The 288,358-nt window shown below is 46.2% G+C and overlaps 1 protein-coding gene and 1 long non-coding RNA gene across 2 annotated transcripts; one reads left to right on the forward strand and one right to left on the reverse strand.

The window, feature by feature from the left end:
* Positions 1-25,075: 25,075 nt before the first annotated feature.
* MED13L (mediator complex subunit 13L) lies at positions 25,076-154,136 on the forward strand. The gene is made up of 31 exons (XM_053279918.1): positions 25,076-25,208; positions 42,007-42,244; positions 81,201-81,285; positions 84,184-84,267; positions 107,035-107,180; positions 109,589-109,783; positions 110,777-110,965; positions 112,385-112,547; positions 113,309-113,413; positions 114,295-115,029; positions 119,125-119,344; positions 119,778-119,883; positions 120,769-120,893; positions 121,610-121,709; positions 125,521-125,741; positions 127,241-127,446; positions 129,599-130,545; positions 132,487-132,666; positions 133,092-133,315; positions 134,895-135,087; positions 137,747-138,206; positions 138,729-138,948; positions 140,166-140,354; positions 141,240-141,463; positions 142,119-142,261; positions 143,550-143,708; positions 144,970-145,146; positions 146,860-147,014; positions 150,133-150,294; positions 150,544-150,656; positions 151,355-154,136. Exons 1-31 carry the CDS (start codon positions 25,149-25,151, stop codon positions 151,485-151,487), a joined length of 6,657 nt encoding a protein of 2,218 aa, XP_053135893.1. The 5' UTR covers positions 25,076-25,148; the 3' UTR covers positions 151,488-154,136.
* Positions 154,137-209,971: 55,835 nt separating this feature from the next.
* On the reverse strand, positions 209,972-211,531 carry LOC128337814 (uncharacterized). The gene is made up of 2 exons (XR_008312442.1): positions 211,472-211,531; positions 209,972-210,202 (listed from the first exon to the last, which is right to left on the reverse strand). It is a non-coding gene; the product is annotated as an uncharacterized LOC128337814 (long non-coding RNA).
* Between the last annotated feature and the right edge of the window lie 76,827 nt (positions 211,532-288,358).

Below are 288,358 nucleotides of genomic sequence, written 5' to 3' on the forward strand. Positions count from 1 at the left end.
GTGCTGCTATTTAGAACGAATCTGCCACCGACGCTTGAGCTAGTGAGAATAATCTTTGCCATGTAATAAGTGAAAGAGACGGGGCTTTGAAGATGAAGCTGTGTGATGCAGAAAGGGGGTAGAAGCCGACCCTCTTGGTGGTAAAGAACGGGGCCCGTTTGGCTCACCAGCGGTGGCACATTCAAGCTCCAAACCGCCGTAACTACAACGCCACTCATCAGCCATGTGTCTCGATAGGGTGTGAAATAAGGATTTATTTGTATTTATTGTTACATTTTATATCCCGCTCTTCCTCCAAGGAGCCCAGAGCGGTGTACTACATACCTGAGTTTCTCTTTCACAACAACCCTGTGAAGTAGGTTAGGCTGAGAGAGAAGTGACAGGCCCAGAGTCACCCAGCTAGTTTCATGGCTGGATGGGGATTTGAACTCGGGTCTCCCCGGTCCTAGTCCAGCACTCTAGCCACTACACCATGCTGGCATGAAGCATGGACCAAATAACGTTCACCCCATGGCCTCCAAATGTAGTGCCAATTAAATAAAAAGCCAAAGCACAGAAACGAGGAGGGGAGAGGATGGGGAGGTAAGCGGTAAGGTGCAATTCTTCACCTGGGTGAAGCAAGATGCTAGAAAATGTTGAGCAATGGCAGAACTGAATCTGGGGCCAAATCTTGATGCATCGCTGCTTTGTATTCCGTAACCGTTCCTGGCAGGAGAAGGTGAGTGACAACTCCTGGGCCGGGCTACTTCCATCTCATTTTTGCAGCCAGAGCTGCAGACCACGCACAAAGAGGGCCACAGAAGAGGTTGGCACAGTTGAGTTGGGAGAGCTCCTAGATTCCCCAGATGACTGGGGAATCCTTGGTTTAATCCACTCCGACCAGGGATCTCTGGTTGTATGGACAGCCTCAATATATCTTGAGTTTTCTACTGTTGAGAAGGTTGTCCTTTGACAAGAGAACAGCCACCATGTTGTAAAAGTTGCACAAATGGAGTGCAGGGAGCAAGAGAGAGACGTTTTTCTTATTGGGACATCTATTTATCATATTTATGTACCTCAGCCACCTAATGGCGCAGCGGGGAAATCACTTGACTAGCAAGCCAGAGGTTGCCGGTTCAAATCCTTGCTGGTATGTTTCCCAGACTATGGGAAATGCCTCCATTGGGCAGCAGCGATATAGGAAGGTGCTGAAAGGCATCAGTTCATACTGCGGGGGGAGATGGCAATGGTAAACCCCTCTTGCATTCTACCAAAGACAACCACAGGGCTCTGTGGTCACCAGGAGTTGACGTCACCGACTCAACGGCACACTTTTATTTATATGCCACCCTACATAAAATCTCTGGGTGGTTTACAATTAAAACCCAACAACAATTAAAACTGAAACTCATCGAAAACAAATAACCACCAACAAACCTTTGAAACAGGATAAACTCCAAATAATCCAACTAGGTTAGAGTTGACCAGCTCGACGGGAGTGGCTTGCTGTAGGGCACAGAAAGCCACTCCAGTCAAGCGGAGAGGAGAGCCAGTCTTGTGGTAGCAAGCAGGACTTGTCCCCCTAGCTAAGCAGGGTCCACCCTGGTTTGCATTTAAATCGGAGACCACATGTGAGCACTGTAAGATATCCCCCTCAGAGGATGGAGCCACTCTGGGAAGAACAGAAGGTTCCAAGTTCCCTCTCTAGCAGCGTCTCCAAGATCGGGCTGAGAGAGACTCCTGCCTGCAACCTGGGAGAAGCCGCTGCCGGTCTGTGAAGACAATACTGAGCTAGATAGACCAAGGGTCTGACTTAGTATACGGCAGCTTCCTATGTTCTACCTAACGTTATGGTTAATGTAGTCCTGTCATGACAAATGGAAGTCGCACCGCTATGTCCTTATACAGCTAACAGAGGCTGTACAGCTGATATCTTGAAGCTGTGTTTGTTTTCATTTCTTCGTGCTTGTTAATTATTGAAGCCAATGGCTGATAAGACAGAGGGACCTCCTGCCATGGAAAGTCAGGTTTATCTCAGCTTCTACAGTCCTGTCATGTGGCAACAATCCAGATAGGCCTCTGGGTGGAGGTTGCTGACAGTAATTCAACCCTGGGAGGAAAGTTAAGCAAAAACACTTGCTTGTCCTGATGTCAGAGGAACACCATGAAACACCATATTCACCGGAAGCCAAGACTAAAGGCCAGAGGCATAACTAGGGAAAACGGCGCCTGGGGCAAGCACTGAAATGGCGCCCCCCCACCGTGCGCCCCCCTGCCGCCCCCCCCAACATACTACATTATACTTAGGTTTTTCCTCACAAGCGCCCGCCGCCGCCGCCAAGCCAGGCCACTGACTGGCCGCCAGGCGCCAGCAAAGCAATGGGGGGGGCGCAGGCAGCGTGGAAGGGACTGCTCGTGGGGAAGGGGGCACCAATGCGCTCCCTTGACTGCTGCAGCGCTGCTGCACTGAGCAGGAAATATTTGTATTAACAAAAAATTTTAAAAATTTTTTTAAATAATTGGTCATGGCGGCGCCCCCCACATGACCAGAAAAGATGGCGCCCGGGGCACGTGCCCCCCCTGCCCCCCTATAGTTACGCCTCTGCTAAAGGCTTGTCCCCATTATTAGGGTAGGACCAGGGTCTGAAGGAGGGTAGTGGGGTGAGTAGGGTGGTTCTGTCTCAGCTCCTCTCTCCCAGGTGATCACTTCCTCTCCCTCCTCCCTTGCTGGCTCAGAGTTGGGGTGAGCACAGACTGGTGGTGGCACTGTGGCAGCAGGGGACCCTGAAGGTGGACAGAGCACCCATGGGAGAAGCCGCTGCCAGTCTGTGTAGACAATACTGAGCTAGATGGACCAAGGGTCTGTCTTGGTAAAAGGCAGCGCTTCCTATGATCCTCCCAGAATAAAAATGGATAGTACAGAAATACACAAGAGTATTTTTGTTTTCACCTGTGAAAGCTGGAGGAAAAATAGATGCCACCAACATCTCAAGACCTTTTGTCGTGAATAGTAGTATGAATCGTGGGTTTTTTTAAGGAAGTGGTTTGTATGGATGTCACATGCTTCAGTTCATTTCATGCAAGTTTAAATGTGGGGCTTCAGCGGATCCTCTGCCTCTAATTCAGCAAGACCCCGGCAGTATCACTCTGTAGTAGCAAAAAGACCTCGAAAGTAGGTCGTGGAATTAATCCTGCTGGTTCCAGCAATTAGAGTATACAAAGGGGTCGAAAGTTCACGCTCGGCCTGGGAATGCAGATAGAGACGGCGCCTCTGCTTTCTGCTACTGCGAGAAGATTCGTTCTTAACTCAGGAACTGTTTCTTCCTCAAAGTATTTTGCTTTTGGCCTTTCAGGGAAAGGCATAGGTGACCTGCAGCTGTAATAGATTTTTAGCACGAATCAGCAGATTAATCGACTAAGGCTTGAGTTGATTAATCTGCGGGAACTGATCTTTTAAAAAAAATGGTTGGTGGAGCCATGAATGAACAGCATGCCTTGTACTGAAGTTATTTTCCTTCCGTTGTGTAACAGGGAATGAAAAATCAAGTGGGAGATGGCCCTGACCAGGGGTGTAGCTATGGGAGAGGGGGCCCATGTTCGCCCCACTCCCCGGAGGCCCCTTGAAGGAGATAATTAAGAAAATGGGGATGGGTGGAGTTGGGGGCCCCTCAAGAGCCGGGCCCCCCAGATTCTTTGAACCCAACTGCTCAGTCATAGCTACCCTCCCTGGCCCTGACAATGAAAAGTGGCCTTTATTTCTTCAACTACAAATTAATCTTACACTTCCTTTAATATTTCCATATGGCAGTTATACTGAGGTTGTGGTAATATGCATATTTAATTGGTTAAAAGGTAGCCGATCAACTGAACATGATTTAAACCATTCACGGTTTAAACTAGTCACCAGGAAGAATGGTCAGCACTCATCCCTTATTTTTAAACATCACATGTCGATTTATTAAGATGGAACACAATTAAATAATTGTAACCATATGAAACAACTTGCATTATATATGCAACAATGCACCCAGGATATTGATATACTGTAGGTTGTTGAGCAGTGGTTACAAGACCATAAAGAGTGTGCTGACAAGCTGCACGTTCTTTTGCCCATGTCCTCCAAAACCTGCCCTCTGCTGACCATGAGTATTGCATTTGTCTGCAGAGAGAAATGCTACAGCCAGGGAGAGATCTGTCCTGTCTTAGGGAGGTTTGTTGGGCAAGCTGGGGTTTTAACTGAGGCAGTGGTCCCTCGGCGGAGGCAGGTCCCCTAGGCAGAAACCTGACCTTGGATAGTTCTGAGTGCAAGAGTCAAGTCCAGGGTCAGCACCTTGGACAGCTCCGAGCAGGAGAGTTTGTGCTTGATAGTCACACCAAGGCAGGAAAGCTGTTGGTCCAGCAAAGGTCTGGGTTCGAATGCAGGCTTTTGTAGGTTGCTGACTAGGTTAGGTATCCCAATGTATCCTGTGCATGTAGTAATAATGGTGATGATGATAATAATTAATAATTATTATTAGTGATTGCTGTATTTATCCCACTCTTCCTCTATGAGTTCAGGATGGAGTATCTGTCTCTTCCCTCTGCCCATAGCAACTTGAGGTGGTTAGGTTAGCCTGAGAGGGAGTGGCTAACCGGGGCCACTCAGCCAGCTTCATGGCTGAGTTGCTTAGCTTCACATGGAGCATCCTTGAACAAGTGTGAGGGTTAGAATATATAAAGGTGCCTTATCCTGATCCAGGCCATTGGTCTGTTTTGCTCAGTTTTGTCTACTCTGAGGCTCTCCGAGGTCTTTTCCAGGCCCACTGCCCAATAGGCTGGTTCTCATGAGCCCAATCAGGGAAGGAGAACCAATCATATGTTGAGAACTGATTGCGTGTTGGCAGAAATCATGGTAGGAGGCCGGGCAAGTGATTGTGTGCTGGTCTCAATCTGGGTAGAATGGCATGGCCAACCAACATTGTTGACCCAACATTTTATCGTAGGTGGAGAAAAAGCATTTCCCGTGCTGTCCCCCCAGATCACAGCGAGCACATGATTATTTTACATAGGAAGCTGCCATATAACGAATCAGACCCTTGGTCCATCCAGCTCAGTCTTGTCTACCCAGACTGGCAGCGGCTTCTCCCAGGTTGCAGGCAGGAGTCTCTCTCAGCCCTATCTTGGAGATGCTGCCAGGGAGGGAACTTGGAACCTTCTGCATGCACGCAGGCAGGGGCTCTTCCCAGAGTAGCCCCATCCCCTCAGGGGAATACCTTACAGTGCTGCAAACCAGGGCAGACCCTGCTTAGCCAAGGAGGCAACTCATGCTTGCTACCACAAGACCAGCTCTCCTCCCTTTTTCAGCTCTCCTCCCTTGATTTTTTCTGACACGTGACTGGTTCCCGGGAGTGCGCACGGCTCTGGAATCCTGGCGGAATGCTCCTTCTTCCACTATGAATTTGCTTGTGAAAATGGACCCGGTATTTTAACTGGAGCTGCTGAGGACTGAACCAGGGGCCTTCTGTATGCAAAGCAGGTGTTCTGCCACTGAGCCATGGAGACTCCCATCTGTTTCTCATGTGTTCTTGGTCAGGACAGATTTCTACACTGGTTATGTGCCATCCAGTGGACGATGTCTCCTCCCCTGCCCCCCGCACACACAGTATAATATCTGAAGAAAAAGTGTTTCTGGGTCTGCTTCGACACAAGAACATGTTTTTCTCATTCCGAGCTCCCTGCTTTTATGCACCGGAAGCTGCCAAGGCTTCTGGCAGATATTCCTGGCCAGTGACGAAGAACAGCAAAAAAAGGGGGGGGCGGTGTCCAAATGCAAAAAGGACGGAACGGGGGGGTGATCTGAAATCCCGGCACCGGCCATTGGAGACTGCCACGCCCCACTTGACGCGCCGTCCTCTCTTTCCAGAGAGGGCCCTTCCCTTGCCATGGGGGCAGAAGAGTCGCTTTCGCACACACTCCGCAAGTTGCGATCGGCACGTTGTTTAGACGCTACGAGGACTGATCTTGAACTCCAGAGGAAGCTGGCAATAAAAATGGGTGTCTATAAAAAGAAACATGTGGTCAGGAAATGGTTTCCTCCTCTGAGTCAAAGCAGAGCAAGTGTGGAGTCAGAAATTCCAATCTAGAAGGGCCAGGAAGGATTCCAAGATGACTGAACCATGTGGTGAACAGTACTATCCACCCCCACCCCCCCAAGCCCTGCTTCCACCTTGTCCTCTTGGCCTCCTTTCCTTTGGGATTCTGACCAAAAAATGACACGATATTGCTGGCTCTGGCTCTGAACTCTGAGTGAGGCTCTTTCCTCCTGTATTCTCGCCTCTCCTCTCCCTTGCCAGGTAGGTTCCTTTGCTCGGCATGGCAGAGAGGGTGGCCACTTAGCTCCAGGGGTCTTGGCCACAGTGCCGGATTTAGGCACAAGCCAAGTGAGCTACAGTTTAGGGCCTCACTTTATGAGGGGCCTCTGAATATCAAAAAGTGACCGAATTTCAATTACACGATGGGTTGGAAAATAAAGGAGAAAGGCAAAGGACTCCAAAATCGGCATTAGCGTTGCCTTATAAGTGAATAAGACACAAATATACAGTCATTTGCCATTTTTGAGTTTATAAAAATGTGCGGAACTAAGTTATATCGAGATTTTATTACACCAGGGCCTGGTTTAGACCAGCGCCTGTCATCACAGTGAGAAGCAGCATTCAACTCTTCAGATTAAAACTGCTGAGCAGTGCGGCAAGGGATGGCGAGTGACACACCAACACAGGACTTCCGGCCCGTTTGGCGATTCGATGGGGCCTTTTAAGCTTGACGGAGCTTAGGGCCTCAGCTTGTCATAATCTGGGCTTGCTCAGTCAGCTCATAATCACCTGAGTTTTAATAGATGCATTCATTTTTTACATCGGTGTTAACGCTGAAAAAGAATAGCATCGTTTTCCTTGTTGGCAGATGATGTGCAAAGGTCACAACAGGCAGGAGAACATGGGAGAAGAGCTGGTCTTGTGGTAGCAAGCATAAACCCGCACTGGTTTGCAGTCACTCCATTCATTCATTCATTCATTTGATTTCTATACGCCCTTCCAAAAATGGCTCAGGGTGGTTTACACAGAGAAATAAATAAATAAATAAATAAGATGGATCCCTGTCCCCGAAGGGCTCATAATCTAAAAAGAAACATAAGATAAAATGTCACTGGAGGTCCTGTGCTGGGGGTGGAGAGGGCCTGGTGTCTGCTGGTGTCTATCTGATGTTTCTTTTTAGATTATGAGCCTTTTGGGGACAGGGATCCATCTTATTTATTGATTATTTCTCTGTGTAAACCATCCTGAGCCATTTTTGGAAGGGTGGTACAGAAATCGAATGAATGAGACCACTTCATCTCGAAGAGACCACGTTACTCCTTTGCTGATAGAACTACACTGGCTGCCAATAGGTTTCTGGGCAAAATAGAAAGTGCTCTTTATAACCTATAAAGCCCTAAACGGCTTAGGCCCTGGGTATTTAAGAGAATGTCTTCTTCATTATGAGCCCCACCACCCATTGAGGTCGTCTGGAGAGGTCCGTCTCCAGTTGCTGCCAGCTTGGCTGGTGGACCTTCTCGGTTGCTGCCTCGAGACTATGGAATGCGCTCCCTACTGAAATATGAACCTCCCCATCTCTGACAATTTTTTAAAAGCACCTGAAAACCCACCTCGCAGCCAAGTTTTTCCGACTTTTTACATTTCTAAGTTTTAATCTGCTTTGACTTTTAGATTGTCTAAATTGTTTTGAGACTTTTGGGTATGTTTTGACTTGTTTTGTGTTATTGTTAACCGCCCAGAGACGAAAGTTTGGGCGGTATACAAATTTAATAAATACATACATACATACATACACACATTCATACATACATACTGCTGACTTGAACTCCACTGTCTTGTCCTTGCAGACCACAACTCTTTCCTCTGGATCCTACACCTTGTCACTCTAATTCTTTTCTAAGGGTGGAGTGATACCCTCAGGACACTCCCTTCTCCTGTGCTCTCTTGGTTCTTTCATCTTCCTCCCACCACAAAGTAGCTCGTACAGGGTGCAGGCTTTTCCATCTATGAAGATTACATCTTAAAGCCAACCTTTACTTGCTTTTGACCTTCAGCAGTTATCTCCAGGTCTCCTCCCTGAGCTCTGTTCTCACCAAACTGGGCTTATCTGCTAAACAAGGGGTTGGCTTGAATCCTCCCTTGCAGGATACTTGTCTTCCTCATTTAACAGTAATGTGAACCACTCTGCCATCTCCTCCCTGTGTGGTAGGTTAGGCTGAGAGAGAAAGAATGGTCCAGGATCACCCAATGAACTTTATGGCTGGATCAGGATTTGAACATGGGTCTCCCTGATCTGAGCCACCGAATGGTGCAGCGGAGAAGTAACTTGCCTAGAGAACAAGAGGTTGCCAGCTCGGATCTCCGCTGGTATGTTTCCCACACCTATATTGGGCAGCCGTTATGTAGGAAGATGCTGAAAAGCATCATCATAATCAGATGGCCGTGGTCAACCCCTCCTGTATTCTACCAAAGACAACCACAGGGTTCTGTGGTCGCCAGGAGTCAACACTGACTTGACGGCACAACTTTACTTTACCCCTCTGATCCACATCTCTGTCCATTGTACCACATTGGCTGCATTTGATGTAGAGAAAGACCAATCTCTTAATTTCAAACCTGCAAGCATCTTTAACCTCCTGTTTCCTCCCAAAAACCTCTTCATGAAGAACATGTTCAACTTGTTTTTCCCCTCTGCAGCGACGCCTGTGATATATAGCTGTGTTCTAACCCCATGAAAGTAGAATCGGCAGAATGCAGGTTTGTGAAATATTTGCGCCTGTTCAGCGTTTACTGCCATGTTGCAGAGGGCAATATTTCACTACAAAACAACCGCTTTCCTCCCTACAACCCTCCCCGCTTCAGAGGCAATGAGTCTTTCCTCTCAGTATGCCCCTGACCAAATGCACAGGGCATGGCATACGTTTAGGGTCATGGGAGGGAAAGAACTGGGAATGATAAAATGCAAGTTGGACAAAGTAGAACCAATTAAAATGTCAACCTGTAGAAACTTCCCACTGTAAGCCATTTTTGGATGCAGATTGCATAAGGGAGTATCCCAGATCCAGAAAGCAGAAAAACCAATTTGTTTTTTCTTCATAGAACTCTGACACCATTCCAGTTTTATTGGGTACCAGATTTCCCCCCCACTTGGGTTCATTTAAACTGCTCATTGATGTTTGATGGGCTTGTAGTCTGGCCAAAAAGAAGAAGAAGCCCTTCAGAGAAAAATAAAAAGAGAGGGAATATGTTAGATTATTCTGTTCCTTTCAGTTTGCTGGTGTTCTTGCTAAACTATATTATTATTATTTATTATTATTTATATTTTCTATCCTGCTCTTCCTCCAAGGAGCCCAGAGTGGTGTACTACATACTTAAGGTTCTCCTCACAACAACCCCGTGAAGTAGGTTCGGCTGAGAGAGAAGTGACTGGCCCAGAGTCACCCAGCTAGTATCATGGCTGAATGGGGATTTGAACTCGGGATATCAGGAGGAAGGAACTATAGGGATAATGCAATACTCAGCAGAGATTGTGAGCTAATATGCATCCCATAAACTGGTCAAATGGGGAGGAGAACTTGTCTTGTTGTCTTCCCTGGTTTGCATATGAATGTGAGGCTATCTGTGAGCACTGTAAGATATTCCCCTCAGGGGATGGAGCCAAGAGCAGAAGGTTCCAAGTTCCCTCCCTGGCAGCATCTCCAAGACAGGGCTGAGAGAGACTTGTCTCTTCTTCCTTGTAGAAGCTGCTGCCAGTCTGTGTAGACAATACTGAGCTAGATGGACCAAGGGTCTGTCTCGGTATAAATCACCTTCCTATGTTCCCAAGAGGCACTTTTTAGAGTGGTGGCATTCTTATACTGGTAGAGGCTCTCTTATACGCAGTGGCTGACATTCTGACTGATGCTGTGCTTGTGCAAGGATGTAGCGCTAGCATAAGGCGGTGCTAGTTGTGCCAAATTGCATTCCAGGCTAGTATTGCACCACTGCAAACACGTTTACACTGGCACACAGGATGCACAACCTGTGGCATGCCTCGTCTATTCTGCAGGGGAAGTTGCCCCTTTCAATCTCTCTGGTGTTCAGGCAGGGAGGAGGAGCCTGAGAATGGTGGGTGGAGCCTGGAGGTACTTAAGTCCTCAGTCCACCTCCTCACTGGGAGCTCTCCAGGGTGCTGCAACAGTGACTGCCTTGCCTTGCCTGCTTCAATTTCTGGAACAGGACAAGTGGGGGATAGGGTTGCCAACTCTGGTTGAAGCTATTCCTAACACATTCTGCCCCTCACGATATCCCCCAATACATCCCATCATTTCAGGCCGTTGAAACCTCTGGATTGTTTTCAAGAGTCATCTGGAGATGGAGGCTGATTCCTGAAGATTCCAAGCAAGCCCTGGAGGCTTTGCAGCCGTAGACATTAAATAGGTAGTGGGTTGATTGGACTGGGGAAGGTTGCAGAGGCCATCGTTCAGTTGTCAAACACATACCTTGCGGGCAGGAGGCCCAGGGTTCAGTTCCTGGTACCGCCAATTAATCAGATCTGGAAAAGGCCTCTTCCTGAGGTCCATACAATTGCTGCCAAGTGGAACAACACAGAGCCAGATAGACCAGTGATCTGCTTCCAGGGCACTTCTGCCAAGCTCCCTCTGCCCAGAAAGTCTTTGATAGTGGAAGATTCTTCATGTCATGAGTGCCACTGGTTGGAGACGTGACTCCATAGCAGGGCTGCTCAATTTCAGCGCTGCTGCAGGTGTTGGCCTACAACTCCCATCATTCCTGGCTATTGGCCACTGGGACTGGGGATTATGGGAGTTGTAATCCCCAAACAGCTGGGGGTGTGTGTGCAAAGTTGAGCAGGCCTGCTCTATAAGCATCAGCTCTCAGCATCGACAATTCCTATTGGCCACTAGGGGTATTAGGAATCCCCCTTGTTATCTTGTATCTCTGCCCCCATGTCCTCTCGTACCATGTCCTCTCGTAGTGAAGCCCATCTAGTCCAGCCTCCTGTTTCCCACAGTGGCCCACCAGATGCCTCTGGGAAGTCCACAGACAAGAGATCAAGGAGTGCCTTCTCTCCTGCTGTTGCTGGGACTTAGAGGCTTCTTGCCTCTGAGGTTGGAGGTGGTCTATAGCCATCAGTTTAGTAGCCGTGGATAGACCTGTCCCCCATGAATTTGTCTAAGCCCATTTTAAAGGCATCCAGGCTGGTCACCACATCCCATGGTAGAGAATTCCATTGGTTAATTATGCACTGTGTAAAAAAGTGCTTCCCGGCACAGGGTGGGGGGAAGGAACCTGCCTAGAGATCAGGAGGCTATTGGTTCAAATCCCTGCTGGTATGTTTCCCAGACGATGGGAAACACCATATCAGGCAGCAGCGATATAGGAAGGTGCTGAAAGGCGTCATTTCATACTGGGCGAGAGATGGCAATGGTCAACCCCTCCTGTATTCTACCAAGAAAACCACATGGCTCTGTGGGCACCAGGAGTCGACACCAACTTGACGGCACAATCTTCCTCCCTTCCCTTCCTTTTGTCGGTCCTAAATTTCCTGGCAGTCAGTTTCATGGGATCAGTTCCATTCTTCTAATTGGTAGACTGACACTCTTAGGGCATGCCGTTCTTTGTCGTTCTCTCTGTTTCCGCCTCCTCCCTTCCACCTTGAGGTAGCTAATTCAGGGCTCAGGCTTTCTATCCAAGTTTGTAACTTCTGCAGATAAAGCTTTACTTGGGTCAGCCTTTAAGCAATTGTCTCCAGACCTCCTCCTCGAGCTCAGTCCTTCTCATCAAACTGGGTTTCTCTGCCCAATTGGGAGTAGATTCAAACTGGGCCTCCAGTGGCGTGGCTGGGTCTAGCATCATGCCTAGACCATGAGTCTGGTCCTTTCGAGGAGGGAATGCAGCCCCATCCAAAGCAGATTGCACTGGAGGGAAGCATCCATCCTCTTGTGCACCATGCCAGTGAATGTAGACGGGAGAGCGAGTGAGCACATGATGGAACAGATGGAAAGAGACAGACATAAAGAAAGAGAGGAGAAATTTGCATGAGGGAAACTGGCAGGGAGGCTGGAATGCTAAACACTGTGGGCTGGAGGAGGCAGAACAAGGCCAGAATGAGTCATGTAATTGCACTGCAACAATCCATTTCGATGAGCAGCAGAGAGAGAGAGGGAGCGACCTGTTCCTCACCCAGCTGAGCACAGGACATAACAGTGCCGTAGCCTCGTTCCCTGCCGGGTTTCTGGAAGGTGCCTGTCACCTAGAAATGTTCTCTATAGAGGAGCTGCGTCTTCTCTGGATTGGACAGAGAGCGAGTGCACGGAAGGCAACAGGAAGCTAGGATTCAAAACAAGTTGTGGGATGGGCTGGAGGAGGGAATCCAGAGCTACAGGGATGTTTTTTCTATATCTGGCAGCTTCCTGCTTGAATTGAATCGCTGGCCACTCAGACATGACTCTTTCCTAGGCGGAAAGTACTGCAAGAGTGTTTCATTGAATTAAAATTAGATCCGGTGGCTTACCTGAGCAGTGGCCAATGCCCAAAGTGGAACACCTGAAATCAGAAGAACAGGTTCAATCCAGAGAAAATTTCCAAACAGATTCTGCGTTTCTGAATAATTCTGCTTGGGAAAATCGTGGCAGTCACACGCCGATCATCACTGACTGTACATATGCTGGGAAGTGGCAACCCCTTGTTGGCTGGTAGATTTCGGGCAGAAGAAGAGATCCATGGGGCGTACTTTGGATGTACATGGAACAGCATTTGCGTTCTGTTCGGAGCTTGTTCCGTCGGAAAAACCAGTCAAGCTGGTTGTTCTGATGGAACAAGCTTGGAACACTTGATATGTTCCGAGCGCCATTTTGGACTCCAAAATAGTGCTCTTCTGGCTCTGTGCATGCACGGCAGCCATTTGCATGGTGGTGCTGAATGGCTAAAATAAAATTTTAGCCAAACCTAAAATTCGGAAACATCTGCTTTGCATACAGATTCAGTCCCCGGTTTCTCCATGCAAGGCTGGGAAAGACCCCTGCCCCAAACCTTGGAGAATTGCTGCCCGTCAGGGTAGTGCTGAGCTAGATGGACCAATGGCTTGTCTGGTATAAGGCAGCTTCCTATGTTCCTATGTAATCCCCATAACTGAAAAATTTTATATTTTTGGAAATAATGGAAGAATTGCCTTTTTTTGTTTGTTTGCTTCTTAGTACCAGAAGCCCTCAGTGCAAACATAAACCTGTCTGGCACCTAAGCAAGGGATAATCATAAGTCTATATAAAATCTCTTTGCTCACCATTTTGTGATATTTTAGTGGGTCTTAATAAAGTTATTACCCTGTTTTGGCCTTTGGAATTGTGCTACTTTAACTTAGGGTAATTCCTATTCATGCCTACTGTTGGTTTTAGTCCAAAATGATCATGAGTGCTTTACAGATCAAAAAGAGAGCATGTTTTCTGTCCACATGGCCTTACCCCCAAAGGGTTGGGTGCTTTGGGGTGGGTTTAAAATTTTCTCTCTCTCAGAAACGCACTTATTTAAATTCAAAGCCTACTCCATTCCTAAGTCTTGGAGTGAAGAACAGTAAAATTAGAAAAACAAATATGCATTGGAGCCAATTAAGATGCTGGGCAAATAGTTACACAAGAAACTTTACAAGTTCAGATTTGTTTTACAAGAGACTAATAAGGATTTCAAAGGGCGGGATGGGGGAGAGAGAAGCATACCTTGTAGTGAAAGGAAGAAGAAAGTGGCACAGACTGAGCAAATGAACAGACCTTCCCCTGTGTCAGGGAAAGGATCGTGTTCTTTAACAGAACACAGTTCAACAGATAAAGCATTCCCTATCACAGCCCCACCATGTTGGGGAAATTTTGCCTCTAGGGGTTCTGCCTATGCTGCTGCTGCTGTAATGCAGCTATAATGCACTTATTGTATTCATGTTTTAATGGCGGGGTTTTCAACCTTGGTCCCAGTGTCCTTTCTAACAGGGATTCTCAGATGTTGCTGACTACAACTCCCAGAATCCCCAGCTGCAATGGCTTTTGCTCGGGGATTCTAGGAGTTGTAGTCAACAACATCTGGGAATCCCTGTTAGAGGGAACACTGCTTGGGTCCCCAGATGTTGGACTACAACTCCAATAATCCCCAGCCACAGGGAGGAGTTGTAGTCCAACAGACCCTAGATGGAGAACCCCTGTTTTATTCTGGGCTGGTTCTCAAGATCAATGTAATGCAGTTTATCAGGAATGTATAGGTTTCCACCACTCATGTGCTCCTTTGGAGCATGTCGAGAGAACTCAGAAAACGTTGGCTATTTCCACTTGGCATCAATTCGTGCCAAACTGACATCGAGCCGAGATTGTCAAGCCAAGTTCAGATCTTGCTTATCTCAACTTGATGTCAGTTTGGTGTGATGCCAAATGGAGATTGCCAACATTTTCTGAGTAAACTAACATCCCATCTGTTTTCATCTATGATGTTGAGGGCCGCCTTGGTACCTTGTTGTAACAAGGGAAAATGTTTTTAAATAAAAGAAGTAAATATAATGCAGGTTAGTGGGTATCAGGAACAGGGCCTTTTCAGGGGTGACATCACAGCTGTGGAATTCCTTCCCTGGGCAAATAGGCTGGGCCCCTACTCTGAGTGCTGTGGGGCAGATTTAAAACATGTTTATATTTTGCTTGGCTTTTAATTGATTCCGTTATGGTGCTGTTTTAATAGAATTCTGTGCTTGCTGGTTTATTTCTAGTTTTGAAATCCTTGATTTCTATCACTTGTAGTTTCTTGTTATATTTCTTTATTGCTTTTCTCTTTGTTCACCACCTTGGAAGAAAGTTGCTTTCAGAAGGTGGTATAAAAATATATGACATAATTTAAAAAAAAATATTGTAAAAATGTAGGAGCCCTACATGCAAAAAGTGACACTGTGAATCAGGGAAACTATGGCCAAGAGAAAACAGAATAGAGAACTTTGGTCTCCAGGTGAGTGGGGAAATCTTCACAAATGACCTGACACATTAAGACACTGCATACTGGATATTAAACACCCAACGTCCCTATTCCCTGTTTCTGTAGCAGTATTTCATACATCATAAATTTCACAGAGTTCTTTTCCCCCAAAAGCGTTTTTTCCATATGGCCAGCTATTAGGTTTCAAAAGCCATTTTGCTGCTTTCACTTTATGCAACCCATTCCTTTGCATGTTTCCCTGACACTAAGTCTGACTGCGTTGAATAAGGCTTACTCTTAAGTAACTGTGCATAGGATTACAGCCTTTGCCTCGAATTTTCACTTTTTTTGTTTTGTTTTAAAAGCTGTGTCATGTTAACCTTGTGACTCCATTGCATGAAATGGGAGCACCATCTGCAAACTGGGCAAAAAGGCACCTTTTAAAGTGGCAATTCTCTTATAGGAACATAGGAAACTGCCATATACTGAGTCAGACCATTGGTCTATCTAGCTCAGTATAGTCTTCACAGACTGACAGCAGCTTCTCCAAGGTTGCAGGCAGGAATCTCTCTCAGCCCTATCTTGGAGATGCTGCCAGGGAGGGAACTTGGAACCTTCTGCTTTTCCCAGAGTGGCTCCATCCCCTGAGGGGAATATCTTACAGTGCTCACACTTGTAGTCTCCAATTCACATGCAACAAGGGCATACCCTGCTTAGCTAAGGGGACAAGTCATGCTTGCTACCACAAGACCAATTCTCCTATTCCAGCATAGGGTTTTTGCAGTAGCTGTTGCTGGTGTCTAGCTTCTGTTTCTTTTTAGAAGGTTCCCACTTTTGGGAGCAGGAACCATCTTGTTCCTTTTCTCTATGTAAAATGCTTTGAGAACATTTTTGTTGAGAAGTGGTATATTAATAATAATAATAATAATAATAATAATAATAATAATAATAATAATATTGCTCTGCACCCCCGCAGTGATGTAGGTAGGCTATACCTCCCTCGCAGCTCAGGTGGAAGAGGAATGTTGCAAGTCCATCAAACAGTAGAGGAGGAGAAAAGAGGCCTTGAAGAATATATAAAGGACAGTGAATAAGATGCACTTAAAATGGTCAATAATGAGAAACTATTAAACACCAATGAAACACAGCAGGCCTACAAGAAAGAACAAGTCAAGAACCGAGCAGAAAAAAATGGAAAAATAAGCCACTGCATGGTCAATATTTGCACAATATAACTGGAAATTATTATTATTATTATTATTTTAAAATAAATAAATAAATAAATAAAACAGACAATAAAATTAAACCAATTTAAAATACAGATAAAAGCTCCAAAGTGTAAAACTTTAAAGCTACAGATTAAAAGCCTGATTAAACAGGTATGCCTTCAGATCTTCCTTTAAAAACAAAGCAACCCACCCAACATAGGGCACTATAATTTCTAATGGTTGCTTGATGCCTTGCTGATGCCAAAACAAAGTTTTAATCTAAGAAGAAGACAAAGAGGATTCTTCATCCTTTATGAGCCATCCCGAGATTTACAGGCCAGTTTTTAGCTCTGTGATCTGCATGCCAGGAGCTGTCTGTTTCACAAGTGCCACGTATAAGGTATTACCTGAGCGGTTGCTTCGAATGTACTTCGCCCACCTGGCCATCCTCTCTTAGCAAATGAGGACACGGCCTTGACTTCATAAGGTCAAGCGTGTGGTGTGCTCATGCATGAGTGTGTCTCTGTTTCTCTGCATTCCTGGATGTTGGCTAGAAGTGCCCTCTTTCAGCCTGCCTCCCACTCATCCTAAGAGTGAGCTTTTGGCACAGAAGACATCCTTCGTAGCATCACAAGCCAGATTATAGTGATTTGTTTGATGCTGGGAAACCACGACCCAACAGGCCCAATATCTGCCTAGAGGGCTAGCAGGAGCCTGCTATGGCATTATTAATTGCTGTGGAATTTCAGGTAGGGTGATCATACTTGAATGGAGCCCAGGGCTTTTGCATTCTTAGGAAGCTGCCTTACACAGAGTCAGGCCCTCAGCCTTTCTAGCTCAGGGATGCACAACTTTGGCCCTCCTGCATATGGTGAGAACTACATCTGAGGAACATAGGAAGCTGCCACATACTGAGTCAGACCATTGATCCATCCAGCTCAGTATTGTCTTCACAGACTGGCAGCGGCTTCTCCCAGGTTGCAGGCAGGAGTCTCTCTCAGCCCTCTCTTGGAGATGCTGCCAGGGAGGGAACTGGGAACCTTCTGATGCTCCTCCCAGAGCTAAGGGGAGAAGTCATGCTTGCTACCTCAAGACCAGCTCTCCTCTCCTTCCCCCAGCTTCTCAGAGAAGGAGACAATCTGGGAGCAGGGAATGAAAAGCAGCCAAGAGGTTTGACGATGGATAGCAATATGGAGACTAGGCTCGCTCCACATGACTTGTTTAGGGATGACCAGGCGTGAGCACTGCCCATGAGAGAGGAGAAAGACCAGAAATACTGTAGGGACACACTTGTACAAACCAATTCAGGGGCTGCTCCGATGGTGGTGATGGGAGGGACCTTGGGTTCTGCTGGCACTCCAGTAACCTGCTCAGGGGCACATCTAGGCCATTTTAATGCTCGGACTGCCCCTCTCTGGCACAAGGCACCCCCCCCCCCGGTGTGAGTCCCCCCGCAACCGACCTCCTGCTTTGGGGGCCTCCTGAACCTGCCCCGCTGCACCAAACATTCCTTAAAAAAAAAACTCCCAGCCTCCATGCAGCCGAGGGGTGTGCGCGCCCAGTGTGCGCGCGTCTCTAACAAACTGCGAGGTGCGCTTGTGCAGTTGTGAGACCTGTGAGAGCACGGGCTTGCGACGAGCTCTCGCAGCTGCACAGGCAGGCCTCGCCTTTCGTTAGAGACGCTGGGCTGGACGGCAGGCCCTGCGTCGCTCTCTGGTCGCTGCAGCTGCTGGCGGGGGGTGGGGGGAGGAGGGCTGCTGGGGGACTGCCCCGAGCGGCTGCAGTCTGCCGCCATAATGCAGGGAAGGAGGGAGCATTCGGAGGTCCCCCCGCAGGTGGCCAGGACCAGGCCAGATCCCCGCGGCCCGGTCCTAAGAGCCCCTCTGAATCTGCTACCAGCAGCAAGTATCCCAGGAAAGGACCACCTCTGACCATTGCTAGGAAAATGCAAGGGGTTGAGGCGGCCTCACAGCAGGTGAGCAGGGAGGCCAACAGAGGCCCTGGTTCAGCCCGCCGCCGCCCCCCCAGCCACGTCCTAACCCTGCATCTGACGTCAAACGCGGGGGGCATGGTTCTGCTCGCAAATGGGGCCGCGTGCCCCGTTTGCAAGCAAAATCCAGCCAGCGCCACATTTGCAGCACGGCCAGAAGCGGCTCTCCCCGCCTTTAGGCTCTCCCTGCGCCGGACGTCAGGTGCAGGGGGCGTGGCTGGGGCGTGAGACGCGGCCCCTGAGCCTGGCGGCCTGGGTTCTTTGAACCCACCCGCGCTATGGTGGCTTTGCCCCAGCTTAGAGTTTCTTGACAGGGGAACTTTTCGGGCTTACGGGCAGGGCTTGCTCCATTCACCAGCCCTGCCCTAGCCTAGCTAACCCTGCTGCTCAGCCCGAGTCCCAAGGCTCCTTCCACTCCAAGTCTCCCCTCCTCCAGAACTGGAACCTCCTTACCAACCAGGCCTCCCTTATATAGCCCCTGAGAGCTGGATCAAGTCTTGCAAGATCCCATCACTAGATCTTGCAAGAGCCGCTCCCGATCCTGCGAGGCTTCGTCGCCTCTTGACGGCAAGACCATACCTCCCTGCTTAGGCCAGTGGCCATGCCTCTGTGTGGATGTCCTGGTGTCTATTTCCTCCTCCGCCCAATCAGGACATCCCGGCAAGACTCGGGTGGGAGAAGCCCTATCCTGGAGCTTGCTACATTTCCCTGTGGCGGTCGGCTCTGCCTTGGGGGTTCCCTGACACGCAGATATAAGAAGACGTCCCAGTCTCTCTTGGGGGCCATGCGTCCTCTCCTTCTCCATCGTTTGTGAATGGGAGCTTTCCTCCTGGGGCAAAGAGTACTTGCTGAGGAATCAGACCAAGATCAGGAGCACACTGGGGGCAAAGGATTAAACCCCCTCCCATGCACCGTGGTCCAGATCCGGATTGGGTCTGCTTGCGTGTGCTATTGACATTTTTGTTTAAATGAAGGTGTCCCCAGCTGAGGACTGGAGCTGGTGAAGGCAGGTCCTGCCCAAAGGTAGGTGTGGCTTGTCAAGCGGGAAATTGTGGTCTCAGGAGGAAGATTTAGACCCTTGGCTCTTATAGGGCCTGTAGATAGGGATAGGAAGCTGCCTTATCAGAGTCAGAACACCGGTCCATCTAGCTCAGCATGGTGTACCCTGACTGGTAGCAGCACTCTGTTCATCCTGCTGTTCAGTCCCCGTTCTCTTCAGGTTAGAGAGGAGAGCTGGTCTTATGGTAGCACGTAGCAAGCATGACTTGTCCCCTTAGCTAAGCAGGGTCCACCCTGGTTGCATATGAATGAGAGACTAGACGTATGAGCACTGTGAGATCTTCCCCTTAAGGGATGGAGCCGCTCTAGGAAGAGCATCTCGGTTCCAAGTTCCCTCCTTGGCAGCATCTCCAGGATAGGGCTGAAAGAGATTCCTGCCTGCAACCTTGGAGAAGCCGCTGCCAGTCTGTGAAGTCAATACTGAGCTAGATAGTCCAATGGTCTGACTCAGTATATGGCAGTTTCCTTCCTATGTTCCTATGTTCCTAAGCAGGTGTTCTGCCACTGAGTCCCAACCCCTGTTATCCCTTCCTGTCTGACTGACTATCGGATGGTGTTTGCTACTAATTTGTTTAAACTGCAGTATTGTCGTATTTTTTTAAAATTGTGTTTTTATATTGTATAGCACCTTGAGGCCATCTGGCAAAAGGTTGCTTTATAAAGGCAACCAATACATTATCTGCACTTTGAAAACACAAGGGCAAGACCTTTTCTACTGAACAACTAGAGTCAAGAGTGTTCTGGAAACACTTAGTATATTATTATTAATTTCTCAGTTGGTTGTTCATGAGGTCGGCTCTGCGCTTTGCAGGTCGCTTTACCATGATGTCATGTTAGCAAAATTCACTTTTAAATCAACCTGAATTTGTTTAGCAAGCTGAAGAAGCAAGTCTTTCCAACGGAATAACAGGCAGTACCGATTTCCCCCCCCCCTCTCTTTCTCTAAATTTGTTGTTGTTCACTCTATTATCTGGTTCTTCTTTGAAGTCATTTGGATTTCTTGATGTCTTTGTTGCGTTTGAGTGTCAATTTCCCACAAATCTGGAAACCACACAAAGATATGCATGGAGGTGCAGTCACAGACATCTGTGGGAGAGCCCTCACCACGGACTTGAAAGCTACTTTATTTCATTAGAAATCAGAAAATGCTGTTTAAGAATATGCAGGCAGCTGACGGCTTGTTTTTTCTGGGGGTGGCAATTTAAAAGGGAGAGTTTGCATCCTCCCGGACGCAGACAGTCTTGCACTGAAAAGATCCATCTGTACTAGAAAACCCTGATTTGACAAGCAGCCTCTTCCTGGAACATACTCCTGGAATCCTGGGAGAACAGGATGAGGCCGTAACTCAGTGGAAGAGCATCTGAGGTCTCGGGTTCACTCCCTGGGAGCATGGGAAGTGAGCTGGTACCACAGCCGGCTCAATACCCAACTGAGTGTGACATGACACCCCTGGTTTAATCCATCCGGGGGTTGCCTGGTGTTTTACACCAGCCTGTGTCAACTCCCAGGGCTGATAACATGCTGTTCCAAAGCCTTATTAAACACACATATTTATTATGCTTTTGTATTGCAAAAATAAGGAACTCTCCCGTTCTCACCCATATGGCTGTCAGTTATGATTTGCTGTCAGTTACTACGCTGCACTGCTCCTCCTCGGAAGCAAGCGCGTCTGCCACCAGCCGCCTTCTTCATTTGGGGTGGGGGCAAATGTCATCTCTGCCCCAAATCCTCCTCCTGTTCCCTGAGTTGCGAGCGGGAGGGCAGGCTCAATAAAGCAAGTCACACTTTCGCCCCTTTCATTTGGTTCTTGACACAGGATCAAAACTGCATGTTTTGATAATTAGGAGTATACGGTTGGTGGGCTAATAAAATTTTGATTTGATTGATTGATTGACAATGGCAAGGGGGCAAGTAAGATCTTCTAACAATGTTCTTCCTAAGTTCTCATCCAGCATATGAAAAGTAGCTGATTTGCAGGAGGAATCTTAAATACAGGCCTAAAGAGCCACTGGCAACATTATTTTATTTTATTTTATTTTATTTTATTTTAACATGTATATGCCGCTCTTCCTCCAAGGAGCCTAGAGTGGTGTACATGGTCAAGTTTATCCTCACAACAACCCTGTGAGGTAGGTTAGGCTGAGAGAGACGTGACTGGCCCAGAGCCACTTGGTGAGTTTTGTTGATTGGTGATTTTGATTGGTGATTTGTTGATGGTTGATTTTGTTGGTTGGTTGGTGGTTGGTGATTTGGATTCGGGTCTCCCCGGTCCTAGTCCAACACTCTAACCACTACACTTCCTTCATTACCATGTTGATATTGCTAGTAATTACAAAGTACTTACAAATGTCAAAAGTTGATGCAACGAAGAATGCTCCCCACCCCCCTCCCCCGGGTATTTGGCAGATATAAATTGATTGATTAAAAACTTGCCTGAGTTTGTATGTTTTTGAGCTATTTGATTCAGTCATTTAGCCTTTGGGGCTGTTTGATTACAAATAAATATGCATAAGTGAATACTTATTGTGATCTGCGAAGGAATGTGGATGTGATTAAGGCATTTATTTGTCATGTTATACGTTTTATAACAAAACAAATCCTTTCCTTGCAGGGGTTAAAAGATTAAAATAAAATGAAACGCCCCTTCCAGTTTTGCTTTCCCTCACAACCTGTGATGCTCATTGCTAAAGTCTGTCAAGTGCTGTCGCTGCCAGTCAGTGTAGGTAATCCTGAGCTACGTGGTCCAAGGGATCGGGGGAAAGACTGTGGCTCAGTGGAAGAACATCTGATTTGTACACAGACGGTCCCAGGTTCAATCCCTGGCAACATCTCCAGGTGACCCTGGGAAAGACTCCTGCTTGAAACCTTGAAACCCTGCTGCCAGTCTGTATAGACAAGATTGAGCTAGAACATAAGAGCAGCCCTGCTGGATCTTATGGCTCCAGATGCCTCTGGGAAGCCCACAGGCAAGAGCTGAGGGCATGCCCTCTCTCCTACGACTGCTCCCCTGCAAATGGTATCGAAATGCATCTTGCCTCTTAGGCTGGAGGTGGCCTATAGCCAATTTTTTAGCTAATTTTATTACTTTTATTGTATCTGTGTCTATCTTACTGTTGTGAGTCGCCCCGAGCACTAGTGCACTGGAGGGGCGGGGTATAAATATTTTAAATAAATAATAAATATTCAAATTGTTACACGCTGTCACAAATGGTGGAAGGATGGGAGAAAGCAAACTACTATTTTATATACCATTGTCCATGTACATGGAGTGGTGCAAAGAATAAAACCCAAGCCTTGTTATTATACTGGTTATAGACGGAATACGATTGAAACTGAAGTGAAATTGAATTGAGAACCGGTCCCTGCAATGAGGAGCTTAAAATCTAGATAACGGCAACCGAGGAAGGGCGGGGAAAATATGTGAATGTTTTACTTATGTGTACTTAAGCCCAGCCACACAACCCGAAAGGATATTCGGAAGCAGTCAGTCTCAAACCTGGCACCTGTCTCTTCTGGTCCCTCACACTGCTTCCTTCGGAACTGTGCCTGTGATGCAGAGCGTGAGCCAATTAAATCAAACCAATTAAAATCTGTTACAAGTCGTGCTTTGGCTTAATTAGTCATGATTGATCAGCACTGTGTGGTGTCCAGTGGTGGACATTCCATGGGTTTAAACACAGATCTGGATCCACTTTTCCTTCCCCCTTTTTCTTTCTTGCCCATTGATCTTGCCTTCAAAAGAACTCAGGGCAGTATTCATGACTTATCCTCACAACTCTGTGAGGCAGGCTGCAAAATAGTAACTGCCCCAAGGTTGAGCCGGGGGTTGGCCTAGAAGACCTCTTTTGGCTCTAACATTCTCAGACTCCCTTCTCTGTATTAGGAATTTTGACCTCAACAAATAAAAAGCACACAGTGAACTTTGTGGCAATTCAAACACGCTGTAATCCTGACCATATTTACCTGGGACTAAACCCACTGAACATACACTGGGGCTTATTTTTGAGGAAAACATGCTTCAGATTGTGTTGTAAACCCAATATCTGCAGTAGCTGCACCAATGCTACGGCTGTCCTGCCCCATGGAAGCCCACTGTTTTTTCTCAGTTTTAAAGCATTGGGTCAAGACTGCCTTGTTTTGTGGGTTCTATAGCCTGGAGTAAGATTTTGGTTGCGGGAGTGGGTGTGTGTGTGTCTGCTGCCGGGTATAGTTAGCTGAATTTATTTTGTTGTCCTTAATATTGTTTGATAGTATTCGTGTTTGGAATACAGTACATGATTATTTTGTTTAATGTTTCACCAAATGGAATTGTCCCATTTGCTAAGCAGGGTCTGCCCTGGTTTGTATTTGAATGGGAGATGACAGGTGGGAGCACTGTAAGATATGGGGCCATTCTGGGAAGAGCACCTGCCTGCTTGCATGCAGAAGGCAGCATCTCCAAGATAGGGCTGAGAAAGACTCCTGCCTGCAACCTTGAAGAAGCTGCTGCCAGTCTAGGTAGACAATCCTGAGCTAGATGGACCAAAAGTCTGACTCAGTATATGGCAGCTTCCTATGTTCCATTTACTATGGGGTTTCCCCTTATAGTTTATATTATAAATAATAATTATATTATATTATATTATTTAAAACATGCACACCCTGCCCCTCCAGCGCACTACTGCTCGGTAGTACAACAAAAAAAGTAATAAAATCAACCAAGTTAAGCAAACAAGTTAAACAGTGAAAAACCACAACCATTACCTTGGGTACCTTTTGTAGAAGAGCCACTTTTATAATTTATTTATTTAATAAATTACGAAATAAAATTCCACCACAAAGACACTTCATAATGTATAAGAAACACCTCCTGGCCACCACACCACTGCGCCGAGAGAGAGCGCGAGCGAGAGCCCGCTGGATCTTTTGCGCATCCCGCTACGGCGGGGGTAGAGCCGGCGGGCCAGCCGCCCCGCCTCTCTCCTCGCCCCGTCCCTCGGCTCCGCAGCGCCCCCCGGTGGGCTCCGTCGCGGGGCCTGGCGCGCGTGCGCGCAAAGGAGGGAGGGAGCGCCCTCGCCGCCGCGCTGCCCTCCTCCTTGCTCCCCCCTCCCCGCCTGCCGGGAGACCGCCCCACGTGGCCCGGGCCGGGCCAATGGCGAGGCGCGCTGCCGCTGGCGGCCGCCATTGCTGTCAGAGCGGAGAGAGGGAGGGAGAGTGGATGCGTGTGCGAGGCGGCGCGGAGCGGGAGCCCGCCGAGGAGGGGGCGACGGCGGCGGCGGCGACGACGACGGCGAGCGGGAGGAGGCGGCGGCAGCAGCAGCAGCCACAGCAGCCCCGAGGCAGAGGAGGCCGCGCTCGACCCGCCGCCTGAGGGGGCCCGGCCGCCGCGCGAGGGCCAGGGCCGCGGCCAGGAGGCCTCTGCCAGGAGAGGGACCCACCCGGCGGCGCCTGCTCGGAACCAGCCGCCGCGCGTCACACCCTCCGCCGCGCACCGCTTGCCGTCGCCGCCCGCGTCTTTTTTTTTTCCTCCTCCCCTTTTTGGCCCCCACCCCTTCCTCGCCTCCGCCTCCTCCTCCTTCTCCTCCTCCTCCTCCTTGGCCCTTGGGGTCTCGGCTCTCCTTCCCTGCGCCCCTGGCGAGCGGGCGGGCGCTTTAGCCAGGGGGAGCCCGGCCCCGCCCGCGTTGTGTGGCCGGGGCGGGCGCACCAGCGGCGGCGACCCCGCCGTCGTCTCCTCCTCCTCCCCCCGCCGCCGCTCCCGCCTCCGATCCAGGGAGGAGAAAGGGGGGGCCTTGCAGGGAGCGCCCCCCCCACCAGGCGGCCCGCCCCCCTCCCTCGGCAGCGCCTCCCCCCTCCATCCCCATCGCCTTCCTCCTCCTCCTCGTCAGACATGCCCCGCTCTGGAGGCCGGGCTCGCCGAGGAGGATCATGACTGCGGCGGCGAACGGGGCGAGCCTGGAGGACTGTCACTCCAACCTCTTCTCCCTGGTGAGTGCGGGCTGGCGGGGAAGGGGAGGGGGGAAGTTGGGGTGGGGGGAGGTCCAGCGGCGGCGGCGGCCGCCCCCCTTCCTCCTCCAGGGCATCCCGACTCGCGAGGAAGCCCTGCTGCTGCCGCCGCAGAGCCTGGGCTTTCTCCCCGCCGGCCTTGCTGGGGCTCGGCCTGCGGCAGCCTGGGCTCGGCCAGGAAGGGCTGCCTCGTCTCCTCTTCCAGGGGGGTCTCGCACCCCGTGTGGGTGCGAGGTGGCGGCGCCTGGCGGGGCAGAGCCCCTGACGGCTGGCGGCCGGGCCCGGTCTTGGCAGCAGCAGGCCTGTGTGTTGATGGGCGGCGGGGCGGGCGGGGAGAGAGAGAGAGGGAGGCGAGGTTCCTGGGGCTTGGCCGGGTGGGTGGGTGGGTGCCTGGGCCCTGCTGCTGCTGCTGCTGGGGGAGAAGCCGGTCTCCACTCCAGGCCCAGCTCGAGGCCTGCTGGTGGCCGTGGCGGTGCCGCCGCCGCCGCCTCCCCGGTGAGCCGCTGCGCGCTGGCCCGGCCTGGCAGCAGCAACTTCGCCGCCCTTTATGGCTGGGACTTGACACCCCTCCTCCTCCCCCTCCCCCCCCGCTCTCTGTTTTGGCCCCACCCCTCGTCTCCTGGCTGGCATCCCCCCCCCGACTTCTCTCTCTCCCCCCCCCCCTTTGCAAAGCGGACGATTGCGCCCTGCAGGGAGCAGCCTCGCCTCGCCGCGCTCCAGCAGCCTCGGCCCCTCTCGTTCTCCCGCGAGTGGAAGGAAGCAAGGAAGGACCACCCTGCGGGGGTCCCGCGATCCGAGGCTGGGTGCATGGCGAGCTGGCCGGGCTCGCCCCGCCCTCCCCAGCCGCGCGGGCCACGCGACCCTCCTCTGCGGGGCTCGCACTCCGGCCAGGCTGGCGACCAGCTGCAAACGTCAGCTGGCTTAGCCCCTGCTCGGGTGGCCCCGATCGCTGCTGCTGGGGCCGCGGGGGAGGCTGGGGAGAGAGCCTGCATCTTTTTTTGTGTGGGGGTGGTGTCTCGAGAGCGTGCCCCCCCCCCTTTCCCTTGCGCTGGTCTCGTCCTGGTAATTGACCACTTTCACTCTCCGCTTGGACTGCTGAGCTGAGCAGCGCTTCAAGGGTCAGCTGTTCACACTGGCAGCGACCTATGGATCTTTTCAGAGGAGGTCAGCTGAGCCACGCAGAAGGCCAACAGTTGCTTTTCTGACCGGATCCCTGTTGATGTTCTCCCCGATCGGTTTCTTTAGAAAAGGAAAGTCTTGAGTTGAGGTGCTTTTCTCTGCTTGGTCGGCAGCCCCGTGGTGTGGATTTATTTCATCATGGGCTTGTTTACAACTGAAATAGTAGCAAATGATGCATTGAAACTGTGTGGAGCCTCGCGAGTAAGAGAACAAGCGCTGAGCACAATAACTAGTGGCCAGGGCAATTTGCCACTTTCCCCTGAGACCGGTTTGATAAGGAGTGTTCCTAATGCTTATGAATATGAAAGACCACCAGATTGTTTATATCAGTGGTCTCCAGCTGTTGGGTTGTGGCAGTCGACTGAATTGCTCCCTAGTCTAAGGTAGGTCACACTGGTGGCACCACCATTATTGTTATTTTTTATACCAGAAGAAAGATGGGGTGAGGAAGGGAGAGAATAAGAACAGTGTGGTATGGTCAAATTATTAAGAGGGTCCTATGTTACAGGCTGGGATTAACAGTGGTTTCTAGTTCCGGGGAAAAAAAGAATGTTTGTCTGTGTAACTCTACTATATGTAGTATTATGCCCTTTATTATTGCTGCCTTTATTGCATTTCCCTGCCTGATTGCTGCTTGTGGTTTTAGATAAATTTTAATAGTTGAGTTGTTTCCTCAATCTTTTTTAAAAATCTCTTGGACTTGATAGTTGTTAAACCTTTTGATATGATTGTGGAAGGGCTACGTTGTTTAAACTTGCTTCCTTGCTAGCCTTTGCTGTGTCTCTGCGATGGATTCCAAATATGACTGGTAGTGGCTTGTATAGGGCATGCTTTCAGTGCTGAAAGCAAACAAAGTCATACACAAACTGAGCAATAGAAATGGAGTGGGTTTGGCAAGGAACCTAATGATCAGCAATTAACTTGAGAGTCACTAGGGGTGTGTGTGTGTGTCTGTCTGTCCAGTAGGAACTCTATGTATATAACTACACTTAAACTAGACAGCTTGCTTTAAAAGAGAGCCAGCGTGGTGTATTGGTTAGAGTGCTGGACTAGGACCGGGGAGACCCGAGTTCAAATCCCCATTCAGCCATGAAACTAGCTGGGTGACTCTGGGCCAGTCACTTCTCTCTCCGCCTAACCTACTTCACAGGGTTGTTGTGAAAGAGAAACTCAAGTATGTAGTACACCTCTCTGGGCTCCTTGGAGGAAGAGCGGGATAGAAATGTAGTAGTAGTAGTAGTAGTAGTAGTAATAAAATGTCTAACTGGATTTGATGGCACTTGACTACTGCATGCAGAAGCACAGTTCACTGATAGAAGCAGTGTCCATATCATGTTAGACGGAAGTTGCTACCACTGCTGTTTAGAATTGGGGGTGTCAAACAGTGTTCCCTCTAACAGGGTTTCCCAGATGTTGTTGCCTACAACTCCCATAACCCCCAGCCATTGCAGCTGGGGATGCTGGGAGTTGTAGTCAACAACATCTGGGAAGCCCTGTTAGAGGGAACAGTGGTGTCAGTGTGTGGAACAGCCCTATTCTATGCCTGATTCAGGGTTTAGAGTTCAGTGGGGTCTGCTTCTTGGTGACCCACATGTTGTGCAGCATAACGTGGGCAGTGGAGCTCCACCAGCACTGCTACGGGCTTGTAGTAGCCAAGTGTCGGCACTATTGTGCAAGAGCACAGATACTTCAAGTAGGGCGCTTGCAATCTGGAAGCACGGGTTGGGTCGGCAGTGTGTTGCTTGACCATCAGCAACGTGTTTCTGATCTACCTAGCACTTCCTTGTATGGGGCACTGCTTGATATGATCGGGGGACGCACCAGTGGTGTTGCGCTCTTGTGCCCGATCACCAAGCAAAAGTGCAACACCACTGGTGTGTCCCCGTGGGCCTGCAACAGCCCAGGTGGATGGCAGTCTGTCTGTGTCATGCTGCACAGCATGTGTGCCACTCTGTTTAGGATTACAGCCTTAACATTGCTTAGTATGTGTAAAAAATGTTAAAACTTACCCTTAATAGAGCTCTTTTCATACTGACTTCTTGACCTCTTTAAAATGTGACTGGTCTAAAATAAGACCCTCCAGTTTGCCTTAAAAAGTGTACTTGTTTTCAGCATCATCCAGGATGAAACAGAATTTGTGTTTAACTGCAGTTGCTAACAGTGTGAATTTTAGAGTATAACATGGGATTGCAGCAACATTAATTCTTTAAAATATGCCTCCTTCTTATTTAAGAAATGTGCCATATAGCCTGATCTTGCGCATCTTTACTCAGAAGTAAGTCCCACAGTGAGGCTTATTCCTAAGTTAGTATGCATAGGGATTGTACAGCCTTAAGCTTTTTTGGGTTTATGGAAATTACTATGCCTCTTAACCTTATTTATTGCACAGATAATCAAGCATATGGAAATGAGGAAGAATCATGCTGCAGTTGCTAATTCCCAGGGATTTAGTTGTTTCTATATATACAAGCATATGGCTGCTACCAACCGCCATGATAAAATACTAATGGACTCTTGACTTCAGCAGTGAGCATCAAAACTTGCATATTTTTCTAATCTTATACTGCGTGTGTGTGTGTGTGTGTGTGAATATGTTCATGACAAGGAACTCCGTAATAGTAACCTGTTTCAAGAATCACTTAAAAGCACGGTCACTAAATATGAATGATTAATAGAAAATACAGTAAAAACTATATAGTGCTACATGCATGGTGATTTACTAGGCTTTTAAAGCTATGATCAGAAGATTTACCATTTATCTATAAGCTGTACTTTATCTAGATAGTATAATAAACCACTGGTACTCACATTGCTAGATTGATTTTTTTAAATACTGCAGTGGTATAAAAGGAAATGCATTTTCCATTGCATGTTTAGTCTTCCTGTTGATGAGACTGGGAGACCCTTTGCTTTGGGGTCTCTGATTGTGTCCAACGTGTCCAATCGAGCCCTGTTAAAATAATGGGATTTGTGCCATTCACTTCAACATGATAGAGATCTCATCTACTATTTCTGTACAATTAACAAAACAAGTGGGGCAGGATCCAGATTAGTCATGACTAAGCACCATTGAAATATGTGCTAACGATAAATCATGACTAACTTCAGTCCTATTCAGATTATTGGGACTTAGATTGAACTCTGTTCAGTGCCTTGTTGCTATTTGACAAAGCAGCAGTTTTAAAAGCAAATATTATGTAAAAGCAGTGTTCCCTCTAGCAGGGATTCCCAGATGTTGTTGACTACAACTCCCAGAATCCCCAGCCAAAAGCCACTGCAGCTGGAAGGCTGGGAATTGTAGTGAACAACATCTGGGAATCCCTGTTAGAGGGAACAGTGTGTAAAAGCTGCCTATTTGTTGATTTGTTCAGAATGTTTGTATAAGAACTGGTTTCTTTTTAAAATGTTTTGATTTGCACATAGTTAATAGATTTGTGCAAAAAGATTCAGGGGTTAGGAAATAAGTTGTACTTATTTCCAGTATGAAATGCAATCCACAGTGTGTTAATTGTAATATTTTTCTTGCTCTTTTGGAGCAGAATGCTGTACAAAAGTTGATTGTGATTCCAGAAGGGAAATGACTGATGTGATGTGTAGATGCTGCTTTTCACTGGGTTTTCAGGATCATGCTACTGTTAACTTAAAAAAAGAAAATAGTGTGTCGAATGATCCCCCCCCCCGGGATAATTTCATAATCTTGTAGGAAGAGCAGGTTTCCAGGTTTTATTTACTGAAATGCAGATATTTGAGTTAAATAATGGCAGCTGAATGATGTGCTGTGTAAAACATACAGTGATGTAACTTACTTCTGTTTAATTTAGCTCTGGGTGCTTTTACATCATTAGAACTGTTCTTGCCCAGTAACATTTCCAATGGCTGCATTCTTGTTCAGAAGTGGCTTATGTCTCATTGAAGTCAGTGGGATTTAACGAGTTAAACTTCCTGTAGCTTTGCTGTCTGTTTTGGGAGGAAACAATTTGATGTAGGTTTTTTGTACTTAACAGCTTGTAATCAATTAAGATTATTTTGATATCTGTATAGAGGGTGCTTCCTTGAAACTGTGTGATATACTTTGTTAGAGCTGTGGAACTTGGTATTGCAGACTTCCCTGGTATGAATAAGACTAGTTACATGACTTTTCAGTCTCTAAGATGCTTCCTTTTGTTTACATGCCCCCAAATAAGTAATCCAAATATCAGCCTGATTATAAAATATATGCTGTCTGTGAATTGTCTGGTGTAAAATCATTTGGATCATTGCCATGAATGCAGTGATGATCTATTGCAGGAGTGCACAACTCTGGTCCTCCAGGGGTTGGACTACATCTCCCATCATCCCTAACCAGTGGCAGGATGGGAGTTGTCATCCAACAGTAGGAGGGCTGAAGTTGTGTAGCTCTGATCTATAGGGACAGGCATTTGGGGCCTGGAGCTCAGTCCAATGCAAGGGGCTTCTTACCTAGTCCTCAACATAGACCCAAAGGTCTACACTCTGTACTTCAGTAGTCGTCTTTTGTATGGGTTTGGGGTGTAGGCAGCTAGCTCTTTAATGTCTCTTTCCACTGTCAATAGCAACAGAGGCATTGACAGAACACGGCCTTTTAGCACTTCAGCTGCTGGCCAAGGCACAGGCAAATATGGATGAGCAGCTAAGATGCACAAGGAGAGAATTCTGCTGACATCCTTTGGCAGGGGCTGGGGGGTTAAAGAGAGAGTGCTTGTGCCTTGGTGTGAGTTGCTGAGGTATGCAATAAGTGGGTGAGGAAGAGCTTGGCAAAAATGTCCATTGCTCTTCACATGGCGTGAAGGAGTCTTTTGGGGTCTCTGTTCACATGGAGGTGAGTCAGTAGGTGGACCCAGGTCTGCTGACTGCTGAGGCCTTCCTTAATTCAAGTCCCGACGGACCAGGAGTGTAGAGCCATGTAGGAGGACACGCTGAAGAGGACACGAATGTTTGACGAGGGAGATGAGACCACTCCCCGCCCCTTAGTTTATTGTGTATCTTTACAAGTTGAAAAAAGTACCTTGCTGCTTATAAGTTGTGCTGGTTTATAACTCTTCTCCCCAACCCTTTGCTATACACTTAAAGTATTAATATGTGGAATATCTCTTCATCTCAGTTAATCTGTGCTGGATTTTACCTTCAGCTTGATTTGGAGAGGCTCCTGCTGGGTGTTGATCTGAGAGGTTTGCTAACACAGTCTGTTCTTGCCATGGTGGTGTCATGGGTATATGAAGATGCAGAGCGAAAAAGCAAATGCCAGTATCAGAACTGCTCGATGATACTGAGTGCAGGCTTCTCTAAAAGGTTCTGAGAAGGTTGTTGGCTGGCTGGCAAGCCTGTTTCAAACTCTCCATGAAGGTTTGGGTGTTTGTGCTTCAGTTCCCTGGTGGGATCTGAAATGCCAGCGTAAGCCCTGGCAGTGTTGTGTTTGCAATGGCCTTCCACAGGTGCCTGCAAATAGTGATCAGAGATATGTGGCCCCAATCCAGGTGTGCAGAAGAAGCTTCCTCTTGAACACAAGAGCCGCTAGAGTATTGGGCTGGGGGATGCCCCAAGAGAGGCCTCTTTAGGAGGATTGGTGCTGGCACCTGGATAGGTTCTCTTCTGTTGAATATCCATCTGCTGCATAGTAACTTCTCATTATTAGATGGGGAAATACGATCCTGCAGGCTTTGTGCAGGCTGCTCTCATTGAGGGCTGTCTTCTTGTTAAGTGGTCGTTTTATGGAAACTACTCAGAGATCAGAAAGATTTACACTTATAAGTGCGGCTTTGTTCATGATTCTATGGCAGCTAGCAGTAACATCTGCTGTCCCTTTCCCCCTTTTTATATAATATATATGACTATTATGGCTTTGTGGTAGCGCATGTGTGTGTATAAATAAATGTAGGTAAAAAGAAACAGTCTAGCTTGGAGTTTGCATCTGTCTTACCTTGACTGCCCCTCCTTCCACTATCAGATTCTTTTGGACATTCTGTAAGAAATTCTGAGCCCAAGAGGGTTGTAAACCTGTGATAGTATCAGTGAGAGCAAGTATCATGTTGCTAGTGTTAAAATGGTTTGGTTCCTGCATTTTTTATCTATATTGACCTCTGAAAACATGCTGCATTGCAACAACTTAGAAAGCTGAGTAAAGGGGGTTGGGGAGATTTCTCTGGGAAGTGAATGAAAGACTTCAGAAGAATGTCATATTTTCCAGTTTTTAATAAAGAGTGCATGATAGAAGAGATGAGCTTCATTGGCCATTTGCTTTTTGGCCTTTGTATGGGATTTGAATGTCTTTATTGCTTGTGATTTCAGAGGGACTTGTTGGGATTGCAGTATTAGTGTTTAGGAACTCTGTAACCCGAGTCTGAAATTCAGTAATAGGAAATCTCTGGTTTAAGATGAGAGTTTAGGATGGGCTTACATTTTCATTTGTGCTCTAAAGAGCATGGAAATTCCAGGTTAAGGTTCCCATCTTAGCTTTCGTGCCATAGAAGCTGTAGCGACTTTGTAAAGTGGAGGGGTTTACCATTGCCATGGAACCACCTAATGGCGCAGTGGGGAAATGCTTGACTAACAAGCAGAAGGTTGCTGGTTCGAATCCCTGCTGGTTCTATGTCGGGCAGCAGCGATATAGGAAGATGCTGAAAGGCATCATCTCACACTGCATGGGAGGAGGCAATAATAAACCCCTCCTGTATTCTACCAAAGAAAACCACATGACTCTGTGGGCACCAGGAGTTGAAATCGACTTGACGGCACACACTTTACTTTCCCATTGCCATCTCCTGTGCAGTATGAGATGATGCCTTTCAGCACCTTCATATATCGCTGCTGCCTGGTATAGGTGTGTGGTCTATAATGATGGCTTTAGAAATGAAGCTCCATGCACTCAAACGTTGCCATGGTTCTTCAGCTGGACATTGGGCTGGGGAGGGATGCATCCCGGCAGACGTTCAACAGGTGCAGCTTCCCCAATCACTTTCTAGGGATGCCCCTGATGAATTTTTGCAAGGTACAGTGCTACCCCGAAAGACCACCTATTTACCTGCAGTCCTAAAATCTGCAATAGATTCAGTAGGCCATTTCAGTCCTGGAAACTTGTTCTGACGGCACCAGGCAAAGTGTGGGTGCATGGAGCCCCATTTCTAAAGCCAGCATGATATATGAGACTGTACAAAGTCCTTACAGCTTCTGTGGTGAGGGTGAGAGAGGGATGGATGCATATATACCCATTGGCTAATCTGCAAGCATTCTTGTGTGCACTTTGCACAACTAGACTCCTTTTCTCTGCAAAATACATGAAGATGCCACCTTTCCTGTTCTCTGGGTTGAGGATATTGTCTTAATATTTTGGTTATAACAAATTACATTAAAAACCTGAAGCAGTGTTCAGTACAATATTAATTGCTTGTAGTTGTAACAGACAATTAATGACTTGTTTTTCTGACCCCCCCCCCCCCCCGCAAGGCTGCCACATAATAGCATTGTTGGTTGTTAGGGAATATGTGCACTCGCTCTCTCTCTCTTTTTTTAAGAGAAAGGGGTATACATTTGAACCCTGGGGGCTTTTAAAATCTTACTTGCCAATATGCTCATCTCGTAGAAGATCTTAGAACAGTGCACTTCCCCTAGGGCATAGCTAGTCAATGGCCCTGCTTCTGTTGTGTAATTGTTTCAGCTATAGTTCTTCCCCAGATCTTCTTATCTCTGCTTCCCTTATTCCCTTTGTGTTGATTGCTTTGAGCTCTTTAATTTAATAGAGAACAGGGCACTGAATGTGATGTGTACATAGCATGTAGCAAAACAGCTCTCTGGTTCTTTTGTATCAGATGCGTTTGATACGGCAGATACTCTTAACTAATGGTTAGCTTAAAACAATTTTTTTCTGAATTAAAAAGTCCTAGAAAAAAATATGGTAGAAAGCTTTGTAGTGTGTCTTGTTCTTTTCTGTCTCTGCCCCCTCACTTCCAGAATTCAGCCTTGGCTATTGGTGTGACCTAGTGCTTGTGTGCAGCTTTCTGGGTTGTGGCCATTATTACACACACTTTTGATTGCCAAGATTTATTATCAATAGTATTTTTACTGTCCTTCTGTAGTGTGGATGTTTTGTTGGCCAGTTCACCAGATATGTGTGCTTGGGCACAACTCAACAACCAGGGCCTTATATAGAGAGGTAATGCTTGTTGGGTTTGCCCACTTGACATGCTGCATACAAATCTGTGGGTCATGTTTTTTAGCCTTAATTTGTTTGCACCATTGCATCTAGTATTGCTGCCTATGGTTCATCTTTTCTGTGTGTTTATATTTTTAGTTTTAAAGAGGACTGTAAAAGTGTTAGATGGTAGTAGGTTTTGATGAGCAGCCACCTAATGGCACAGTGGGGAAATAACTTGCCCAGCGAGGAAGAGGTTGCCGGTTCGAATCCACGTTGGTATGTTTCCCAGACTATGGGAAACACCTATATTGGGCAGCAGTGATATAGGAAGATGCTGAAAGGCATCATCTCATACTGTGTGGGAGATGGCAGTCGTAAAAACCTTCCTGTATTCCACCAAAGACAACCACAGAGCTCTGTGCTCACCACAAGTCGACACTGACTTGATGGCGCTACTTTATGTTAGTTTGTGATGAGATTGCAGGTATGTGACAGAAGCATTCAAGAAAATACTTTTATTTCCCCCAGAAAGTTGTAGAATATGCCATCTTGCAAGCGTGTTTTTAAGAATAGCAAGAGAGTGGAGGTTAGCCAATTTCCAGGAGGCTGAGCTTGTACGGATCAACTAGCTACCCTTTCCTGTCAATGAATATGTGGCTGTGGGTGCGGAAGTGGGAGGGCACACTTGGGAAAAATATGTGGATGACTGCCGAGTTAATTGTGTATTACTGAGGTTAATTTCATGCAGAACCAGAAAATCTAGGTGTAATTCAGTCGACCCAGATTTCTGTTGTGGTATTATCCTCAGGGGTGAGGTAGCCTTTGGATGCGTGAGCTTGGTCAGTGCACTGACATGACCAGTAGGATGTATTTGGGTTACACCTAGCACTTGTGAAGACCGCAGACTGTATTCTCAGCCTCCAGCTATAGAAATGAGTGCTTGCACCAGGGTCTGGCCCCTTGAATGTTCATGGAAAGGAAGAATGAATTACAGACAAGCCGTGATATGCTTGGTATTCTGTGTCTCCTCTCAAGGGTCCTAAGGTCCCAAATAGGAGTCCTCTGATTGTGAGTGGCATGGAAAGCTAGACGGGTCCAGCTTTCTGTACAGCGCAGACAGCAGTGGTCCCTCTAATTTTTTTTCATCTCTGTGCAGAATGAGTTTTGTTCTGGGTGGCAGTATCAAGGCAGTGTGCATCCATGTGCATTCAGGGTGGAGTCGTCCTGATTCAACCTGAGTGGGATCTAAAATGAACTGAGTGGACATCCAAAAACTTGTGAGTGCGTGCATGTGCGCATGCCTTAATGGCAGACTGGTTGCCTCTTTGCTGCTTTTCCTTGGGTTTCTGTTGTGTCTTCTCTGCCCTTCTGCAGGTGGTGGAGACTTTTAGCATGCAAGGTGTTGTACCATGAAGGGCGGGGCTGGGTGGGTGGTGGGACTTGGCGGTCAGAACTTCTGTATTGCTCTTGTAGAAGCAGTTTGAAGAGTGGTCCATGTGTGGTGCTTGGTCTGAACTTTGATCCTCTTAAACCAATCAAAATGGGCTTTGAAAATTAATTGCAAGAAGCTCCCAGAGAAGGAGACGATGGTGCCAATATTTCTTTTTTACACCTTGGGTCTTTTTTGGAGCCTCTAAGGTCTGGAAAGCTGCCCTTTCCTTTATTTGCAGGTAACTTTAATTCAAGGAAGGGGTGGTTCTTGATTTGGTCAGGCCCTTGTGTTAACTTATGGCGGGATATACGTTTTGCTTCTTAAAATGGCTTTGTAGTAGGTCTGTCACTCAATTAAAGATACCTTAGTTGACTGCATGTCATTTAAAAATCTGCATAAAATTGCATATGAATAAACTAATAGTTTTTACAGGACAGAAGCATTCTTTCTTTGTTTTTAGATGTTTTCGCATTGTAGCAGGCACTTTCTCCTGTGTGAGAGTGGAGAGGGAATGTCTCTGCTAAGATGGAGACTGCCAGCCATGGTCTAAATGTCCTGCCCAATTAATTGGGGGGCACCTTCTTAATAAAAAGGGTTTTAATCAATTAACCTACTGATTAGTGAATATTACAGGGTGTGTGTGGGTTTCTCCCTAAGCATGAAATGAAGGGCAAGTAGCAAATCTAGAAACCTTGCTTATCGTCTTGCCAGCTGCAGCTCCTGTGCATGAGATACAGGTGGGTGAGTACATACCTTGGGAGAAATGTGTAATGTGATGTGCACCCTGCTCAGCAAAGGGGAGGAGGAGGAGAGCTGGTCTGGTGGCAGCAAGCATGACTTGTCCCCTTTTCTAAGCAGGGTCCACCCTGGTTGCATATGAATGGGAGACTTGATGTGTGAGCAGCACTGGAAGATATTCCCCTCAGGGGATGGAGCCGCTCTGGGAAGTTTCCTCCCTGGCAGCATCTCCAAGATAGGGCTGAAAGAGATTATTTTACATTTACATTTTACATTTCATGCCTGCAAGCTTGGAAAAGTCGCTGACAATCTAGACCAAGGTTCTGACTTTATATAAGGCAGTTTCCTATGTTTCTATGATGTGGGTGGTGAACTCTAAAATGTTATCAGCGTTAACATGGTGATCACACTATTTAAAATTCAGAAACTATTGTGATATAAGTTCAAGGTGCTGTTAGGGTTTCTCCTTTGGTGGGCCTCAAGAGGCTACTCTCTTCAAATAGCAGCTTCCTTATATAGAGGGGAAAAGGTTTCACCCTGTTGAGTTACTATATATCATTGTTTATTGGTCTGCACAGCAAAAAATTAGTTCTTTTCTGCTTGAAAAATAAATTAAAGAAAATGGCTTATTTGCAAAAGCAGCCGCCAAGTTATTCAAAGAATGCTTATTGTGCAGTCTGGTGTATGTCTGCTTGGACAGAAGTCCCCCCTAAATACAATGGGACATCTTCCAAGACAAATGCTTAGGATTTAAGCCTTAATTGATAACACTGTGAGCAGTTATGGAGACATTTAAACTTCATTTTTATAGTCTGATGATAAGTTTTTTTGTGTATTAAGATTGACATTTAATTGTAGGCCCTGTAGTTAGTTTGTTTTTATTTATATTTATCTACCACACTTGATCCTAAGACCCCAGGGTGGCTTGCGGAAAGATAAAAACAATTCAATAAAAACAGAACACATACAGCTAAAAATTTAAAAAGAGCAGAGATGATCTCTTCACCTTTTTCAGGTTTGCAATTTTAATGTTGGCAGTAGAATGAATTATGCCGTGGAAACAAAAGGGTGTTCTGCTTGCGTGCAGAATTTGGATAGTGGACTCAACCCATTTTAAAATCTGTCTGTTTGGAAAAGTAACAATTTCTGGGAGCATAATGGCTCTCTTCTCAATCAGATAGGGCTTTTCTCACTCTTGTTTTTCTTGAGGAACAAATGTCTAGAATGTTGTTTTTGGTGGACTTTGTATCCTTTGGCATGCCACCTGTCCCTTGGACAAGTTCCAATCTTGTTGCAGCTAAAAGATTAAGACTTGGTGGATTATATATCTCTGCTGCTGTGATTATGCTCCAGCCTGCAGTTAAGCGTTGGGGGCTGTTTGGTCTTGTACACATTTATTATTACTGGCCTTTAGTAAGTACAGTGGCAGACACAAAGATAAGAGATTGTCAGACTGCACTGTACTCTGTGGGAAGTACATTGCTTCCAACCTTGTTTAGACCTACACTTCTTTATTTTAAGAACAAGAATGTAAATGATGTTCAGTCCTCTCTTTGTGTTCTTCACAATCCTCAATTTTGAATTACTAATCCGGTGTTCTTTGCGATCCACTTGATAGGCACTAGGGAAGCTAAGCCTGGAGGGTTTCCCCATCTTAAATCCTTTATGGTATATGTCCTTATTGGTCTCATTCTCATCATTCTGCTTGCTGAGATATACTATATGTGTGTTGGAAAATGCCTCAAACTGTTGCTTCCCCAAGATTAGGGATTACTCACTGATGGTACACTTAAACTGATTGTTTTCTGAAATGCCTGCTTTTCCTACAGTAAAGCTTTACAGCTGTTTAATTCTTTTCACACTACCATACTAATACATCCTACTTGTTTGTCCTTTATTTTATTGGGAATGGATTCTTAGAATTCTGTTACATTTCTTCCCTTCAGAAGTCTGTTGTTGTTTCATTGTGTAACTGGAAGGTAACAGTAGAAAATAACTCTGTTGACAATTTCAGGATGGGAGGAATGTAAAACTGGAGTCTTCTCTGTCTATTGATTAATTAATTTAATTTGTAGACCACCCCAAACTTCCTTCTCTGGGCGGTTTTATATGCCCCTGCTATATTTATAACTTTTCAGGTTTGCTGGTGGAGGGAGTTACTGAGCTAGGGGCCTCGGGTTCCAGCTGTAGACCAACCAGTTCTTAACAATACGTTGCACGTATGTCATGCTGTGGTGTCATTGTGCTGTGCAGTGAGAGTGGAGCTTGCCCTTTTCAGAGAATCGGTGAAGTCAGTGAATAGGAATTGTAAAGGGTCAGAAGAAAGTGCACATTGCTCAGATAAAATAAGTGGAAGAATCCCAGAGGTTAAGAAAACATCAAATTCTGCTCCAAGTGAGTTTTACACTCACAACCATAATGAGAACAATATCATACCGGCTTGGTTATGCTTGCTTGCAGATGTTTTGTTTTGGCCGCGGTACCGTTCTCTTGAATGGACGTACGAGGGTTGTTCAGGATTTTTTAAAATTTATTTGAAAAATGTACATAGGATAAACAGTTTTGATTTGAAATTTTAACTGAGTAATGGAAAGTTCTTTGTTGAACCAGTGCGGTTGATATACCTAGTGGAAAATTGGTTGCAAAGTTTACTTCTAGCACAGCTGGTTATGTTTGTGGTGTAGATGATTTAAATTGCAACATAACTCATGGAAAGTGAGCTGGGTGGGGGTGGCTTGGAGCATATAATTCGCAGATGACATGGTAGAGGGAATTCCGATGCTCCGGCCCCCTGAAGAAATGGACGTCCTGTTACTTAAAATGAACAATTAAACACAGTGAGGACAGTGGATCAACTCTTATTGCACAAGCACAGTGTTGTGTGCATGGCTGTCTGTTACTTTGCTGTGAATTTTGAAACTTGTCTCTTCCTGGGTTGCTGCGGTTCTGTTGAAATAGCTGCTGAGGCAAATTATTGGTTTCTGCAGATGTATTGGCAAACTTGGATTAGCCGTCGGTAATTCTCTTTCGAGTTAACTGTAGCAGGATTGCTGGCAGTGCCACCGAACCTCTTGGACTTGGCCACGATGCTGGTGCAGGCTTGTCTTTGGCCTGGTGGCTTCTGGGGGAGGGAGATGGGTGTGGTGGCTTGGAGAACTTGTGTTGCAGCTTGGATAGGACAGCAGAGGGATGCTAAGGCAAGTGTACAGCCTGCCAGGGGAGTGCACGAGCCATGGTCAGGACACAGTTTGGCCTGGACTGGGAGCTTTAAGGAAGAGGAGTGCAGCTCCTTCCTTGCTCTTCACCGCCCCCTGCTGCAGCTACTTGCAGGGGTGGCGCTTGGCCCAAGTATCCCCGTGTGGTTCCGGCATGCACATGGTGCCCGCACATGGGCTATTTGCGTGGTCAGCATAGTGTTGCTGGCTACGCAAATGGCACTGACGCACACGCAGACGCTATCTGCATCCTGGCATCACGTAAGGTGTAGGGAACAATCTGATGTTGCCACTCTGGGTGCTCCACATCCATTTTATGGGCAGAAGCACAGCTACAAAGCAAGCAGTAAACACAAAGTGGCAACAGCAGATGCAGAACAAGATGCATCCATGTGTGTGCACATGGAAAATAGGATATAGGTATCTGTGTGCCTTAGGACTACCATAGGAAAAAACCACAGCTGGGAGGAACCATTTCTACCTAAACTTTGCCTTTTAACATTGTAAAAGTGATCTCTTGGCAGACATAGCAATAGATAGAAGAAAACTTCATTTTGTCCTGCCGGAAAATGGTCATTCCAAGAATTCAGATAGGCAAAGCTTCACACTACTTGGCACATTCAAATCTACCTGAATGCTCTTGATTGGGACGGAATCATGCCTTGGAAAGCTGTACATTGGGATTGTGTGTCTTCTGTATTGTACGGTGTTAACATAATAATTGTGATCTGCCCATCACTTGGCTTGCATTTACATTTATTGGCCTTTTTAAAGTAAGGTCTAATATGAAAGACCTTATTCCCCCCCCCCCATGAGTTTCTTTTTTAAAAATGCAGTCTGTTCACAGGGGTAGGTTCTGGAGTCAGTAGTCCCTGAGGGCCCTATTTGGTGGGGGCAGGGTAGAAGAATGGATCTGCCCCCGAACCTTGCTCTGTTTCTAGGTTTTCCCAGTTTTGTCTCTGTCAGTAGGCAGAATAGCAAAACAAAAACTCGGAATGTTTGCTTCTGAAAGAAGACGACTCCTCTTTGTTTTTCCTGTTTTGCCAAATGATTATTGAATGAGTTTTGCTATATTCAAACAATAGATTAAGTAGATTGTAATGACTCAGATTTCTGATTCTACATTTCTGTAATATGAACAGGCTGTGCAGTAATCCTCTGTGTTTTTAATCTTGTGTTCGCCAGGAGCAGCTGCATATTTTTTTTGGATTGATGCAGAAGCATTTCAAACCAAACTGGCTTAAAATGCCATTTCAGAATAGGGCATAATGTCACAAATTGAACTGAAATGAAGGTCCCCCCCCCCTTCCATCTTTTTATTAACATTAAAAAAAAATAGTTTGAAAGAAAAGAGCTTCAGTGAAAGACGTCTCCTCTGTTTCCATTTTGTAATAATATAAACTGCAGAGAGAGCCAGTCCAAGGGTCCATTTAGCCCATATTCTGTTTGTTATGGTTAGCAGTGCTTGGAATATTGGAGGAACATACAGAATATGTTTTCAGCAGTAACAGGTATCTGTACACACTTGCAAATTAAATTGCCCTTGCATGACATCTTGGCTTTCCTGTGCCTTATTTCCATACATTCTTTTAAAATGCGCTCTCTCTTCTCTCATATATATATATATATATATACACACACACACACACACACACACACACACACACACACACACACACACACAGAGAGGTTTTAAAAAAGGGTTGTGTTACATTGTATGGAAGTGTACTCCTGTTTCTTTAAGCGTATGTTCTTCATTTCGTGCAAGGTTGCCCTAGATGTTGTACTTTATAAATATCAATACTCTTGCTTGCCTCCTGGTGGGAAACTGACAACTTAGAGCAGCAATGATGGTGCCTGCTTTTGTGCCTTTAAAATAAATAAATAAACCTTTCTAAGAACTTGGATCACAGGTCATTCACTGTTAAACTGTTTCACATTTCATGATATTTTGTTTTTGAAATTTTAGTTTTCTATAAAATTCATAATTTCCGATCAGTAAGCAAACCTGCATATAAATTAGTTCTAAAGCCAAGTGTGTTGAGTTATCCCTTTCCATTTCTATTACAGGCGGAACTCACAGGCATCAAGTGGCGTAGGTATAACTTCCAAGGCCATGGAGACTGTGGCCCTATTATCTCAGCCCCTGCTCAAGATGATCCAATTCTTCTGAGCTTCATCCGCTGTCTGCAGGCCAATCTGCTGTGTGTCTGGCGCCGTGATGTCAAACCAGATTGCAAGGAGTTATGGATATTCTGGTGGGGAGATGAACCAAACTTAGTAGATGTGATACATCGTGAATTGCAGAGTGAGTATTTATTCCACCCCCTTTGCTCTTCTCCTTAGAATACTCTGATTCTACAGTTAAAGCTCCTATTCTATTCTAAATAGTCTTCAGAGTTTGTGTATCCAAAGATGTGTAAATTCAACTTGTGCAGTGAAAATATACCTTGTGAGAATGCAATGTGTTACTACTCTATAGGTGAATAAATAGACCTATGAAGTGGTGTGTGTGTGTGTCTTCTAAAAATTATTCTGGTAGGAAATGGCGGTATAATTTACCACTTACCAGGAAAATTACAATGTTAAATTCAGTTTGGTTGGCTATAGAGTCCTGCATTCTTCCAAATATCCCAGAGAAGTGTTCCTGGTATAACTGTCAGCTGAAACAGTTTTGGAGTAGGATAGCAGCATCTGTCTACTCCCATTTCATGGGAGCAGTGTAAATACTTGTTAGCCATGCAGAAGTAACTACATAGGAGAGGGAGGGTGAGTTGTAAAGTGTTAACATACAGAGGGCGAAGGGAAAACCGAATCATGATGTAGAAAACAAATGTGAAATCCATTGGAAATTTCCATGGCTTTGAAGCAGACTATAAGGGTGTCTGTGTCCTCATACCAAAGGTTCTTGTACAAACACTGACTAAAGCCCATAGGGCAGCGGAGAACTAAATGTAATGGTGTTCTCTCGGAGAGATGCTGTTTAAGAATGCAGTACTGCTGTTCACGCAGGGCTGTTCCTTTGGCCCTCTGGCTGTTTTTGAACTACAACTCCCATAATCCCCAGCCACAATAGCCAATACTACTACTGGTACTACAAATATTTATATACTGCGCTTCAAGCAAAGTTCTCAAAGCAGTTTATATAGAAAAACAAATTGTTTGTTATTTCTCTGTGTAAACCGCCCTGAGCCATTTTTGGAAGGGTGGAATAGAAATTGGATTTTAAAAAACCCCCAACATAAATAAGATGGTCCCCTGTCCCCAAAGGGCTCACAGTCTAAAAAGAAGCATAAGGCAGATGCCAGCAACAGCCGCTGGAGGGATTCTGTGCTGGGTTTGGATAGGGCCAGTTGCTCCCCCCCTGCCAAATATAAGGGAATCACCACTTTAAAAGGTGTCTCTTTGCTTAGTTAGCAGGGGTCAACAGCTAACAGTAGTCAGGGACTATGGGAGTTGCAGGCCGCCATCTGCAGGAGGGCTGAAGTTGAGCAGCCCTGACCTAGAGGAATATAAAACTTCCCTTAATTGACTTTAAATTATTTTAAAGTTGAAGATTCCTTTATCTTGTCAGTTGTCTGCTTAATACTTATGGGCTTACCTCTTTTAGGTTTGGAGGTTTAGACTTAATTGTTGGCTTTTCCTACAGTGACTCTTTGCTCAGCGTGCTGTGCACACATGTGCTGTAATATTTGCAGGGAAAGTTAAGATGACGCATTACTCTGTGTTGAACTTAGAAGAGATGGGACTTTATGTAGCTCAGTGGTGGGACATCTGCTTTGCGTGCAGAAGGTCCTGGGTTCAACCCTCGGCATCCCTAGTAGGACTAGGAAAGAACCTTGTCTGAAACCCTGGAGAACTGCTTCCCGTCAGGGTAGACAATACTGAGCGAGTTGGGCCAGTGGTCAGACTCCGTATAAGGCAGCTTCTTGTGTCCCTAGGTTGGCTATTTGTTATTTGTTATTTGTGCAGTCAGAACATCCAAGCAAAAGAGAAGCAGTGCCTGCCATAGTCTAGTGAAACAGACACTGCACTTCATATTGCCTAACTGCTGGTTGCTGTGGCTATGCAAGTTTAGTATGACTGCTGTTTTACCCTGTTCTGTAACATACCAGTGTTGTCCTCCTTGGGTCTTTACAAAATGCATGTCTTCATGAATACCAGATTGTTTACTTGGCAAGGGAACCTGAGAAATCTCAGAACAGGGATGATTTCTGTGTGCCTCTTGGCCTATTTTATGCAGGTAGCAATGCATTCATGTATAATTAAAGAGATGGCTCAGAAGTGCTGCATCAAGCGATTCCATGGATGTTAATTTTTTATGAGGCACCTGTTCAGAGTGGAGGCATGGGTGACATTCCTACTTATCCAGCTAAGCTTTAATAATATGTTTTCTCTTTATGGAATGTAGTTTATTTAATATTTCAAGTGCAGTTTGGGGCTTAAGTGTGTTCAGTGATCATCTTATTGGAAGGAAATTGCAGCTTACGCTATCCTTTGCTGCTGTAAAAGGGTGTCCCCAGCTTATGTGTAATGTTTTAAGTAACAGAATGGTAGTGCTTATGTTTCTGGAGTGAACTGTAAATTGAAAAACGTGTAACATCTGGGGAGTTCAGTTGGTGGTTGTGCGTGTATATGTGTGTTTGTATTTCTATACTTCATATGTTAGAATGTAATCCATCTCAAGAAAATAATTATAGAACCTGTCATGGTTTGGTGTTTAGATAAGATAACACAATCCTTGCTTCAAAGCATGTTTCCTATAAAAGAAAGGGAAGTCTCCAGAAATATATAGAGATTTCTGGAAACATTGAGTGGAAGGTAGGAGAAAAGACATTAACTGGAGGAAACCTGATTGATTTGTTGGGTTGTACTGATAAGGATAATTCCTTGAAAACAGTTTCATAGAGGTGAAAAATTAAATAAATTGGCCAAAGTTGATGTCATTTTGTAGAGAACAATTTTAAATTAGCAATTCAAGCATGTGTAACTCACACCTTGACCATATTTTCAGCCAAGAGTCTGGAATATCTAACTATAATGCAGGGTTCATTGAATGCACTTCCTGCTGAGATTATAGCTGCTCCATCCCTGTTGGCTTTTAGGAAGCAACTAAAGACACAGCTCTTCAGCCAAGCTTTTTAGCTGTTGGGTAGTTTTAATGGGTTTTTTAATTTGACTTTTTATGTTTTGTTAAAATTTCTTGGTTTTATTGCTGTAAACAGTCCAGAGACTTTGGTTGTAGACAGTATGCAAATACATTAAATAAATAAAAATAACAAACTATTGCTTAAAATATGGGGAGTAAATAGAAGTAGGTTACACTCGATGTGTGTGACGTATCCTAAATAGTGCACTTAATTAGCAAGTTTTAAAAAACTGAATGAGGGGTGAGCACTGGGTACACTGTAAAATAATTGATGGTGCTTTCATTACTAGAAAAATGCTGTTTTTTAAGAGTAGCCTGTGCAAAGAAAAACCCAAATAATTGCCACAATACTTGCACGGTTTTTCATTAGACCTGCCCCAATGAAAAAATGTCCAATAAGGTGTGCATTGAATTGGTTCCAGTTATTAGACTGATTCTGTGTTCTAAATCGTTTTTGGCAGTATAGCTGTTTTACATTAATGTAAAAGCCACTATTATACATAGGCAGGAATGTAATTTATTATGCAATGTAAGTAAATACCATATTTACTCAAATGCAAGAATGAGTTTTTCTATGTTCGATGTTAGAATTCAACATGGGAGGTTGGTCTTAAATGCAGAGTCGTCTTCCTTTCAGGTAAATAAAGGTTTAATCTGTATTTGTCCTCTGTTCTTAAAGGGAGGTCATCTTAAATTCAAACTTGTCTTCTATTTGGGTAAATACTGTTGTTAGGCATAAGGTTAGCAGAAGTGTTAAGCAGGGATAAAAGTAACAACTTAGGAGAGCCACAAAGGAACAGCAACATTTTGGCAGGAAGACTAGAGGATCGAGTTTGGCTCAGTTGCTTGATATTGGTCAAGTTGTTTCTGTGTCTAAGCCTGATGTGGAAGTTCCTTTGCTTCAGAGGCACAGTACAACTGGCATGATATTTTTTGTTTTCATAGTAGAAGGTAATTGGGTAAGAGAATAGCAAATGGTTCAAAAAATGCCAGATCCTGTCACTGTTTGTAATGGGAATCATTACCATTATTTGACACCGATCATGCAGGTGGTTTGAACTAACCTGCAGCACACAAATTTTCCTGATGTAGTGTTTTCCTGACGTCAGAGCATGCTGGAAGAGTTAGTGAATGTTTTAATGCTAATGAAATGTTAAATGTTGAGTTAATGTTAATATGCAGATGTATGTGCTTCAGGACTGTGACCTGCTTTTCTTTCTGTGAATGATTTACCTTGGCTAGCAAGCAACACTTCAAAATGATTCAGTTTCCTGTGTATTTGCTTTTCTTCCGATTAAAATATGCAGAAGAAAACTAATGAGTGCAAAACTTTGTATGATGAGTGCGTGTAGTTCTCAGGAAAAAATGAGTCACTTCTCCAAAATTGTGCACTGGGCTGAATTAGTATATAACTGCACTGAGTGCAGAAAGGGATGTCCAAAAATGACGATTCCATTACTGACAGATTTTGAACACTTCAGACATGATATATAGTGTATTAAGAATGAACCGTGAAGGGTTCTTTTCCTTGTGACTGGAGCTCATCAGATGTATATAGTTATTGAGGTTGGTTCTTTGTATTTTGGATGGAGCCACCTTCCAGAACATAACAGCGTTAGTATGTGTCCTCCATGACTCCTGTTTATTCTCCTGTGTATTTAACCTGTTGCCTTCCTAGGCTATTCCTCTCTTTCTACATGTGCCGCACTGTACACTACAGTCCTGGAACTGGGGATATGTTACCCTGTGGCAACAGGAAACTAGCCTCACATGTCTTTTTCCTGTCTCTCAAGCATGCTCAGTGCACAACCCATACTGATGAGCTCCAGTCACGGGTGTGGGGTGTGGGGGGGAAGAACCTTTCATGGTAAGTACCTTTCATGGTAAGTCCAATGTTCCTTTCAGTTACTGGCTAACTTTATTGCCATGCACATCTGCAGAACCTTCTGAGGAGTAAGTTCCGTTGAAATCAGTGGGATGGGCTCACCCCAGGGAGTGGGGGAAGTGCCTACCTTGCTCCCACTCCCTGGGACACCCAAGGTAGTTGTCGTTTTTGAAAGAAAGTGGTTGAGCTCAAGCCTATATTGGAAACGCAAACTTGAGTTTGGAAGACCTGTCCCCTAATCTCAGAAGCTTGAAACCACATTGTGAGACAAGGGGCATATATGTTGCACATGCTCAGAAATATTCTTGACCATTGCTGCCCATGTTCCAGACCAAAAGTGCCAGGTGTCCTATCTAGTGTTCCCTCTAAGGTGTGCGCACATGCGTGTGCGCACAAGGACGACTCCACTCTGTATGCACATGTGCGCACACTGCCTTGACTGCCGCCCAGAACAAAACTCATTCTGCACAAATGAGAAAAATTAGAGGGACCACTGGTATTATCCCTTGACCACTGTTAACTCTGCCAAATTATGCAGCATTTAATCCAAGATTTACCTTTTTTGCACCTAAGTTACATTCTAAAGTATTGGCCTTGTAGTACTCCAACATCTGGTTGACATCTTGGGAGTGGAATAAGCTGTTACTCGGTGAAAGTCGTAGCCTCCATGTAGCTTGCTGGGCATTTCCTGGACATCTTATTTCTTTGCCATCTGCAGCACCGTTCCTTGCATTCCATACATGTATATTTAACTTCCTTCCTTCCTCAGGAAATGAGAACAGGGATTTCACAAAGGGTTTTAAAAAAATGTTTTGGTTTTATTGCAGTCTATTAAGAATAAAGTACTTCTAAAACGTATGTGTGTGTGTGTTTACATTCTGTTGAATTTGGACAACATGTCGGCACATCTGGGGGGGAAAGAGATAGCGTCAGCTTTTGGCGTCTCAGTGGTGTTCTGAAGTTTCCATTCATGTCAATTGGGATGGATTAATTTTTAATCAAGGTGACCTAAATCATCAAGGATAAAATGCTGATTTAAAATAAAGTTTCCAACTTTAATCATATATTTACTGAACAAGCATGCATTGTGGTTGCTAATATAATGATGCAATTAAAACATAGCAAATATGCAAAGCTCACTTTTACTGCCAGACCCTTTATTCGTCTGAGCAAGGAGGCGCCTTTTTAAAGTGGTAGTTCTCTTGTATTTAGCAGGGGGAGAGCAACTTTCCCTATCCAGCCCCAGCACAGCATTCCTCCAATGGCTGTTGCTGGTGTTCATCTTACGTTTCTTTCTTTACATTGTGAGCCCTTTTGAGACAGGGAGTCATTATTGTTTAAAAAAACAACCACCACCCAACAAAAATGCATGCTTTCCCAGTTTAAATCCCCACCCAAAGCTGCTAGCTCTGGCAGAGGAAAAATGTACCTACTTGTGGTGGTACCTGTGCCTAAGTGTGTGTGCAGGATAGCTACCAAAATCATACAGATGCACTAAATGCTGCTACTTTTCTGCTGTGTTATGGCTTGAATCCAAAGAACCTCATTGTTTAGGTAGTTACCTAAACAATATTTATATTTTTGAAACGAGATTTTGTGTAGCAATTACATACTTGCAATAACAGCAACCTTCTCCTCTTCAGACACACACACAACACAAGTTATGAGAAAATTGTTGCGATATTTTAGCTAAATGCTTGTGTAATCTAAATACTAGAAATGCATCGTGAGAACTTGTTAAATGTGGTTGGAATTACTTGGAGTGTTAAGACTGAGCTGGGATCCAACTTCTGAAAGTAAATAAAATCAGTGTGTTACAGGCAAGCTAGTGGAGCATGTAATTAGTCCCCCCCCACCCGCTGCCCCTGAAAAAAAGACATTATACTGAAGCAGCAGCAAATAAGTATGCAAAGAATTTATGTTCTAGTTATGAAAATTAAAGAATCATTAAAAGATTGCATTTTTTTTTTAAGTGCATGAGGAAAAAAATCTAATCAGGTTTTTTTGGTCATGCATTGGGAAAATTTGAGCAATATCTTTTACAGTAGTAGCGATTTTTGCTTTGGGGGAATCCTTTTTCTAGTGAAATGAAGTCATTTAACTGTGTAGAGTAAATCTAAGTTAGCTTCCAGTGAAATTTGCATTAATAGTCTGTATTGTGTACGGAGTCACCCGATGAACAAAGCCCTAGTAGCTTGGAATGTACACTTTCCTGTTAGAGCCAATAATTATTGCTTTCTTACGGATCCATGCTACTTTTAAAGAGTCTTTGGGAAATATGTTTGTCTTGTAAGAGATAAATAGGGTATTAGCTATCACTAAATTTCAAGCATTTTTCTCTCCACCACCCCAAATAGCATTCTTATACCTCTGAATTTTTGTTCTTGATTCATTTTTTTTTTTTTACATCTCATTAGCAGAGATCAAAGTATATTTCTCTCTCTGCATATAGATTACATAGTGGATGATGTGTTGACCTGCTTTCAGTGTGTGTGTGTGTGTGTGTGTGTGTGTGTGTGTGTGTGTCTATTTATTTATTTATTTATTCATTCATTCGTTCATTCATTCATTCAATTTTCAATTAGGGTCCTGTTTATTTAAAATTAGGGTCCTGTTCATTTAAAAGTGCTCTGCAATGATAGGGAATGAAAAGCAGTTTAACGAGGAAAAGGTTCTGAAAAATGAAAAAAAAAGTTAGTAAAAAGTAATCTGGAACAGTCTGGCTGATATCCAGACTAACATGTGCATTGAAAAACTCTCTGCATCTGCAGTGGGAGAGGGGTGAATTTCACTGATCTCCCGTTCCCTCTGCAGCCCACTATTCTCAAAATTATGTCCCTAAGGACTGCTGAACTCTCAGGGATATATTTTTAGAAGGAACAGTAGGCTGAAGAGATCAGTGACATTTCCTGCTTTCCCGCTGCACATGCAGAATGTTTTCCATGATCACAAGATCAGTCTGGATTTCGGCTATGGTGTCCAATAGATATCCTGTTCATCTAGTTCCTTAGCTGTACAATTCTCTCAAGCAGAATTGTAGTCTGTGAGCTGCAGAACCCATTGAAGAAAGGAGGCAAGTCTGTTTCCATGCCCATGCCCGAGGACTATCTAGGGTACAAAACGTACAGTTGCAGAAGTGTCTAAAAACCCCACCTGTGTTCTTTCAGTTCCATGAACTTTGTCTGCAGAGGGCTTCTGAATTTAAATGTTTTAATGTGGGAAGGGTTTATACTCCTGCCTAGTTGTGAAGAAGCGGCGGTGGTGGGTGTGGGGAGGCAAGAATTCTTTGTCCCCTGGCATGTCTTTTTGCTGAGCAGGCAAGAGTGTAAATCCTTTGGAAATTATGACTACGTTTTCTTTGCTTGAAGCACAGGACTGAATTGCTAGAAAATTCCCAGAGCATGCAGTAGTAATGTGGGAAGTGGCCCTGGCTATGAGTCCACTGCCGCTTGAGCCCATTAATCTGTGAAGGTCTGAGAGAGGGGAGGTGGGACAACGCTGGTGCTCCCCATTGGCCTTAGCCACGGAAAGGGGTTCTGCTTTCTTCCCCTGTATTTTCCCCCTCACTGGAGAGACACAGCTCTCTTCTCTGCCTTGTAATAAGCAGTTTTCAAGCCATGCACACTTTCTGCCTCTCCTATAAGGAGGCTTATCTTTCACTTAAGAGAACTTTACTTCAGCCTCCTCTTCTTCTTGCGGCTTTGTCACGGCTCCTTTGGCAAGATGGGGCTTCCCCTTAACCTGCACAGAAGGATTATTTTTACCCCATAATGCTGGGGTTCCCAAGCATGGGCCTGCAGATTTATTTATCTATTTATTTATTGTTCAATTTTTATACCGCCTGGCACCCCAAGGCAGTTAACAAAAGTTAAAATACAGTAAAACTCCATAAAAACCACGTTTTTAAAAACCTTAAAATCAGTTCAACAGACCATAAAATTAAAACGGACAGTTTTAAAGAGCTGAGAAAGCTTGGGCGAAAAGATGGGTTTTCGGCGCATTCCCCTCTGTTTTCTTGGATGTGGTTGATCCGCCAGCCGTGTCCGTTTCTTGAGATAAACAGCCTCAGAAGGGTGGTACATCTGCTGGTCACCTCCAGACTTGACTACTGCAATGTGCTCTATGTGGGGCTGCCTTTGTACATAGTCTGGAAACAGCAGTTGGTCCAGAGTGCAGCAGCCAGGTTGGACTCTGGGATATCCCTGAGAGACTGCATCACTCCTGTCCTGAAGGAGCGACACTGGCTGCCAATATGTTTCTGGGCAAAATACAAGATGCTGGTTATAAACTATAAAGCCCTAAACAGCTTAGGCCCTGGGCAGTCTCCATCATCCACTGCCCATTGAGATCATCTGGAGAGGTTCAGCTGCAGTTGCCACCGACTCGTCTGGTGGCTACTCAGGGACAGGCCTCCTCTGTTGCCACCCTGAGGCCTTGGAATGCACTCCCTGCTGAAATAAGGGCCTCTTCATCTCTGACAACTTTTTAAAAGGGCAGTCAAGATGCATTTGTTCGCCCAGGCTTTTAATTAGATATTTTAAAATGTGGTTTGTTTTAATATTGTGTAAAATTTTAAATTGTGATGTTTTAACCTTTTTTTATTTGTTGTAATTTGTATTATTTTATTGTAAACCGCCCAGAGGCTTGAGTTTTGGATGGTATACAAACATGTTAAATGAAAATAACGCCCATCATCCAAAGCCATATGCCACTGTGGCTGGGGGTAATGGGAATTGTAGTCCAACAGCAGTCCCTGGCAGTCCCAAACTATGCTACTAAATAGATTTCCATCCTTAAAAAGGTGACTTGTGGGTTGACTGTTAGGAGCACTTTGCATAACTTTGTGTTTGCCGCAAGCCAAACACAGTAATGACAATACTATTTTGTGCAGAAGTAAGAGAGAGAAGAGCAAAAATGGCAGGCAAAGCCATTCAATAACCTAGTTTTGGCTAGCCCAGATATTGCTGTGATACCATATTTCTCATCAATCGTGAGGCAGTAAAGTTTTCCTTTTCCTGTCACATGTGTGCAGTTGTAAACCAAAGCAGGAGCCTGTTTCTAAATTCAAAATAACAGTAAGCGACATAATTTTTGTTGAGTAAAGTAAACCACCTGCCCTCATATCTGCACTATGAATTTGCTGCTTTGGATACAGATTAAAAAGAAATTTCTGGAAAACAAACCTATGAAAATGGAAGAACATGGGTAGAAAGCTATTATACATAAAAGCTATTTAAAAGTGTCATCACTTTTCTTTTTAAAAGATGGCTATAATTGTGCTAGTGGTGTATTGCACATTTTTTTCCAACTAAATTTGTTTAGCTTAACTTACTTGACCTGTAAGTACATCTGTACAGGCAGGAGGTAATTAAGGAGTCCATTGGATATCTGTGATAGACATTGTTTTAAATAACGTAATTGTGAATGTGGAAAACAGTGCTGATTAATAAGGCATTAAAGGACATAGACACGCAAAGATTATCAAAGTGATTGAGATGTGTTTTTATTATGTTAGTCCAGAATCACTGTCTCCCCATGCTGGGTTTTCCCTTTTTCCTCCTCTGTTTTCATGAGATCAAGTAATTATCCCTGCAGTTTCTCCTAAGGAACCACACCAGCTTGCTAAAAGCACAGACAACTGGAAGTGTGCACAGCCTAACCTCTTCCATTTTAAGGGAAATATTACTGGGCTTGTTGGCAGTTGCAGTTCTTTCATGAGCAGAATGTATTTGCATTCGGCTGTTTTTCAAAATTCAGTGCATATATTTAGGTAGTGTACTCGAGAAAAAATGGAAATATGGTATCCGTTTTGCATAACGTGATCAGAGGTTTCCCATGAGAGCATGTGGTTAGAGAAGTATAACTTTGAAACAGTTGATATAATCGCAGCAGTTGAGATATTTTCATCGCCGCATTAAAGTGCACACTTCAAGTCAAAGGCTTCGATCCAACAGACTACTTCAAGTGTGCCCAGTGGGATTTTTGTCGTCCGCCCCCCTGCCACTGTGCTGAATAGTAAAATCCCATGTCTACAACATTGTACACAGATTTTACCAAATGAACTTCTGCATAGTTAAATATGGTCTCGGTTAGCATTGTATTATAGACAGGCTTTTGCATGCACGGCCCCTAAGGTGGCCCGAAATCAACCACCATAGTTGGTGATTGCCAGAATTGGAAAAGGTCCACTCATCCCTGTTGCCCCGAATTTGAGTTTTAGTGGGAGTTGCTTCTGGGCAAGCATGGATAGGATTGGACTGTTGGGAACTGGGAATAGTGTCCATCTTCGGTCCTCTGTGGCTGGCTTGCCAGGTCCGGCCGTGAAAAGGCAGGTGGCAGGACGGGAAGGGAGTCGACTGCAGTGTTGTTAGGATTGCCACATAGCTAGATGTTGAGCATTCTGTTGCCCAAGAAGGCTAGTAGGAAGTTGTGGGGGTTTGAAGGGATGCTGGGTGTGAGGCAGGCTTCCTGGGGTGCCCATGCTGTTCTACAATTATTTGTATTTTAGTGGAGGGAAAAGGATGCTCTCTATTTATTTTACTCTCTCTCTGTATTGCTAAGTTACACAATAGTGACTTTTGAGGGGTTTGGTTTGGTTTTGATTTCTAAGGAAAAGGGAAATGATTTTATTTTTGCGTTCTGCTGACATCTTGCTGACATTTTGCATTCTGGGTAAGCATCACTCACTTTTGTGCTTCTCTTGCTTCTTGGTGTTGCTGCTTTTCAAAGGGGAGCTTTGAAGGTGCAGAGCAGAGGGATTGCAGATGTGTTTTTCAGTTGCAGAGGGCAAGCCGGCAGTGGGGAATACAGCTGGCTGTGTTCTCTTCAGTGCTGTTTGGAGAGATTGTGATCAGTTACTGTCCCTTGAACAGAAACACTTTTTAAAAAAAAGGTGATGTTTTCCCTGTGTTAATTAAAGTTCTTGGTTTCTGTCTTTCTAGCTGTTCTGGTTGATTTGTCATCATATCTCCCCCGTCTTATAAGACACTCACTCCTTCTTAAGTAGAAATTGATTGTAAAGAACTGGCAGATGAGACAAAAATGTATGCTTTGCTTTTGGTAGAATTATTTCAAAAACATGGTGATAAGTTAGACTCTAGGAACTTGACATGAGTGATGAATGGAGATTAACCTTCCACTGGTGTCCAAAGATGAGGAAAAGCGTTTTTGAATTACAAGAAGTGTCTTAGACATGTGTCTTTCAGACAGGTTGAATAGAATGAATGTTTTGCACCTATTAACAAGCAAAAGTTGATTTACCTATTGGTGTGTGTGGTATTTGAACCGTTGTAAGTGTTATACTGTGACCGGTTTGGGGCACCGCATTGCAGGAAGTGCACTAAAATGGCGGAGTGGTTTCAGAGGAGGTCAACTGAGATGGTGATGAGCCTGGAAACCAGTCCTACAGGGAGTGAGAAAGGGGTTGGGTATGTTTAGCCTGGAGAAGGGAAGACTGAGGGGTCAAATGAGAGCAGATATCTGAAGGGCTGTCGCACCAGAGGAGGAGCAGACTTGTTCTCTCTTCATAGTGTCTGTCTGGTTGGCTCTTTAGTCCCCAAACGTTGCAGAAGGTTAAGTTGCCATTACTTGAGGTTGTGCTTGTTGAGGCTTTAGCACTTACCAGTCACTGAAAGCCGAGTATTGAGTAAGGGAGAGAATACGACAGCGACAGCGTTCCTTGTTGTGCGTAGTATAGTATGTGTGGTGGTGCAAGTGTCCCTGGCTCCTGCTGGAGGTGTGTAGTGTAATTAGTGACCAGTGGCAGGAAATCATTTTCTGAACTGCTTTTAAGAATAATTTAGTCTTTCCCTTAAACTTAAAAGTAATTCTTTGGTGTAATCCCAGGATTAGAGCTCTTATCTAATTGCTTCTGATGCTCCTTTTAAACTGCTGAAGTGTTAAAGGCTTGGTTACTTCCCTTTCCCTTCTTTGAAGGCACCGTCTAGTATTGTGTATAGATGATGGAGGAGCTTGTGTTTTTGACTCCCTTGTGGATGTATTAGACTTTGTGAGTATCCTGTAGGTGTATAGTATAGAGGGGAGTGTTGAACAGAAGCCAAGCTTCAAATCTCTTGGTGAGTGGGATATCCTGCTATTGCTTGTGTGAGTGTGTGTGTGTGAGTGAGGGTGTGTGAGATGCACTCTTATACTTTGGTAACACGCAAGGTGGAGGGAGAACCTCTTAGGAACATAGGAAGCTGCCATATACTACTACAACAAAAATATTTATATACCGCTTTTCAACAAACATTTCTAAAGCAGTTTACATAGAGAAATAACAAATAAATAAATAGGATGGGTCCCTGTCCCCAAAGGGCTCATAATCTAAAAAGCAATACAAGATAGATACCAGCAACAGTCACTGGAGGCACTGTGCTGGGGATGGATAGGGCCAGTTACTCTCCCCCTGCTAAACGTTAAAAAGGTGCCTCTTTGCCCAGTTAGCAGGGGTTATACTTGTTATTGGTCTATCTAGCTCAGTATTGTCTTCACAGACTGGCAGTGGCTTCTCCAAGATTGTAGGCAGGACTCTCTCTCAGATCTCTCTTGGAGATGCTGCCAGGGAGGGAACTTGGAACCTTCTGCTCTTCCTAGAGCGGCTCCATCCCCTGATGGGAATCTCTCACAATGCTCAAACCTCTAGTCTCCCATTCATATGCAACCAGGGTGGACTCTGCTTAGCTAAGAGGACAAGTCATACTTGCTACCGCAAGACCAGCTCTCCTTAGTATTTGAGGCAAAAAGGCGTGTGTCTGTAAGATGCGAGCACAGTGGTGCTATTTTGGTGCATTTCTGGATCTTAATCTGTCAGTCATGGTACCAGGGATGATATAAGCAGAAATGGTTGATTAGGTGTGGTGCTAGGATTGTCACCCCTCCTCCCCCAACCACTCTGCTGGTGGTATATTGGGAAAGGGAAATATTCTAAAGGCAATAACTTAATACTGCTCACTCCAGTAACCGAAATAGGTAATATTGCAAAAATGACCCCATCCCCCCTTTTAATCTTTGCTTGGTATGACAGTTATGACTCTGAAGAAGCTACTGCCATTTTTCTAGGAATCATATCTACTCAATCCTAAGTAGTTTGAATCTTAGAGACTGCTTTCTTTCTTGTGTTCCATTCTGATCTCTTAGATAAAACAAGGCTACCATATATGGACCAGATTCAGAGAACAGTTCTGCACTGAAAGGCATGATCTCAGGCTGTCTCACAGCTGGCTTTAGAACTCCCTTCTCTTGAAAGGGTTGTAAGACCTCTCTGATCTGGCTTTAGGGTCAGAGTTAAACTGGCAGAGGGCTGGCCTTTTTATTGTATTTTAGTCCAATTCAATTTTTCATGGATTTTCCACAATTGAATACTTGGGTGCGAGCTTAATATAGCTCGTAATGGCTGATCTTAGCCTTGTTAGATAGTGTTTCCCATGACTTATAAATTTTCCCTTGTGAGAGCAAATCATCAAATACTTACTGATGTGTTAATTTGCATGCAGCTAAAAAAGGAGCAAACGAACCCCTACCATTTTGAATTATATTCTGTCGGTTGCCTCCTAGGATTGGATTAACCTCCATTTTAAGCCCCTCTTCTGCCAGAGTTAGAATAACAAATGTGATGTGAACTGACATCTGGAAAAGCAATGCTAAAGAAATCTCAGCTACATTCTGAAACTTGGTCCTTTTGTGTGAAGGCAGGCTTTGCTTGTAATTCTTCTTCTTCTTCTTGTACTGAGATCATCACTGTGTAGGGAAAACATGCATGCAGATGTGTGAAGTTGGTGAGTGTGTGTTTTTCTGCAAATATAGAAGTTGAGAGATTAGTGTGCACTTGGCATCATTGAAGCCTGTATATTTCTGGTAATGTCACTGGCTTAGTAGTACAAGCTCATGAGCGTGCATGTTATCCCATTGTAGGGAAAGTGTTGTGTGAAATGGCTCTTGAGATGATACCTTCAGTAAGAATCTTTCTGAGAACCTGTAGCTCATTCATTTGCTGTTTTTATACAGCTGAAAGTGTAGATAGCAAATGATTGAATAGCTTTTGAGTGAGTATTCAAGATCAAAGGGCTTCTTTAAATACTTAAATCACCTTCAGGAAAAATGTTTTGAGCCGAAGCAGGCAGAACACTTATTTGTTCAGATGGAAAGCACCTTGGCTACCCCCCACCCCCACCGCTGTGGAACAACAACAACAACAACAACAATAATAATATTAACTATTATTAACAACAAATATTTATATGCTGCTCTTCAACCAAAGTCCCCAAAGCGGTTTACCTAGAAAAATAAACAAAGTTTGCAGAGATCCTAACTCTCCTTGAAGGAGATTGTACCCTTGAAAAACTTAGAAATGTTATCTTTGGTTCGGTCACTCTTTTTTACTCCATTTGGATTACTCCACCATAATATTGATTCTCAACGACTTTAAATCAGACACAAATGGTTGGGTGGCAATTGACCTGGCCTAATCATATAGGAAGGCATGTTGTCTGTATCTCCTTGAGAAGGACAGCATGAGCTGCAAAACATGGGCTACTTTTCCTCCCCTCCCCCTGCCCAGCCCGCCAAATATTTGTATGCCTATTTTGTGTTTATAGAAGGGGAATAGAATTCACTTTTTTGCTTTTCTGAATCTTTGCAAAGAGATGGGCTATAAGTAGATACTCATTTAAACAATGAATAAAACAGGATCCGTATGAATAATAGCGGTAGCAGTAGGCTGCAATCACTTTTTGTGACTGTGTTGCTTCATAGTATGTTTAACAGATTGTGTAAAAAGCTTTTAAATGGGAAGTAATGGTGTTGCTCAGGTTATTGCAAGCATGAGGAACTCAATGAATCCAGTGAATGGGTGAGAAATGTGACCCTTTTGTTGGCCCTCGCTTGCTCTGCAGTGGCTTCCATTGTAGGAGGAGCAGACTCTCTTCTTGCTGTGTTCAAGAGGCATTTCATTGATTTCTGTCAAGAAGAAAAGCTTTTCTATAGTAGTGCTCTTCAGGTCTTGTGGATTATTAAGATCTGTTAGTAGCCAGTTGCTCTTTCTTTGGGAAATTGGCAAAGAGGAGACTTTACCAGTTCACTTGGCTTCTGATTAAGTGGAATAGTCGGTTCAGCAACACATACCAGATTTTATCTGGCATAGAAATGTTTCTAGACAACCTTACAGTTAGTAGAGATTCCTAGAGTTTAGTTTTTCCTTTGCTGGTCTGATGTGGCCTCCCATCATATGTTCCCTCATTCTTCTAAATTTGTGAATAAAGGTTAAGAAAAATGATGTCACAGTCTAGATGTCACAGATGACCTTGTATAGTACTTCTCTCTCACACGACTGTTCTGGGGTGACTTTTTTGAATTCGTGCCAATGAGTCTGCCAATTAGACTTCATTTTGGGGCCTGCTCCAGTACTTGCTACTTTGCACTGTTTCTTTACGCCTGGCTAGGGAAAGGTTCCTGTGGATTTGCAGCAGGTGCTTGAGGCTTTCCAGTCTATTCTGTATCATTTATAATATGGTTGGAGCATCTGGCAGTTCTTGGCGGCTTTGGCTAGAGAGGGAGAACCCCCCCCAGAGACAAACCAAGGACAGTTAAATAAAAGTGAATTTTATTTAGGAAATAGCTTGGTGGGGCTTAGTTCTGAAAAGGCATGTTCAGGATGAAGTCATCTTTTGAGAGTAAAGCCTCCAGTTTCCTTGGTAAAGCTCTCTCTCTCTCTCTCTCTCTCTCTCTCTCTCTCTCTCTCTCTCTCTCTCTCTCGTGAAAGGTGGCGGGGAGAGATGGTCCTTCTAGACAGTGATGACCTTGAGTCAGATAAAAGTGACTCAACCCTTTGAAACAAGATGATAGCATAATCTCTAGGGTAAGGAACTGTGTCCAAAATTATTTAAGTCCTTTGCTCACAATGAATAGGCAGACAAGTGCCTTGAAAAGTGTGTGTGAAGCTACAGAAAATAGCTAATTCAAAAGCCTCTTACCTATGCTTGCCAGGATTGCTGTGGAAATGGGGCAGTATTATGCCCGTTGTGCTTATGGAGTGCCCCAAATAGGCTCCTCTGCTCAGAAATGTGTCCTCTTGCTCCCTTGTTGCACACAGTCTTCCTGTCCCAATTTTAGAATTAACTTACTAGTGTTGTGTGCATTATGTTGACGTTTGGCTAGTAAAACACACAGACCCTCACCTTGATCAGTTAACTTATCAGACACTGTAGATCTTAGATTGTAGAACAAGAAAAAGAACCACCACCCAAAAGCAAAATTAGGGCAACATCACCTATTAGGACCAGCTAAAGCATCACAAGGGCTCTTGAATTGTCCAGAACTCTTCTTCAGACTGAATGCGAAGTGAAACAAGCTGGGGTGGTAGGGGAGGAGAGAGACGTAGGCATGATGGAAAGTCCCCAAATTTACAGTTGCTTCAGGTGGACTTAGAAGCATAGTCACCCTAGGCAGGAGGCAGAAAATAGGGCATAACCACTACATATGTTCTCAATGATAAAGGATCTTGGAGTCTAGAAAGCCCAACCTTTGACCTTACAGAGATTTGCAGTCAAAAAGACTGTAAAATTAATATACATCACAATTATATTCAGGTGTCTGTCTCAACAGGTCTAGCTGGATAGCTAAATTAAACATTGATACGTGCAGAGCAGCGTCTTGCCTTGGATTGTGAAAATTTAACGTTCTGTGCATGACTGCAAGTCACGGAGCACTTCCTTCTGGTTGTCTTCTCAGATGGCATCAGGTTGTGGCTTTTCTCTGGAGTGCATGAGAACAGTTGCAGTATCACTGCCTCTGCACTCCCCCTCCTTCCAGAAATGTGAAGCTTTAGCTGGTGGGCCTCGGTGAAGGCAACATACGGACTCCTCTTCCCAGTATCTCTGAGTTCATGGGGAGCCATGTTCTAAGCCTCTCTTATTGTGGAATAGCTGCTACTTAAAAATGCCAGGTCGAAAAGTGAATGAGCACTGGGTGCTAAATCTACTCTTTTTTGTTCTGTATCTAAAACGAATTTTCCATGCTTGAAAGACACGTCCTGGATCAAAATGCGATTTATTTTCTGTTAGAAAATATTTCGCTTTAAATAGATTTATTCAACGCTGCTTTATGGTTCCTGTCAGTTAAAATAAGAACTATTCCAGAAACCTCAAAATTACACACGGCAAGCCTCCAGAACTGATTTGCTTAGTCTTAGAGCCTTCCTGCTAGTTGCTGAGGTTCGTTGTGCATCTGAACTGTGCTTCATAATGAAAGGACATTGGGGGGTGGGGGGGAAACATTGCAATTGGGACACTCAAATTACTTAAGCCAGAATGCCTGGATGTTAGCCACCATGGTTCTATTCAGATCCATGGCACTAAAGTGGCTAGAGGACAAGTAGTTTGGCTCACACTTATTTATAGATTGGTCTCCGTTCCTTCTTGCTCAAGCAGGCGGCCTTCTGTCTTTGTGAAAAATATACTCGCATGTCACGGTTGTGTGTGCTCCATATGCATTTGAGAAATTACTTTGAAAAAATTCCCTGCTTGTTCCTGGGTGGGCGGGGGGTGGAGGAGTAAATATTTGGGTTGATACCTGCCTACCACCTTGGGTATTGGGAGGCTTCTTTTCCAGTGCAAGGCCCTCTCTTCATACACACTCTGCCTGCCACAATTCTGGGCAGTTTGCTGATTTAGAAGAAACAGAAATTGTGATAGTTTATTCCAGTCACTGAAAATATTGCTAGGACCTACGCATTTATTTATTTGTTGCGTTTTTCTACCACCTTTCTGCCTTGACAAAGGCACCCAAAGTGGTTTCCAGTATTAAAACATGGAAATTACCTAAGATTAAGAAAAATTTGTCTCGGGCTGAGGACAAGAGCGTGCCTCCTTTCTTGCCTTCCTATCAGGGGACACTGCTTTCTCCCTTGGGTTAGGAGGTCATGGCTCACCAAGGGTTAACTTCCACTCCTTGCTCCCAGTAGACAGGAAATGTTCAGGTAACAGGAAGTCCGTCCATAGAATGCACCCCATGGGCAAGGTGGCACGCTCGGCTACTACAGTGGGCTCTTCTCCTGTTCCATTGCGAACCGAACCAAGAGGCCAACCCCCCCTGCCCAGTTTGGTGTGCCAATCTCTGCACTGGGGACACTCCTAGAAGAACACACCGGTCTTCCATAGCACTCTGTAGCAACCTTTCAACCTCAGTATTTTCTGAGTTATGCTTAGCCTTTCATTATTGCTAACAAGTACAGAGCGTCTCCCTGGCTCATTTATTCTTCAGTGCATGGTTTTATTTTAGACCTGTCAAAGCCAGTGACTTAACGGGGCGGTGTGTGTGTGTATGAGTATTTGGGTTTTGCTATCCTCACTACTTGACTTGGAAGCAGGGCCGATGGGGTGTAATCCAGGGAGAGAGTGCAGAGGTGCCATTGAAATCAGTGTGCCTTCAGGCTCATTGAGTTTCCTGCTACTTGAACTTTCTCTCTTTCTCTCAGCTGTGCCTACTGATTTCAGTGGAGAGTGTGTGAACAATGGCAGTGTAAGCCAGACTCGTTTCTTCATTAATTTCTAAGACCCCAGAATCATAATGCTATTTAGGTTGAGAGAGCTATTATCTTGACTTTTATATTGTGTTAAATTTTGTACACTGCCTAGAGATATTGTCTAGATAATATCTCTGGATTGCAATATCTAGAAATGTTGAAACTGATATTGTACATATCAGGCGGCATAAAACATGATAAATAATCTATAATAGGAAGTACATAGACGCCAAACGTCAACTTCTGTATCTTTTGTATTCCTCAAACTCAGAAGCACTTTAGACAAGATCCTCTACAAAATTAGGGTTAGGGTTAGGGCAGCAGACAAACTTGATATTTCAATTGGGTTTTCTAGATAGAGGTGAAAAAACGTTCCGTGTGAAGTGGCACTAGTGAGGAATTAATTACCTTAGGAACATAAAATGTGTCTAGACTAAGTACAGTGTCCACATGTCAGATTGCCATGTAATAATACTGAAATTTAATAATTGGAGCTGTTAGCATGAATTGCAGATGAAACATAACAAGCAGTGTTAAAGTACTGCTTACAATTTTTTAAATTATTTTAATATGCCACTATAGACTTTGCTGATTGCTCGCAATGGCTTTAATTCTAGATTGTCTCGAGTTTGAAATTTCTTACAAGCTTCTACACGTATAGACAAAAGGAAGCAAAACACATTGACATGATGTGCAGCACACTGCAGGTGGTTCTGCATTGCCCATGCTGCTAAGGACCTCGGAATCTAAGGACCTCGGCACTATTCTGCAAGCGCATTCTTGTGCACATATGTAAAATCTTGCGCTTGCCTGATGTTGGAAATAATGGCTGTAGTGCTGTGCAAGCGGTGTTGTGCAGTTTTACACATTAGCCCCAAACCACGATTGCGCAACAGCATTTTAGCCACTTGTGGCAGTATGGAACTGCCCACAATACATGCTGCACCATGTCCCTTGTTTGCTTTCTAGAATGTTATACAAATGTATTGAAGGTATCCATATTATTTGTATTGTTTATATGGTATACTGCTGTTCTACGAAGTAGTTCTTAAAATGGTTTAAGTAGAACAAGCTTAATGAGAATGTAGTTGCCTGTCCCCAAAGGACTTGCAATTAATAAAAACACACATACACACAAGGTAGACACGTACAACAGTCGCTGGAGGGCCAATCGTTCTCCTCTTGCGTAATAGAAAGAAAACCACCTCTGAAAGGTGCCTCTTTGTCCAGTTAGCAGGGGGTACATATGCTGTATGTCCAAGGCGGGGAATGACATTGGTTTTTTTGAGTACTTGATTTATTAGTATCTCTGCTTGGATTTATTACTTTCCTGTATATTCCATGGAGTATGAGAGGGTAAGCAAGTGAAATTCTCATTTGTGCTTGCATATGATTATTGGCCCGCATGTTGCACAGCGATATGAGGGCAGAACGAGGGCTCCACTCTCACAGGGAGCCTGGAGGCAAGCCACACAGGAGGCTTGTTGTGCAGCTTGGCATACAACAAGGGAGATGGGGAAACGATTTCCGCTTCCCTCCCTTCCCTGCAAAAGCTTTCCCTTTCTCTTGAAGAAATATGTCCCTGAGGGCTGGCAGTGAGTTATAGTTAATATCCATACTTTGCCTTTGCACTTTAAAACTCTCAAGCTGGCTTCCAACATATAAATTCCATAAAACAATTAATTGCCGCTTTTAGACTGTCCAAGTGATTGGTGAAAGGTCTCCCGCTGGCGTGAGCTTCAAGCTGTATCATGACCTTAGGATTACATTGGCCACAAACCTTAAGTAATGGCAACATATGGAGCAGATACAAGAATCAGCAGTCCAAGACAAGCTCTAGGAGCTGCCCATGCCTTCCCTGAAGCCCACTACCATGCTTGGAGTCCAAAACGAAAGGGCAGTTATTCTTTGCACTCAGTAGGAGACGATGTGTTGGAGGGAGGCTGAAGGTGCTCGAGAGGAATCCCATCTACTGGCGTGCAGGTGCTTCCTGGCTTCAGCAGTCTTGATGCCTTGGTGGGAGCTGTTGTCACTGAGCCCAGCTCAAGTGAATGTCTGTCTCCGGCCGGTGCTGTGGAGACCTCGCAAGGAAAGAGGATTGTTTCTCCTGGGTGACTTCGTGACGAGAGCAAACTGCCCCTGTCACACCTTTAGAGAAAAAGTGGTCTTACACCTGCCTGCAAAGAATGGCCAGACCAGGTGTGAAGTGGGCCGCAGTGTCCCCTGCAACAGGGTCTCCCAGACATAGACTACTACCCTCATAATCCTTAGCCAAAGGCCAGTGCAGCTGGGGATGCTGGGAGTTGTAGTCAATGCCTGGGGATCGTTATTACAGGGAGCATTGGTGGGCAGCCACACGTTCTTGTGTCTTTCCTTGACAGGCATAAAGTGAGGGTCGGCTCCCTTAACATCAAGAGAGGTGTGCGGTGAGCATCTGCTGCTTTCTGTGTCCGGGATAGTAGATCACAGACATTTCCCTCCCCCGCCACCCAGTTCAGAAACCAGAAGTCGAAAAGTTCCTGGGGTGATGGGGGCCCCTGTGCGCCCCCCCCCCGTAGATCTTAAAATAAGACCCCCTTGCTTGACATCAGGCCTTGACAAATGGTCCTTGCACCTAGGAGCCAGAGAAATGGACACTTGTCAAAATGAACAAAGAACACTCTCTCCCTTTTATTGCTGACACCCAGCATCTCAGAACTACTGCGTGGCTGTTCAGGAGAGCTCCCCCTCCTTGATAGGGAGGTAGCCAACTTGCCATGCCCTTACTAAAGCTGCCTTCGGCAAGCCACCTACTACTGCTTTCCACCAATCTCTTCATCTATGGAGATGAGTAGTAAGAGCTGATATGAAACCACTCATTTATCAGTCCTGGGTAACATTGCTGTGATTCCAGTTGTCGTATAACCTGCATTTACCTTAGGGAAATGGTCACTTTCAGAGGCAGAGTAAGTGGGAAATCATGTCTTCTTGTTGTTAAACAGAACATTACCTGCAAGACCAAGGACATCATAATAGCACCCTGAATAAAGCATTTGGCATGTTCGAAAAATAAACTTTCAGACATGATTTAGAAAAACCACAAGTCTACAGTTGCATCAAAACACTTGAACCTGTTGCAAAACACTTTAGTTCTGATGGCCACAACTTTTCTGACTTGGATATGAACCAATTTTTCAGGGATAGCAGAAGGAAAAGACATTCTAGAGCTGGGGTCATCACGGCTCAACAGTGTCAAATCATAACTCTGTGGATGTGGAAATGTCTAACTTCAAAGTGGTGTCTATGTTGACATCCACCTTCATTTATCATGTATACATATGAAATGTATAACTTTTTATATATAATAACTCAGTTTCCTAGGAGTTGGTGGGCATTTTATGTTGCTTGTACGTCTTGTAGAGGGTGATGTCAGGCTCATTAATTCTACCTTCGCTGCCATGCTCACGGCTTCTCTCTCGAATCCTGGGGCTTCATTTCCACTTAGAAGCTTGAGCTTCATATCCAGCAAACAAATTGTGCAGTATGACCTGATGTTAAGGCAAAGTTCTGATAGCCTTGTTGTGAAAGTAATAAGTAAGTTTATTGCGGTCACAGACCAGATTAACAAACAATAACAATTAATAGCATTAATAAGAAAATTCAAGAAATTTCAAAGTTTACAAAACCAAACTGTTCAAATTAGTAATACAGTCTTTACGGAGCTTCGACACCATGAAACAGAACTTTGTCACATTATCTGAAATTACAGGTTTAAAACTGGTCAGCATAATTTCCAAATACCTTCCATCCATCATCATCCACTTTATTACGGCCAAATTTCCAAATAAAATTGGTCTGTGTAACCAGGATAAATGGCTAAAATAGGAGCAATAAATTTGGTGCGAGCGTCCTTATAAAACTGGCAATAAAGAATAACATGGGTGATAGACTCTATATCCCCTCTTGTTGTGAAATGTACCGAATGGTATTGTGCAAAATTACTGCCTGGCTTTTTGAGTTTGTGATGCTGTGACCTCTTGCAGGCATGCTACTGCTGACCTGTTGGGTGCTGTGGATATCACATGCTTGGGATAGTTTAGATCTTAATCAAAAAGTGGAAGCTCACTGATTATACAGGGAAATGTACTATTATCTCAACTACTTGGTATTTTCAGAGGGTTAAACTGATGTGCCTTTAATTCTATGAAGATCAGTTTTCTGCTTCAGCCACTGCTTTGACTTGTTAGGGATGGGAATTATACCTCTGGGACTTGATAAATTTAGCATTCATTTAGCATTGTTTTAAAATTTTAAACAGTCTTCTAATGTTCTAATATTTTATTGTCAGCTGCCCAGAGATGTGAGGTTTGGGTGGTATATAAATGTTAAATATAGATCCGTGTTAAAGCATCTGTCTGCATGCAGAAGGTCCCAGGCTCAGTTCCCAGCTTCTCCAGATAGGGCTGGGAAAGATTCCTGCCTGAAACCTTTAGAGAGAAGCTGCCAGTCAGTGTAGGCAGTATTGAGCTAGATGTACCCAGTGGCCTGATTCTTATAAGGCAGCTTCCTAAGCTAGGGTATCTGTGTGTTTTCCACCCCACTGCAGCTGTAGGTGGCTGTAAGCAGGGCTGTCGATTTTGTTAATTCTGCTTTATCCCCTCTGGTGCAAGTGAAAGTTTCTTCTCCCTCAAAGTAGGAGGTCACAGCTTACCAAGGGTCAACTTTGACCGCTTGCTTTCAGTAGACAGGAAATTTCAGGTAGTCTTCAAAAAGTTTCTTCCCAAGCAGTGGGGTCTTCAGATCCAAGCCCTGGAGTTAACTTGCATAGGATGCCAAGTTAGCCACTTGCCTGAATGGTTTTAAAGAAAGAATAAAATATGGCAAGCAGTTGTATCACTGGCTAGCGGGCATTAATACTGAGAAGAAAAGAAAGGATGCTGTATTATTCAGATCTTGCTCTAAAACTGATGGATAACCTCTTTAGAAGCCCAAATTATAGTTTTGAATAAATCTTATTGTCTCTCTTAAAAGTGAATGTTTTGAAGTGCCTTAACAATCCTGATCTGTGTTAACCTAGATATTTCAAATATGATTTACATCTAGAGAGTAAAAGTTCTCTGAACGCTTGCTGCAAAAATATATCATCCCTCCGGGCACATGCCATTAAATAAAGATGTGTTCGCTAGTGCACAGAAAAGAAAAGGTTTTAAACAAACTGGCGCACACATCATAGACAAAAGAATTACTGTGATACCGATAGAGAATGTGTGTGTGTGTAGATATGATTTTAAAGTATTTTAGCTAGATTTCACTAATACTTTATATGAAAATTTTCTCTTAAGATGTTGTAGGTGCAATCAATCAATTTGATGCACCTTCTGGTTATTTATTTCATTTGTGTTTCAAATTTGTAGACTGCCCCAAACTTCTGTCTCTGAGCATCTTACAACATCAAACAGATTTAAAAGGAAGACCTTAAAACAGTTTAAAACCACAGTCCAGTTAAAAAAGCTGGATGAAAAAGTAAGTCTTTAGGGACTTTTAAAAAGTTGTCAGAGATGGGGAGGCTCTTATTTCAGCAGAGAGCTCATTCCAGAGTCTTGGGACGGCCACAGAGAAGGTGTGTCCCTGTGTAGCTACCTGACCAGCCAGTGGCAACTGCAGATGAACCTCTCCAGATGATCTCAACGGGTGGTGGGGCTCACAGCAAAGAAGAGTTGCTCTTAAACACCTCATATATTCTCTTAAATCTTCGGGTTAGCACTCCATAAGCCTGCTCCTCCCTTTCCCCACTTTTGGAAGATAGGGACAGCATTGGCCCATCTCCAGATAGCTCAAGACTTCTTCAGAAGTGTTCATTTAAGTTGCTGCTGGGTCTTAACAGCGGAGGGCAGAAGCTGAAACAATCTAAAAGTAGAAAACTTAGCTCTGTCATTTTTAGTTTTTTATTTATATTAAATAAGATTGGGTTATAATCTGCTCTAGGATCCAGGATCAGTTTATACAGTACACTGAGGACAATAGTCAATCAAAAATCGGGTGGGCACGTGCACACCTTAGAGGGGAACACTGCCCTCAGTTCTGGTTTTCCATAATTAAATTGGACTGGGCCATCTGCTGCTGAATCTAGAGGTAGGCAGGTTAACATTTCCATATTTGTTCTGTAGCTGAAAAATTGTTTTGGGGGTCCCTCCTACGAATTGGTCAGTACCAACATAGGTGTGCCCAACAGAATCAGTTGGACTAGAAGCAAAAGCAAGTTTTGGCCCCAGGCCAGCACAGAAGGAAGAGATGCTTGCTGGCTGAGTTATCTGAAGCTAATGCCTGCTGACATGGGCTGCATGGTCATCTCGAACAAAAATATTGGCTTAGGGCTACATGGAGGCGGTCGGGATGGCAGTGTCAGTTCTGATTCCAATTAAGACTTTGTAAGGATTTCTGCAGATAAAGCTTTCTGCTTGACTGTCAAGGTCTCTGCTTTGTATACGTCCAGGCTGTAGTTTTGGTTGGAGAAATGTGGAGCCGAGCATTCCACACACATTCATTCTCTCATGGATATGCATCAGTAACAGAAGAGAGTTATCAGAATTGGCCCTAGTAATAAGTGTTGGCAGTATAAAAATTACCAGTGGATACATTTTGTGGGAACTATTAGACACCAACATAACTTGGCCCTATAAAAACCATTTGTAGAGTGAATCTGGTGTCATTTGTGCATAGTTATAAAAGTGAGACAGCAAGAGGAAGTATTTAGGTTTTTGGACAGCCGAGTGCAAAATTGGCTGGCAGTTGTACAGTGTAATTCTAAAACATTTGGAGTAGGACCGGGCCTCTTAGTTGCATCTTCACATTCTGTGCATCTGATGGGGATGCGTACGTATTTGATGCTCCAGTGTGTTGAACTGAGTATGTGAAACTGCCCTGTGAGATTTCAGGATGTTGGGTCAGGAAAATATCTGAACCGCTGTTGTTTCAAGGCTTTCTTAAGAAATCAAATTAAAATATCACGAGTCGGCTCCTTCGGTTGAATATCCTGAGATGTGTCAATTTCAGGGTGCTTTCACCAGCCTCTCCTTGCTGCTTACCTTAGATTATGTGCATAATGCTATAAACACACACATACAATAGAACCACTGTGAGGACCATGTTCATTACCCTCAGTAGTTAATTGGGCCTGAATTCCAGCCAGACTGTGGACCATAGACAGCCTGCATTAACTGTTAATGGTGGCAAAACGTGTACAGTACCAGGAGTCCATGACACAACTTGTCCCTAAATTTCCTGTTAAGTTGCAAAGGATTCTGGGGGTCCACCCCATACATGCTTCTTCAAGCAGTACTGGAGTAGTGAGCTCAGAAACCTGCCCAGAAAAAGCCGTGCCTCATGTCGCCCTCAGGGACATGTTTGTGTTGCACAGCGGAAAAGGGGAGACTGCAGAAAATCACCTCCTCTCCCATTTGTGTGGCAGTGCAGCAATAGTCACAATGCCACACTGCAACACTTGTGCTGTGCTGGCTTGAATGTCAGCCGGTGCTTACAAGTTGCTCACAACTTATCTGTTGCCCGTTGTATAGGACAGAAGTTCCAAGTCAGCGAATTTGCATGGAGTAATAAAAAATACCAAACAACTGGGTGTTGCTTTGTGTGATCCTTCCAAAGTTGACTTGCTTTCAGTCTCCATCACATGCCCCTGCTTATATTTTGTTGTTCTTTTGTATGAATAATGGTTCCTGGGGGAAATGGAAATGTAAGGTTGGAGGGGCAGGGTGAGACCCACCGCAGTTAATGGGTGTCAAGCATACCAGTTGTGTACCAATATCTGTGTACAAGAAGTAAAAAACCCCAGACAAGAACACGAACCTGTCAGCTCGTGGCCATGTCAGCAAGTTCGTTTCTCAGCTCGTAGATCAGTCACTGGGATCAGTGCTTCTCATACTCTACCCTGTTTAGACTTGAGTCCATCCCGCTGCTGCCCTCCAGCTATAGATCTTTGAAAATCAGACACATCCAGGATCCACATCCCAAATGAAAAGCTGCCTTGTTCATGCTTGTATATTTATAAGTTATTTCAGCCCTGTTCTCAAAGTGTTGCATATGTAAGCTGTTATTTTTTCTTTTTTTGGTTCAGGTCTGGTTGCCATGGAAAATGTGGAAATTGAGCCTGAGGTGCATGTGGCGTTTCCCTCTTCATCTATTCATGTGTTATTGTTCCTTCTTGCAATGTGTGTGATAGTATTTCCAACATTCTGTTCAGTCTTGTTGTTAATAACACAAAGTCCTCTGTTTACACTATACTGACAATCTCCAGCTTGTGCACAATCAGGATTTAGATTGTTGTTCTCCACCTTGTGGGGGCCTACAGGCAAGAAAGGTGGGATGGAAATGCATATAAACAGGGATGTGTGTGTTTTCTAAACTGCCAACATTCTGTATGTACCACGATCATCAAAATTCAGCAACCTAGCTAAATCATACAAATAAACTGGCAAACTTATTTTGCACAACTTAAGAACAGCCCTGCTGGATCAGGCCCCCGGCCCGTCTAGTCCAGCATCCTGTTTCACACAGTGGCCCACCAGATGTCGCTGGGAAGCCCACAGGCAGCAGCTGAGGGTATGCCTGCTCTCCTGCGGTTGCTCCCCTGCAACTGGTATTCAGAGGCATCCTGCCTCTGAGGCTGGAGGTGGCTTATAGCCCTCAGACTAGTAGCCATTTATAAGCCTCTCCTTCATGAAGTTACCCAAACCCCTCTTAAAGCCATCTAGGTTGTTGGCTGTCACCACATCTTGTGGCAGAGAATTGCACAAGTTGATTATGTGTTGTGTGAAAACGTACGTCAGTTTGTTGGTCCTAAATTTCATGGCAATCAAGGTTCTGGTGTTATGTGAGAGGGAGAAGAATTTCTCTCTCTCCACTTTCTCCACACCATGCATGATTTTATAGACCTCTATCATGTCTCCCCGCAGTTGTCTTTTTCTCCCCTGAGTAGGAGATCCTCAGTGAGGGTAGTGGACTGCGCATGCCCGAGACAGAACTGGACCATGTGACTTGATTATGGCACATGAGCAGTGCTACTGAAGCCCAACAGTCTTGGTTGAGAATCTTATTCAGCAACTTGCAGCAATTTGCCAGGAATCACCTGAACATAATTTTATTTATTTATTTATTATTTATTCGATTTCTATACTGCCCTTCCAAAAATGGCTCAGGGTGGTTTACATAGAGAAATAACAAACAAATAAGATGGATCGCTGTCCCCAAAGGGCTCACATTCTAAAAAGAAACAGAAGATAGACACCAGCAACAGTCCCTGGAGGGATACTGTGCTGGGGGTGGATAGGGCCAGTTACTCTCCCCCTGCTCAATAAAGAGAATCACCACATTAAAAGGTGCCTCTTTACCAAGTTAGCAGGGGTATTTTCATAGCCATGTGTCTGTGTCTGATTGCAATTTCTTTTTGAATACTGTCACTTCCTTCTGTTGACTTTCCTGAAATTCCTGTGCATATTAAGTGATGAGCACTTGCACTCGGTTGAATGCCAGTAATTCAACACGGTTCCACCTGTCATCACACTCCTCCCTGAGTACAGCCTTAGTGGATGAAGGCTACAGAAGTGAAATCTGTTTTCAAGTAGCCTAGGCCTGAGCATTTCTGTGGCTTCCTTCCTCCGGTCCTGGTTTATTTTCCTCTTAAGATGTAGCTTGCCCACTCTTGGAGTTTCATAGCATACTGCTCACATTCCACTGTATGCTATTCTTTATTTCTCTGACTCTAAAGACAGACAATACAATACAAGGTGGATTATCTTAAGTTGTGGAAGGTGAGTTCTTTTCATTGGCCTGGACCATGCAGAGTGCCAAAAATGTACAGGAGATTTTAACAGAATGGCATGTAATATTTGGTTATGGAGTTGGAAGGAAGCCCAACACCTTAGCCTGTAGTGTGAGTGTGTAAGCGCAAGCTTTGTAAGTTGTCGTTGTTTACAACTCTGTCACTTTCTCAGGCCCGTTCTCTCCTGCATTCATAAGCTGCATGGTCCTGTGCAGAAGGGTGAACATGAAGTGAGGAGCTTAGATTGGAAAGGCGGACATTGGCTGTCAGTTTCCATGGCCTGGTCCTCACCTCTTGCCCCTTCCGCCTGCTTTGGTTGTCCCTGTTTCTTTAACCTGCAGAGTTGCTGAGCATGTTTCTGGTGGCAGTGGTCCTCTGCTTAGAAGCTCCTAGTTGCCAGTTGAATTTTTCTACCACCTAATGGCCCTGCCTTTTGACGACTGATAATAGTGTGGTTTGGAAATCTCCTTTTTGTATGTCTTTTTAAGAGTCAAGGCAGACTGGCTTTAAGCATAGTTCTTTACACTTCCTCTGCTGGTAGTGTGGTGCAGTTTAGCAATAGACATGCTAACGTATTGGTTGTGCAATCAAACGTAACCCATAAGAGCTTGTTAAACATCACATATCTCCAATGTTAGTTAGTTGTGCGATCTTATTTTCTCATACCTTCTTGCTATATTTGGAGAACCTTTTTTGGGGAGGATTAAATAAGTTTGTTCTTGCGTCATTATTATAGCTTGTTTTGATTTCAAGCAGCATTTGGTGAACATAAGAACAGCCCTGCTGGATCAGGCCCAAGGCCCATCTAGTCCAGCATCCTGTTTCACACAGTGGCCCACCAGATGGTGGATGGGGATGTTTCAGGTATTATTTTTTTTTTTTACACTGTTGCTCACTCTTGCGAATTGCAAAGGAGACGGCAGGGTAGAAATTAATCAACGGCCCGGCATTGAATGAGCCGTGTTCAAACCATAATGTGAGCAAGCTGATCGGGAAGCTGGCAGTGCTGCCTAATCCATTCCTGCCCATTGTCATGTAAAGGCTTCTCTGCAATGTTGTAGTGCGTTAGGGTAGAACCTGGTGGTGGCTGCATCCCTGAGGTCCCAGATTCAGGATTGGCTGTGGGCTTGAATCCGGAGAGTGGCTCTGTTGATGAGGGTGTGAATGAGCTCTGTTGAACCACCGTTGTGTTGGATTCTACAGAAGCTCAGTTTGTAGTGGAGTAATCTGTGGTCCAAGTATCATTTGTTCTAGTAGTAATCATTCAGGTGATAGATATGCACGTGTGAACCAACCTTCCAGATTTGCCACTTCCTGTAAAACAGTAGAGCCCTCTACCTGTCTATAACACACTTGCATTTGTGGTCCCAAATGGAGCAAGAACTTGGTAAAGCACCTATTTCTGGTTGCCTGCAAGATATTATTCCTTTCTGCAGGCAAACCAGAAGCCTGATACTGTGTGATGTTCTTCTTTTCTTCCTAAACCTATGCATAGAATGTCCGTGCTACTACTTTTACCATATCAGGTTTTGTAAAAATCTGTTATGCTGTTTTGTCACTTAGTGAGCCTAAATATGGACCATTACTCTTGGGACAGACTGTACTTGAGAGAGAAGCTACAAATGGCGTTCTGATGATGTGTAGCAGAGGCATTAATTTGATGGTTTAAAATGTGCTTTTCACCTGTTTGTGTTTATATTGAAACCTAGGATTTGGGGAAGAAAATGACAGCTTGGTGTAGTGGTTGGAGTGTTAGACTAGGACCGGGAGACACAAGTTCAAATCCTCATTCAGCCGTGGAACTCCTCACTGGGTGACTTGTCTCCCAGCCTAACCTTCCTTGTGAGGATATATGTATGTCCTGGGCTCCTTGAACGAAGAATGGAATGTAAATGCCTGCCACTGCCATAGGGCACGATGCAGCCAAATTATGAAGGAGCATTGATTTCCGCGGACACTAGTTAAGAACATGCTCAACCCTCCCCTCTGCCCCCTTTGAAATCAATAAAGTACTTTACTAGAGCTAGATTATGCACATATTTAACGGTAGTGAATTCCAGTCCTATGCTTGGATAAAAAGAAACAATAAGAGAATTGGTGTGGTGTCGCAGTTATCGTGAAAGAGGAGAACCAGGGAGTGCTGGGTTGGAAACTACGAAGCTCAGTGGATGATCCTGGGCCACTCCTTCTCAGCCTGCCGTCCTGCTGGGGTCGGGGATAGAACCATGCACGTGCCCTCCTTGAAGGGGCTCAGTATGCAGTGAAGAAGAAAACCCTGTAGCTGCCCAGCCTGTCTGAATTATATGTGGACTGGGACCCTTTGGAGGCTGCTTTATGCGGAGTCATTCTTGGTCCATCTGGCTTGACGTTGTCTGCACTCACTGGCAGCCGCTGTGCAAGTTTCAGACAGGACTCCTTCCTTGCCCTACTTGGAGATGATGCCAGTGATGGAATCTGGTACCTTCTGCATGCAAAGCAGATGCTCTACCACTGAGCTACTTCCCCATCCTTGAAAGGGAAGATGGCATTATGCTGAAACAGAATGCATTTTTGTTTCAAACAGTAGAGATGAAACTAAATCTTGGGTGTTGTCAGCCTACATATTGTTGGTTTTCTGTTTGCGTGATCCAGGATGTCAGCGGTTGTAGTAAGTGCTGCAAAGTGATGAAATATCGCTTGGATACAATTAAAAAGAAATATGTTCCCCTTCAGTGTCTTCTGTTAATCGTTGAACCCAAAAGCACATTTTCAGGTGGCTTGGCATAAAAAATTTAAATGGATGATTTTGTAGGAAATGGACAAAGGAAAATGAGGAAAGAGAGTTGTGGATAAAAAGGAATGGAAAGTCAGACAATATAGTGCCGAAAGCAAGCAAAACAACAACAAAAAAGAGCAAATAAAAGGAGCATTGTTCTTAATAGTTATACAAACAGCATTTCGAGGGAAGCCAGCAATAGCGAAACGTGGAAAATATTGGGGCAGATAACAAGGAAACTGCCCAAGAGTGTGTGCAGCCACCCCCCATAGCAACCAGGTTAAAGGCAGATGAGGTGGTTGAGAGCCTTCAATTGGCCCTGAAAGCTTCATATCAGACTTGCTGCTAAGGGCAATTTTGTTGGGTAACAGGCTGATTTGGGGGAACGTTAAGACTGTGAGACGCATACCATTTCAACATGTCCAATTAAAAGAGAGGGAAGAGGCTCAGCTAGCTTCTTAATACAGCAGAAGTGTCCTATCTTTATCAAAGGTGATTACAGTATTTTCCTGGGCGTAAATGTGCTTGTTGTGCAACGGGAGTGCATTTGTCTCGCCACAATATAGGAAAATGAGAGGCAGCGAGAAGCAGCCCCATTGTGATCACTCCAGGCGTGTCTAATGAATCGTGTTTCCATGTTCTCTCCATCGCGCCATGTAGTGCCCTTAGCCAGGGCTAAGTCTCCTGCAAAATGCTCTTTAAGATCATTGTTGCAAGCACCGAAATGCTGGCTGAGTGGTGGTGGTGGGAATGCTAATGAGGCAGCTGCGTTTCAGCCAGTACAGCTGCTGGGATGGCGCGCTCTTGCTCGAATGCTGGTGACAGACAACTGTTCCTGCTCGGCAGAAAAACCTTTTCTGAGGGACACAGGTTGTCAGATTTTCAGCTGACAACTCTTTGTTTAACAGCACAATTGTTTAAAACAAGCTTGTGTCGGAGAAACAAAGAAAGTACATTGTTTGGCTGAGAAGTGTCTGCCACTTAGAAAACCCACAATAGAGTAGTCATACTTCAAAAGAATATTTTCCCCCTGTATATGTCTTTTGCTTGGAATGCCTTGATGTCTGTATTAGACACCAACCATCACAAATGTGGGTTCAAGGATGTTTTGATTTGATCAGTAGTGTTTGAAAGACCATGACTCTGCACTAGAAGTCTAAAGTGAAGAGGCGCAATTCACAAGTATCTTTTAATGTTCTCATACGAATATGAAGCTGGTTATTTTACATGAAAGATGAAATACGGTTAACACATTCCACTTTCATTTTTCTCTAATGGGTGGTTCAGAAAGGAAGTCACAAAAGATCTGCATTCATAGTTTTTAAGGCTGCTTACCCTCAAGGAACTGTTTTTAAATCACGTTGCCTGCGATAACTAAGAACATAAGAACAGCTCTGCTGGAACAGGCCCAAGAAAGCCCATCTAGTCCAGCATCCTGCTTCACACAGTGGCCCACCAGATGCCGCTGGAAGCCACAGGCAGGAGTTGAGGGCATGCCCTCTCTCCTGTTGTTACTTCCCAGCAAAACTACTTATCTGTGTGGCAGAGGATTCTGAGGACTGTACTGATGAGTGCTTGGTTTACATGGGGCACCAGCCAATCCCAATTTTGGTTTTGTCCTTGCCACACACAGATGCCCATCTGTGATGGCACATCGTTGGAGATCATCAGTAAAGCAGAAGATTGGTCAAGCTGGCCTGCCATGGTTAATCTTTATTTATTATTTATTTTATTTAAAATATTTTTGTACTGCCCAAAGCTTGCGTCAAGGACCACATGGTCCAGCAGCCAAGGTACTCCAGATACTCCACATGGTTTGAAAGCCACTGATCTGTCTGATGTGACCAAATAGTGAAAAACGTGGCTGCCAGGTCAGTATCTGGGACCACTCAGGTGGATCTTATCACCCCAATACTGAAATAACTGCACTGGCTATCAAGTTGTTTCCTTGTTCAAGTCAAGGTGCGAGTGAACCAGTAACAGTGAACCAAAAATGTATGGTGTTGGCTGAGGGCCATCGGAAAAAAGGCAGTTGGAAGCAGCAGCCAGTGTATCTTTTTGTAAACCTTCATAGCTTGTAAGCTGTTCTTGTAGGAGTAGGGTGAAATGGTACGGCTTTTCAGTCTTGTCAACGTACTTCAGGTTGGTTACCTGTTTTTGAAACACTTCCAGTGCATTTGAAACAATATTGACTCTGCAGATTTTCAGCAAATGATGCATGTTAGGCTCTTTTCCCCCCCACGGCAGCCTCTTTAGTTGATATTGGGTTTCTCTTGAGATTGAATAGGATGTATATAGAGGACTATACAGATTTGCTTCATACTTGCTGGAGACTACAGAGAGGCCATGCAGTTAAATGTCTTCTGGTGAAGGTTTTAAGCAACTGCTGTGCCATAAATCAGTTGGTTGAGCCTACCCTGAGTGTATTTGCAAAAGGGTCAAAGTAAATAGTGCCTGCTAGTAAACGATTGTTCCTGCTTTATTGACGACCTGATAAGGGAAGGCACTTCCTCACTGTTCTGAAGGTAAGCGATAGCCGACTTCCTTGGACTTGTATGTGCAATATCAGGATGTGAGAGTTGCAGGCAGGCCTGCATCTGATAAAACAGCAAGTCCATTTAGTCACTGAGGTCTTCAAACACAGATTTTACTGGGGAATCAATGGCAGCGTTACAATGATCAATCAATAGCATTGTACTTAATTAGATATTTTATGGTCTTAATGCAGTATTTCAGGATCAATGTAGCCATACGCTCCTATTCTTTTGTCTGTCGATTTCTAGGACACTTTGATACTTCTGCATTTGTCAGTAAATTGTTTCACTATAGACAAATTTAATCAAAAATAAAATGGATGCTTTAGTACAGATCTGTGGTAATTGAAATTTTGATATATTTATTTAATGCAGATGCTTGCCAATGAATTGGATTTTTAAATTGATTTTTTTTTTAACATGGAAGAAGAGGCAGCGTCAGAAAAAGCAATTGTTATAGGGAAGCCTCTCAACCTGGTTATGAAGTAAACCCCTTCTGGAGTTGTTTGACATGATTATTTCCTCGTCTCGTGCACTCTGCTTCAGTATAGCAGCCTCTCCACTGAACAGCGCAAGACATTGATTTTCAGTCATTTTAATGACGGAGCAGCTAATCGTGTCCCATAGAGTGAGTGTGTGTGTGTGCCGCCCTGCAGATTTGTAGTGACCAATATGGTCACAATGCCCAATGCCCATCAAGGTCCAGAGTAGAAAGGTCTAGTTAGCACTGAGGTAGAAAAGCAGTCAGTGGGGCTAGCCACAGCCTTCCCCCATCCGTGTGTCGATGCTTGCTTAAGGGCCAAACTACATACTATGCAGGAGATGCACAACCAGATCATGCACTGTTTTGATTTTTTTACTTAAATGCTGCTGGGATGGAGTGGTGGTGGTGCTAGAGGTTCAGAATAGAATTGCCAGGTTGGAAGGGTTCTTGGCGGTCATCTAGTCCAGCCTGTGACTCAGCACAGGAAACTGCTGCAACATCTCTGACAGCTGTTCAGCCTCTCTTTGGAAACCTTTAGTGAAGGAGAGCTCGCCTCGGAGTGAGGCAGAAGGTCCTTCTGTTGAACAGCTCTTACCATTAGGAAATCCTCCCGTGATGTCCACCTTGAATCTGCTTCCCTATAGTTTCAACCCACTGATCTTCCTAGTACTGCCCTGAGAAGCAACCCAAGGCCAAGTCCACTCGGGCTTCTGTGTGACAGCCCTTCAGATACCCAAAGATGACTATCGAATCTTCCCTTAAATCTTGGCTTGTTGAGGTCAAACATAGCTAGCTCCTTCATCTGTATCTCATAGGGCACCTGACACATCACCATCTTGGTTGCCATCCTCCGAAGACATTCCATTTGACCTCAAAACGCTGGACCCAGGACTGGTCGCAGTGTTCCAAGTGAAGTCTGACCAAGCCGAAATACTTGCCTATGTTGATACAGCTTAGGACTGCAACACCATTTCTAGTATCTGCATCACAATGATTATGTGTAGGACGACGACGAATAAGACCACACATATTTATGTACCGCTTTTCAACAAAAAGTTCCCAAAGAAGCTTACATAGATATTAAATAAAATGGCTCCCTGTCCCCCAAGGGCTTACAATCTAAAAACAAAACCTAAGAGAGAGACCAGCCACAGCCACTGGAGGGATGCTGTGCTGGGGATGGAGAGGCTCAGTTGCTCTCCCCTGCTCAAGAAAGAGCATCACCGCTTTGAAAAGGTGCCTTTTGCTCAGTTAGCAGGAATTGTCAAGTTCCAGGGGTGTAGTACATTAAGGTCTCTAGGTCCCTTTCATGCACAGTATACTCCTGCAAGCCAGCTCCCCCCCCCCCCCGATTCCTGTACTTGTGCGTTTGGTTCTTTGCACCCCGATGCAGGCCTTTACTTTTGTCTCGGTTGAACTTCCTTTTCTTGCTTTGGCCCAGTACACAAGCGTATCCAGATTGGATTGCCTCTTGTTTCCTTCTTCTAAGGCGTAGCTATCCTCCCCAGCTTCATGTTATCTGCAGATTTGCTAAACATCCCCTCTGCTTACCTCCCCCAAAGTCACTTATGAAAACCTTGAACAGCCCAGGGCAGAGCCCTATGGCACGCCACTCCATACCTTCCTCCGGGCTGATGTGGAGCCATCAGTAAGCACTTGTGGGGTGTCTTTGTTTCGCCAGCTCTGAACCCACTTAACAGTAGCGTCATCTAGCCCATGTGTTAACTGTTACAAGGATATCGTGGGAGGCTGAAATCAAGCTCAGTGAGGTCCACAGAATGTTTTTCAGAGCAGTGGTGCCAGCATGGTTAGGGAGTTGTGGGTATAATCCTCCCCATGCACTGTTCCCTGTTAGAAATCCCATTCCCCCAAAGCTTCTGTTTAGCCCTGCTATGAAGGAAAGATTGGGACCTGTAAACCCCTCAACCGCGTGTGCACACACACACACACACACACACACACACACACACCGGGCTAATGACAACTTTGTACAGTTTGGGGGAGAGAACGTATATCTGGAAAGTAGCATGAGATAGGTTAAACCCACCCTACCCCGGTGCCTTACCACATTCTGGCAAATTCTGAGTCTTCTCTTGCAATTTTAAGTAAAGTGCAAGTTGCTTAAAAACAGTACATTAGAAGGCATTTGTATCCAGTGACATGTGTAATATATGGAATTCCCAGAATATACACAAAGGAGCAAGTTGGAAATCCTTTTTGAGGGGAGGGATAAGTAGGAGTGTGGCAAAGTTACCTTTGTGTTCTCAAATGGTTTTATCCACAATGATTTGCATTTTGTTTTCATCAGTAAATTGATTGTTTTTGTTTGCAAGTATCTGTTTTACTTGCTATAAATACTTCTGCTATTTCCACCAGTGGGATTTGTTTCTGTGTCCCCATGTGCAACTTTATAGTTTTGTTTATATCACTTATAATACATGTATATTATATTGTATAAATACAGCTTGTATTATTTGCTTTCTATTTCCCTCTTGGGTTCTATTTATCTGATGTTTCTCCCTTGTTCCAGCTTCCTGCTGGTGGGGTGTGTGTGTGTGTCTCAGAAGTATATGCATAGAAATGTTCACACATTTGATATGTTGAATGGGAAGTAAGAAATTTTGATGGCTGTACAGTCTGGTTTTTAAAAATTGGTTATGGTGCTGAAATTACATGTATGCAGCATAACAGAGGTTAAAAAACTGTTGAGTTCTACAATGAGTTTGCAGTGGTCAGTGCCAGGTTGTGGCAGCTTGGCAAGATATGGGATTTGTTGCCCAACCTTTTTGTCCAGCAAAAGCTGAGAGTGTGGAAGTACCATCTTCTGTGAGCGTTCTCGTTAGGTGGAAAAAGCAAGCTAGCAAGACACTTCTGTGCCCTTGCCCTTGATGAATATTTGCATAGGTTTGAGATACTTGTGTGTACTTCCCCCCATGCCGGCTCCTTTCCTTTACTCCATACCTCCTCTGTTGTCCTCGTCTTCCATGCATCCTTCCCTCGGATTTCAGTTTCCTTGGTTGCTCTTGCTTCAGTAACCCTGTTTCAGGGCTCCTTATCTCTTAAAACTGCTACCTTTTGGATCACTTTCCCACTTGGTTCTGCAGCCCTCAGCTTTGCTTATCAAACCTTCTTCTGCTCTCGTTCCCTATATCTTGCAGAACTCTGCGCTCACCATAATATTCCCTGCAGTTTGTTTGCTTAGCAATTTGTGTTTGCACATAGTCCATGACATCACAGCAGCTTAGTCAATAGTGGTGATGGTGGGTTGCCCAGTTGGTTTTTTTAGCGGGATGTGATTACTGATCAGGTGTATCTCCTGGGCTTGGGTCATGTCAAACCAGCATCGGCCTTTGAATCCTTGTGTGTTGTATATATACCACTGCAAAGCCCCTTACAGTATTCTTGTTTATGACATCACCACCACAGTGAGCTTGGTCTCAATTCCAGGATCATACTAACATGGACTCGGGGAATGTTAGACGGATGTTTTGGCGTATGGACTTGTTGCATAGTGCTCTACAGGCCTGCAGCTGCTTAATCCAATGCTGGGTCCCAAAATATTGAAATCTCTGGTAGCCTGTGAACTCTCCCCCGCCCCACCCAAGGTCTGAATGGTTCAATTTTGCAGATGAGGTTCTGAGACTGAGAGCTAGTCCAAGGCTAATGGTAAAAATACTATTCTTGCCCCACCTAATGTTTACTATATATACCTTACGACATATCTTAAAGAGTTGTCATGCTCACCGCCATGAAGCCAGAGTTATAAACAATTCTGTAACATGACAAGTCTTTCCATAAGGGGGCATAAATCAGAATCTCTACAGTAAAATGAATAGTGGCAAGAATAGTGTTTATGAATAGGTTGTGACATATCTTTTTAAATGTATTTGTTTCTATTGCGAGATGTGGTAGTATTAAAACATTGATGGATTCGTTGCATATACATATATCTTGGATTTTTATATTTTAAGCTGTATGTATTGTAGTTGGTAGTTGAACAGAAGCTATATTTATATTTGGATCTAAAAGTTAAATCTAAGAAGCCAGCTGCTATCTCAAAAGTGTACGGCTTTCATTGTGCTTGGTGACTCTTTCCCTGCTAACATTTTTTTTTGCTCATTTTCACAGTGGTAGAAGAAGGCCTTTGGGAGAATGGACTTTCCTATGAATGCAGGACGCTGCTTTTCAAGGCAATCCACAGCCTGCTGGAAAGGTAGGAGAACTTCAGCCATGCTCTGTGATATATTAACAACAAGGGTTTGTAAAATATTGCCTTGAATGGCCAATTTTGTGGAATTGTTTATAACTTGGGCCCTCTTGCAGATGTTAGGACTGCAATCCCCATAATTCCTGACTATTGGCCAGTATGGTTGGGGATAGTTGGTTTATTATTTATTTATCGTATTTCTATACTACCTGACATGTGCACCCCTAGGGATACATACATTAAAATACAACAAATATATAACAGGATAAAATGATTGGGAGGGAGGGGAAGGAGAGACGAGGACAGAATTTAACACAGATACTCTCACGATGCAGAGTTGTTGGATCATTTTGGTCTGAAGTGGCACAATGTGTAAACTTCATTTTGGCACATCAGTTTGGCACATTTTATGCTTAACATTCAGGCATCTAATACTCAGCCATTTGCTATCAACCTGGACGCTCTTGGATGCAAGACTGTCTTTTTAAGCAGCTTCAATAGTATTAGTGGCCTGGAAATCCAAACCAGGTAGGGTGGGGGGAGGAAGGAAGGAAGGAAGGCCCCGAACAACGGCAACAAGAGGGGATTTGGGTGGTGATTCACTTGTCCACTTTTTAAAAATGTGCTTTTATCTGGTAGCTGAATTATCTTGGGTGTGGAGGTGGGTTGAGCAGGCATGGAGAAGGGGTGCATTCGATATGCCTTTCACGCTTACATTGTGACGACGAGAAGAAACATTATACCTATTCATTTATCCCAGTATAAACTCTGGTTTGGTTATATAAGAACTCTTTAAAAAGAAGAGGGGGGAAATCAGACAAACCTGCTGCATTTGTCTGAGTCTCTGACAGTTTGGATTGACAGCTCCCCACCACCACCTCCGCTGCCCCTTCTGCTGCTTTAGAACTGATTTAGCATTTCAGATTCATCTGGCAAACATTGGAAATGCTCTTACTGTGTTCAGAGTTGATCAGCAGGCATCAGTGATGGGCAGCAGTCGAACCACCTTTCCTAGAGTTGGATGGTAATTAAGCCGTTTTTATGACAAGTGGCCGTAAAGTGACTTTCTACTCTATAGAGACTTACTACTGTTTGCTAACAACAGTTTCCATCCATTGGGGGGGGGGATCCTCTAATTTTAAATTCAGCATTATTATAGTACTGAAAACTCCATAGAAATACCAATAGAAAGAACGAATTGGGCATTGAGGCAAATATAGGTGTGCCTGCAATTACTGGCAGAGGGTGTGGCAGTCAACCCCCTTCCTTGCCTGAAGTTCATTGCTAGTCTCATGCTCAGTGTGTGGCATAGAAGCAAGTGCTTCCGCCTAGTCAAGGAAGAGAGCAGTTATTATTTATTATTATTATTAGTTTACATTTATATCCCGCTCTTCCTCCCAGGAGCCCAGAGCGGTGTACTACATACTTGAGTTTCTCTTTCACAACAACCCTGTGAAGTAAGTTAGGCTGAGAGAGAAGTGAATGGCCCAGAGTCACCCAGCTAGTTTCATGGCTGAATGGGGATTTGAACTCGGGTCTCCCCGGTCCTAGTTCAGCACTCTAACCTCTACAATGGGTGTGTGTGTGCAGAGGGAGGCCTGCATGGAGCCTTGGTGACAGGCCTACTACTGGACTCAACATGGACTCAAGTGTCCATGAAAAGAAGGTTTCGCAACATTCGGTGTAAGCTGTACCGTTTGACTTGTAACATTAAAACTACAATAAATGTGCTTTGATTCCCCCCCTCCCCGATATTTCAGTGCAAATATTTTTGGTTATTGGGAGATGTTTGAGATACTTTACGCAGCATGTAAATCATGGCATATGTTCTTAGCTTTGCTTACAAGTCAAACATGCTAAATTGGATCCCAGTTGAGTGAGAGCATCAGTTTTCCCACCAGAAAACTCAACCTGCACCCTCCCCTCCCATTTTAACTTGATACTTTCCTGGTTTGATGCTATAAATCCTAAATCGAGTCAAGCAATTAATATTGATTGTTCCAGTATCAAATGGTTGCTTTCCATTAGTGCCAACAACTAGAAAATAAAATAAGGGCTATTTACCAAACACGTTTTTAAGGGTAATTATCTGCTGTTCTCTAATATTTTTTTGCATCTACTGAGGCTGTGACCCTGGGACATATTACTTTGGAAAGAAGTTCCATTGAAAAAGCCACATGACTCTCTTTCAAGTTGAGTCATTTAGGAATGAAATGTTGGAAGAGGTTCAGGGCCAATTCTTGCAGTGAGTTTCATGAACACAGGGCTACGGCTAATAAAGGGAAGGAAACGAGACATTAAAGCTGATAACACTTGTCTACAAGGGCGGTGTCAGCAAGGTAATGGCAAAAACACAGCGTTGGGGGGTCGGTCAAGTTGGAGGCTGGCCTGAGGGCAATGGCCAACCCCCAGGCCCCCAAGGGGAGTGCTGGGAGGAGGCAGCACTGCTGTGGATTTCATGCTAACAACGCCTCTTCCTGTCTGCCTCTGCAAATGGAAGCCGCCTGTCTCTGGGAGGTGTTCCTGTCCTCGGAGAATGGAGGGAAAGGCAATGGCAGCTCCTTCTCCTTCTCTCCATTGGTCAATGGGATCTGAGTGGCAGTGGTTCTGCCTTTCACCTTCAGAAGATGGGAGGAGGAGCCACTGCTGCTGCATCCTCATTTGCCAATTGGAATGGGAGGCCACTCTGCCTGCCCCATCCTCCCCACCCCCCAATAAAAGCTGGCCGCCACATCATGGAGGAGTCGTCTTGGCATTTACGTGCGGAGAGCCCCACAGATCTGGAACTGGCCCTGTTATGGCGAACCGTGTATACAACATGTAGAAGCTGGATGCAATAGAAATTATGGTTGCTGCTGCTTACTTGTTAATAGCACTAATTGTTATGATCTTTTTTTTTTAAAGATGCCTGATGGATAAGAACTTTGTAAGGATTGGGAAGTGGTTCATCCGACCATATGAGAAAGATGAAAAGCCCATTAACAAAAGGTAAGGGATGTCTTGAAATCTTTAACATAAGTTGCCAATACTGACTGCACATTCCAGTTGCTTAGATTATGGTTTCTCTCTCTCCTCATATTCTCATTTGATTATGGTATTTTCTTGCCTTTCTCAACATATTCTCCTCCCCACTTAAAAATTCTTCCAGTGATTCAGGGAAACACTTGATAACCAGCATCTGAGGTCATGTTGACAAATACGATTGTCATTTTGTTCTCTCCTGTCACTAAGTTTGCGTCTCCTGAGCACCTGCAGCAGACTCTGCATAGCCTCACTGCTTGTCATGACTCTGTCCCATTAGTTTCAGTGGGACTACTTATGTGTAATATAGTCTTGATGTCAGCCAGTGTCTTCCCAAAGGAAAAACGACCTTGCTGTTGAGCTCTGTGTGTGTATGTAAGAGAGCATCATTTTTTGTCCCTGGGAGGCCACAACGGAAGCATCAGAATAACATGCCATCATATTGAAAAGAACATCTTCTTCATCACCCACTGAGATCATCCGGAGAGGTTTGTCTGCAGTTGCCACCAGCTCTTCTGGGGGCTGCAGAGGGAGGGGCCTTCTCTGTTGTTGCCCCAAGAGTCTAGAATAAGAGCCTCCCCAGCTTTGACAACTGTTAAGAAGTCTCTGGACTGCTCTCCTAAGCCTTTTAATTAAACTTGTGGGTTTGAATCCTTTTAAGGTTTTCATTTCTGTTGTAATTTGTTGTAAACCGCCCAGAGGCGTATGTTTGAGGCGGTATACAAATAAGTGATAAATAGATATAATACAGTATGTAAAGTAAAGGTGTAAACCAAACCATGTGCAAGATGGCAAGCTTTGATTGCAATTCATTGCTGTATTTGAGATCCTATATTTATACTGAGGTGTGTGGGCCTATGATTACTCTTGGTTGCATCTTTTGATTTTGCTCCTGTTTTCTCTGTGTATGAAACATCCACATGGATGCAGTGAAGCAGTAGAATAAGATTTATTTTATTTTATTTACTTTAACTGGGTAGCTGTGCCTTCATGCTTTGTATTTTTAAAGAAGCGCACAGAAAACTCAGCAAAAAATAGGGGAGATATGGTGAGATGTCCTATTGTGGATACTAACACACACACACACACACACACACACACACACACACACACACACACACACATGAATGCTGGTGTGCAGGACATAATTGTTTAAAATTATATTTGCCCATTAGCAAAAACTAGGGTTATTTTAGACCTTTTAGGTTTAAGCTAATAGGAAATGATTTCTGAGCAGACTATTTCTATGGATCTTATTTTTTTCTGTTCTAAACATGCCCATAATTTTAAAAAGTGATTAATCTTTTGCTAAATAATATAAAGTTGGATATGCAGGATATTGACAGACATTAATTGTTTGTTTTTAAACCATGGTGACAAACTCTCAGTGATGTAGCTTTATTCTTTAGTTTTTATTTTGGAAATAGATAGTAGTACTCTGATTCCAGAGTATGCTTTGCTTGGCAATTAAGACTGAAATAAATAGCAAAACTGATCAGTTTCTAGAAATGGCTTGTGCTGCTATTTATGTCCCCAGCTGTGAAGAGCGGCTTTGGTTTGTTCTAATTCCAGTGATTCTTCCAGTCCAGCATTTATTGTGCATAGAGCTTGTTCTGTTTTATAAAGCCCGGGTTTCCCCCTGAGACCACAGTTCCTCCTTTGCACTTTTGACTCCTGCTTTGCAAAGCTGCAGCAACACTCTCCACATTTTTCCCCCTGTACCATATTGAAATAGGGAGACTTTCCTGTGGGTTCATTAACAACTGTTGAAGTCCTGGAGAGGTGTTTGAGGCATGGCTGAGCAGATACACATTTCTGGAATATGGAAATCTCTTAACTGGAGAATTGCAGCCTGCATTCATACTGCTTACATTCCTTATCTCCAATATGGCTTCTTCCTAAGCAAGACTATGCCTGCATTTTTCTAGAAGTTTACTTACAAATATAACAGAACTCAATATCCGTTCTTTTTGCCTTAATTGAAAACCCATCCTTTCAGTTTTGGCTTTGCTTGACTGAGCAGAAACTGTCAAGGTCTTTAAGTTGGAAGGAAGATATGAGGCTTAAAGTCTGCAAAATGGCATCTCGAACGCCTTCTCTTGCTTTCTGCTCCTTTGATTGTTTATGAAGATATGTGCCTGTGGACATGCAAACTTCCATGGTTGATGCAATGGATGTGTCCTTTCTTCCAGCCAAAGGGCTAAATTCTAGTAGAGATTCTTCGCTCTTTAGAGGGAATTTAGCACTCTTTTCCCAGTGCTAAATTGCTTGCCCTAAAGTTCTGCTCTAATCATTTTTATTCTTCAATGATTAGGAACTACTGCTGAGGTCCTGTATACCTTGTGGTTCAAGCTTTGCTGAGTTGTATGCCATTACTTGAGAAGAAATAAGCTTGTTAGTTACATGTCCATAACTTTGGGTGCCATTTTTGAAGTTTTGATACAGTTACTACAAGGGTGTTGTTTGCCAGCTTTCCTTCACAGTTGTGTTTTTGGAAACACCATCATCACCACCACTTGGTTAGTTGCTAAAGGAACATAGGAATGTTAGACCAATGATCCATCTAGCTCAGTATTGTCTACACTGACTGGCAGCTGCCCAAGGTTTCAGGCAGGAGTGATGATGCTACCAGGGATTGAACCTGGGACCTGCTGTATGCAAGACGGAGATGCTCTTCCAAAGGGCAATATCTTACAATGGTCACATGTAGCCACCCTTCCAAATGCAGACCAAGGCTGACCCTGCTTAACAAATATGGCAGTTCATGCTTGCTACCACAAGACCAGCTCCTGTCGAACCAGGAAGCCATGTACTTGTGCTGATGACCATCTTGTGACATTCATGATTTAAAAGAAGAAGAAGATTCTAACTCCACTGACTTCACCTGCCAAATCCTTCCAGTACTTTCCAGAATCGGTTTGAGCTCGATTTGTGGATGACGGTACTTCAGATTTGTTTCTTCCCCAGCTCTTCTGAGGGTGCCACTGGCTTTTCCTGCATAGACTTGCTCCTTTCTGTATATTGAAGTGTAAATGTTGATCGCGTTATTTCATTTGCGGCACAAAGCTTCCCCTCTTAATGTGTTCAGCGAGCCCCAAAACAAGGGTGTTTGAGAGCATTTGCTCATTGACCTCGTTGCAGGGTTTGTTGAGGCTTTGATGGTGATTGGCTCACTTAGCCCATGGGGGGCCTTCCTGAAGTTGCAGATGGCCTCTGCATGCTTAGAAGTAAATAGCCTTTTCTTGCGGGCTTTCAGAGGGACTTGAGGTAGCTGTTACTCAGGTAGCTGCTGTGTTGGGGGCACACAGCAGTCTCTCACATTCACTTCTGAGTCTCTTAATGTGTTTGGAAGGAGGGCTGTGTAGACTCCTGTGTAATTCACAGTGCCATGGTTTGCATGGCTATAGTACGTTTCCCGAAAATAGGGAGAATCACTCTTGCGTCTTATCTAGCAGCTTGTGATGGCATTTGTGATTTGTATTGTGTGAGTCAAACGGCAGGCTGCTTAACCTGGAATGTGGTACGGTTGCTGTACTTGGCTACTAGAGAGCAGATTAAACATCACACACCAACTTTGAATGTTGTGGGTTGCTATAGTTAGAATGGCGAAACCGGTAATGCATCATTAACTAAATGCAGCATGTTGTACAACTGTTGGTGTGTGGAAGCATGTAGCGGTGTTGGGGAGCTGTGAATGTTAGAGGAGCCACTTTAACTTTCAGTTAGACTCTATAAAAATGAAATTTTTGGTGGTTCGTTTTGCTGCGTCTCCTTGGCGAAATCCACGAAAAGTGCATAAGCCAAATACAAATGAATGTTTTAAGTGCTTCCAATTATAACATTAACTCAAAGCGCTCTTGATGCACAAGTGGCAGCCGAGCGGACTGTGAAGCAACTTGGTTCGTTTTCCAGCGGCTTCCTTTGTCAGTAGCATTGAGAACTGCTTTAGTTCTCTTGACGGGGATGTCTTTGTTTACACAACTATGTGAAGCATTTGAACATCAGAGGATTTGAAGAGGAAGCCTGGTTGTGGTTGTGGCGTTCAACTAGTGAAGCTCTCGGAATGCTTAAGCTGCTTTCCTCATTAGACACTCAAGACCGGCAGAGTATGTACAGGATAAGCAAAGTACCCCCGATGTGCTGTTAATTAGATTTGTCAGGACTCCCAGTTGTGCAGCCTGCCACACAGTCTTGTCACTTACGATATCCATAATGAATTGTCTTAAGGGCATCAGAACACACCGAGAAGCTCCTTTTGGCTTCTGAATGGCTATTCTAATATGGTTACCCCTGCATGACGACTTGAATTGTACATCAGGGTAAAACCTTGATTTCAGAATAAGCTTCTCATCTTAAAGAGAAAACAGATCATTAAAGCACTCGGCCGGCGGATGCTCCACAGAGAGCATGTTCCCTACAGCCTACTTTGGGACGGTCAAAACAGAAATTTACATACACACACACACACACACGCTGCCATTTCTCAGTACATCTGTGGCAGAAGTCATCCTTTTCATTTGGTAGACATTGTGGGTTTTTCCATGGTCCTGCACCATGCATTTGAGTTACATGCACTCCACTTTCAGGCATAACTGCATTATGGATTAATTTGGGGGCGGGGGGGAAATAGTGTACATTTGTGTGTGGGAAGACTACGCAAAAGATAATGTTCCATTTTCAGATCTGATAGCCTGTTACTTCATTTGTAATAATAGAAAATGAAAATAATGTGAGATGCTACTGCTTCATGTTGTCTCTTTAAATATACAGTTTTATGGAAATGCTTTACTCTTCTTGTGTAAAAATTGAGTGAGTGATTTAAGTAGAGTGTAATCTGTGCTGCAGTGTTGTGGGTCTTTTTTTGGCTCCAACTTTGGTATAGCAACTACTTTGACTAGTATAATGACAGCTTAAAACTGTGGCTTCTGATTCTGGTGTTCTTAGCTGATTGCAAAACATGGCTTGTCAATGCAGAGGTCACCTGAAATCTGTGAAGCCCAATTCAAAATACTGCTGTTGATCTTAAAAGCCTTACAAGCTCCTGAAGCCTACACCCTTGGAAACCTGTCCAGCCATTAAGATCAAGCTTGCAAGTCTTGCTTTCTGGCATGCCACTGTCGCATATTTGGTTGGGGATAGATAGAGGCAGGGCTGCTTTTGTGGTGCCATCATCTTTCTTGGAGAGATTTGGCCAACTGACATCAATTTAGAAGGCTGTCGGGACCCTTCTCTTCTATGAAGCCTCTAACTGAATTGAGCTTGATCTTAGTGGTTGAACCAGGATTCTATGGGTGTAGGTGCTCCTTCAGGTGCTCTGGTCCCAGTGTATGAAGGACTTGAACTGCTGCCTTATACGATGTCAGGGTCCATCTAGCTCAGTGCCTGACTGTCAGTGGCTCTCCAAGGTCTTAGACAGGAGTCTTTCCAGGCCCTGCCGGGAGATACTGCCAGGGAGGGATTGAACCTGGGACCTTCTGCATGTAGAACAGATATTCCTACCACTGAGCTACAGCCCCATCCCCTAAGGACTCACATCTAGTCATCCATCCAAATGCAAACCAAGGTGAACCCTGCTTAGCAAAGAGGACAATTAATGCTCACTATGAATTGCAATAGAACAACTGCTGTTGTTGCTGTTACTTGGACTTGTTTTGGCTCGAACCGAGTATTGTTTGATGTGTATTTAATTTGTGTGTAGCTGTATTTGATTGTGACACTTATTGTCACTTTTGTATGCCGCCTCCTGAGGTCCTTGCTCTTAAAAAGGTGGGATATCACATTACTCTAAACACAGGTAAGCTTCCTTAACCGTGGTTTGGCATCAAAGTTGAGCCAATGCAGCCATGGGGCAGGGCTCTTGAGAGCTCTCCTCCGTCACACACACTCTTGTACGCTGAAGCCAGATAATTTCTTTACCATGTAGTGTTATACTGCTGAATGTCATACGTGGAAGCCTCAGCAGGGGCAGTTGTTGCCTCCTGGTGCCCCGTGGTTGCCCAGGTGGTGCTGTAGTGCCTGGCACATCACGGGTGCCCGTGTATTTATCATGAGCAGGTCAGACAACAGGAGGTGATAAACAGGGCCATTCCAGTTCCCACAGAGCTGCTCTCGGCACATCAGTGCAGCTTGTGGTGTTGTGCTGCCCCGCCAGGTTGCTTATTTAGAGGACCATTTGAGCATATAATATAACGTGGCCACGTCCTGATTACCATTAAATCACGCAAGTTGTGGAAAGTGCAAACACTTGCAAGTTAATTGCCTGAGGTGGAGGATGCTGTTTCTACAGATGAGGTGAATTGCCGCAGCATCGGAGGGCTCTCACTCCGGAGGCCTACAGATTCAAGGGAAATAACATCACACCATGTACAAATGACTGGTGTGTAATATTAAATAATAATTTTATTTATTCTTTAAAAAAATGTATAGTGCCTTTCATCAAAACCTTCTCAAGGCAGTTCACACAAAAGTTAAAACAAGACTATAAAAATCGCACAGTTAAAATATTACGCTAGAATGTAAAAATACCAATCTGAGTAAAAGATGAAAAACAAGCACAATATAACCCTAAAAAATACAAAGCAGCTACAATAGAAACAGTCATATTATTTCTGTTGTTTCAAACAAGCCTGGGTAAAGAGCCAAGATTTCCCTCGCTTTCTAAAAACTGTGATGGGGCATGAGGAGCGGATGGCCACCTAGTAGTTGCTACTAGCGCCAAAGAGAGGGGACTTGGAATGAATGTTGTCTGTCTCAGGAACAGAAATAAAATAAAATGGCGTGCAGTGTTGCTAGCAGCAGCATCAGTCCAAATAAAGCCAGGCTTCCCTTTATATCCACGAAGCTAAGTTATATCCAGGAGTGGAAGTCTTCAAAGGGAGTCCCGTGGTGTAGTAGACAAAATGAGAGTCAATCCAACTTTATTATGGTCTCCAACCAGCTATACCACATCATGCTACTCAGTAGAACAACTCTACAAATACAACCAAAAAGTCAAACTTTATGTAACACAATCATCCGTATCCTTAACTAACTCATTGCTGCATCTTGCATACAGCAGCACAAAACTTGGCAACGTTAAAGGCAACACTCAAGTGCTAGTCAGAGAGAAGCCAGAGCAAGTGAAAATCTTCAGTGTCTTCTGGGTAGCCCACTAGAAGAGAACTAATTGGATACAAAATGAGAGTAGCCCAATGCAGTAGTCAGTCTGAGAGGTCACTAAAATGTGGATGATGGAGGCCAAGTGGACCAGCTTAGGCTGGTAAGCCAAAGTTGTCTCCATATAAACAAGCAGGCCCTCGGCACTGAAGACCCTTTCACAGGAGCCATTACCCATTAATGATCCATGTATTCAGTCTATCACTGCTTCATTAACTTGTGTGGATCATCTTTCAGATCCTTGCTCATGCAGCCTTCCTTTTAAGGATCATAGTTCTGCACTGGAGCTGGTACTTGCCAACACATATTTAAATTCATCTCTCAGATCTGTGATTTGCATGGACACACTCTCTGTGCATCGTTCTGTCTTTGTATTGGCTTCTTCCAGTAGTCTGGTGGCTCTATGATAGGGTTGCTCAGCTTTGGCCCACCTACAGGTGTTGGCCTACAATTCCCATAACCCCTGGCTATTGGCCACTGTGGCTGGGTATTATGGGAGTTGTTGTCCAGAGCAGTTGGGGGCCTAAGTTGAGCAAGCTTGATCTAGAAGATGAGAAGATCTAGTCCAGTGAATATGTGGCTAATCTCTGGCAAGGCAGCAGTGAAGACAGCTGTCGTGCTTTGCACCATAATGCCAGGTGGCAGTTGTGCTGTTCCTTCCTCAACTCGAAATTAAAGGTACCTGACTATAGGCTGCTCCTCTAGGGAGGGTTGCATAATGGCAAACCATCTTCGGCATTTTGTTTTTGCTACTGCATTTACCCGAATCGAAGAGGACTCTGCATTTAGGCAACCCCCTTAAAAAGTAAAGGCCATACCTGCATTTACTCAGATGGAACAAGGACTCTGAATTGAAGATGACCTCCTGATTTCTATTATCAAAAAATGTTGAAAAAACCTAGTCTTGGATTCAGATAAATACAATGTGCCAGCCTGGTAATGTTTGCATGGTTACAAAATTACTCCCGATTTCTCAGAACTGGAATTAATTTTCTTTAGTTAAAGTGCCAGACCTAAACAAGATTAGGAATAAACATTAAGACACTAGCACTCAATATTTAAACTGCTGAGCAACTAGCCTCGTCCACTTGAACAAAGCTTTTAACGTGATTGGGTATTCTCGTACTGGAATGGTGGTCTCAATACCACCTAGATTTGGGTGCAAATAGGATTAAAGAGCTACTCCCACCCCCCAAGCAACAGAGGAGAAAATTACTTCTCTGACACCTTGTTTGGACTTGTGCTTCATAATCCATTTGCAATTTATGGTGACCTTGGCTAGGAGCCTGTTACTCTGAAACAAGTAAAGGCACTGTAAAATCAGCAGGTTTTGTCCTATGGTTTTCCAGATGTCAGGAATCCTTGTAGACACTGATGCCAATAATATATTGCGATCAAAAAATAATTCACAGGTTCTGAAATGAAAATTAAATTGCCTTTAAAGACACTAATGTGACTGATCATTAAAAACACGAAGGAGAACAAATTGAACAAGTCTCTTCAGATGTAATAGCTTATATACTTGTCATATAGAGATGGTAAGCAGCCTGCATATGTTAACAATGATGATCTCTGCAGTGGTCAGGGAATGGAATATAATTTGAACTAGGAAAAGAAATCATAACAGTGGCCAGAATCCTGTGCAGACACACACACAGGTGGGATGATGGGCACATGTAGCCAGTCAGATGAATAGACGTCAGTTTTTAAGCAGAAAGGTAACTTGCCCATTCTGCCAAATGGCCAGCTGGGGTAAGCATGTGTACATTTTCCCCATTGGCCCATACGGCTATCTAGGTCTATAGACACTGGGTGTTTTGGAGAAGAAGCCATGAGGGAAATGGAACGAGGCTCTAGCTCAGTGGTAGAACATCACACTGAGTGCTTGCAAAGATGTCCCAGGTCTGATATGTCGGATCTCCAGGTGGAGCGCCTGACACATGGCTGCCAGTCAGTAGAGACAGGTCTGAGCTAGATGGACCAATGGCCTGACTCAAGACAGTCTCCTAGGTTGAAAAACATCCACTTTGTAAAGATTAAAGGAAGAGTGACTCTCTCTGTGCATAAAACCACCTACATATCTTTGCAAGCTAACCAGAATGATTCAAAATTGCCAAATGCTCGCACAAAGATATCTGTTTCTGAAGGCATTCATTGCACCTTGGCAATGAGGTGAGTGTTTGCTGTAAACTATTCATGTTCTTCACATTTTTCTCTCCCTTGGCTTTGGACAAATGAAATGGCACCCAGCTACTGGCCCTGTTGCATTCTTCTGCCATCTTGGAAGGAAATAGTCCAGGGAATTCAAAGTGTGGCTGTTGGTCAGCCGAGACCTCCAGCATTCTTGTATGCACGTACGCTCCTGCCTAATTGAGCTCCTCCTAAAGCACTCACGGGGAAAAAAGATGCCCCCTTTGCTTTGGAGCACTGAAGTTCCGGTATGGATTGTTGCCAGTCCAAATGATGGCGCTTGCAATGGCAGCCATATCCACCGTGTCTGCTTTCCTGCCTGAAGAAAATTTGAGTCACACCTGCGTCAAGAGGAAGCTAGTAGCTCCGTCGCAAGAGAGAGCAGAGAGGCTTGAGACATGCCTTTCTACACTGACCCTCGTCACAGAAGAGGAGGAGTTCGTGGGCAGGGCAGAGGAAGAAGGTTTCCAGGAGGAGATTTCCACAGAGGACAAAGGAATTCCCTCAGCAGAAAGGAGCACATGGGAGCATTGGAGACTTGGCAGAGTCAAGAGACATTCAGGCCTGTTTGACACAATTGTCTGGATCTAGGTTTAATTTGGGTTACCGACCTTAGTGCAGTTGTCTGTATCCAGGCCATGGGCTCCCTCTGTGGCTTACTATCTCCGTATTCCTGGGGAAATGACAGAAGGACCACTTCTCTCCTAAGACCTCTTCCTGAGTGCTAGAAAAGGAGGAGAGGACGCCAGGGGCTGGGGGCAACTAGGAATAATGGCTGACTAGTGAGCGGAGCCTAGATTTGGGTGGACCTGGCTGGAGCATGTTGGGTCGCGGCCTCTCCCCGTGGTTCTATGCAGAGTTTGTAAATAAGCGCATAGGAAACGGATAATATACCATTATACCCCCCCTTAAATGGTTGTCCACATCAGTTGGAACTCCCAACTTGGTAATTTCCATGTTCCTGTCTTGTAGTTCTGAGGAAGAGTATGAGAGAAGGTACTGCTAAGGTTATCTCTTTGTCGTCTCTCCCGCGTGAGATATTTAAGAGGACTGGAGAGAGGAGAATCCAGGACGTGAGGGAGGAAGAGAATAAAGGGATTTTTTTTCTCATCTCAAGTTGTTGCCGAGCAGAGGCATCTGCAGTCCCTTAAGGTCAAACTTAGATGCGAGATTTGTGAATAGGCTCTGCTGTGGTTTTTCGAGGAGAGGTTTTCCCCCATGAGCCCATGATGCTGGGGAAGGGCTTTTTTTCCTTCCTTTTTAAAAAATCCCTTTGCTCCTGTACCTATATGGATATCTGCAAGTTTCTCTTTTGAGCAAATGGGAGCTGGAGGTAGGTACATAAGAAGTTGCCATACACTGAATCAGACCATTGGGTCATCTAGCTCGGTATTGTCTACCCAGACTGGCAGTGGCTTCTCCAGAGAGAGAGAGAGAGAGAGAGAGAGAGAGAGAGAGAGATTCTGGGGGAAACAGCATAAGGAAAAGGGTTAAACTCAACACCATGGTCCAGATTTGAATCTCACTCAGTCCTCGGCAAGGGGGGGCGGGCGGGCGGGGACGGCTGCGGACTGCTGTTCATTGTTTCTCTTTTCAGTGTGGCAGATCATGTCCCCGGCTGTCCCCACCATCACGTCTCATGTGGCCCTTGAAATTAGAACCCTTGCATAAATGTGACAGATCTGCGAGAGATTGATTCAGTGACAGAGGTGCAATGCTCTGCAACAGCCATCTTGGAGTTCTTTCAACATTTCCATCTTTGTGATCATTCGCTGCACAATACTGGTGGGCTGTTCTGAAGAGGCTGTTCTGGAGGGTTTGCCGTTTGGCCCTTTCTGTGCATGCCTGCCGACTGGGCAGTGATGTCTCTGAGCCTCCTAGTTTCGGGAGGCAAGGCTGAAGAAATGCCAGCACTTCAGAGGCTGCCCATGAATGGCATCCTTGCACTTCCCAGACATAAAGAGACTGCAGCATTTCAACTGTTGTTGGTTCCTCTGAGACACACTCGCTCTCTTCTCCTTAAGACAAAAGGAGGCTGGCTTTGTTCTTGGGTACCATAAATGCCACTGTAACTTAAACATTTGACTTTTTAATGTCAAGTTGAACATAAGACTCTCTTTATTTTTCTCCCTTTTGAATATAGAACTGCTGTGATTGTAGCACTCTTCATTTTCAGCCAGCAATTATTCATAGTGTGACATTGAGACATTAGCTGTTGCCATAGTAACAGGCTCTAAGTAGCAAGATACAGGCATGATGTCAGTGGAAGAGCATTGCCTCCAACCAACTCTGTGTTCAGGTGTGTGTGTGTGTGTGTGTGTATTTTTTATTTATTTTAAAGGATTTGGAGATGGGACCTGTGTCCTTCTCTGCCTTCCTGCTGCAGTGTGTCTGTCTAATTCAGAAAGGCTTTGTATCGGGGTGGGGGCAATGTGGGGGTTTGGGTTTCACTTTTTAATGAAGTGTGAATAAATTTAGGTTTTCAGTTCATTGTTAAAATCAGTGGGGGTAATATAGGCTTGTTTGTAGGGAGTTGAACTTGGGTTCAAGCCTAACCTTGTGAGGAACTCATTGGTTCTCAGCTCTGTTTATGCTTACGGGTGGATAGAGAGAATCATATCTATGTGGTCTCTAAGAGTCGAAACAGATTTGACGGCACTTAATCAATCAATCTATCAATGGATAGAGAGATGCCATGTACACAGATTTTTCATTGTCATTCACTTTAAGAATATGGGTGCCTTTGGTTACACAATGGAATGTGCTTGTGGGGCTGCCCCAACTCCATTGAAGCGAACGGCCATGCTTGTCTTCAGGAGGAGTTCTGTAGGTGCATCGGGTCTGCCACGGATGTGAGGGCCCTCTGAACTGGTCACAGTTTTTTCATATCGGGTCCATACTTGGGAAGTAGAAATAACGAAGACACACTTCATAGCACTGTGTAGATCAGTACAACAAACATTGTGAAATAATCAAGTGCTGCATGCAGTTTAAAACTAGTGGTACATAGGAAGCTGCGTTCTACTGAGTCAGACCATCGGTCCATCTAGCTCAGTATTGTCTACACAGACTGGCAGCGGCTTCTCCAAGGCTGCAGGCAGGAGTCTCTCTCCCAGCTCTATCTGGAGATGCTGCCAGGGAGGGAACTTGGGACCTTCTGCTCTTCCCAGAGCGCTGAGGGGAATCTCTTCCAGTGCTCACACATCAAGTCTCCCATTCACATGCAACCAAGGTGGACCCTGCTTAGCTAAGGAGACAAGTCACGCTTGCTACCCCAAGACCAGCTCTCCTCATCTAATCTGTGGCCTTTAGGTCACAGATTAGAAACAACAAACTTCCACACTCTAGAGCAGGGGACAGCAGCCTTGCTTCTCCCACTGTTGCTGAACTGCAACTCCCATTGCTCCCAGTTGATTGCCATTTATTGGGGCTGGGTTTCTCTAGAGGTTGGCTGAGCATGGTGAGGCAGAAGTCCTCTGCGAAATGCAGAAATGTTGTTGCTCTTCGCTCTCCCACCAAAAAGCCTCTGCATGGGCACCATCCCCTGCTAACTGGGCACAGGCGGTGTAGTTCATTTGTATCTGAAGTGTAGTTCATTTGTATTTAGCAGAGGGAGAGCAGTGGTCCCTATTCAGTGTAGCATAGCCGTTCTCCCGGCGGCTGTTGCCTGTGTTGCAGTGGTTGACCACGGAGATGCCTTTTGAACTCTTCCTAATCTAAATTTGTCCATTTTAGTAATTTGCTGGGGAAGTGATCAGTGGTGAGTTTAATTCTTTGCCTCTTCTGTCGACTGGCATTAGCAGCCTGAGGTCAGAGGCCATGCAAATGTGTCTGTGTAGGAAATATGGCTACCTCGTAGTAATTAATACACTGCCAGCTGTTAATGAGTCTGATGGCTAACTCTATTTAGATCTCACATTGCAGTCATCTAAAATGGCTTATGATTCCCACCAGCAAACAGAGAGACATTCTGCCACAGCAGCTAATGGCATCGCGTTGACCTCAAACTCCAACTATTTTGTTCCTGCCTGTGATTGAGACTTCACTGCACAGCTAATATTCGCAGTGCTTTGCTTCCAATAAAATTGTTTGAACTGGCAGAGCTCCTGAGTCAGCAGCGCGCTCCCCTTGGTGCCAAGACACTGAATGTTCTGTCAAAGGCTGGCCCTCTTTGGGAGTTACTGGAGGATTTCAGGCACCTACAGAACAGCAGGATTCAATCATGGTTGCTGTTGGCCTGTTTGAGAGACATGCAGCTGACTGTAGATGCTGATCAATGAACAAGCAATGCAAATTTCTTTTCAGGCACTAGGGTTTCGTTTAAATGGCATACCGTTAAGTCAGTGCAGTTTTACACGATTTGATAGCAAAATGGGCTATGGAAATGCAGACATCTCCTTTTATGCACAACATGAAATTTCTGTAGGACTGCTGTGTTTTGGTGCATCGACTGTTTCATATAAAGACATGATGTGTTTTCCAATAACAAATGAGAGAGCAAACGAGACATGGGCGCTTCCTTGAGGGAAGTTTCGGAGGATTGTTCTCATCACCTCTATCCATGGAAGACTCCCAGACAGTGTGTGTGTGCAGGAAGAAAATGCCATATGTGCGGGCGCGGTGGGGATTTCCGTGATCTCTCTCTGCAGCCCGATATGCCTCTTGAAAAGATGTCTAACCCTAAGGAACGTGGCTTTTTCAGGTGCTGCTGAGGGAAGGGGAGATCACTGGAAACTGCTGCTCCCAATTGCACACAGGGACTCTATTTGTTAGTCTGGATGTCAGCCCCAAAGAAGCAAGGACAATGTTGCTTTGAAACAATCTGGGTAAATACTTTGTCTGTGCTGGGGTGCACAGCTCAAATGTCCCGGTGGGCCAGAACCAACCGTGACTTGGTGTGTGGAAGCAGAGGTCAGTTTTCAGCACACTAATTACTATATTAAAACGTATTATTAGAAGTATTAATGAAAGTGAGAGGGCAGAAAGTTGGAGTCAGGGGAAGGGACGAGGGATGGTGTTGGTGAGCTCCGTTCCAAGGTTGGGGCCAGCACATGCTCAAGCAGCCAAATGCAAACAGACCAAGAGCTCTGCTTGGAGAGCCGCTTTGAGGGAAAGCTCACCACCCCTTGCACCCGTGAAGTGGTTCCTCTGAATGTTCAACCAAAATCTCCCCTCACGGAAGCCCGTTGAATCTTGCCCTGCTCTCTGATTTAGCAGAGAACAAGTCTGTGCCCTCTCGTAGGTGACAGCCCTTTAGACCTTTTGAAGAGGGCTCCCCTCCGTCTTTCCAGGTGAAACATGCAGCTCCTTGAGTCCTTCTTCATTGGGCTCGTTTTCCAGACCCCTGAACATCTTGGTTGCCCTGCTCTGGACCTGTTCACATTTGTGCCCATTAAGTGCTCTGCCCAGAACTGGACCCACCACTACTCCAGATGGGGTCTAACAGCTGGAATAACTTCTGTTTGGAGAATAGCTTGACAGAAACAGTGGAGTGAAGCTACTCCCAAGAAGGAACATCTCTTTTAGAAGAAATTAGGACTGTGTCTGAACTGTTTGGATTGAGTCTTCAGATATGAATGATAGCCTGTAGGACATAATTATATATCCACCAGGCTATTTTTTGTTTTTAAGCTGATGTTTTGAAATAAAATTTTCCAGTGAATAAAATGTCTGAATGCTAGGCTTATTTCCAGGAAAATAAGTCCAGGGAATTGATTCATTTTGAAATGTCCAGAATGAGTCTTTTGTGTACTACAGAGTTTCTTCAATTGTTAACATGTAGATATACCTTCACTAATACTTAAAATATTATTGAAAAAGTATAAAATTTCAAATTCCTGGAAGCACACATCAGCTGACGAAGATATCTGAGATTTTTCCAGCCCTGTAAATAACCTTTACTGCTGTTCTAAAGGCAAAAGCCTGCCGGGAATAGAGAAGTAATGCACTTTTACTAGTAACGTACTTGAAGCCCATACAGTTGAATTGACAGGCGTGACCTGTTACAGAGAGAAACTAGCAGCACCGTTCTCAGCTTTATCTGTCTGCTTTTGCTATTTAAAAAAAGCCGTCTTAATGCAGAGAGTAGAGTGAAGTTACATAAAAACCACCAGGAAGTTAGAGGTAGAATTGAGTTTTTAGCCCAGGGAGATAACAGATTTCAGTTCCTTGACAGCTTTGGGGAATGCAGTGTTTGTGTTCAGTCACTGTTGGCTACTGGGTTTGTAGAGCTCTGGTTGGAGCTTCTTTTATTGTGGCCTGATTGCGAACAACCGTTTTGTGGCCTCCAGTACACTTCCAGTGCGTTCTTTCCAACCATGAGATTTAGGATTCCTGGCATGCTGACATCTGATAGGTCAGCTGTAGTTTTGGAAGTTCTCTAGCCAAAGGAGGTTCAGCTGCACATATTACTCCATAGATAGGTAGGTGAGCCCAGGGCAGGCTGTAATTCTCAGATCAGAGGGCAGGTGCTGTCACTGAGCGTCTGGCAAAAGTGAACCTGGGAATCAGTTTGCACTGCAATGTGAACACCGATCAGAATGTCTGTTAGCTGGCAAGCTCTCGTCAGGAGCAGGCAGCCTTCCGTTGGCCTGTTTCTGCCTTTGTATTGCCTTGGCAGCTGGTGACAACCCTGGGCTGTAAGCTGATACCTCTGCTTTGCTTGTGAACGGAAACAGTAAGAGAGGGTTAGAGATAAGATCAGTGAGAACAGAATATCAAGAGTCAAGCAAATTAGTTCTAGCAAGTTAGTTCTGGCAAGAAGGCCTTCCAAAGTGTCAAGATAATGGGTTCATAACATTATCTAAACACTCTCTATGTTATCTAAACACTTTCTGCATTGTGAATCGGTTATCTCAACATTCTGGATGCTACTGCAAGAAACAGGTTAATTAATATTCACAAGGGGATTTGGGTATGTGAATCTTATGGCTCCTGAAAGTTCTTGTACAGTTACCGAATCATTTGAGGACCCAAATGATTATTTAGTCCAGTGGGTTTAGGCTGGTGAGTCTTAATTTGATCTTAATCTGATCTGAGGCATGTTGCTCCGAGTGATTTTCTTTGGGTGTTGGGGTGGGAACCCACTACTATTGCTAGAAATATTTATATACTGGAGAAAGGAGGAGAGAGGAAAAAATATGTAATGGGGAAAAAATACTGTTGGGTTGTGGCCGTTGTCTTCAAGTTTCAGTTGCAGGGTGAGGCAGGGACCTTGAAGAGTTAGACTCCTGACCTAATTAAATTTCTGCAGTGAGGCAGGATGTTCTATATTCTGAGGTTTGTAATTTGCACAGCTAGGGCAGAATTTGCTTTGTCAGCCATTTGCATGATAAAAGGGAAGTTCCTTATATTCCCAGGTAGTGGTTGAAGGTCTTCTGGCCTCCGTCATGGGCCCTCCCATGAGCTCACAATGTTTTGGACCTGGGATTGCAAGCAACCCATCCATCTGCTGGAAGGTCTTTTGGCCTCCACAAAGGAAGCGGTGTTGTAACTGGGGTTGTTGCTCACTTAAAGAAATCTTCACTAGGTTTACTTGATTGAAGCATTTATTTATCTGCACTTGCATTAAGTGTTTCTGCTGGAAATTGACCCCCCCCCCGGATGTGGCATCGGTAGCATCAGTGTAATGCTGATACTTACGTCACCCCTTATGTGTGATGTGGCGACTTGCCTCCTTAAAACACAGATGGACATTTTCCGGAGACTTGTACCAATCTCTCCAGCTCCCCAGTCCTTTTCAGGGCCTCCATGGAGCCTCCGAATTTGCCAAAACCTCAGTTAAATTGCCACCACGTTAGATATTGCTGGTTCCAGACATGCCCAATTCAGCCCCCTTAATTAAAAACCGAAAAACCAAGGCAAGCCCCAAAACTGGAGCCACAACTTCTCGCCATATATTAGTCAGAGCAGGCAGGTGTATGTGAACCACATGGTTCAGGATTCTCATTGGAAAGTAAACACCAGCTTAAAGGAAAAGGTTCTTGTTCACCGTTCATGGTTGCCACAGCAAAGGCTGGTCTAGCCAGGCTGCTGTATGAAGTGTGAAGGGGCTCTGTGTTGTGCCTCATATTTACAAAGAGTGTTTGGGGTGAAGAAAGCTATTTTAACTTTTTATTTTCCTTTAAAATGCGTCACAGTAAAATAGCTTATGTAAACTTGTCTCACCTTTTCCCCTGCTTAACTTTCCAATGACATTTCATATAACTGGCAAAGTAGGACCTAGCCTACGAAAACATATGCCACTATAGATTAGTTAGCCTTTAAGGTGCTAGAGGACATGGCTGTCGTTTCACCGATTGTATCGGTGAGAGTGTCTTCATAAACCTGAAGGTTAATGTCGATAAATCATTAGATTGCTCTTCTAAATGTGCAAATTTGAGTACAAGGGTAGAGCATGATTGGCGACGTTTATCAGGCAGCAGAATCTGTTTTCCTGGAGCCGAGATAAAAATAGCTCTTTAAAAGGAGTTCTAATGCCTAGAAAAAGGAACCATTCTGCTTTGAATGTCTGTCTTCCTATGGCATGCAAGAAAAATGCTTTTAAAGCATTAAAAGCATTCCTATATTCATCCTTTACGCTTGAACCCAACAGAGTGTAGTATTGGTGCATCAACCTGCATATCCCTTCCCATCCATATGCTGCGTAAGAAAGTGTAAGTGTGTGTGTGTGTATATATGTATATTCTCTCTCTCTCTCTCTCTCTCTCTCTCTCTCTCTCTCTCTCTCTCTCTCTCTATATATATATATGTATATATATGTATATATATGTATATACACACACACACACACACACACACATCCTTAACAACTGTTCTCTTTGGGCCTTTGAGCAATTTTGGTTGGTGGCGTTTGGGGAGAAGAGCCGCCCTTGCAGTAACAAGCATTAATTGTCCCCTTTGCTAAGCAGGGTTTACCTTGGTTTTTCTCGGGACAGGTGACTACATGTGAGCATTGTAAGATATCCCTGTGAGGGGATGGGGCTGTAGCTCAGTGGTAGAGCATCTGCTTGCATGCAGAAGGTCCCAGGTTCAGTCCCCGACAACAGGTAGTGTTGGGAAAGATTCCTGCCTGAAACCTCGGAGAGCTGCTGCCAGTCAATGTAGACAGTCCTGAGCAAGACGGACCAATGGTCTGACTCTGCATAAGGCAGCTTCCTATGTTCCTCATAAAGTAAAGTGTGCTGTCGGGTCGGTGTCAACTCCTGGCAACCACCGAGCCCTGTGGTTGTCTTTGGTAGAATGCAGGAGGGGTTTCCCATTGCCATCTCCCACGCAGTCTGAGATGATGCCTTTCAGCATCTCCTGATATCACTGCTGCCCAATATAGGTGTTTCCCATGCAGGAAACACACCAGTCTAGGAAACACACCAGCGGGGATTCGAACCGGCAGCCTCTGGCTTGCTAGTCAAGTCATTTCCTGCTGCGCCATTAGGTGGCTCATACCTGCTGGTTATTTCTTTGTGTGCTACTTCCTGTGTTACCTATATGTGCTCTGTTTTCTTCTCCTCCTCCCTTCTTGTTTTAAATGTTGTGTGTGAGGTGCATTTCTATATGTATGCTGTGCTGCGTCCATGGTGCCTCCCACCTTGAGATGCAAGGATGAAAGACAACTGGGAAATCTAAATGTAAATGAATGAACCGAGCACAGCTAGCAGCAAAGGAATGGAGCTGGGGAAACCCTCTCATCCATTGTCATGAGTGATGAGTAATAGTTGTTGAGAAGCAGGGTGTGGCCAGGATAAGCCCTTGTGAGTGAGGACGTGCTCTGTGATGTTTTTCCACCCTCCTCCTCCTCCTCCTCCTCCTCCGCTTTCCATTCCTTGCAGAGCGACCGGGCTGTTCTGCCTTTCCTCTCCCCCTTCAGCACAAGGCAGCTCCTACTCATCCTAAGTGGGTCCTCCGAGCCCATCTGACTGGCAGCAGCTCAGCGAGACCGTGGCCCTCCTGCAGACGCTGGATCACAACTCCCATCCTCCCTGACTATTAGCCGCTGGGGGGTGATGGGAGCTGGAGTCCCAAAACAGCTGGAGGGCCAAGGTTTTGCAGCCCTGCTTGGGGCAGAGGTCTTGTTTTCCTTGCCTCGCTCTCTGAACCAGCAAGGCAAAATGCAAGCAGGAGGCCATTGGCATGCTTGTGGAGAGCTGTTTACTTGGAGGTCTGCTGTCAAGCACATCTCCAGACCTTCTCAGCTCAGCACTCTGCTCTAAAACATACGGTGGGTTACGTACAAAGAAAGGCCACGGAATAATTTGCAGTGGCTTGTTACAGATTGGTTGTTAGCCATGTTGATGGCCAGCAGTTGGACCAGGGCTAAGCATGCTTGGCTCTCCAGCTGTTGTTGAATTATAACTCCCATAGTCCCCAGCTGCCGTTTATTGTGGCTGGGGGTGATGGGAGTTGTAGTTCAACAGCAGCTCGAGAGCCAAGGTTACCTGCCCCCGAGTTAGATTAATGGAAAGCCCTGACTTGGCTTTCACGCCCATGTATATAATTAGAGTGAGAATGAGTGAGTTGTATTGTACTTGAGAGGGATAATGTCTACCGTTTGGTATGGCTTGGGGGGGGGGGGAGCACAGTTCTGTCCTGACGGATACAGTATTTTAAAAAGACCGTAAAAGGCAGGTATGCTAGCAGAGTAAACGTGTCTCTCAGAAGCTAGCAAAAATGATCAAAAGTGTCAAGGGGGGGGGAGTCCCCAAGCCTTGATCTCGATTGTTTGGGGTCTTGAAAGCTATTATTTAAAATAGCCAGTCTCTTGCCAGAGGGATGACTCAATGCCTCTCTCACCCGATTCCCTTGCTAAGCACTGCAAGGGCGCCCCCTGGAGGAAGGCCAAGGGAGCCGTTACTGCGCGTCCGTGAATGGCTCGTCAAAGGGATTGGAATCGAGGCGGTAGTCTGCGTCGAAGCCAACGGCAGCTTGATTGACAAGATGTTCCCTCGCTCAGACGACCAGCTGAAATCAGCGTTTGCCTTCCTTCTGTTCCGTTGGTGGGCAGATTATGACTGGAAGTGCATGCTCTTGGAAGTGGAGCGCCCACCTCCGTGCTTCCTTGTCCGTCATTCCTGCCTGTGTAAGCACTACTGAATGTACCCCTGAATAAATCCCGCAGATGTGTTTCCCTTGGCTCATTCTGGCTTTTTCTGGGAATGCCGCCCTGGGATTCTTTCTCCAGCCTCCAAGCAGATAGAGAGCATTTCCAGACATGGTGTTTGGTTGGGATTGACACACCTTCCTCACTCTTTGGTGGCAGGGTGGGAATCTGCACAGTGTCGTCATGTGATGTCGTCACCCATCTATTGTCTACTTGCATTTCGCCCCATGCTTAGGCTAATGGGAATAGTTTCCCCTTCTCTGAGTGTTGTTATGAGCCCTCAAAACATACCAGTTTAGCCAGGCTTTTAGTTTATAGTTTAAAAGCTTCCGGTTTTAGATTTTTTAAATTTGTGTTTTTAAATGGTTTTGTTTTTGTCAATGTTTTAATGGTTTTTAGATTGTGTACCGCCCAGGGACTTCATTGTATAGGGCGGTATAGAAATGCAAGAAATAAATAAGTTGCCGCGTTTATTCATGGGGAAGCGATCTGAATTTTTTGAGCACCGCATTACAGCTGCTCTGTGGCGGCCTGGTGGGCCGTTAATGCTACGGCTGACATCCTGACTGGTGGAGCATGGGCGCTTGGAGGAGCACCTCCCCACATGCATGCATGCTAATGCGCAAGAACCATTAGACTTCTCAGCACTGCTTGTGCTCTGCAAGGCCTTCGCAAGATTGGAAATGCATTGCTGAGGGTCAGAATGCCCCTGTAGTCCCTCCGAATTTTGTTAGGGCATCAGCTACTGCCTTTTTCTTGACTTCCTACCCCCACCCCCAGAGGTACATGCAGATTGTTCAGTGCACAACACAAACAGGAGGAATAACGGGGGGAGGTTTAGTCTGCCATGTCCACCAAACACACAGTATCTGCTGCGGTGTGGACATCGCAATTCTGCTTGCGACTTAGAGTGGTAAAGCAATGACAGGGTGGTGCCGCAGAGAGCGTGACTGGAAGTGCCCACACCTAGGAGATCCCTTTGAACATTTTAGATCTCCAGGAATGTCAGCGCTCATGTTTGGGATGTTACATCATGCCGAGAAAGTCACCCACACTTCTGCTCTTCGTCCCGTGTCTTAACATCTGACAAGAGAGCTTGCACATCTGGAGCCCCTGGATTTCTTTGCAGGGTGTGTGTGCGCGATAAGATCCCTCTTTGGTTATTAGCATCAAAAGTAGATGCACGAGTGATTTCCACTTCCACTTCTTGCCAGAAGCTCCTTCAGAGTGAATTTGCATTTGGCAGCAGAGCCAATTGCCATGGTCCATAAAACCATGTCTATGTGCAAGGGAGATGCATGCCTGCAGACATGCACTGGGCATCGGCCAGGAAGCTGCTTCCTGGCAGACATGTATGTACCCCTTTCACAGGTTCTCACGTGATAACCCTCACTAACCAGTGTCTGGATTGTATTTATTCTGCTGCCATTGCAGGTTTGCACACTTCATGTTGGTGACATCTGGTATTGTTTGTTTATTGATTACATTTATAAACGGCCCCATCCAAAGGCTCTGGAACACCAGAATAAAGTGTATATAGGGAGTCCCCAACTTACAAATGGGTTGTGTTCCAAAATTTGGTTTAACTCAGAACGCATATAGTCCCTATGAGGGGCGACTTGTTTGTATGTGCGGGTTGGCGTTTGTGTATTGTCCTGCACATGTATGTGTGTTCTCCAGACTCTACTGTGAAAACCAACCAGTATTTATCTTCAGCTTCCCAACTTGTCATTAATTTTTTTCTACTAAGGATGATAAATATTGGCCAAGACTGTCTAGGAAATGGGTTTTTTCCAGTAACCCATTCCCCCACTCCCACCCAATAACCCATCACATTTTGGCCTGTAAAGACACATTCATAATGGGTTTTTAAATGTCACTTCTATACCAGTCAGGATTGGTGATTAGGCGGACGGGAGAATATGCACTTTCAGGTCTACTGGATCTAGAGGCTACACTTTTCTTAGCCACACGTAGAAGGCTATTCTTGTTGCTGGCTTGTGGTAAACTAGGTGCTTCTTTTGCCACCACTCATGTGAAATCAATGTTTGTTTTTCTCTCCGGTTGTTTTCTCCTTGTTGCTTTTAACCGCTCTCCCTTAGACAAGAGTAAGGCGTCTTGCTTGCCATTCTGATGCTTTGGCACACATTCTAGAGGATATTCATTCCCTTTTTTTCCTTCCACTGTTTTGCAGTCCTTGTTTTTACAGAACCCATATGATGTTAATTCCCGCCCCCTTCTCTGAAGCAGTGACGTTGTGATTAATTTGTTTTTCTCTCCCTCCCCGCCTCTAGTGAGCATTTGTCCTGCGCCTTCACGTTTTTCCTGCATGGAGAAAGTAATGTGTGCACCAGTGTGGAGATCGCCCAGCACCAGCCTATCTATCTGATCAGTGAGGAGCATCTCCATATGGCCCAGTCCTCCCCCACGCCATTCCAAGGTAAGTAGGCCTGCATGCAGCCTGTCTATGTCCTCTTGCTCTGGAGCAGTGCCTTCCATATATACATGAGGTAGATTCCATCCCAGGCATACTGATTAAGAACAGAAGAACAGTCCTGCTGGATCAGGCCCAAGAAGGCCCATCTAGTCCAGCATCCTGTTTCACACAGTGGCCCACCAGATGCCTGCATCTGTTCAGTGAAGCCTGGAAGCCTCTTCTTCTTCTTCTTCTTCTTCCCCCTGCCAGTAAACCACTCTGGGCATGGAGCAGAATATTATCTCTCAGACATGCTCACAATGGGCAAGTCTGTTGATTCTGTAACTCTCCATAGCACTGGTGACTTCCATCACTACTTGCCCAAAACTTGCTCTATCCACCTTGTCAGATTTGGAGAGTAGTTCCCACATGATCACCAAGTACTTTGATTGGACAAGGTGGGTAACATTTCTTCACAATGTAAAGGAGAGTTTAAGGCGATGACTCTCCTGCAGTGTTGGGACCAAAGCCTGGATCCTTTCTGAAATCCGGACTTCCCACTAGGCTACAAATCATTGTGCTAGCCAAGGAATTGCTTCTCCCTAATAAACAGCACTGGCTACTTGGGTGCCTCAGAAGTGTGTATTTAGATTTTCTTTCCTCTTCCCCTTGCTCTATCCCAAGAGCTCATGGTAGATTTGTCTCAGTCTCATTTTTGTCCTCACAACTACCCCATGAAGTCTGAGAAAGAGATCCCACACTTCCTATCTTTTTCAGATAAACACTTACTTTAAACGGAATGCACAGTGGGTATAATTTTGTAAGTGTAGGTTACACTTCTTAGTTTGAACCCCAAGGAAGCAGCACAGCATTGTCGAAGGTAGAAATATTTTGTTCATTGTACTGTGGGCATTGCCTAGGATAATGAACCTATGACTGGAGATTATGGCCCTGTTTAGATGTCATAGCCAAACCATGGTTGGGCTGTTGGGAGGTATGCCTTGGGCTCACACTCTCCCCCCCGCCCCCCATGTCCTGGTTTGTGAGAAGTACTGTTCTAGTGTTGCATTTGAATCGGTCAAATTATGGCTGTTAGCAACAGATGTTGAACTGCACTGAATTGTAAACCAGGGTGTGAGGGGTTGAGGGGGAGGGCATCAAGCCTAAGGCGTAGCCCTGACACCTGAAGTGGTCTTATGTATTGCTGAACGGAAGTAGGTATTTCCCAGATCGAAATACTAGAACCACAGCTTCTAAGGCACAAGATTTAATAGCTCCATTCTGCATTGGGCAAGCCTCATCTGGAGTACTGTCCAGTTTTGAACATTGCACTTTAAGAAAGGTGTGGACAAACTGGAATAGGTTCAAAGGAAGGCAGTGGAACTCCCCAGGAGTCTGGCAAAGCTGAAGGAACTGGGTATGTTTAGCCTGGGAAAGGGAAGACTGCAGGTGGCAGGACAGTAGATTTCAGTGACTCTTAGTCTGGTCTGGATTTAGAAGCAGGAGAGGGAGAGGAAAGCACGGCGACGTTGGGGGTAAAACGCACAGAGAGAAAGATTAAACACGATTTTAATCTTTAAATTAAAATTTAATATTCCTGAAGGTTTGAGAGAATAGGTTTGAGAGAAAGGGTTATGGAACAACTATGTTGAAAAGGTTTTCAGAAAAGGTTTGAAACTTCGAGATGCATTGTGAAGGTTACCTGAAAGGGAATTCTGTGCATCAAGAGCAAGAAGAGAGTTAAGATGGAGACACTTTAAAAATGGGAAATTATGGGCTGATTAAAAGTGGTAAAGGTTAAGAGTGTTCAGGAGTGGACAGAGCAAGAAATGAAGGGAAAGGCATGTGACTAACTTGCCGTTAATGTAATTTGCTTGTCATTGGCGTGAAAAGCTAGCTGCCAGGCTACAGCTGGAGGACGTATTGCCCTTAATCGGTAATCTCCTTACTCCAGAGTTATCCCCAGATTTGAAATCTGCAGGCCCAACAGTCTAAAAAGCATCAGCTGGACTTAAATGATGACACTTGAGTGCGGCAGGGCGGGGCTTAATTAATTGGAGCTGCTCCTTATTTGTCATCCCATTTTCCAGCCTCTCTCCAGAACCGCAGCTGAGAGCACAACTCACTCCATCTTTAGGCTGGAAACTACGGGCTGCACAGAGCACTTTTGAGCGGCGTTTCTGTCGCCAGGTTTGGTAAAGCCTGGTAGCTAGTTTAAAATGGAATTAAGGAAAAACTGTAGACTTTGCTGGGAGGGGGGAAAGGCTTCTTCAGCGGAACCCTTTAGCCACTCTTGTTGCTGGTGTTCCAATGAGCTTCATCAATGAGCTAGTTATTAGCAGAGAATTGTGTTCTCGTATTGGGGTGGTTGGAGAAATTGCTCGGCGGCTGTGTGGAAGTTGTGCACTGAACAGTCTGTTTTGTTTTATCAGTGCTGATCAGCCCTTATGGTCTAAGCGGTACTCTGACGGGCCAGGCATATAAGATGTCAGACCCAGCAACCCGTAAGCTAATCGAGGAGTGGCAGTATTTTTACCCCATGGTGCTGAAGAAGAAAGAGAGTTTGAAAGAGGAAGAAGAACTGGGATATGACGACGACTTTCCTGTGGCGGTTGAAGTCATCGTTGGTGAGATTCCATCATTGGTCTGACACAACATCTCCCCTTCCCCAAACTGGTTACAGCTTAAGCAGTCCGGCCCTAATGAACCCGAAACAGATTATCTTGGTAGATCTTGAGCAGGGATGCACTTCTCTCCTGCAGATGTGGGACTACAGCTGTTGGCCACTGTGGCTGGGCATCATGGGAGGTGTAATCCCAAAATGGCTGGAGTGGTGCAGCCCTGCTCTAGAGCAGAGATTCTCAACCAGGTGTTATTGGTCTTCAACTCCCATAATCCCAACCAAAGGCCCCTGGGGCTGGGGACTATTATGGGAGTTAAAGTCCAGTAACAGCTGGGGACCCACATTGAGAATCTCTGCTCTAGAGTAGGGATGGGAGGATGTGCTCTAAGGCCATTCCTTTCCTCTCCTCTAAAAGACCTTCGATCCGGGGGCAAAATACTCTTCCTCATCCCCATCTCTCCTTGCGGTCCTACAAATGCTTTACGAAAGCCATGAAGAACTCCTCAGCCCGAGTCCTGCTTTTGGTTAAACACTTGCTGGCAGGCTCTGCGTTCTTCCCATCCCTCCTACCCTAAGACACCTTGCACCTCTGCCCCATGGTGGTGGAAACGTGGCCCCCGCCATCTCCGCCTCCAGGCCATTACTTTACTGAGGCAGCTGCAGCTGCGGCACTTGCTTAGGTGCATCACTGGTTTTCCTCACAGCTGGCCAGCATGTTTCAGTGAGTGGGTGGGAGGGTTGGCTTCCACGGTCCGGTGTAGGTTGCTGGACATACCCTTGCATTTAGATTTCTTATCCCTTTGTCTCGCACATTATGAGGATTTTCTTGTGCGCTCCCTGTTACGAAAATAAGCATTTCAAATAATAGGATCTTAATGGTATAATTTCAAAAGCCTGTATGTTGAAGCAGACACAATGTGGCTGAATAAGAAATGTCCCAGTCGCCCTCGTCGTCATCACCATCAGACCTCACCCGTGTTCCTTCATTTTTCAACAGGTGGGGTCCGAATGGTGTATCCTTCAGCTTTTGTTCTTATTTCTCAAAACGACATTCCTGTGTCTCAGAGCACCTCCACACCAGGAGGCCACAATAGTGTGGCACAGCCAGGAGCTGGAAGCCTGAAAGATCCCAGCAGCTGTGGAATGTTACTCACACCACCCACCTCTCCAGAGCAGACTGTCATAGGTAAGCAGACGACCTATGGAGACCACCACCACCACCACTCTTACAAATATTTGTGTACCGCTTTTCAACCAAAGTGCTCAAAGTGGCTTATTGGGGTGTGGGGGAATGTTTTCTCCCATGAAAAGGAGATTGGCAGTGTCGTAAGGGCCTGATGTCACCTCGCATCTTGGTTGGCAAACACTCGAAGTCACAAGAAAGCAGAGCGTAGCGTAGTGCAGAAGTCCTCAGCTGCAGTGGCAAGCAGTTATTGATGAGCCCCCACATTGGAGATGGTGCATTTCTTTGGCTGTTTTTAGTGTGTTATTCATAAGAGGGTTTTTGTTCTGTTTTTTTGTTTTTACCCTGGTCATGCCAGACATAAGAACAAGGAGTTCTGTAAACATGTTTGACCTTGTTGAGGATTTGTACTATCGCCTCCTTTCCCCGCTCAAGCACAGAGTCTGTGATCTGCAGTTAGGAAGCTAAGCAAACAAAAGGCTCCCTCTGCTGTCCCAGTTTAAAGCTGCCGCAGCTCCTGTTCTTGCGGGACTGGCAGTCGACCCAACTATCTCCTCCATTGACAGAGGGCTGGAGTTGTTGGTTATGTTGCCCCTAGCCAAGTTTTCTGCCTGTGGCCGACCAAAACACACAGCAGCTCTTCAGTGGTTTGTGGAGAATGTCACAGTGACTCTTTCGCTGGCTTTGCCCTCTGCTTAGCCGCTCTGAGATCTGTCTCGAAGCAGCTGTTGCATTTGTGGCATAGGCTTGGTTCAAGTAAAATGCCAAGCTGTGGTTTGATCAAGGCACACTACCAGTCTTGGGTTTGCATGTTGCCTCTTCTTTTTCTCCTTTCCTTGATGCCCTTCTGAAGAAAGCTATTGTTTGCTAGTGTATCTGAATCAGGAAAACCATGGTTTGCAAACCAGGACTGGGAACCACAATCAACCATGGTTTCTAATATTGATTTGCAAGCACATGATAGTTGGGTTGATTTGCATGCAACAAACTGTCATAACCCTGGAGCCAGCACACACACACCCCAATTGGGGGACAAGGCAGAAAGTTCAGGGGTTGAAATAAGGTGGGAAGGCCCTGCGACCCAGACGGTAGGAGGGTCCCATCTCCATGCTGCTGGGACCCTCCCCCTGAAAAGCTGGAGGAGCCAGAGGGTGCAGCATGCCCACCAAGTTCAACATCATCCTCTTGACTTAAAGGTAAGTGTGTGTGTTGTCTGGGGGCTCTCTCGCTCTCTCTCACACGATGCACAGTTCTGGAATCTGCAAAACTGTTACAAATTATGCAACATTGTTCACAGTTTCTTTATTTTATCTAGGCTTGTGACAAAGTTGAAAGGTTTTGTGAGTGTGAGGTCAGCAAGCCCTCTGCAAAAGCTCCTTTGAGGGAAGTAACACTGGCACCTCTTGCTGTTTCCCCTTGTAGGTGAAAGTGGAGGCATTCCCAGCACGGCCAGTCACCCAGCAGCACCAGATGGCATGGTCACTGTGCAAAGTCCAAAGAAATCAGGGAAGATTCCTCCAAAATTCCAGAATCGCATGGTCCACAGAGTGTGGAAGGAGTGCATCCTCAATAGGCCACAGTCCAAGTAAGAGGAGATTTCTGCCTGTTTCCTTGCTTAGGAACTTGAATATGTATCCCGTGCGAACAACTGTCTGATTTCACAGTTGGCACTCTTTTTACTTGCAGAAATGCAGAAGCATTGACTATTGTGAGCAGTAGTTGCTGTTCCAATAGCAGCATAGAATTGAAAGTCAAAATCTGTTGCCAGTTATGAGTTCACTTGAGCTGACACGCGGCAACATAGTTTTTGCAGGAGCAACCTTTGCTGGCGAGACACTTGTTGCACTTGGATCTTGATGGGATGTGCGGAGATTCCTGTACATCTGCTCGTGCCAAATTGTTGTTGTTCAACAGTTACTATTTTGTTTTCCCATGTCCAGATGAAAAATAGGCAGAGTTGTGCCAGACTATTGGGCTGGTTCAGAGACTGCGTACTTTCCCCTGAAGCCTTAAAAATTTGTCTTTTGGGGGAAACTGTGTGGCCACTCTGGCTGTGCCCAACTTGGGTGAAAAACAGAGAAATGATTTCCATGTTTGTCGCTTGCTTAGCTGTTGTTTCAGGAAAGATTTTCCGTTCGTTGAGCATGTATCTTTCAGCACAAAAAATGGAAACGTGTGCAGGCTGCAGGAAAGCTCTGGAGACTTTTTGGAGAGAAACTCCAAAGCTGATTGAAATTAGCCTCACTTGGAAGCACACACTTTTATATATATAAAAAAAGCCCTGTAATAACGAATTAAGACCTGCCATTATGCCACCATTGTTACATATCTTTTTACTCCTATTAGGAGGAATCAAGTTACTGCAGCAAACGTGGAGGAAGAAGCTTCTACCAACAGTGTTTCTTGGGATTTTGTTGATCCAGTCCAAAGAGTCTGCTGTTCTTGCTCCCGGTAGGTACAAAGGAGAATCATTTGAATGTGACGATGAGCACCTTGTGAGCAGCGTTCACTAGGATTCCCAGATGTTGTTGACTACAACTTCTAGCAGCCTTAGCTTCAATCGACTTTGGTTGGGGATAATGGGAGTTTTGGTCGTCAGCACCTGGGATTCCCTGTTAATATTCTGGAACAGCCCTGCCCAGCCTGTAGATAACACAAAATTGCCTGTGGTGCTGTTCTTCAAGCGACCAAATGCACTGTTAAAAGGTCTTCAGCGGGAGCTGGCAACTTTCCTAGCTACCCTAAAGCTGTTAGAGATGCTCCAGTTTCACACTTTTTGCTGCCTTGGGCCAACGTCAAACCTAGCATCAGGCTACAGGACAGGACTGTAATGAACGTCTTGGCATTATCTGGCACCTGGACCCCCCTCCAGTTCAGCTGTGTCGGAGTTCATATGAGGATGTGCATTACTCTCACTGAATGTTGAGGTCTTACAGAATAGTTGTTAAAATATTTATGTACTAGCTGGGCTGAGCGCAGAGCTTCTGTGCCTCCGGCCGGCCCACACACCATCCCCCTTCCCTCCCCCACCCCAGCACGCCTAGCTTCCTGGCTGGCCAGCCAGCCGCTTAGTGATGGGTACGCCTAGGAGAAATAAATATATAGATTACCACTTCCCAACAAAAAAGCTCCTACTCTTGGAAAGTCAGAGTCATGACTGTATCGCAGCAGCTAAATCACCAAAATGGCGACCCAAATGTCATGAGCGTCATTTGCTGTTGCCAGCGCAAGAGGAATGTGGCATTTCTGATGCACTCGCATAGGCACGTATCCTTTGTTTCCTTGACGCTTGGCAGCGCAGTGGGTCCACTCTTGCTGATTTTCTCTTCCAGGCACAAGCTGCTCAAGCAACGCTGTGCTGTGGGTTCCAGTCGTCCGCCAACGATATCGCAGCCAGGGTTTGGTGTGGGTTCTTCCTCCACCTCTTCCTCCTCCTCCTTGCCACCTCCTGCCTCTAAGCACAAAACCACAGAGAGGCAAGAGAAATCGGAAAAACTGCAGAAGAGGTCTCTGCTGCCATTTCACCACCGTCCCTCGATCACAGAAGAGCTTTGTATGGAGCAGGACCCGTCAGGACCGAAGCTGGCCTTGTCAGGAATGGAGCCCTCCTTGGAAGCCCCGAATAGCCGGAAGTATGAGAAGCCGCTATCTCTGCCCCCGAGACACCCCAGCAAGCAAACCAATTTGAATCCTATGGATTCCCCCCACTCCCCCACATCCCCTCTGCCTCCCACGCTTAGTCCCCAACCAAGAGGACAGGAAGGGGACAGTCTCGACCCGCCGTCCGTCCCTGTGAATCCAGCCCTGTACAGCAATGGGTTGGAGCTCCAGCCGATGGCCAACCCAGAGGACAGGACGGTTCTGGTCAGCCAGAGGCTGCCTCTGATGACAGAAGTCAGCGAGACGGCCTTATATTGCGGGATCATCCACAGCCAAGAGTCGGCAAACCGATGGCAGGGATATACACTTCCTTCCAACAGCGATCCCGACTTCAGGCCCCCAGAGCTCCGGTGTGAGAGAGACGACCCCAAGATGGATGCTGCCTCCGAAAGCACTGCACTGAAAAGGTAAGAGCAGCCCCCAAGGACTGCTGACCGTCCCACAGGCCGCCATTTTGAATGATGGCAGAAGCCATGGAGAGCAGAGCCGAGGGTTTTTCAAAAGCCCTGGTGCACACACGCTCTCAGGTTCAGCTTGGGTCTAAACATGCGGGAAGAAGCCATGCGAGAGCTAGGTTTCCCTCTTGCCTCCAGCAAGAGAAGGAGCGGGGGGAAGGGCTCTGAAACAACTTCCAAAGTGTATCTCCATACTTTAGAAAACATTTTTAATGACACTTTAATCCTGCCTTTCCTCTGAGGAGCTCAGTGTGGCATCTGTGTTATCTCTCGCTTATCCCCCAGTCTCAGCAATCCAATGGCGGTGGGGGGCAGGCTGGGCATGAGAGATGGTAGCTGGCCCAGCTGTGCTTCATGGCTCAACGGGAATGTGGATCTGGGCCTCCCTGCTCCTAGTCTTGACACCAACCTCTCAAGAGGCAGATCTTCTCTAGCTTTGCGTAGACGTTCTCGGACATACAACGGGCGATGGAGATCTCATCGCCACCCCAGAGGAGGCGGGGTGCCATTTCCCAACCCTCTTGCCTCCCTGTATGTATGTTTGAGGGTGTCTGTGGAGGGCTTCTCAAAGTCAGCCGTGTGTTCTGGATTTCGTCATGCTCCCCTTGATTGTGATCTGCGTGAGGCTCGCATGTGTGCAGCTGTGTCTTAAAGATTTCAACTTGAGCAGTCTCCAGATTCTGGGTAATGGTGAGTGTGTGAGTGTGTGTAGGGGGGTGGGGAACCCTAGACCAACCTGTCTGCTGGCTACATGAGTGCTAGCTCTTCCCTTCACATTCTCACACAACCAAGGAAAAAAAAAATAGCATGAAAAATGTCATGTGCCCTGCTGTTTCCTGCTCTGTGTTGAGCTGAACAATAGTTTCATTTTGTGAGCTGCATTTAACGTCTCCCTCTGAAGCCCAGTAGGAAATGCCAGGTCATACTTTTCAAGGAGGGGAAACAGCTCCTGCTTATAACTTTGCAAGAAGCTTGTAAAAGCTTCTTTGCCTTCCAATACCTCTGCTCCTCTCGTACAGAAGGGCCATATGTGCTGGTGGAATTCTAGAGCTTTTATATAGAAGGAAAACCCGACAGGAGCTTCCGCATGTTTGCGCAAGACCAAACTATTTAACGGTGTTTGGCTGTTAAAAGTATGCCATATATTCATATTTACCTGTGAGACAGTTGGGATCATTTTAGGAGTGGGAGGATTGATTCCCCTCCACGCTGTGGACATTCTCGGTGAAGAGAAGAACGATTTCTGTGCTGTTATAGCAGACGAGTTTGTTTTGGTTTGCGTGGCGAGTCCTGTAGGTCAGTGTAATATATTGTACAGTCTGATCTGTACACAGCGTTACCGGTTTTGATGCCTCTATGTATAAAGCCACTGCAGGCCACCTGCTGTGGTGGCCGCTTCGACTACTGGGTTCAAATGTTGCTCAGTGGAGTCTAGTTCAATCACAAATAAGAAAAACCCAATGGAATACTTGTTAATAATCTGGTAATCAATAAGTGGGCCTGATAAGAATTGTAAGACAGGGCTCAACCTTTCCCAGGTGCCAGCTCTCCATGGCGCTTGAAAATTGATGGGTGGCGCCTGCGGACACAACCAAGAGGAGAATCTGGTTGCTTCCTCCTTCTCTTCCTCTTGTTGGTTCAGCCACACAGACAGGAGGAGGAGGAGGGGAGCAACCTAGCTCCACCTGGCTTGCCCACCCCTCCTGCTTGTCACGTCCATCCATCACCTGCCCGAGCTAGGTGGACACAACCAGGAAGAGAAGTGAGGAAGCAAGGTGGGGACAATCCAGGCAGCGAGATGGCCATCTCGGGACCTTTTGGGCTGGCTCCTGGAAACAAAGGAAACTTGTCGAGGCCTGTGGCGAGGCGGTTATCGCTTTGAGGACATGCCATGACTGCCTCTGATCAAAGGTAGAATGGCACTGCAGGTACTCCTGAGAGAGGTCTGATAGACTGGCTTGCATCTATATCTGGGACCCAATGTCCTGGGAGAGGAGAGGCTGCTGCTGTGTTCCACCTCTGCCTCCTCTCTCTTACAGTAAGGTCTAGTTCTCCAAATCATAGTGGCGATGTGTTATTGCGCTGGATGCTCCATTTCATTTGCCGCTGCTTGTGACTGTCTGGGGGAGAGGAGGAAGAGAAGTGATGATGCTGTTCTTGGGTGGCATGACGAGTTGTGGTTCTAGATGCTGAACGGAGCCTATAGGACTGCCCTCTAAGCCACTGTGCAAAAAGAGGACTGGAGAACTGTATCCCCAGGCTGCGTCGGAAGAGGAGGGCAGCTTCCTGGCATGATAGACCCCTGCTTGTACAAGCACTTGCTCCGGATTCTGCTCTTCCAGCTGTGCAAGAGCGAAAAGAGTTCTCTTGACTGTTGCAGTCATGAAGCCCCGTCGGTCTCGGCCAAAGGCAACCATTTTAAGCTTGGGATTAAAGCTGATTATGTGGATTCTGAATTAAAGGTGGTTGCTTTTAAACTGGTGTCCCTGAGGGGAAGAAGTGATGATATGAGGATGCAACAGGACACTTGATTGGCAGGTCTGGAGAGTAAACTCTGTGACTCTGCATTTCACATCCTGTTTGAGAAGAGTTTTGGAGGCCCGGGAGTTTTGGTTTAAGGAGTCTGGGGCATATGGGGAGTGTGCGGTAGAAATGATCCATTTCTGACCTTTCCGCTCTGGAATTCCCTCTCTGAAGTTAGGGGATTCCAAAGCTGAGAGGTCAGAAATGGATGCCGCCTCTGCCACGATTACTCTTGGCCTTATCAATGTGTGGATGAGTGGTGTGTCAGCCTAAAGGTGGGGGAGACCGAGGGAGAAGGTGAGAGGCATCTGGACCAGAGAGGTTATCAGTAGGAATGCTGAAGTCGCCAAAGAGAGGGGCGAGAATGTTGCCAAGGGAAGAACGTGAGCAAAGCCTCATCGCCTGGAGGGCCTGGCAGTATAGTGGGGAGGGGCCAACAGAGCAAAGATACGTCTTTTTAAAGTGGCGATTCTCTTAAATTTAGCAGGGGGAGAGCAACTGGCCCTCTCCACCCCCAGCACAGCATCCCTCCCGCGGCTGTTGCTGGTCTCTCTACCTGGTGTTTCTTTTTCGATTGTGAGCCGTTTGGGGACAGGGAATTCAGTATGTGGTGTTTGTTTTTTCTATGTAAACCGCTTTGAGGACTTCAGTTGAAGAGCAGTATATAAATATTTGTAGTAGTCTAGAATTGACTCTTCTCCTTCATCACTAAATTGGCATGAAGCTTCTTGAGTGCAACTATCTTATCTTGAGATTGTTCGGTTCCTCTCTGGATTCAACACTGTTGCTGGCTTCTCCTTCCTTGTAAATCCGCACAGATGCCCTTCCTGTGGGCCTATGCCTACGGCTAGCATTCTAACAATAAGCTGGTCTCCAAATACTGATTTTGATGACTTCAGTCGATTATGGCCCCTAGTTCCAAATGGTTCCTGACTGTTCCTGTGCAGCAGCATCTCATCCGAAATACAGTCTTCCTCTACCCTCACCTGCAGGGGAGGGCTCTGTTTCCAGTGTGGCGTGTCTGTGCGGGAAACTTGCAGGACCTTTTCCTGTGCAGCAACCTCTTGGCTGAGGACCTTGAAAACAGAAGGTCCTATTAAATGTAACGATTACAGCCCCATTCTTTCATTTTATGAAAAATCCAGAAGGGAGATGTTAATTAAAATGTAATCCACATAGCCATATTTATATGATTTCCTACCATCTTTCCTCCATCACTCACTCTTGCAGATGCTGAAATATACTGTGACATGTTGCCAGTTCTTGAGGGGATTTTTTTTAGTGGTCTTTGATCTGCCGGTTGGAGTCTAGTCTTTCAAGGGCTGGCCCAGGATGCGAGTTTTCAGCTCAGCCAACAAATGTTGAAGAGTGGCAGGAGGTTAGGCAGGCTGTACTAGAGAAACATTGTATGGTTCAGCTCTATCGAACCAGAGGAGGGATTATATTGGCTGTTCTTGTGTGAGGAAAATCCATACCTCTGCAGGACAGGCTTTGCTGAATACGTTTCTGTTTCCTTTTTTCTAGGCTCTTAGCACAACCTAATAAGCGATTTAAGATCTTGGAAGAAAGCCCCCCACTGCCAGCTCTGAACTATCTTGACCCCTTATCTCTAATACAACAGCCTGGCGAATGTTTGGGAGATGTCACTGATCCTTACACATTTCAGGATGGCGACATCAAATACAGCTTCACTGGCACTAAAAAATGCAAACTTGGGACTGAGAGAGACTCTCTGAAGAAGAAGGTAATGATTACTGGGCTTTTGGTTGGTTTGTATTTTGTCTATCTTTTTTTGAGGATCTCCGTTTTCCTTGCTTTTTAATTTTTCTCCCATGCAGACCGCTGAAGTGGCTCATGTTCTGTGTTGATCTGTCACCTGATTAAAGGAAACGTAGTCAGTTGAATCATAAATTTTTAAAACAGCTTTGATTGTGTTTACTGTGCTTTTATTTCTGTTGGTATCTTTAAATAATTTTATGTACAATGATGACTGTGCGTGGTTTTATATATGGCTTTTCTCACTTTGGTATATATAGTGAAGACAAAGTATATTGTATGCAACTAAAAACAAGTGTGGAACTGAAGAGTTCAAATTATAGCTGCTGCTGCTTCCTTCCCTTCTTCCTGTTTTGTCTCACGCTTCATGCAATTGCTAACTCAATTCTTTGTGCTTGCAGTCAGAAGATGGAACCGTAACTAAGGAGATTTCTGCGACAGGTCATTCCACCACAATGCCAGATGGGAAAGATGCAATGTCCATTTTCAGTTCTGCTCCCAAAACAGGTACATTAAAGTCTTTCTTCTCCATCGGAAAGGATCGCAGATACTACTATGGATATTTATATGCCACTTTTCAACCAAAGTTCCTAAAGCAGCTTACAGAGATAAAAATAAAATGGCTCCCTGTCCCCAAAGGATTCACAATCTAAAAAAGAAACACAAGAGAGGCAGCAGCAGCAGCCAATGGAGGGATGCTGTGCTGTGGACGGATAGGGCCAGTGGCTCTCCCCACTGCTAAATAAAGAGAATTGCCACTTTAAAAAGGGGCCTCTTTGCTCATTTAGCCAGATGAAATCTTATCAAGTGTTTGAACAGAAGAAAAAGAATCAAACGACAATAAAAATAAAAGAGGGACTGGTGATATTTTTCAGTATGTGAATGTGCTAATTTTTCTTAGGAACATAGAAAACTGCCATATACTGAATCAGACCATTGGCCCATCTAGCTCGGTATTGTCTACCCAAACTGGCAGCAGCTTCTCCAAGGTGGCAGGCAGGAGTCTCTCTCAGCCCAATCCTGGAGATGCTTCAAGGGAGGGAACTTGGAACCTTCTGCTCTTCCCAGAGCAGCTCCATCCCCTGAGGGGAATCTCTTACAGTGCTCACGCTTCTAGTCTCCCTTTCATATGCAACCAGGGTGGACCCTGCTTAGCTAAAGGGACAAGTCATGCTTGCTACCACCAGACCAGCTCTCCTCTCCCTCAATTCTTAAAATGCCTCACTTTTCAGTGGAGTCTCCACTTGATAATTTTTAAAGGTAAACTTCTGAACACGAAACCTTCGGATGAGTTCTTGCTACTACCCTAAAGCCTCTTGTGCTTTCTGTCCTGATCATAAAGCTTTGGTTTGTTTGTCTCTCTCTCTCCCCCCACTCCACCCCCCCCCCCAGACACACGGCAAGACAATGCTGCAGGCCGCGCTGGTTCTGGGAGCCTCACACAAGTCACAGATTTGGCCCCATCACTACATGATCTAGACAACCTCTTTGATAATTCTGATGAAGATGAGCCCGGGGTAAGTGTGCGGTTAGCTGAGCTGTGCCCTGTGCACATAGTACCGTTTGGCTCTTGAAGGACTGTCTGATGTCCCTGGAAAAGAAGCCAGTGGGTCCCCCCTCCCGCCCCTCCAGAGTGCCAAGGAACAAGGTAGGGAGTGCCACACTGGCTCCATGACCCCTGCCTGAAGGGAGCTTCTAGAAAAGGGGGAATTCTCTGCCCAATGCAGCAGACACAGACTCAGGCTTTTTTTGTGACCATGGATTAGGTTCCCTTCTCAACAACTGTGTGCCTGTTGTTTACCTTGGATCTTTACCTTTCCTTAGTGGTGCTTTTCGTTGTGAATCAGCAGAAATAGCCATGCTCTTTTGCCAACTTTGTGGGAAATATCAATGCATTTTAATTAATTTTCAGAGGAAATAGAGACCACAAGCAGCCTTTTTTGTATTTAAGAACTAGAAGAAGTAAATGACACAAAATAAGGGGGTTCAAAGACTGTTCTTTGTACTTAAAAAACAAACTACTTTTTTTTTAAAAAAAGTAGTCCAAACCTATTGATTCTGAAGTACAGAAAAGAACAAAAGGTTATTGCCTTTACAAAAACGAAACCCCCAAACAACCCTAAACTTTGTGGTATGGTCAGATTGTTAATAGTGTGTTTTGTTCTGTGTTTGCATTTTTAAAAAAAGAATTATTTGCTTGTAATGAGTTACTTAAAAGCTGTCCTATGTCTAGGCTGTCTCACCGGCCCTACGGTCGTCAAAGATGCCTGCTGTGGGGACAGAAGAGCGCCCTCTGGGCAAGGATGGCCGAACAGCAGTCCCTTACCCCCCAAGTAAGTAGCAGAGTGTGACCCCCACGTTGTTCCCAGCTGCAGTTATTGCTTTGTCCTCCTTTCATAGAAAACCAGAATAAAAACCATAGTGGTTTGCTTCTCTTAAAATTAGAAGCTGATCATGTTTTGACAAGGCTTGTTTTTTTAAAAAAATGTTTTTAAACTGAAAAACTGGCCCAGAGCAATCTGGGGTAATGCCATTGGTGTTTCTCTAACTAGAGACCCAGAATTTTATTCTTAGTTGCTTCTGTGTCAGTGGTATAGACTTCCTTTGGACAGCAGTTGCATCTTTTTTTTTTACTGCCACTGTTTGCAGCAGTCATCAATTGTGTATTAGCTGGTGTGTTGAGGCACAGCGTTACTGCACAAATGGGATTGTATAAGCCACGGGGAAATGTAATTATTTTTAATTTGAACTGTCTTCATTTAGAAGCTATCAATTTCCAAGTAGAGATGGAATTTACTGCATGTAGTAGAAGGCAATGGTTTCTAATTGGAACTGTATCCTCTGTCTTCATTAAATCTATACAGATGAAGGAATTAAGCTTGTCAGAGTTCAAGCTGCTGTTCCTTAGGATGCGTTAATTTTTAGTTGAAGTCAAAAGGCGCCTGGCTTGTGTGAGGCTTGTGTATCCCGCACGTGTTAGGTAGATCTCAATGCTACATTCTCTTTTCCATCATACCAGAAACCACAGAGAGCTGCAGTGTCTTTTGAGATCGGCAGCTGTGCTCCCCACCCCGCTCACATACATGATATGCTTTAGAAATGTCTTTTGTGTATTTGGAAACGGTATTTTGTGTGAAAACAGATGTCATTTTGAATTACAAGATCCTTGGTTTCGGAGGAAAAAGACACTGTGGCTACTCTGAGCAGCGCACTTGTTTCGCTGCAGATCACTCTTGAACCGTTATCTCATTAACTCTGGCTGGTAATGAGAACAAATTGAGGGGAAAAACCATGGTGTCACAAGGATGAGTCAGAGAATTTTATGGACCCATAAAAGCAGTCCTGATTTACTCAAATGCAGAAGTATGAAGTACACAGAGATTGGATTTTGACAGCTTTAGTAGATCTATAGCTGCTTAAAATATGCAAGGCTTTCTCAAGCATGACACATATGAAAATGAATAATGATACCCAGTCAGTTCTGTGGGTTTATTTAATTAAACATTTTTCTTCCTTTTTATGACACTGCATTGCAGAAATTTTGGGTGGGTGTGTGGGTTGGGGAGACCCCAAAAGAAGATGGCACAAAGTGGATTGGGCTAGGAAGTGTTAAATAAATTGGGGTTGTTGTACTCCCCCCCCCCCGCTGATGCAACAACTTCCGTCAAGACTGGCAAAAAAAGAGTGGAACTGCACGAGATGCTAATGGTTAGACTGCGATGGGCTAGGAATTGGGTCAGCTTAGCAATCGACTCCTCAGATATTGTTGGTGAACTGCCTCTTACTTTGACAGCGGTCAAATATTCCATAAAGCCAAGAATAACGCGGTGTATTTATTTATTTATTTGATTTGTATACCGCCTTTCCAAAGCTGGCTCAGTGTGGCTTACATTAAAATACAATTAAAAAAACAATTAAAATCAGTTAATTAAAATCAAAACCCAAATAAAAGCAGATTGAAATTACCATTAAAACGAGATAACACTAAAACTAAATATCTTTAAAAGCCAGGCTAAAAAGATGGGTCTTGAAGGTTCTCCTGAAGGCCTCCCAAGAAAGACAGTCTTGTAGGCAGCTGAGCTTGATACTGAGCTCGATGGACCAGTGGTCTGACTCGATAGAAGGCAGCTTCCTCTGTTCCTATGACTCCTCACCCAGCATGATTAGTTGAGCTGCCCGCTTGTTGCTTATGTGATCCATCTGGATTTGCTTGGAGCCATTCAAATCGCTCCTGCCCCCTCGCAGTGATCAGCTGCTTTGGAAAAGGCATTTGCCATCCCCTGCTGGGTTGCAGCAAGCTGGTGCTGAAGTTGCTGCTTGTCCCACTCCCTGCTAGTGATGTTGGCCTTGCTTACGGCTGGGAGAGAGACACTCTTTAATGCTGGCACGACCCGTCACTTTTAGTGCCTTTGCCAGTTGAGCAGGGAGCCATTGTGGGGATGGGGCCTGTAGCTCAGTGAGAGAGCATCTGCTTGGATGCAGAAGGTCTTGGGTTCGATCCCTGGCAGCATCTCCAGGTAGGGCTGGGAGAGACTCCTGCCTGAACCCTTGGAGAGCTGCTGCCGGTCAGAGTAAACAGAATGGAGCTGGATGGACCAATGGGCCGACTCACTAGAAGGCAGCTTCCTGTGTTCCTTTTAATAAGAGGACCAGTATAAGCTGCGTTGCAGAAACACCAAGGGGGCAATCTGACCCTGCCTTTGCCGCTGCAAGAGCACAGCCTAGGCTTTTAACTGTTCATGTGGCTGATTGAGGTGAATAACTCCTTTTCCTACTTGGCTGTCCTTGATTGTTTCCTGCCGTTTGTTTTATCCGGTGATGGCCTATGGCTGGGACAAAGCGAGCATTATTTATTTATAAACGGCATTGGAAAACCGAGCATGTGAGCTGATGGCTGAACAAACCACCCCAGACCTAGTTGAGAGGCAGACTTCAAAATTAAAAAAAGCCTTGGCACGTATTGTCACCAGTATCGAGAAGATGCTCTGTTCGGGGGGTGGGTGGGTGGAATTAGGCTTAATTTAATGTCCTATATTTGTTTTAAAAATCTCTCCGCGTGTAAAGATAGTGAGGTTTCCAGTAGACTGTCTTCTGGTACTTGCTTGTTCTTTGAGAGGTGCCTGAAGGCAAGATTTCTAATTACCAAACTCCATTTCAAGAGCAGCAATAGCCGCCTTTTGTCGTCTGCCTAAATTGGGTTATGAGGCTGATGGGGAATTTCACAGGTTTCTAACCAAGGCAGCCTCAGCCTTGCTTTGGAAGGAGTTTCATTTGTGTAACTTTAAGATCTGGTGTCAAGTTACCTTCCAAACCTCGGGGTGCCATCCGACAGGTACTGCTGCTGTGCCAGCTCCACTCTAGATGCCGTGTCTGGTATTTTGCACGGTATCTGGTATTTTGAAATGTTTTTCTGGTGTCGTGCTCTGGAGGACTGCTGCTTAGCTGCTGTTTTGCTTAAAAACAATAGATTACGCTAGTCTGCTAAAGGCTCGTGATATGGGTTCTGAGTCAACTAGAAAAAGCTGACTTGGATAATTCTCTAGTGTCCTATGATAGCACGCATATCCCCTACATTGTTGCATATCATTAGATTTTTTGATTTAAAATTTTTTTTAAATGGTCTGCTCACTTGCTTTTCCTAGGGATAGTCACCTGAAAAGAAGTTAATTATTTTTTGACCGCTATTGTATCTCTGTTGTTGCTAGTTAGTTTAATGAAGCAATGCAGTATTAGAAATGGGAGGATTTTCACTACAGAGTAGGGAGTTTTCCATCCTGTATTGTTGGTAATGATTCACCTGGGTAATGTGTGTCCTTGCTCAGATTGTATTGGGCAGGACAGTTCTCTGGGGCAGAAGTTCTCAGATGTAGGTCACCAGATCTTGTTGGACTACAACTCCCATCATTCCCAGCCACAACAGCTGAGCACTGTGGCTGGGAATGACTACATCTGGGGGACCCACATTTGAGAACCCCTTTGCTCTATGGGATTTGGTCCACTTAAAAACTGTGCTTGAGTTGAATGGGACCAACTCTGGTGTCAAAACTGCATGGTTTTTTCTTTTCTTTTTGTTTTGAATGGGCTACTGTTATGCCCCATGGAAGGCTTGTTTTGTAATGTTGAATTCTGGGTTGTCTTGCTCAGCTGTGGCAGATCTGCAGAGGATGTTTCCCACACCGCCTTCCTTGGAGCAACATCCGGCTTTCTCCCCTGTGATGAGCTACAAAGATGGCATCAGTTCAGAGACGGCAACTACTCTGGGGATGATGGAAAGTCCCGTGGTCAACATGGTTACAACTCAACTCACAGAATTCAAAATGGAGGTGGAAGATGGATTAGGCAGCCCCAAGCCAGAAGAAATAAAAGTAAGGCAATTGGTGGTAGAGTTAGGCATGGGTGTGGTAGTGTGGGCAACAAAATTGTTGGGTTGGACAACTCCAACCTGGATCAATGTCCATGCATATTCAGTTCAACTAAGTTGGGGTTTTTCATATGCCCACCCAGCCAAACAGAAATACTCATTCAGTGTCTAAAAATCCTCAGCATTGTGGACCACAGTAAAGTCTGCACATGAAGTACAGGGGCACTTGAGAGTATTACTATTTTCTAGTGGCAGGTGTGTTCATAGGCTGCAGTTGCCTTGCTCAAATGAAGAAGGCGGTGACCTGAAGGACAGGCCACATGAACTGGTTCATCTCGTAAGGTACTGCAGCGTGTCTTGGCCTCTGACCACTACAAAATGGCGTGGTGGTTCTGAAATTTATGCAAAATAATTAAATAACATACTTGTGAATATTTATTCTGCATCTTAATGACTGATTTGTGCTTTGCACAACACTGGCCCTGACCAGGAGTTCAAAAGGGCGCCCCTGAACATGGGTATGAGCACCAAAAGTGGGTTGGAAGTGAATGCAGCACTTCCGTGACTGCCTGCCTCGCTTGCCCTGGGCTCCTGATCTCAGAAACACTGCTGCCACGGTCACGGTGCTTCCCTGTGCAGACAGACGCCAGGACTTCCATGAACAGTGTGACTGGGAGGGGTGTGGCAGGACTTCTGGCCTGCTTTTGGCATTTGTACCCCTGGTCAGAGGCGCTCTTGTGAATGCCTGGACAGGGCGGCTACTGTTGTTTGGGGACTGCATGTATGAGTCACTCTTCACCTGCTGTGAATCTAAAAAGGAGCAGACCCACAAGGGGCCCGTGTGGGTGAGAGTAGTTGGGGAGAATTAGAAGAATAGTGTCTTCCTCACTGTGTATGATGATGTATTTCCTTGCTTGCTTTCCCACCGGACTCTTGCTTTGGAAGAACTGTAAAAGTTAGATGTACTCCTACTAAGTAGATGTGCTAAATGAGCCCCTGGTGGCGCAGTGGTAAAACTGCTGCCCTGTAACCAGAATGTTACAAGTTCGATCCTGACCAGGGGCTCAAGGTTGACTCAGCCTTCCATCCTTCCGAGGACGGTAAAATGAGTACCCAGAATGTTGGGGGCAATATGCTAAATCATTGTAAACCGCTTAGAGAGCTTCGGCTATAGAGCGGTATATAAATGTAAGTGCTATTGCTATTGCTAAGTGCTACATCTGAAAGGAGGGATGGAGATTCCAGACAAGAGAAGTCACCCAGATAACTCCTTATAAGAATTTTAATTGAATGGGGCTGTTATGAAGTGAGTGCTGCTGGTGTCTATCTTATGTTTCTTTTTAGATTGTGAGCCCTTTGGGGACAGGGTTCCAAACATCTTATTTGTTTGTTGTTTCTCTGTGTAAACCGCCCGGAGCCATTTTGGGAAGGGTGGTATAGAAATCAAATAAATCAAATCAAATCAAACAAATAATAAACAATGTGACCACTTTTGCCTTACAGGATTTCTCCTTTGTGCACAAAGTTTCGACCTTTCAACCCTTTATGGGTTCCTCTGTGTTTGCTCCTTTGAAGATGCTACCAAGCCATTGCCTGCTACCTCTGAAGATACCAGAGGCCTGCATCTATCGGCCGTCCTGGGCTATTCCTCCAAAAATCGAACAACTGCCCTTACCGCCTGCAGCTGCTTTCATCAGAGATGGTTACAAGTAAGTGCCGTCTTTGAGGCTGTGTTGCAAGTGCATGGATCAAAAGTGAACAGAAGAACCACCTTCCTGGATCAGGCCCAAGAAGGCCCATCTAGTCCAGCATCCTGTTTCCCACATAATTAAAATTCAGCATCATTAAATCAAAAATACAATGCCTGAGAGGGGAGGAACCACTATATCTCTAGTCAAAGGCCAGGGTAAAGAGGTGCATCTTCACCATAGTTTAGTGTCATCTGCAAATCTGGCCATTCTGCTGCTTCCCTCGACCATAGCAGTGGATGTCCCATTTGCTCCCTGGGAGGCAAATGTACCCACTGGCCCTGCCAGTGTTGGGCCAGGTGGGTTTGGGGTTAGGTGCCCAACCTCTTACCTCTATGGGCTGAAATGAACATGAAAATAAAATGGTCAGTTACATTGTTTTCATAATTTCCATGCAGAGATATAGCTGGCTCCTAACCACTAGCATTGGGTACAATTTGCACATCTTGGCTACGTCGATCATGGGCGGAGGAGGGGTTTTCTCAGGACTGAAAGCTTTTGCCTCCCATCACTTCCTCATTCAGTTTCTGGCCTCATCCCAGTTCTTCCATGACAACTTGCCAGTTTGCCATGCTCTCTGATTTTGTGTCCCCTGAAGCAGGTGTGCCAGTATACTAACACGGCATTAACACAGCCCAGTTCTGTGCTGTATATGAAACGCAACCTCTCGCTGCTGCTCTCGAAGCGCAGGAAGCATTGAAACTGTTAAATGCCCCCTTAAAAGCTAACATCCAGCGTAGGGTTCTCCTCCCAGCAGTGAATTAATTTTGGAGAGGGAGCAGCTTGTATCTTTATATCAGTCCTTTATATCAATCACTTTCCAGTTCCAGCAGATCTTCCAGGGCTCTCCAAGGAATTGTAGAAAAGAAGCGTGAAGCTCTTGACACTGCCTAGCCAGCAATTTTAATTCCAGATTTTCTGTAATAGTAGCTACTTCCCCAGGCCTGAGCTGATTATTAATTGCAGGTATTTATTGGGATAAAAATCTTTTATTTCCAATGTAATCCAATTAGAGCGAAGACTATTACTGCCGGCTTCTGCCAAAGAGGTGATTGCTAATCAAGATTTCTAGGTCACCTTTTGTTGCTACTCGGAGGCTCTTGCTGTGCTGCAGCTTCTCCCTTCTGAACCTGCAGACTCCTTTTTCTCGTTTCCCCTGACTGACACTCCAGCCTGTTTTAAAGATAACAAAAAAATTATTCTGGAGAATCGGGTTTTGCTGCATTTCCTTGTCAAATTGCTGGCAAAATGGAAGTTCAAAATGAATATTTAAACTCTTGCATTAGCTGAAACGGAGCATAGATGCCTTTTAAAAAAAGAAAAAATCCACAGGCTTCCACTCCTTCATCAAGAGAGTGATTGCCTTAAGGGAGTACATTTTAAGAAGTATGTTTATTAGCAATGCAAGTAGGAATCATTATGGATATCTTGATCCACATCGCCCTGCCTTTCCGTTCCATGACAAGGTGATCTGTGTGTGTGACATCTTTGGCTGAAAGTCGTTTCTTGGGGAAACAAAGGGCCATGCTTTGATAGTAGAGATCTGACAGATAATGGCAGAATTGTGGGAAAACAGGAACTGGACCCTTGCTGCAATTGTGGCACAAGCGGAACACCACACAGAGGGTGTTGTGCTGCCAGGCACGCCTAGGGGTGGGAGATGGAAAGGTCTGATTTCCCCCAGTTTAGGAAGATTTACCTGGTATATAAGGATGACTCCAGTAGTTATAAAGCAATAATAGTTTCTCATAGGCTGAAAAGTAGATTAGGTAAACGTGTACGTTTACTATCCCCCCCCGCCCCCAATCATATTTCTTGGTTGGATATTCATTTAGAATTCTCTTTCCCTCCCGAAGTATTGCGGGCCGAACACCGATTTGAGTACTTTGTGTGTGCGAGGTTTTGGCACCCTTTTCTCTTTCTTCCCGGCACTGCTAGAAAACGACTCAGCCCGGTAGTTGAGATCTGCTGCCTCATGCTATGCAGATGTCTCCCCCCTCAGTCAGGGTGGGCTTTGTAGCTGACCCGCCTGCCTGCCAGGCTAACTGTTTGTGGAGCATTCTGAACTCAGCCCCATCTGTGTCCTCCTCCTTCTCTCCTCCTCTGCCTGCAGCAACGTGCCCAGTGTCGGGAGCCTGGCCGATCAGGACTACTTGCAGATGAACACTCCCCAGATGAGCACTCCGGTGACTCTCAACAGTGCCGCCCCAGCCAGCAACAGCGGGGCCGGGGTCCTGCCTTCCCCAGCCACCCCCCGGTTCTCCGTCCCCACGCCGCGCACGCCCAGGACTCCAAGGACTCCTCGAGGTGGAGGCACTGCCAGCGGGCAGGGGTCTGTGAAATACGACAGCACAGACCAAGGGTCGCCGGCCTCTACGCCCTCCACCACCCGGCCCCTCAACTCGGTGGAGCCGGCCACGGTCCAGCCCATTCTGGAAGCCCACAGTCTGTACGTCACCCTCATCCTCTCGGACTCTGTGCTGAACATCTTTAAGGACAGCAACTTCGACAGCTGCTGCATCTGTGCTTGCAACATGAATATCAAGGGTGCCGACGTCGGGCTGTACATCCCGGATTCCTCGAACGAGGACCAGTATCGGTGCACGTGTGGGTTTAGTGCAATTATGAACCGCAAGCTAGGGTACAACTCGGGGCTCTTTATTGAGGACGAGTTGGATATCTTTGGCAGGACGTCAGACATTGGCCAAGTGGCAGAGAGGAGGCTGCTGATGTGTCAGACCACCTTATTGGCTCCGCTTGGAGAGGGGGCCCGGCGGGTCCAAGAGCCGCCCATGAGCCTCCTGCTCCTCCTCCAGAATCAGCACACCCAGCCTTTCACCTCCTTGAGCTTCTTGGACTCCATGTCTGCCTGTAGCCGGCAGGCCCTCCCTTACACGAACTGGAGCTACGACCGAATCCAGGCGGAAAGCAACGACTCCTGGATCGAGTGTTTCAACGCTCTGGAGCAAGGCAGGCAGTATGTGGACAACCCGACTGGCGGCAAGGTGGACGAAGCCCTCGTTCGAAGTGCCACCGTGCACTCCTGGCCGCACAGCAATGGTATTCTTCTCTTTGCTTTGGGGCTCATGCTTGGGTGTGTTGGCCGGGATCCACAAACCTTGGCTCCGCTCACTAGCCTGCTATTCTTTGAGGCTGCCACCAAACCCCTCTCTGCCCTCAGATCCTTTCCTGGCACACAGGCAGAGGACTCGGGAAAGAAGCGGGTCTTCTGTCACCTGCCCAGGAGTGCAGAGATGGTAAGAACCAGCGGGAGCCCCCCTCCTGCCGCTCAGCAAGGATCCCGGCTGTTTCTTACCTTCTCAGAAATGGCAGTGGAAGTGGTGAGGTGTGACCTGCTTGCCAGAGGGCTGGGGGGTCTTGCCCCTGGCAGGTGGATTTGTAGATGCCTGTATTTTTTGCCAATTTGAGGGCAGTCCACTTAAATATCTGTAAGCCACCAAACAAAATGAATACGAGCACTTGAGAGAGGAGAGGAGATCTGAAAGGTGGAATGCTTTGTAATAAGAGACGCGCCCAGATGTCAGCGTTGTCCTGCTGTTCAGCAACCTGTCTCTTAATACTTCACAACCATTTCCTGGGGAGGTGTGGGCATGGCCTGCCTCAGTTCTTTTTGGCACCAATTGGCAGCTGTTGGAAGCGTGTACACCAAACATGCCGCAGCCTGATCCGGAGAGCCGATTAACATGGGTGCCAGGGATTGTGCAGGTGCTCGTGGTTCTTCTCCAGCCCCTCCACTCCTCACAAGCCACTTTTGAAAGTCCTTCAGATTTCCAGAGCAGTGTACAGTGTAGTCCTGGAGGTGGCTGGACTCCAAAGGAAGCAGGAACGTTCTGCACCCATCACCGCAGTACACCAGTGTCTCCGAACCGAGGCTCATGCATAGCTCCTGCTTCAAGCCTGCCGGCCAGGCTTGTAGGAGATCATTTAACACACGTGTCTCTAGGGGCGACAGTTTAGGGCGCCAGTCATGACTCAGTGTGTCCATAGAATGCACGTGATTGCTGGCATTTGTGTGTGTGCTGCATCCGCACATTTTAGCCTGTGCACCTGCGAATGCAATATCGGAGCAGGCCATAAAGATGTGCTTAAGTGGCTTGGAGATGCTTGGATTTGAGTTTTAACTGTTTTCTTCAAATCCACAAATTTAAATGTGTCTTATGTACCCCCAGCTCTCGAGATCATGCCTATTGCCTAGAATTTTGTTTTAACTCTGTTGCCTAGAATTTTGTTTTAACTTTTAATACCAGAAGGAATTCCCTTTTTCATGCTTTTAAAAATTTATTTCATTTATTTAGTAAGTAAGTACACTCATTTAGTACATTTATATACAGCCCCATACAAAAAAGGTCCCTGGCTGGTTCACAATATAAAACCATTAATTAAAACAATTTAAAGTACACTAGAAACTCTAAAATGGAAGCTTTAATACTATAAACTAAAAGCCTGACTCAACAGGTATGTTTTTAGGTCTGTCCTGCATGTTTGGGGATGGGAAGAATTGTTGTTAACCTTACTCCACAATTGTTGTTGTTCAGAATCATAAGATGATTTAAAGGCAATGCCAATTATTAAAACTACCCTCACTGCTTGGGATAAGCACCCTCTCCTGCTTGGAAGGTGGGTTGAGCTTTTGTATTATCAGTGTTCTTATGGTTTAGAATTCAGTTCCAGTATGAAGTTCAGTAGCTTTCCAAAGTGGGGAATATATTCTCCCATTAGAGAGTGAGTGTTCAGGTGCAAGGGAAAATGTTCTCCATGTTAAAATGTTCTCCATGTTTGTTTGTTTTTTAAAAATATTCTCCATGTTGAAGTATGTATAAATGAAGTATATTTTTTTTAAAAAATGTTTGGGGTATTTTGTAAGAGAAACTACTTTTGTATAAGTCATGGGGTGTTGAACAAGGGGTGAGGGCAGAACATCTTGGCGCCCCTTGGTCCTCTTTCCCCGCTAATCCCAGCTGCTTCTTTGTTCTTTTCCAGTTCTGGACATTAGCATGCTGTCCTCCCAGGACGTGGTGCGAATGCTCCTCTCCCTCCAGCCCTTCCTTCAGGACGCCATCCAGAAAAAGCGGACTGGCCGGACCTGGGAGAACATCCAGCACGTTCAAGGACCCCTCACCTGGCAGCAGTTCCATAAAATGGCCGGACGGGGGACCTACGGTACAGTGCCCGCCTTCCTGTCTTGGACCGCCTTTGCCTCACCCTAGTGCAGGAGAGCACAGCCTCTAGGTTCAGAAGGGGGCGCAGGATATAAGCGTGGGGAGGGAGGTTCTGTGCCACCCCAGCATTCATCCCGCAGGTGCCAGTGATGCTTCCCACAAGTCATTCCTTGGCCACCGATTACACTAGCTGGAGAAACGGTTGCATATTCCTAGTGACAAAACTACTGTGGTTTTGAGTGGTAGGGAAATCTGGTAACCTCTCAACGGAAAAAACATCTCCAGGGAAGGATGTCTGGATTCTCAGCAGTTGGTTTTCATTGCATGCGAAACGTTGGCTTGGGGAGGCCCTCAAAAGCGCAGCTGGTTATCTCTGGCCCCCCTTTGTGGTCCAAGTTTTCTGACTCGCCCTTCTTCTTGCTTCAGGTTCAGAGGAGTCCCCGGAGCCCCTTCCAATCCCGACGTTGCTGGTTGGCTACGACAAGGACTTCCTGACAATCTCTCCGTTCTCCTTGCCGTTCTGGGAGAGGCTGCTGCTGGACCCGTATGGGGGCCATCGGGATGTTGCCTATATTGTGGTGTGTCCAGAAAATGAGGCCATGCTTGATGGAGCCAAAACTTTCTTCAGGGACTTGAGCGCTGTATACGAGGTTGGGAAGCAGACAAATGTTCCATGTGCTAGATTAGATCCCCGCTCCCTACCCCAAATGTGTTTCTTATAGGAGAACCTCTAGCTGTCTGGCTTTTTGTATGAACAGATTGTCATTCACATCTGTCATTAGTGAGACGGTGTGGCCATTCTCCTATGGGAGGAGGAAAGGAATAGATGCTTTAGAATCACAGGCTCTCAGAGCAGAGAAGCAGACTGTTGGCAACCATGTCCCTGAAATAGTTTTGGTGGTTCCTCTAGTCTCTCAGACTTGGATGAGCAAGGCCATGTGGTTCTACTTATTCACAGAAGTGTTGGCTGCTCACAATAAAGATGCCGGGAATTGGTGAGCCCTTGCTTTCACATGATTCAGTGGGAAAGGATCGCTCTGTACTTTGGATCGTTCCAGCTTATTTTTATTATTAATTTATTTACTTTTACACTTATATCCCGCTCTTCCTCCGTGGAGCTCAGAGCACATGATTATTTTTACCCTCATAACAACCCTATGAGGTAGGGTTGAGACCACGAGAGACACATGACTGGCCCAGAGTCACCCAGTGAGTTTCATGGTTGAATGGGGATTCGAACTTGGGTCTTCCCGGTCCTAGTCCAAAACTCTAACCACTACGCTATGTTGGTTCTGTTGTAAAGCCGAGGCCTGAATCCTTGTTCTGTTGGAGTTGGAATTTAGTCCCTCATATTTGGATGACTTTCTCTGTCATTTCAAAAGAACACATTTGTATGCTTTTTGTGTAATAAGCAAGCTTTTAGTTGGGGGATGGATTGCAGCGTGCTTATGTGTGCATGCTGAAATCATTGGTAGCCAGCTCAAATTTAGACACTCAGAAGGCCACAGTTTCAGATCTTTGAAAACTCAGCAGATTTAGATCGCACATAAAATGGCTTATCGCCTGCCTTCATGTTGACCATGCGACTGACTGCTGTCTACAGTCCTTTGCCGTTCTCAGGGCATCTGCTTATTTAGGCTGTGTAGTGCAGCGTTAATCTCATGATCCTCTAGGACAGGGGTAGTCAATGCGGGCTCTCCAGATGTTGCTGAACTATATCACCCGCACCTACAATTTATTACAGATGGGGATGACTGGAGCTGTAGTTCAGCTCATACCCGTCTCACTAGGATGCAGCCATTCTGAAGAAACAGGTTTGAACTCACTAGCCGTTCCCAGTTCCAGAGAGAGGGGGGGAGATTGATTTTGGGAGGTGGGAGAGATTCTGCGGTAATTTGCATGCAATCCATAGGGGGTTCACAGTGCCCCTTCTTGAAAGTAATGACATTTTAAGCATCCTGGCTCTTGTCCCATTGAAATAAATGGTACTTAGACACACCCGATTTCCTCTTGTTCTTGTCCACACATTCTGAAAGGAGAATGGTTCTTTAGGGCCTCGGCTGAAACATAAACAAATTACTTGTGAGAGCTGGATTTTCTGTCTGCAGAATTGAAAAAATCCGATGGTGTTGTCTTGCTAGATTCAGCCTGTGCATGCCTAGCGTAGGTACGGGCATGTCTGGCTTGCGGGCATGGGGCGGCAGTTGACTCTCCTCCTTGTGCCTCCAGATGTGTCGGCTTGGCCAGCATAAACCGATCTGCAAAGTGCTGCATGATGGGATCATGCGAGTGGGGAAGACGGTGGCCCAGAAACTGACGAATGAGCTTGTGAGCGACTGGTTTAATCCACCCTGGGGCAATGAAGACTGTGACAATCATTCCAGGCTCAAACTTTATGCGCAAGTCTGTCGCCACCACCTAGGTAAGCAGAGATGGGCGGGGTCAGGAACGAGCCGTGGTCAGTGGCTGTTGGCCCTGCCTGGCAGATCTCCTCCTTTATTTAAAAAAAAAACTTCGCCACCTGGCGTCTTCTTTGGGGTTTTTCTCTCCCAACGCTTGCCTGCCCTGGGAAAATGAATATGTAGGCTTGTCGGTGGCTTAGTTTCAGAGGTATGTTGCCATCCTTACATTTCCATTTCCATTTAGATAACATGGCTAATCGCTGTTTATACATCTGTCCTCCACAGACCTGTCTAATCCCCCTTTAAAGTGATCTGAGCGAGGTTAAGAAGGCTGAATGATTTCCCATAATGCCTGATTCAGCTTCAGTCCTGTGGATATATCCTGTTATTTCAACCAGCCTGACTTAGCATCCATGCCTTGGGTTGCTGTGGTTGTGTGTTGGCTTTTCCGCCAGAGAACTCTCGCCGCTTTATTCTGGGACATTTGACTAATCGTGTTAATCAGATTTCAATTAGTTGCTTTTCCTCCTGCCGGCATCCTTATTTGCATATTTATCAGCAGTTTCAGACTAATTATTTTGATGGCCTATATCCCATATGGAGATACTACATCAACCTGGTTGAAAAAAAGTCACCCTCTAAAAACCCTAATGGGTTGAGCTGGTTTCCTTGTGTGACCTATTTATTTTATTTATTTTCCTAATATATACTTTACAAATCTAATGGAAAGAGGAAGGCTGTTGCTTTCTAGGTCAAACTCTGAGTGCTTCCAGCACGCTTAAATTTAGACCCTGTCCTCTAGCATTTATTTATTCATTTATACTGCCTGATATGTAAATCTCTATTGCATTTGACACTTAAGCCAGGGCAGTGTACTTGTAAGAATGCGATTTGATGTTTTATTCTCTTATATGGCTGGATTTATGTTCTGTTTTACTTTCTGCCCTAGATGAGGTGAGGTCTTAAATGCTAGAGGACACTCTTGAGAGTTCCCTTAGAAGTGCCTAGTTATACCTACAGCAGCCTCTTGTCAATCGAGTGATTTTGAATGATAAGCTCATAGGTAACTCAGCACATGGTAACTGCAGGGTTGCATGGGCTGGGGGAGAGGTCTTGGCATGGTGGATACAACCTGTGAACTATCTATTCTTAACTAGAGCATTTTTGTTGGATTCAGTAATCCCCCAAAATACTACCTTTTCCTCTAGCAAGTCAAGCCAAGTTTAATGTGCATATCATTTCCCTGTCTTGGTGGCAGTCAGAGCAGGCCTGTGGTCCCACAATAAATAACAAATTGATTGATAATTCAGTAAACCATGAACATCAAAGAATTCAAAATCAAAATTCAGAGAAGTTCTACACTACTCACGCCAGGAAATAGGCAACTTTATTATATTTCTGCTCCCCTAATACTCATGGTGGCTTAAAGTTACAACTTCCATCATTACTGTTGGCTGACACCCAGAGGATCAGAGTATGGACGTGTCAGGAAGATCTGTCCACTCTGTGGAGCATAAATTGTCCCCTTTGCTAAGCAAGGTCTGCCCTGGTTGCATTTGAATGGGACCCTATATCTGTGAGCACTGTAAGATATTCCCCTTGGGGGATGGGGCCACTCTGGGATGAGCACCGGCCTGTTTGCATGCAGAAGGTCCCAAGTTCCCTTTCTGGAGGTATCTCCAGCTAGGGCTGAGAGAGATTCCTGCCTGCAACCTTGCAGAAGCTGCTGCCAGTCTGTGTAGACAATACTGAGCTAGATGGACCAAGGGTCTGACTCGGTAGATGGCAGCTTCCTGTGCTTGCTTACAGCTGTATTGGCATGTGCAACAAGGAGGAGTGGGTTTTGGTGGCTTGGTCTGAATCTGGAAATGCCCTGGGTTGCCCAAAAATATGTGCCCGAGGGCTGCATGACCCTCAGTGAACATATTTATGGGTGGCTTAGGGCACTTCTGAACCAGAACAAATTGTTGCCATTGGTCCCCTCTCCCTGATGCTAAGCAGGTAGAAAAGCTCCCTGCAGTGCGACTGCAACTTCCTGGCACATCCACACTCGATATGATGACAGCCAGTGTCTTCAGAACGCAAAAGAAAACTGCTTCCTGCTGAGAATGACATAAAGAACCAAAAGCAACTAGCTGTTCTGAGGTGGTTTTGCAGGAAGGGAAGGAACCTGCCGGTCCTCTGCCATGGTGGACCTCTTGCTAGGGGGCGGGGGGAGCACAGGGTTCTCCAGCAGTTCACAGCCTGCTCCTTGGGTGGCTCCTGAGCGTCTGGTTCTCCATATGCTGAGTTCTGAGCCAAGCGCATCCCAGTGAGCCAGAATCCTCACGGGGATCAACTGCGACCCAGTTTGGGAGCCCGTTTGCGACCTGGAATGTCCCGTTCGAGCTGTGCCTCTCTGCCTTCCTCAGCCCGGACTAGCAAGACACAGTCCAGTGTGTGTCTGTCTGCCTTTCCTCTCGCTCGCCACGCTCCCGGAACTCTGCAGGGGCACTTGACTCTCAGGCAAGTGTCTCTCTCCCGGCAGGGTTCCACCGGCCAGCCCTGCAGCTGCTCTGAGGATCTAGACCGTGTTGTGTGCTTTTTCCTGCGCTTTCTCTTCATGTCGCTCCCGATTCTCGTTTGTGATGTCTGACTGGTCTTTGTGGGTCTTCCCCCTCCCCTCCCCTCCCCCCACAGCACCTTACTTAGCCACTTTGCAACTTGATAGCAGCCTGCTGGCGCCGGCCAAACACCAGACTGCACCGCCTGTGCCATTGAGCCAAGAACAAACTCTGCCTGGGAGCGCAACATCGATTCCCCCCGGCTCTGCCTGTCTTGCTGCACCTGGGGTTCCCCCGGCGGGCAACTCGTTCACTTCCACCCCCAACGGCGGGGCCACGAACCTCCCGCCAGGCAACAGTTCGGCCTCAGGATCCGCAGTGCCACAGCTCCCCGCTGCCTCTGCCGCCGCCTCAGCACCCAGTATTAACCAGACAAGCACTACCTCCTCTTCAGGGTTCAGTGGTGGCCCGCCTCAGGCCCCAAACCCGGCTCCTGGGGCCAGTTCCACAGAGAGACCCCAAGGAAGCTCAGTCTCCGCAGGAGACGCAGAGACCGGACACAACTCATCTCAACAGCAACAAGAAGGGCAAGAAAAGTAAGTCCAGAGAGGTGAAGATCATTGCAGTGGGTTTTAGCACGGGGTGTGTGTGTGTGTGTATGTGTGTGAGAGAGAGAGAGAGAGAGAGAGAGAGAGAGAGAGAAATTATCTACTTATTTTAGATGATGTTTGGTGATACTTTGGATATCTTAATTGCCATCCAACACAAAATTAACTGCCTAAGTCTATTGATTTCAGTGAGCTTAAACATGCTTAATTTTGTGTTCGATTATGGCCTGTGTTCAAGTTTATTTTGATGTTGCAGCTTCCCCTTAGGCTTTGCGGTAGGCCAAGATAGCAATTTTAACCTGTGAGAATGTCTCTACGTTGTTGTTGTTGTTGTTGTTGTTTTAACTACGCTTTGACAAACCCTGGCTAAGCAAAACCATTGTTTCCTTTGGGTCACTTCTCTGTCTTGCATTGTGTCTCCAAGTCTTCCTGGCTTCGTTTCCACCCTTGTTGTTTTCTTCGCGAAGAAGCATTGAACTAGCACTCGATGCCCTCTTTTCTCTCTCCTAGTTCTGCGGAGCGGGAGAGGATAGGAATCCCCACAGAGCCCGAGTCCGCAGATAGCCATGCCTATCCCCCGGCGGTCGTGATCTACATGGTGGACCCCTTCACCTACACAGCAGATGAGGAATCTGCCTCGGCCAACTTCTGGCTCCTGAGCTTGATGCGATGCTACACAGAGATGCTAGACAACTTGCCTGAGAACATGAGGAATTCTTTCATTCTCCAGGTAAGGGCATCAAAGGGGTTGCTGCTGAGCTAGCTGAGAGAAGAGTCTCTACTACCAGAAACCAGTCTAGTCTTGAAACAAGCCGTGATCTTGCCAGCTTTGAGCGTGCCATGCTTCTGTCAAGGCACCTGTCGTTTGGTTTCCAAGCCCATTGGCCTTCTGCTCGTGGAAGTCAAGGCAGCAGACCGCTCTTCCAACAAAAGCCACAGGATGTGTTGAGTACGGCACATTCTCTTCCACCGCCTTCCCTGGAGGGCACAGCCTGTTCAAGTGCCTTAAGGACACCACCTCTTGATGGGTTTGTTGTGGCTTTGTAGTATAAGTTTGAAATTTATGTCTCATGGGGTACATCACATGCCCCTGGAAGCAAGGATCTCTGAGAACAAGGACACCATAATCTTGCAGACTCATTCAGATTCTTAGATTGAGCCAATTCTGTTTGCCTTGTGGAGGCAGCGATGGTAGAAGAGTTGGTCCTGTGTCTTTCTCTCTGTGTCCAGTCCCCAAAAAACGGCAGGGGCTAATAACCACAATGGGTGGTAAAATGGGTGGCAACTCTGCTGTACCCAAGAACAGGTACATGGCACCCTGTCCAAGGTTTCTTCTATAGAGATCTTGACTTCTACAAAGCGTTGATGAGACTCTGGAGCCTAGCTTTCCTTGGGAGAGGTAACCCCATGTTTGGGCTCTACCCTTCATACTGAATGCTCTCCTTATAGGAAAACCCTTACCACATAAAAAGCTAGCATGTTGGGGAGAAGGCTAAGTTAGGACCCTGCTCCTTGACATCTGGCTTTCTACACAGAGGGATTTTTTTTTTAATATAGGCATGATTTTATGTAGAGAGTTGTTCCACATACTGTACCCAGCTGGCAGTTAGCAGGCGATCACACGCTCCACTCCTGCCTTGCTTTTTTACTCGCACGTGGCCAAGGATCAGGAGCACACACGGCTCCCAAAGCTGGATCAGATGCTTGTCCTCTCTGGCTAATAGTCGTGTGAACGAGCCGTTTGTTTACCCCCTTTGAGTAGTTCCACAGAAGGGAGGCAGGCTATAAGTGCAACCCATATGTTTTGTGCATTTTTTGCGTGCTTTTTGTCTGTGTCTTTTAAAAATGTGGTGGGTGCTCCTTCCGTAAGTAATGGGTGACGAGGCCCTAAGCAGAGCCCGCCGGTCTCTCTGATCCCGGCTTTGTTGTTCCCCTGCCACGCTCCAGATTGTGCCTTGCCAATACATGCTGCAGACCATGAAGGACGAACAGGTCTTCTACATTCAGCACTTGAAGTCTCTGGCATTCTCTGTCTACTGCCAGTGCAGGCGGCCGCTGCCCACACAGATCCACATCAAGTCTCTGACTGGCTTCGGGCCAGCTGCCAGCATCGAGATGACTCTCAAGAACCCCGAGGTGAGCACTCTCACTTGGAGAGGCAGGTGGCATCCCACAGCTCCTTAGGAAAGCAAGTGAAACTTGGTTTGCCGCACCAAATCACGGCCTTGCTCTCCAGTTGGTACGGGGAGCAGACGGGAAAGTGCAAGCTGGGCTTCAAACTGGTGTATGAGAACCCCAGACCAACCCTCATCTCCAGAACTCCCAGACCTGTTCCCATCTGGGTGAAACAGATTGATGACATAGCTGGGTTTGGAACGCACTTCCTCCCTCACTTTGGGAAGCCACAACTCTGAAAAGTCATGTACTTCCTTTTTAGTAGCACGTGAAGACTTGAATCTCGGGCTGATGCCCGCCTGCAGATGAGATGGCTTGTTCCAAGGGTTCTCACAGCTGGGTCCCCCAAATGTCGTTGGGCTTCGGCTCCCATAATCCCCAGCCACAATATGGCCTGCAACAACATCTGGGGACCCAGCTTTGGGAACTCCAGGATTATTCCATCCCATCGTCCTGAACTTAATAGTTTATTATTCTAGGTAGCATTTCTAATGTCAAAACTTCAGAAACCCAGCCTTGAACTTCCATGCTACACATGGGGTGTGGGCCAGGGGGTGGAGGAAAGGATCCCCACCAGCGTCTTCTGGCAGAGCCATTCTGCCGAGCTGAGGGTTTTGAGTCAGTCCCGTGACTCCCTACTGAAGCCGTGGTGGCCCCGAGGAGGGAGGAGCTTCCAGCTCTGTGGGCACAAGGGAGCTGGACCCAATCTTTGCACCTGCTACTTGCTTCAAGTGGGCTGCCCGGCTGTGCCTTCGGAAGCTTTCCCTTATTTTTTTGCACACAGCACCGCTCTGCCCTCTGCATCTCCCTCTTACACCTGCGTGTGATTTCCCTTTTTTTTAACAGAGGCCCAGCCCCATCCAGCTGTACTCACCTCCGTTTATCCTGGCACCCATCAAAGACAAGCAGACGGAGCTCGGGGAGACCTTTGGAGAAGCCAGCCAGAAGTACAACGTGCTCTTTGTGGGGTATTGCCTGTCGCACGACCAGCGCTGGCTGCTGGCCTCCTGCACTGACCTGCACGGCGAGTTGCTGGAAACCTGCATCGTCAACATCGACTTGCCCAACAGGTAAGGTGGGAAGCGGAACCTCCTCTTGGCTCAGTTGCCTGCAGGAAGCCCCTGGCCCCATTCTTGGCATCTTGGACAGGCCGTGCTGGTCAGGACAGACAGCACCCGGCGAGATGGGGCTACGGTTTGACCTTGTCAGACAGTTGCATCTCTCCGTTCACCTTCAGTTTGCCCATAAAAAGTTCTGGCCGATTGCTGGGGTGACTAGAAATAATCACCCATCATCCACGGCTTTGCAGCTTGGCTTTTAAAGTGTGGGGGACAAAAGCTCTCTTAAAAATAGATCGATACACACTTCAGTCTTGGCTGTAATTATCACGGGAAGAAATACGGATATTGTAGCACTGATAGCACTAAGTGCTTCTCCATGTGTTATTTCAGTAGGCCAAGGCCAACAAGCTGTAGGCCAAGGCCAACAAGACTTCCCTCATATTGTAGACGGGTGACCTTGGACAGGGGTTTGCCTCGGGCCAGCTAGTGACGTCATGGCTGAAATGAAGCAATAGTGCAAGGTTGCAAGTCAAGAGCGCCATCTTCTTGGTCCAATGTCCCTGGAAGGTAGCTGAGTGCCTGGATGTCCGGGGAAGAGGATTTGCAATAGTAGAATGACAGAGACTGTAATACGGAAGGGCTTTTGGCTCCCTCTTCTCTACAGGTCAAGGAGGTGCAAGGTATCCGCCCGGAAAATTGGCTTGCAGAAGCTGTGGGAATGGTGCATTGGGATTGTCCAGATGACATCACTGCCCTGGAGAGTTGTGATTGGACGCCTTGGGCGACTTGGCCATGGGGAGTTGAAAGGTATTGTTTTTTTTATTGGCTACATTTATATCCCACTCTTCCTCCAAGGAGCCCAGAGCAGTGCACATGGTTATGTTTATCCTCACAACCACCCTGAGAGGTTGGTTAGGGAGAGAGAGAAGTGACTGGTTCAGAATCACCCAGCAAGTTTCAGGTCCGAAAGGAGATTTGAATTCGGGTCTCCCTGGTCCTAGTCCAGCTCTTTATCATTTTGTCGAACAATCTTGTTCCTTTCCTTCATAGTCTGTCAAGCATAGCGATAGATGGAGTGGACTGTTGCTATTATGTTGTCCTAATAGGAGTGCTGACTATGATCAGGCAACGTTATTCTTTAACTGGTTGTGGGTTTAGTAGCACAAAACCCACAAGAACAGCCACCTCTTCTCTCCCTAAAAGCACAAACTCAAGTACTGTTACTCAAATAGAAGGTAACTCTGAATGTAAGGCGATGTCTTAACAGATACAGGTTATCCCTGTATTTACATGAAGGAAAGATATCCCCCTCAGGGGATGGAGAAGGTTCCAAGTTCCCTCCCTGGCATCTCTAAGATAGGGCTGAGAGAGATTCCTGCCTGTAACCTTGGAGAAGCCGCTGCCAATCTGTGTAGTAGACAATGCTGAGTAAGATGGACCAAGGGTCTGACTCAGTATATGGCAGCTTCCTATATCCCTATGAAAGAGGATTCCGAATCTAAGAAGACCCTCCCATATTTAACAGGAAAGAACTGGCAGGGGGGGAGGTACGGACCCCATCTTAGATTTGGGTAAATACAGTAATAAAACCATGGATAGCTCAGATACAAAGCTGCCTGTATAGATGTTGTACGAGGCTGGTGGCTGGCCAGAATGTCAAAGGCTGGTGGACCAAAAGAGGGGAGGCTGCAGAGGACAGGGCTAGAAACTTAAGCTGCTATGGGAAATGGTATACTATATGTATGGAGAGGGATGCTTGTGACATTTCTCTGGGAATGTATGGGAAGGTGAAAGGATCCTCAGAGGTGAGAGGTTGCAGGAGAGAAGGTCTGGCCAGTAAAGTTGGCAAGAAGCTGGCTGCAAGCAGGCCAGGGCGTGAAGGAGGGTTTCTGTCTTATCGAAAAGGCAGCACTTGAAGCAGGGGGACGTGGCCGGCTTCCCACCTCCTCCTGCCAGATCTCGCAGTCATGGCACATCCTTCCAGGGTGTGTTATCCCCCACACGTGTGGACTTCCATACAACACTGGACTCCTGGGGGAGGAAAGATCCCCCAGGCCACCAGCTGCATCTTCTTCCTTACGCTTCCTTCCTCCAGACTGGAGCATCCTGCTCGGAGAGTGTTCGCTGCAGACAATCAGCAAGCAGTTGAAGGAGGTGTGTCGGATGTGTGGCATCTCCTCGGCAGACTCTCCCTCCATTCTCAGTGCCTGCTTGGTCGCCATGGAGCCCCAGGGGTCCTTCGTGGTCATGCCAGGTAATCCCCCACAGCTGCCCGGCCTTGTGCTTAGTGGGTTCGGCTGCCCAAGCGCCTTCTCCTCCCTTCTCTCTGTTTGTTTGGATTTGTTTTCCGTGTGGCCCTCGAAATCTGTATTCTGGCATGCTGTGGAGTACCATGCCATTCTGCACCCGGAGAAGACGCAGGATGGGGGAAATAGCTGTTTCCCTGGCTCTGAGATGGTAAAATGTGAAACCCGTTTCATCGCCATTTCAGTTTGGACTGATAAGTAAGAGAGAGTCTTCTAACAGAATTCGGCGTTTGTGTTTAGGGGGGAGTTCAGACAAATTTAAAGTTTACACTTACTGAAAGAATGAGTAGCCGTATTCACGTGTTATGTTCAACACTGGTCCAAGTGTACAATGTACACAAGCATGGTTATTCACACAAGCCGGACATAGGTACAGAAGGACACTTCCGATTTGTACCATGCAGTGGGTGGACCTGTACAACAAATGCTGGTATGGTTATTCACATAAAAACATGTACCTATATGGACATCTGTACACTCGTAGAATATAATGTCTCAATAGGGCTTCTCTCCTCTACCTGCCCTGATTACCACATCAACCTGACCTGTTGGATTCCACATGTTGGGCACAGCATTGGTCATAGAGTCCAAATGTGTGTGCTGCATACTTGTTACCACTTGGAAAAACCCATGGAAGGGTCATGCGACCAGGCTGACACTAGCTAGACAACCTGGTTTAGTTTGGTTTCCTGTAGGGAGGGCATGGATGGATGCGGAGATGACTGGATGGCACAGCCAGATTGTGGCCTGGCCATTGGGCTGTTCCGTCTCCTCCCCCCCCCCATACTTCAGTTACTGTTACTTACATGATTCCGTTTCGGTTCAGCACAATCCAGGCTTTGCCATTCAACCCAAACTATGGTTTCCACTTGCCCTCCAAACCTCTGCTGGAAATAGACTCCACCCTGTGGCTGAAGCCTCAGAGGTCCACGTGCACTCGGCTCCCTTTGCCCGCTCAGACCCACTCTCTGACTATCAGACCCCTACCCCACGCACACAGGGAGGGAGGAAGGAGCAGTAGAAATGGAGTCTGGGAAGAACGTTCTGGAAATCTGCACCGGTTCAGCTGCCAGACACTTTCACGTCTCTGGGGACCTGCTTGAGTGCAGGCTCCGTTGTCCTGGGGGCAGTCTTCAGTGGCAGCAGTCACCACTCCCCCGTGGGAATACCCGGGCCAGACTGACAACTTTTCTGTGCTTCCCTTAAAAGATGCTGTCACCATGGGGTCTGTGTTTGGCCGGAGCACTGCCCTGAATCTGCAGTCGTCCCAGCTGAACACGCCGCAGGATGCATCCTGTACACACATCTTGGTGTTTCCAACCTCTGCAACCATCCAAGTCGCTCAGTCAAACTATCCCAACGAGGATGGATTCAGCCCAAACAATGGTGAGTCAGGTGCTGTGGGTTGCCCTGGGGTGTGTGAGCCCAGAAGGCCTCTGCCCTCACGCTCACTAGCAAGGCCTGCTGCCTCGATGGGTGGAGAGAGAGCGTTCTCCGGAGATCCACCGCTGCCTTTTCTTCTCAAGCTGGCCACTTGCAGCCAGTGTGGAGAGGATCATAATACTTGTGGGAAAATTGTAAGGCCTACGGCGAGCTAATTCACTCGAAGCGCTCTGTCCACAGGAAAGCAGCATACAAATGTTGTCTTCGTTGTTAATGTGAGTCAAGATTCTTCACTAATTACAACTAACGTCATAAATCAACGAGTTGTTTCTATATCCCCCACCCCACCCCAGTGTCTTTCTAAACTAATTTAGGGAGAGGGTTAGTTATTTTGCTGAGAAGCAAGTGGCAGTATGGAGGACCTACCCCCCCCCGAGAGAGGCTGCTTTGATCTGCTGCTGAAATTAAAGAAGCTTTCCCATAACACACATGTGCTGCAGTCCTTTCACACCCCTGGATCCCTCCTGAACATGACGCTTACCAATATTTAACCTGGCCTTTAGGGTTTCACATGCTGATTGGAGCCATGTCCAAAGGCTCGTGTTAGATGTATTTTTCTCAACTCTGCCCCATGTTTAATGATTAAAAGTCTCTGAAGCGATTAGCCCTCTCATGTGTGCCTTGGAGCATCTCGTTGGTCTCGGCTTGTGCCGTGAACTTGTAGGAGGGAAGCTAAATAAGCCAGTTCTAAATAAGTACAGAGTGGTGTCTGTTGCCCCTCTAGAAGAGGAGGAGGGACAGTCCTGTTACGCCTTCAGAAAAGCTGCGAAACAGTAGCCAAATGGCCTGTTGGCCACCGACTACTCTACTACAAACCTTTCTTGACTACTAGAATTAATTCCTTACTAGAATGGAGTTGAAAGGTTGTAGCACTCTATTCCCCTTGCCAAAGGCAGGGCTGTGTTTCACCTCCTGGGGTGAAGAATTAAGTTTGCATAGCATCTCCAAGAGGTATTTTGCCTTTTACTGTGATTTGAGATTTTGTAAATTGTACACCGCTTTAAACTGTGAACCACCTTTAGTGATAGATGTGAAACTACCTTGAGGCATAACCAACAGCTGTGTGTGTGTGTGTGTGTGTGTGTGTGTGTGTGTGTGTGTGCGCCCAGCTCCTTTGATTCTCACTGTAGTTCGCCATGTTTCGGAGTGTTTTTCTTTTATCTTTCATAGGATAAAATGACAGCAATTCTTGGCAAACCCTTACTACTATTGACTTGTTACTTGCATATTATTTAATCCAGTCTGCAATCCTGTGCATACTTACCTGGGAGTAAGCTCTGTTGAATACAGCAGGGCTTGCCTCTGAGTAAACACTCATAGGCTTGTACTGTCAATGTCTGTGTGAGAGATTCTGCTCTCTCTCTCTCTCTCTCTCTCTCTCTCTCTCTCTCTCTCTCTCTCTCTCTCTCTCTCTCTCTCTCCATGTAAAGTGGTTTGTGACCAGTTAATGTCAACCTAGTTCTGGCTGTCAACTTTTACAATGTCAAGGGACCAGACTGATTAGCTGGCTGATTGCTCAAAGTAACTTCCTGGCTGGTATGCCGATGAGTGGGTAAATCTTTCCTATCAGCAGGTGCTTTCCCTCTCCAAATATCTGATGTACCCCACAAGACAAGGGTTCTTCATCACTTCTTTGTTCCCTTCTCCCTCTTTCAGATGACATGTTTGACCTACCTTTCCCGGATGACATGGACAATGACATTGGAATTTTAATCACTGGGAATCTCCACTCATCTCCGAACTCCTCCCCTGTCCCGTCCCCCGGCTCTCCTTCTGGGATTGGAGTAGGACCGTCCTTCCAGCACAGTCGGGTAAGTGCCTTTGGCGCCCAAGGCGCACTCCTGCATGGCTGCTGCTCCCAAAGCTTGGCTGTTTCAGGCTTCTGAAGACTAGCATGGCTTGCAAGCCTTTCTATTCCTCTCCAGATTCAGTCATGAGAAAGTGGCGCTCTTTTGGGTAATATTGGCCTAGTCCAGATGAAGCCATAAATCGTGGTTTAACGCTCCATGAACAAGCCAAAGGGAGCCACGGGCTTGCACGAGTCCTCTTGCGTCTGAGCAAGGGAGTGAAAGTGCTTGCTTTCCAAAGAAACTTGAGTTCTATGTCAACTTGGAGAATTGTGGTTCATTGGTTAACTGTAGACAGAAGAAGCCAGGCCATCAAGACTGTTGTTTGATATCCTAGTTTGTTCCAACTCTGAAAACTATGAAAGAAAACAGGAAACATCCAACGCAAAAGTAATGAGTCTTAAGATGCTGGCAATTTATGTGCAAGCGTCTTCCAGTCTCTGGAGTAAAGAATCAGTCCTCTTTTTAAACGGAGATATCTTAAAAGATTACTGGATAAATGCCCCCGAAGAAAGCTTATAGCTGAAACGTGTTGGGCACGTTATTGTTCCTTCAATAAAGAAGCTTGCACACAATTTCCAGCAGCTTAGCTCTTGGTCTTTCGCCGTGCTTGTGTTCTAACTACGGTTGCTTAACAAACCATGGTTTGCTGGGAACGTACGTAATGGGGAACTGCGGTTTGTTCTAAAGTGGAATGGAGCATCTCGCTCTCCTTTTCTCATATATCACAGAGGAATATCTGAGCCTGCAGCCCCCTGATTTAGCACTGTCTGAAGGCAGACCTATTTTGTACATCCCTCTGTGCTCCTAGAAGCAGGCGGTGCAGTTAATACAGTGGTGGTGGCAACCCATGTTAGAGTGCCCTTGCAGCCATCCTGAAGGACTTTGTTTTGATTGGAAGTCTCCACTGAAGAGTTGTTCGAAGAGGAGAGACTTTCTTTGCTAATTATAAAACAACGCCTTAGAACACCCGCTTCTCAGGTGCTGGAATGTTATGCAAATGTTATTTTCTTAGCCCCGGTTGCTTGCATCTCGGTAGTTAATTTTACTTAAAGTGGCTTTTAAGAAGCTGGTTTTAGCATCAAAGCTGATTTAAAATGCAAATTAATTTTGTTAAAGGAACTTTCCTTTCTGAAATTAACTTAAATTTAGCATAATGCTGAAGTGTTTAGCAGAGTTTCCCACTTGCGATCTCTATGGTGCGAGACACTTCTCCAGGTTATTATGGATGTCCATCATCCTTTGCTTGGAAAACTCTCAGAACCGACAGGCAGTGCATTTTTAACAGGATGGCAGCAGCAGGACTCCCAAAGAGTGTCTTTCAAGAGAGAATTTTGTTGCATTTTCTTGCTAAATAAATGGAGGACAATGGTAATAAAGTCAGAAGCAGCATTCTGATGTTTCTCTCCTGGTTAATAACACATACTGTGAATTTCGCAACAGCATTAGGACAGACATCTGTGTTTACGTCTCACTCAGAATTCAGTTACCTTGTTAAAAATCCTGAAGGTTCTGAGCTTATTGCAGTAAGTGTGAACTCTTTGCCTTGTTCTGTTTTGCCACAGCTGCCACATAGAGGGGTGGGTAAGGTGTAGATTTCCTCTTGGGTGGCAAATAGGACTCTTCCACACCTCTGCCCGTTGCTGCACATCAGACTGGAAGTTATCCATGTGGTTTGGTGGGGGCAGCGTGCTCACAATTTCCAGTGCTTGGCTATCATATTATCCAAAGATAGGCGTTCCCCAACTCTTTAAAAACTGGCTGCAGCGTGGGGAAGCAGGATGGCTCTGAGCACCCCTGGGAGCCCTCCCAGTCCCAGTCAGCCCTGTCCTCAGGCGTTGTCGCCTGCACCGCCTCTCGTCAATTGCAGCTCTGCTTTAATTTCTTTCCTCGTGTCCTCAAACATTTGCGGGCTCCCCACTGAACACTCAGTTCTTGTACCGACAGAGCAAACAGGTTGTTAAGTCATTTTTACTGCTGCAGTTTTTGTAGATGGTTTGGGGGGGGGCAGGGGGGCTATGGTAGCTTAGCATTGTTTCAGTTTCTGCTGTAACGAGATGAGTGATCAGAGGGCCTGGTAACCCCCAAGGAGGGCGCTTGTAGGCGAATGCCTTTTGCAGCACGTTAATGGTTTAACCATTAACACGAGTCTTGTAATTGAGGTGTAATTTCTTGTTTTCACAAACGCCGCAGCGTGCGAGCACACACAACCCCTCCCTCCTTGCGCTCTGTTCAGGTCAAGCGGGGGCACCTTTAGTCCATGGACCTTGTAATTGATGGCTGCGGTTTGTGAGTGTGAGTGGCTTTCATGGCCTGGTGCCGAATGTTCAGCCAGACGAGTCCGGACTCCTTGAGCAGGGAGAAGCAGGCCTAGGCCCTGCCTACCAATCTCACCAGAGGGCTCACTGGGAAATATAATCTGCTGCCTTATTAGCAGAAAGGAGCTTTCACCACTTTATTTATGAGTTGGGTTCTAGTTCAAGACTATCTTAACACTTTAGGTTTGGTTCTGTTTTGCTTCATCAGAAAACCTCTCTGAACCAGCTGTTGGGTTTGGTTTAGACAAACTGTGCAGCAATATTAGGATTATAGGAAGCTGCCATATACTGAGTCAGACCATTGGTCTTTCTAGCTCAGTATTGTCTACCCAGACTGGCAGCGGCTTCTCCAAGGTGGCAGGCAGGAATCTCTCTCAGCCCTCTCTTGGAGATGCTGCCAGGGAAGGAACTTGGAACCTTCTGCGTGCAAGCAGGCAGGTGTTCTTCCTCAGTGGCTCACACACATAGTCTCCCATCCAAATGCAAATCAGGACAAACTCTGCTTAGCAAAGAGGACAATGCATGCTTGCTAGCACAAGACCAGTTGTACTGGTGACTGAGGGAAGAGCCTCCTCGAGGGAGTGTGTGTTGCTTTTGCATGTTGTATGGCCTCTTGAGTTGCTCGAGGAGGAGAGGTCAGTCCCGATGGCCAGCTTTTATAAGGAGTCTCCAGTTGGGGAGCTCTCACATTGCCTTGCACCTGTGCGTGGTTGGCTTCCTTTGTTGCCGAAGTTGCATCTCCTTGCTTCCTCTTGTTTCTCCAGAGTCAAGGAGAACGCCTCCTCTCCCGGGAGGCCCCTGAAGAGCTGAAGCAGCAGCCTCTCGCCCTGGGCTACTTCGTCTCCACTGCCAAAGCCGAGAACCTCCCTCAGTGGTTCTGGTCATCTTGTCCGCAGGCGCAGAACCAGTGCCCCCTCTTTCTGAAGGTTTGTGGAGCATCTGGTGGGAAGCCTTGTTCTTAATGGCACCCGTCACTTTGACACAACCGTGTTTCTAGTCCCACATTTGGAAGTTTGCTGGGGAAGGGTTTGGGGCTCAGGGGAATCTTGAGTTACTGTCCTCGGCACATCCGTCGATGGACGGGGCGGTGTGGTGGGATGTTTGCATGTCGTCCTGCGATGATCACAAATTCTGAATTAAAAACGGCCACCCCCACTGTCTCTTTCCTCAACTAGGCTTCACTGCATCATCACATCTCCGTAGCACAGACCGATGAGCTTCTCCCTGCCCGGAACTCCCAGAGGGTTCCCCATCCCTTGGACTCTAAGACCACATCAGATGTTCTGAGGTAAGTCCACCGTGCCCTCGCAAATACTGCTCACGCAAGTACAGGCTTACCTCACTATCGGCCGACTCACCATCCGGGGTTCCGTGTATCCGCGGCTGGGTAATGGACACCTGACCCCTCGGCATATGCAGAGAAAAACTGGCCCAAAAGGGGTTTATTCCATGGGTCGGGGGTGGCCAGAAATGATCTCCAAGGTCAATTTCTTGGGTGCTGGGGCAGGGGTGGTGGTTAAAGTCTGGAAACCTAACCCCCATGATCCCATAAATGCAATACCGCCTCATCCATGGTTTTGTAACCTGCGGTAATCTGCGGTAACGGAACCCCTGTGAATATTGAGGCCTTCCTGTATTGCTCTGGATTATTTGACCAGACTTCTGCTCCGGAAATTTTTTTGGTGTTCATTTTGAAAGCGTTTGGGTCACGCCACAGACCTTTGCAGAGAAGAGGTGTGCAAAGGATTAACCTGGGTTTTTTCCTCTCTCCCACAAAGCTGTGGCTAGAGATGGTTGCCGGCGCTCGCATCCTAGCTGCCAGAAACTGAGCAGAATCATCGCTTGCTGCCATTCCTTGGCAACCTGTTGGGAGAAGGGTGCTGGTTGTTTTTAGTCCCTCCCATGACAAAGAATTCCTTGCGCCTTTTTGCTCCCTGGCCTCAGAAACTGCCGAGTTAATTTGCCTCTCCATCCTCTCCTCTCTAGGTTTGTTTTGGAACAGTACAACGCACTGTCCTGGCTCACGTGTAACCCTGCAACTCAGGATCGCAGCTCCTGCCTTCCTGTCCACTTTGTGGTGCTCACACAGCTATACAATGCCATCATGAACATCCTTTAATATCGAAGAAGCGCCCAGCTGATCTTCCCCTTCAGCTTGAGAAACGTGCCATGGCCTGCAGGAGTCGGGACTCTCCTCCTCTTCAGATCAGCCTCTGAGGGCGCGAGCCGTGCTTCGTTTCCTCCACCGTATCGGGAGGCTGCTTCGGTGTGAGGAGTGTTCCCTAGTGGAGCGTGTCAGCACTTCTGTCAAGAATCTCGGACAGTGGATGTATTACAGCCTCAAGGCAGTGTTACTTTGGTGGCGGAACATTATGGAACAACGGACCACGGAGAAGACGGGGGCCTCTTTCTTTGTGCACTGAGCTCTTTGCTGAAGAGAGATGGAGAATATCAATCTTGGAAGCAAGAACGGTGTCACAACCAGTTTGGGGTGGCCCAAAGCTTATTATGTTGTTCCTTAAAAACCATGAGATGGGACTTACCCGCAAAGAGAAACCAATTCTAGTAGTTTATAAATAGTGGATTTTTCTGTCTACCTGGAATTCCTGTCGGAGTGGATTGGGATGAATGCATGCATTTGTTACCTGTCCATGTAGATATGAATGGTCTGGAGATACTCTAAGTTTGTTCTTTTTTGTTTTAATTTATTTATAGGGGCTGTTTTAAATTATAGAGGACCAGGTACAGTAGGTGATCCAGCTCCGTTCCACTTGGAACTATTTATCGACATACCTCCTGCTCTTCTGACCTAGAAACGGAACAAAAATAACTGCAGATCCAAATATCAGCTAGAGCAAGTTGGGAGTCACCATTTTTTGGTGGACCCTTTGAGTTTTAAGGAATTATGTCTGTAGCGAGATTTAAAGAAGTCTCATGATGGATAACAGGATGCAAGGTAGCCAAAACCAGTGGGAGATGACAAACACTTTAGTGTCCGACATTGAGTAAATTGAGAGGGAGAAGTATTGACTTCGAGGAGTTTCTGATAGATGGGAGAATTATTCCTGAAGCCCAAGTTGCCCTTCTGGTCCCCCTCCAGTGCATTTTTTAAAAACAAAACCTCTTTTTTGTTTATACAGTTTCAAGTTTGGTTTTTTTCTGCCTAGGAGGAAGAAATATTATTTCAAAGAAATAATTTTTAAAAGTTATAGCAGTAAATTAGTACTTGAAATTGAAACCACTGTGGTTGGGGGAAAAAATGACTTGGTTTCGTTAAAAGGTTTGTTTAAAAAGAAAAGTTTAAAGCAAATCGTAATATTTTGTATGACTCCTGAATTCTAGGATTTGAGAGGGTTTATAATGTAAACTCCCCTTTCTAACCTTCAGCGTCCCACTGCGTGGCAGGTGTGGGCTGGGCTGTGATGAGCAGCCCACTGGCCATCCTCTGAGAATACTCTACAATTTTTGAAGTTCTTCCAAAAGTCTGTCTTGTTCTGGTTAAAAAAAAAAATAATTAAAAAATTTCTATGAATTTAAAGAAATATTTTTCTTGAAATGATGTAACATTTAAAAGCAAATTTATTATTAAGAAATTAATCCCACACGTGATGTGGAGTGATGGATCAGAGGAAGGCTCTGTATATGGACTGCTCTCTTCTCTGCTCCAGGGCGTTCGTTCTCCTGGAGAAACCGGTTTGCAGTGTACAGGAGGAAAATCAGATGTATCAAAACCATTTGTATCTAATGTATACAGTGTAAAATTGATTTTAAGAATATTGCAGTACTATTTTTTCTTAATCAGAAAGGAAAATTCTCAAGGCCTTTTGAAGAGCATTAAAAGATGAAGATTGTAAACTTGTATACAAAAAAAATTAACTTGGCAAAGAAAAACTATGTAAAGTAATCTTTTACCACTTTGGGGTTGTTTGTTCCCAAGATTCACCTGAACTTTGGATTATAGTTAGGTTGACTTTTTTTTTTTTAATGGGCTGTTTTTATCAAGGGGTTTTTTCTTCCCCCAAGAGATCCAGTTCTAATGCAAAAATTAAAATAACCCCCACCCCAAAAATGAGGGGAGGGGTTGTGAGTAGTTTTCATCTGGTGTTTTTATTTAATTTTTTTAAGTTAAGAGAAAACTGGTAACATATTTATACATTTTTGTGCAAAATAAATGAATGGCAATAGATTTTAAAAGAAGAAAAATCTTATGTACTTCAGTGTGAAAAATCTGTATAATATTTCCCTTAAATATGCATTATTTTACTTGTGAGTTTTTTACTGAATTAATCTGAAAAAATGTACAAGCCCTGGATTTCCTACAGAGTGAAGAAGTTATTTTATTTTTTTTAATTTCTAATTTTGGAAATCATGCAGAAATCAGAATTATTACAGTTTGAACAAAAGCCGGGCGGGGGGGGGCAGGGGGTGGTCCAGCATGCTTGTATGTATATTTCAGAACCTTTTTTTAATGTAAAAGCTGTACATTTCTTGGGGAGTTTGGATTTTTTTTTCCTTGAGCATTTTGCAGTGAGCCTCTTTTATATATAGCCAACAATTTGAAACAAACAGAAAAGAACTACGTGAAGTTCATTTTAAATCTTACAGTATATCGCTGGTACAATACACTAAAAAAAAAGACTTTGATAAAAAGAAACAATAATAATAAAGACCTCCATTTTAAATGTCATTCATATATACCTTGTGGATGAGAGCTATATACTTTTACACACTTTTTTAGATGAATAAATTATTGAATTATTGAAACTTGCATGTGGATTTGCAGCTCAGTTCTGTGCGGTGACTTGTGCCTACTCATAAGCCTGTCCTGTGTAGTTGTGGCGGAAGGGAAGGGGGTCTTCAGTAGCAGTGACCTTCAGAAGGTCCCCGTGTGTGTTCCTGGATTATTTCTGCAAGATTTGTAGAAGGTTGGCTTGCCGTAGCTTTGGGATGTTGACACCACCCCACATGCTCTCTTGCCTCCTCATTTGAGGTCCTGGTGGTATTCCGGTTTGCCATATCGGTGGCCTGTTGAATACATGGTTGTGCTGTATTTGTGAAGCCAGAATTCAGAATATGCTTGAGTTTAAAAAAAACGAACTCTACCAGCTTCAACACTCACTCGCTGCCCAACATCCTCTCCTGATGGAGTCTGAGAGTCGTTGTTTCCTATGGCTACCAATTCAATGACTTGGGCCAGGAGGCTGAAAAAACAAGTCCCATGCACCCCAGCAAGCATTAAAGACCTCAGTAATAAAATGTGAAGAAAGGATGAAGCCAAGGCCTTTCCTGTCTGCAGCTAGTCCTACCCCACGACAAACCTTGCAAGGATACATTTGTTTTGGTAGGGGAAACTGGTAAGAAGGTCTGAGCTCCCTGACGTTGGTCCGTGTCCCTGAAGGTCACACCTTCATGACTCACAGTTGGGCTTCGGGGCAAAGGGGAGATGGTTGAAATCTCTCCCATCCCTACCTAGACTGAACCTGGGACCTTCTGGGTGCAAAGCAGAGGCTCAACGGCTCCTAGATTGTGTCCGGAAACAGACCAGCAGCTAGTCTTAATAGCACATTGTGGGCAGCTCCAGAAATCAATCTGGCTGCTGCATTCCACACCAATAATGATTGCGTTCATTCTGTGGGGCGTTGGTTTCAGAACAATGGGAACGGAGAGGAATCGGGCTCCCTTGCATCTGTTTTCTTTCATTCTGAAAAATGAATGGACACCACTAGTGTAAAGGTAAAATGTGCCGTCGAGTCGATCTTGACTCCTGGCGCCCACAGAGCCCTGTGGTTTTCTTTTGGTAGAATACAGGAGGGGTTGACCATTGCCTTCTCCCGTGCAGTATGAGGTACCTTAGGGATAAAAGTGCAACTGCACCAGAACCAGTTTGGGACCTGTGTTTGCAAAATGGGAAGATCATCACTGAGCAGGGAACCTTTTCTGATGTTCCCACTGGTCAAAGCAGTTCTGAAGCCAGCAACTGCCCAAGACTGAACTTTTCCCCCAAGAGGGAAGAAACGTGTAAATATGACTTTTAAGTCCTTGCTGTTCTCAATGAAAACAAAATGCCTTCCACATCCCGAAACAGGAAGCCTTTGGTCTGGGACAGCAGCACATCCCCTTGTCTTTGAAAGGCGATCTTATCACTCTGGCAAGGAGTAGGCTGCCAAAGCCCTCAGGCCAGGACAGACTACGCCTTGGCAAGTTTAGCCAGTATCGGAGACAACCACCCCTGCTCTAGAAGGGGTGTGTGTCCGTGTAAAATGCATGTGTGTGAATGCCAAGGCACCTGATCGTCTGTCAATGTATGCACTGCAGCTCCTGGGATGTACATTGGAATGTTAATGATCCACTGCAGGACAACTATGCTCTAGTCCAGGGATTCTCAACGTTGGGTCCCCAGATGTTATTGGACTCCAACTCCCATAATCCCCAACCAAAGGCCACCTTTAAAAAAATCTTAATAGTTTTTGCACTACAGACTAAAACTAGCAGTCTTCAAATCTCGGAAAGGCAGTCACTTGGGAGAATGAGCAGACCTGTTCTCTGTAGCACATAGGAACACAGGACTTTGCCGTATACGGAGTCACCATTGGTCTATCTAGCTCAGTACTGTCTACACAGACTGGCAGCAGCTCCTCCAGTGTTGCAAGCAGGAATTTCTCTCTCAGCCCTGTCTTGGAGATGCTGCCAAGGAGGGCACTTGGAACCTTAGATGCTCTTATCAGAGTGGCTCCATCCCCTAAGGGGAATATCTTAGAGTGCTCACACTCCTAGTCTCCCATTCAAATGCAACCATGGCAGACCCTGCTTAGCTAACAGGTCAAGTCATGCTTGCTACCATAAGACCAGCTCTCCTCTCCCAGCTCCTCAGGGCGGGGGACTACAGCCTGTGGGTGGAAATTGCAAAGAAGAAGGTTTAGTGCAGACAGCAGCAGGAAACTTCCTAACTGCAAGCTGTTCAGCAGTCAAACAGTCTGTCAGGCAGTAGTGAGCTCGCCTTTGCCTGATGGCCATCTGTCAGGGATCCTGCAGTGATCAAGCGGCTGGTCTAGAAGGCCTCCCAAGGTTCCTTCCTGCTCTCAAATTCTCTTATTCAAATACGGCAGAGCAACGCGTTATGCAGAGTGTAACAACAGAGGGTGATGCTCTCTGTATATATCTTTGGGCCGAAAGATGAGGCCTTGCAAACACGTCTTATATTCATCCACAAAATATTGGGTGGGTCTTAAGTGGCGCAGAGGGGAAATGCTTGACTAACAAGCAGAAGGTTGCCGGTTCGAATCCCCACTGCTACTCTATTGGGCAGCAGTGATATAGGAAGTTGCTGAAAGGCATCCTCTCATACTAAGCAGGAGAAGGCAATGGTCAACCCCTCCCGTATTCTACCAAAGACAACCACAGGGCTCTGTGGGCACCAGGAGTCGAAATCGACTTGACGGCACACTTTACCTTACCTTATTGGCTACCTAATGGCTCAGCAGGGAAGCAACTTGCCTAGGGAGCAAGAGGCTGTCATTTCGAATCCCTGCCGGTATGTTCCATCTCAGGCAGCAGCGATATAGGAAGATGCTGAAAGGCATCATCTCATACTGCATGGGAGATGCCAATGGTCCATCACTCCTGTATTCTACCAAGAAAACCACAGGGCTCTGTGGCTGCCAGGAGTCGACACCAACCCGATGGCACAATCTTTCCTTTAGTTGGCCAGACCAGTGGATAGGTGTAGGGGTGTGTGTGTGATGGGGAGGGGTGTTCCCTTTTGCAAGACGTCTCCAGAAATTGAAGTAATGCTCAAGGTAGTCCACCAGGTGTCAGGTTTTGATGACAAATAAAAGCACTGCCTCTTGCAGGGACGCCAAAGATTTGGTCTTTCATCAGGAAAGGTCAGCCTTGCTAGCAGATGCAGGCTGGCTGGCAAGTCTAATATACCCACTGGGTAATCAGTTACAATGGTAATCTCATTAGTGCCTGAGGAAAGGCAGGCAGGGTGAAAGGTGCAGTGGTGGTGGAGGCGAGTAGGCGTTCTTTGCAGGGTAATGGACCATACCCGGAGACAGCCACGTGGAGCATGCTACTTGGCAGAGAGACCAGTTAATAATAGTTCACGGATTAAAAGGCAGGGACTTCATCGTTAGGGTGCCGCCGTGCGCTTTTCTGTCGCAATGGGGAAATGTCCCAGATGGGGAAACCAGTAGTTTGCCATCTTTGCTGTGCTTTCATGCCTACCAACTGCACCTTTCTTTTCCCCTGGTGAATTACTGCCTGACATACAGTGCAAGGGTGCACCCACGCAGCAAGAGCTGGTCTTGTGGTAGCAAGCATGACTTGTCCCCTTTGCTAAGCAGGGGAAACCACCTGGGGTTTGCGCATGTGCGGCAGCCTCCCAAATGGCTGCTGTGATGGGAGAAAGGCCCAGGACAAGCAGAAGAATGCCTAAACCAGGCAATTTTGGGCATGAAAGGCTGCCAGGGGAAAGGGGAACCTCCGCAGACCCCTCTGGAGTCTCAGAGAAGCCTCCTGGAGCAATTAAGTACTAAAAAAAAATCTCTGTTTTTAACTCAAAATGGTTCACGAACAGCCAAGGAGGTTTAGTCTGGGATCGAGTCATACCAGGGGTGGCTTGGCTCGACCCCAAGCCTTTGAACCGGACCGGTTTGATGTTGAACCAGTTTGCACATCCCTACCGAATAGCAAACTAGGTAATCATCTTTTCAATTCCTTCTGATGCAACGATTTCTGTAATCTGCCCTTGAGAACGGCGAGGTGTCTCAAGCGGAACAACTCAACCTCTCTCCAGTTGCTAACACACACACAGACAAGTCAATAGCAAAAATGGAGTTTTGCCCAAGGATAGCTCCCTCTCTCTCAGAAAAGCTGGCAAAAGTCAGGGAAATCGGTCAAGTTCCACTCGATGCTTTTGTGTTGTGTGGTCAGAAGACGAGGCGAGAAAGAAGGCCTGCAACTTGCAGGGCGACACGCCGAGGCTTCGGATGGCTTAGCTGGAGACAGGTGAGAGGAAAGGGCTCACGTTGTGGCATCCGAAATTTCGCGGCTGTTTGCTTCTGTGAGAGCTGTCAGTCAGACAGTGTTCAGCCTGGCTACCTGCACACACTGTTGTTCAAGCAGCTCTCTGAGTTCAGCTTGGCTTGTGTCATTGTACCAGAGGCTTTCCCCAACGACAACTTTTTGACTGAGCAATTTTCAGCTTGTGTGTGTCTCTCTGGAAGACCCAGAGTCACCCGAATCACCCCGAGTGAGCACTTTACTAAGGACCATTTGCCTTTTAATGGCTCCGTTTGTGACCTTGCAGCTCAGCTTTTCGGTGGTTCTGTAAAATCATTACTTAATCCATTCGTGTTTCCTGGGCCTCCTGCCGGCAAAGGGGCCCAGCGCAGCTGGTTTTGTGCTGGAGCGGCCAGAAGAGACCTTTCAACGAAGCACAATAAGCCTGCAAGAGAGAGAAAAAGCCCTTACCTCAAATTCCTGGTGGACACACCTTACTTAAGGAAACGGTGCAGACACTCACTTCAGCAATTAATAGGGTCAGGAGTGCCGCCCCTGGGGATGGACGGAGAGCAGAAAGCACTTTTTTTTTGGAGTGCATTTGGGGCGGTGGGAAGAAAGAAGAGGAGAGCTGGTCTTGCAGTAGCGATTATGAGGTGTCCTCTTTCCTCAGCAGAGTCCGCCCTGGTTTGCGTTTGGATGCACTGTCCGCTGGAATTTTGCTTCGTGGCAGAGCATCTGTTTGCATGCAGAAAGGCGCAGGATTACTCCCTGGCAGCATCTCCTGATAGGGCTGACTTGGGAGAGAGACTCAGGCCTGAAACCTTAGAGCGCTGCTGCCACTCATCTGCTACATACTAGGATAGCACACACCATGTCTCAACAGCTTCACGTTAGCCAAGACTCACTAAGAGATATGGAGAACTTCAAAGGTTGGATGTTGTCATCTCACTAACTCCAGTCAGGACAGCTAGGTCATGATGTGGGTGGTGTGGCTAGGGTTTAGCCAAGTTTCACAAGGACTCTGTCCCACCCCCCATCAGAAACGGGTTCTGCTATTTGCTACCTTTTGAACTTTTACGTTTTGCTTCTGGAGCATCTGCTGGGAGACTCAACTACTCCCCGAGGAAGCCCACTTTATTGATCTCTAGCGCTCAACTTTCTGTCTTCCCTCTGGCAACCTCTGAAGTCTAGCCAGGAGGCGGCAGGACCAATGCTGAAAGCGTCCTGCATTTAGGAGCCACCGTACATTACTGGCCAGATGGAAGGAAAGGTCTGTCTACTACCACTGCTGAGACATCCACGCAAGAAGGCGACTAACGGACGATGGCCTTTCTACTGTCCCTGGCTGCCTCCCTCTCCCATCCAGTGATTATGGCAAAAGGAAACACAAGCGCACTTTGCCAAATGCTAATGGACTTGATGTTTTCATAATCTCGAGTGGCCAACAATTGGGGCTGTTTATTTTCCAGAGGAGATGGGAGTTGAGGTGGAGGACAAAGAGATCCCAAGAGTCTCAAGCCGGCTCTATATCCGGCTCTTGCTCTAGCCAATAGGTTGGTGTTTATTGGATCTGTGGCCTTAAACGCCCTGGGAACTTGCCAGTCAGTGTGAGAATACTAGCAGGGAGAGATGGGGGAAGACAGTGCTTTGATCTTTCTCCCCACACTTGCTCCCCTATAAGGAGAGAGCACAGAGAGTGGGGCATCCAGAGGATCTCTTGTAGACAGCAGAGCAGATGCCACTCCAAGACTTCTGTTTTTCGCAATTAGGGCTTCCCCCCCTCAACGGAAAATCCCAAACTGCACAAGGGTGTGGGGCTGTGTGATTTATGCACAGAGCATGTGCTACTACAACGCACCCCTGTGCATTTTCCTTGTCTGTGCACACATACAGAGGTGGCATTAGCGGGTGAGCCATGAGGCACCAGCCTCCAACGAATAGCTCAGAGCCCTGAATCTTATCAGCCATCTTCCTCCTTCATGACCTCTTCCAGAACGGAAGTGCAGAGGTGGGGGCACCTGCACAGAGCAGGGGAGAGAGCTCCCAGCCTCACCTGGCTCTCGGTCGCTTCCATCTTCAGAAGTGCTATAATATTAGATAGATGGATGGATGGATAGATAGATAGAGAGCATCTCTGAACCGCCCCATACAATGGCTTTGGAAAAAACAACAAATTTGAAAGAAACATAAAAACCCCATTTTAAAACCGCACTGCTTAAAACAATATAGAAACAACTTTAAAACAATTCAGAGCCCTTTAAAACCAATTAAAAGACTTTTTAAAAAAATCAAAACCTTAGAAGGACAGGCCAAACAAATAAGTTGAGAGGAGAGCTGGTCTGGTGGTCACAAGCATGACTTGTCCCCTTAGCTAAGCAGGGTCCACCCTGGTTGCATATGAATGGGAGACTAGAAGTGTGAGCACTGCAAGATATTCCCCTCAGGGGATGGAGCCCCTCTGGGAAGAGCATGAAGACTCTGACGGGAATCATAGCGAAGTTACAGGATGAATCTTTGACGGGGAGAAGAAACTGGTTTCTAGAGGAACCTGGAGTCTCACTTTGCTTTTTTCATTGTTACCAGTCACTTCTTACATCATCTAACATAATATAGTTTCTACAACAACTTGGTATTTCAGGCTGCACAAATGTTCTTTTAGAACTGCATTTTTTTTTTTAAAGGAACTGCCCATTTCCTGCTTGATTGCACGTTAAAAAAAGACCTGATCTTGGAAGCAGAGGTGAGTTGCTAACAGGAGGTGGGATTGGAGTACAGGACCCCATAGCACATATGTGGCCCCACTGGAATCCCATCTGCACTTCGAAGGCATCTATGCATACTGTTACTCTGTCTCAGGTGCCCCATTTCCCTGAGCAGTGAGATGTTCTAGGGATTTGTAGTTTCAAAAAACTACAAGTCCCCTCTTTTTTAAAAAAGGAAAGAACTTGTAAGTTACATCAGATATACAGAGGGATCGAGGGGGTGGGGGACGGACACCTGAGGATTCTCAGGCAGCATTGTCAGAAAGCTGACACCCCAAGTGCTATTTTAATTCTGAGGACTGGATGCTCTTACTGTAGGCATAAAATAACCGGGTGATGGTAGGTGCTGAAACAGGGCCTTTCCTCACGATGCGTTCTGGGAGAAGCTCCATTTGGCCTTCCTTGGCCAAAGCAGAGTCCTCCTCATTCTCTTCGGTTTGCCTGCCAGCAGATGTCGCCAAAGGACAACCGTAGGGAGAGGCAGCCCAAATTGTGAACTCAACAAGAGTCTGGACAAAACCAGGACAGTCTGCTCCTTATGGGAGGTGAGCTCCAAGGACCCTCCTTAGACCAACTGCCATATCGGGATGTAGGAGACAAATACCTTAGCTCAGGGTTTCTTAACCTTGGGCCCCCAGATGTTGTTGGACTACAACTCCCAGAAATCCCCAGCCACAGAGGCCATGTCTGGGGATTCTGGGAGTTGTAGTCCAACAACATCTGGGGGCCCAAGGTTAAGAAACCCTGCCTTAGCTGCTTTGAGTCAACTGAGCAGATAATTATATTCTGGTGGGGGTTCCCCACCCCCCGCTCATCAGCCCTCTTAATGCAGTGATCGTTATTATTTTTCAAGCGGGCATCATTCTGGCAAAAACCCAACAACCTTCAATTGAGAGCCATTTCTGACTGTGCTGACCTCTGCATAGTATTTCACTTTTCTCAGAGCTGGGGGAGAGCCCTTTGAGAGAGACGGAGCCCTCTCTTGCAACCTCTTTGGGAAAGCTCTGGGAAGGGTTATATTTCCCAACCTTCCATGCATGCTTTCCAAGATGGTGCAGGGGCTCCAAAGGGACCCCAACTGGTGATGGGCAAAGCGAAGCGCTGCACATTGGGAATGGTTGACTCCAGATGGTGCCAGGGGGACTTTGCAGAGTATTCAACTGAAGCATCACACAGGTCCACTACTACTACTGCTACTACTCCTCCACCTTACAGGCCCAATGCATCAGGCTTGTGGCAACCCAAGTCAGGGAGCCACACTTGGGTGGATGGGGCCCCCCACTGGGCCCCGGACCTAACAATGAAGAACGCTGCTTTAGTGTGTGGGGAATATTTTTAGATGCTTACTGAGTGACGCATTTGAACTCTGTGTGGCTTGAAAGCTCGGTCTACAGAAGTGCAGAAGAAAAATGCCAGGATTACATCCCTACTCGTGTGCAGGGAAGGATGGGGCTCAAAATTCTCTCCAACTAGGGTGTGGAACCAACGGTTCAGGAGGGGATGGCAGAAGGAGGGATGGGAGTAAAACGGACTGTCACATAACGTCTTGGAAGAGTCACATTGGGAACATAAGAACAGCCCTGCTGGATCAGGCCCAAGGCCCATCTAGTCCAGCATCCTGTTTCACACAGTGGCCCACCAGATGCCACTGGAAGCCTACAGGCAGGAGTTGAGGGCATGCCCTCTCTCCTGCTATTACTCCCCTGCAACTGGTACTCAGAGGCATCTTGTCTCTGAGGCTGGAGGTGGCCTATAGCCCTCTGACTAGTAGCCGTTGATAGACTCCTCCAAGAAGTTATCCAGGTTGTTGGCTGTCACCACATCTTGTGGCAGAGAATTCCACCAGTTGATTATGCGTTGTGTGAAAAAATACTTCCATCTAGGTACCCTTCCTGACTGGGACGGCAAGACAAAGGCTGCCGTCAATCACCTGGCCAGCCCTAATGTGTGGCAGGCTCGCTGCCCTTGAATCGGCGCGGCTCACACTGTACATAGGCCTGTCTTGAGCCTTTTCACCGTTAATGGCCTTTGCAGCCTGAATAGACCAAGAGCCGAGAAGTGGCCTATTCCCATAACTTAGTGCTTTCCCTGGGTTTGTTATTATTCATTACTAATGTATTGATTTGGATTTATACAAATTGTGCATTAAACGGAGTGCCTAGTCAGGGCACTTAGGTGCCTTTTTGCCTTGTATTAAAAATACAAATAGTCATGCAAAAATAGCAGACACTAATGCAAAGCCAAATGCGTGCCCAGCAATCGAGAATCGACTCCCGAGATCCCCTGCCCACAGCACGGAGATCACACAGTGTCCTTGGATACACCCCGTCTGTTTCAAAGACCTTGCGGAAGAGCCAAGCCTCCACAATTAGATGGCACCGGGGAGGGACCAGGTGGAAGGCAGATTCCAAAGCTCTGCGGACTCATTTTCTTCCAAGCCCAGCATGGAAGCCCCTGCAACTGGCTCTGCTCACCATTGGTGGTGACTCGCCTTGCTTCACTTTGCCTCTCCTGCTCGCCACGGTCTGTCAGCTGGTTCCCAAGGCCCAGTAGAAGCTTGAAGGCCCCGTTCTTCTCCTCAGAGAGGAATGATGCCTTCCTGCTTCTAACCGGCCCATGAGCCAGATGGGAAAGCGAGCAGCAAGCTGCAGGAGGGGCAGTGTAGGGCGCAGGAGAAACAGGACGCTGAACCTGATTGGCTTTGGGCCCGATCCAGTGGGGCTATTCTTAGGCAGGCGTGAAGACAAGGCACGCCGAGGATGAGTGGGGGGGGGGCGTGCCTCCACTGCTGCGGGGCGGGCTGCTCATGTACATCATAGGAACATAGGAAGCTGCCATCTACTGAGTCAGGCCATTGGTCCATCTAGCTCAGTATTGTCTACCCAGACTGGCAGCGGCTTCTCCAAGGCTGCAGGCAGGAATCTCTCTCAGCAAAAAATATATTAAAAATCTTGTCCTATCTCGGAGATGTGGCCAGGGAGGGAATCTGGGAACCTAGATGCTCTTCCCAGAGCGACTCCATCCCTTAAGGGGAAGATCTTACCGTGCTCACATTACCATGCTCACAAAAAATCTTGTGATCTTACCGTGCTCACAAAAAATCTTGTCCTATCTCGGAGATGTGGCCAGGGAGGGAATCTGGGGACCTAGATGCTCTTCCCAGAGCGGCTCCATCCCTTAAGGGGAAGATCTTACCGTGCTCACATTTGTAGCCTCCCATTCAGATGCAAACCAGGGCAGACCCAGCTAAGGGGACAAGTCAAGCTTGCTCCCACCAGACCAGCTCATCCATTGAACACCAACCCCCTCTGCCCGAACCACACGCCTGTGTTGGAAGGTCATGGTAGGCCTCAGAGCCATGCTGTCCCCTGGCCTGTCCCCATGCCCAACTGCCTGAGGAGAGAGAGAGCCCCACGCCCGTCTTTTGTCTGCCTTCCATTTATACATCTCCATGACAAGCAGTTAGGGTTGCCAGGAGCCGGTGTGTCTTGTTCGGCTCATCGTCTTATCCCTCTGCCCCTTCCCACCTCTCCCCCTCTGCAATGCTTTCTAGGTGATTACTTCCAGAGTGAGGGGGATCTCCTGTTACAAGGCAGCTCTCCTGTCCCTCCACGTTTCACTGGAATTAAATCTCCCACGGGAGACGATAAGGTTTGAACTTGTTTAATCTCCCGGCTTAAGCAGTGGCGTTTTTAATATTTTTAAAATGGCTCGTTCAGAAAAAGGGAGATTTAGGCAGGGTTTTTTGCATAATTAATGAGAGCCCTTTCCCACCGGCCACCGCACACGGAGCGTTTCCATGGGTTTCGCTTTCACACCAGTTATCCCAAGGTGGCCTCTGGCTGGGTGGCGTTTCGATTCAGCGCGAAACAGAAGTTGGGGAGGTAGCAGCAGGTTCGGGAAGCGACGGTTGGGGAGGTTTTTTTGGGGAGCTGAACAAATAGCGTGGAGGCCTGTGAGGTTCAGTCTGGGGCCCGAAACCTGCATTTCTCCAAAGCAAAATTCGAAAGAGAAGGAGAAAATTCTGGGAGAAAATCCCCAGACTGTTTCGGCACACCCCGAGACTTTAATATCACAATCCGGTTTCCTTTTTGAGGAACAGAAAAAGCATGATCAGGCCATGCAACTGGACAAGAGAGTTTAGAGCCTAGTTTGGGTGCATACTTAGGAAACTGCCTTCTACTGAGTCAGGAGAGCTGGTCTGGTGGTAGTAAGCATGACTTGCCCCCTTTGCTAAGCAGGGTCTGCCCTGGCTTATATTTAGAGGGGAGACTACATGTGTGAGCGCTGTAAGAAACCCCCCTTATGAGAACCAGCATGGTATAGTGGTTAGCGTGCTGGACTAGGACCAGGGAGACCCGAGTTCAAATCCCCATTCAGCCATGAGACTTGTTGGGTGACTCTGGGCCAGTCACTTCTCTCTCAGCCTCAGCTACTTCACAGGGTTGTTGTGAGGAGGAACTTAAGTTTCTTAAGTTCTCTGGGCTTCTTGGAGGAAGAGCAGGATATAAAATGTAAAAAATAAAATAAAAATGGAGCCGCTCTGGGAAGAGCCTCTAAGTTCCAAGTTCCCTCCCTGGCAGCATCTCCAAGATAGGGCTGAGAGAGAGACTCCTGCCTGCAACCTTGGAGAAGCCGCTGCCAGTCTGGGTAGACAATCCTGAGCTAGATGGACCAAGGGTCTGACTCAGTATATGGCAGCTTCCTATGTTCCTATGACCACTGGTCCATCTAGCTCAGTATTGTCTACACTGACTGGTAGCATCTCTCCAAGTCTTCAGGCAAGAGTCCTTCCTAAACCTACCTGGATATGCAGCCCCCAGGGATTGAACCTGGGACCTTCTGCATGCAAAGCAGATGCTCCACCAATAAGCTACGGCCCACAAAGTCGGTTAAAGTGTTTCAACTCCAAATAAGACCCACAAGCTTAGTGCGGGCCTGTTGTTCACCTCTGGGAGTCTGGTCCTTAAGGAAACATATCAGTGATTCGATCTTCCTTATGGAAGTCTCTCGATCAGCTTCAAGGAGCTCCCAGTCCAAGCGAAACTACTTTAGAACTGGACATTGCAGAACTGGGAAAGGTGCAGAAGAGGGCAACCAAGATGATCAGGGGCCTGGAGCACCTTCCTTATGGGTTTAAGCTACAACACCCGGGGCTCTTTACCTTGGAAAAGAGGCATCTTAAGGGGCGACATGATCGAGGTGTATACAATTATGCATGGAGTGGAGAGAGTGGGCAGAGAGAAAATTATCTCTCACAGACACACAACACAACTCTAGAACCAGGGGTCGTACCATGAAAATGAAGGTCGGGAAATTTAGGACCGACAAGAGGAAGTACTTTTTCACACAGTGCATGATTAATCTATGGAATTCTTTGCCACGGGATGTGGTGATGGCCACCAGCTTGGATGGCTTTAAAGAGGGGTTAGAGAAATTCATGGAGGAGAGGTCTATCCATGCCTACTAGTCAGTTGGCCATGGGCCACCTCCAGCCTCAGAGGCAAGATGTCTCTGAATACCAGTTGCAGGGGAGCAACAGCAGGAGGGAGGGGATGCCTTCATCTCTTGCCCGTGGGCTTCTCGGAGGCTTCTGGTGGGCCACCGTGTGAAACAGGATGCTGGATTAGATGGGCCTTCTTGGGCCTGATCCAGCAGATGTTAAACTGCGAGGACATCCAGAGAGCAACTCACTGCCCCCCGTTTGGAAATGCACAGAGGGCGGCATCCGTCTCTTTTGCAGGCGGAAGAGCTCTTGCTGGAAGGCTGGCATCTGCTAGGCGAGAAGCGAGACTTTGGCTGTCAGCTCCTGGTAGGCCCAGGCCCAGGTGCAGGGTACGCAGATGCAATTTGCTCTTGGACCAGACAACAGACGAGTGGAGTGGGGGAAGAAGAAAGAGGAAATTAATTTCTCCCATTTCTCCCGGTCTCTCCTTTGCTGCTTCACTCGAGAGTCTTTTGAAAACATGGGTTACTCTATGATTACAGGCTTCAGCCCTTGCGGGGTTTGTAACCACCCCATCTTGACTCGGCTACCTCTGTCCTTGTGGCTGATGGGTTGCCGTGGCGACTTTCAATGCATTGCACTCGGGAGCCACAATTACGAAGCTCTTCTCGGTACTGATCCTCTTAGGTCCTTTCCCTTACAAGTTCAGCAGACAAAAAAGGGAACAAACAGAGATAATGGATTTCATTGTTACGGCTTCCTGCCTTACCCCCAGAAAGGTCTTGGCATGTGCTCTGTGCTGCTTGGTGTCTGCTAAGGAAAGGTGTGTGTGTGTGTGTGTGTGTGTTGGTGGGAGAAGCACTTTAGAAGTAGGATGCATCCCTGATGCTCTGCAGAGAAGGCTGCTTGTGTGGCAGTTCAACCAAAGCTCCTGGGTTGCTGTGATGCAGCAAGGGATCCCGCTGCAAGGACACGAGAACAGCCCTGCTGGATCAGGCCCAAGGCGGCCCATCTAGACCAGCGTCCTGTTTCCCACAGTGGCCCACCAGATGCTGCTGGGAAGCCCACAGGCAAGAGCTGTGGACATGCCCTCCCTCCAGCTGTTGCTCCCCTGCAACTGGGATTCAGAGGCATCTTGCCTCTCGACCTGTAGATGGTAGAAGTCTATACAGACTATAGACTGAGTCAGACCCTTGGTCCATCCAGCTCGGTATTGTCTACCCAGACTGGCAGCGGCTTCTCCAAGGTTGCAGGCAGGAATCTCTCTCAGCCCTATCTGGAGATGCTGAGGGAAGGGAGGGAGGGAACTGGGAACCTTCTGCTCTTCCCAGAGTGGCCCCAATCCCCTAAAGAGAAGAAGATCTTCCAGTGCTCACACATCAAGTCTCCCATTCATACGCAACCAGGGCGGACCCTGCTTAGCTAAGGAGACACATCATGCTTGCTACCACAAGAGCAGCTCTTTTTCTGGCCCCACCCGAGCCCTCCATAGCCTGCAGATTCCAACCCGATCCAGACATTATGCCGTACAAGTGTACAGATAACTGTACACTCGTACATGTGTTTGTGCGAATGACGGGACATGTGTTCATTTCAAAAGTGAACCTGGATACAGGCCCTTCAAATGCCTGGCACAGACAGGAAGTGCACTTCTGTACCTGCGTCCAGCATAATATATGAATGACTGTACCTGCATACACTGACTGTGCACTCGTCGTAAGAGTGCTGAACATAATTTGTGAAGGGGCATCATAATTTGTGAGGGGACATTGTCCATGTCCATTGTCCCTCTCCAGTCTATGCAAATCTATAAAACTGCAACCTTTAGGATGAGTAACACAATTGTTTCAAAGGAAAGTCCCATTCAGAACCTGTCTTGCACAACGGTTAAGGAAAAAAAAAAAACCCTATGAGGAAGGAGCAAAGGGAAAGGGCAAAGCAATTAGCTTGCAAAGCTGCTATTAATATTTCTTGTATAAATTATACAACACAAATGAGCACAAAGGGGAGTGTAATTGTTAACTGCTCTGGGAACAAAAGGATCCTTGCTACAGACATGCATTGGCGTATCTATTTTGCCTTGATCCCCTTCTTGGCTGTACAAATTACCTAATACCTCAAGACAGCAGAGGGTGACATTTGGGTGTGCCACCACTCCCAGGAAAACTCACTTATGGCCATTTGTGCCTGGGTTTTCGAGGGCAATTTCTCCCAAGCCTGAGGACCCCTGGCATAGGCCCTCAGCATGTCCTAATCCGGCCTTGGTGCCCATCATCAGGGGTTAGGGGATAACCCCCGACTGATCCGTAGGGACATCGAGACGTAGGTGCAAGTTCCAAGCCAGTTGGAGCTGTCAGCTTCTTTCATCTAAAAAGTTAGTTATTCATTGAAAACATGTTTAATCCACCTTTCACATCACATCCACAGCAGCTTAAAAATTCATAACATTGTGGCATTGTAGAGTTGGGAAGGACGTGGGCGGTTTCCTAGTGCAGCCGCCTGTTCAGTGCAGGAAATTCTGGAGCAGTGTAAGCAGCTTGTAAGCAAGCCGTTTTAGACATTCACAGAGCCTATGGCTGGTGGAAGTCAAACTTATATATCAAGTGTGTTAGAAACACAGCTATTTCTGTGTTTGGCATTTTCTGCTGTATTTGGGAGCCAGCGTGGTGTAGTGGTTAGAGTGCTGGACTAGGACCAGGGAGACCCGAGTTCAAATCCCCGTTCAGCCATGAGACTAGCTGGGTGACTCTGGGCCAGTCACTTCTCTCTCAGCCTAGCCTACTTCACAGGGTTGTTGTGAAAGAGAAACTCAAGTATGTAGTACACCACTCTGGGCTCCTTGGAGGAAGAGTGGGATATAAATGTAATAATAATAATAATAATAATAATAATTTCTAATAATTTATGATGCTCATTCACAGACATTGTGCATTTTTCTCCCTTCCTCATAGCTTTAGAACAAGATGTCATCCAACATGCTGATGTGTTGTCACAGTACATTTACCCGCTGCAGCAGGCCCACCAGTGGGAAAAGGAGCATGATACATCACAAGGACAGCAGATTATATTATCACCCTCACCCCATGGACTACCTACAGTACCCTCGTAGGCTACCAGTGGTCTGCGGACCACAAGCTTCTGTTCTACACTGCAGCGTTTTCTTTTGATGCTGCCCAAAATGTGCCTGGTTGCATGGCAGAGGAAACCATGCCCTCAAAATAGCCCAGTAATCTGAGAACAGTGTGGCAAGGTTACCCAGTGTGGGCACCCCTAAACATCCTGCTAAGGTTCCCAGGCGTTCAACACCCCTAGTTTGAATTGTTTTTATTTAAAAACCCTGAAAGGAGATTGTTGCTCACGATGGCAACCCTGGATCTTTGACACCGCTGTTTAACCTTTACCTTCTTCACCTTTTATGCCCTGTGAGGTGCAAACTTCTCCAAAAGCCACTATCAAAGGGAATTACTTTTTATGGGGCCGGTGATGAATGGGGAACCCCGCCCAAAGAAACTATAGGTGGTGTAGAGGACAGACTCGCTTAATAGACTTTAAAATGTGTCCTGACATGAGAAAATCACAGGTTGTCATTCAAGGCGGAGGCAAATATAATAAAAGACACATCGCACATACAAACAGTTACAACTGCAACATGGGGAAATATGTATTTACATGTCCTGTGTTATAAGGGGGCGGGGGGTGGGGCATAATTCTACATAGATTTTGGAATTAAAGAGAGAGTCTGAGCATCTTGAAGGTATTTGCCCCAGAAGAATGGTTGCCAATGCAATGGTTGAGAATACTTGAAGTTCCCATTCAGCTTTCCAAATCAAGCTCAGATTTATTTAAAATTTGGGGTCTTGGAGATTTGATGAAACCAACAGCTTTTGTTCAAATGAGAAAAGGCAGCAAAGATGGTACACCTATATATTAAATTGGGAGCCCTTTTCTCTTTTGCTCAATTAATTCCTTGTTAGAACTACGATCTCTTTTTACTATCATAATAAGCTTTCTGTTATTGTAATGCTTCTTGTGTTGCTTAGCAATTTAATGACTTCTTATTCATACACACACACACACACACACACTATACATACTGTATATGTTTTTAATAAAGTTCATTGAAAACATTTTAGGCAATGTGGCATGGTAAGTTTAATTGCTATACAAACATACCTTCTATGCAACTGAAGAATCATTATTATGACTTGTAAAATCCAGTCCTCTCTACCCTGCTTTTCTAAAAGGAGCATTTGTACGTCATAACCATATATCTGTTTGATTGCAGTGGGACTGTCATGGCTTTCCCCAAACAACGCTGGGAACCATAGTTTGGTGAGGGTGCCAAGAAAACTCTGCTTCGGGGCCCCTCTGCCCCCTTATTAACTTCCATACCCAGGACTTCCTGGGGAAAGGTAAGACCACCATGATGGGAGAATTCTGTTGGAGCAAGGACTGAAATTAAGCTGAAGGCTTTTTCACATTTGTTTGTAACCTTTTCTTTAAATAAATCCTCTTAGTTCTTCAGTACTAAAGAACTGTCTCAAGACCTCTAACTTTGCCGTTTCCTCACCCAATTGGTTTTGCTTTGCTATTTGGGGACTGAACTGTCATTCTTCCCCTACAAATTCCCCTCAGCTCGACACAGCTCTCAGATAACCGGGGCGGGGTGGGGGGCGGGTAGGTGGGGGAGAGACGGCTCACCCATTTAAAAAAAATTATCTCCCAGCTTGCAACATTGGTTCATATTAGTTATGTATTTACAAAATTTGTACCCCAGTTTTCTCCAAGGACTCAAGGTGGCTTATGACAACAGCACAAACATAACAATGCAAATACAACCAATATCATTGCATACCATAAAGAAAGAAAGAGAGAGAGAGAGAGAGAGAGAGAGAGAGAGAGAGAGAGAGAGAGAGAGAGTCTAAATGCCATCAATCTTCATCTGGGATTGTTTAAAGAGGAAAGTCTTTTGCCTCCATTAAAAAAATGATAGGGAGGACACCAACCAAACATTCTGAGAAAAGGAGTTTGATAAAGAGGGGGCCACTGCAAAGAAGACCCTGTGCTATATTCCTGTCAAATAAGCCTCAGTGGGTGGTGCATATGTGCTATGTCACACTTTTTTTGTATTAAAGTAAAGGTAAAGTTGTGTAGTCGAGTTGAACCCTGTGGCTGTCTTTGGTAGAATACAGGAGGGGTCTACCAATGCCATCTCCCGCGCAGTTTGAGATGATGCCTTTCAGCATCTTCTTAGATCACTGCTGCCTGATATAGGTGTATCCCAATGTCTGGGAAACAGACCAGTGGGGCTAGTCAAGTCATTTCCCCGCTGTGCCATTAGGTGGCTGCCCTTGGGAACTGTAGATGTTGGAAGCAGCTAGGCTGGGGGACTCATCAGAAATTCAACCACCATTCCTCTTCCAAAACAAACACAGCTGGGAGTTTACAACTGGATATGAGGCGGGGGGCAGGAACAACCACACAAGAACAGAGCTGAGCCCAAATTCCCCTCCAAAAATCATCGGCCATTTTCAGGAGGGCCATTTGGACAATTTCTAGGTGGGTGGGCAAAATGGGGGTGAAAGGGGCATTAAATGCAGTGGCTGCTGATCCCACCCCCAAATCCCCTGGGAGCAATGTTACCTGTTGACATAGCATAGTTCCCTGGAGACCTTTGTGGGGAATTATGGATACCACCAGCAGCAAGAGGAAGGCACCACTGTGAAACTGGCATTGGTACTAAAAAGACTGAGCTGGGAGATTAGTTTCAGCATACCTTTTTTGCCCCGAGGAGCCCCATATTTCTGAGGCAAAAGGTTCCCAGGAGAACTTTAAACTCTGCCTTGCATTAAGCAAACAATCGAGCAAGTTGACTCGAAGAGAAGCGTGACTCACCAAGGTATGACTTTTCTTGATCAGTTGGTGTGATTATGTAGTTAACTGCACGGTTTCATGAAGTTTCATGCGTTGGCCATAAGGGACTTCTTTGCATGTGCTGCTGATTGAGTAGATCATGTAGTTCCCCTACAATTAATTCAAATTTCACTGCAATTAATGCAGAATTTCCAACCAAGTTTTGATCAAGAGTAAGGGAGCGAACAGTAAAGAACTTATCTGCGTGCTTACTATTTTTCATTCCAAACCCGGGACAAGCTTCCAGGGAGATCCATTTCATCAGGGCCTATAGTTCATTGCTAGAGCAACTAAGGTCCCAGATTTGATCCCTGGCATTTCCACAGAGCTGAGAAAAATTTCTTTCTGAAACCTTGAAGAGCTTCTGTTAGTCAGCAGAGAGCACCCTGAGCTAGATAGACCAAGGACCCAACTTGGCCTCAGACAACTTCATATGATCAGTTTGGGCCCTGGATATAGGAACATAGGAAGCTGCCTCCTACTGAGTCAGACCCTTGGTCCATCTAGCTCAGTATTGTCTACCCAGATTGGCAGCGGCTTCTCCAAGGTTGCAGGCAGGATTCTCTCTCAGCTCTATCTTGGAGATACGGCCAGGGAGGGAACTTGGAACCTTCAGCTCTTCCCAGAGCGGCTCCATCCCCTAAGGGGAATATCTTACAATGTTCACATGTAGTCTCCCATACATATGCAACCAGGGCAGACCCTGCTTAACTAGGGGGACAAGTCATGCTGGCTGCCACAAGACCAGCTCTCCTCTCTATCTGAAGGACCACCTGCACCCAGGGGTTTCTGCCCACTTGACAAGAATTATCAGAGGGGGCTCTGCTCCGCGTGCCGACGATGAGAGAGGCTCAGTTGTCTCAGCACACAGGACAGGGCCTTCTCAGTCATGGCCCCCAGGCTTTGGAATGTCCTCCCAGCTGACATCCGCTCCTCAGTCTCCTTGACAGTTTTTAGGGAAAAAGTAAAGACGTGGCTCTTCACTTTTGAATGAGAGTATTGTTGTTTTTACTGCTCCTGCTTTGTGTTCTATGCATTATGCATTATTATATATGTATTATCTTATGTATTATTATGATGTATTGTTCTTAATAGGTTCCTCGGTGACCTTCACTCACTGCCTCTCTGCCTAGCCTACCTCAATACCGGCTTGTTCAATCACCAAAGATACACCAGTTTGGGGAGGGGAAATCAAGGAGAAAGAAGCTCTTTCATGGAGTTGTTCCAAGTGCTTCAAGTTAAGCATCAAAGCATCAACCCTGTGGCTTGGAGGTGATAGAATTATTCCCGGAGGCATCACTTCTGTGTTAGGAAGACAGTAAGCACCGGGTTCATAAAACAATATTTGAAGAAGGATGGGGAGGGGGGGGGACACAGAGAAAAAGAGGAGGAGGGAAGGAAAGACTCTTATTAGCTGCAAAATACGCCTTTTTGATGGCAATCTCTGACGGGAACAGAGCTATTTGGACAGTAAATCAACGTGTCTCTATTGAAATACCTGTGCTGATAAAAGGACTCCTTTGACAGACAGCCCAGGGAAGACATTCAGGTCAGCTTTTAGGGAAACCTTTCATTCCTTGCAAAACACACATACAAGGCAGAAGCGGAGGTTACGATGAACAGGTACAGACAGGCCGCCTAATGTAGAGCTCAGGCTCACGATGTGGATGTGGCGAAGTTTGATGCAGGTCTCCCTCACTCAGCCGAGATGGGTGGAAGGAGTGCTTGGCTGCATTTCATGAGAAATGGAGCTGACGAGGAGGAGGCAAAGAGGCTATTCTCACGACCAGCGAGCCTTGCCCGATTTTCGCTGGCCGTGCAAACGATTAATTTTACTGCGTCCGTATTTTCTGCATATTTATGTATTTCCTGTTTGGGGGCATCTGGAATATGCTGCCTGTCGCTTCTCATGAAACTTCATATAAGGAGCTAAGAACTGTCCTTCATTTCCATTTCCTTGGATTTACTTGAATCTAAGACTAGTTTTTTTCCAGGTTTTTTGCTATTAGAGATCAGGAGATTGTCTTAATTTCAAAGTCCTCTTTCTTTCAAGTAAATGCAGGTATAACTGGCATTTAACTTCTACTTTTATGGTATTTAACTCTGCAGGTGAGCCCGGTGGTTTGCAAACAGGTAACCCGCTGAATTGCCCCTGCCCATAAACCGGATTTGCGGAGTGAGTGCTCCGCAAACCCGGTTTTTAAAATTGTGTGTTGCTGCGCTGTGGCTATGTGCCGCAGCAACTCACGAGTAGACCCCCCCCCACCAGGAGGCTAAAAAGCAGCCTCCTGGCTCTGGGGTCTCTCCAGCATGCCCTGCGCGCTCGAACTCCATGCGGCCCCCGAACTCCCAAGCCTCCGCCGGCTCCGTGATGGAAACAGGAGTTGTGTGGGTGGCCACTGCGACCGCCCAGGGAGGGCTTACTGATCGTCTGCAGGGAGAGCAGACTTAGCCCACTCTCCCCGCAAACCCGATTTGGCTCTTCTCACTTGATCGTGAGCAAAGTGACCAGGCAAAGTCATTTTAAGTAGATTACACTCATATGAGAGGAGAGCTGGTCTTGTGGTGGCAAGCATGAGTCTTGTCCCCTTAGCTAAGCAGGGTCCACCCTGGTTGCATATGAATGGGAGACGAGAAGTGTGAGCAGTGTAAGAGATTCCCCTTAGGGGATGGGCCTGCTCTGGGAAGAGCATCTAGGTCCCAAGTTCCCTCCCTGGCAGCATCTCCAAGACAGGGCTGGGAGAGAGATTCCTGCCTGCAGCCTTGGAGAAGCCGCTGCCAGTCTGTGAAGACAATCCTGAGCTAGATAGACCAATGGTCTGACTCAGTATATGGCAGCTTCCTATGTTCCTATAAGAAAGTTCAAGAAATGAAATATGTCAGAATTTTTTTATCAATGTGCTTACAAAACCTTTTGCTCCTTATATGAAGTTTCATGAGAAGCGACAGGCAGCATATTCCAGATGCCCCCAAACAGGAAATACATAAATATGCAGGAAATACGGATGCAGTAAAATTAATAGTTACTTCTAGGGAACTCAGATACTTTATAGGATTGAATGGATGTCACCGAAATAATGACATATGAGTGACTTATAGAAGATGCTTCATAATGATATTTTGGTAAGAAATGTAGGGAGAAGGGGAATTCCTTTCTCTACCAATAAATCAGCAGTCTTAGAGAAGTTCCAACTCTTTAGACATTTAGGAAAAGTGCTGTTTAGATGCTGGGGGTTTCCCCTTGAAGACAGAGAACCCCATTGTGTCTATTGGGAACTGTTTTTAATTCTAAGCCATTGAGTTGGTTGCTACACTGAAGACTTTAGATTGGCTCACGATGGAATTCTGGGGAATGTAGTTCTCCGAACAGCATTAGGAATTCCTAGCAGAATTCCTAGCATCCTCACCAAATTGTAACTCCCAGGATTCTTTAGGGGAAGCTTCCATGGTGGAGCTGGTATAAAACCAATATAAGTTCATAGCCTAGATATCAGATTTGGAATTGATTTATTGTTCAACTATTGTACAAATTCTGCCACCCCCTTCGCTGTTTGCAGTGGTGTGGTACTGCAAGAGACTTGCAGTAATGCAACAGGAGAGGAGAGCTGGTCTAGTGGTAGCCAGCATGACTTGTCCCCTTAGCTAAACAAGATCTGCCCTGGTTGCATATGAATGGGAGACTTGATGTGTGAGCACTGGAAGAGATTCCCCTCAGGGGATGGAGCCACTCTGGGAAGAGCAGAATATTCCAGGTTCCCTCCCTGGCAGCATCTCCAAGACAGGGCTGGGAGAGATTCCTGCCTGTAGCCTTGGAGAAGCCGCTGCCAGTCTGTGAAGACAATCCTGAGCTAGATAGACCAATGGTCTGACTCAGTAGATGGCAGCTTCCTACCTATGTTCCTAAGAGAGATTTGCAGTGCAGACTCCGACCACTGCTCTGGCCCACCACCAGCTCTTCCCAAAATATCCGCTGGGCAAATCTCCCAGCACTGCCCATTTGGCAAAGTACCGGACCTCACAGCCCTTTGCCTCAATGAGCTTGCCCTCAAAACGGCCGCGCCATTCAGACACCCATCCTGGAGGGATGTGCTCAATAAAGCCGATAATTCTTCCTATTCAGAGTCTTTTAGATTGCAAGCTCTTTAGTGGAATGACCTTCTCTGACTCTCCCTCTTAATACTTGGCTATAAAGCACCAAGTAAATTGCTATTATAATAACAACAGTAATTATGGTATTTTAAAGCATTAACCCTGGGCTTCCTCCAGTGATCAAGGTCGGAGCCCTTCAGATAAACAGAGCTTGGCCTCAGCCTCCGCTGTGCTGAGGCCGTTTCACTTTTCTGAACGGAGTCCAAAATGGGGAGAAGATGGAGCGGGAGGGGAAGGGAATTTGTAGGGGCCCACATGCCTGTGGATGCCACCGCTGCCCACAGATGGGCAGAGGTTTGCGAGGGTTTAATTTCGATGCTCAAATCTTTTCCTGCTTTCTAAAGTCATCCAGTGTCCACTCTTCCCATGTTTGAAGGGTGGTGGGTTTTCCTCCCAGGACACGCCGCTGGTCCCCGTCAAGGGGGTCCCTGACATGTAGGAATATATTGCTGGATCCCAAGGTCGCTTTTACCTTTGTTGGTCAGTTGGTCTCGACACGAACTATTTATTTATTTATTTTTGTTGAAATGTTGGTGTTTAAGGAGAGGGACAGGAAGAAGCACGTGGACCCAGACAGAATGCAAAGCGTTTGCAGAGGCATTTAATCAAGAAAAGGGCCTGGGCGGGATGCCTCTATGCTGTGTTCCCCATCTGCATTCCACCCTCCACAGCTTAACTGCTGCTTGCAGAAAGTTTCAAAAGATGCATTTGTGTCTTCCCGTCATCATCTCATCTTGTTTCGCCTTTACCAGGAAGGCCGGGGCCTTTTCTGAACCCTGATTATCCAAGTTCCTTCTGCTGGAGATTTCCGAGGATTGAATCTGGGACCTTCGGCATGCAAGAGAGATACTCTTGCATTGAGCTATGGATTTGCATGTCATTAAGTCAAGGAACTTGGGTATGCACAGCAGATATACTCTGCCGCTGAGGTGGAAAAGCTGGTCTTGTGGTAAAAGGTAAAGTGTGCCGGCGAGTCAGTGTTGACTCCTGGTGCCCACAGAACCCTGTGGCTGTCTTTGGTAGAATACAGGAGGGCTTTATCGTTGCCTCCTCCCATGCAGTATGAGATGATGCCTTCCAGCATCTTCCTGTATTGCTGCTGCCCGATAGAGGTGTTTCCCATAGTCTGGGAAACATACCAGCAGGGATTCGAACCAGCATCCTCTGGCTTGCTAGTCAAGCCATTTCCCTGCATGAATTGTCCCCTTTGATAAACAAGACCCACCCTGATTTGCATTTGAATGGGAGACTACATGTGAGCACTGCAAGATATTCCCCTCAGGGGATGATGGGGCCCGCTCTGGGCAGAAAGAGCACCTGCCTACTTGCATGTAGAAGAATCCAGGTTCCCTCCCTGGCAGCATCTCCAGATAAGGCTGAGAAAAACTCCTGCCTGGAACCTTGGAGAAGCTGCTGCCAGTCTGGGTAGACAATACTGAGCTAGATGGAGCAAAGGTCTGACTCAGTATATGGCAGCTTCCTATGCTTCTGTGCTGTGAGCTCTGGCCCCGCTGCCATTTTCTCCCCCGCCTCCTCTGTGCACATGTCCTCACTTTCCATCAACACAAGAGGGGCATCCCCCATTGAGTGGTGCCACTGCTCTCCTCGGTCAACGCGCTGCCTGGCCGCTTGGCTTCCCCTCCCCCTGCGGCAACCCTTACGTGTCTCGGCACAGATGCTCCCGCCATTCTGACAGGCTGGTAGTTCATCACCCAGATAAAAGGCTCTGGTTTCCCCCTGCTCTGTTTCTCAGAAGAGCTGTCACAGGTGAGATTTTGCAGGTTTGCGGAGGCAGGTGAATTACAGAGTCAAACATGACTCCAGGGCAAGATGATGGTACTGGGGGGGGGGGCAAAAGGAAACACATTTCGGGTTCCTGGAAGGGTTCGGGTGCCTTAAGAAACACGGCTCAAGAGCCATTCTGACTCCTGGGCAGAGATTTGAAATCTTGCTCTTTGATTTGAAATCTTTGAAATCTTTGCTCTTTAAAGAACAGGCGTCTTCATCTTTTGAATCGTCCATGTAGTGTCAATCTCAAGGCATTCTGGGAACAAAAATCATGGATTGGAACTGTCATTGGAAGCCACTGGAAGCCAACTGCCATTGGAAGCTGCCATTGGCCTATTTAGCTCAGTATTGTCTTCACAGACTGGCAGTGGCTTCTCCAAGGTGGCAGGCAGGAGTCTCTCTCAGCCTTATCTTGGAGATGCTGCCAGGGAGGGAACTGGGAACCTAGATGCTCTTCCCAGAGCAGTTCCATCCCCTGAGGGGAATAGCTTGCAGTGCTCACACTTCTAGTCTCCCATTCATATGCAACCAGGGTGGACCCTGTTTGGGGGGGGGAACTCTGAACTCACAGTAAAGCCTTGCAGAAAACCTGTGGTGAAGCCTGTTGTCTGGGAAAGCCCCAGCAGAAAACTATTTTTTAAAGGAAAGGACAGCCACTGTTGCCAGCACAGAGAGGAAGCCCTCCACCCTACATTTCTAAAAAGCTCTCAGGAGCCCCCCTGAAATTGCTCCTCTCCCTCCCTCCCTCCCTCTCTTTTTGGCTCTCCAAATTTCAGCCCCATCCCAAATTCTTAGTTAGTTTCCAAGGAGACTTTCTAGATCAACATGACTATCTATGAATGGACTAACACCCACCCAGCTCTTAAATCAATGGAAAGCAAGTGATTGTGTCGTAAATGAACACAGCACACAGAAGTCGGAGTACAGCCTTCAGCAATACGTGACAGCTGAAGAGGAGAGATAGGCAGTTATCCTAGGGATGAAAAAGATAGGTGTTGCGATTCTCTGTACTTATCTGCGAAATATTGGTGGAGACGTGCCAACTCTTTAGGGTCCTAACTTCCTGCCACACAGATTTGCAACTCTCTCTATTCGGGGATTGATAAGGAATCTACACCAGACTCTCCAATGGCAACTCTAGGAAGGGGCATCTGTTTTCTACTGGAGAGGCAAAAGCCGGGCCCCACAGACAGGCCCTGTCCCTGACCCTCTCTGCCCTGCCTTGTTCTGGTCTTTATTGGGCCGTCTGCCTAGGACCATCAAAGGCAAGAGGGGCCGGCGATTTGCCCTACGACAACTCTATAAAAAACATAATTGCTCAGTAACGTTCTGTCTGCGAAATAAACCATCTTCCTGTTTCTTCCCTCATAAAGGCTAATCGACAAGGCTACTCCATCAGTTTATTAAGGGGAGGGGAAAACATAATTAGAAACCCAAAGAAAGCCAGCTTAACCTTCACTCTTCCAGGAAACCCAAAGGAGCCCACAGCAAGACATACAAAGGCGTCTTTTGCCTCTTCCCACACTAAAGAATTATCCGAAGAGAGATAATCAACAAGTATTTGAGGAATAAACTTAGCAGTCATGGGATAAGGGGACAGGTTCATGTGTGGATGGGTAACTGGTTGAAGGACAGGAAACAGAGGGTAGGAATAAATGGACAGTTTTCACAATGGAGGTAGGTAGGAAATGGAGTCCCCCAGGGAGCTGTACTGGGACCAGTGCTCTTTAACTTGTTCATAAATGATCTAGAAGTTGGGGTGAGCAGAGAAGTGGCCAAATTTGCAGATGACGCTAAACTATTTAGGGTAGTGAAATTTTTTTAAAAAGTTTGAGAGGAGCTCCAAAAAGATCTCTTCAAACTGGGGAACCCATAGGTTTTGGGTGGTATAGACATAAGCTAAATAAGTTATGAATAAATATCTAGTCCCTCTCTCCAAGTGAGAGCTGGCCAGAACAGAACAGAGTGGCAATCTACACTGCATGGACACTGTGCCAACTGCACAACAGCTTATTTCTGTGGAAACTGAACTCACGATCTGCTTAGCCAATTCATATAATACGTGAACAATTGCCAACAGAATAATGCTGTGTTCTTCCTTGTAAAACCACCTTAAGTGGCGTGGCGGGGAAATGCTTGACTAACAAGCAGAAGGCTGCCAGTTCAAATCCCTGCTGGTACTAAAACGGGCAGCAGCGATCTAGGAAGATGCTGAAAGGCATCCTCTCATACTTGGAGGAGGCCATGGTCAACCCCTCCTGTATTCTACCAAAGAAAACCACAGGGCTCTGTGGGCGTGCTGGGAGTCATCATGCTTTCCAAGAGGCGCTGGGAGTCGAAATTGACTTGATGGCACCCTTTACTTTACTTCCTTGTAAGGCCCAGGAGCCAGGGGCAGCTCCCGTCAGCCTCAGATGTGAACAATTATAGCGGCACAAAATACATCAGCCACAATGCCAACAATACAATCTGTACAGAAGACCAAGGGACCCCAGATAACCCCGCCACCCACCCAGCCCCCAAACAATCCTTCCGTTACCACCGGCTCACAAACCACTTCCTAGTTCTTATGGCAAGCAACAAACCGTTAGCTGCTTCTCAGATCACCCTGGGAATTTATCTGTCCATAGGCATTGAACATAAAATTGGATAGATCTACCTGGCAATGTGGTCAAAATAAGAGTCACCGGCAGAATGCAGTGGGGAAATGGCGAAACAGGAGAACGTGCTTCACAGATCCCACTTCCTTCTTATTTCATGGTGGGCACACCCCCAAGGGCAGGGGATCCCTGGCATATCTTCCCTGCAATGCTTATGAAGGTAATACTTTGAGACTCGCCCAGGTGAAGACCCTTGGCTATTTAATTACAAGGAGGTAGCCGAATTAAGAGACCAGATGAAAGGCATTTTCATATGGAGTGCTTGGGTGAACAGGATGGGGGAAGGTCTTTTCTTACCAGCTACCTCACAGTTTTGCATTTCGGAGGGGAGCTGGCTTTGAAAAGGAGCTGGGACTGAGCACCAGTGTGCCCCCCCCAACATAAAAATAAAAGTGGCATGTGGAGAAAGGCCCAAGTTCGAGCAAGGAGTCCCGTCTGGGTTGCTGACTTCTGTTTTTTCACTATGCTCAGCCACAGGCTCAGGTAACACTTGCACACAGAGGTGGCTCTGGGTGAGGGGGTTGTGGGGGCCGGGGAGCAAGCGCCCCCCCCCAAGTAGTTTGTCCCCTTAACTGCCCTCCATTTCTGTTTTAGACATTTAACATGTGGGACATATCTCACCGACCTAGGAATGCACGTTGCCCCTTCTCGGCTCCTGCTCAATTTTGTTCTCTAGTGCAATATTCTGTTATGGGTCCATTCTTGGGTGTGTGTGTGTGTAACTTTTTGGAAGTTAAAAATGGCTTCTGTTGAGAAGACTTCAAATTAAATTGTTCAAAGTCTGAAAAAAAAAACATCCCCGCTTTCTGTGGTCTGGCTTCCTCCTTTTTCTTTCTTTCGACAAAATAAATAAACCCGTCACTCGGCAGTAACCGTTCGTAGAGTCCTTGTGGGTGCAGTTGCTTGTTCTAATTATAAGCAAGGGTTTGCCCTGGCCCCCTCCTTCCCATCCCATCCCATCCCATCCCCCAGGGCTGTAGCGCTGTGGTGGGGCGCAATCACCATTTTATTAGTTGTGATATACTGTGGCTAATTCCCTTAATCTGGACCTTGCTTTCCTATAAAGCCCAGACCTCCTGTATTGAGTTTCTCTGATCAAAGGGCAGCCGGCGTGGGGCACAGCCATTGCCCCTAAACAGGGGAACTTGGGAGAGCTTGTAAAAAAGGGGACGCGTATGTCCTCACAGGACGGCCCAATCAATTGGGAGAACAATCACGTGTGAAATATGACTGGCCCCTTTAAGTGCTGGTCCCGGGATTTACTGCAGCATATTAATCTGCTATGCTTAATGCATTGACCTTTCACCTCAAACAATTAAGTAGATGGTGCTTGGATAGCCAGGAGCTAATACGATAGATTAGGAGCAGAAAGGAGCGGCCATGCTGAGAGGTAGTGAGGCAGTTGAGGCGTCAGTGGGATCGCTTCTCCCGCAATCTCAACATGCAGCGTGCCGGCATCTTTGTGTGCTTTCCTGGGGGTAGTCGAGCACTATTGTTAAGGGGAAACAGCTTTTGGGTTCAGAAAGCAGAATCCCCATTCCCAGATTGGTTGCAATCGGCTTGCATCTCAGTTTCTCCATCAGCTCAACATGGCTAACTGAGGTTCATTATCATTATTATTGTGAATGAAGCACAGCCATGATGAATCAAAACAAAAGATCCATGGAGACCAGCATCCTGGGATGGGAGAAATTGCCTGGGAAATGCTCCAATATTTCTTGGGAAGAACCCCAAGGTTCTTCTTTGTAGTTCTGTTTCTCCCTGAGAAGAGCCCCAAAGTTCCTCTTCAAAGTTCCATTTCTCCTTGAGAAGCACCTTAAAGTTCCTCTTTGAATTTCCATTTCTCCCTGGGAGGAACCACAAAGTTCCTCTTCATATTTCCACTTCTCTTAGGAAGAACCCCAAATGCCCTCTTTGAATTTTCATTTCTCCTGGGGAGGAACCTCAAAGTTCCTTTTCAAATTTCCATTTCTCTTAGGAAGAACCCCAAAGTTGCTCTTTGAATTTTCATTTCTCCTGGGGAGGAGCCTCAAAGTTCCTCTTCAGATTTCCACTTCTCATAGGAAGAACCCCAAAGCTCCTCTTCAAAGTTCCATTTCTCCTTGAGAAGAACCCCAAAGTTCCTCTTTGAATTTCCATTTCTCTTAGGAAGAATCCAAACATTTTTTAAAAATTTCCATTTCTCCTGGGAAGAACCCTGAAATTTCTCTTCAGATTTCACTTCGGCAAAATTTGGGTTCCAACAGCTAACATCCTGTTCCACACAGAGGCCAACGCAGTTGCCTTTGGGGACCCCACAAGCATGAAGGTCGACTCTTCGCTATTGGTCCTCAAAAGCCCAAGCATATTCTCGTAACCCTGATCCTCATAAAAATGTGAGACCTTTATCATTATCCTATCACAGAACTTCACAATTTAACAATAATTGTATGATATAAAGGTGGCAGTATCACTGAGAGTGTGGGGGTGTAATGCGTAGTGTTTCTGGTGAGATCTGGGAAGATCTGCATTGACAGTTTTGCTCAGCCGTGCTTACCTGGCTGACTTTGTGCCAGGAGATCTGAGATCTTGTGCCACTGAGATCCTAGTCTACCTCACAGGAGAAATCAGAAATTAAAATAATAAATAGAACTGCCACTGGGATCCACACAGCTCCTGCACCACCAAACCGGGCTCCGTAACCCAGCTGTTCAGCAGGGTTAGGAGTGTGAGCTTGCAGCCCAAGCAGACATAGAGACAGGCATCTAGAACGTCTGTCTCCCAGAGGAATCCACCGATGCACCACAATTGTCATGCAACACGGTGCATCGAGGGATATCATAGGAAAATAGGAAGATGCCACATACTGAGTCAGACCATTGGCTATCTAGCTCAGTATTGTCTGCACAGACTGGCAACTTCCAAGGTTGCAGGCAGGACTCTCTCTCAGCCCTATCTTGGAGATGCTGCCAGAGAAGGAACTTGGAACCTTCTGCTCTTCCCAGAGCGGCCCCATTATCCCCTACGGGGAATCTCTTCCAGTGCTCATACTTCTAGTCTCCCATTCAAATGCAACCAGGGTCGACCCTGCTTAGCTCAAGGGGACAAGTCATGCTGGCTACCACAAGACCAGCTCTCCTCTCCAAAGAGAGGGCTGGGACATGTCGTCCCGACCTCTGGAGATCCGTGATGCTTGGCGCAGCACGGATCTTCTGGGAGCGCAGTCCATGCTCCCAGCAACATTTACTTCATGGTCTGGGGGGAAGGTCCGTTGGACCCAGCCCCACTAGAACATCCTTCCATCTGACCTGGTGGGTTGCTGTCCTGCCTGCCTGCTGTCTGACATCAGCCACTTGGTATGCCAGTAATCTAACACCCTTGTGACACTCGACGCTTGGGCCCTACAGTTTTATGAGCATGCTTCCACTCTCTCTGGTTTATATCGGATTGTGTTTTCCATAGACAGGCAATAAAAAGAGGAGGGTGGGGGGAGAAACAGGATTTATAGTCTGCTACACTCTGTTTTCCTGGGGTTGCTGTCCGTCAACCCAGCCCTGCCTCACACTGCCAAGGTGAGGTTGGAGCCAGGGAATGGGGGGTGGGTGGGTGGGAACGGGACATATGACAAGGGCCCTTTCAACAGGCAGGATTTGGGGCAGGCCCATAATTCAGTGGGTCTCTGTTTGCCTCTCTTCCCATGGTAGGGAGACAGGAGTGCCAAAAATAAAAAAAAATTAAAAATCCAGAATGGGGCATGCTCATGAACGACAGGGACTCTGGAAAAGGTCCAGAGAACAGAAGGTTAGAATAACAGAATCTCAAAATGTTGGCGTTGGAAGGGATCTTAGAGAACTTCCAGTGCAAGTCCTGCTTAGGGCAGAAAAACTGCGATCGCAACATCCATGGCAAATGGCCACCCAGCCACTGTTTGAAAACCTCAAGAGAAGGAGAGCTCACTCACCACCACACAAGGCAGACTGTTTTGCTGTCGCACAGCTCTTACAGGTAGGAAATTCTTCCCAGTATCTAGCCTGAGCCTTCTGTTGGATCAGGCCCAGGGCCCATCTAGTCCAGCGTCCTGTTTCACACCGTGGCCCACCAGATGCCTCTGAGAAACCCACAGGCAAGAGGCGAGAGCATGTCCTCTCTCCTGCTGTTGCTCCCATGCAACTCCTTGGAGGAGGAGAGCTGGTCTTGTGGTAGCAAGCATTAATTGTCCCCTTTGCTAAGTAGGGTCGGCCATGGTTGCATTTGAATGGGAGACTTCATGCCTGAGCATTGAAAGATATTAGGGGATGGGGCCGTTCCGGGAAGAGCATCTGCATGCAGAAGGGTCCAGGTTCCCTCCCTGGCAGCATCTCCAAGACAGGGCTGAGAGAGCCTCCTGCCTGTAGCCTTGGAGAAGCCGCTGCCAGTCTGGGTAGACAATACTAAGCTAGATAGACCAATGGTCTGACTATGGCAGCTTCTTATGTGGTATTTGGAGGCATCTTGCCTCTGCAGCTGGAGGTGGCCTATAGCCACCAAACAAGTGGCCATTGATAGACCTGCCCTCTGTGAATTTGCCCAAGCCCCTTTTAAATCCACTTAAGCTAATGGCCATCACAACTTCCTTATAATTCCAACCCACTGATTCTAGTCTTGCCCTCTGGAGCAACCATGAACAATTCTGCTCCTTATGGGACATCCCTTCAGATATCTGAAGCTGGGTATCATCATATCTCCCCATAGTCTTCTTCTCCTCTCCATGCTAAACCTCCCTAGCTCCATCAACCATTTCTCACAGGACTTGGTTATTCCAGACCCCGCACCATCTTTGCAGCCCTCCTCTGAACCTTTCCAGTTTATCACCATCATTCTTAGAATGCTGTGCCCAGAATGTATCCCAAGTCCATAGAATCATAGAATCACATTGAGCACCCACTGCCTAACGATCTATTTGCAGCTTGCTCAGTTTCTTTGGAGTTGAATTTTTTTTTTTTAATGGAGGAAATGGAATGAACTGCATAATATGTCTTTTGAATCTGAACGAGACCAAACTCCATCAGTTTGTGTATCCACAGCCTGGCTGAACAGGTGGAAGTCATTAAGGAAGGATTTTATTGGAGGGAGCTGGAGAAGGAAAGGAAAGGAAAGGAAAGGAAAGGGGAAGGTAGGGTCAGGCAGGAGAGAAGAGAGGCAAGATATCCCCGAATGTTGCTCCATGAAGAAGGATGCTGTGTGTGTGTGTGTGTGTGTGTGTGTGTAAATGCCAGAGGTTTCAGGAAGTGTGTTTGGGACCAAATGAAGTGGAATGAAACGAAGATTCCATTCATTCATTCAATTTCAGTTTGAGAACCCCCGTGTTAAAGCTTTTCCTGGAATGTACCACTTCTGGTTAGGAAGATAGGAAGCTGCCTTATACTGAGTCAGACTATTGGTCAGTATTGCTCAGTATTGTCTACACAGACTGGCCGCAGCTTCTCCAAGGTTGCAGGCAGGAATCTCTCTCAGCCTTATCTAGGAGATGTTGCCAGGGAGGGAACTTGGAACTTTCTGCTCTTCCCAAAGTGGCTCCATCCCCTCAGTGGAGTATCTTATGGTATTCACAGGTAGTCTCCCATTCAAATGCAAAGAATGGCCGACCCTGCTTAGCAAAGGGAGCGATTCATGCTTGCTCCTTCAAGACCAGATTTCCTCCCCCAGATCAGCTCTGCAGGTGGCAGAATGACATGTGTGAACGTGTCCCCATGTGTCCCCATGGGCATAGACAACTACTGTACCAAGAAGAAGATTACACAGAATTCTTCTGCATGACACAATACTCTTCTGTAGATGGGGAGGGGCCTGGGAGGGGCCCCCCCTCTGTGAGGGAGCATTCAAAATTCCACCCCCACTTGCAGCTCGAAGTAGTATAATCCAGGAAAAGTTTCACCACTGGATTCAGCTGATTATTTCAACTGCCCCACTCTGTGGGCCCGGCATAATTGATTTCTTGATTGCTCTGCAACGTACCTGATATGTTTCATGGTGACCTCATCTGAAACATTTCTGCGGGAGTAATGAAAATTAAAACTGGATCCCTTCCCTCCTTCTCCTCCTCTGCCTCTGCTATACCTGCCCATTAGCCAAAGTGATTTAGAGCATCCTTGAACCTTATATCAAACAAAGTGTATTTCAGGAGCTCCACGCTCCGGGACATATGGAAGAGGTTATTCATTCTAAAGAGGCGTAGAACGGCAATGATGTCATAGGAGACACTGGAAAACCACATCGCCACAGTTTAGCAGGGTACCAAATCACAGCCTACGTTTTCCTAGGATGGCACCTGCTGATTTATGGAGCGCCAGGATGTAATCGGTGTGGATACTACTTGGTTTTTTATAAATCCGTACTGGCTTAAAAAACTAGAGACGCTTGTATCCCTTGTTAGTTTTTTGTTTTTGTTTTTGTCTTCCCTTTCAAGTGTTGCTTAGAGTCCCCTTTAACTGGAACGCAGGACAGTAGGAATCTGCTTTATACTGAGTCAGACCCTTTATCCATCTGGTTCAGTATTACCTACACTGACTGGCAGCGGCTTCCTCCAGGTTTCTGGTAGGAGTCTTTCCCAGCCCTGCCTGCAGATGCTGCCAGGAATTGCCCCTGGAACCTTCTGCTGCATGCCAGCAGACGCTCTTCCACTGGGTGACCACCCCATCCCAAGGTGAACAAGGCGTTTATTTTCATTTTCAAGATAATCTTAATAGAGATTAAGGCGTGCTACAAGAAAATGGGGTAGTTCTCTCCCTCTCTCCCCAAGGGATGGAATTGTCCATCCTTCCAGAATAGGATGGCGGAGCAGGGCATGCATTTAAGCAATTGCATAGTTTTCCATTGCATGCCAACCATTGTGGTCACTACATGTCCAGGTTCCAGGGGATCTGAGCGACAGCCTAACCATTATGCATGGGTTTAAAATGGGCGGGTTTATAATGGAAAATGTCAGCTAGGGAGGCTGGGGCATGAATGGAGAGCTTTAAGGCTAAAACGAGGAGATGGTGAGGTTGAGATCATCATGGGGAATATCTCTACAAGACATAAGACATTACTGAGCTTGATGCACCAAGTATACGTATTAACAAGAAATAATAATAATAATAATAATAATAATAATAATAATAATAATAATTTCTTGTTTACACAGTCAGTCAGGTGTTATTGACTGGTTTGTTTTATCCAGACATCGAGTCTTTCCCAAGGACCCGGGATGGCTGAATTTATTATCAATGCTGTTGCTGTTATTATAGGTATCGTCGCAGAATATAGGCTGTTCCCAGTAAAGCTGCTTTTTGCAATTGGCTGATGGTGATTTCTGTGGCCCCGATGGTGTTGAGGGGCTCTTCAAGGTCTTTTGGAACTGCACCCAGGGCACCAATGACCACTGGGATTACTTTGGTTTTTTTCTGCCACAGCCTTTCAATTTCAATTGGTAGATCTTTGTATTTGGTGATTTTTTCTATTTCTTTTTCTTCTATTCTGCTATCCCCTGGTATTGATATTATTATTATTATTATTATTATTATTATTATTATTATTATTTCCCCGCCCTCATGCCACATTTCAGTCACATTTGTCACTGATATAACTCTTCCGAATCTAATGCATGGCCTGTTTTTCCAACCTTGTATTATTCTCCGCCCCCCACTTCTGCCGCCGCTGCCTCAGGCCAACGTCCGCCATAGCAGCCTCTTTCCTTTCCTGCTTTTTTCTATTCTCGGACCAACCACAAACCACACACGCTTTGTGGCAGAGCTGAAACCACGCTCGATGCCCCCCCTCCCCACTCCCCCAGTATCAGAAATTGTTTGTCTGAGGTAATTCGATTTCCACGGACCGAGCCTTAATTGGCCTTCTAGATCACTGGGTTGTCTGCGAGGTAATAGCAAAATGGCCGCGTTCATTTTCCTGGGCTGTATCAGGCCATATATCACGGCTCTTTCCCTCTCCGTTCTTCAAACAAGATTGCCTCACTCTTGTTTTGGTTTCATATTATAGATTATAAATTTCACTTCTCTCCACTTCTCCCTTTAATTTGACCCCCAACTGTTGAAACGGACTTCAAGCGACTTCTGCTGCCCAGACTCCCTTGCCCACTAATGGCTTCATATGAAAGATATGCTTTAGGAACAGTTGACATTTTCTCAGCCCAGCTGCATCCAATAAGAGGCCAACCCCACCTGTCCAGGAATGAAATGATAGAACGGTTTTCGAAACACCGCTGATCAGATGCTCAGAGGGGGGGAAAAGTGCCTCTAGCCAACAACCTGCGAACACCATGTCCTGGCACGGCCATGTCTGGGGACGGGCCGTGAAGCCTGAACATCCCGGCTAGCCCCCAAAGCCTGATTCAGACAGTATGCTGGACATGTACAGATGCTTGAGCATATGTTTGTGTGAATGACTGTCCCTGTGTTCATTTTAAATGTGGACCTGGATACAGGCTCCATCAAAGGCATGGTACAGATAGGAAAATGTGCTTCTCTACCTGCATTTAACATAAGTATGTCACTGACTATACCTGGGCACAGATCTGTACCTGTGTGCACTGTATACTCATAAGAGTGTTGAACATAACATGCAGATGGGCCTAAGGTCTCTATAGTTATTTATTTATTTATTTATTTATTTATTTATTTATTTATTTATTTATTTATTTATTTATTTATTACATTTTCTATCCTGCTCTTCCTCCAAGGAGCCCAGAGCGGAGCTGGTCTTGTGGTAGCCAGGATGACTTATCCCCTTAGCTAAGCAGGGTCTGTCCTGGATGCATATGAAAGGGAGACTAGAAGTGTGAGTGCTATAAGATATTCCCCTCAGGGGATGGAACTGCTCTGGGAAGAGCATCTAGGTTCCAAGTCCCCTCCCTGGCAGCATCTCCAAGATACGGCTGAGAGAGATTCCTGCCTGCAAGCTTGGAGAAGCCGCTGCCAGTCTGTGAAGACAATACTGAGCTAGATGGGCCAATGGTCTGACTTGTCCAAGGTCAGCACCAATCATCCTTCACTAGCTGCCAAGGGCTCAGCGCCCCAGAGATCCCACTGCTGATACCTGCCTTGGCCTCCTAGGGAAGACTGGGCCCAGCCAACAACTGGTGGCTGCTGGTTGCGTAGGCCATCCCCCTCTTTCTGTGTTGGGTTTCTTTCATGACTGGTGAAGCAGCAGAAGCAACAAGCCGATAGCCTACCATGTCCTCCACACACACACATCCAACAATATCCTCTGCGTAAGTCCCATTCAAGTGAAGAGGACCTGTATGACCTTTAACCAGTTTCTCTTGCATTGGTGGTGGCTTGTGGTCAGTTGGTCACCTCCATCTTGGCTGGTTCATGCCAGGGCTGCTCAACGTGTGGGTCCCCAGATGTAATTGGACTTCAACTCCCATAATTCCCAGCCAAAGGCCACTGGGGCTGGGGATTATGGGAAGCTGAAGTCCAATTACATCTGTTTCTACACTTTGAGAAACCCTGGTTCAGGTGATCCAATAAACCATGGTTTGTTGGATCATGAACGAGACTGGAAGGAGGGCCATGCTCACATGCTCTCCCCACTTCCCCTTATGTGTCCAGGTGAAAGGGAGGAATCCTGGTTCCTTGAACCATGGTTCTGCTTGTCCAGACAGGGAATCTATGGTTTAAATGACCCAGCAAACCAGGATTAGACATTGTGCTTGCTTAAACCACGGATTCCTGGTTCACAGCTTCATACAACATGTGGAATTAAGGTTTAAGAAACCAAGATTTCTTTGTTTCAGCCAGGTGCTCAAGAGGAAAAGAAAAGGGGAGAGGGAAGGAGAGAGGATGCCATATTGGTGCTTCTTCTGGGCTTGTTCACGGTCCCCTGCTATCCTTAATAGCATCTAAAATCACCCCCATTTCGGTTCACAGTACGGCCACTTCAGCATCAGAGACCTCCGGCATCAGCACCACCTGAGTCTTATAAAAGTGACCTGGACCACGACTTAGCTGGGGAAAGATCTTTGACATCATTGAGAATGCATGCTGCTGGTGAAGCTGAGCATGGATTTTAATTTGGGGGGAAACATCACACATAATCTAACCTACATTGAAAATATAACTTTATATTTCCATATGGGTCATGTTAAGGGAATGTTTTGTTTTTTTAAAAAAGCAGCCCATTAGAGTAGGTCTGGAAAAGTTTAGCCAATTTACAGGCTATACATCTTAATCTCTCTGAATTACAGAAGGAAAAGAGAGAGAGAAAGAGAGAGGGAGGGAGAGAGGGAGGGATATATATATGAAAAAAGGTTCAATACTCTTTTCATGGAGGGCATTTGTCTCTGTTGTGATGCTAACTTTTTGGCAGAACTTCGGATGGCAACAGGCATTCTTTGAACATTACTGGTGCTCATCAAGAATTACTTATGTGGCATTCCCCGCAGCCAGCATCCTATTTAAACTGGACTCTCAGCTGCATTCGTACTGCCAAAGCAGTGCCTTCATATTCCAACGCTGTACTGAGTCAAACCATTGGTCTATCCAGCTCAGTATTGTCTACACACAGACTAGCTGCATCTTCTCCAAGGTTGCAGGCAGGAATCTCTCTCAGCCCTCTCTTGGAGATGCTGCCAGGGAGGGAACTGGGAACCTTCTGCTCTTCCCAGAGTAGCTCCATCCGCTGAGGGGAATCTCTTACAGAGCTCACACTTCTAGTCTCCCTTTCATATGCAACCAGGGTGGACCCTGCTTAGCTAAGGGGACAAGTCATGCTTGCTGCCACAAGACTATGGGTTTCCTAAGACCAATTGGGCCCAGCATAGTGAATTGGCCGGGGTTTTAACGTTTCAGATTATTCCTTCTTCTTCTCCCCCCGCCTTCCCTAAGTCTGCTTTTGATTTGGTTTTATTGGCTAGTGAAAGGAATCATTTACTAGTCTCAGTCAAACAGTGCAAAGGAATGCAGGTAAAATGAGTTTCAACTCCTCATTTCTCCTAGTCTTTCACCTTTGGAATTTGAGCTTCATAAAATAAAAATAAAATAATATAATAAAATAAAATAAGAAAACCCTTTCTAAGTTCCCTTTAAGAGGATGCTGGCACATTCCAAAACTTTATTTTAAGAAGATTTCTCTCTCACACTTCCTCTCTCCCTCCTTCTTTTCCCCCAACCGCCACATTAAATTACTTAAAATGTTGTTTGGGGTATACGGTGGAAAAGAACTGCACAAAATATTTTGCCAGAATGTAAGAATTACACCAGGAACAGCATGGACCCCATGTTAATGGAGGCGAGATGGTCTGGTGGGAGCAAGGATGAATTGTCCCCTTCACTAGGCAGGGTCTCTGTCCTGCTTTACATGGGAATAGTTTGCAAGATATTCCCCTTCGGGTCTTGGGCCTTAGCGCAGTGGAAGAGCATCTGCTTCTTGTGCAGAAGGTCCCAGGTTCCTTCCCTGGCAGCATCCGCAGAGTGGGCTGAGAGAGATTCCTGCCTGAAACCTTGGAGAAGCCGCTGCCCATCTGTGTAGACAATACTGAAAGAGATGGACCAGCGGTTTTACTTGGTAGCTTCCTACGCTCCTGTGATGCCTGTATTTTCAGGCTAAGCATGTGGTATAGAAAGGGGCTGACATCCTGATTAGTGCCCTGTTTGTGCAACAATGTTGTACTAGTGCAAGAAGTGCTATACTTAATATTGGGGATGTTTTGGAACTACACAAATGTTCCTTGCGGAGAGGGGGAGAGAGAGAGAGAGAGGTGAAACAATTTTGCAGCGTGTGCCAGGGCAAATGTATTCATGCTATTGCTAGCAGCATCTAGGTTCCAAGTTCCCTCCCCGGCAGCACCTCCAAGTTAGGGCTGAGAGAGAGTCCTGCCTGCAAGCTTGGAGAAGCCGCTGCCAGTCTGTGAAGACAATACTGAGCTAGATGGACCAATGGTCTGACTCATATGGCAGCTTTCTATGTTCCTAGAAAATGAGAGGGAGAGGGAGAGCCCCCCTTGCTAAGCATGATCAGCCCTGGTTGGCATTTGAATGAGAGGCTACATGTGAGCACTGCAAGATCTTCCCATTAGGGGATGGAGTCGCTCTGGGAAGAGCATCTAGGTTCCAAGTTCCCTGTAGTGTTCACTCTAAGGCATGTGCATGTGTGTGTGCTCACACATTTCTGGATGTCCACTCAGTTGATTTTAGATCCCGCTCCGGTTTGAATCGGGGAGGCTCCACTCTTAATCTATGTGCATCCCCACTGCTGTGATACTGCCGCCTAGAACAAAACTCTTTCCGTACATGGAGAGCATTAGAGAGAAAACTTGTGCCCAGGGTTTCTAGCATTATGAAAGGGGGGGGGGACTTCTCTATGTCGACTTGATGCACATGGTGCATGATTTTATACACCTCTATCATGTATAAAAGTTTGACTGGTGACTGTTGGAGGTAATTCCAGGAATAGGAGAACCCAACTTTGCCCCTGCTAATGATAAGGAATGGGGTGAAAATGCCCATAACCAATAATTTAAAGTATGGCGAACGTTTTAAAGGTATGCCTTTAAAAGAAGGAAGCCTGTTGTTTATCCATTTAGCAATCATAATAAATAACAGTGCCCCAGCAGCACAAGCGTGCCTGTAAAATTTCAGGACCAAGCAATATTTCATTAATATAGTTATTAATAAAAAAAATTGCAAAGAACACTGTTTTGGCATTTGGCAACATGCCTGTTCCTCGAGGGGAAAAACTGGGTGGTGCAATTAGTGTTTCAAAATGTTTGTGTGTGGCTAAAATGAGAAACTAAAATGATGCTCTCTTTCCCACCCAACCTCACCCTGTGTTTTCAACTGGACTCATTTGTGTGATGTGGAAGAAAGGAAGGAAAATGGCGCCCACGTTGGAATGGTCTGGTTGAGGCCACTGATTCATCAGGCATTAGCCAAAAACGGTGTGCTGAGAGGGTTTAAAAGGACACAGGGACATAGGAAGCAGCCGTTTACTGAGTCAGACCACTGGTCCATCTAGGTCAGCACTGTCTACTCTGACTGGCAGCAGCTCTTTGGCGTTTCAGACAGGAGTCTCTCCCAGACCTACCTGGAGATGCTTCCAGGGATTGAACTGAGGACCTTCTGCATGCAAAGCAGATGCTCTGCCACTGACTTATGGCCCCATCCCCTAAGGGGAATATTTCACAGCAGAGAGTGCTCACATGTTGTCACCACCCAAATGCAAACCGGGGAGGACCCTGCTTAGCAAAGAGGACAATTCATGCTCACTACTGCAAGACCAGCTCTCCTCCTCCGGCTTCCATACCAGCCTGGCTGTAGATGTAATAAGTGGCTCTGCTGGTCTGCCTTGCTTCCTCCATTATCTGACCACCAGCCCAGCTTTGAACACATCTCCTGTCTCAGACCTTTCGCTTTTTCCGCCCAGATCTAATCCTTGACCCTGTCCCTCCAGCCATGTTTTCTGGCCCTGGATCTCAGCTTCTTACCTGATCTTTCTGAAGCAGACGGCTTCGCATTGCGACTTTCCTTGAAGCCAGAGGCGTTCTTACCCCTGGACTTTGGGGGCAAAGTCCCAGGCCTCCACACACCCTGGGCGCCCCCAAATCCTCTTTAGTCTGTCCTAAGTGGGGTGGATTGTGCCCTCAAGAACCTACGTGTTAAAAAATGATGCTTAACTTGCAGCGGGGGGAGCTGGCGGCTCCAAGAAAGACCTTTAGGTCCAGGCTCCAAAATTACCTAGGTGCACCTCTGCTTGAAGCTTGACCAAATTCTGACGGTTTCTCAATGGGAAAATCAGCTATGCCAAAGAACAAAGCAACATAGGAAACTGCTGTATACTGAGTCAGACCATTGGTCCATCAAGCTTAGTATTGTCCACACTGACTGGCAGCATCTCTCCAGGGTTTCAGACAGGAGTCTTTCCTGGCCCTACCTGGAGATGCTGTCACGGATTGAACCTGGGACCTTCTGCATGCAAAGCTCTTCCACTGAGTTACGGCCTCATCCCTGAATGTTGATATCATCCTGTGGGATTTTCTTCCAAGTATGCTTTGGATTACAGTTTGGTTAAAAAAATAAAATAAAAACACCACAAAGCAAATGCTGAAATTACATCCATGAAAGACATGATTTCCTGCATGTTTCATGAGAGTCTGTCACTATGAAATACTGTTGGTGTCAGCTATAGACTGAGGAAGGATCAATCCGTGACAACATGAGGACATCGGGAAGATTCGGCACAGCGAATAGCTTCTCTTCTAGCTGAACCATTTACTTTCAGCAAGAACAACAAAAAATGGAATGAATCTTCAGTATCTGCATTAAACTTTATGATATTTTGGAGATGGGCAAGTTTAGTTTGTTTAGCTGAAGAGGGTAGTTGCGTTTTCAAGGAAATTGGATCTATTTTTAAATTAGACCTCTCCTCCATAAAGTTATCCAAACCCCTCTTAAAACCATCCAGGTTGTACATGACTGGCCCAAAGTCAACCAGTGATTTTCATGGTTGAACGGGGATTCAAACTCAGGTGTTCCTGGTCCTAGTCCAACACTAACCACTATGCTATGCTGGCTAATTTATTACTTAGGCTTTTAGGAAAATCTTTCCAAATAACAACACAGGTTTTGTTATTTTTATTAGGATATTTAGAATATTATTTAGATTAATATATTGTTAATAAGACTAAGAACAGTATCTATACGGGGACATTTTCAAAATGTACAATGTGGATATATTAAAAAATTACTTGAAATAACTAGGGAACTATTATAGAAATCTTTTATAGGAATATTCTCTTTCGAGATCCATACCGAAGAGCTAAGATCCTAAGAATATATGAAAATGACCTCCTTTTTCATGCTCTCTCTTTAGAGTTTGAGAAATCTGAAATGTTAAACAAAATGGAAAAGCATAAAAGAAAATTCCCATGCTTCCTCCAGGGGACGCTGTTATACCACAAACCTCTGTGGTGGAACGTTCTGGCAGAGGTTAAATTCATCAGCCAAAAAAAATCCAATTTCCAGCCTTCTTTTTCCTCTTCAGATGTTCCAAAATTGTATTCCAGCAAAGGAAATGAAAAAAGGAAACCAATGTAAAAGGGTTTTTATATTCTTTTTTCTCTGCTCCTGCTTTCACTTATTAAAAGGACAAATCACTAAAAAAAACCACATAAGGAGTGGTGGTGGTGGTGGGGGGTTCCTTTAGCCTTACTTTTCCCTCTTTGGTTTTGAAAAAAGCACACAGACGTTTTTTAAGACCTAGGATGAACTGCATCATCCACCCTGGTGGTTTAAAAAAAACCCCACAACAACATTGTCTTAACTATTAGCCAGAAATGAGAGACCTTTGTACTTGGTGATATGGTCTAGGAAGTAGTGTTGCTTCAGTCAAAATTGTGGAGTGCATTAAGAATTAAAAAAAAATGTGGATGTTACATACTGAAAACATATTCAGTCTGCTCAGAAAATAGTGTCAAGATTTACAATGGGAAGTTGAGGTTGGGATCCTCTAAGAAGGTCACAGCTAATTTCCAAGTTACATGCGCAAAGAATATTTCACCCACATGCATCCTTCCATATGCATCGATACACTTTATTTAGTCCATCTATATCCTGCCTTTCTTTTATCACAGAGTCCAAGATGATGGGTTTGGGGGTGGTCTCCCATCCAGATCCAGACCAGCCCCAGACCTGCTTAGCTTCAGCAAGGTAGCTGCATCACAAATACGGATATGACAAATATTTTGCAAATACGATGAATATTTATATATCACTTTTCAACAGAAGTTCCCAAAGCGGTTTACATAGATAAAAATAAATAAAGGGCTCTACCCAGGTTTTTCTCCTACCTTGCTTCTACACAACCAAAAAAAAATGGGAGTACACGCAGCTCCCAAACCTGGGTAGAACGCCATTTTTGATTGTGCGAATGGCCTTGTAGTCTTATGTTCTGGAGACCTCTTATGCTAGGAATCCAAATCTGATGCCTATTTCCTTTCCTGTGTGATGTGTGATATTTCTCTGCTACGTGCATATATATCTTATATTGTTATGACCTTTGGTTATAATAAGCAATAAATCTGAATTGAGCGAAATGAAGCATAATAACAATAATAGATAACCATCATTGTTCTGCATTGCCAGTGGGCCGTGGGCTTGTGCTTCTCAAACACCAGCAAGGCCATGCCAAAAAGCAAACTGCTCCTGAAAATCTGGGATTCTTGGAAAAGCACAGAACATGAGCTTCTCCAGAAATGTGTAGCTGATATGCACAGAAATAAAAGCACGTGTGCAAATGTGTTGTACACTCCTGCACTAAACTAGTAGTGCTAACTCTAGAGCAGGGTTATACAGCTTTGACTGTCCTCCAGATAGCTGGACTATGACCCCCATCAGCCCTGACTATTGAGTGGTGTGGCTGGGGATGATGGGAGTTGTAGTCCAAAAACAGCTGGAGGGCGAAAGTTGTACAGCCCTGCTCTAGGGTTTGCTTTCCAGATTAGTGTTGTGGTGGCACAAACAAGCATGTGCTTGCACAAATTGTGGTGTGCCTTGTGCTGGGAAATCTCTCCCTCCCTCTGTTTCCATTGCAGGGATCACTTGCAGGAGTGCAAGTGCGCATGAGCACACCACTGAGATTTTGTGCAGCTATTCAGTTTTCTTGCGGGTGTGCTGCTTTGTTTGTTGCGCAGGTATTGCATTCGTCTGGATGTGGGCCAGTATCTGTAAGTGGAGCTCTACTTCAGATTCTCTCTCATCATGTGGAGGCTACCTTGGCCTCCATGAGAAGCAACAGCCTGCTTCACACAATCATTCGAATCTAGGTCTATGTGTGTGATTATGTGAACCCACGCCAAGGTGGTTTATGGCTCAAGATGGATCTGAGATTCCTGCCTCACATAATCACGCTCATGTCGGTAAACCACCTTAAACCTAGATTTCAATAATTGTGTGAAGCAGACCAATGTCCTTTCCATTGCAGTTCCAACACCACTGAACGCCCTCCCTCAAGAGGTTCCCACGAACCCCTCCTTGCTATCTTTTTACTAACAGGTCAACGTTTTTCTTCCAAAGAAAGCTGTTGACCATCAATATATTGATTCCGCTGAGCTCTGTTTTGTTTTTGCAGTTCGGTTTTTCAAATGGTTTTTGACTTATGTTGCACATCATTTTCTCATATATATATATATATATATATATATATATATATATATATATATATACGCGTCTGTGTTTAAAAAAACCCTTTAAAAATAAATCTATTTATTTAATTTATCATATTTATATACCACCTGATATGAGTATCTCTAGGCTCTGTACACAGTTTGACAGAACAAATATAAAAGAGAACGGTTACACAAAATAGGAAAGTTGAAACAGTATCATAGGATAAAAACAATTAAAAGTTTTAACATTAATTTCAATTAAAAGCGTGAGAAAACAGGTGCGTCTTGGGTCTTCCTACAAGCCGTAGGACATGCTCTTATGTTGACAGGGAGCATATTCTAAAGCCCTGGGGCAGATGCAGGGAAGAGTTGGTCTCAAGTCACCACCAAACGCGTTGGTGGCAACCGGAACCAGACCTCCCCATTTATTTTAAAAATAAATCAGTTAATGAGTAAATAAATCCAGTTTTTCAAAATAAATGAGAATGCAATTTCCTGCCCTGAGTAGAGGGTTGAATCAGAAGACATTGAAGATCCCTTCCAACTCTATGATTCTATGATTCTATGTCAATCAGTCATCTTTATTACGGTCAAACACCAGCACAGGATATAGTACAGGTACAATGAAATAAAACTCATTAAAATTATTATAAACCAGATAGATACACTTAAAATGCTGTGAATCCATAGCTATAATTAGCCTATAAAATGATGATGATGATGATGATGATGATGATGATGATGATGATTAGTGAAAAACAACTCTAAAAACTGTGTGGTATGATTCTATGTAAGAGGCAAATGTGGGAACCAGAACAAAGGCCCAGCTAGCTAAACCATTTTCAGCAATGGTCTTTCAGCCTGAAGAGAACAGTGCACTCTACTTCTGTGTTCCTAATATATTTCCGTGATGTTTCACGAGGATCTGAAGATACAATATTAAGAAAATTGGACTATGGATGAAGAAGCTTTGGATACACCTCTTTGGAATCTAACTGTAATGCTTAGTAGCACTTCCAGCCACAGAGCTGTTAAAACTGAAATATCCACCCCCCACCCCGATTTCTATTTGAGCATTAATTTCCCCATGACATTTAAATGTCTAAATGCAAAGAATAAATTAAAGCTACCTGGAATTCACGACTGCCTTTAATTAAACGCTTATCAGAAGTTTTATCTACAATATTGCTCGATGAGAAACACAGTTTTATTTGCTGCGACTGCTTAGAATATTCCTTGTTAAAAACAATTGCGTCAATAAAAGGCAAACTAATCCAAACCAGCCCAGTGTGGGCTTTGGTGTCTTTTTATATATCTGTTATTGTATCTCCCAGTCGGCAGGAAAGAGCCATTCATTAAATTAAGAGCGAAAACGGTGAAACTGAGGCTTTCATTGAAGAAAGCCTCTGATCCATGCTTTTACTGGGTGGATTGTCTTTCAAAGAAAATAAACAAAAGGTTTTACTTTTTCTTTTTAATCTCAGGAACTAAATATACTAAGGAGAAATGCTACCCAAGCCCTAGAGAAAAGACTAGGAAACGATTACCTCCTAAGTAGACCCTTTTGCCTCCAACATATCACAGATCGCCAGCAGTTAGGGTGACCTGAAGGATCTAGCCATTTATTCACAGTCCTCCAAGTTGGTCTAAAAGCTAGTCACAGAAATCAAATACAGAAGCAGCATCTGGGCTTCCAGCCTGCAAAAAAAGAAAGGAAGGAAGGAAGGGAAAGGATACAAATTAATGCAAATGAAAAATCCATCTTGACAATCACGTCTCGCCTATAGCTAGTAAGTGTATTCATCTGCTCCTGCCTTGTTTAAATCAAAAGACATTTTGACCGCATTTTTACTAGGAGATAGGGTAGGTGTGATAAATTTCCTGTGCAGAAATAGTTGTATGTAAATAAATGACACATTTTATGTTAGGCAGCATTAACATTTTTCTGCATAGAGCAAAATCTTCCTGCATCTTCCCAGACATCAGGTCTGGTGGATTTCAAGCAATATTCACGTTGCAAATTTTGATTGTCCTTTGAAATCGTGTCTGACTCCTTGTAAATCTTCACTGCAAAAATCCCTGATGAAAGACAGCCCAGAAACCAGGGTGCTTTGTCAGAAGAATCACAAAATACAAGGTTAAAAGGTAAAGCAAGAATCCTAAAAATTCTGGCAGGGGAGCAATTGAGATCTCCCCCCCCCCTTCCCTTCACCAGATAGTTACGTCTAGGATAAACTGGCTGTTCAGGATGTTCAACATGTCATTTTCTAATTTACTACTTTTTAAAAAAGGGAAAATAATGCAGAAAGCATCCACGGGGAGAGACAAAAATAAGGAAGAAAAGTGGTTGAAGGTAGGATTTGCTACAGAAGGTCAAAACAGAAAAGCTATAATTTTTGTGCCCTAGTTTGCTGTTCTCAGGACTTGGATTTTAGAAATTTGATTGTGGCAAGCACCTGCACTGAACTTGATTTTCAGAAAGTTCTGGGCTTGTGCCGTTTAAGAATCTGAATAAAAGCAGGAATGAGTCATGGGCCTCAGTTACCTTTGACAAATTCTTGAATACATACGCATCAAGGGCTGGCACACAGCCCCTGGAAGACAGGTTAGGAAAATATATTTTCCACCAAAACGGCAAGCATCAGGCAGCGCAGAAGAATCACAGAAGTCCAGGTTGCTCAGAGGAATGATCTGATTTACTGTGTTTAAGGTTCCTGAGGGTTTACCTTCGGATCACAGAGCGCTAGGGAAGAGAAAAGTGGGGGGGATGGAGGCGGGTTTGAGTTACCACCAAATTTCACCTAAAGCAACTTTTCAAGACAAGTTAAGAGGTTCTTACGAGAGACAAACATCTGAAGAATTCCAAAGGAAGCAACAATAGGGTTGATAAAAGCAAACTAAAATGTTGCGATAGGAGGGAACCTACTTATCTCTGGTGGTAATACATAATGCAGCGAGGTTTTGCCCTGCTTCGATGAGAATTTGCCAACAGATCTGGGCTACTAATAGGGTATATTTAATCCAATTATATACATGTGTGTGTGTGTGTGTGTACACATACTTCTATATGTATGTATTGCCACTTCGTGATGGTCAGAGAGCCTAATAAAGATACTACTACCCCTCTGGTGTAGCGTGGCGGTAAATAAATCCAGGAGGCTGACAATTCAAATTTTGATTCAACAACAAACTTGCTAAGTGGACTCATCCACCTCTCCCTTAAAAAAAAAAAAATTCAACATCAGAATAATAATATTATTCCTATGTTGACTTCGGCCAGGAAATTGAACCCTTAACATTGTGGGTTCAGGTCTGGGGTGGGTTTGTCAGTATTTTTTTAAATTCTTCCGTTCTTGTGTAGCCACTAACTTTGAAAAGGAGTCCGGTAACGGAATCAGCTGTTTCGGACTAGACTGGAACCAGTTGAGATAAATGCCACGCAGAATGATCTCACACTCTTTGCTTGCAGTCAAGGAAGGAGGGGGAAACGTATCCTTACCAAAGAAAGGCTGGGAACCCTGGTGAACAGAGAGGACACCTTGCTCAGCAGTGTCCACACATAGAGTTGTTGATTGGCTAGCACCCCTTGGTGTGGGAATGAGCTGCCAACATCATGCTAGCTCATCAGCAACCACATGCTGACTGAGATTTTTACTGCTACTTCATGGCCATTTCTGATAGGGATGGGCTTTTCCCTCCTTCCTCAACAACATTCCTCCCACGGGCAGCCTGCAATTTCTGCCTGCGAACTAACTAGTACCAACTCTTAAATGTGCACCATGTACTGATAGTAGAATGGTCATAGACATTATTTCCTACCGAAGAGATTTATCATGTCCATTGTTTTAAATTTGTAAATTCAGTCTTTCTGAAAAACTGGTTCAGTTCGAGTCCTGAACTACACTGGGCCAATTCGGTCTGGCATCCGCCCCCCCACACTGGTTTGGTTCGGACGTCGAACACTTTTGATGCCGAACCTGTTTGCACATCACTTTTTCTGAGAAATTCAACCAAAAATGGTGGATAACAAACTGAGGCTGAATCCAAACAAGATGGAAGTGTTCCGTGTAGGAAGCTGCAGCTTAGGAAATGGGATAGATCTGCCTGTTCTGGATAGGTTGCACTCCCTCAGAAGGAACAGGTTCGCAATTTGGGGGTACTTCTTGACCCAACCTTCTCTCCGATACCTCAGATGGAACCGGTGGCCAGGAGTGCTTTCTATCAGCTTCGACTGGTTTGCCAACTGCACCCTTTCGTGGAAGTGAGTGGCCTTAAGACAGTGGTGCACATGCTGGTAACTTCCAGGCTTGACTACTGCAATGCACTCTATGTGGGGCTGCTTTTGTACCTAGTCTGGAAGCTGCAATTGATGTAGAATGCTGCTGTCAGATTGGTCTCCAGGACATCCCCTAGAGACCATATTACTCCAAAAGATCTACGTTGGTTACCAACAGGTATCCAGGCAAAATACAAAGTGCTGGTTATTACCTATAAAGCCCTGAACGGCTTGGGTCCAGGTTATTGACGAGTACGCCTTCTTTGGTATGAACCCTGCTGCGTATTAAGATCTTCAGGTGGGGTGTTTCATCTGAGGGTGCTGCTAGTTCATCTGGTGGCGACTCAAAGGTGTGCCTTCTCCATAGTTGCCCCAGGACTACTGTTCCCTCTAACAGGGATTCCCAGACGTTTTGGACTACAACTCCCAGCATCCCCAGCTGCAATGGCCTTTGGCTGGGCATTATGGGAGTTGTAGTCCACAACATCTGGGGATCCCTGTTAGAGGGAACACTGCCCGGGACTGTGGAATGCACTTCCTCCTGAGATTGGAGCTGCTCTATCCCTGTTGGCTTTGAGGAAAACAACTAAAGACTCGTCGCTTCAGCCAAGTGTTTAGTTTGGTGTTGGTGTTTTTATGGATATTTCAAATCAGATTTTTTATATGTTTTAACTGTTAAATTCTTGGTTTGTTTTATTCTTGGTTTGTTTTGTGTTGTAAACCACCTAGAGACTTCAGTAAAAGTAAAGTGTGCCGTTGAGTCGGTGTCGACTCGTGGCGACCACAGAGCCCCGTGGTTTTTCTTTGGTAGACTACAGGAGGGGTTTCCCATTGCCATCTCCCCCGCGCAGTATGAGATGATGCCTTTCAGCACCTTCCTATATCGCTGCTGCCCGATACAGGTGTTTCCCATAGTCTGGGAAACATAATCTGGGAAGCACAAGTGGGGCTTCGAACCGGCAACCTCTGGCTTGCTAGTCAAGTCATTCCCCTGCTGTGCCATTAGGTGGCTGCTCGTCACAAACTTCGGTAGTGGGTTGTATAAAAAATTATAAAATAAAATAAAATGAATGAATGAAATGAAATGTAGGGTGTCATTTACCAAAATATGTGAGGGTGAGGGGTAGGATTGACATATCTGCATTTATCCCCATTCTGTGCTGCAGCCTCCTTCCATCTTGAATATTACAAGCAAAAGCTGTGCATGCACACTGGAAAAACCACAACACAGGCACTGCATCATGGTTCCTGCAAGACAGGCCTGAACCCAATCTCCGACTGGAGCTACAGTCCCCTCCCTCCAACCATCCCATCTAAGGATCTAGCTACAAGATAAGACAATCAGAGGGAGGTTTTCATCTCGGAGGGAGGGACACAATTCATTCTCTTTTTTTGGATCCAATTATTTATTGTTCCGCTGTTTTCTGAAACCCATTGTCCAAATCCCCATTTTTCATACAAGACAAGTCTTTATAGGGAGGCTAGAAGAAAGGTTTTGAATCATTCTGGTTACAGCACAGCCAGTCTCTACGTTCTCATTGATTTCTGCTTGGGCAAAACCCAGTATTTTCACAATAAAGGCTTGCGAAGCATTGCCTAAGGTGCCCCCCCCCGTTTTTAGGGGCCTAGTCACTTCTGCATTCTTGAAAGGCCTTGGACAAAGAGAGCTGGAAGAGCATACACAGAGAAACACACACATCTCCATTCTCCCATAATTAGAGCACCAGGAGAGTCCTTGAGGGCTCTTAGAATCACAGATGAACCCGACCTGAACCCCTCAAAATTAGAACATTTATCTTCTTCTTTTTTTCATGCTCAGAATAGGCTCTTATCTTGAGGGACATGACAACTGCCCAGTACCAATTTTCTGCTTGCCTGGAGTATTTGTTGCTGTATTGGATTCATGCACAGGAAGAGATGGAAACCTTTTAATAAAGCAAATTCTTCGGCCATTTTAAACAATCCAAATCATTGCTAGAAGGATATCGCTACTTTTGTATAATGTTTTGGGCAGGATCCAGGCTACGTCAGCCATAAGTTACAGGAGCGAGTGTATGCGGTTTGTTCAAATTTTGTGTTATTGTGCAACTTGGCCAATTTTATACAAATGGTGCAAATGCAACGTTACTAGCAGGCTGGTGCACCCTTGCACCGTACATTAGCCACTACAAAGTGCTGGTTATCACCTATAAAGCCCTTAATGGCTTGGATCCAGGACACTTAAGAGAGTGCCTTTTCTGTCATGAATGCTGCTGTCTACTGAGATCATGTAGGGGTGGCCCAGTTACAATTGCCAGCAGCGTATTTGGTGGCGATGCAGGGTCTTCTCTGTGGTTGCCCCAGGACTTTGGAACATGCTCCCCATCAGTAAAAGAGTCTCTGCATCTCTGGCCACTTTTCCAAAAATCCCTGAAGATGCACCTGCTTTCTCTGGCTTTTTGTCAAAAACATTTTCCAATTGTTTTGTTTGTTTTGTTTGTTTTAATTGTGTTTTATTCTTGCTGTGTTTTCAACAGTTCTCTACTCAGAGATCTGTGGGTGAGATCTCCTGAAAATATGTGCCTGAAAATATGTACCATAGCATAGCACTGATCTGGATGTCAGTCAAAATATGACTAGTCCCATGGGATTTATTTATTTATTTATTTGTCTGTCACAGTCTAAATGTGAAATGGTTTTTTAAAAAAAATGTGATAGGTAACTAAATGAATGAGTGAATGAACCACCGAATGAATGAGTGAATGAATGAATGAATGAATGAATGAATGAATGAATGAATAAATAAATAAATAAATAAATAAATAAATAAATGATGTATATATGTATGTATGTATGTATGTATTCATCCATCCATCCATCCATTCATTCAATTTCTATACCACCCTTCCAAAAATGGCTCATGGCGGTTTACACAGAGAAATAATACATAAATAGCCTGCAATTCCCTTGCAACAAATACTCCAGGCAAGCAGAAAATTGGTACTGGGCAGTTGTCATGTCTCTCAAGAATCCCCTACAATTCCCATGGGACTTACATCTAACTTAGGATTCTGCCCACCCTATGTTTTGGCTGACGTCCAGACCACTGCTGAGCTGTGTAGCCCTCAGGGACATATTTTCAGGACGCCCAGATGGCTGCAGAGGGAGGGGGAGATAAATTGCCCATCCCCTGGTACAGCTTTAGTCTGGATTTCAATCGGTCTGGCCCCTCTGGATGATCTTTAAAAAAAACTCCACCTCATTTAACAATTTCCATAACTATTAGTACAAAAACATATACCTTTGAACTCCCGACTTTGAGATGCAATAATCCAGACCCTTGGTAATGGAGAATAATTTTGGTCCCAGTCCTAATGCTGTGTGAGTGAATGGAGAAGAGGGTGATGAGCTATCCCCATAAGGTTCTGGTCTGACCCCCTTTCTGCAAAACAGCTGCAGCGTCTTCCTCTCACTTCCGTCACCTGCCTCTCCTCTCACCTCCAGCAGGTGATATGACTAGACAGGACTGGCAAGGAGCCGGGAGAAGAAGCCGCTACTTTGTCTCCGGGAACATCAGGGAATTTCAAGTCTACTCTCCCGGTTTCTAATAGCATCTATTTCTTCTTCTTTTTTTGAAGATGTATACCCCACCAGTAATAGTCTCCAAGGTGGCTTACATTCAAAATGAAAAAAACATATGAGACATCAGCATTAATAATTAGGGATGTGGACATAAGAATGTAAGAACAGTCCTGCTGGATCAGGCCCAAGGGTTATCTTGTCCAGCATCCTGTTTCCCACAGTGGCCCACCAGATGCCTCTGTGAAGCGCTCAGACAAGAGGTGAGGGCATGCTTCTCTCCTGCTGTTGCTCCCCTGCAAGTGGTACTTAGAGGCATCCTGCCTCTGAGGCTGGAGGTGGCTTATAGCCACCAAGCTAGTGGCCTGTCCTCCATGACTTTGCCTAAGCCCTTCTCAAAGCCATCCGGGCTGCTGGCTCTCACCGCACCTTGTAGCAGAGAATTCCATGGGTTAATTATGCATTGTGTGAAAAAGTACTTCCTTTTGTCGGTCCTAAATGTTTTTGCAACCAGTTTCATAAGGTGAACATTCGTTTTAGTGTTATGCCCTCTTCTGCACCTTCTCCAGTTCTACAACGTCCTTTTGGAGGTGTGGTGATGACCAGAACTGTACACAGTACTCCAAATGTGGCCGCACCATAGTTTTGTATAAGGGCATTATGATATTAGCCGTTTTATCACATGAAATGAAATGAAATCATCTTTATTATTATGGTCTTAGACCATAATCTTAGACCTTAGACCTCATCATCTAATGGACCAACTGCTTCCCTGGCAGGTTTCCTGCTGGTTCATACTTGAGCTGAGCCGGTTTTGTTCTTCGCATGCAGAAGGTCCCAGTTCCATTCCTGAATCCTGAGCCTATCCAGAGCCAGTGTGGTGTAGTGGTTAGAGTGCTGGACTAGGACCGGGGAGACCCGAGTTCAAATTCCCGTTCAGCCATGAGACTAGCTGGGTGACTCTGGGCCAGTCACTTCTCTCTCAGCCTAACCTACTTCACAGGGTTGTTGTGAAAGAGAAACTTAAGTATGTAGTACACCACTCTGGGCTCCTTGGAGAAAGAGTGGGATATAAATGTAATGATGATGATGATGATGATGATGATAATGATATAATTCATCCATTCCAGGTCCTTGGGAAGGACTCGATGTCTGGATAAAACAAACCAGTCAATAACACCTGTCTGACTGTGTAAATAAATAAATAAATAAATAAATAATAATAATAAAGCTAGGAAATGCCTGTCCAAGGGCCTACAGTGCTACCAGCCAACTATACAGAACACTGAGTGAGCTGGACCAATAGTCTGACACGGTATACGTCAGTTTCCTTTGTAATGGAGATGCTGGTATTGTCGGAAGTGGACCCGGCCCTGAATTGATCACAGACAGAGATGGAGTGCCAGAATCTGACCTGTGCCTGAAAACCTGCCTGCAAATCAGCTTGTGCTGCCCTTGGCTCAGAAGATGCTCTGAACGGGTCCAAAGCTGCTTGGCCTGCTCCTTGCAGGGAATCGGTGAAAAGGAAGGGTTGGAACTGAGCCCTTCCCTGGCAAGGAAAACTTGGCTGTGTGATGGAGAAGAGGAAGGCTCCACAGCCAGATTCTCTTGCGTTAGACATGACAGCATACATGATCGCAAAGAGAAAGCGAGACTGTGGCTGTCTGATTAAAACATCCCTGCTTCCAGCTGTCCTCCTCGGGAACTACATAATGCAATATGTACACACAGCATCCAAAGCTATTCCCACTGTGTCTCCTGGCAGGTCAGGAAAACCTACCAGACAGATTCATCAGGCATGTGATTGCCTCCGGTCGCGCACAGCCCATCTGGCTACACTTACGTGCTAAGCACCGCAGGGTGGAAGGGAGGAATCCACTACAAGATGTTTGTTTGTTTGGGGGCCAGCGATCTGTGTAAACGGAAGCCTGCCCGGGACCTTCGTTCCAACCCTCTTGGCCTATGCCATTTTAGAGCGGACGTTACCTTCTGCCAGGCACTTTCAAACAGACACGAGTGTGTCCTGAAAGAACCGCCTGGCCGTTGTAAGCCATGTTGAGGACGCTCTCACGACCAGGCCTACCTGGGTAGGACAAGGCAGGCCCAGGTAGGGCTGGTCACCTGCACCCTTGGGATCTCTCCTGTGTCCCCAGGTAGCTCTGTAACCCTGGGAAGAGCACCTGCTTGCATGCATGCAGAAGGTTCCAACTTCCTTCCCTGGCAACATCTCCAAGATAGAGCTGAGAGAGAGACTCCTGCCTGCAACCTTGGAGAAGCCGCTGCCAGTCTGGGTAGACAATACTGAGCTAGATGGACCAAAAGTCTGACTCAGTAGAGGGCAGCTTCCTGTGTTCCTATGGTTGGCAACCTAGTCTTAAAGTAAGGTAGGGTCACAAGTGTGCACCCACTATCTCACTCGATGGCTGTGTGGAGCCCCATGCGGCCAGGTCCTGGTCTTCTGGCAGCCATCTTTATCACAGAGCTATTGTGGCTGGGGATGGTGGGAGTTGTAGTTCAAAAACAGCTGGAGTGCCAAGGTTCCCCATCCCTGGTAGGTGATCCCAAAGGGGAGACAAGTAGCCCCAATTACTGGACCTCATAGTTACTGGATGGAAAGGTGCTTTTCACATACTCAGAGTCCCTTCCTTCCTTTTCATCAATCAATATAGATCATAGAATGTTAGACTTCAGTTGGAAGGGACCTTGGAGGCCGTATAGCGATAAAGAGCATCAGTATAAAGTGCCGATCTCAAGGGCTCGTTTTCGTTCATCTTTGGAATGGGAGTTTGAATGGGAAATGTACTTTTATTTCTCGGTTGGAAATCGAACGTGCGGGACAATTCTGGTGCCCCACTCTTTGAAATACGCTTCGGGGGCCCGTCCAGCTGCTGCCACCAGCAGCTGAGGCCTAGGAGTGTAGTTGCTAGTCGGAGCCAACAAAGTGGGGTACTTGACCAATGATCTGACTCAGTATAAAACCGCTTCATTTTATGTGCTTAAGGTAAAAGATGGCAACTGCATCCTAAGTAGCCAGTTCACCCAGCTGTTAGCTGGATAGGACATGGAGGCAATCAGAGGTGATCGGACACCTGTCCTACCCACCTTCAGGAGCTGCACACTAGGGCTGTGTGGCTGTATCGGTTGGACAGGAATATCAGACCAATATGCCCACTATCGGGTATTTTCAGAAGGATTTCAGGAACTAGATCCTTCCAGGAGACCCCAATAGCCAAAATTCTGATATGTCGTATCGGAAATCCTTCTACTACTGATATTCCTACTGGACCAAAAACAGCCAGGCAGAGAGAGACTTTCTCTCCAAGCTAGTTCTGGACTGGTTTTTAAGGACTGCACCCTCAAAACCAGAGGGTGGGGGAGCAAAGGTAACCGCCATGAAGGAGGGGTTACCTTTGCTCCCACCCACCGATTTTGGAGGTACAGTCCAGTGGTCCCTCTATTTTTTTCCATCTGTGCTGGTTAGGATGGTGCTGCCCTACCCAGTTCCTCTCTCGCAGAAGATCACTCTCATCTCCCGCCTACGTAGGTTGACACATGGATGAAAAACCAGGAGTTGCATAACTCCCAAATGCTTGATTTAACCAATTTACGATTGGGTGCATGGACTGAGTGTTGGGAAAGATCCCTCTCTGAAGCTACCCTGAAGAGCGGCTGAAAGGCAGTGGAGACCGTACTGAGTCAGGTGGACCAATGGTCTCATTCTGTATAAGGCAGCTTCATAGGTTCCTACATCCCCTTTTTACATCTGGCCAGCTTGGCTGTCGGAAATCCTGCAAGATGTTGGATTCCCAGTTCTGAAGCGAAGGCTCCTTGAGCCATTTGCACTGGGCTTCTTCAGGATCCCCTGACTACACCGTTTCTAGAATGAAGACCTGAGCCCAATTAAGCCTCATTTATGAACTGTGAAAGAAAACCATCAGCTCTTTTATTAATGTGCTGTGAAAGCGATGTTGAGCCCTGGTGAGCATCCTACGCCAGGCGAGGCATCAGCCTGCACACAAAAGCCCGGGCAGTCACTGATGTTGCCATTCCTGGCTGGGTTCTCCCTCAGTGCGGAAGCCAGCTGCTCTCCCCATTCTCTTCTTTCTCCTTTGCAGCTTTCCGCATGGCTCGTGCTTGCAGCACATTCAGCAAAACTGTTTCTGCGGAGCGTAAAATGTCAGTCAGAAGGGACTCTTTAAAGAAGTCGTGGGGAGCAAAAACATCAGCCTCTCCAGTTAACTTTGAACTTAAACTCCAACTCAGTTTCCTCCTAAGTGCAGAAGGAACCTTTCTGTTCTCTCCTCTCCTGCCAAGTCCCCTCTTATTGGTCTCCGGTTCAGCCTCGTTCCTAATGGTCCAGAGAGGGCTTACAGCCAACAAAGACTTTCTTCCTAGGCAGCATGCCTAACAAATCACCCACATATCCCCATCCTCCTTGTCGATCAAGGTTGCCTAAAGGAATCTCCCCGGCTTCTGCTACTGTTCAAAGGTTTTCCATCTTGCAGTTTGTCACACACCCTCAGTCACACCTAATGCATCAGCAAACACACAACCTCTTAAAACAGTTAAGAACCAGAAAAGGTGGTCATCATGGGCATAATTAGACTGGGGCAGGGAACAGGTGCAGGCGGAGAGAGAGGGGTTCAGCCCCCCCTATATATATATACACACACACGCTACCATTTCTCTGAAGCTCAAGAGGAAGAGGAAGTGTGCTTATTTATTTATTTATTTATTTATTTATTCATTCATTCATTCATTCATTCATTTATTTAACATATTTTAATACCGCCCAAAACTTAAGGCTCTGGGCAGTTTACACCAAGATAAAAACAAAAGTAAAACATTCATTAAAAACAAAAACAAGAAATTTAAAACACAACAATTGATTAAAAAAAAATATTCTAAAAACAACAACTTTCCAATAACTTTCTTCTGTTTGTAATTTTGTTATGACTGTCCTTAACCCCAAGCAATTGTTTTGAAGTGGCCCATGGAAATGTAAGTGAGAACGGCAGAGAGGAGGGGGAATTGTCCATGCGGGCTTCCTTCTGGCATGAAGGACAGTCCACATGGCCAGTCATGGAGGGAGGGAGGGAGGAGCTTCCTCCTCAACTATGGCGAACACAGCCTGCAGTTCCAAATTCGGACAACACGCAGGGTGTGTGGAACCTCAGGTTGTGGAGACGAAACTCACTACAACCTGAGAGTTACAATGTCACAAACTGGAGCTACAATGTTTAAATCAAGGGTGGGGCGCCACGCAGAACCGGAGTAGCAAGCATTCAGATGACACGGTGAGGAAACCTCTGCCCCCTAAAACTCTGGTTCCGCGTTACCTGCGGAATATAGTGAATGCGGCTATAGTCTCACATCCAAAAGCCAACCAAGGCAGACCCTGCTTAGCAAAGTGGACAATTCATGCTTACTGTCACAAAACCAGGGTAGGCCTCCTCCAGGATAGAGATGACTGTTTCTCTAAGTTCGTGATTGCTTGTGAAATGGCTTTGGATGGCTAGTGTCTATTTTAAGCTTCTGAAATTTCAGGTCAGGGCTGGAGATGAAATTAATGATTGACATCCAGAGTGGTGTGCTAGGAAAATGCACCCACGGACAGAGAACTTTCTCACCACTGCTGTGGACATGCAGCCTAGGGGCAGCAGGAAGGAGTGAATTTGGATGGTTTGCACTACCTCTGGAAGTGAGTTGTGTCACCTGAAAAGATGTCCCTGAGGACTGCCTGATCCACAGGGACATGTTTTTTGGGTGACACAGGGCCCTTCTGGAGGCAGCCTGGAACAGAAATCCACTCGCACCTCTGGCATGCATTGGGATGGTGTTCAGAAACTGGCTTCTGAAATTTCAGGAAGTGGCCCATACACTTTCAGACATCACTTTGCAGCCACAAAGCTAGAAGCCTGCAAAAAGGAAGTAAGGCAGGAAGGGCCATTATTGCCTTCTCTGCTTCCACAGAGTTGTGGCATAAGCAAATCCCTGGAAGGGTCGGACTACTAGAAGATCTCCACAGTTTCTTCCAGCTCTAAAAATTGACGAGTCTATGAGTGGTTAGGCATGTCCCTAGAACCCTTGGAAATCACAGCTTTGTGAGAGCATGTGCCCTGCAAGAGAGCCCTATCCCCTGCTGGAACTGCAGTATAGGGGGTCCCTTGATGGAGCTAGAGTAGATTAAAATTGGTTTGCCTTGCTGGTGTAGACAGACAGGCATCAGGTCCGGGGCAGCCTCAGGCACTGGTATAACTTGGCTTGGGAGATGAGCCACTGAGCTGAACAAATCATGCAGGCAGACAGTTGGGCTGCAGGAGGCCATAAATCTGTGGATGTCGAAACGCCTTGCCTTGTCCAAGGATGGGCAGAGCTGTGTACAGAGAGATCATTATCCCGTGGAGAAAGGTGTTCCTTGTCTTCTGAGCTGAAAGGCACAGGGTGTCCCCTTCTCAGCTATGATTTGTTACGTGAAACATGGGCAAACACATGGAGTAGGAGAGGGAACTGTGTCAGGCGCTTTTGAATGGTGGTGAACGCTAATGGAAACGCTGGCCTCTCCGGGTCTAGATTTGTAGCAATCTTCCACTTTGCCAGACCAAGACACACCTAGTTTAAGCTCTCCATGGCCTAAGGCCAACAGCCCTGATGGATCCACATTTTCAGCTTGCTGTTCCTCCAAGGAGCTCAGGAAGAACATATGGCTCCCACTCCTTTAATCTTCACAACAACCCTGCGAGGCCGAGTGACAATGACTGGCCCATGGTTACCTAAGAAGAAGAAGAAGAAGAAGAAGAAGAACAACAACAACAACAACAACTCCTGCCTGTGGGCTTCCAGTGGCATCTGGTGGGCCACTGTGCAAAACAGTATGCTGGACTAGATGGGCCTCCTTGGGCCTGATCCAGCAGGGCTCTTCTGATGTTCTAACAACAACAACAACAACAATTTATATACCGCTTTTCAACCAATGTTTCCAAAGTGGTTTACGTAGAGAAACAACAAATAAATAAATAAGATGGACCCCTATCCCCAAAGGGTTCACAATCTAAAAAGAAACGTAAGATAGACGCCAGCAGCAGTCACTGGAATGGTACTGTGCTGGGGGTGGAGAGGGCCAGATACTCTCCCCCTGATAAATAAAGAGAATTGCCATGTTAAAAAGGTGTCTCTTTGCCCAGCTCGCAGGAGTTAAAATAAAGCTCAGCATGAACTCATAGGAGGAGAGCTGGTCTTGTGGTAGCATGGATTGCTAAGCAGGGTCCACCCTGGTTTGCATTTGAATGGGAGACTCCATTCAAATGTGAGCCCTGTAAGATCTTCCCCTTAGGGGATGAGGCAGTTCTGGGAAGAGCACCTGCCGACTTGCACGCGGAAGGTTCCAAGTCCCCTCTCTGGCATCTCCAAGATAGGGCCAAGAGAGACTCCTGCCGACAACCTTGGAGAAGCTGCTGCCATTCTGGGTAGACAGTCCTTAGCTTGATGGACCAAGGGTCTGATATGGTAGAAGGCAGCTTCCTATGTGGACCCTGAGAGCATCTTCTGCAACAAATCTGCTAGTATTTAACATGCCACAAAAGCCATGTTTTGTCTTAGGAGTGTGAAGGAAAAGCCAGTTTTAGACCCTAAGAAATTCTCAGTGTTGATGATCCCGATGTTCATTTCACTTAAGTTTCCTGCTTGGATGACACAGCATCACCCTACACCTCTGCAGAAACTCTGCTTTCTCTCACACGCTATTGGTGCATGGTGTTGGGTGGAGTTCCTTATTTATTGCCCCGAGTTTGGGGTGACTGCATGAATCAGAAACAGTGGAACTGTCTGTGAACCAGGGAGGCCTTCAGAAACAACACATCACCCCACCCTCGTGCCATTTGTTCACGCAAATAATTTATTAGCTCTTCTTTCTGGGACTCCTTTTCCAGAGTGCCATGCAAACCTTTTCTCCCCTGAAATAGTTTGGGTGGGCCTCAGCAACACCCATGGGTGCAGTTGAAGGCCGGTTTATGTAATCCTTTGGAGAGCATTGCTGTACAGTACACAGGGTGGACAGAGACTGCTGGCTGGTGATACAAACTTCTGTCCTTGCCCATGTCCCTGACCGAAGACATGCTTATAGTTTCATATCTACGACTACAACGATGTATATATCACTCTTCAACCAAAGCTGAAGAGTGACGGGTTTTCCCCATTGCTACCCCGAGGCTTTGGACCACGGTCCCTGCTGAAATAAGAGCCTCCCCATCTCTTCCAACTTTTTAAATAGGCAGACAAGACACATTTGTTCACCCAATCTGGAGAGGCCATTAGCAGTCATGTCCAGTTGGCAGGCTTCCTGGAGGCCACTGACCGGCCACTCTCAGAAACAGGAGGCCAGGCTAGATACTAGCAACAGCCATGGGAGGGACACTGTGCGGGGGTTGGATAGTTATTTATTTATTTATTTATTTATTTATTTATTTATTCATTCATTCATTCATTCATTCATTCATTCATTCATTCATTCAATCAATTTCTATCCCGCCCTTCCAAAAATGGCTCAGGGTGCTCTACACTGAGAAATAACAAATAAATGAGCTATGGCTTCCTATCCCCAAAGGGCTCACCATCTAAACAGAAAGATCAGATAGACTCCAGCGACAGTCACTGGAGGTGCTGTGCTGGGGGTGGAGAGGGCCAGTTACTCTCCCCCTGCTCAATAAAGAGAATCGCCACGTTGAAAAAGGTGCCTCTCTGCCCAGTTAGCAGGAATAGGGCTGACCTACAGAACTGTTGTTATGCAAACTGTAAATTGGTAATGTTGACGTGCCCTATCTCAGCAAAATGCTATCCACCCCCAATCAATTCAGTGGCAGACACTTCATCCTATTTACTGTAAAGGGTCTATTTTAAGCTGCTGGAGTCTCTGCCAGAGGTCCGTGCCGAAGGAACGGAGGCCCACATGCCCAAACGGCTGTGCAAAAGCCGTGGCTTCTCAGCGTAGAGAAGGCTGCTGATGCGGTTTCACGTTAATCCCTTCCCATCACATAAACATGTTTTGTGTGGGTGCGTGTGTTTGTGGTTAGAAATGCAGTTTAGAAAAAATCTCTCTAATTAGCCAGTTGTCTTTAACCACTCGTTCAGAAACATAATTGGACTGTCACGTAAATACCCAATTGAGGGATCATGAGAGCGGGTTTTATTGATGGATGGGGCTCTCCGTCCCCATCTCTCTTAGCATGCTTGCGAGGAACCGGGGCAGACAGTTGTAGGCAAAGGGAGTGTCTATCAGCCCCACACTTCAGAGGCCGGCCCCAGTGAGTTGTGCTGGTCTGTCAGGTTCATACAGAACTGCCAAACCTCCTAGGGATTTTTTTAAAAAAATGAAAAGCTTTTATTTGCATAGCATGACCACTAATAATACATAGCATTTGTATAGCACTCTTATTTGAGTGTGCAACCATCTTGATGTGGATCTGTACAACAGTCGTGTAAGGTAGGCCATTATTTCTTCTCATATTGCAGCTGGGCAGGTGAGTGGCTTCCCCGTGGCAGCTGTGGGGAACCTGTGGGGAAGCATCACATGCTATGGGGAAGCAGCAAGTGGTGGGGGCCAGCCCCCTTTCAAACCAACCCTTGCAAGCTTTGAAAATGGCACAGGGGTGAGCTGTGGAGGTTGCCTGCAATCTCTTCTTCTCCTCTCCTCACGCTTGCAAGCTTTATGAGGAGTTTGAGGATAGGCACTCCTTTCCAAGTTTGCAAGGGTGAGATTGGCCCCAAAGAGCTGTTCTGATGGTGGCAGGATCTCCCTACCCTGCTGGTACTCCAGAAATCTGCCACCTGAGGCTAGTGTCTCACTTTGCCTCATAGAAGGGTTGCCTCTGGTGGCTTTTCCAAAGGCCATCTAGCAAGCTACTTGCAGAAGCAAAATCTGAACCAGGGTCCTTGTACAAGGGTCCTCATGCAAGATTTGAACCAGGGTCCTCGTGCAAGATATGAACCAGGGTCCTCATGCAAGATATGAACCAGGGTCCTCGTGCAAGATATGAACCAGGGTCCTCATGCAAGATATGAACCAGGGTCCTCGTGCAAGATTTGAACCAGGGTCCTCATGCATGCCCCCTTTCTTAATTGCATGGGCCGGTTTGTATTGTCCGATCAGCCCTACGATGGGCTGAATATAGATACCTGTTCTCCCCCTGTAAAACATGACCCCTATTAAAAAAAATGCCCCTTTGCCCAGTTAGCAAGGGATTTGACTTGCCCCACACCACCTATTCCACTGAGCTAAGGCCCCCTCTCGTAATATGGGTTACATAGGAAGCTACCTTGTACTGAGTGGGACCATTGGCCCGTCTCCCTCCACATTGCCTGCCCGGACCGGCAGCAGCAGCAGCTGCCCTCCAAGGCTTCCACGCAGGAGTCTTTCCCAGCCCTACCAGGCAGTGGGGACCTGGGGACCTTCTGCATGCAGAGCAGGTGCTCTGCCACCGGGCTACGGCCCTTGGGACGGCTGGCCCCTTCTCAGGCCGACGTCATGGGAACCAGAGAAGGCTGCTGTTCAGCCTGGGAGGGAGGGATGGCGTGTTGGTTTAGCCCCGAAACACTTAGCCCCCTCGTCTCCCATCAGCACCACTTCTCAACAAAGCTTTTCTATAAAGCGCAAGGGCCCATAAATAACTGGCAAGTCTGGAAATAAATACAGCTGGAAGCCGACAAAGGCCGGTGATGAATGATGTTTATTTAATTTCTCGCGTGTGGTCCATTATGGAGGCAATCATGGGGCTTACTCCGCGCTTTCATGTCTGGGATCCTCCTTTCCACAGACCGAGAGTGGCCTCTCCCCTGTAAAACTGAGGAGGAAAGGGGTGAGCTGGGGATCAGGTGGGAGGGAGGCATCCTCCAGCATGCAGAGCTTTGACCCTGGATGGCTGGTCTGCAGCTCAGATGGCACCAATGTGGGGGTGAAATTCAGACTCAACACAAACAGGCTTCCTATTGTTGGCTCTGTGGTACTCACCAGAGCATAGGCCCTCCCAAAGATGGTGCGGGAGGCTCCACACGTTAGAGATGTGGATGAAACAAATGTTTTTGATTGATTTCGAACTCCCATTGTCATTCCATCCATATACCTTTACAAAGAATAAGAAAACGGGTCTCTGCCCCAAGGAGCTCACATTCCAAAATAAGCCAAAGGGAAGCAACAAAGAGGAAGGAGAGAGAAGCAGCAGCACAGATAATCTGGGGAAGACCATGCATTTCATTTACTTGTGCTTGGCCAAAGGCTTCACTGAAAGTGCCTCTTAATTTACCGTTGACGTAACTGAAACTTCAGCATGTGAACTGTGCCAGCGATTTGGGTGACTATTTTATTTAATTACTGTATTTATTAGTGGCTTTTGGGTTGAACATACTCAAGGTGGAGTACAAAAGAACACAAATTGCAAAAGATGCAATAAAAAGCAATTAAAATAGCAACCCAACCCCATAAAAACCACAGTCTAAAATTAAATCTCAATAAAAACAAAAACCCAGCAGAAAGATTCTATGAGAGCAATCCAGTGAAAGTTAAGCCTTTTAAATGTTCCATGGATTTCAGTGGGAGAGAGCAAATGCACCTGTTTAACCTTCCCGCTTAAATCAGTCGGATTTATCTTGGCTGGATATAAAATCCCTACAGCTGTGCATTAAGCATGTGGAAAGAAGAGCTTCCAATAAAGGAAAGTCTTTGACTGCTGATGAAAATTAAACAAAGAAGAGGCCGGGAGGATCTCTGCTGGGAGTGCATTCCATAGAATGGGTGCCACATCAGAGAAGACCCCGCTCCTGGTTCATACAGATTTTATCTAGCTAACCATGGGTACACAGAAAAAGGTCCCCCCAACAGATCTCAAGTGTGTGGGAGAAACATAGGTATTCCTTCAGATAGGACTAGGACCTTTATGGTTTTAAAGGTAAGCACCGGAGAAAGATACTCTCAATGAGTATTAACCACATGCAGAACAAAGGAATCTAGGCTTCTCCCTGATCTTGTCCTTCAAAGCCTATTGGGAGGGTGCCTGTTTTATTATTACCAATAATATTGATGATACTAGCATCAATATTGTAAGCTGCCCAGGGATGTATATTTTGGGCAGTATAAAAATATGTTAAATAAATAAAGTATCTTCATAAATATTAGTGCTGAGTACTAAAACATAACTGAACTGTGTTGTTGTTGTTGTTATTGTTATTATTAATTCGATTTCTATACCGCCCTTCCAAAAATGGCTCAGGGCAGTTTACAAAGAGAAATAACAAACAAATACGATGGCTCTTTTCTAAAGCAGACAATGGCATCCATTCCATGCAGCCGGCTGCACATGCACAAGGCACTCACCAGCACATGGATGCTCACAAAAAAAAAGCAGGGGAGTCTCTAAGCTTTTGCTATTAATGCTAAAGCGATGACTAATACTACTGATATGAATTACTAGGGCTGTGTAGTTGTGTTGATCCAAAAGGCATGTTGGACCGGATGTGCCCTCTGTTGGGCATTATCAGAATGAGTTCCGCAGTGAAATTATTGGAATGAGTTCGGCAGTGACAAAATTCCCTCCTGCCATTGTGGAAATCTGTTGGAGTTCCAACATACCCCACCAGTGCCATAGCTGGCAACATGCTTGACTTTCATCACGGCTTGGTGGAGGAGAGGTTTCCAGGGGCTGCATGCTAGAAATCTGGGGGACAGGGCAATCCCACGGCAGACCCTCTGACTCTGTAGGTCCCCCATCTGAGGTTGTCCCCCTCTCCTGATTTCCAACAGGCAGGTCCCTGAAAACCACCAACAGAAGTTAGGAAAAATGGTGGGAATCCTGACCCAATATGACAGACTGTCAGTTTCCAAAGGCCATATCAGTCCTCCTTCCAATTTCCATATCAGGCCCAGACAGATTGGATCAGATCCTACATTTTTTATTGTGCGCAAGTCTACTAAATACATCAAATTCCCCATGAATTTTGGTCCTTATTTATTGCGAGTTATTTATTTATCACATGTAATTTTTATTGTAAGTAAAACAGATGCAACCACCAAGTATATGTAGGTATTGTATTCAGAGGTGAGGCAATGATACTAAGAGTTTAAATGATGATAATTTTAAAGGCAGCAAACAGCAAGACCAATATTACTAGCAATCAGAAGAATGGCAAAGTCTAATCATACTTATAAAAACTACAAAAGCAATAACAAATACAGAAATCTCTAGCGGAGACATAAGAAGGAGCGTAAGCTCGTCTCATATAGCGTGCAGATTTCCAAATTTGGCAAATTTGTATACTCCCAACATCTCTCCCAACATCTCTCCCAGTTTCAAAATTCCATATTGCTAATAATCGGTGCAATATAGAACTTGGTTACATAAAAGTACTACTACCTGCCCTGATCCCATGGGGCTAGGAGAAGCATCTGAATGCATAAATAACAACAGAAAGGAAAGGTCAGATTGAATTGCAGATCGGCACAGAGGCCGAAACCCCTCCAATCTCTGTCTCTTCCTTTGGCAAGGAGTCTCCCAGCCCCACATTATCTCTATTAATACCAGCCACAAGGTCATTACTCAAGCACCGTGCCTTCCTCCAGCATAAATATTTATACAAGGCTGACCTGTGGCTGCTGCATTTTCCTTTTATTTGATTTCTGCCGCCTTTTGCGTCTGGCAGCTCATGTCGTCTTCTGGGCTGGCCGTCTGCGAGAGGAAACAGTGCCCTGCGTGTAAGTGAGGAGGGAAGGGGGAAGTGGACGTCAGGTTGGCGAAAGAGAACTTTGCGGGGCAGTCATAGGTGGGACACTGGAGGGCTGTTTCACATCACCCAGGAGAAACATGCGCCTGCGTCGAAAGTTGCCGTGCCTTCTACCGAATCAGCCCCATTGGTCCATCTGGCTCAGTGTTGTCCACAGTGGCGTACTTACCCCTGGACTTCGGGGCCGAAGTCCAGGGCCTCCACACCCCCTGGGGGCCCCCCAATCCTCTTAAGTCTGTCCTGGGTTGATTGCTGCTAGCACGCACTCTGCCAGGTAGCCAAATTTGATTATGACCTGTGCTGGGTGCTTTAGAGACAGAGGGGTGAGTAGGCCCTGGATATAGGAACATAGGAAGCTGCCATATACTGAGTCAGATGCTTGGTCCATCTAGCTCAGTGTTGCCAACCCAGACTGGCAGCGGCTTCTCCAAGGTTACAGGCAGGAGTCTCTCCCAGCCCTATCTTGGAGGTGCTGCTCCAGAGAAAGATCCAGGGGCCTACAGTAGATGCTCTTCCACTGAGCTACAGCCCTATCCCCTAGGGCAGGGTTTCTCAACGTGTGGGTCCCCAGATGTTATTGGACTTCAACTCCCATAATCCCCAGCCCCAGTGACCTTTGGTTTGGAATTATGGGAGTTGAAGTCCAATTACATCTGGGGACCCACACAGTGAGAAACTCTGCCCTAGGGGCATATCTTACAGCACTCACATGCAGTCTCCTCCTCAAATGCAAACCAAGGTGGACCCTGCCTAGCAAAGGGGACAATCCATGCTCACTGCCAGTATCAATCCTCCTATACAACACTCCTAATTCTGCATCATAAGAATCATCTCTTCCTGCTGTCTCTGTTACCATGGACAACCCCTATTTTTCTCTTCCTGGTAACGTCACTGATCCTATTTTGTCCCCCCCTCTTCCCCCCCCCTTTTGGCGCACTTTGTTAGTGTGAACTCCTTATTTTAAATGGCAGACATATAGCAGAGGGATGCTCCAGAGCAGCCTAACAGAACTTTCCTTCTAACTGCACTGGTTCACCAGGGAACTGGCCATTTTTTATACCCTCCCCTTCCCCAGGAGCTTTTCCAAACTGTGATTTAATGCTGCTTCGCTACACTTAGGCTGGGGGGCAGGGGAGCATTCATACATGGGGACGATTTGCAGCAGTGTCCGGACAGCAATGGATGGTGCCGTGCATACCGCCAATGGCATCGTTCAGCCGTTTTCCTGACCACTTGCAGTTCCTGAGCATGATGTGCATCCTTATAAAGCAGCACTTGGGCGCAGTGCTCAGAACGGCTTAACTTCAGGCACTTCCTGCCATAGTAAAGTCGCCCGTCTGGGAAAGCGCCAGGAAGCCCTCCAAACCCACCGGAAAATATGTCCCCGAGGGCTGCCCCGCCATCACGTCCCAGCATTCACAATAATAGTAAGAACAAATCACGTCACATTTACTTTGCTGTAATCTTTACAACTGTACCACAAGTATCCACATATTGCAGATAAACAGGGGGACTTAGAGTGAGTGCTGGAGGTAGAACTCAGGCCTCTAGATTCATAGCTTTGTTTCTTAGCCACTAGGCTACAAGGCACAACTGGCACCTGTTTGTTCCAAACAGACCCCTTGGAGTCCGTTGTTCAGCACCTGCTGTCTTATTTGCTCACTAGGATCTGTCTACCTGGGTATATTTACCACAACGATTAAGGATGACTTCCTTGGTTCTTAGTGTACTGTCCTGAACATTTAAAACAAAGCAAAATGTCTGTCTTCCTTTATTGGATGCAATGACATTTTACAATTAGTTCCTTCTTCGTTAATAGCAATCTGGGGCCAAGGTCTAGGGTTGGATTTCCAAGGTGATGTAGCTGGCTTAACAGAGTCCAAAACCAAAGGCTATTTTAAAAGTCTGTTTTTTCAATGGTATGGGACCACCGGCATAGCATAGTGGTTAGAGTGTTGGACTAGGACCGGGAAGACCCGAGTTCAAATCCCCATTCTGCCATGAAACTCACTGGGTGACTCTGGGCCAGTCATGGATCTCTCAGCCTAGCCTACCTCACAGGGTTGTTGGGAGGATTAAAATGACCATGTAAATGGAAGTTTAATTGGGTTAGCAGGGTTAGTTTTTACCCTGGCTAGCGTAGCAAAGCGGCACCTTTTAACGTGGTGATTCTCTTTATGCCATCTTGGCATTCTCTACCGATTGCTCAGCTGCCTTCAGTCTCCTAAAACGTTCAGTAACTGGTTTATTGAGTCCCGTGACAGAAGGGAGAAAGCAGGGGTTGCGAATGGCATTAGCCCTACCGGTTTGACCATGGAGCAAAATGGCAAGATGGCACCAGCAAAGCTGGAAGGTGTGTTTTCACAATTCTGGAGTCTGCTCATGCTCACATCCTGTCAAATATTGTGTTAGGGCTTCTAAGAGCCCCCGCCACTCTGAGCTTCTTCTGTAGCAGATGACAGATATGAAACTTCCTTGTGGACATAAACACCATTTGTTACAGGCAGGCACGCAGAGAAATCCCAGCAGTACCATCTCCCTCGAGCAGATTCCCACAACGGCAGGGAAGTTTAAAGAGAGGACCCAAAGCGGGAGCCTCTCGAGGGGCCTCCTATGACAGATGAAGAGCTCTCTGGAGATGCACTCTGGGGCAAAACCCAGTGGGAGAGGCCCGTCTGATGGGCAGCTGGATGCAAATATGTACCTTAGGGGCAAGCAGAGAGCATGTCAGAACCACTGGTCCAGGACTAGGCTAGGGGCGAGAGCAAGGAGAACGTCATGAAATTGCCTGCATGGAGGAGGAGGAGGAAGAGGAGGAGGAGAGAGGAGTTGGAAGAGTTGGAAGCAATAGCTGAATGTCGAAAGAGCTTGTGCCTACCAGATAAGTTAAAGAAAACTTCTGGCATGACTGAGATCTTCCTTCCTTCCTTCCTACCTTCTTATCTCTCTCTCTCCTTTCTTCCTTTTCTGTCCGCTGTCTTCTCTGCCAGGAAGAGTGGCTAATACTGTGCTAGATGGACCAGTGGTCTGACTCTGTATCACAGGAACCTAGGAAGCTGCCATATACTGAGTCAGACCAATGGTCTATCTAGCTCAGTAGTGTCTTCACAGACTGGCAGCGGCTTCTCCAAGGTGGCAGGCAGGAATCTCTCTCGGGCCTCTCTTGGAGATGCTGCCAGGGAGGGGGCTTGGAACCTTCTGCTCTTCCCAGAACGGCTCCATCCCCTGAGGGGAATCTCTTTACAGTGCTCACCTGTAGTCTCCCTTTCTGCATGCAAGCGGGCAGGTGCCCTTCCCAGACTGGCCCCACCTTTTGGTGCTCACACATGAAATCTCCCACTCAAATGCAAACCAGGGCAGACCCTGCTTAGCAAAGGGGCCCATTCCAGCTTGCTACCACAAGACAAGCTCTCCTCCCCTACTCATGCTGAAGCACCATGCTTCCCCGGTCCTTCCTGAGGAGCAATTCCGTGCCCACCTCCTTCTCAATTACTGCAAAGCCCCCCCTCCCACTGAGAGCCACAGAGGAGCCGAACGCAAACATTTGTTTTGCTTAAAAAGCGCTGGTGTAAGATCGCAGCGCAACCCCTGGCGTGTCACTTCCTGTCAATGCTCACAGCCCGAGACCAACAGTGCAGAAAGCACGGGGAGAACCCGCCATGGAAACGAGGTCTACCAACCTCTTCAATGTTTCATGCCGGCTTCACAATGATTTCCGTGGCTCCCTGCTCTTCCAGTGGCTTCTAGCTTTCCTGGGTATGACATCTGCTCTGATGCGCTCAGACAGAGGGAATATGCGCCAAGATGGTTGCGCTCCGTGCTCAGGAGATGTCACCTTGTATTGGCATCAGGCTGCAGAGCAGCAATTAAGGGTGCAGCTGAAGCATCCTGCGCTGGCTTCAGGCATGCTGAGGTGGGGGGGGGGAAAGGGGAGGGGGTCCTAGAGGACAGTATGGGGAGGAAAGCTGGGGTGGATTGGAAGAGGAGGCATCATGGATGAGGATGAGGATGATTGTGGAATTTCAAGTTGGAGGAATGGAGGGAGAAGTGAAGGCAAGGGACATTCACAAGGTCTCCCATCACTGGGGGGGGGGGGCATTCTATGAGCCACTGTGGTGTAATGGTCAGAATACTGGACTTGGGCCGGAGGGACCTGAGTTCAAATCCCCATTCAGGCATACAACTCACTGAGTGACTCCGGGCCAGTCACATATCTCTCAGCCTAACCTATCTCACAGGGTTGTTGTTAGCACAAACATAACCATGTGTACTGCTCTGGGCTCCTTGCGGGGAGAAGAGCGGGATAGAAATGTAAAAATAAAAAACGATACAGGCATGAGATTTCAAGTTGACGGGACATCTGTGTGAGAGGAAATGAGAGGCTCCACAATGACCCTCAGCGGCACAGGCTGACATCCTAACGGTGCCCTTGCACAAGAACATTGGAACAGTGCACCGTAAGGGTGTGCACAAAAGGTACGTGCAGAATCAGTTCACCCACGATTCGGGGGTACGGCCGCAGACCGACCCGGGGCAGTATCTCGAAGTCGGGCTTGGAAAGAATCCTGTCTGAATCCCTTGGAGAGTGGCTGCCCATCGGGGTCGACAGCACTGCGCTGGATGGATCGTGGTCTGACTCGGTAGAAGGCAGCTTCCTAGGTTTCTATGCCTCCTTGGCCAATTCGGTGTTCGGCATTTGTTTTGTGCTCTCCAGTGTTTGCACAACTGCAAAAAGTGTTCCCTGAAGTCAGTGCCCCTGGAATTCGTGAGCCAGCATGGAGGCGTGAGCAGGTGAAAGGTCAAAGGTGTGTGTCTCCATCAGGCTGATGTTGCCCACGTCCGACCTGGCTGCCTGAAATGTAAACTGAAGCCTTCAAAGAGTCCCACTCCGCCGCTGCCCTGAAGCCGTTCTCTGCGCCTTCGCCATTAAACCTTGAAATACAGCTCGGGACATAAACTTTGATGAGATGATTAAATATACAAGGGCTCACTGCAAAGGGTTAGGTCGGTGCCAAAGCACGCTGCTCTCACTTATTAATAATCGCTAAATTGGAGCAAGAACTGGTCGAGGGCAAGGAAAGTATGGGAAGTTCTGTGGCCTCCTCCGCCATCTGAAGTGTTTTATTTCCCTCCTCTGGATCTCCCCCCGCAGAGCCACAAAATGGTTATTTAGACCGTAAGCGTGGTGCCCTGCCAGACAACTAACTAGGCACCAGGAGGGAGTTTGGCATGAAGTCGGTCTTTTTTGTGCCGGGCTCGAGTGCCAAAAGCAATTGTGATTTACACCCTGTCCCCTTTTGGTGGCAAAATGGTTTTGATTAAGGCGCATACCACGTTTATTAAGTTGTCCATGACCAAGTGTAAAGGGCTGGGCCAGGGCGCCGTAAAAAGCGCGGAGATTTACACGTCCCCCTGCAGGAGTCATTTCATCTCTTGGGGATTTACTGACCTTCAATTAGAACCGTTAAGTACTGTTTGCTTGGTCCGTAATTCATGCAAGGCCTGGCTGGAGTTTCATTCCGAAGGTCAGAAATGGGGGAGTGTGATCGGAACGCGATTAAATGGAGAAGAGGGAGAAAGCTCTTAGAAACCCTTGATCATGTGGACTAAGAAATCTCTTAGAAACCCTTGATCATGTGCACACATCAAGTTGAGGGCTGAAAACAAAATAATGTTGGGGGACATGCACCCTTTTTTGTTTAATAGGCCCCAATACAACTGTGCATTGATTCAGCTCAGTGGGCAGAAAACTCTTCTTAAAAGGGATCAAGAACTTCAGAGTACCCCAGGGGTAGGCAACATTTGAAACTCTGGTTGCCATTCAGCTACAACTCCCAGCAGTGTTCCATATAACAAGCATTCCCAGAGGTTGTTGACTCTCTCTTCATGTGCCTTCTCCGATTGTAGGGGTTGTAGGCCAGCAATAACAATAGATCATGGTCCCTAGAATCTTGGATGATATCTTTTGTGTCAGTTTCTAGCCATTCTTTCATCCATCCACTCCTTCTTTCTCCTGCCTCTTGATCTTTTTTTCTGCTAGCTTTCCTTCTAGCGTTAGTTGTGCTATTTGATCATTTACTCCACTAGGTATATGTCCACAATAGACCAGTTTGCGACTTTTGATTGTATTATTTGCTTAGGTGTTTTTGCTTTTTGAAGTACTTCTTCATTTGTTGTTGACTACAACTCCCATGACCCCCAGCCAAAGGCCATTGCAGTTGGGGATGCTGGGAGTTGTAGGCAACAACGTCTGAGAATCCGTGTTTCAGGGAACACTGATCCCCAGCCACAATTTATATGATGATGGGAGTTGCAGTTCAGCAAGAGCTGCAATGTTGAAGGTTGCCTACTCCTGGTCTACCCCATAGCTTAAACCCAGGGCAAGACTTAACTTGGCTTTGCTGAAGCTTCACAGAGATGCTGTCACCAACCAAACTGATACCACCAAAGTTTGTATTTCGCTTTGCTGGAATGCAAATATTCTGAATATTCGGCTGCATTGAGAACCAAGGAGCCTCTCCCTGAAAAGTTCTCCTCTGGCTTCAATTGACAAAGGCCCTGAACGTGTATGATTCACGTCCAACAGTTTGGGAGTCCGAACCAGCTGCTCTGTCAGATCATTGTTCTTTAATATTGACTCTTTCCATTGACATTACATGCAGACATTGGTCTTTGATATTAACTCTTTCCTCTTCTTGAAACCCTTGTTCATTGCTGTCAACTAAATGCCCAGGAGCAACAGCTGGACTACGTTCGTCATGACCAAACAGTACTGAATTCAATGGCCAATGCAATGTCGTATGAGGTGGCTTTGCACAATTGGTATTTCTGGCCCTCCAGGGCAGCGTTGTGCGAGAACACAGCAGCAGAACTTCTTAAAGCAGTCAGCTGTCATGGAAGCGCCCTCAATCATGCTTACGGCCTTTGCCTCTTTGGACGAAGGCTGTAAGAGTGACGGACCTGCCAGGAAAGGGAGAGAGATTGACCTGGACATTGGGTGGGACTTCTACCTCTTTTCCGGAGGCTGTACTTGAGCAAAATTCCGCGTAAACGCCTGCATGAGGTTCTCGGCTCTTTCTGCACATCCTTCTGTTGGATTGAACAACAGAACTTCATTGTTTGGATCCCGTGAAGATCATTCCATTCCTGAGCATCTCTACAGATGCATTTCGATAGTCTGTGTAGTTAAATATTAATTTAACTGATAGCTGATAGCAGGTCCGTGACTGGAGAGTCAGCAGGGAACCTAGTTCTGAATGCAGAAACATCATGCGTCTGATGAGGGGAGGGTGGGGTGGGGGAGAAGAACCAAAGGGGTTAGAAAAATAAACAAGACAGGGAAGCAAAAATGTAATTAATGTCACGTCTGGCTTGACCCATGGATTAAAGAAGAAAAGAGGCAGAGTGAGAACAAATCCCACTGGAATCCTTTTACTGCACTGCCTCTTCTCTGCAGTGTAAATGAAGGAGAGATAAATCCAGGGGGTAGCATGGGTTAATGGCATTCCTCCCCCAACACCCCCGGCTACCCTTCCTGCCACCCCACATATCTGTCCATAGTAGCATGACTTCACAAATCACTGTGGATTAATTGACAAACAATCCCAGCTGATTACATTCTAACTTTTTTAAAAGTTAAAAAAAAAACCAAAACCCTGCAGGTGGTTTTAATAAGAACCAAAATACCAATTGTACATAATATTGTGTGTAATTTGTAGCCAAAAAGAAAAAGAAAAGTGCTCTTCCAGGCATTGGCACCCCACATAGGAACATAGGAAGCTGCCATATACTGAGTCAGACCCTTGGTTTATCAAGCTCAGTATTGTCTCCACAGACTGGCAGCAGCTTCTCCAAGGTTGCAGGCAGGAGTCTCTCCCAGCCCTACCTGGAGATGCTGCCAGGGATTGAACCGGGGACCTTCTGCATGCAAAGCAGATGCTCTCCCACTAAGCTACGGTTCTGTCCCCAGTATGGGGATTTTCCCCAGCCCTACTTGGAGATTCCAAGGACTGAACCTGAGCATTCAAAAATGCACACCATTGATTGGAGTGTGTTAGACAATGTAGAAAGTGACTGATAATGTGAAAAGCACATTGAGTAGTTAGGATACTACTAATATTGCAAAGCAAGCTCATTACTATGAGGGAGTATTTGAAACCTCAGCTAAGTCAGCATTGTAGATTATGCTTAAGGATGCTTACACAAAGATTATAAATAGATTATAGATAGATAGATAGATAGATAGATAGATAGCATGACTTGTGGTAGCAAGCATGACTTGTTCCCTTAGCTAAGCAGAGTCTGCCCTGGTTGCTTATGAAAGGGAGACTAGAAGTGTGAGCAGCACTGTAAGAGATTCTCCTCCAGGGATGGAGCAGCCACTCTGAGAAGAGCATCTAGGTCCCAAGTTCCCTCCCTGGCAGCATCTCCAAGATAGGGCTGAGAGAAATTCCTGCCTGCAACCTTGGAGAAGCCGCTGCCAGTCTGTGAAGACAATCCTGAGCTAGATAGACCAAGGGTCTGACTCAGGATGTGACAGCTTCCTATGTTCCTATCTATCTATCTTTTACATTTACATCTCACTCTTGTTCCAAGGAGCCCAGAGTGCTGTACATGGTTATGTTTATCTTCACAACAACCCAATGAATGAATGAATGAATGAATGAATGAATCTTTATTTTTGTCAATGACCAGAACAAACAAACCCTCAGTCCAACACTCTAACCACTACACCACGCTGACTCTTGAATGCCCAGATGTGTTGTAGTAGTATGCATTATGCACACAAATTACAATCGGGTATTCTTGTGCAGTTCCAAATTTTCTCTTTAAAAAGCCTTGAAAGACAACAAAAAAACTTTACTTGTGAAGAGGCAAAATGGTCTACTACTAGAAGGATCCAGCAGCGAGTAGTCAGCCCTCCTCTCTACTAAATTCAGCTGAAAAAGAAAGCATATTGGTGTGCACTACCCGGAGTCTTTGGATGGGGCAGTATATTAAAAAAAATGTAACAAACAAATAAAAATTTTGGAAGTATTGAATGTAGCTGGGAGAGAGAGTCATCTCCATCCTTTTTCTTCTTCCCCTTCTTCATGTGATAGGGCAGGGGTTCTCAGATTTGGTACCCCCAGATGCTGTTGGACTACATCTCCCATCATCCCCAACCATTGCAGCAGGAAGTGATAGGAGTTGTGGTCCAACAACATCCAGGGAAGTTTGAAAGAACCCCTGTGATAGGGTATATTGAGGGCATAAACTCTGGCAAAAGGAAGGATTTCAGCCTCCAATCAAGGCTTTCCCGATAGATTCAGGTACCACCTTTTGTTGAAAACCTCCAAGACAGAGATTCCACAGTCCTACAGTTCCCTCCATGGGAACCTGCTGTTACACTTAAGAAATTCTTGCTCAGTTTGTGCTGAGGCCACCAGGGATCAAGACATTTGTGGGTCATAGTTTATATTAATGGTCTATTCATAAACATTTTATACAGAATCAATAAATGATTAACAGATGTTCTGCCGCAGCAGTGCATGAGTTTATATAGATGGCTACCAGCACATCTGTAGGAGATCTTATACGTGGCTTGTAAACCTTGATTACAAGAAATATGTTGACTCAATAACCATCGATTAACTGTTTATTAAAGTATCTATTAGCCATCTGGTATTCCACTCTGAAGGAAACTTTACTATAAGCTTTGCTTAAGTCTGAGTTGTTCAGTCAGAAAAATCATGGGGCCTTCACTTCCCGCTGTACCACCTTAAAATGCAGATGGGGAATTGTTTGACTGAATACTCCACCATGATAAATAGTGGCTTCAGGTGCTGCTTATACAGGTTCAGCCCACTTTGACCTGCTTTAGCTCTCTTCGGCCCAAAGTGAGGCACCGTCTGGGGGCAGGGAGTGTGCAAAGTGAGGATGAAGCAAAGCAAACTCAGAGGAACCTTTTAGCCTCTGAGAACATCACTCCACCTTCTTCACCCCACCCTTCAAATTACCGGGACCAACAGGGGTGAAAGTCTTTTATGAGGCTGCAGCAATTGCTATAGCCTTAGAAAAGACTACAAATCTCAGGAGCATGCACAGCATTCCCAGGATTCCATGGAAATAGAAAAAAGGTCATTCTAAAAGCCAAACAAGTAGTACATCTGCTGGTGTCCTCCCGACTTGACTACTGCAATGTGCTCTGTGTTGGACTGCCTTTGTATGTAGTCTGGAAACTACAGTTAGTCCAGAATGCTGCGGCCAGATTGGTCTCTGGGTCATCTCGGAGAGACCATATCACTCCTATCTTAAAACATCTACACTGGCTGCCGGTAAGTTTCTGGGCAGAGTACAAGGTTTTGGTTATAACCTATAAAGCCCTAAACAGCTTGGGCCCTGGGTATTTAAGAGAACGTCTTTTTTGCTATGAACCACACCGCCCATTGAGATCATCTGGAGAGGTTTGTCTGCAGTTGCCACCAGATAGTCTGGTGGCTACTCAGGGATGGAACTTCTCCGCTGTTACCCCGAGGCTTTGGAATGCGCTCCCTAGTGAAATAAGAGCCTCCCCATCTCTGACAGCTTTTAAAAGGTCTTTAAAGATGCATTTGCTCACCCAGGCTTTTAATTAGATACTGTTTTAATATGTGTTTTAATAGTGTTTTAATAGTTTTAACTTTTTAAGTTTAATCGTTGAAATGTTTTAGTCTTTTATTGGCTGTTTTTGTTGTTTTGTGTTTGGGGCGGTATAGAAATGTATTAAATACTACTACTACTAATAATAACAACAACAAGAGGAGGTGAACCTGCGAAGCTGTGAAGCAAAATGATCTTGTTCTACCCAGGATTTTTAACTAGCAAATTACCAGGGGTGAAGGAATCACCATTGAAGGCTGCGCCTGCTTCCCACACAGTTACATTTCCCTCCACCTACCTAGGTGGTAGCTTACACACAGTCAAAAAATCAGGAAACCTAACCCAACCCTAACCCTATCCCTAACCCCAATCCCAACCATAAGCGAAAGTTGGTTAACCAAGCAGAAGGTCATGAGCACTTACGATTTGAAAAGACCAACCCAATCTTGGCTTCAGCTCCCTTGTCTTATTACAAAATAGGCCGATAGAGTCTGCAAGGTGTTTGTAACCCGTTAGACCTTTCATATGACCCATATGTTGGCCATCGACAATGTTTCGGCCTCTAGGAGTCAATTGTTTTATGATTTCTTCCTTTGCTCGGGACAGTGATAAAAATAACGCAAGGGTTATCTGAAGAGGTGACATGACGTACAATGGCCATTAGACTGTTTCCAGATTTAAAATGCAGAGAGAGGAAGAGCGCTACAATGGGAGCCACCTTTGACCTCCCAGAATGAGAATGGCTTCCTGGATCTGGGGATATTATGGGCTGGAGCCAACGGACTCATGCCGATGGGTCCGAGGTGTTAAAATTAGAACACAATGTGTAATGGTGGGTGTGCGTTTTTGGCAGGTGTTCTTGTCTCACCTCCTCCAGCTAAAATCCCCATGTGCACAAAAATAATGCCAACACAAAAATAATGGCAACACAATAGCATGGGTGGGGACATCCCCCTCCCCCCCCCCCGCTGGATTGCGTAAGTACTTTTGTTCTTAAAAGCAAGTTCACTTCTACAGATGGCAATGGAAGAGAACTGGTCTAAAGGCAAGGGGGTTGGAATGGTATTTAAATAAATAAACAAACAAATAAATAAATATTCCTTTCCTCTCTAGCCCTTTGGAATGTACTCCTTCCCCAGCTCCTTCAATTCCCACTTCACCTGCTTTCAACAGTGCCCTGGGATGAAATTTCTCGGCAGAGCCCTGAGACATCTCCCTTGGAGTGCTGGTGAAGATGGTGTGGCATTTCCCTCAGTCCCCATCCGATACCTGCCTGAGAACCACAAAGGACAAGGTTGCTAAATCTCCCTGACAATTCCCTTCCCCCCATAAAAGGACAAATGGAGTGTGTGTGTCTCAGTTTAATAAATCTTGCTTCCAGGGGAATGGAGCCTTGAGGATGCAATTTCCATTCTGCACATTTCTGTTTATATACATGGCCCGCTTGGAGATATTTCACCTTCAGCGGCAACAGCAGCTCGCTGAGTGCCTACATTTAGATCAAGGGGTGGGGGTTTGTTTCCAAAGGAGGAGGAAGAACGATGCCGATGGGGAAAGCATCGTAGCATGGACTCCTTTCCACCTTGAGGGCTGGTTAATCGATATTGACTGGGACTTAGAAAACAGTGCCCAGGAACCAAGCTAAATTTAAGCCGTTCAAGGGAGAGAAGTCAGGATACTGAAGGGAGATGCTAGTGTTAATCGCATCGGGCAATTTGTGGGAGAGATCAACATGTTTGCAGTTATTGACCAAGTCCATCTTTAATCCAGTTTCTTTTCTCAGCCTACCCCACGAGCAGAGTACCAGCTGTCATTATCTCATTTTACCCTCACAAGAATCCTGGGAAACAGACAGACTGATTCTCTCAAAGCCAATATCAAGTGCATCATTTTATTTATTTTATTTTTTATTTAACACATTTTTCTACCGCCCAAAATGCAAGTTCTCTGGGTGGTTTACAGCAAAACAAACAAACAAACAAACAAACAAACAAAAAACCCAACCAATAAAAAGAATAAACGTTTCCACAATTAAAGTTTAAGACATTAAAACTATTACAACTCAATTAAAACAGTATCTAATTAAAAGCCTGGATGGACAAATGCATCTTGACTGCCTTTTTAGAAGTTGTAAGACATGGGGATAATGTGATTATGATGGACATCACATAAGAATATAAGAAGAACTGTGTTGGATCAGACCAAAGCCCATCTATCCTAGTTCCCTGTTTCCAACAGTGGACAATCAGAGGCCTCCAGGAAGCCCACAAGCAGGGCGTGAAGTCAATGGCCCTCTCCAGCTTTTAGTTCCACAGAAATCGATATTGAGAGGTAAGCTGTCTCTGAACACGGCAGTCTCATTTAGGCATTATAGCTAATATCCATCAATGGACCAACCCTTCATGGGTTTTTCTAACCTTTTTTATGAAAGACTCCTGCCTGAAACCTTGGAGAACCTCTGCCAGTCATTAAAGACAATTCTGAGCCAACAACTAGACATATGCACAATTAAAGAGACATGTGAATAATAGTTGCATTCACACAATCACAGCAACCATTATTAAGGAGTTAAGCAGGACTGCTGAGGTCTCCTGTGAAAGGAACAGGATATTTAGCCTAGGTACAGGATCAGACTGTTTCTTTGAAATTCTGGTAGGGTTAGGGTAGAAATCTGGAAAAGACTTTTAGATCTATTGGTTCTGAGACTCCTCTGCCTGCAGATTCTGGTTCTGTCTGATCTATTATTTACCAGTTTCACTAGAAAAAATTGCACTGATGTGACAAAAAATTAGAGATGTGCACGAAATGAATTTTTTCAATTTCTTTCAGATTTGAATCAAATTCTAATCTGGTCCCAAAGACCCTGTTTTGGCATCTTTTAAAAACCAGTCTGGGGGCCTGGATGATTATTTAAAAGGTGCCAAATGTCTCAAGAATTGAATTCAAATTGAATTTTGAAAATTTGAATCAAATTGCCCTTTTAAGGGGGTGACTCAATTTGAGTTTGAATCATTCGAGTCAATTCAAATTCAAATCAATTTGCACATCCCTACCAAAACAACAACAACTTTGCATTGCTGAACAACTTACTCAAACCTCTTCATATACCCTGTGTACAATCTCAGCATGGCCGCCTCTCCTCCATTTTCTGAAATGGACAATCACAATCAGCTCTACAGAATTGCTGATTATGATTGGATCAGATATAAATCACCATTAGCTTTCCTATAGGTCTGCCCACGCTCTCAGGTTTGCATGGGTCAGCCTTGATCAAACAGACTTCTTAGCATATTGATTTAGAGACATTGGGGGCTTGCCTGAAAACCTCAAAGAGTTTAAAATTGAACCCGCCATGGGGAGTTAAAAGAGGAACATTTATCTGGCGAAAGGCATACGATTGGGTTGGGTTTTAATCTTTTTTGTGGCAGAGGAGAATGAATGAAGATGAATGAAGACTCTAACTCGCCGAAAGCAGCTGAACAGCATTTCATGGACTGCTTAAAATTAAGCTCCCCCTCTGGTTCATTCTCAGCCCAGCCAAATTTTCTTGGGTCCATTTAGGGTTCCTATCCAAGCTCTAGGGATAGGCCTTGCTTTCCCAGCCCCCTCTCCCTGGCTTCTCCCCTTTTCATGCCCTTGTTTGACATCTCTGAAAGAATCATGAGGTGCTGAGTATTATTAACTTCTAAACACCTAAGAAATCAGTAGGCAATCACAAACATTTCGGGTGCCCCCGACAGTCTCCGTCCGTGACCCATCCTACTCCTGAGATGAAAAGAGGGAGCCATGCCGAGCCTACGATGGGGAGGTGGAGGCATTAGGCACCAGCAAAACCAAGGAGAAATATGATTAACCCGGCTGGCTCTACAGCTGGTTTGGGGTATTTAATAAACAGGTTGACGCTCCAGGTTCCTCTCATTAGGTGATCACTTTGGCCTCACTAGCCGTAAATCAAATGGCCAGGTTATCAAAGCCCATGATCCTGGACTGTACTGGGGCGCCCAACTGTCTGCTTTAATGAGGGTAAAAAGAAAAAGGAAAGGAAAGAGAGGGAACCTGTAAAGAATTAACTGTCTAAGGCATTTTATTAACACAAGCACACATGCACACAGGTATGGCTGCAAACGCACCCAGGTAAAGCCATGGACTAGCAATAAACGCTGAAGAGCCTGTTGTACCCAACTTGGAGTGGGTACAACAGGCAGTTTTTAAGATTAAGGACTCAACCCAGAGGAAATATATTTATAATTATAAGTATGGACCTGCAACGGGGAAAGAGAAGTGCCCTTGTGGTAGTGAGCATGAATTGTCTCCTTTGCTAAGCAAGAAGGAATCTCTCCCAGCCCTATCTTGGAGACGCCAGAGAGGGAACTTGGAACCTTCTGCTCTTCCCAGAGCGGATCCATCCCCGGAGGAGAATATCTTGCAGTGTTCCCACTTCTAGTCTCCCATTCATATGCAACCAGGGCAGACCCTGCTTAGCTAAGGGGACAAGTCAGGCTTGCTACCCCAAGACCAGCTCTCCTCTCCTCTCCTCAACTAAATTACTCATGAAAATTCCCACTGAAATTAATGGGACAAGTTTTCTGAAGCCTGTCAGTCAGGATGAGGGTAGGGGCACAGTGAGCATCAGCACATAGCCAGCCAATCGGGAGCAGAGGAGGAGGGTCTTCACCCTCCTCCCCACTCTTTTGCAGCAGACACAAAGCTGAGGGATGGGTCAGAGTTCAGCCGGTGTATATCAGTTCAGCCAGTGAGTATCGGAGATACTCAGATGGGGACAAATAAGTGCGGCTGCAGTGTGGGGAGGCAGGAGGGCTCTAAGTCCCCCCCAGGAACCCCTCAAGTACCCCTATGGGTACTAGCCCCCCCTCCCCATTGGGAACATCTGATTTAGTAGAATTTGTGTTTCTAATCTCTGAATCGGGGAGGGGGGAGGATAGTACATTCTTCTACCCCCTTCCCGACAATGAGACTGGTTGTTTCTCCCTTAAGGTCTTTCTCAGCTCTGCTTCTGCCGGCCCAGCCAGTTTCTGTCCGTTTCGTATGCATATGATTAGTTTTTCTTTCCTGCGTGTCAGGTTGCATTTGCTTGTGTTGGCTCTCTTGGTGCCACTTTCAGCCCAGTTCTCTGGCTGATCAAGATCACGTTGAATTCCCATCTGGCCCTGCAAAGTGTCTGCAGCCCCTCATGGTTTGTGTCCCTCGAGGCTGCGATCCCCTCGGGGCCCCTGGGAGTGAAGATGCAACGCTCCCACAGGTCTCCTCCGAGCCACGTTGGAGGTATATTTATAAATCCTCATGCAAGCTTCCTCCGTTTCTCTGGATTCTAATGAAAGGAGCTGCCCTTGGGCCACAAGAAAAGATCTCACACACAAGCATGACATCCTGCCCTTTTGGTTTTAGATCAAGCTGTGATGCGTTCCTGGAGTGATGGCTCTGAGGAGGGAAGGGAGAAAGTGGAGAAGGAAGGAATCCTGGCGTCTCTGCTATTGTTTTCCCTTAAAAACCATGAGATTTCTCTGTGGGTTGAAACAGTAGCGGAACAGCAGTCCAAGTGCAGGCCCATAGCTCAATGGTAAAGCATATGCATGGATGTAGAAGACCCTGGGTATCTCCCTGAGTATCTCCAGCTAGAAGGATGGGGGGGAAGCCCTGCCCAAGATCTTGGAGATGCATGCCTGTCTGAGCAGATGATAGCTGGGTCAATGATCTGAGAGTAGGAGGCAGCTTCTTACATTCATCCTACTATTGGGTTTATGCGGCGGGATGATAGCACAGTGGTAAACTTCAGCCTTTGTGTTGGCGACGTGTCTGCATAGGCATCAGCTCTTAAGACCGATATCTCCTATTGACCACTAGAGACATTAGCAGCAGAGGTGAGAGAGTGAGAGGAGAGCTGGTCTTGTGGTAGCAAGCATGACTTGTCCCCTTAGCTAAGCAGGGTCTGCCCTGGTTGCATTTGAATGGGAGACTTGATGATGTGTGAGTACTGTAAGATCTTCCCCTCAGGGGATGGAACCGCTCTGGGAAGAGAAGAAGGTTCCAAGTTCCTTCCCTGGCAGCATCTCCAAGACAGGGCTGAGAGAGCTTCTTGTGTGAACTACTTACCCTTCTTTCTAGGCCCTCCTTTTCTCAGTCACTCACACCCATCGATAGCACCACTACCCAACCTGTTGATCAGGCTGATCATGGCCATGGCCCGACATGCTGATGGTACCATGTGTCCAGTAGCATAGGGAGGCTGGTGGCAGCTGGTTTGCGGCCGCCGTGGCCCCCTTGCCCTGACCCACATGTCTGATGTCAGATGCAGGGGCCAGGCTAGCCATGCATGGGCGTGCGGCCCCGTTTGGGAGGGAGATGGATTGGCAGCGAGACCAGGAGTGGCTCTCCTGGCTTTTAAGCGTGTCTGGGGCCACGCTTGCAGCCCCTGACAGGCGGCGGCCCAGGTTCTTTGAACCCATTCGCCCAATGGTGGCTCTGCCCCTGCATGTGTTTTAACTTAACTTGCCTCCCTTCCTGGACCTTGGAGGTTATGGGAGTTGTAGTCAATAACATCTGGGAATCCCTGTTAGAGGGAACATAGCCAGTCTGTGTAGGCAATACTGAGTTAGACCGACCAATGGCCTGACTCGGTATACAACAGCTTCCTACGCTCCTTTGAGCTGGAGGAAAAATTTGGAGTGTAATGGGGCTTGATTCATGGCCTGCCTGTGCATTGCAGCTGGACAGGTCTGTCTTCTGAACCAGGTCACCTTCTTCTTCCGGTCTTGGAGAGGAGTACATTTAGGCCTGGCTTTGTGGGTGGTGAACGGTTGGAACAAACAAGGAAAGAGAGGACTCGGAAACGTTCGACTTCTCCGGGGCTGTATCCATTTAATACATGTCTCCTCTGAGAGAGCACTTTTATAAGCAAGGAGAGTGCTTCGTAATCCTTATCTTGCTCACCATCAGCACAGCCTTTGAGGTGAGTCATTAAGGCTGCAATTCTAGACACACTTGCCGGGGAGTAAGCTCCACTGGAAATAACGGGAGTTACTTTGGAGTATATGCACCTAGGACTGTGCGGCGATTCCTATTTTACCGATGGGTATCTGGGAGGTGGAGCCTTGGAGCTGCCTGGGGCCACCCGAGGAGCTCATAACCAGGCAGAGACTTGCCCTGAATCAAAGCCTGCTAGATCAGCAAGGGTCCAACTCTCTGCCTGTTAGAGAACAGTGGCAAAGAGTGGAGATAAGAATCAGCCTTTTCCCAGCCCAACCCATGCTTTCCCGAGCCCAGTTTCCCAACTGGTGTGCCTTGCTGACTCATTCTGAGTCAGCTGCAAAAGTGGTGGTGGTGGTGGTGGTGGTGGGGTTTACATAAGAACAGCCCTGCTGGATCAGGCCCAAGGAGGCCCATCTAGTCCAGCATCCTGTTTCACACAGTGGCCCACCAGATGCCGCTGGAAGCCACAGGCAGGAGTTGAGGGCATGCCCTCCCTCCTGCTATTACTCCCCTGCAACTGGGACTCAGAGGCATCCTGCCTTTAAAGCTGGAGGTGGCCTGTAGCCCTCCAACTAGTAGCCATTGAGAGACCTCTCCTCCATGAAATTATCCAAACCCCTCTTAAAGCCATCCAGGTTGTTGACTGTCACCACATCTTGTGGCAGAGGATTCCACCAGTTGATTACGCATTGTGTGAAAAAAATCCTTCTGTTTGCTGGTCCTCAGTTTCCGGGCAATCGGTTTCATGGGATGACCCCTGGTTCTAGTGTTATGTGAGAGGGAGAAGAATTTCTCTCTCTCTCTCTCCACTTTCTCCACTCCATGCATGATCTTATAGACCTCCATCATGCCATCGGTTGGGGATGCTGAAATCGATTCCTGGGCTGAGCAGAGGTTGGACCGGACGACCTGCCAGGTCCCTATCAGCTCTAAAATTCTAGGCTTCTCCTATCCAAATGAGCCTGTCTTGGCCGGCTACCTGGCAGGGCTTTGGGGCACGGGCCTCAGAAGTGCCAAGGGAAGTGGGTGGTTCAGCGCCCAGGCCCTCCTCCTTGGTGTCCAAGCTCTTTGCTACAGCCCCTGTTGCTCTGCCTGCCTCGTCACCGGCCCAGGGTCTCCTTAGAAGCCCCTGTGTAGGCAGCACAAGTCCAGCCCCCTCCCAATGAGCCTCTGCCCCACTTTATTAGGTCCCCTAAGTGATGGCAGGATTGGCCCCAGGATCAAGGGATTGGGCCCAAGGGTATGGCTGGCCGGCTGCTTGCTTGGCTAAGGAAAGCCAGCCTCTGAGCTCTCCCAGCAGGAAAGAGGAGGCTGCCCCTTTAAAGGGACGGCGAGGGCGATGGAATTACGGCTAACTCGGTTTGGAGCCTTTGTGTATGGCTTTCAGGAAGAGATAAACCATTAATCATGCACAATTACTCTGACCTTGCATGAACCAAAGTTTCTCTGAACACATAAGATTGCCGGCTCAGGGGAGCTCTGGAGGCCGGCACCACTGGCTTGGGGGCAGGGTGTATTGTCAGCCAAGATTTAACCTCCCCGCTTTCTCCCCCACCCCACTATGAAGACTCAGACCCAGAATGCGTGGAACAGCAAGAACCAGTATGGAGCCTCAAGAAAAAGCTGCAGGATAAGCCTGCCGCGTTCCTGTGTCACCTGAGCCTGGTGGAAGCTTCATAAAGACTTCTCCCCCCGCTGAAGCAGAAGGGGTTGTCTTGAGGGAGTATTCTTCAAGCTGAGAAATTCCCTGCACTTTTCGTTCAAGACTTCCTTCCCCCTGTTGCTAGTCCACCGGCAGTGGCTGCTTAAGGTTGCAGGCAGGAGTCTTCCCTACTTCTTCATGCAGATGTTGCCAGAGATTGAGCATGGACCCTTCTGCAAGCCAGCTGACGCTCAACCACTCAGCTACAGCCCCATCCCATAAAAACCCAGCAAGTGTAACTTAGCAACATCGGAAACTGCCATCTACGGGCCCTGATCACTGGTCCATCGCGTTCTGTATTGCCTACCCTGACTGGCAGCGGCTCTCCGAGGTTGTAGCAGGGGGAGAGCAACTGGCCTTATCCAGCCCCAACACCGTACCTCCAGGGACTGTTGCTGATGTCTCCCTTACATTTCTTTTTAGATCGTGAGCCCTTTGGGGACCGGGAGCCATCTTATTTATTTATTATTTCTCCGTGTAAACCGCTCTGGGAACTTTTGTTGAAAAGCGGTATATATAAATATCTTGTTGTTGTTGTTGTTGTTGGAAAGAGTCTTCCCCAGACCTACCTGGAGATGGAGGATGGAATCTGGGGCCTTCTGCATTTGCAGGTGCTCTTCCACTGAGCGATGGCCCTTCCCCTGATCATCCATCCTGCGGGGCAACAGGGAACGCCGGGGCTTCAGAGAGACCGTCTTCCCTAATGAGAGGCGAGCCAAAGTGGGACACCGTGCTCCTCAGCTGCCCTCCAACCTGCCTCCAGACTGGAGCGCGGGATCAGAGATCAACCTCAGCGGAGAACAAATGGGCTCCTAATGGCTGAGGGGGACCCTTGCGAATCGGAGGCACAAGGCAATTATCTCCCCCTTTTGCTGTCCCCCCCCTCCGCCGCCGTCCGAAACGAGGAGGAATGAGTCCCAAGAACCAGAGGGGAGGGGAGCAGCTCCTCTCGCTCCCGCACCCCCTCGGAGGGGAATGATTGAAATTGGCTGCCTTGGATAATAAAGTCTCTCGAGCGCCGAGGCCAAGCCGGGAGTGCCCCCCATCCCTAATGAGCCGGGAGACGCCAGCTCAGGGGCTGCAGCCAGTGTTAAATTAGCAGAGGAGGCCATCTGAAGTGGGCTGACTCCACCGTAAACTGCTTTAAGTGTCTCTTTATTAAATTACAGCACCGCTTAGAGTCTGCCCTGCTGCCACATCAGAGCTGTCTGCATCCCCGCAAACTCCCGGCACTCCCGCGGGAGGTCTGGGATACTGGATGCTGACAATAATCATGGGGAACATGGGGGTGGGGGGGGGGCCATGGACGTGGCTACCAACAAGAACAATCCCCTTGATGCAACTCCTTAATAGGAACATAGGAAGCTGCCATATACTGAGTCAGACCCTTGGTCCGTCTAGCTGGGCATTGTTTACACAAACTGGCAGCGGCTTCTCCGAGCTTGCAGGCCGGAGTCCCTCTCAGCACTATCTTGGAGATGCTGCCAGGGAGGGAACTTGGAACCTTCTGCATGCAAGCAGGTAGGTGCTCTTTCCAGAGTGGCCCATCCCCTAAGAGAAATATCTTACAGCGCTCACACTTGCAGTCTCCCCTCCAAATGCAAACCAGGGTGGACCCTGCTTAGCAAAGGGGACCATTCATGCTACCATAAGACCAGTTCTCCTCCTTTGAGTTCAAATCCCTGCTAAGTTTATCAGGTGACCATGGGCTAAAAGCAACACACACACACACACACACACACACACACCCCACACAACGGAACACACAATCCATGGAATGGCTTTATACTGAATCAGGCCTTTGGCCCATCTTTCCCATTGCTGACATAAGCTCTCCAAGGATTAGGAGCAAGGTATCTGTATCTCCAGCACTGCTACCAGAGATGCCCCTTTAAAAGTGAAAATGTGTGGAAACGAATTCAGCACCTTGTGCAGGCAGAATACGTGCTCTGTAAGTGATCAACAGTCATCCCAAAAGTTAAGAAAATGCCATATTTCGGGGGTGGAGGGTGGGATTATCTTCAGTAAGAATACCTGAATCCTCCACAAGAAATCAGCAATAATTTTATATTGGTTGTGCTAAAAATGATTATCTAGGAAGCTTCTCCACTTCAAGAGACTTGTGCCATTGTCGGAGTTATGTGCTGGGTGCGCATGTGTGTTTGATGGAGACTTTTGACACTCTGGTGATGCAAGTAAGATTTCGCTCTTGTAGGGGACAAAAACCCAACGGAAAACAAGAGGGACCAATAGTTAAAGTGAAAGGAAGGCTCCCTCTGTCTCCACACCAACACCTGAGGTCATGACGTGACCTTTTAGAAGACTATCATTTATCGCAATGCAAACATGACCTTTGCAGAGACTCAGAGCTTCCTGGTTCTGACTTTTGCATGGCGATGAGGGACCCTGAAGGCATGACTCTGTCCTTGCTAGTCTCTGGAAAGTAAGGGTCCTGACCTGCCTCAGCACGCACAGAAACCTATCATGGCTTGCCTCGTTCCCTTCAAGTTCTTCTCGAGGAATCTCCAGTAGCCTGATGGCTTGTTTTTCATCACATGCCTGGATGAAAGGGCACGGGGGAGTCAATTTGAGTGCATGTCTGGTGGCTTGACACCCCTCGCCACTGGTCAAAGTTAGGGAATAACTCGCCCTGTATGTAACATTCACCACAGCAAACTGTATAAATGATGCAACTGGAAACTTGAATGTGCCACAAAGAAACTTAATTAGAGTATTAAAAAAATTCAATTCGTTTCAAATTTGAATCAAATTCCAAAAAATTCATTTTAGATTTGAATCAAATTCGAATGTGGTCTGAAAATTCAATTTGAATTGGAATCAAATTTGAATTTATTCAACCCTGTTATGGTGCCTTTTTAACCAATCAGGGGGCCTGAATGGTTTGAAAAAGGTGCCAAATGGCTCTCAGATCAAATTTGAATCACATTTAAAAAAAAATGATTTTAATTCAAATCACTTGATTCACCCAGATTTGAGTCGATTTGCACATTCCTAAAATCGATTTGCACACCCTTAAACTTTACTAAAATAGTAAAGTTGTCGTGCTAAAAGATGAAGGCTACTGCTCCAGATTCCTTTTCCTTGCTTGATGGTCTCCGGAATGGCTTCCCTCCATGGGTAGGACAACTTTGCCTTATACCTCTGTCAAAAGCTGGGGACAGAATCGGGATAGGGCATGCTGATCCTACCCAGCTGCCACCTTGCACATGATCATTTTACCCACATCCTTCTATAATCTTTGCAAGCACACAACAAAAAATGGGGACCACGGACGCCTCTCCTACTCAATCCAGACACTTTCCCAGCCCTGCCGGTGGCTGTGAAAACCAGCTTGCTAATTCTTTTGAATCTGTAGTGTGCATCTATTTAGGAAAAATATATATCTGGGAAGATGTTGAGTTCCGAAATGGGTTTTGGAATGGAGGAGGAAAAGAGATCCTCACAATTTGCTCCAGCAGAGAATCATCGCCAGTTGATGAAGGCAAAATGCTTAATGCTTCTTTGATGATGTGGCGGGGGGTATCCAAGCCTGTGGGCCATATGGATGGATTTTGACAAGAAGGAAGACTCTCCCATGAGCAGGAAGGGATACTTCAGAACTGTTGAATTTCTGATTACTCAAGGACCCTCCCTGGTGGTATCCAGGCGCCGGACTCTCTCTTCCTCCGCCATGCGTCTCCTCCCTCCCCATATTTCCCCACTTTGCAAGTTCATGGAGAGCATTCAGGCCCCATCACGAGTCTCTGTAGATCCCCTCCGAAGATTAAGCCCTGTGAATATTTCATGACCCTTGAGTGACAGCTCTTAAGGACCTGTTGTAAGACTGGCGCCCACTCACTAGTTAAAAAGAAAGGGGGGAAGAACATAGGAAAACAAGTCACATGGGGGGGGAGAGATCTTGATGAGCCAAGGCTGAAGTAATGCAGCGCAACTGTATCTCTACTTTTTTGTCACCTACTGCTTCCTAAATAGACATATCACTAATTTAAGAGCTAAGGAGTGCTCATACTCAGTGGTTACCGCTCTCTGGCCCAGGCTTCATTGTGGCCACATTCACACGTCACATGGAACCGTGATGAGCAGAGAATTCCACAGATTGCAGCCGTAAAGCACCTTGGCATGGGTTCACATGACCACTTCCGGCTGTTTCTGTTCCCTTGCTCAGAGCTTCGAGTGGGCAAGGGGCTGCGTGACACCACCCCTGCTGGCAAATGCGTCATTAGCTAGCTGGGCGTGGGAGGGGGTGGCAGTCTGCCCTGGGGGAGGAGCAAGGAGGCACCATGGCAGCTGCTCAGACCCTGGGAACATGGGGACATTTGTCCCTGCTCACCCTACGGTGGCTACACCCCTGAACCTGGGGTTGAATGCAACTGTGATCCAGCTGTGATCAAGGGCACCCAAGGGCCGTGCTAGAGGCAGGACTTGGGCATTTTTCGAAAGCATCCATTGAGCCACTATGTTATCAGATAACTTCCCCTATTTAATGTCAATTAGTGTTTTTAACAACCAATTGATGTCCCATTAAACTTGCAAAGGCAGCTTTGGTGAGGTGCCAGCGCCGTGGCTCTATAGTGCTCACCCAGCCAGGGCATTCCGCACCGGGATGCATGGCTCGGATTGCAGCTTGAAGACGAGCTCCGGTCTCTCTCTCTTGCTTCCTGGCTTCCTGCAAGAAGAGGTGTGTGTGTGTGTGTGTGTGTGTGTGTGTGTGTGTGTGTGTGTGTGTGTGTAGGGGGAGGCAGAGATTCAGTGCACTTATAAATTATATGGAGGGATCCAACAGGATTTATTTACAGACAGAGCCGGGGAGACGTCTGTCCCTGGCATTCTGCCCTGCCATCCTGGGCAACATCTCAAAGCCCTGCAAACCTGGCTGACAATGCCACCCGCTTCCCCAGGTAGTCACAGCTCAGCCGGGCTTGGAAAGGTGGCTGAAAGGAAGGAGTGTGAAGTGGCAGAAAGCAGGACCCTCACTCTGGATTGGCTTGGTTGGGACAATGGCTTCTTCCCGAATGATGGTTTTTGCAGTCATCGCCTGGCAACGTCCTCTTGAATTTCCCTCTTGTAAAAAGCATCCCGCCACAAGGCGAAGCCACACAGCACACTTGAGTTGTGAGAGGAAGGGTGGGAATATTTGGGGCAGGAACAAGGCCTCCATTAGAAAGGTTAATAATCCATGTATTAATAGAGGTCTATAAAATTATGCATGGAATAGCGAAAGTGAACAGAGAGAACTTTGCCTCCTGTTCTCACAACACCAGAACCAGGGATCACCTCATGAAACTGAAGGCCAGGAAATTTAGGACCAACAAAAGGAAATTCCCCCCCCACACACACACACAACATATAATTAATCTATTGAATTCTCTTCCTTGGGATGTGATGATGGCCACCAGCTTGGATGGCTTTAAAGAGGGGTTAGACAAATTTGTGGAGGACAGGTCTATCAATGGCTACTTGTCTGGTGGCTAAAGGCCGGCTTCAGAGGCAAGATACCTCTAAATACTGGTTGCAGGGAGCAACAGCAGGAGAGAGGGCATGCCTTCATCTTCTGCTTGCAGGCTTCCCAGAGAAATCTGTGGAAAACAGGATGCCAGACCTCATGCTCATGCTAAGAAGTGATCGACATGTTGGGAGGTTTTTCCAAGGGCTGTACTTGAATACAGCCTCTCTGGGATAACGTCTGAATGAGGCTACAAAGACGACAGTTTCCAGAACAAATTTTGGACACGTGAAAATATTTGTTTCTGCTGGGAAGTCAATGGCACTCTTTCCACTTAAATGAGCAAATAGTGCAAGAATGCATTTCAGTGCAGTGTGTGTGCAGGAGAAAATCCCAGCGAGTTTCCCATCCTATATTTTGACTGGCATAGCAAGGGGCCCTTCTCGGCATTCATCAGGGCTGCAAAGGTGCAACCTTGCGGCCGACCTATCAATCATCCTTCCCAGCTGTCCTAAGCGCTTTGGGAAGGCAAGGGTTAAGAGTCCCAGCTCCATCAGCCATCCGCAGCAGGGGATGACCCAGTTAAAAAGGGTTAACAGTATTTGGTTTTTCAGAACTATTTGTTATATCAAGTTAGTGCAAGCAGGGTTCAGAGAGGTCAGCCGGGCTCCCTGATCCCTTTCTGTTTCAGCCCCCGCTCCTTTCCTTGTTTCTTCTCTAATCTGATGACCTCAGACACAGCTCTTTCCTTATGATGTTCTTGACAGCGTCTTCAGACAAGATGAGGCTTTGCGACGCCAGTGGTCTCCCCCTTTGTTCCCTGACCCTCGGGAGAGAACCGTAGATGCTAAAAGGCACCGGTAGGGTGGGAGGGGGGAGGAGGAAGCAGAAAAGCTGCCACAATTTGTTCGGTGGTTTGGGGACATGTGAAACACTATAAATGCTTCCCTTTTTCCTTTGGATTTTGTCTGCCTTTCTATCTTGTCCATGAGACGGACTCATCGAGCATGTCATGATGACCGCTCCACCATTCTTGGGGTGAGGTGCAGGAGAACATTTACTGGTGCAGACATGCAAACCATCGGCTAGTCTTATCAATGTTCTTTTGCTGTCCTTTCAAATGGACATGTTTTTTGCAAGGAGGACATATTGTGGATGTATTTTTGCTATTTCACATTCCACTTTCGGGTGGATGTTAGCTGGCCCTGCTGATTTGTTATTTTTATTTTTATTTTTCCAGTTTAGAATGCCATCTCTCATCACCTTTATCCGACTCAGTTCTTTAGCTCCTGTCCCCGAGAAGCTCGATTTAGGCACAGGTATAAGCTCAGTATCCTTTGCCATGAAGACAGATGAAAATAACTCATTTAGCTTCTCTGCAGTCTCCATATCTTTCTTTCTTAATCCCTTTCACTGCCTCATCATCTAATGGTCCAACCACCTCCCTCGCAGGTTTCCAGCTTCTGATGTATTTTAAGAAGTTTCTGTTATTCCCCTCGATGCTTTTAGCTAAATGTTCCTCAAACGCTCTTTTTGCCACCCTTATCATCTCCTTGCACTTCTTTTGTCTGATATCAGATGTGGGGAGTGTCCAGGGTGCAAGATGTGGCCCCAGTTGTTCTTTGAACCTGTTCGCCCAGTGATGGCTCTGCCCCTGTTTCCAATTTCTGAAGGAAGTCTTCTTCCCTTTTATAGCTCCCTTGACTTTACTTGATAGCCATGTTGGCATCCTCCTGGATTTAGTAGTACCTTTCCTCCTTTTTGGTATACATTCTAACTGGGCTTCTAGTATTGTGGTTTTAATTAAACTCCATGCATTATGGAGAGAAGTGACTCTCCTGATTTTCCTTTTCAGTTTTCTTTTTACCAAACTCTGTATTTTAGAGAAATAAGTCCAAAGTGTCTGGCTGCTTTTGGATGTAATGCGGAACCACAGGTCCAAGGGACCCGCAGTTCCACGCCTCTCCCACCTCGCTCTCCTATCCAAATTCGGATGTTCAGGAGAGCTCCCTCTCTGCAGTCTCATTGTGCCGTGTGTCTGCCAATATCTTTTAAACTGTAGGTTTGTTCAGTGTGTGTGTGTGTTGAGAGAGGGAGAGAGAGGGAGAGAGAGAGAGCAGGAGGCAGAAAGAGAGAGACACAGAGAGAGAGAGATTGCATCATGAATGAATGGAAGTTGGCAGTCAGAGCTGTGCATGCCCTCCTTTTTCCAACGCACTCTGGAAAAGTGAGTGGAAGAGGAAGTTAGTGAGCACACAAAAGGATTCCCCTCTCTCCATCCGACTCCCTGGCCTTCCTCTACACCCCTCTCTGGGAGAAGGGAGATGGAACTTGGCAAGCCACCGTGTCGCCAATCAATCTGTGGTGTAACAATTAGCACTTAAGCACCACTCCCGCTAAACAGACGCTCAGAAAACATTTTAACAGGAGAGAGAGAGAAGGGGAGAGGGAAGAAAACACATACACACAACAACAACAAAAAGAGGTGGAGGACAGATCAATGGGATGCAGGAAGGGAGGCACCTAATGCCTCGTTATTGATGATGATGGTAGCGCTTTAAGTGTGCGTCCTCCAGAGTGAGCAATTAGCCAGCCGGCCCACGACAATGGAGGCAACTTCATCACAATGCCTGCCTGCCTCCCTCCCTCCCCCCGAGGTGTTTGATGACAGCTTCATCTGTTACCGTGGGCTTCCGTAGCTCAAGGCGCCAGCTAACACCCTTTCCATTACGGGCGTCTGTACGATGGGATGCCCAGGAGTCCCTTCTTTCCTGCTGGGCCAACAAGCCCATGGTAAAAGAATACAGTAGATGCGGAGTCTGTCTAAGCACACGGCAAATGGATTGCACCCTTGTGGGGTCTTGTTTGGGTGCTCTTGGGTGGGATAGGTGCCTGTTTTCTCGCCTCTAAAAGAAAGGCTTGACAGAGGAGGAAGTGAATCCACGTCAGAGGAAAGCCAACTTTTTACTAAGGAAAGAGCAGCCAACTTCAGATTGGCTGTGGCCTTTTGGCTCACCCTTGATGAAGGTGAAAGAAAGTAAGTGCAGTTTTTTAAAAAAGGGTCCCTACCAAAGGCTTCCTACCAAAATGCTCATTCTTATGACAGCTGGCCTCAAAGAGCGGATCTATCCAGTGACACTTCTCCTATGTTAGCCAGCTCTCAAAGGCAAAGAGTTCCAACCTGGAACTGAGACAGAAACTTGGAAATATGCCGAGTTGTCTCCAGTCCATAAGTTGTGTGGAACAGGGACTCGGATTCAAATCCACTTCGGTCTCCATGGAATGAACAAGTTGCACTGGCCTGTTCAGATTGTGGGCTCATTCATGTGACCCCAAGCCATGCGACCTCCTCAAGGGTCTGAGGAGTACCCAGTCAGGATGAGAAAGCCCTGTGCTCTCCTGATTGACGGTTGTGTGAACTGAGATGGGGGCGACAGGAACGCCATGCCATATTCTAAATCTAAATCTGCACCACAGATTTGTCTAACAGCATTCATGACTTTACATTACAGAATGGATTAAATCTCCACCATCTTAATGTCCTCATCTTTGGAGATCGTCCACAGACAAGTGTGTAGGTGTCTGCAGCTCCAGCCATCTCCTGCTCCACCGCTTTCCACCCAGATGGAAATAGCACCTGCAGGGCAATCAGCCTGAAACATCTGCACTCTCCGTTGCCACCTCCCGACTTACATTACTGAGAGGGGAAGCGAAAGGCTTTTAACACCATCCATTGACCCAGCCTTAAGTACCCTCTCCTGGATCGGATCTAGCACGAGTGAAGGGAGGTCAGCTTCAGGGGACCACAAGCGTGAGAAAAACGGTGTCAGTCGGCTGCTCTTGCCGTGTTGGGGTGGTGAATGATGAGTGGGTGACGCGGCAGAAGGAGCAAGGGTGCTCACCTGGAAGATATATTGGGAAGCCCGCCGGGGGTGTTTAAGTGCTGACAAGATGTGTCGGAGAGATCTTGCATTTAGGAGAGCCGGAATATCTTTTCCGTGCAGTTCAGGGTTTGGAAGGAAGCCTGATGGCTCCCATCTCTGAAGGGTCATCTCTTTGCTGCAGGTTTTAGCTCAGGCTTGAAGAGCAGTTGAAGAGGAAAATCTAGAGGAGGCTGCTGCCCGTTGACTTCTCCGCTATGAATCGTATCCTCGACCGAGTACTAGATTCCTGTCTCCCAGTTAACGTGTTTTTTTTTAAACCGATATTGTTTATAAACCGCTTCTAAACAAAAAAAAGTTCTCAAGTAATAATGAGGATGAGAATAATCCGTTAGTCATTCAGCAGTTTTATATCAGAGCAGGGGTTGTCAGCTGTGGGTTCTCAGATGTGTTTGACTGCAACGGAGTCCACCTCATTCCCAGCCACAATGGCCTTCACTGTTCGAAAGAAATTCCCTCCCTTCACCTCACGCTTAGAATCCATTCTCATGACCGGAGAATGGGCTTGGATGGGGCGAGGGGAAGAAGCCACAAAAAACTTGCCCCCTCCCCCGCCAGAAGATCCCATCCATGTTGATGGGTGGCCAGATCAGCCGCCCAGATTATTATCGGCTTCTGCCGGTAGCAGGGAGGGAGCAGGGAGGTTTTTGGGGGGCCCCAGAGTTTCCACAATGCACTGTGTGAGTGCATGGTGCATTATGGGAAACCTCCCAATGCCAGTTGGGGGCTATACATGAGCATTTGGCCCACTTTGGGGGCACCTTTATGAACCCGGGCTAAGTGGCGGGCTCTCTCTCTGCTGCCATTGGGAGCCATGTGACTTCCGGTGGTACACATGTGCACCAAAAACTGGGCTGGGCTTCCTTAGCCTGGTTTTCGGTGCCTGTGCGAATAGCTTGTTAGTTTCCTTCCTTTGCCCTCAGTGACAGTACCACCTCACTCCAACTAATTGGGTGTGATTTTATTTGCAGACATGTGGTGATGCAGTCATTCATGGTGGAATCATGAGGCAATCCATTGGTCACCATGTGACTAATTCGGGAAGGAGGGAAGTGCAGTCCAAGGGGGAAACAGGGCACCAGCAAGATGGAAGCACAGTGAATATTTACACAATCTAAGTGCAGTTTGAAGGGGGGCAGGTTCTATCCCACTGAGCCCAAATCAAAACTGATAAAGTCAATCCCTTACTTTTTATTGATCAGCCAAAGAGGAGCATGGAAAAATCTGGTGTTCATCTGTTTTCTTTGGAGAGCAGTGCATTTCACCCACTTCTGTAAGCCCTTGGCCATACTGGAGTTAATTGATCAGTTCAATTTGTCCTCTTTGTGACTTTGGGAGACCTTTGCAGTGCTTGGTCTGGAGCGACCCTGACATCCTTGGAAAGACGAGAGGAGAGGAAAAAGGTTTAACAGGAATTAATTGGGGTTGTCTTTGCCTAGCAGCCTTTCCTGGCCTCTGGTCACCTGGGGGTGGGCCTAGGACTAGTTGGTGAGAATTAGGAGGATTGGGGAAGTGTCCACGTCACAGAGCAATGCAGCTGTCAGGCTTTGTTACCCAGCAGACAGGAGAGGGGTGCCTCCAGGAGAAGGATGATCCCACCTGTTCTGAGCTAATGAGGATGTCTTTGATGTCAATAAATGTTCCCCAATTACCAAAATAAGAGTCTGAAGTCCTTCCACACAGGAAGTGAGAACAGAGATCCAGAAGACAGGGGTGTGCATGAACAAAAAAAATAACAGTCCGGCTCGAATTCAAATAGAATTTGAGCGGAACCACATGCTGCCGAACTGGTTCTGTCAAACCAACCAGCTGGTTACGAATGGTTTGGTGCTGAACCGGTTGCCCGAACCGGGCATGGTTCAGTTCACTCGTGGACCAAACTGTCCTCGGTTTGGTCTGCGATCAAACTTCTGAACTGGTCCAGTTTGAAGCGAATCGGTTCAGCGTTGAACCGTTCATACACACCCCACCAGAAGGCAGAGTATACCACCTGCAGATGAACAGAAGGAGAGAAAAGAACGAGGAAATGTGGACAAGAAGCACAGGAAAAGCCAAGCTCAGTGCTTCACAAACACACCAAGAGAAAAGCCTTAATAGCAACCAGAGGTACACGTAGGTAATTTTGGAGTCTGGACCTAAAGGCCTCCGGAGGGCCACCCACACCCCCAGGTGCAAGTTAAGCATCATTTTTTACCACACAGGTTCCTGAGGGCACAAAATACACCACCCAGGACAAGCTAAAGATGATTTGGGGGCCTCCAGGGTGTGTTGGAGGCCCTGGACTTTGGCCCTGAAGTCCAGGGGTAAGAACACCTCTGATAGCAACACTTTCTGCTGAAAGACAAAGCAGTGGAAATGCAATAGTTTACAAATGTGCACAATAAGTAATGCACAATGTTTGGGTCTATGATATATGAAGTCCACAGTCCTATATGAAAGCCCCACCAAGTATAGTGGCATTATGGCCATATCAGCAAAGGATCATACTCTAAGAGAGATATCATACTCTAAGAGAGATTCTTGGGTTAACCCCTTCCTACTCAGGAATATCTGGTTGTGAGACAAACCTTATTGCATTTCAAAGTAACATTAAGATCTGAAAATGCAAATTGGTGGGATGTCATCACACAGGTGTACACACTTGAAGGAGAATAGTCATTGTAGTGGGGAGAACTTAGTGATTTCCATTCATTCATCCATGCAAGCCATTTACTAAAGCAGAGGAGGTGCACAGATGTGTAGACTGCAATTCAGTTTACTGACTGAGCCCCTAATAAAGACCAGGGAGGTCGAAACACTCCTACTGTAGCCTACTGGCAAATAGTCTCTTTGTGTTTGGATAAGAACTCACTACTGCATATATCAGTAATAAAATAAGAACAGCCCTGCTGGATCAGGCCCAAGGCCGAACTAGTCCAGCATCCTGTTTTCCACAGAGGCCCATCAGATGCCTCTGGGAAGTCCACTGGTAAGAGCTGAGGGTGTGCCCTCTCTCCTGCTGTTGCTCCCCTGCAACTGGTATTCAGAGGCATCCTGCCTCTGAGGCTGGAGGTGGCCTATAGCCTTCATACTAGTAGCCACTGATAAACCTGTCCTCCATGAATTCATCTAAACCCCTTTTAAAGCCATCCAGGCTGCTGGTTGTCACCACACTAAGTGGCAGAGAATTCCATAGGATAATTGTGCATTGTGTGAAAAAGAACTTCCTTTTGTTGGTCCTAAATTTCCTGGCCTTGAAAAAATTCTCTCTGTCCACTCTCTCTACTCCATGCATGATTTGATAGACCTCTATCATGTCTCCCCTGGGTTGCCCTTTTCCTAAATTAAAAATCCCCTGATGTTGCAGCCTTACCTCATAAGGAAGTTGCCCTAGCCCTCTGATCATCTTGGTTGCCCTCTTCTGAACCTCTTCCAATTCTACAATATCCTCTTTGAGCTATGATGACGAGAACTGTCCACAATATTCCAAATGTCTCTCTTCTGTGTATTGATTGCTGGACACTGCATTTTTAAATGAGTGACTACGATTGTATGTTAATTATACATCTTTGTCCTAGTTTCGAGAACTTTACTCATCACAAAAATGCATGCCATTCACAAAGGGGGGATGCGGCCGCCTTTCTGAACCTGCCCTCCTCCTCTTCCTCTGTGAGTCTCAGAGAAAGCCTTCTCTAAAACTTCAGATGAAGACATCAAGCCCCTCTCCCCCTTTCTTCCATGCTGCCCCCTCCCACATCTTTCCCCTTTGAAGAAGTCTGTGTTGATGTAAGCGGACAAGGCAGAGAGTCAATAAAGAGGGTATCGGAGAGCCTGGGAGCAGAGCGCCTGCAGCAATGGAGAAGACACAATTATTGCAACAACTGTCCAACCAACCGCAGCTCAGAGACTCCACTTAAAGTAATTGAGTGTGAAGGCAGGCTGGAGACACAGGCCCCCTCTCCTGAAGCCCCCTCCCACCGCAGAGACAGTATTGGCTGCTAATTGGCGCCAGTGGGCTTGCGCTAATTGTGCTAATGTTCTGGGCCTGACAGAGGAGGGCTGTGAAGGATGGAGGGCTGAGCTAGGGAGAGGAGAGCTGGATGGAGGGACGAAATCCAGAGGGGGAGAGGGAGAGGGAGAGGGAGAGAGAGAGAGGCTCATCGCAAAAGCTGGACCGGGGCTTTCATTTCAGATCAAATATTTAAGCAAGTGACGGCAGGATCTGTGGACGCATGCTGTGGTAACCCACAAAAGGCCTCGGAGAGTAGCCCCTCTACTGCTACCAGGCTGGCAAGGAGCGTGGTGCTTTTTCTCAACTTTGTTTAATTAATTATGTGAATGGCTAATGAGAGACCCTCTCTTTCCTCCCTTCCTTGGCCACTGACACACCACGCAAGGGGACGTGGGCCGAGGAATGTTACAGGCATGTCAGCGGCATGAAGTGTGCACTGGAAAATGCTGCATAAATGGCATTACACAGGAGTAAGCCCATGGGCAATTCAGGCCCCACATACTACAAAGCCTGTTGGTGAAGATTTTAACCTCCTTGGACATAACGTCACAGACAGGGGCTAGGTACTTAAAAGATCTAGGGCCTGGGGCCCCCTTTTGATAACGACACTCAATCATACCCCCCTGGATGATTATTTTATTCATTTGCTTGCATTCGTACATAATGCTTTGGGAACGTTTGGCCCATTCAACTGCGGTTCTGCATTGCGTGTGAATGCGGCCACTTTGCCACTCTTGCTTTGAATCGAGAGGATGGTTTTTGTGCACATCACAGAGACTCATAATCGGCAATTCCTCTCCTTTGCTATCTGGTATGTCAACGTGCAGATTGACATATTGTATATGTCTCTTTAAAGGTATATGGAATATTTGTCACTACCTACCTGTAACGGACCATCCTTGCTCTCACCCTGCATCTGAGGAAGAGGTATAACCACTTCCAATAATACAACTACGACGACGCCAGGTTCTGTGTGGCAGTGACCGGCATTTGTTGGCGGATGGTAAGCAGCTTTGGTGACAGGGTGGGTTCTACACTTCGCTCACTCAAAACTGATTCAATAGAAATACTTAAGCCCCTCCCTTTAAAAAAAACTGCTCCTTATAGCTTGGCCGTTATCCAGTTTTATTACTTAGGCTTTTATGTGTTTCTGTCTTCTCATGTCTTTTAATCTTTTTACATCCATTTTTATGACCCCCCTTTATGCACTTTTTATGCACTTCTATGCACTTTTCATGCTTTTTTATGCCCTCATGCTTCTGGTGTACTTTCTACTATTTTTAGTATTTTTTAAAGTATTTTTAGTACTATTTTGTACCTTAAGTACCATTCCATATGTGATCACTTTTTATCTACTCTCACCTTTAACATGTAAACACCCTTATACTTTATGCTGGTCTAGCACCGTAATAAAGGCTGATTGAGATTGAACTATGATGACGACGATACGACAATGTATCATCGTATCGTCCTAGTAAGTGGGTTATAACCTGCAAAAAATATTAGAATTAGAACATTAGCATATTAGTTCGTCTAAAAGGTGCTGCCTCCTCCTTTTAAAAGTCTATATAATTGACGAACATCGTGTATCATAATCCTTTTTGGAATTTTTGCATTTGGGCAGTCTATGCAGCTTGTGCACATGCACCATTACCGGGCCAATGCACACTTGCACGGTGTGTCGGTTGGCTTCTGCTTTTTGTTTCGGAGCTCTTCCGTTTGCAACAGCTGCATTGGTAGTCCAAAAGAAAAGAAAAGAAAAGAAAAAGGTTTCACTCCAAACAAAAGTGTAGATAGATAGATAGATAGATAGATAGATAGATAGATAGATAGATAGATAGATTATGGTCCTCAACCTTTACTTGGGCTTTACCTCCCATTTAGGGGTGCCACTAACACTGCCAGTTCCATGACCTCGCTCAGACAACATGGTAAAAGCACATCTGCATCCAGGGAGCAACTTTCTCAGACCAGATGCTGGCGCTGCCTCCTTCTGGAAGAAAACTACCCTGTTAGCACCTCAATTAGCACAGCGAGTTGCGAGCCAAGTGAAAGGGTTTATGAAGTCATCCAAAATGTGTCTTTCATTCAAATGACATTCACAGATGGAGCTAATGGCCTTTAAACTCACTTGACAGCTTGCCACTTGTATTAAGGAAGTCTGTTACATGAGTGGTGGGTTTGTTTGTTTTGGGGAGGAATGTGTAGGGAGCCCTTAAACTCTCTCTCTCTCTCTCTCTCTCTCTCTCTCTCTCTCTGCCTTGGGATCAAATATGCTCAGCTCTCCTTTACACATAGTTTAGTAACCAACTTCAACATAAAGATAAAAGCACAGAGAGATTCTGTGATGCAGCCTTCCCTGAAAGCGGCATCTTCTCAGACCTGGGAGATGTCTAAGTCTCGCCATCTCAGTGGGAAGGGAAATCCACTTTGCATATGGTCAGAGGCACTTATGTGTCCAAGCTGGCACTGGAAATAAGTTCAAAGGCTGAGACGTGGTGCATCCCAGGCCCAATTAGTTGATGTGGCTAAGGTGGCAAGGTTTAGTCAATGAATCAGTTACGGATAGTAGATTAAAAATCTCTTTGAATCAATGAAAGAGGTATCCCCAATTAATGGAGTCTGTTGCAGTTTTACTCTTTCCCAGCATATTATTTGCTGACTGTGATTTAATATGATGTAATTTGTAATTTAAGCTGTTGATGGGCTTTATTGCTTTATGGTATTCTCATATGATGTTTGCTAGCACAACACAAGAGAGAAGTTGTGCACCCTTCCAAAGTTTGCAGAATTCTGCAAAGAGTTAATGCCTCTTCCTTCCATGCTGTGGTCTCAAGCTGGCTTTGAGCCCCTGCAGTTGTGCTTTAGGCGGCGGGGGGGACGGGGGACGGGGACTAAGAAACACAGCTCCAAAACACGCAATAGAAGAGCCTGATGCAATCAGTACTTCCAAAAACTAAGAATGCATTTCCCCCCTTCAAAGATTGCGTCTGTCATATGCAGGTGAAGACCTACTTACTCACCCAGGTTTTTTAAAAAAAATCTTCTAAAAATGTTTTTGGATTTTATTGTAACAGATTTTTGTTTTGTTTTTAAAGTGCTTTTAATTGTATGTTTTATTCCACGGTTTCTTTCTTGGTGAGCTGCCCAGATTGTGATTGTTACTAATTAATCAACTCATTATCTATCTATCTATCTATCTATCTATCTATCTATCTATCTATCTATCAGCCAATTGGCTAAATCCACATAAATATGTGTTTATTATTGTTGTTGTTATCAGGTGACTCTGGACCAGGAAATTAGCCTCACCTACCTCGCAAGGTTGTTGTGAGAATAAACATAACCTTGTGCACTACTCTGGGCTCCTTGGAGGAACAGGAGAATAGAAATGTATAAATGATGTATAAATCATCATCAGGCATCATCCTGATTACAGTCATTGACCAGACTAATCACATCGCAAACAAATTAGAAACTTTGCGCATCCCTTCCACTTCGCACATCTCTGTGACGGCCTTGTGCTAGTTGAACTCTGTGGTGCAAGTGAAGCGTTCAGCTGAATGTCGGCCAGGATGTTTAGCACACGTCCTCATCCTGTAGTGCCATGTTGTATCTCTAGATTGTGAATATGAGCAGGCTTGCAGCCAGATTTATTCTTAAAATGAACTCACGCATTGTCATTCGAACAAAAAAGGTGAATATGGATAGACACCTCTTACACATGTACAATCAGGGGCAGAGCCACCATTGGGTGAATGGGTTCAAAGAACCCGGGCCGCCACCAATCAGGGGCCATTTTGGTCCCAAAATCAGCCCATGCTGCATTGGCAGCATGGCTGGAGTGACTCTTCCGGCCGTAAAGGCGGGGAGAGCCACTCCAGGTCTCGCCACCAACGCAGCAGGGCCGATCGATCTCCCTCCCAAACGGGGCTGTGCGGCCCCATTTAGGGGAGAGACCGGCCCGCGCCACATTGGCAGTGTGGCTGGAATGGCTCTGCCCGCCTTTAAGCCAGGGAGAGCCGTTCCGGCCCATGCTGCCCAACGCAGCACGGGTGATCCTCCTTCCAAACGGGGCCGCGCAGCTCTGTTTGGAAGGGAGACCACGTTCTCAGCGTCTGACGCCAGACACGGGGGGCGGAGCCAGGGGGCCGCGGCGTCAGCCACACATGGGCCACCAGCAGCCTCCCCTACGCTGCTTGTACAATGGAACGTCATCGCCATTTTCCTTCTCTCCCATAATAATGGTAGCCGGTGCAGTCTTATTTCTCCCTTGCTATCACGCTTTCCCGGCTGGCCTGCTGCATTTTATGCCATACGCCTCCTGGCAGATAAGAAACCTTCTACCACCTACAGAGTTGCCAGATTTTGCGCAGCTGCTCTTCAGATCCGTCGACAGCTAACGTTCTAGTCCTTCTTTTGAGATGTGGTTACCTAAGTCTTCTATGTTGGTGTATTCTGTATGATTTACTTCTTATCTGAATGTAGTATCATCCGTATAGATAACTGATATATTTTGTATATATAACTGATCAATGATCGTAGTAAAGTATCTCAGTTTCAGTTTCAGTTTCTCCTCTCCCATGCCTGGACTCCAAGCATAATGGACTCCAAGTTACCCCTGCTAACTTGGAAAGGAGGCACCTTTAAACGTGGCACTTCTCTTTTATTTAGCTGGGTAACCGGCCCTATCCACCTTCCAGTGTTTCTTTTTAGATTGGGAGCCCTTTGAGGATGGGGATCCATCTCATTCATTTATTATTTCTCTGTGTAAACTGCCCTGAGCCATTTTTGGAAGGGCGGTAGAGAAATCGAATGAATGAATGAATGAATGAATGAAATGTCCCAGAAAGTGCCTGGGAAGGGAATGTTCCTGAGTAGTGCAGGAGCAGTTAATCATAAGGACAGTCGCCTCTCTGTTCATTTTCTAGAAGTTGCTGGCTCTGGAGTTAAAGCTCTGGAAGGAGCTTTAATGGTTCCTTCCCCCAGCTCCTGACCCCCCCCCCCGCCTCCCGATTTCCCCTGGTTGTTTAGCCCCGTAAGAAGAAATCAAGCCAGTTGATTCCTTCTGTCAGCACAGACTTTCCTCTCCTTGTTTCAGAGGATTCCATGGGCATTTTCCACACATTGCTCCTTTGAAAGGGAATTGCGGTCAGAGGACAAGAGCAAATTCCACAGTTTTCAGTTACCGGGTTTTCCAGCACAAAGCTCTCCCTCTCTTCTGTGCTTCCGCCGCACATGTGTTAAATGAATATAACGGCACGGAAAGGTGCTGCTATGGCAGGCCCAAACTCCTTACACAGCCTTCTCACACATACTGGGACAGAAGACTCGTTTCTCCTCATCATTAAGACCACAACCTTTCAGCCACCTAAAGTATGGAGCGCCCAGCCAGTCACGACATCCAGGCTGCACCATAAGCCAGGAGTTCATCATCCCATGGTCTGAATGTTGGCTGTCGACCAGTTCAAAGAAGATTCTTACTCTACCAATGAATTGATTTTAACTGATTCATTTGAGCTGGTTGCTCAGTTAAATTTAAATAAATGTGTGTGCTGGAACATTTTCACAGGTGCCTTCTTTGAGATACGGAAGGAAGTGCGAGACAACTTACATTTCAATAAGTAAAGGCTATCAAACACAAATTGCACAAGCAATGTTACACAAAAGTAAGCCCATGATTCCCAATACCCTTACTCCTGTGCAACGGCATGTTGGTGCAGCTTGTGTGCATGCAATATTACTGGGGTGATGTACCCTTGCATGATATATTGGTCATCATCATCATCATTAAATATAATAATAATAATTATTATTTATTATTATTATTATTATTATTATAAAGTCGCTCTTTTAAATACAGATAGTTGCCTCTATCAATGGCATATTGTATGTATAACTGTTTTGTAATATTGTACTATATTAATGATGATGATGATGATGATGATGATAACAACAACAATAATAAAGTCTGCTCTTTAAATAAAGAAGTTGCCCCATCAATGATATCTTTATGCTTTACTGTATTGTAATATTGTAATACATTATTGTTGTTGTTATTATTATTATTATTAGTAGTAGTAGTAATGTCTGCTCTTTAAAATACAAATGCTGACTCTATCAATGGTATATTGTATGTATAACTGTATTGTAATATTATAGTATTAATAATAATAATGTCTGCTATTTAAAATACAAATAGTTGCCCCTATCAATGGCATCTTGTATGCTTTACTGTATTGTAATATATTTTTGTTATTATTAATAATAATAATAATAATAATGACAATAATAGGAGTCAAAATCGACTTGATGGTGCACTTTACCTTTAGTAGTAGTAGTAGTAGTAGTAAAGTCTGCTCTTTTAAATACAGTCACCTCTATCAATGGCATCTTGTATGTATTACTGTATTGTCTAACCTACAAGAGACTCAGAGCTTCTGCCCCTACATTTCGATTTCCCCCTCTCCCTCCTCATATCTGGATAAACACAACATATGACACACTGCCATCACACACTGCATTGCCTTGCCCTTGCAACTGGCAGCCAAGGAAGTGAAGTGAGGGTGCATTGGCCCAGAACAATAACGTCACGCCAAGCATTGTGTTTACCTAGATGTCACGAGGAATACAAGACACTGAGAGTCCACCACTCTGTGTTCTTTGTAATGTCTAGTTAGTCCTTCGTTACTGCTTACTATAACTGGATTTGGAGCCATATTTATTAAACTTCAAGCAGGAGTGCTGAGGTATGGGTTAGGACACCATCCTCTCCCAAAGTAGGACAAATGTGGGTAGGAATTGTGCTCTGTGCAACTCCTTGCCTGCCTCTGTCCTCTGCTTCTGTTACCGGCTCCAGCCCTTGAGTGCCACCACAGTGTCGTATCAATATTTGATGAGCAGGGTGAGTGAGATAGAAAAGACCAGGGAGTTTCTCTCCTTAATAGCCGCTGTGTGGATTGAGGTTTTTGTGGCTTGTTTTTCCCCTTCAACATTCCTTGTATGTTTGCCTTGCTTGACTCAGCCGCTGAAGGTGACGTTCAAGAAGAGGCCAAAGGAAACCATACTCTTCTTTCCCCCTTCCTGAGTCACTTCCTCTCCTTCCCTCTGTGTCTATTTTGAAGATTCATCAGGCTGGTTCTCATGACTGACAGCTGGGTTGGGGAAGCGTCCAGCCAGGCTCCGGGCATTGTGCATGCTCCTGGGAAACTGTTTTGTGTTGGTGAACCTCGGAGGAGGAGGAGGAGGAGGAGGAGGAGGGGACAGTGATTGCGTGCCAGCCCCGATCTGGATAAGATGCCAACAGCCAATCCACAACAACAACAAATGATGTATGATGAGGATCTGAGAGGTAGATCTCTTCTATAAGAACCTCCATTTGGTTCAATAGTTGGAATGATAATTAGGGATGTGCGAAGAGGTTTGACCCCGAACCGGTTCGAGGTCGAACCAACACCCACCCACCCCGACGGTTTGAGGGGTTCGCGATTTTTTAAAATTAAAAAAATTCTTTACCTCTAGCCCCTTCGGGGGGCTTCCTAAAGGCCCTGGGGGGGGTCCATAAAGGTTCCCCTCCTCCCGCTGTAAGGGTCTCTGTATACTGGCGCAGTGGCCATTTTGTCTGCCGCCACGCATGCGCAAATGGCCCAGGGCCTCACAGAGGCCATTTGCACATGGGTGACGGCCATTTAAAAAAAAAAATTGCTTCGCCATTTGCCATTTGCTTCGCCCACCGCCCATCCTCCTCCCCGCCCATTCTCCTTCTCAGGCCGGTGCTCCTTCTCAGGTTGCCGGTTGCTGGTTGCCACAAACCCAGACCGCAAACCCACATCATGTACTCAGCACTGTATCAAGGGTGGAGGAAAAGCACATTCTATCCTGTCCTGTCCTGTTCAGATCGTGACTAGCACATGATAACTTTCCCTTCCTTGTACGTTGGTTTTTGCAGACACACGTCCATTTCTCCAGAGCTTGCACAGGGGTTGGAGCCTGGCTGAGCACTCCTCCTATCCAGATGCTGGTCATAACAACCAGCCATTCTATGCCTTACAAGGCAATTACCTCACTCACACGATCATATATACCTGGGTATACCCTCTGACCTGGGTATGCATGGTTGTGTGAATGGGCATGTGTGTTGGAATCAGAATGAGTATTTTTTTGAAATTGGGGGAAATAATTTGACTCTTTGAAAGAGATTCTGATCCTGATTTACCCATCACTAGTTCGTTACACAACTTTGTTTAAAAACATCCTGTTCACATTTGAGTGAAAGGAAGGGAAAAAACGACCATGGATACAGAAAAGAGTTTCTCTCTCTCTTTTCATTTTCTTTTGTTTTTCAAAAAAAAACCTGTTGGAAGATATAAATGGCTTGTAATGATCTCAGAAGCCTGGGGAATGGCCTGAAGAATGATTATTTTGGGAGTGAGGAAAGTTTCAGCCCTGATCAACATGTCTTTCTTCTGCCTTTTGATGACATTTCTGCCTTGTTCCCCTTAGCTATCTCATTCCCGCCTCCTCGAGTGACATTATTAGGAGTCATTATTCTTGGATTTCGGCCGACCTTTGACCTCCACGATGCTCAGGAGCATTTCACATACACACCCCAGGCCAGAGGTGCCTCATGGGTCAGTTCATTGCTTTGGGGCATGTGCTTCAACACGTTGTTCTCTGAACAGCCACAAGGAAAGAAGCCGGGCAGGGAGAAGCAGCCTGCATGACAGGCAGATCGTGAAGCAAATCTGGAGTTAAGGTGAAGGCAGAGCTGGGGAGGAGAGCTGGGCTTGTGGTAGCCAGCATGAATGGTTCCCTTTGCTAAGCAGGGCCTACCCTGGTTTGCATTTGGATGAGTAGCTGCCTGTGAGCACTGTCTGCTGTAAAATATCTCCCTTTAGGGGATGGGTCTGTAGCTCGGTGGCGGACCATCTGCTGTGCATACAGAAGGTCCCAGGTTGCATATGAATGGGAGATTTTATGTGTGAGCAACTGAGAGATATCCCCCTTAAGGGATGGGGCCACTCTGGGAAGACCATCTGCCTGCTTGCATGCAGAAGGTTCCAAGTTCCCTCCCTGACTTCTCCAAGATAGGGCTGAGAGAGAGACTCCTGCCTGAAACCTTGAAGAAGCCACTGCCAGTCTGGGTAGACAATACTGAGCTAGACGGACCTATGGTCTGAATCAGGATATGGCAGTTTCCTATGTTCCTAATCCCAGGCAGCATTTCCAGGTAGGGCTGAGAGAGACTCCTGCCTGAAACCTTGGAGAGTCACTGCCAGTCAGTGTAGACAATACTGAGATAGATGGACCAAGGATCGGACTCGGTAGAAGGCAGCTTCCTACGTCCACAAAACTGTCAGCATTCACATGGTCGCTTAAATTTAAGATAATGTATATTAGAATGTATTAACGTAATGGCCACATTTGCACGGAACCACAAGTTAAATGGACCTGTGGTTCCGCTCCCCTCTCCCCCCATTCTCTCTGACCAAATTTGGATGTCACGGAGAGCGATTTAACTACCGCCAGTGAGTCTGCCAAGAGGAGGGGGAACTGGCTGTGCAGGCTTCCTTCGGGTATAAAGGACAGCCCGCACAGCCAATCGTGGCCAGGAGGAGGGAGGAGCTTCCTCCCTCAACCCTGGCTAAAGCAAACGCAGCCTGCAGTTCTGAATTTGGATGACACACATACAATATGGAACCTTGGGTTGGGGAGAGAAAACTCACTACAAACCTGAAGGTTCAAACTGTAGTTTAAAAAAGTGAAACCGAGGTTCGGTCAGCATGCTGAACCGGAGTTCTAAGCATTCAGACGACATGGTGAGGAAACCTCTGCCTCCTAAAACTCCAGTTCTGCATTAGGTGCGAATGCGGCCATAGTATATATTACAGGGCTGCTCAACTTCGACCCCTGCTGCAGATATTGGCCTACAACTCCCATAATCCCTGGCTATTGGCCACCGTGTCTGGGGATTATGGGAGTTGTGGTCCAAAAACATCTGGGGGGGGCAAAGTTGAACAGGCCTGGTATATTATAATGTGCTCCCATTCTGAACAGTCTCAGTGCCTCAGTTTCCTGCACTGAGCAGGGGGTTGGATTTGAAGGAACCCTGGGCTACCTTTCAGCTAGCTACCTCTGAGCTACAGCAGTTTCCCACTTGCCCAATGTTCTCCTGCAAGCATTCCTTTGCTCTGGATGTTAGCCAGAATTCCAAGTAAGGTCTGACCACTGCAGAACAGAGTGAAATGGATCCTCTACTTCTTATTAACTGGTATAAAGGTGATGCAATAAAGATCATGGATCTGTGACAATATTCCTCTCCGGACCTTCTTTATTGCGTAAATTGAAACATAAGTAAAACTACAACAGAGAACAAACATTTTGACGTAAACACGTCAGCCTCAGTGTTCGAACACTGGGGAGGAGTATCTTCTACTTCTGTTAATGCAGCCTAAGATTGCATTAGCTTTTTTAGCTGCTGCATCACACTGATGGCTCATTAAAAAAAAAAAAACCCAATGTATCTGGCTCTGCAATTACTTTCATTCTCCCCTGAAAGAGCTAGCAAACTCTCTCCTTGTGTGACCAAGCACCCTCTGCCTATTCTTATGGAGACACCATCTATTTAATCACATTCATAACATCTAAGACAATAGGCAACCTTATCCTTAAAATATATGGGGCAACTTAGCAAAGATATATTGAAAACCAGCACCTGGGTTCCAGTGGTTTCAGTAACACGGAGAGCTATGCAAAATTAGACTATGGCACAAAATATATTTTGCATGTGTTGACATCAATTGGAAACATATTTGGGTTGAAGGAGGTCTCAAGAATTGTGCAGGTCTGTATTAATTCGAAGTCTGCTCGATAGATTTGTTTGACGCAAATATGCAGGATGAAAATGTCTTTTAAAAACAGAGATTATCAGTGCTCTTGTGTATCCCCCCCCCTTATTTATGAACAAAATTGTAGCTTGGCTTTCCAATGAAAACATGCACAAAGCATCTAACACAGTAGCGGTTTGTCTTAACAAATGAGGCATGGCTGCCTCTGGTTCATTGCAGCTCCAATGGTGCCTGATCTTGTAGTAGCAAGCATGGATTGTCCCCTTTGCTAAGCAGGGTCTGCCCTGGTTTGCATTTGAATGGGAGACTACATATGTGAGCACTGTGAGATATTCCCCTCAGGGGATGAGGCCACTCTGGGAAGAGCATCTGCATCTTTGCATGCAGAAGGTTCCATGTTCACGCAGCTCCACCTGACAAATGGCCAGCCTGCAGGGCAGCATGGCTCCCATTAATGCCAAGGCTGGGCAAGATCTCTGGAAATGTCTCCAAACAGGGCTAGGAAAGACTCCTGGCTTGAATCTTTACATAATATTTACTAATATTAGTATACTAATATGTCAATTTAAGTAGCGCAGCGGGGAAATGCTTGACTAACAAGCAGAAGGTTGCCGGTTCGAATCCCCACTGGTATATTTCCCAGACTATTGGAAACACCTCTGTCGGAAAGCAGCGATATAGGAAGATGCTGAAAGGCATCATCTCATTTTGCGTGGGAGGAGGCCATGGTCAACCCTTCCTGTATTCTACCAAAGACAACCACAGGGCTCTGCGGGCGCCAGGAGTCACAATCGACTTGACAGCACACTTTACCTTTACCTAATATAAATATTAGTGTACTAATATTTGTAGACCGCATTTCAACGAGAATTTCCAAAGCGAGTTACGTTGAAACATAAATAATCAGCCAGATGGCTCCCTGTCCCCAAAAGGCTCACAATCTAAAAAGAAAACAAGAGTAGACACCAACCACCACCACTGGAGGGGTACTGTGTTGGGTTAGACTATGTTCATATATGGTTTTTAAAAACTTTTTAAATAGAGATGTATTATTTTTTAAATTCAAATATAATATCTGTGATTTTAATTAGATATGGTTTTAATTGTGCATTGTTTTTCGGTGATAGAGGATAGCCGTTTGGGGATTATTTTAATGAAAGGCAGTATATAAACCCATCAATCAATCAATCAATCAATGAAAATAAAATAAAATAAAATAAAATAAAATCCTCAGCTAGATCCACCAATGGTCTGGCTCCATGTAAAACAGTGTTCTATATTCCTGTGACAGTTGAGAGAATTTAGACTGGGACTTCTCCCTGACAAAGAGGGGAGGGCATTACCAACTTTAAAGGATGGGTGTTTTCTCTCCATCCTCCGCGCTAGGATCCGCCCCACTTTCCCCACATCCCATGCCTCCAGGGGCACTTATACCTCTCTCCACATCCTGCCACTCATCCTTTGGACCCTGCTCAATAAACTTAGGCATTCCCAGGACAATCGCTCTGGAAAGCCTCCCAGTGACACGGAAAGAGGTGTCAACAGCCCAACTAATCTCTGCTTTGATTCTCAGCTCGATTATATCCTCAACATATGCTACATGCGCTGCTACAATGGCATGGGCCGATCACAATGGTGGCCATTCTTCCCAACCCCGCTGCCCATCGGCAAACACCAAGCTCTGGAAGTCCTCGGGATCCTGCCGGCTGTAATGAAAACAAGGAATGCCCTCGAATCCTTTGGAAAGCCGGGGAAATAAACCCACTCTCTTGACCTTCAGCTGACCTCCCAATGAGGTGTTAATTACTGAGGGATTAGCACCTTTCCTGTATCGCACCAGGTTTTGTGGAGGAACAGGAGGTGACAATATGGAGGCCACAATGCACACTCCGAGGGCATGGGCTAGAGGCTGAGAAAGAGGGCCTGTTTGAATCCAAGGCGCGATTTGCAGAGAGTTGCCCCTGGGTGTTGGGACTCTGGTTTGGTCCAAACATCTTGAGGAATTTCAGGGGAAGTGAAAAGAATGTAATCAGGGCTTGCGGAATTTCTCATGGGAGCTTTGGGCAAATGTTAAGTTGTTCTTGAGGACAAATTCCAGAGGTATGGCCGTGCTAGCTTGTTATACCAAATTCAACAGAGCTGCCAGAAGACTCTATTTGTTTTGTTCAAGAGGGAAGTACCCGGGAAATTATAAATCTGCCAGGAAAAAAGATCACCGCCCTTGGAGTATCACTGATGAGGGCCAGAAGGAATTTGGATTTTTGTTTTGAACACAACCAAAACGTCTTACTAAATGCACAAACCTAATGGACAGTCTTCCATTCCCAGATTCTGATTCTGGTGCCTTTTTCTTCTTTCCATTGGTCCACACCTTACAGCCTAGATATTGTGGACTGTTTGAGATCTAATGATGCTGTCCTTTCTTAAACATCCAGACCTTCTCAGTGACCAGCTGCGGGGATGGTGATGGGGGAATATTAAAAGCAGCTTCACCGCCTCCCTGTCTCTCTGTTAGGTTAATAGTTAAAAATTTATGGTGGTGATTTTCCCCCCCTGAAAGCTCTAAATTGCTTTATCCTTTTGCAAATTGTTCCCCTTTGAATTCAAAAAATCAAACCTTTGTCTAGACTCAGCTGGGTTCTCTGCTGATGGATCTGTAGTGGAATTATAACCTTGTCCCAGCACACTTGTCCTTTTGAGATAGAAGCCCAGGACTGCTGCAGTTCAAGTCGAGCCAGATTAGGTCGATGCTGGCTTCAAGATCCAACCAACCCCACCCAGATCCATAGGAACATTGGGAGCTGACTTACACCAAGTCCAGCCCTTGGTCCATCTAGCTCAGTATTGTCTGTTATGGCTGTTATGGCATTTGCACAATTGCAGATGACAGGACTGGGTCTGACCCGATCTGATGTGGTCCCACAAATGTTGGTTCGGGGTTTTCCGCACTCTCCAGAATGTCAGGATTGGGTTTGGGATTGGGGTCAGGAGAAGGGTTGGGGTTGGGGATTTTTTCCTGACCATCCTTTAAAGGGAGCCAGCATAGTGTAGTGGTTATAGTTTTGGACTAGGATCGGGAAGACCCGAGTTTGAATCCCCATTCTGCCATGAATATCAGTCATGTATCTCTCAGCCTAACCTACCTCACAGGGTTGTTTTGAGCAGGGTTTATCAACGTGTGGGTCCGCAGATATTATTGGACTTCAACTCCCATAATCCCCAGCTCCAGTGGCCTTTGGTTGGGAATTATGGGAGTTGAAGTCCAATTACATCTGGGGACCTACACGTTGAGAATCTCTGGTTTTGAGGGTAAAAATAAGCATGTACTGAGCTCCTTGGAGGAAGAGTGGGATATAAATGTAATAAATAAATAAATAAATATTTTTAAAGTAATTGGGATATTCCCTGTGAAACCTGGAAGAAAAGTAATGTAACACCAGAGTATCACAGGGGAAGTGATGTAACGTCAGAGAACAACAAGAGAAATTTGGAAATTGTTTTCTTTTTTTCAGTGTACTACTAGTACATTGAAACCACCAGGCTCTAGGTCATCTCCAGCCTCAGAGGCAAGATGCCTCTCAATACCTGTTGCAGGGGAGTAACAGCAGGAGAGAGGGTGTGCCCTCACCTCTTGCCTGTATGCTTTTCAGAAGCATCTGTTGGGCCACTGTGGGAAACAGGATGCTGGACTAGATGGGCTTCCTTGGGCCTGATCCAGCAGGGCTGATGTTCTCATGATTGGGATAATGAAGGGTATCAAAAGAGAAGTTGGGAATCCTGTGCTAAGGGATCAGTGCTTCTCCTCTTCCTTGGGCTCATTCATTCAAATTTACCTTCTCTTAAAGGTTTTCCAGGATGTGTTTGTATCCTGAGTCAGGCATGAACTTCCCATCCAATGACAGCAACCAACCATGGCTACTGACAGAGAATACTCGCAAGCCCTAGGCCGGTAACAGCTACCAGTTCTGTAGCCCAGGGCTTCTCAAACTCGGGTTCCCCAGTCCCAATGGTCAAAGATTTTAAGGCAGAAGCACAGCCGATTAAAGATAACAAATGTCTGGAGTCTTCTTGCCTGGGGTTTGGGAGCTGGCAGCTTGCATGTGATTACAAGTAATCAATTGTTGCTGAAGACAACCACATCTTTGAATAGGCAGCCATATGTCAGATGGAGGAAAGAAGGCAATGATGCATAGGGTTTAGGAGCAGCGGTTAGAGACTGGGCATTGATCATCTGTTAAGTACTCGTTGCTTCTAATCCTTTGTGGTAAGGCGTCGTCATGGAAGAACACGAGAAGGTCTCTGCTAGATCACTCCAAAAATTCTCCCTCTTTGCCCTGCAGCAGCAATTAGTCCCAGGGCCGCCCTGTCTGCTAGGCGAACTGGGCAGGCGTCTAGGACGCCAAGGCAGGAAGGGGCCCCGTCGACCCAGGTCACATGTTGCCCCCATGGGTGGGAGCAAGCGAGGGGGCAGGTGACCAAGTGGGCACTCCCCATCCCTGGTGGGTGAAGGGGACAGGGGGGTGCCCATGTGGGCAAAGGGGTGGGGTGGGGGCACCCGTTTCACCTGGCAGTGCCTAACGTCTCCTTTTAATTTCAGTGGGACTGCGCTGAGGAATTTTCCTCATCCTGCCAGCCTTTGTTTTTAAATGATGTATGCGTGCTTCATTGCAAGAATCAACTTAGAAGAGGGCGTTCTTCCTCCGTGAGAGGTAAAGTGTGATGCCGCCTCTTAGGTTTACGCTACCTACTTGCCGTACCTATAGTTACCTGCATTAAAATGATAGGAACATAGGAAGCTGCTTCACACCAAGTCAGACTCTTGGTCTACCTAGCTCAGTATTGTCTACACAGATTGGCAGCAACTTCTCCACCATTTCAGGCAGGAGTCTTTCCCTGCCCTATCTGGAAATGCTGCCAGGGATTGAACCTGGGACCTTCTACATGCAGAGTAGAGTAGATGATCTACCAATGAGCTATGGCCCCATCCCCCCCCCCCTCTCTCTCTCTCTCTCTCCGTCTGTCTCTGTATATCTATGTATCCATCTGTACTTCCGTCTGTCTGTACATCCATCCATTCCACAGATCTGTGTCCTGTATCTATCTGTCCATCCATCCATCCATCCATCCATCCATCCATCTCTGTCTATCTGTGTATCCATCTGTCCTTCCGTCCGTCTGTCCATCCATCCATTCATCCAGATCTGCGTCCTGCTTCTTTCTTTCTCTCTCCCTCTCCCTCCCTCTCTCTCTCTCTCTCTCTCTCTCTCTCTCTCTCTCTCTCTCTCTTCTATCCATCCGTCCAGTAATCTCTGCTGTCTAATTAACTGGACACCTTTTAAACCATTCAAATGTTTTTTTTCCTTTAAATTGGTTCCTCAATGAATCAATTCAACACTACAACTCCGGCATATTTCAGCCTGGGGAAGCCTGGCACAAAGCAGGAGTGCAGCCTGAAAACTGGGTTTGGTGGGAGACGATCAAGAGCAACAGGAAAGGGGTGAATTCTTCGCATGACATCCCTCAGGGCCTGAGGAAATCCCACTGACATCAGGGCCTGCCCGTCGGTGCGTCACAGGCAACCCCAAAGGGGGCCCAGCGATGCTCAAGAAAGATAATGTGAAATCCTGATGGGGACCATTTGGAAAGAGCCAGTGAGCGGCAGGGTGGAGGGTACTCAGACGGGGCAGTGGTCTCTTCCCCTACTCGGCACCGCCGCCCCTTCTCGTTTAGCTTAAGTGGAAATGACGTCCTGAGATGTTTGTCCTCTTCTCCTTTTATTCTGAAGCCTGCATAACGCACGCCTCGCCCCAGGGGAGCTGACGGAGGGTCTGAGTGGCACCAACACAGCCGCGTAACAATGGGCCTTTGTTGTTCGGACTTTCCCTATCGGAGTGACCCAGAGGTGGGGGTGTTGCATTGTGACGCTCTGACCTCGGAGTGGGGTGTGGAGAGGAAGGGAGGGTTCAGGTGTATCTTTCACACCATTGAAGAGTGTGGGTTTTCCTTCTGTCGTCTTCCCCTCTGGAGTTTTAATAACTTGCCAGAGAAATGCTAGGAATACACCCACGTGCAGAGATAGATATTTAGTGTTTTGCTGCATTTGCATCTGGCTGATGGCTGAAGATGCTTATTTTCTTTCTTTCTTTTTCCACACTGGGGAGACTGAACCTAGTCTTGACTCACACACGGCAAGAATGGTGTCAGGAAATGCTGGCCAGGAAAGGATTAAAGACACTCTTGAAGTCGCTGGGAATCACCACAGCAGGAAGGCTGGGTCCCTTCCTATCACCTCAGATCTGTGATGTGGGGTGTTGGTGTTCAGGTTTGATTTTCCTGATGGAAGCACTCCGGTCACATCTCTGACCTCCCCACCCACCGCCTCCCCACCGCCCTGAGCGGAGTGGCTCCTGTGCCGTAGGCCTCAGTCTCCAAGGAGGAAACCGGGCTTGTAAGCGAGTTTCCTGGTATTATGCCATTTTAACAGCCTCTCTCTTGATTTAGGTGTTAGAGGGCAGCTAAGAATATGCCTTGACACTTGAAAGAGACCTTCATTGTTTTCCTAATTTGTGAAGAATTGCTTCCCCCACCCCGTCATGCGCCAACTTCTCTTTGTAGGGTCAGACTGGAGCCTTGTTATTGTGGTTAAATTTAGACCCGGACTATATTAAGTCCTCTGGCAACTTGCCCTGGCGCTTTCACTTCTTAAAACAGGAAGGTAGGCCTTGGCCTATTTGTATCCGTAGGCTTCAAGTGGGTGAGAAGCCAGCTTTCTTCCCCCTCTTTTAAAGTGCTGAGAAATAAATACAGAGCATGCATCCAGTTGAGATGTTCAAAGGTGCAAAGGAGAACAAAGCCTCCCAGCCTTATTGCTTCTCAACAGGGCTTGATGAGCCCAGTTTGCCATGTGTACACACCGTGGGAGCTGGTGCTCTGTTGCTTCTTTCGGCACATGCGCAGGATGGAACAGGCATTCCCATAAGCACGCGTGTATGAACAGAAAGCTACCATGTAGTGCAGAGCCTCCTTTTATGATGAGGAGGGATCTCCTAACTGTACGAGCAGTTTGATGGTAGAATAGACTGCTTTTTGTGCACTAGGAAGCTCTCTTTTGCTTGAGGTTTTTGAATGGGCGTTGGGTGGCCATCTGTCCAACCAATGCTGTGGCAGATGCCTTCTTGAAACCAAGAGCAGGACCAGCAAAGTGGCTTCTAACTAATCCTTATATATAATTCTCTAAGGCGTACTTGTGGCTAATTCCGTGTGTGGCAGCTCTCGTGAGAGTTCGCAAGCAGCTGCTGGGAGAGGGAGAGGAATGCTGGAAAGCGGCCAAGGAAAAGTGATGGCAGCAGTGGCCAAGGGAAATAAGGGGTGGGTGGGTGGGGGGAGAGAAACTGGTGGCGCAAGCTGCCACTGCCGAGTGCCCAGACAGTACCCATCTGCCTCTCCTGTCCAGTGCTGCTGCCAAGTACAGCCCAACTACAGTCATCGTCCTTGAGAGGAGACCAGCCAAGCAGACAGTGGAGAGGGCAGTGCATCCTCCTTCTCTGGGACTGCCTACTGGCCAAATGGCAGGTCAGGCTGCATTGGGGTCCAATCAGACCTCTCTGCGCCTGCAATAAGGTACTAGCATGCAGATGCGCTCCGCGGATGTAGCTAGTATTTTATTATTTGGCTCTCCAGCTGTTGTTGAACTACAACTCCCATCATCCCCAGCACCATGTTGTCTCTCCAGATGTTGCTGAACTACAACTCCCATCACCCCTAGCCGACGTTGCCTTCTGCTGTTCTATGGCCAGGTTCTGACAACCCTCTGGAAGTCAGTAAGCTGGGAACCAGAAGAAATCTGGATTGTATGAACCGGCCCCATAACAAATGCCCTCTTGTCAGGAATTAACACCAGATAGCACAGCCATCTCCCTTCCCAGCAAGGCTCCTGTATGTTTAACTGCTGCAAGGTAGGAAGAAATTCAACAGATGCTGCTTGTTCTGGCAGGGAGAAGGGATGAGGGGGAATTCTTGGCCCAGTTTCTGCTCGCCATCAGCTGAGATGGGAGTCGGATCCCTGCCAGAGAAAATTCAGCCATCTTCTCCCCAGTGAACTACAAATCTCATTAGAACTACTTTAAGAAGGAGGCGGGGAAGGTTGGATCTCAGCATCCTTGAAGTGTTTGCAAAGATTGCTTACAAGGGAATCATGCTGGGTGCAAACAAATGTCTGCAGAGGTCTCAGGGTGAGGGGGGCTGACCGGGTCCCTCCCTCCCCCTTTCTCTCCCGTATGCCACATTGGTAGCTGATCCTCCCCATCAGCAGACATCGAGGAGCCAGCAGCCTGTTGAAAGAGGAACCAAGCCGAGGACAGGCTGCTGAGAGGAGCAGAAAAATGGTTCCTTTGAGGGCTCTATAGATTTTTGTTGGTGTGTAAAAGCATTCCTGCTTTGGCATGGGGGTGGGGGCTGGATGGGGGCAGGGGACACAATTGAGATAAAAATACTTCGCTCGTTCTGCCTTTTCATAATTCAGGAGGCCGTCAATCACAGCTGGGCTTGCTGCCCCCAACAAGAGGAGGGTTGTGGGTTTGTGTGTGCCTTGGTGGGAAGGGGCAGCAGGAAGGGAGAGAGAAGCGGTTTACTGGTGGCTAAATTGTTGGCTGTCCCATCTCCCATGGGAGAGCTGTCGCCTGCCAGGAAATCTCTGGGCGGGCAGCAAGAACACAAACACATTAGTTCAATGTCCTCGGCAGAAGATGCAATAGGGCCTTCCGAGCTTGAGTGTCATTCTCAAAGGTATGCTTCTTTGTGGGCTCAGCCATCGTCCGTTTGGCGGGCTTAACAAGCTTCTGGTCCCTGTTGGTTAGGCAATTTGTTTCATCTTCAAATCTACCTACCTACATTCCAAGTTTAAGGTATTGGATGTGATTTAAGAATAACTAAATTTCGGGATGATAAATGACTAGAAAACCTCCAAATTCTCTTACAACTCTAACATTCAGTGCCTCCACACCTTGCACTGAATTTTCGCACAAAGCGAAACTGAAAGCGAATTTCAGCATTCTCCCCAACAGAAACACCTGAGAATTTTCAAGGAAAGCTGTGGATTTCTATAAGACCTGTGAAGCTACTCAGGGAGTTGCCTCATATCCTCTGATGGAACATATTTTTATTTCACAGAACTATAAACCACAGGTATTTCTGTCAGTATTTATTATTATTATTATTATTATTATTATTATTATTACATTTATATCCCACTCTTCCTCCAAGGAGACCAGAGCGGTGTACTACATACTTAAGTTTCTCTTTCACAACAACCCTGTGAAGTAGGCTAGGCTGAGAGAGAAGTGACTGGCCCAGAGTCACCCAGCTAGTATTATGGCTGAATAGGGATTTGAACTCGGGTCTCCCCGGTCCTAGTCCAGCACTCTAACCACTACACCACGCTGGCTCTCTGGTATGCCCCAACTGTTCTTAGTAACTGGGGTAGTGTCTATTGGAACAGGCTGATTTCCTGTCCTTATCTCAAAGAACTGATTATTTGATGAGTGATAGGGTTAGCAAAATGATATGACAGCATTTTCTTTTGTAAACGTGGCATCCAGAATTAGCTCGGAGTTAATAAAGATTAAGATTCAAATCTGTCAGATGGGATGGGGGCATAGTTCAGTGCAAGAGCATCTGCTTTTCACACCAACAGTCCAAGGTTCAATCCCCAGAATCTCCAGGTAGGTCTGGAAAAGACCTTGGACCTCTCTAAAACCTTGGAGAGCCAATGTTACTCAGTGTAGACCAGGACCATACAACTTTAGCCCTACAGTAGATGTTGGACCACAACTACCAGAACTCCAACTATTGACCATTGTGATTACGGATTATGGGAGTTGTAGTTCAAAACAACTGGAGGGTCAAAGTTGTGTAGCCCTGCTGTAGACTATGCTAAACTATCTAGGGTGTGACCAAGGATCTGACTTGGCATAAGTCAGCTTCCTATGTTTGGAGATGGGGCTGCAGCTTAGGAGTAGAGTATCTGCTTTGCATACAGAAGGTCTCAGGTCCAATCCCTGGAAGCATCCTCAGGTAGGCCTGGGAAAGACTCCTGCCTGAAGTCTCTCCTGGTCAGTGTAGACAATACTGAGCTAGATGGACCAAAGGTCTGGTACAACAGACGGCTTGGTGACGCACCTTTGTTGCAGAGTATTTTCACTAGTTCCCCACGTGGCTGTAGCAAGAACACTCTGACACACAGGTAGATGTCAAACTGAAGATTGTATTGAAGTACAGGACACTTACATGATATGTAGTCTCAGTAAGTCCAGTTACACATAAGTATACATGGATATCAGGCACATGGATACAGCAGCCAAGTGGAGCAGCATGTACCACTGTGGACAGGTAAGTTCTGTCTGAGCTTTGTTCTTATACTGGCATTGGCCAGTCACATGTGGTCAGTACTCATGACCTTGTTACATGTTAATTGGCTTCACCTGTTGCCAGTCTCTCCACTTACTGCTACAGTGACTTGCACTTTGTTCTAAAGCTACTTACAACACCTCACAGGAATATATCCTGACAAGGCTGCTTCCCATTCTCCTATTATTTTGCATTAGGGCTGGGACCAACATTTCTCCAAAGTTGAAAGAGGGTTTCAGGGACCCTCCAAAGAAAATTAGAAGTTCAGAGAAGATTTCAGGTTCTTCTCCAAGAGAAAAACAGTGGAGGACCCACAGCTGTGCTGCATGGCATATTCCGATTGTGTATTCTTCAGGGCAGAGAGCTATAAAAGTGCATTGAACCACCCATTTCCTTTTTCATTGGACTTCTGCTCTTTGTACACAACGGCGTTGGTCTTCAGACAGACGGGGTTCCAGAGTGGACCGGGAGATTCCATCTCCACCTGTTTCCACAGTGAGCCACCTGTTCCCACCTCTTTCCCTCCCTGCTCAAGGCTACAAATCTCTTATCCATATTTTCTGCTCAGATAAGACAGGTGCTCTCTTGGCTGTGAAACCTTCCCCTCCCTGTTTCCTGTCGTCTCCTCTTATCAAGTGGTTGGTGCTGACGGGTCCAGGATGACTCAGGGGTGTGGATGGGAGAAAGGAAGGAAGACAGAGGCAGAGATACGGACCTGAGATCAGCGGACAAGATGTCTGGGAGCTTGATGCTTATCTGACCGAATGGGTGGAGAAGCAAGGGGTAGCTCTTATCTCTTCTTCCCTTCCCAGCCTCCTCCAGCCGCTGGAGTCGGGCATTCCTGGATTTTTGCATGGTAACTAAACAGGAAACGTCTATTGCTCCAAGACTCTTCAGCTGGCTGTGTCATTTAAAAGACCATTTCCCCAGAATTCCTTTGAGCAGACAGACTGACGTTCCTGTCGGAAAGAGTCGCCACGAAATATTTCAGTGTGCTGCTATTGTTATCATGATTGTAATTATTACTGGTTGACAGTCAGACTGGTGCCACACACGCACATTAATTCAATTCAATTCAATTCAATTCAATTTTATTTATTTATTTATTTATTTATTTGATTTATATACTTCCCTTCCAAAAAAGGCTCGGGGCAGTTCACGTGCCTGAAAGGGGGTATCAAAGGGGTATGCTGCACATGTGCAAGGAAGTTGTGCTAGCCACAGATCTGTGGTCAGAAGCTTGCATTCCCAACTAGTGCTGTGCTAGTACAAATTTCTTGGCACTGGTGTAATGCCATGGCGCATCTCCTTCTCAGGAACCTCTACCTTAGGGCATAGGAACATAGGGACATAGGAAGCTGCCATATACTGAGTCAGACCATTGGACTATCTAGCTCAGTATCATCTTCACAGACTGGCAGCGGCTTCTCCAAGGTTGCAGGCAGGAATCGCTCTCAGCCCTATCTTGGAGATGCTGCCAGGGAGGGAACTTGGAACCTTCTGCTCTTCCCAGAGTGGCTCCATCCCCTAAGGGGAATATCTTACCATGCTCACCGCAAGACCAGCTCTCCTCTCCCATTGAGGCATTTTGCCTCAATAAATAAATAAATAAATAAATAAATAAGATAAAGTGCAAAAGAGCGCTGCTTCAACCCTCCCTGTGATTTCTGCAGGGCGACACCATTTTCTTGCACTAGCAAAACTCTATTCATTGCGCAAGTGCAGGTTTAGTCAGGGCTGGCTCAAGACGGGCTGCGGCCCTAAGCCATACCAAGCTTAAAAGATCAAACCAAGATCAGATCAAAACCGGTCTCGGAATCACGGGATTCCAGAAGCAGAACTGATTCCGAGTCAAGTTTCTGACCCAGCATCAGACTTTTGAAAATCCAGTCCTGGGGCTGATGGTATCCAGCCCGTTCCAGATACGTTGGCAGGCTGCCCTTCCTCTGGGCTCAGCCGCACTGAATTCAGGTTAGGAAACCAAGAGTTGGACTCAGATGCTGTGTAAAGCGGAGTCGCCAGCCGCCTCCCGCCCCTTTCCAATAGACCATCCTTGCTTGGATCCCAAGAAATGCTGCACCTCATCATCTCGGGAAGACGAACGTCTGCTACAAGCCGCAAGTACATTCCTCCAACAAATCCACGACTTTGCTTGTATTGACTTTCTTGTATTCTGCGATTGCATCTGCCCAGCATGGAATTCCAGGGCCTAGCAAGTTAATGCTTTTCCCAGGCCTTCAATTTCAACAAATCCATTGTAGATCTCTCCCGGGCTGGTGAATTGCCCAGAAAAATGATGCTTTGAACAGCTCTTTTTTCTTCAGGAAGAATTTGTTCAAAGTGGCCCCAGAGGCTTTCCTTTTGGGGTGGTGGTGGGGGGGTATTTTTAGAATCATTCAGAGATGTATAGTGAAGTTGAAGGTGGCCTGATCCTCACCATCCACTTGCCTCTTGATGGCCACCTGCCTGCCCCCTTGCTTGCCTTCCCCCCCTCACCCCCCCTTACTTCCTCAACAGCCCCTTTCCTCTCTCAGTTGCCTACTGGCCAGCCTGCTTTTGCCAGTCACTCACTGCTTGCTCAGATCCCAGTTAGTGATCCCAGTTAAATGCTGGTGAACCATAGCAATTTAACATGGATTGCCCCCAAAATCTAGGTTCTCACGACACCATGGGAGTGTGCACGGCTGGCTGGTCATGGTTAATGTTTTAACAGTGATGGTTCTGGTCATGGGAATGCAGACTTTAACTAGCACAAAGCTGTGCACGTGTGCATCACTACAACACACAAAACTAATCATGATGCACACGTACAAGCACATAAAGGTTGCTTTATTGCAATAATTTCTCAGGGCACATGTGGGCATACGAAGGAACTGAAATCTGCAGCAAATGGTGCATGTTGTAGGAATGTGCACGAACTGAATGTTCAGATTCAATTTGAATTTGAATTGAAACTGGCCAATTTCAAATTAACTTGACCTATTTTGGCACCTTTTTTTAACCCATCAGATTACCTGAATGGTTTTTTTAAAAGGTGCCAAAATCTCCCTAAATTATCGTCAAAGCAATTTGAATTGATTTGAATTTGAATCTGGCAAATTTGATTAGAATTTGAATCATATTGCCCTTTTTAGGGGTGCTTCGATTCAGATTTGAATTGGTGAGATTCGAGTCGAATCAATCCGAATTTGAATCCGTTTGCACGCCCCTATCATGCTCCAGTCCCAGAATGCATTGGGAGACTCAAAGTTAAATCAGAATTGAAGGGAAGCATAATAAAGGGCTGAGTCAACCAGAGAAAATAATGGAAAAGATGAAAGCATTTCACCCCTAGATATTAATACATGATTACAGACATGCTCAGGAACAGATAAAGAACACTGTCAGATGAGACTTGTTGATGACTGGGCAAAGTCATTTTGCATCAGTGACACTTCTAGAAATTAAGAACCAATTCCAAAAAAGGCAACTCCTACCAAGTACAGCTCTCATTACTTTTTCCATAGCTAATTAGAATTGATTTTTGATTTGTAACAGTACATTTTCTTTGCACTCAAATGACAGTTGAATAGATGACTCCATTTTAATTTTGTTAGCAAATATTTTTAATGAACTCTAATCATAATAGTCATGACTTTCCCCCCAATGAAAACAAAAATTAATTAATAAAACCTTTCACCCAGCATATTCTGGTGTGAAAAGCAGTGCATTCAGCTAATGTAAGTGGCAGGACTGATGAAAATCAGAAATAATTATTTAAGCCTTCACACAGTATATTCCGGTGTAAAAAGTGAAACATTCAGCTGCTTAGAGTGGCAGCATTGTTGATGCAAAATTTGGTATCTGTAGGTAATCATGAAATACGACTTTATTTTATTTATTATTTATTTGTTTGATTTTCAAATTTGTAGAGCATCCCAAACATCTGTCTCTGGGCAGTTTACAACAAAATAAAGCAGATTAAAAATGAAAACCTCGAACAATTTAAAGCCACCATCCAGTTAAATAGCTTGGGTGAAGCTTCGTGCAGAAACAAATCCACCCTCAAAGTAACTCTGCAAAATATATAATAGATGTCTGTTATTTTCCGTCTCACATGAGCGTCTCCTGTGCCTTCAGAACGGGTGCAGTTTCGTGCTTTATATAAAACCCTGGCGTTTGACAAGTTCACAATTCCTCATCTTATTGTAAGCACCTGATCTTTTAATCCCACTCACCAGTATATTTTTCAAGCTCAGGCTCCACGATGAGGAACATAGACCTGCGGAATGTGCACTGTAACATGGAACTCAACACCTTGAAGTGGTGAATGAATGCAAGGAGAAACATTCATGAAGCATGGGCCTGTTGCCCTATGCATTTCTGCAGAAGCTTTGGCTTCCAGGGTGGATGTTTTAAACAGAAGATCCTCAAATATTTCTTTCCTTTCCATGCATCACAGCCTGGACTCCAAGCATAATGGACAGGATCCAGTCTAAGTTGGGCATGATTAAGCACCATCATAATAAACGAGACATAACTACCTTAAGTCCCATTGATTTGGAGGAGGAGAGCTGATCTTGTGGGAGCAAGCATGACTTTGTCCTATTAGCTAAGCAGGGTCCACCTTGGTTGCAAATGAATGGGAGACTAGAAGTGTGAACACAGTAAGATATTCCCCTTAGGGGATAGAACTGCTCTGGGAAGAGCATCTAGGTTCCAAGTTCCCTCCCTGGTGGCATCTCCAAGATAAGGCTGAGAGAGACTCCTTCCTGCGACCTTGGAGAAGCCACTGCCAGTCTGTGAAGACAATACTGAGCTAGATAGATCAATGGTCTGACTCAGTAGATGGCAGCTTCCTATGTCCCTATGCCCCTATTTACAATTGAGTCTACCATCTTGGCTGAAACCAAGGAAAACTCAGAACTGCACAATGGTGTGTGTGTGTCATTTGTGCCCATGTTTTGATTTTGAAAATGGGGCCCAAGCTGCAGATTTGGGGCAAGAAGACACTGAAAACAGTGAAGAAGTTATGAAGGTGATTAAGTCATGCAAGGGGAGGTTCATGTCACTAGAGTGGGGAAGAGAGCTGGCCTTGTGGTAGTGAACGTGAATTGTCCCCTTTTCTAAGCAGGGTCTGTCCTGGTTTGCATTTGGATGGGATGCCACATGTGTGAGCACTTAAGATTTTCCACTTGGGGGATGCGGCCGCTCTGGGAAGAGCATTTGCCTGCAGCAAGTTCCCAGTTCCCCCCTTGGCAGCATCTCCAGAAAGGGTCGAGAGAGACTCCTGCCTGCAACCTTGAAGAAGACGCTGCCAGTTTGCGTAAGCCAATACGGAGCTAGATGGCCCAATGGTCTGACTCAGGAGAAGGCAGCTTCCTATGGGCCTCTGAGTGCTCTTTTGTCCTCTGAATGAACTCAGTTTGCCGTCAGCTGAAGATGCAGCCTCCAATCTGGTTTTGGCCCCCAAATACATCCTGTCCCCCCATTGTGGCATGGACATAATCCAGACGGGGTTTGCTAGCTGCCCCCTCTCCTGTTCCTTCTCGCAGAGATCTTGGCCTGGGCAAAGCCCCAGGAATGTCCTTCCCCGTCCATATTGGCGGCCCCAATGCCTTCCTTGAGTCTCTGTCTTTGCTGCCACTCTCCTGCTCCTGCGACTCCAGAGTTGATTCATACCTTTGTCAGGACATGATCTGGCGGCAGTCATGCTCCTCTACGCCATGAACGCTGCGTAACCCTAGAATCGGCTCCTGATGAAACACGGAGAGTTCAAAAGTTCTTCCCGAACAGGTCACACATAAACAACCCACTCTGGGCGGCTGTCAGCCTGGCCGGATCTTGCAACAGCAACGGCTTTGTCTGAAGGGTATTGCTTTTATTTTGGTTCAGCAAGGGAGTGTCTCCCCTCGGCTTCAGCGATGGGTCTAAGGTCTGCTCTCAATTACACCTATGCATGCGCGTCCTTGGGAACCTGTATTCCTCAGAAACACAGGAACCTAGCTAGGAAGCTGCCGAATGCTGAGTCAGGCCCTTGGTCCATCTAGCTCAGTCTTGTCAGCACTGACTGGCAGCAGCTCGCCAAGGGGTTCAGGTCTCGCTCAGCCCAACCTGGAGATGCCGCCAGGGACCGGACCTGGGGCCTTCTGCATGCAAAGCAGATTCTCTACCACTGCGTGATGACTCCACCCCAATGCAATGAGATGCATTACGGACGTTTACCTGACCATTAACTGGGGAGAACCAGTGCCTGGAGAAGAGAGGACTATGTTCCACTGAGTCCGTTCCTCGATATTCATAACGTTGCGCAGCACATGAGGCTGTATCGTTATAAAACCCACATCTCAACAGCTGACCAGGACAGGAGATTACTTCCTAAATTGTGTACCACCCAGGGACTTTTTGTAGAGGGTGGCATTCAAATGTACTCGATATAATCAAATCAAATCGATGCAGCAGTTCAGAATGATACATGAAAGGCTTGTTGAAGCAAGACAGTTTTTCCAAAGGTGCCTAAAAATATCAAGAGAGGGACTCGGCAGATCTTTGCAGAGATGTGTGTGCCATATCCTTGGTGCTACCACTGAAAAGACCCTGCCTCTTGTACAAAACAAGCGACCGGTACGCCTAAGAGTAATATATAGAGAGAGAATTGCAAAATGTTGGAATAAAAATTGTAAGAGTAGATAAGCCATAAGTTCATGAAGAAGGCCAAACACTTCTGAAAATATGTCCCCAAGGTCTGCGCAACCCTCACAGACATATTTTTAAGGTAGCACAGAGGGATTCCTGGGGAAGGGGAGGGTGTCAAAAATTGTCAGTTCTCCATTGTACCAATGCAGTTAGCTGGGAAGTTCTGTTAGGCTGCTCTCCTGCTGTTTTACTGGTACATCCTTACTCTGTATGTCAGCCATGTATGCCATGGATAATGGGCCAGGGTTTGTAAGACGTTGTTGATGTTGATGACTACAACTCCCAGCATTCCCAGGCACAACAAATTATAGCTGGGTATGATGGGAGTTGAAGTTCAGCAACACCAAGAGTACTACCGGTTTATCCCCCCTGAAGACCATACTGAATATACGAATACGAATATGACGGATATTTATATACTGCTTTTCAACAAAAGTTCCCAAAGTGGTTTACATAAATATAAATAAATAAAACACTCCTTGGTGGGGGTTTTTTTTATCACTCCTTTGCTCTCCTCCTCCTCCTCTTCCTCCTCTTATTATACCATTTATCAACAACATTTCCAATTTCCAAAGCGGTTTACAGAGGTGGGGGGGGCTCTCTATCCCCAAAGGGCTCACAATCGAAAAGTGAAACATAAGATCGACACCAGCAACAGCCATTGGAGGGATGCTGTGCTGGGGATGGATACGGCCAGTTGCTCTCCCCCTGCTAAATAAAGAAAATCCTCATTTTTAAAAGGTGCCTCTTTGCTCAGTTAGCAGGTGACCCCCTACTGAGCAAGATGGACCCTAGTCTGACTCTGTAAAGTCAGCTTCCCCTGTCCCTATGAAAAAGTACCCCTTTGCCTAGTTCGCAGGGTAAATCAAAGAGATGGAATCCTTGTGAAAAGTTCATTCTTTCCCCTACTTTGTGTTGCTAATTTGGATCCTGTAGCAGAAGCATTTCCTCCTTGGCTAAACCTTCGCTCAGTTTTCTCTGCATTCAGAATCACAACCTTTCACTCCAGCCAGTAAAAGCTGAATGAATGGCCCTTTTATTTTTAACTAGAAGCCAAGTGCCCATAAGAGAGGAAATATAGGACCCTCTGGAGATCGTACACGTACCTGTGGGTTTGGCGGCTGCCCATCTGGAACAAATGCTGTCTTCCCCACATGTTTCCTATGTAAAATGTTTGTCAAGATAGATCATAGGGTGCTTGCAAAATTGGCCCGTTTCCGGCTTTTAAAATAGATAACGTTGTACCATGCCGGCGAAAAGTTATGGAGCCTGGCCAGTTTTCTCCATCCAGCATAGCGATTGCAAAAACGAAGCACACCGAATCGTACTGAAGATATATGTGCCAAGCGTTTAATAATAATAATATATGCATATACCCATGGGTGTGTCTGGGCTATACTATTTCATGCTATATACAGATATGCACATGGGCTTTTTATGGTTGGTTTCCCACCTGGATTGTTGCTCATACTGGATCCAAGATTAGGCTTTCCCCACGTTCTTTGATATTAGAAATCAGGGGGTCATCTTAAATTCAGAATCCTCTTCCCCCTGGGTAAGTATTTAACTTGTATTTAACTTCTGGTTTTTTAAGAGGCTCGTCTTAGATTCCGAGTCATCTTGTATTTGGATAAATACGGCACTCATTCAAGAGTAGCCAGCCTTGGGAATTCACAGCACTGTTGTAATTGTTAATGATTGTGCAGGACTTTTTTCCAGTGGAGTGAAAGGCTGCAAGGGGATTTTGGAGGGTTGGGGGGAGCCTCTTTTGCTCACTTCGCACCCAGGGCCACCGCTTCCTAGGGTTGAGGCAGTGCAAACAGTGCAAAGGCCATTGGGGCTGGGGATTATGGGAGTTGAAGTCCAATAACATCTGGGGACCCAACGTTGAGAATCCCTGCTCTCGACGACTACCTAAGTCTGCTTAGTGGATGGGCCAGACCTGCCTCCATGCGCAAAGGAACTCTGGAAAAGTTCATCCAGTCAAGCGGAGGGCAGTCCATGGTATTTCTTTCCCTGTTGCTGAATAGTTTCGGGCTTTTCCTCTTCTGCTTTTGCCACATGGAAGCGCTTGGGCAGTTGCATTGGCTGGTTCCAGAAGCCGATTCCTGAGTCACCCTTAACGTCAGCAGTGAGATTTATTATCTTCATTGCTCTCAAGCAAATTATGCCCGGGGATTAATTTATGGTGTTTTGAAACACTATTGACTTATCAAGCGACTCCTCGCTTGCACCCAACTCCTGCGTACCTTTGGTCACAAGGGTTGTGTATTTGATGTGTGTGTTACAGGGGGTAATTAACAGAGTGTCGGAGGGGTGGTCACACTGGGCCAATTTATGGCATCTGATCCTTGAACAGCTGGAGTCTCCCTCTCCACTTGGACGCCTCCTCCTTGCTCATTTCTATATCTAGGGAGAGAGATAAGTTCACAGTTAATAAAGATAAGGCTGGAAAACTCCCTTCATAAGCCGGGCAGCTGCCTGCAGAATGCAATTCCATTCCCAACAGCAGAATGCACCCATGTTCCACCATGCCCATGAACCATCCAGGAGAACAGAAAGCGAAAGGCTATAGTTCAAAAATGCAACACGGACCATTTCACGACATGTTCTAAACAACCATGGTTGTAAATGTCCACATAGTCATAAGTTATGAAAATATTACCACACCCACAAGTCATAATACCAACTTACAATACACATTAAAATCCATGTCAAAATTTCTCTTCCCAAAAATCCCAAAGTGGACTCCACTGAGTACAGAAAAATGATCTTACTTCCCTCTCTCCTTTCAGGCTTATAAATTCTGTTAATGTCGTCCTTTGGACCACCTCCCTAACCTTTTCCCTGCGGGTGGAAGATCATATATGTGAGAGCTTCCTCACAGTAAGAAATCCTTCCCTATAGAAAACTAGGATGTCAGGAACAGAATGTAATCTAGGCTTCTCTCTAATGTGTTGTTTTTCCACGTGCAGGTAGATTTTCCCCCAACGATGTGGACTTTAACGCAGAGGGAAGTTCAGTTATACAATCTTCCCACCTGCTCTGGGAAGTTCTGCAGTTCCAGAAGGCTGCACTAGGGCTGTGTGAGGACCAATTTCCATGGTTTGGTGGTCTGAATTCAGACTGAACTGCAGGTCTGCAAATGGGTTCGGCGGAACCTCTGCGTATGCGCCACCACCATGCGGAAGCTGGTAAGGACCATCTAATTTACTCTTAAAGTAATTTACTCTTAATCAGTAAAGAGCCGTTCTCATCATACCCCCAACCCCTGGTACTGCCCTCACCAGCCACCCATTTTAACCGGGTTCGGTTCGGTTCGGATCAATCTCAGAGCAGCCCCCTTTCAGGATCGAACTGCTTGAACTGCCCCGATTTTTGGTGGACTGGTTTGGGTCGAACCAGTTCTTGTGCACCCTTTGCCTGTACCATATCCACTTAGAAACATGTGGGACTGCTTGGGCGGCCATTCTGTTGGGGTGTGTGGGACCCAGGGCAAATCTGAGTGCATGTGGTCCCCCAGGCATGCCCCCCTGATAATGGCCATACCCCACATGCTGATGGCAGCCGTGAAGCCAAATCACATGGTTCTCTTATTATTAAAAAAATAATAAAGTGCGTTTCTCCTTGTGCAGTCTATAGTCCTACCAGCTCTACAAGCAGCCACGGTTCAGGAGAGGCTGAATACTTATCACTCCTGGGTTACATCAGCACAGCTGAATGCTTGTGCTGTGGCCGCGCTGAACAGGTTTACGTCCCTGCCCATAAAAACCACATCCACCGGGGACCTCATCAACACCAAGGCTCTCAAGAGCAGCTAATGAGGATTTTAATTTAGGTCTAAATACCCCTGGTGTTGGGAAGGCCTTGACGGCATCGGGCCGGGAATTCTCAGAGTTCTGGCGGCCTTCCCCATAAATGTCACGGCGTTCTATTTATTTGTGTTTTTTTGCACAGCTAATGACTAAAATGTTTCTTTTCCAGATCCCGTCTGTACAGTGTGTGTTATTCCCAGTTTTGATTCAGAGCACAATGAGCCTTTATGGGGGGATTGTCCTTCTTGCGTTATAGGTGCATGTTTGGAAGAGTGTAAAAGGAGCTTTGGGGGATCCATGGTGGTGAGATCCCAGTGCTCATTATGGCCTCCATCATGATAACATAAGAAGAGCCTTGCTGGATCAGGCCCAAGGCTTATCTGGTCCGGCACCTGTTTCCCACAGCGGCCCACCAGATACCCTGGGAAGCCTAGAGGAAAGAGATGAAGGTGTGCCCCCTTCTCCTGCTGCTGCCCCCCTGCAATGGGTCAAATTTGAATTCTGATGTGATGAATTGTGCATTTCAGTGACACCGATGCATCGAAGCAAACGAAAAAGTGTGCTCTAACTCATGCCGCCAGGTGACTTCTGTTCCATAACGACGTGACCAAGGATATGCCAGAAAATCTAGGGCCATAGGAAGCTGCCATATACTGAGTCAGACCATTGGTCCATCTAGCTCAGGATTGTCTACACAGACTGGCAGTGGCTTCTCCAAGGTTGCAGGCAGGAGTCTCTCTCAGTCCGATCTTGGAGATGCTGCCAGGGAGGGAAAGCAGGAACCTCCTAGATGCTCTTCCCAGAGCGGCTCTATCCCCTGAGGGGAATCTCTTCCAGTGCTCACACTTCTAGTCTCCCATTCATATGCAGCCAGGGCAGACCCTGCTTAGCAAAGGGGACAATTCATGTTTGTGGCCACAAGTCCAGCTCCCCTGCATCCGGCTGGGAAAGGTCAAGAAGATCCTGTCTCATCCACACGCCATAATGACCCAGATGTCCCCTGGCAGCCGTTACGTTTTTGAAAAGCGTGCTGCCTTTTGTCCCTCGGCCGTGAGCGAATCACCGCACACCTTCAGGGCTGACTTCACCCTCGCTTCTAGCTGGTGCCTTGCCAGGGCCCATCAAGGGAAGATTTACTGCCTTGCTGGTTGCATTTTCCAGCCATCCTCCATTGCAGCTCTCATTTGGGAGGGAGTGAACATGATCCTTCTCCAGCTCTGGGTCTCGCTTGGCTTTTGCCTCCCTTGCTAGTCTGTGGGGCCACTTGCCAGTTTTTATGAGGCCGTGAGACATGTGGCATCTCATTTTTCTATCTTCTTAATCCACATTCCGCCGTCTCTTTTGCTTGGCGTTTCCACTGGTTTGAAAGTCAGAAATGGCGATGGACCTCTGGCTGTGTGGGTTGTGGCACCTTAAAGAATGACACATAAGAAGAACCTTTCTGGATCAGTCGCTCTCTGTGAGCCTGGAGGTCGTCCGTATCTCTCAAGACTCGTAGCCATTGACAGACCTGTCCTCCATGAATTTATTTCTTTATTGCATTTCTATACCACTCTAAAGCCCCCTTTAAAGCAATCCAAGCTGGTGGCCATCATCGTATGAATACGACGGATATTTATCTCTTGCTTTTCAATAAAGAGGTTTTATTGCACTTTTAAAAGGTGCTTCTTTTGTTTGCATAGCAGGGGGTCCCATGAAAGGGAATGTCCCCATGGCAGAGAATTCCACATAGGAACATAGAAAGCTGCCATATACTGAGTCAGACCATTGGTCTATCTAGCTCAGTATTGTCTTCACAGACTGGCAGCGGCTTCTCCAAGGTTGCAGGCAGGAATCTCTCTCAGCCCTTTCTTGGAGATGCTGCCAGGGAGGGAACTGAGTACTTTCTGCTCTTCCCAGAGCGGCTCCATCCATCCCCTAAAGGGAATATCTTCCAGTGCTCACACATCCAGTCTCCCATTCAAATGCAACCATGGCGGATGCTGCTTAGCTAAGGGGACAAGTCATGCTTGCTACCACAAGACCAGCTCTCCTCGCACTGATTATGTGTGGTGTGAAAAGATATTTCCTCTTGTCAACCCTAGATTTCCTGGCAATGCACATGGAAGCATAATATGGGTGTTGTTTTCTGCATGGATCGACTGTTCGTTTTGCTGTTGTTGTTTACATCATAACTCCCTCGGCCCTCAGATATGCTGCAGAGAAGTTGGTGGGTTGTAAGCTAAAACCCGTGCCTGTGGAAGGAGAAGGCTAGCTTTAATGGCCTTTCCAGACAGATATTAGGAAGCTTGCTGGAGCCAAACCCACAGACGAATAATTGGCAACAGGAGCCTCATGAGGAAGAGAGACAAGGGGGTCTTGGCCAGAACTGGGCTCACACTTGCTCATCCAGGCTCCCCACTTAACCCCACCCCAAAATTGATGTGGGGATGTCAGAGAAACGGTTGGTTGGGAAGGAGCAGCCCAGCTGGGACGCTCATTAATCTGAAAGCCAGAATCCTACAACTGTTCAACTCAACCCAGTTTAGATTATCTGATGAGATATGGCAGATCCTATCTATCTATCTATCTATCTATCTATCTATCTATCTATCTATCTATCTATCTATCATATTTCTATCCCACCTGATATGTGCATCCCTAGGCACTGACCGTAGTTTAAAATACAACAACTATAAAACAGAATAACACAAAACAATTTCACAAAATAGAACAGTGTAAAAGCAATGATTTCACCAAAAGCCTGAGAAAACTTAAGGGTGTGTCTTAAGGGTCTTTAAAAACAGCCAGAGAACAAGATGCTCTTATTGCAGGAGGGAGCGCGTTCCAAAACCCTGGGGCAGCCACAGAGAAGGCCTGGTCCCGAGTCACCACAAACCAGCTAGGGGCAACTATAAACGGACCTTCCCAGATGATCTTAATAGGCGGCAGGGTTCATGACAAAGGTGGTGCTTTCATCAGTACCCTGGATCCAAGCCACTGAGGGCTTCAGTAACCAGCACTTTGTATTTTGCTTGGAAACATATCAGTAACCCGTGCCATTCTTTAAAAACTGGTGTTATATGGTCTGTTTGGGTTATCCCAGAGACCAGTCTGGTTGCCACATTCTGCACCAACTGGAGTGTCCAGACTACATACAAAGGCAGCCCCACATAGCGTGCATTACAATTACCAAATGATTTAGAGGTGGGGGACCCCGTTTTCCATATACTATTTATCGATATATATTTATGGAAGTGTTGACATTTTGGATCCTTCTGGAGGGAGAACCGGAGCACCTGCAGACAATGCAAGGTGTCGGCGGACCCAGAGTGACCTGCAGATATGTTGGTGTTCAAAAAATCTGAAGGGGGGCGGGGAAATCCCTGAAGAGGATCAACCACACTCCCAGACTGTCCCCATGTTAGTCAATGGAACAGAAGGGTTGTGAGCTCAGGCGGCTAACAGTTAACAGTCAACCTGGTGGGCAGAGGTAAGGGGATGCTATGGCACGGGGCGGGGGTCTTAAACAAAAAGAGCAGGGCCTTTCTCAGCTTGAGGAGAGCCGATGCAGGTGCTACAGGCTGCAGTGGCCACAGTTAGTCCACACAATGCAAGGACCGGAGCTGCTGCCAGGATTGGAGCGTTCAATGCAAAGTTCAGAACGGCTCTTCCTTTTCCGTCTGCAGCAGAAATCAGCTGCTGCGTTGTACAACCCAGGAAGCCTTGAACCAATTTTGACACGTTGGTGCAGACGCTGGGGTGGGGGGAGGAAAGGAGCGAGGTCTCCTGCTTAGCGCCTGGCGTTTATGACGGAGCCCTGTCCTTATCAAGTGAGCAATAAGGAGGAGTGTGAAGGGAGATAGGTGCTGGGATGGGCCCGGGGAACTCTGTGGCAACGGGCAAGCGATTACCTGTTCGCCGGCGCCGCTCTGTCTGCTGGGGCCACTCTCAATGGCACGGATGGAGCAGAGGGAGGCAGGCACAGGATGGTGACCAGGAAGGGGATGGGCGGACATCAGGTGGCCCTTCAGCCGCACACAGAGACAAGCAAACAGCTGCCCACAGCCAGGATCTTGATTCCCAGAGCTGGCTGTCACCTGATCCTCCTTTATGGCAGGGAACAT

This window comes from Hemicordylus capensis, chromosome 15 (genome assembly GCF_027244095.1).
Source record: "Hemicordylus capensis ecotype Gifberg chromosome 15, rHemCap1.1.pri, whole genome shotgun sequence".
NCBI lineage: Eukaryota > Metazoa > Chordata > Lepidosauria > Squamata > Cordylidae > Hemicordylus > Hemicordylus capensis.

What these genes read in the sequence shown, in the direction of transcription:
- MED13L (XM_053279918.1), top strand. Translation starts at nt 25,149, where the DNA reads ATGACTGCGGCGGCGAACGGGGCGAGCCTGGAGGACTGTCACTCCAAC. An exon ending in GTCTGCTGTTCTTGCTCCCG is followed by an intron (nt 113,414 to 114,294) that starts GTAGGTACAAAG and finishes TTTCTCTTCCAG; the next exon opens with GCACAAGCTGCTCAAGCAAC. An exon ending in TGACTCTCAAGAACCCCGAG is followed by an intron (nt 140,355 to 141,239) that starts GTGAGCACTCTC and finishes TTTTTTTAACAG; the next exon opens with AGGCCCAGCCCCATCCAGCT.